At 38.4% G+C, this 230,234-nt stretch overlaps 1 protein-coding gene and 2 long non-coding RNA genes across 4 annotated transcripts; 2 read left to right on the top strand and 1 right to left on the bottom strand.

Annotated features, from left to right (window-relative positions):
• Nucleotides 1–85,078: 85,078 nt before the first annotated feature.
• Nucleotides 85,079–229,066, bottom strand: EBF2 (EBF transcription factor 2). Its single transcript, XM_068920623.1, has 16 exons — nt 228,434–229,066; nt 225,681–225,837; nt 224,628–224,691; nt 224,269–224,324; nt 223,844–223,917; nt 217,717–217,785; nt 122,875–122,956; nt 111,889–112,006; nt 109,964–110,094; nt 109,207–109,333; nt 99,910–99,998; nt 98,644–98,709; nt 98,350–98,527; nt 96,832–97,017; nt 95,085–95,252; nt 85,079–85,836 (listed from the first exon to the last, which is right to left on the bottom strand). The coding sequence occupies exons 1-16, from the start codon at nt 228,562–228,564 to the stop codon at nt 85,805–85,807; spliced, it is 1,728 nt and encodes a 575-aa protein (XP_068776724.1). The 5' UTR covers nt 228,565–229,066; the 3' UTR covers nt 85,079–85,804.
• LOC138062448 (uncharacterized) lies at nt 85,541–89,806 on the top strand. Of its 2 annotated transcripts, XR_011136458.1 has the most exons (4): nt 85,541–85,585; nt 86,645–86,719; nt 88,234–88,305; nt 89,672–89,806. It is a non-coding gene; the product is annotated as an uncharacterized lncRNA (long non-coding RNA). The 2 variants fall into 2 exon arrangements; XR_011136457.1 differs by lacking the exon at nt 89,672–89,806 and having other exon boundaries at nt 88,234–88,499.
• On the top strand, nt 91,583–95,180 carry LOC138062449 (uncharacterized). The gene is made up of 3 exons (XR_011136459.1): nt 91,583–91,763; nt 94,061–94,198; nt 95,117–95,180. It is a non-coding gene; the product is annotated as an uncharacterized lncRNA (long non-coding RNA).
• Nucleotides 229,067–230,234: the final 1,168 nt, after the last annotated feature.

The following is a 230,234-nucleotide window of genomic DNA, read 5'->3' as shown; positions in this document are numbered from 1 at the left end:
CTGAACAAAAAAGCCATTAAAGTGTGTCAAGTATAGTTTAAGCACACAGGAACAGGAGTGGGCAGTGAAAGAAATTTCACTTTCAAGCTGCTAACAGGTAGGTAAGCAATGGGAATAATATCTGTTTTAAAAACAAACTGTAAAGTGTGCTTGAGTAGTCCTTCAAATTGCACATTTTTAAAATTAGGGGGTAAACAAGTGCAAATCAAAATGTTCTAGCTTGAAATAAGGTAGGGTCTAATTTTAGTGTGTCCTGTGGAAAAGATGAAGTTGTGCCTATGACGTATAGACAAAAAGGCTAATGTATTAGTTTTGTAATTAAGTCCTGTAAATTGTGCATAACAGTGCAGTTAACTACTTTAACCAAGCTTTGGAGGGGGAAGAAGAAAAACCTGTGTGCACTGGGAATGAGGGCATGGAATATATTCCCTAACTCAAACCTGAAAAACCTTGTGTTAGTCTTGGGTTATTTCCAATGACCCTTTGACTCCCATCTTCCTGCCCCCTGCACAGATTTGGAACTGGTCAGCCATTTCTGTTTTTGGAAGGGAGAGGAGACAGATATAATGAATGGCTTTTATTGTGCAATATTTCAAAACCTTTTTGACTGCATTCGGATGGGATGGAAAATGTTCTACCCTGTGCTGCAGCCAAAACAAACAAAACATATTCCCTAAACCTGGATATGTGTTTCACTCAAACTGGCAGTAGTTAGAGCTCTACTCTTAAACAAGAATTTAGTTTGACAGTTTTTAGGCCTTGTTCAGCTGAATATAACAGCCAAAGAAAATACTTTGGAAAAAAAATTAAATAATAAACATATTTACAGCTTGCAGGTGGCATTAATTTTTGCAGTGCATAGTATTTAGTTTTAAGAATCCCTGTTAGTTGTGCTATACTGTAGGTTTTAAAAAATATTCTTAATTGTCTCCTTTTTCAAATGAGTTTTTCTTATGAGAATAGTCACTCTGAAGGAAAATACATTTTATGTAGTTCCCTGATGGGTGATAAATAGCTGTGATTCAAGGCTTTAAAAGTTTCAGGTCTATCAAGAAACTGAAAATTCTACAAATGTGAGACCCAGCAAACTAGCAGTAAAACCTCCTGACAGAAGCGTGCTATAGACTGGCTCCTAGCTGCACTAAAGTGTAGTTTAAATACCCTCTTTATAGTACAGGCTTACTGCTGGTTTTTGGCATTGCCAATCAATTCAGTGAAGACCTTGCACTGCATAGCTCAGATAATTCATGTGATGCAACATGTTTTATGGCCTGAACAACCATATTTATTAATAATAATAACTTCTAATGTAGATGCCTATGCCCAAAGGTGTCTGGGTACAGTAACAATGAAGAACTAAAACTGTAAATTATCAAAGGAGGTACCATGCCTTTATTTCCCCTCCTCCTCCCTCCTTTATTCCTTACAATCCCACCCTCCAAGCAAAAATCGCTTTGAACGATTAAAATAGAAAACTCTTAATGTTCTTAAGCAAATAAATGAGCCTCTCTTTTTTTTAAAATCATTATGATGAAATGGTAAAAGATTATAAATGAGGTATCTGAAAGTCTGAAGAGAAGTTGTGAAAACAAATTGTAATTATTCCTGGAAAGCCATATGGGTGTAGTAAACTAAACCCCAAACTAGGGATCAGATATTTGGGCTTTTATTTTCTCCATGGTCTGGGTATGGTCTTGTGCTGTTCCTTGAATCAAGTGTTCCTCAGTTTTATTGCTCTTTTTGTTTTCCACTTATTTGCCAGCACTGTAGCATCAGGGTGAAAAGTATGGATCTAATACCACTATCCATTAAATCAACTGAATTATACTGAAGACACTTCTGAAGTCATGCTTCACTCTGTCATAAATAACCTGCCTGTGTCAAACAAATGTTTGGACAAACAAATGTACTTAATTCCGTGTTCAGAAGGTCAGTAATGCTGAGTTTTGATAGTAAATATTAATTAATGAAAAAACAGTAGGGTTGCAAGGGAACTCAAGTTTGAACTGTGATCTGGTCATTTTAAATACCCTCATCTGTGTGAAATTGTTGGGGAAAAAGTAATTGTGTGGGTACAAATATTAATGAGGATTTAAAAGGTAATTTTACTCTCCCTTCAAGGAAAAAAAAGCCCAAGTCCCCATGTTATGCAAAGAAAGCTTTGTAAGGTTTATAGAAGTAGTAAGTAATGCACATTTAGCTTATCTGAATGCTAAGCATTACATAATATAACCTAAGGAATACAAGCCTTTGTAATGGAATGGAATCCAAGTCTCACTTTACGTTTGTCTTTTGCATCTCTCCCACGGCTTGCTTCTCATGGTAGATAGAAGACTATTGTACATTGCTGAGTTCTTGTGTAGCACTGTGCCCCACTGCCTCTGGTTTGGAGTGTGGTGCCTCTGGTCTGCCTCTCTTACCCTGTTTCTGCCTTCCCAATACTTCCTCCTCTCACTTAATGCACCAATTTCCAGCTCTTGCCAGCCACAAAATGCCAAGCTCGTTCCCAGAGTGATAATCCGAGAAGGGAAATGAAGCAGTTGGTAGCCCCGAGAATATATGCATACACAAGGTATGAGTTAAGAAGTAAATCAACGCAGTGCTGCCAGGAACTTTCTAATGCCTGGCATACTGCCTCTTAACAGAGCCTCAAAAACTATTAGTCACAGCCAGATCTGTGGTGTTAAGCGCCTTGGAGTTGTACCTTTGTATAAGGGTTAAAGAAAATGATAAAGCCGTAGGCAGAATTAACTATGTAGTTTCACATCGACATACCAAATAGCCAAAGCCTTAAATTGTTCCTCTCTTATTAGCAAGGAAAGCCTTTGCTTCTGAACTTTTCTTTTTTCTCATTCCACTCAGGGTTAGTAAGGGCTAGGGACTTGGGATGGCAGTCGAGGAGAAGTCTTAAACTAAATTCTAAAAACTTTCCGTTTCCATATTTTTAGCCTGCTTTTCTTCTGCTTTCGATATTGAATGCAGTGCAGCTACTATGACTGTGCCAAAAGCTGTTTAAACAATATTAAGATGTTTTCTTCAAACTTCTCCCTAGGAAGATACTCTTTTTCAAGAGGAATGTTTTCCCTGGAGCATTACATCATGAATTGGTTCAGTTCTTGGAGTAAGAAACTGGACCAAATGGTGGAGAAGGTCTCCAGGGGAAACATACTTATGCTGTTAAGTATTCCCACCAGAAAGCTTAGAAACCGCTTACATATTACCATTCTGTCCACATTTAGCCTTTCACCTTATTGCAGCTGAACAGAGGGAAGGGGGGAGGTTAGACTTTTTTAAGGAAATTTGAACCTTCTTTGTTTTTGTCATTACATTTTTTCCCCCTCTTATTGTGCCTTGTGAACTGAACACTGGTAAGGGAATGTCTCATTTCTGACAATAATGCTGCATAAAGGTGCGTTTGTTTTGTGTGTGTACTGCTAATGAAATCACAATTATGAAAGCTTCCTTGGAAACTCTGAATTTAGTTTTTGTTTGAGGATTAAAATGAGAGGAACCTCTGAGAAGGCCAGAGGATGGAGGGATTTGGGTGGATTTATGGGACAGCAGCCATATGAGCAGTGTCTGAGCTGGAACAGTATAGTATTTCCTCTTGTTTATGGAATAGTTCCACATCAAAGATGGAGGTGCTTGAGATGGTATTCTTTATCAAATGAAAATCTCAGAACAATGAGAAATATATTCATTAGATTTAGTAGTGGAGGTCAACAGGCTGCTTAAAATAACGGCATTTTTACGCTGTAGAACTGTTCTTTGAAAGCTGATAATCCTGCAATTTAACAAAGCTCCACATTTTGTTTTGCAAACAGATTAAGGACCTAAAAGCATATTCAAGGTGTAAGTTGGATTAGAAAAGTTTTAAATTGTTCTTCATCCTTAGTTCACAAAACTACCTGACAGCATGTAAAGTGAAAATACATACTAGTGTAATAAAACTTACAAGTCAGACACTACCAGAATAACGCACTGGACAAACATGCCCCTGGGCAGGACACTTTAGTGCTTGGTGCATAGCTTGAATGGACCACAGAGCTGAATTAGAAAGGACCGTCCTGCAACAATTCTGAGTCACGTTCCCATGAGCATTCGGGGAAAGCATGTTCTACTGCCTCCGATTTGTTTGATGGACAAAGAGAGGTTTTTTGTCTCTGGAGTCTTTTCTTTGGCACCTTCAGTCAATCCTTGGAAAAACAAAAACATGTAAAAACTTAATTGAATTTGTTTTTTTCGCACTCAATTTTATATGATACTCTGTAATCATAAGGGGCTGAAGAGAAGGTCAAGCCTTAGAGAAGCTTTCTGTATTCCCGTTTGAGATCTACTCTTTCTAAAAGTTTCATTTGGTTGTTTTTGAGGTGATTTTCAATTTTAAATGAAAGCACAAGCAGACTTTCACTGTTCATAACAAAAAAGACCATTAAGCTGGTCCAGCTATGGAGGGACTGGCACTGGAATTGATGACTGGAAATTGGCACAGGATTGTAAAAGATTTCTGCCAAAACATATTTAAATTATGTAATCATATTAAATACACACTAATTACACTGTGTAAGTTATTGCTAATTTCCGGTTATGAAATGATTCAATAACAAGAAACAATATATAATAGATAATACAGCATTATAAGAAGAGAGAAACTGTTCTGAAGCATATTGAAATAAATGGAAGTACAAAAAAATACAACCTAGTGGGTTCTAGATGAGGGTATATAAGTGGTATTACATTATTCCAGTAGGGGAAAAAAATAATCTCCTTTTAAGATCAGCATTTTGACCTAATGTCCAGAACGTGATGCAACCAGCTATTTAGATGTCTAGATGTAGATGGGTGCTTCTATGAAAAGGAAGCTCAGTCAGCCCCATAGCTTGATCAGCTATGAGACTGGACCAGAATTTCTCCTTATAATCCATGTAAAATGGTAGTCCTGCAAATATTGCCGCTTGGAAATCACTTGGTTTTGGAGGGTTTGCGTACTTCAGAGATTGTCTAACTAAAGTTATCACCAGTAATGAAGCTGAGACTTTACCACTGATGCTTTTGCTTTAATTCACAAACTCATTCCAATTTAAAAATTCTCCTTTCCAGCATGCCTCCTTAGCAGCACGCCTCCTTACCATATCTCCCAGAATATGTGCGTCAGAAAACGCGTGTACTTAAAAGTTCTGAACTCTAAGAATATTCAGTAGAATCAACGGTCGCTTAATCTTCCTGTTGCTGTTAACAAAAAGTTAAAAGATATATTTACTTTTACTTCCTTTCTTAGCCATTTTTTTCACTGCAGAACAAACTTTAAAAAACTGATTACACCAGATGATTTAACAGTATGGCCAAATAGTCCCTGCTTGATTAAGATGGATGGTAGCTGTGTTTGGAGCAGTAGTAATTAAGACTCCCATGGCAAGCGAGAAAAATAACAAATGAATCTAATAAGAGCTTATGGGGAAACTCTTAAATTGAAAAGTGTTTCTAAAATCCAAAATTCCTTAACACTAGTAACACTTCAGGTTATTAAAACTCAAAGGATTATTAAAATCCAAATTATTTTTTACCATGTGTATTATTTATCTCTTTATATTGCAGTATTTGTACGTGTTTAATTTTTTAAGTTATTAAAAACCTAGCAGAAACTTAAGACCTGAGGTTTTCAAAACAGAATAGATACTTCCAGTTTACTTTAAAATGAGATTAACTCTTTTAACAAGTCTTTTTTACCTGATATATGCACATAGCAAGGTATCTTTCTATCACAAAAACATTGCATTTCTACAGTGCATCTTCTGTCCTGGGCAGGCATACTTTCTCAGAATACACTGAAAATCAAGACTACGTGATCTAATACACATCACAAGGATTCCTAGTCCTGAGCTTTTCTAGAGCTTTTTTGATATTGGACAAGTCATTTCATAATTCGGTGCCTCAGTTTCTACGTGTGTAAAATGAGAAGTTCTCCACCTCTTGAAGGCAGCAGAAAGTATATTTCCAGTCTGCAAAACACTGTGACACAACCATTGAAGTATTAATGTTTTTAAGTATTTTTATACCAATTTTATCTGTGTGTACAGAGGTGAAGCAGTTAACATCTGATGGTCAAGAGCATTAATGTTATTGCTGTTCAGCTGTGACTGACAGAAAAAGCCCAAGTGATTTAAGGGTGGCACTGCTTTTAGAAAAGTGGCACTGCTTTTAGAAGAGAGATGGCTTGTTCACCTTTTTAAAGTCCTTAAGATAATGTCTTTTATATCTATGATTGATTTATTTGATATTTATGCAGTTGGCAGTGGGATTTGAAATATAACATAAGCACTTCCTGAGATGTCAGTACTCCGATGTTAGTGGTCTGAACAAGGATGTAATTCATATCTGCAGGTGCTTACTCTGGTATCAAACACTTCAATAACATCATGCTTGTGGAATCCGGCACTCCCCAGTGTCCCATTTGTATCCTGATATGCCCACGTCTTTCCTATGTGTGTTTTTCTTTCTTAAGGAGCTCTCATTTCCTTCAATAGGATATGTTTTATTTCATCCTTTTTCCTGCATTTACTCATATTAATGTCACCGCATTCACTGGTAATAGCTCGGCTTGGAAATAACCCGTATATCCCTGAAAACACTGGGCCTGAAATTTAATGCCTGGGGTACTTTATTAAGAAAGAATAGATATTTAAGTAAAGGGAGGTGATCACTTCTTGTTGGATTCTAATTTGATTTAACTGGTTTAAAGGTGCATCGAGCACGCTCAACCACAGTATGGTTGCCCTCTGCATTGCTCTGTTCAACAGTGTTTGCGAATGCTTGGCACAAAGTTTTCTGGGGCTTTTCTGCTTTTTGGCCCTGCTGTTGGAAACTGGATGCTGTCAGATGGGGTAATTTAGGCCTCTTCTAAAATAAAAAGGCTGTAGACACCTCTTAGGGTTCTCTCATGAGAATTTCTATAGAGTGAAGAAAACAGAGGATGGAAGTGAGGTCATGGGCTTTTGCTCATAAGCAAGCTCTGGGAAAGGAATCCAGTGTGGTGGTTAGATCAGCTGTCATTCTTGGGGCTGTACTCTCAGCCGTACAGCTGATGGGAACGGTTGCTTGTACTTTTTGCACCCCAAAACATTATCTTTTCGCAACTTTTTTCTTTCCTCTCTTTCTCCCGTTTTGCTTCATTTAGGGCAAGTGTCTGTTTAGATTATGATCTGTTTAAGGGAGGGCAGTCTCTTCACTTGCTTTGCAAAAGACATCTGCATATTTGGTGGGGCCTTAAGATAACGTTCTGTGAAAAGAATTGCCGGTTAGCACTCTTCTGAAATGGCACTGTCCCTTTTCCAATTGCTTTGTAGACATCAGTCAGTCTTAATAAGCCCCCTGTTGGCAGGGAAGAAATATCTTTGATGGAAGGAGATGAGACTTAAACGGGTTATAGAATTGATTACCAAATATGACAGTGACAGGAGGGATCCTATCTCTGAAGTTCCTAAACGCCAGAACAAGTTTTTATTTCGGAGGCCATTTTGAGGAAGCATTTTTGATTAAATACTGTAGCGTTCAGTCCATGAAATTTTTTTATTTCCTGTCATTATCTTGGTCCAATCACCAGCGCCTTTTTTAATTATTATTATGCCTGTGCTCATCAGCAGTCTTCCCCATCCCTGTGGGAATTTCCCTTCCTTGAAAAGCTGAACTTCACAATATCTGGTAGAAACTGCTTTTTTTTTTTTTTTTTTTTTTTTTTTTTTACAGCTGGTAAGTAGTGCAGCACCAGAGTCTCTAGTTAACAGTGCTCTACTTGGAGAAATTTTATGAGCAGTAATCTGTTTGAACAACTCACTCGGGCAAGTTAGTGCTTCATTGCAAACTGTCATAGGTGACTCATCTGGGAAACAGCAATGAACAGAAATGCTACAGAATGCAGGGTCTTGCTTGCAACATGAGCTACCCCCTTTACAAGGTATATGATCTTTACATATATATATCACTGTAATGCCAGCCTAAATTTAAAGCTTGTTTGCAGCATGAAGCAATATGTTACTAATCTTTAGCTGGTGGAATAGCCCCATATTTACAGTAGAAACAGGCCTGCTCATTTTTATTACAGCAGCAGTTATACTGCAGCATTATATACAGTTGTTCTGAGGCATTTTTGCATTACACTGCATATAAACTAGATTGAATTAGAGCCAATCCTTGCCATGTTAGACTAACTTCCCCGTGAAACTGTGCGCTTTCTTCTTACATTGCATCTTTTGTATACACAAAGGTAAAAAGTGTAATTTAGTCCAGGAGAAAATAAGCACTTGTTTATAGTGTGCACTATCTTAACAGCACTTATGGCCCTGTTAAGATTCTATGCCTGTCATTCAAGCAACCGCATGGTAACAAACTCATAGCAAATAAAATGACCATCTTGTTCCAAAAGCACTGGCTCCTACTACTTGAAGTAAAGGGGAGCACTTTACCTCGAGCTGTATGGGAGCTATGACCCAAAAGGTAACTTCTCCAGTCTAATGTAATGGAAGACAAGGGTGCAGTTATGCTGAGCCATGTTATGGGTGGGTATGATGAGAATGCCCATATAAGATCTTAGAAGCATAATCTGTTGGGAGTTATGATACTTAAAACCCCTCAGATAGGGATACAGGAAAGACATGCAGTATTCATGTTATTTCACTCTCACAGCTTATAAATAGCAAAAATGCAATTTCCTGCTTTCAGTCAGGGCAGCTGCAAGTCACACTGGCCTGTGGAAACTAGCCAGTTTGATTCACAATTAAGCCAAAGTGCCACATGCATCTTACCTGCTTCAGCCAGAACTGAACTTCAGCAAAGCGCTTAATATCTCCTTCTATTTCAGCTTTCCTCCTCCTCCTCCTCCCTATCACCATACGACATTTTTTTCCCCTTTTTTTAAACATTTTCTTCTACTGTCCAGCTTAAGAAAATAGTTAAGTCTCTGCTAGCAGTATGCAGGGACAAGAAATACATGACACCAGCCCTACAGAACAAAATAAAGAGGAATTAATTTCATTCCTTTCTTCAGCAGGTGGAACAAGTTTGCCTGCCCAAATAAAGCATTTGTTTCCATCCTCCCCTCTTTCTAGCCTCTTCTTCGGCTTAAGATTTTTTGCTTTTAACTCTGGCAGGTCTTCAGCTAATCTCACCAGAGAGGTAAACAAATGTGATTTTTTTTTTTTTAGCTGTTCTTTGTTTTATAGAGTTTTGAATATCCTGGAGCTTCAAATTCTGTGAGAGAAAAAGTTTTTCCATATACAATTATTTACTGAATGTACTGAAGGGAAGCAAAGAAATAAGTACAAAAAAAAAATCAAACTTTCATAATTGCCAAGGGTGTGTACTTCCTCTGTTATGTGCTGCATAAAAGCCACACCTCAGAAGAGTAAATCTCTGAAGACAGAAGTTTCTTGAAGATTTAGCAACTACTAGGCACAGAGGAAAAGATTTTGCTAAATCTACTTGAAAGGGACAGACCAGCACATCCTGTAGAGCAACATGCACAAATAAAATGTATATACACACATAGAAATGCATTAATATAATGATTAAGTAGCAGCAATGAACCCAAAACAGGTTTCAAAAATTCACAACTGTGTAACTCCCCCTTTTACAATGGAAGTGCCTGTAACTTCTGATATGCTGAAATTTAGAAAGCAAAATACTATATTCTCATTTTCATCTTTTCTTCTCTTAGAACTTCGTGGCTATATGACCCTGCATCTGCTTTGCACAGCTGAAGCCCACCCTTTTTACAGAAGAGGGGAAGAGCCCCTGCAGAAGGGAATTTAAGACACAACAGTTGTGCTGTGAACTGATGAGTCACCTGTAGAGCAGGCTGGGCTCAGGTGTGTTTAATTACCCCTAGTTACACTCTTCTCCTCTGGTTGTGGTGACATTGAGTTTTGCAGAGGGTAAGTTCTCTGAGAGGATTTTCCCCTCAATTTTGTTTTTTATGTTTATATTTCTCCATTTACATGACCTAATGTAGTTTTGGAATTTGTAAGCAAGAAAGGAGAAGGTGTAAACTTCCTATTGTTGGGGATGCTGTATGGGGGACAAATTGTCACCTTGGATCTGGCTCAGAGTAAGCCCTGCTTTGTGCCTGGTGAATGGGGTATGGTATTGCTTTGTCGAGGAAGCCTTAGTTTTGATAACAGTGATAATGCTTGGCTTCTTCCCACAATGGTTCTAGTCAGTGGATGCTGGAAGTTGTCTGACTGGTTGGGTTCTTTGGCTGTTCGTGAAACTTGTCCCTTGAAGAGATTTTCCTGACCAAGTAATGCTTCTAATTGAAAATGGCCCCAGCTCTGAGAGCTGGATCGCTCTTGCCACGCTCTGAGTTTCAGTTGGTTTTGCCAGGTAGCTTGGCTGCCTAGAGTTAGTTCCTTCTTGGAAGGTTGTAGAGCAAGTTGATCCTTTGATTTCTCTGAGAAATACACTCTCTTAAGTCTCATTTACCCTTCAGTGGAAAAATTCCAGCAAGAAACGCCCTCAGATACCATTAACACAGACATGATCGTACACAGTGCATCTCAGTAGAACCTTGATTCCTCCACGTTGATTTTGCTTTTGTTGTAGTCCCCCTCTGTCTCCCCTCATTCCCAGCCTTTTCTGGAAGCTATCTCCTTCCAGAGCAAGGTACTGCATCCACTTCTGTATTCCCCCAAAGTTTGGATCTGAGGCCTCATTTCAGTCCTTCTACAATTAAGAAAGCAGAGTGTTTGTTTGGCCAGTGAAGAGATAAGGCAAACATGAAATTGGAGGGTTGAACTTTGAAGGCTTTAGGGGGAGCATGTTTTTGCTTGTGTGGCATATGTTACCTGTAAAGGAAGAAAAGGAAAGCCTTGCTTTTGGTTTGGGTGTTAGCATAAGGCCTGAGCAAATTAGGCAGCATTACTTACTCTGCACGCTGCTGGGTTTCAGGTGAGCTTGGTACAGGCAACCATCTTGTCTTTCTCTCCCCTGCTTTTGTGCTGCAGGTCACCAGCTGCAAAACGGGTCTTTTATTTCAGAGAGCAGTTGTACAACACGTGGGTACTTGTTATTTTGAGGGGGAGAGAAACCAGCAGATAAATATCATACAAAGAAAACACTTGTTTTATAATTGTTTGGTTATGGCATTTTTATATATATTTTAGAACTCAAAATGATGAAAACTTAAAGCTGAGCACTAAGCTGATCTGATAATAAGCAATCGTTAACTTCAAACATAACCTGTAAACAGCTTGCACCTGTCTTAAATTCTCTGCATATGCGGCAACCAGATACTAATAAACAGCAACCCCTCCTTGTGAAAAGAGAATGATTTAACTATGTGAGTGTACAATATTTATGGAACCTATGAAAGCATACAAATAGGGAGCAAAGGAAAGTTGATGGAGAAGGCTTTATTTCCTATGTAGATTTATAATGAGATGCACGCTTAACAGTCCCCAGTGAATCACATTCTATGGCCTCAGTGTTGCTCCCATATCTGTCGGGAAGGACTTTAGTGGGTATTTTGGCTCTTCTCCATGGCCATAGGGAACTCATGAGCGCAAGTTCAATTTTCTTGTTTGTAGCACCCAGCCCTGAGTAAGGGGCAAAGTTACGTTGCGTTTTCTTACAACTATTCTCTTCTTGCTTTTGTTTCTCTCTACATCAAAATCTTTTGAATACAAATTGGTAAGCATTATTCCCCTTTAGTTCATTGTCCTCTAAAGCTGTGTGGCACTGAGGTGTGCAGACACACTCCTGCAGTTGGATTTTTGGCAGGATGGGTCCTTTCTCCACCCCTCCCACCCCAGTTTCTGTTGATATAGCAGCATAGCATTTCCGCTTAGTGTTTTATTTTTAGGCTAAATATATAATTTCTGTTCCTACCGGCTTTCTCTGGATACACTTAAAAAGCCTAATGTGATGCTGTTCAGTGATACCTGTTTTAGCTTAGCATATAGAACCAGTACAGCTCTGTTGATATGATGCTTTGCCCAGAATAATCAGCCTTTCTGCAAAGTAGGGTATATTAGCTAGAGCAGTGTGTCGTGTTAGTGGGACTGAACTGCTTCCTTTAACAGCTGTGTTTTAGAACTAGTTCAGGTATAGTGTTGCATCATGCCACATGGACGTAACTTTCGTGATACTGGGTTACTTCCCCTTTCGCTCTGTGCCTATTTCATTTCTAGCCCCATAATGACTTAAACACGTGCTTAACTTTATGCAGTATGTGTAACCCTGTTGATGTGCATAAATCCTGTGAGCATAGGGCCTATGCATGTGCTTCAGGAAACTTACCCACATGCCTGAGTTGATCCACTGAGTAAGTTTCCACAGAATCAGGGCCTTGGATTCAGGACAGAATGGTCTTTTACTATGTGCTTGGACAATACAATTTATCATAACAGAGGGAACAAAACACGTGCATGAATGAGTGCAAGGTGTCTGTCTGCACAAATCCAGTTGCCTTAAATTGCAAAGGTGGAAGTAATCTTTGCGGGTGGGGAGAGGTGGAGGGCAATGAAAAGTTATTAAAAGCAGAAGAGATCTCAAGAAACTCAACTTCGTTTCATTCTTATGAAGAAGCTTTGAATACAATAGGGGAAAAGCATTGGGAGTAATTATCTAAAATGGGTGGCATAAATCCGAGCAGAAAGTAATACATCAGTTTTAAAGCTACTCATTTCAAACTGTGAGTTAGATTTATTTGACCTGCATTTGGGAGCAAATATTAATGAAAGGGTGAAGGCAGCTTATGGCTCTTTCAGTTCTTTCATTTCCCACTAGATGTCTCCGGTGTAAAAACTAATTATGAATGTTCTTGATTTAATTTGGAAAAAAAATTGGATGAAGCTTTTTTTATTATTTCTTTTAAAGTCTTGTGCTATTGTGTGCAGTGTGCAGCTTAACCCTTGATCCTTCTTCAGTAACTACTTCAGCCTCAAGTATGATGAGAGGCCACTTAGAAACAATGCAGTTAATGAATACTTTTTTTTTTTTTTAGTAAAGAGCTGTCCAAGAATTAAGAGAATTAAGTCTTTATTCTCACCAATTCTTTGTCTGATGTCTGTAACATGTAACTTATCTCTCAGCTCTGATGACACATGTTCAGTAGCCTTCTCTTTCTTCTCTTTTTTTTTTTTTTTTTTTTTGATTTATCACCTTATTGGCATGTTGTATTTGAACTTGGACCTCCTTTGGAGCTACTTTGCTCAAAAGTAGCTTTGTGAGAATTAAATGTTCTGGGTGAATCTGCAGAAGGGGATTCTTTTGTCTCATTTGCTCTTTGTTGAAATTAATGAGGATCTAAGTAGGTAGAAGGATCCAGCCATGTAGCTCTCTCTGCAGAATTGAGACTTCACTTATCCTAGGAAAAAGCAGAATTCTTGTTGGGCCTACTCTGTTGCCTGCAGAATAGAAGCCACACAGTGGGGAAGAGCTTTGGGTAACAGTGATTTGGTATTATTGAGTCATTGATTGACCCTTTATTTAAAAGGAGTTGGTTTGACCTTTCTTTTTCTGGAAAATGTGGATCTTTGTACTATCTGGATGATATCTGATGAATATCTAGGTGCAGAGGATTGGACCGATTATATTTGGCACAAGCAAAAGTCTGTCTCCATACTTGACCTTTTTGAGGTAAGGAATCAAATCAAAGCGGCAAACGTGGACAAAAGTGTAGTCAGTTTCATTGTTGTGGACCTCCAGTTAGGTATTTGCTCTACCATTGTGCATGTTTTTGCCTTAACACCCAAGTTGACAGACTGTCAAAATCTAGATCCAGGTGTAAAATTTTTCATTTGAGTTTGGCTGGCAATGATGATTTACATTGAAATTTTTAGGGAAGATCTTCAAAGACTTTTCTATATTTTAGGAATTCATTCTTGAAATGATTGTTATCACTGATGGTGCTATCGTTAAAGGAGTTTCCATGTTCTTTGGTTTTGCAGTACATATGTAAAAATGTAGTTGAAATCACTGGAGGTTTAGGTTGAAATCATTGGAGAATCACACTGATATGAGGTAGAGATGAAATTGTCAGCCCGTCTAGTTCAATACTGTAGTTTTAAATGTCCAGGATGAATTATGGGAGGTTCTACATTTTGGTGTCAGAAAGTCACGTTGTCCTGATCATCGCCTCTGTAGAGCACATGGAGTAAGTGAGGAGATGCACGGAGTAGTGACTTGCTCGTTTATGTTACGATTCTTCACAAAGGTTCATAGCCCGCTTAAGTCTGTTGAAGGCGACAGGGGATTCACTATCATCTTCAGGGGAAGAAGAATTAGGCCAGAACAAGGTACTTCTGGAAAACCTCATCTTTAATTGTTTCCCACGCTGTTTCAGCTTTATCTAGGAGCCTTCACGATAGCTTCAGGTTTGAGGAAGACGGCTACAGCTAATAGTATGTTAGTGTCAGAGTTGGGGCTAGAGCTCAGATATCGCCAAGGCCCTTGCCAGGCCCTAACAGCCTGGTGTCAGCTCCTCTAATGGAATGCAGGGATGTACAAATTCAACAGCTGTTTCATTGTCCTCTCCAGTCCCCTCTTAAACTCGGCTATGCTCTCCCAAGATAGACATGCCATTAAACACAGTGTAATCACTGGCACAGCAGGTGTATTGAGATACAGACATCTAGCAATGTTTTAAATAAAAGGCATGAGTACTACTACTAATAATAATATAAAAAAGCAAAAAAAAAAACCCCTGCCAGTCACCACAAGAAAAGGTATCCTCTGGGAAATTAGTAATTGCCCTCTGCGGACTACATAGCATATGCTGGCTGCATCCTGCTGCCATTTTCATTTAAAAATCTTGAAGTTAAATTATAGCATTATAAGGAAACATGTTTCAAAACCTATGCGTAAAGGTACATAGGCAACAACAGTCTAAACTGAAATGTCTTCATAGCTATTATGTGAATATAAGACCTACAATGGAGAGCAGAAAAAAATGAACAAATTTGCAGAAAACCCACAAATATATTTTTTTCCGATTAAAAATGATGAACCACAAACATTTCCAAAGAACTAATTATGTTTTTCTGATCACCTTATTTTACTCCGCTATTCACGATACTGGTGCTAGGATGCAGTTTTTTGTGAACGAGTGTTGTGTGGTCAGTTCTGTTTTAAATATCTTGAGGATGATTTTCCCAAAATGGTCAGGAAAAAGACTTGCTGTCCCATCTAGTCCCATACTCCTAAATTTCACCCCTCTGAATTTGAGATATGTAGTACTTGTGAGCAGATTTTCAGAATGGTTTTGTATAGTTGGGTTCATTGAGTACTTTGGAAAAGATATTTCAAAATTGTTATGCAGACTTTCCATTTGTTTGCATGTTTTTAAAATCTGGCAGCTTAGATAGGAATGGAGTTTTTTAAAAAAATCTAATCTTTCATTTTTAATGGATTCACAACTGTCTGCTTGTGCAAATATATAATGAAGAAAGTTGATTCCTTCCAGCCCACCTCCTCCTTCGCTCCAGAAATCAAAGGCTTCACAATTCAGTGGAGCACATAAGCATGTAGTTACATTCACATGATGTTGTTAAACCCGAGCTGATATATCCTGCTTCTTGGCAATGCTGCTTAGCTTTAACCAGCACTGCAAGTAGCAGTGCTTGGCATATGATCTGATTGAAGCCTAGACAAGACAAGTTCATATCTGCTTGTGAAAAGCATCATCTTGGTTTTATGAAGTGTAAGGAATACAGATTACACTGCAATTAAGGGTGGATCAGAACGAGTGCATCTGTGACTTATAGCCAGTATGGATATTCCACTTGCGTGTCCGACTTGTTACACGGTGAAATTTTGAGTGGCTCTTCCAGCATGTGTGGTGCTAGTTCAAACGTTCCTTTTCCTTGCTTTGTTAAGCAGTGTAGACGTACACTAAACAGCTTTGTCATCAACTACTGTGGGGGGTGGTACAGGCTAAATAGCACACAGTCAGCCTAAAACACCACCAGCAGGAACCTGTCCTTCCTTTGCTTTCTTTCTTAACATATTTCTGTCTTTCACTTCTTTTTCTTGTACTAAGTTGCTGTATTGTATTTCAAATTGCACCCTGTTCTTCAGTCTGGCCTTTCAGAGTCACGGTAGGCACAGGTCTGAACGCACTGCTGCTGGGAGAGCAGAGGACTGCATAGGCGTCTGTTCTCTCTATAGCACCTCACAAAATCCCCAAGCTTGACAGGAGTCTGTGGGCACTATTATAATTAGATAATAGAATAATTTCATATGCAATGGAAAGTGCTGCAGGGAAAGAAGAGGGGTATTTAGGAAAGTAGATTGTAATTACTTGAGCTGGAATTTGGCCAGGATACAGCGGTTAGTCTTGTGAAAAGTACCAAGGGATCTTCAATGAACACAACTAGTTAGGATCTCAGTTGGACTTCTGATTCAAAAGATGCAGCCCTTACAGCCTGGTGCCCCTCAGTGTTCTCGTTCTGGGCTGAACAGAGCTACCAGAAAAAGCCACAAGCAATTTGCCATGATAAAGGTTAAAAAAGGAAATAGAGGTTATTGCCAGTGATTTGTATTTTGCCCCAAATTGTCCCTGGCGTTTTCTCCAACGCTTTCCTCATGGAAACAAAAAGTTTGATTCAGCCTAAAGCAGCGTGGGATGGAAGAACATCTGTGCTGAAGGGAGTTGAAATTTTAAGTCTAAAGGTTAAAGTGCTTATATAGCACAGTAAGACACCTCAAAAAATTGGGAATTAGGCACCTATGTGTTCTTGTGTTTTTTTTTTTTTTTTTTTTTCCTCTTCAGTGGGAAATGGGCGCAACGCCTTTGTGGCCTAATTGAAAATCCCAGAATGATATGTGATCCCTAATCAGACTGAGCAGTCCACTAATAATTGAGTTTTCAATCATGGAGAAGATGCTGGTATCATTAAGGGAGACTCTGACTTGTACTCTCTGAAAAAGACCCTTCTAATTTTCATCTTTACTGCTAGTCAGGAAGATATATACTCTCCAAATAATAGCAGTTTCCTTGTGCCGGAGTTATAGTGGCTTTGTGATACAATAAACAGCACCCTGTCATAAGTCTTGCATAAAAAATGGCCTGACATTTCTTTAAAAGTAAAGAGAAACACTACTGCAGTGATGACCTCTGTGCAAGGTCACAGATGTTTTGCGTGGTGGGGGAAACTATGGTTACATACTTATATGCTACGATATATTGCTTACTTTTCACAAAGCGTTTTCCTGAGAAATTACAGTGCATTAAAAAAACGTCGAGTGAGCTCCATTCAGCCTTTTGGTGCTAGCTTTTTAAGTGATACAAAACAGAATTAATATGGCTGGGTGGGTTTTTTCTCTTTTGTTCCTCCTTTCTTCCACTTACTTTGCACTTTTTAGAAAAATCTTTAAATGCTTAACCTTCCAAATTGGATACAATTTTGAAGAATAACAGTAGAGCATGTCCTGAGAAGGCTTGTAATTCCGCTTAAGTTTGGAGAGCTGCCTAAATGTTTGGATATTTATCAGGACATCTGCAAAAATTGAATGGGAAATCTCACCACAGTAGTTTACTTATTAGATTTCTTGTGCTTCCCAGCATGTGGGAAGTCTACTGGTGGAACTTACTGCCACTGTTAAAGTGCTGTTTGGTGTGTGCAAAACCTGGGTTAAAGGTTTGAGGTTTATACCCTGCAGTGGTGTAAACTGAGCTACCTCATTAGAGAGAGCTATTTCATTTGATGTTGATAGATCCAGTTGTGCGTTTGACCCCGTATGTATTTATACTGAATGCATCATCAACAAGGAACTTGCTAGGGTTAGAAAAAAACATTTCCCCTGGGACATTTTACTTTGTGGTCCATTCCCCTGAGAGACAGTGCAGCTGGGTTCCTATTCCTGTATCAGCTTAGTCTGAGGGTAGCAGAACTCCCTGAGCTCTGGGGGAATTGTGAAAACCTTGCTGATTTACTAACTGAAAATGTTCTTGGGCACTTTAATCGCAAGGAAAGAAATGTGCCAAGAATCCAGTCTTTCCTGGCAAAGTAAGGATTCTGACTGATGAATGCGGGTTGAAATAGCTGGGAGAATTCCTGCTCCAAACTATCTAATCTGAGGTATCGGAGTAATCCAAAATCAGTGCCAGTTTATCTTAATACAGGGAGCTGGAAATCACATCAATTCAACAGCTGCTCTGTGAACAATTGGAGATCTCTGCAGCAAGACCAAGAACTAGGTGTGAAGTCAGTTTAAGAACCCTAGTCACCAAAGATATAATACCAGTTGAAAGAAGAATGAGCTTGAATGCAGATATTGGTTACTTATCCAGGTCATCACAGTATGTTCACATGAGCTATTAGCCCAAGCTTTTCTTTAGAGCATATTCAAGTATAGAACAGTGATGCAACTTCTCTAGTTCTGCAGCTGGCTTCTTCAGGGTAGACTCAGTATCTTTAAGCACAGTGAAGCTGTGCTTAAAGAAGACAAGTGTTGTTTTGAAAATCTTTAAAATAAGAAGCAATTCTTCCCCAAAGCACTTAGCACCTCAAGAAGTGTGATTAAGGACACAGGGAACAGACTGTTGTATTTAGTTTTTCCTAAAATCATACAGCAAAGCCAAGAGAAGAACCCAGTTTTGTAGACTCCTGCTCCAGTGTTTTATATTTTGGACTAGGCTTTTTCAGACACTTGCAGCTAGTTAGAAGGCCAGGTAACAGAGGGAAGGTGAGTAAGTACCAGATTCTGCTGAGCGACATGTTCTTTGGTGAGCGTTCCCCCTGAACACGATGGCAAACTTGCAGAGTAAGGCACTAGGGTAAGCAAGGATGTCCTTCTGTAAGACATTTTAAAGTTTGACTCTGGTCCAGAAGTGAGCAAGGTGTAATCATTATTCTCCGAGTCCCATGAATACTCGGAACCGTTCCTGTTCTGCCTGGCAGTCTAATAATGTAGAAGTTTTAGCTACCATGTGGGACTAGTAAAGCACATAACCCAAAACTAATTTGTTATAATTTAATGGTGTAATGCCTTTCCTAGTAGGGTAGAAAATGATCATCTCCCTTGCCTGGGGACATGGTATAATGGAAAACATTTTCCCCACTCCTTAAATATTGTCTATTGGACATTAATTTACTTAACTGACATTCTATTTACAAGATAGACAGTATTAAACACCAATGCACTTATTCTTAAAGATCTGTGGCTGTTTGACATTTGGCTAATAGGGAGTGGCTGTTGTCTGGTTATTTCAGATGTAGGGTTTTTTTTTTTTTTTTTTAATGATACTGTACTGGGGGATCCTGAGCATGTTAATTGTGGGTAACGAGTCATCTCCCTCATTCTCCTTTGCATGCACTTGAAAGCATACTCATTGCAACTAGGTTTCCATGTGATTGACACAAGTTATCAAACATATCCTATGTCTCTGGGGACTTCCATTCTTTGGCTGCCTAAATGAGGGTTTCTGTAGCCAGATTTTTGTCCATGCCTGACTTGTCATCTTCCTTATTCCTTCCTCATTCCTTATATTCTAATGTGTGTACTATCGTAGATACTATCCTCTTCTTGACCTTATGTTGGCGCCTGAATTTAGAGGATCTTTACAAAAGATAATATGTGATTATAGTTAACTTGCACCTGCAAGGTTCAAAGGGTTTAATAAATTAAGGTCAAGGTAATAGTTGCAATTTCACGTACAGGGAAATTGAGGCAGAGAGACCTTTTCTGGATTATATGGCAAGAAATGTAAATGTATTAGCTGTTGTTATTGGCAGGCTGCTGAGCTGGTCAGGTCTTGTGATCTGAGCCAGTATGCATAAATATCGAAGGGTGGGATTAGAAATAACAACTCCTATAGGCAGAGTTCCAGCTACCCTCTCTTGCTGTTCGTTCTTAAACTGGTGACTTGAGATGGGCTGCCAGGCATAAAAAGCTCCTATTTTACAGAATTAGACAACAGAGTCCCATGGCTTGGCATTGCATAAATTACACTAAATGCTTTCATCCTGGAAACTGTAACAGGAGAGAAAAAACAGAAACTAACTTGAATCACAACTGTTAACGACAGAAGAAAACTGTTAGCTGTTTTTAAAATGGCACTAAATTAATATACATTGAAAACTTTTCAATTAGTGTTCACCCCTTGACCACAGTGCTTGATGCATGAAGTTGCAAAGCAAACCCTTTGTCTGCCATTTGGCATAAAAGTTTAGTCTACCTTCCACTTCCCTCATCCCTCCCCCTTCTTCCTCTCAGTTGATCTTTAAAACTAATTAAACTCAAATTTGATCCAAGCTGCTCTTTCACTGGCTTTTTCAGTCAACAGGAGAATGTCCTTTTGAGCTTTAAAACAAACAGCAAGCAGCTAATAACGTGGCGGAATAGGAGTTCGGGGTAACCCAACAGGAAAGACCCTGAATTTTTGGAGAAGAGGACTCCAGACCCTTACGGCTCTGATTTTGGTGTATTTATTTTTTTATCCACTAGATGGCAACAGACAGCTACCTACAGAGCCCTCTGTTATCACAACTGGCTGTCTCCAGTTTAGGTTCCTTCCCTTTATCTTAGTTGCTTTATTTAAAGATATAGTATACAGTGACCTTTGCTGCCTTGAACTCTGTGGAGAAATGTCTGAGACATGTACAATGTGCTTCCTTTGTTTAAAAAGATACTGTCAAGGTGTTGTATACTCTGTCATTCAAACCCCTCTGGGAAGCTCTCAAGTAGAACAAATTTCCTTATAGATATTTTATCCCCTTTGCACATGTAGAATTGTTTGGAAAGCACTGTCTCTTCACGTGTTGAGAGAAAGGATGCGTTTCCAACTCGTCAATAATCTAACATGTCACCTTGAGGGAGGCTTCTGCACACCCTAGCCTCAGTTTCCCACCTGTAAAATGGGCATGCTAATGAATTATTTTTGTGAAAGATCTGTAGAAAACCTGAACCATAATGTTGCTGCGTTACTGAGCAGATGTTTGGGGGGAGGGTTGCTTTTTTTTTTTTTTTTTTTTTTTGCTTGTTTTTTTTATAAGGTCATACGTGAAGGGAGTTTGAAAGCATAGCTTGGTGAAAGATACCATGGAGTAGCAAAATACCCTAGTGTATATTTGGGAATCAAAAGCAAGAACAAGGTGAGAAATACCTTTTCTGCAACTTGCCTGAAAGGATATAGCATGAATATCTCTACTGAGGCATGTACATCTTCCAAGCTGTACTGTCATGAGAGCCAACAGGGTATTCCCATTTTGTCTTCAGGTGGACTTCAGCACCGTCCGCTCGAGAGCAAAAGCTGTGTGTGTGATACATCATCTGTGTAGGCCTCAGGCCATTATCTCTTATCGTCTGCTCTACAAAAGTGTAGGCTAGAAGCTGAAGATGCGGCCCAATTCCGCAGTTATTTGCAACTGAGCTCATCTTGTGTTTTCTCTCTATTTAGACTGAGCTGTATGCTATCACTTTAAAAACAATAGACACTTGGGTGGGGAGAGAGGATAAAGTCTTGAATAATTAGACTGGAAAGTGCCAAGGGACATGACAAATGAATCTTCCACTGAAAGATTGGCTGAATATTTAAACTGAATGTGCACAGCTGGTGATCTTGTTCTTCACCGTGAGTCCAAAACCTGCTCACCTTATTCAGAAAAGTCCTACTGACTTGCAGACAATGAGCTAAAGAGGATTTGGCCCACATAGTGGTCTTAATTGAATATATGCTTACATATGAACCACCTTCATATCAGAATGACAGGTTAATTGATTAAATCATCCAGTTTGGGACTCTGTAGGTTTCAAAGAGTTTATGAGAAACACTCAGCATTTTTGTAGCAATAGTTTGACTCTAGCCAGAGACCATAGGCCAAGATTTTCAGCACTAGCTCTTGAATCTGAATCTGAGACCCTTAAAAAGGCTTAATACCCCCCCATACCCTCTCCCCCCAAAAGGAACAAAGGCAGCCATAAAAATCAGGCAGCTCTGTTTAACCTAGGCATCTGATATACAAGGCACTGGGTCTTGTCAGCTCTTTTTTAAAGCTGAAACGCAGTGTGCAGAAATTGCTGTGGACACGTAGGAGATATTTTGGTAGGGCTCAGTCCAGACCCATGCAGGTGGTGCATCTGCATCTGTATTTTTCTCTGCAGAGCTCTTAATTGGAGATCTGGAAATGGATGGGCATGGTTTTCTTGTTTTTTCTGCCTTAAATTATCTTTCTCTGAAAGGATTGTAAGTTCTATTCACCAGGATGAGTAAGGGAAGTTCTCACAAGGCTAGCCTGTGCTGTGTACCTCCTCTAGGTCTAAAGGAAAATATTGTGCCTTCAGGACTCTTTAGCAGATGGTTTCCACCATTAGAATTGTAACGTCCATGCATTGATTGTACATATGTTGAAATTAGTGGAGGTTCACAGCAGCTATATGCTCTGAAACTGCATAGCAACATTAACTTTATGAGTTAGCATGTTCTTAGCATAAATATAAATGCCCTTTTGTTGAGGTTCTAGTAACACATGTATTAGGTATGAAATCAAGGGTATAGTAGTACCTTGTTTTCTAATATAGTTAACCTTCCAGTTATATGAAACGGTGATGATTGTTGAATAGGAAACCTAGCTGCCATGAAATTGCACAGTTTTTCATTGTGATGCTGTTTGCTGTTAACCACTACACCCCAATGCGTTCTGTGAAATTGATAGATGTCTATCTTGTTTGAAGCCAGTTAGATTTCTTTACTATTAAGCATTGATAGTGTGCTCCTGGGCAAGTAGTAGAGCTAGGCAAATAATTTACCAGGATGAATTATTTCACTTGTCTCTGAATTCTAGAATGTGTTTACTTGTCAAAGTTTGAGGGCTGTGTGGGTTTTTTTGTTTGTTTTTTAGAACAAATCTTGGTTCTCGGGTTCTTTTTGCTGCATTCAGTGTGTGTTTGTGGTCTATGCCATGCGTAAGTACCATGGGCATTATGCTCTTTTCCTGGCTCACAAGTGCAGTGGTACTGCCAGTGAAGAAAAAATGGTGCGATACTGATTTCATAATTAAAGGTAAGTGTTCAGTTTCACTATTATGATGAAACTGACCCTAGTGCAACGAACTATCGTGCAAGCTATGCACTAATTAAATTCCATTTAAGCCTCTAAATTGTACACAAAAGTTCTTTTTCTGTAAAGTCCGTTTTATATCTAACCAGCTGACCATCAGGCACAAGAATTGCTGCAAGAAGAATGTGACAATCTATCATAAAAATACCCCAAAACTGCATTTTTTGCAGTTTTGTTTCTTTTACTCCAAATGCATATGATTTATAGAAGAAACCATGGAAAAACTGGCCTATTCCTTACTTAGGGCCTGATCTTCCTCTCCTACTAATTTGAGAAGAATTGCTTGGTATTTTTTTACAGTTTTTTGCTTTTGAGTCCAATGTGCTTTGACTTTACTTTTCTATTGTATTCTTGGCTGTTGCCTTCTGCTGTAGTTGCCAACACTGAGTCCTAGAGTAAGTCAGCATAAATGAGCCCAGGAACACGTTCTGCTTTAGCGTAGCTCCAGGTGTTGTTGATATCTTTAAACAATTGTTGGAGAGACCTCAAGACTGAAGGCGGGGCTTGGCGGAGGGGTTGCATGTTCAAATCACTTTTAAATAATTAGAAGTATAAAGCAAGTGAGCAAAGGTATCAAAAGCAAACCCTTTCGATGTGGCGCACTCTCTGTAGCACTTGGTGTGAACGTGAGAACCTTAACTTGGCCCCTGCACTGCCACACATATGGTCTCACACATAATAATGTGATATGCTGCACACTGGGAAAATATTTTCTTGAAAATAAGAGTAAAGTGGCATCTTTGCTTTTCCTGGATAATTAGTGGTGGAATATGTAGATGACTTGCTTTTCTTGGAGCAGCTGAGCATAAAAACTATCTCTGTGTTCAATATGGCAAATGCAGATTGAATCTGGTCGCTTTCTTTAAAGCTTTCATTTGTCTTATCTTGTCTATATGATTACCACATTCTTTGGGACAGAGATGGTCTTCTCTGTTTTTAAACAGCTTAGTTACTCAACTAGTAGTTGTGCTTTGTATTAATATTAGCTTCACCAAGCTTGCCTGATGGCAATGCACATTTCTAGGAAAGGGGAAAGTGGTGATCTGGTAAAAATAAGAAACATAGAGTTGATTTCTGTGCTTTTTTTTCCCCCTATGTTTGATGGACCTTTGTCAATCTCTTTTTCCTTTGTGCCTTAGAATCTCCTCTTGGAAAAAATTGGATCATTTTTTCCCCTCCCCCTTTTTAAAATTCTCTGCCTTTTGCAGATGAGGTGTCACGAGTTTATCTCTGATCCCGTATCTGAATGCTCCTCTTGAAAAGAAGAAAGAACTTGACATCTAGCCTGGATACCTGTTGTATACACTATGAAAATGTTTGGACTCTGAATTAGAAAATGTCAGACATTTGGAAATATACATTTCTATCTGGATTTTGCAGTTAGTCTGTGGTTCTTTAGAATCATGGGAAAGATCTGAATTGAAAATTTGGTCTTTAACTGGTAGGGGTTATGGATGGTATTTTAAGGCTCAGTAGCTGAGGGAAAGCTTTAATTACCCAGTAGTTTAACAGTGCAGTGTTCTGACAGCATTTTTATTTGAATATTTTCTGATACTAAGTATGTGGTCATGACTTGAGGCCAGAAATGGCATTTTGAGGTGGGAAGCAGGAGACAAACTTGCAGGGAATAAGATGTTTTCACTATGCAGAGGACCTTGAGATAGGGAGAGTAAACTGCCACTTAAGGTCCAGATTTATCACTCACATGCTGTATTGTCTACATGCACAGAAGGGGATTTGTTAGCATTATCATTTACCTAGGTTGCTCTGAGAAGTGTGATGTTGTGGAACATATGGGCTGCAATATTGTGGCAGGATAGCCTGTGTGAAGGATGTAGCAGCTCAGAAAATGTTCTTGCTTTTGTCAGTTAAAATACATGTTGTTCAAAACTGAATTGAAGCAAAACATTAAGGATTACTATGGCTTGAGGAAACTGCTTTACAGTGCTTGTCCTGAATAGATTCCCCACCTCCTTCCTAATTCTTGTTACATTTCAGTGTCCACAGTTAAGAACAAAAAACCCAAAGGCAAACCTACAGAAGGCTGTTATCCTAAAAACGTTGGTCTTGTGCAAAGAAAGTCACAAGGACGAAGAGGCTCTCAGCGAAGTGAAGCTCATGAGAATCTTCGTTCCCTGAGTTGAATGAACTGCAAAGAACAAACCAAGGATCTGGTCCTGAAAGATGGTGAGCCCTTTCTTTACCAGCAGTAGCACTCAATAGTGGCCGGTGTACCATGCGTCAAAGGGTAAAAGCACTCTGCATAGACTTTACTCTTCATATGAAGATCTGATCCAAAACCTGTTGGTTCGGAGAATCTCATGTTTGTTTTGGTAGGGGTAAGATGGGATACTTTCTCAGTAAATAACAAGACTTTTTGTTTTCAAGAGATGTTATAGTCTCAAACTCTTTGAGGGTCTGATGCTGCATCATTGAAATCAGTAGAGAGGGTGTAGTTCCAATACTATTCTGTCATTTGTTTTTCATGCATTAGCAAAGCCATGATGCAGCTGAACCAAACTCTCGCTATTGTCACTTCTTTGGAGAATTTGTCTTCCCATGCCTTTTGCGTTATTGTAACCGACAAGTCTAAGACACTGTCTAATGTTAATTCTGCTCATTGCTGCCAGTTATAATCGGAGCTAGTCAAAATAAACAAATTAAACAAATAAACATGTCAAAACATCTCAGTTGTAGGGAAAATAAGCCAAGTCTGAACTCTATCAGTGCTGCAGTACAAATGATGTGCTGCATATTGTAAAACGTTCAATCACATTTTTCACCTTTTGTTTAGGGAAGGAAAGAAAAGGTGGGTCAGTTTAGAATTACAGTTTGATTCTACCCTGCTAAGGAGTCTGCAACTGAAACCAAATCAAACCCAAATGTTCCTTTAGCTCCTTCACCCAACCTAATGATCATCTGCTGTATGTTTTTAAAAAAAAAAAAAAAAAAAAGTTGATTCTTTGCTGTCGGAGTGCCAAGACGCTAAATCATTGTAGGATTTGGACAAGATGCAGGTGAAAATATACCAAATGTGGATATACGCTTCAATATGAAACATGCTGCTTCTGTGACATAACACCATTCAAAATGGTAAAATACTATGCAATTTAAATTAGAAAGTATTCCTGATTTAAAGGGAAATACATAAAACATGCTTCTGCTGCATGGAGGGGACATCTTAGCCTGGATTTGTTAAGAATCAGTGGTAGTAGAAGGAACTGGTTGTGTGTTTTTTTTTTTTTTGTGGTATGTTAACCTTAAAAATATGTTCTGAGGTTAAAGGAAAAAGCTGTCGCTTTAGACAGGTGGTTCTTGTAAAGAGGTGATCTTTTAAAGTGCAGTCTTACAATGTCAAAAACAACGTCTCGGCAAAGATAAAGCTATAATGCAGGTGATTACTGGGATTCTTCTGTTGTCTGTCACGTACCTTTAAAATCTGTTTCAAAATTTGTGTTTGGGAAAGAACTTGCTTTTTCTAATATAAGACACATGCACCAAATATCTGTTTCAAATAGTTAGCCAGTTGGAAATAGATCCTTGAAATGCAATGGATAGAAACTAAGACTGCTTTCACAAATCCTAGAACAGCCCTTGTTTTTGTGTGCAATCAAAAGAACGTCATGTTGGTAACTGTTGGTAGGGCTATACCCTAATTTCTTGGGAATAAATGTCTTTCTGTTGTTGATTGGTGTGATCCCACTGAGATCAGGTATGCAAAATTCTCAAAGGACATGGGAGGCAGGAGCTGGAGAGAGACTAACACCCTTCACATAAAATTAAGGGGAACGCCTCAACAAATGACCACAGAGATTGACAAAGCTCTTTAACAAATACTTACTTGCTTATTTTGAAACAATGTTAGAAAAACGTAATGATATTTTGCTCCGCCATGAAAGAAAATCCAAGCAACTTCCTAAAGGTGTATGGAATCTTGCAACGCTATTTGCAGGGAGTGTGAATTGCCCACAAAAATATACAGGAATCTTAACTGCTGAGGTTCTTCCTTCTCTCCCTGCCTTCCTTTTCTTCCCCCCACAATGTTTTTAATGTACCTAGGGTCTGGGGAGAAAAGGAACAGTGTGCCTTTGAAATGTTTGCTGAAGACAGTATATAGAATCTTGGTTATTAACAGCCTCTCACAAGACAGTTATTTTTGGAGTGGCCTCTGAGGAGGCAACCTCTTGGAATCGAACTCATTTATTCTGCGTTTCACTGTCCTGCCATTTCCTGCAGAGAGAGGGGAAAAGTGAAACCACATGTTTTGAGGAGCGAGTGTAGGAAACCCCACTGAAGACAAATGACTGCTCCTCTCCCCTGGCAATTAGTCAAACCTGGGCTGTGTGCCAGCCCAGGTGTTCCCGACTGTGTATAAATTTGCCAAAGAACAATGAAAATAGCAGCTGATTGTGCTGACAGATTCTTCTGGTAATTTCCTGTTGTTTGGCATCTTCAGGTTACTTTCCCACAATTATGGATCCTGATGAAGTCCGGGGACTTCAAATCCACTTTTTAACTGGAAACAAAGTAATTGTGTGTGTGCGCGCCTGCGTAGCTATGTTCTCCTCTCAAGCCTCTAGCCTTTTCTCTTAGTTCCCAGATGTTTTAATTTAATCCGTTTTGCAAGATACATATTTTAATGAGTCTGAATTTAAAAAACTATTTGCACCTGCATCATATAGAATTTCTTGGCAGTTCCACGATGGCTTTTGCCAGGATTCATGCTTATTCTATCGCTTAAACCAACCCTTTGGAAGGCTTTCCTCCTGTGCCTTCCGTTATCTTCTAAATCAGGGCTGCTCAAGCAACACTTGCTAATGGAGCTCAGAGCCTTGAGCTGGCCACAGGAGGGGGAGAGAGAGAGAGTGATTTGACAGCTTGAGACACTGAAAACATGGTGGTAAAAATGAGGGGTGTCTTCAGATGCCAGCTATTGATTCTGGATCTGGGGGAGAAATGTCTGTCCTTGAAGAGTTACAAGTTTTATCATCTAGAAGGAAATGGGGGGAGAGAGAAGGGAAGGCAGACTTTGAAATGATCTTGAAGCTTCATGCAATCCAGTCTGTCAGGAAGTTATAAATACTCTTTTACTCTTTTGGGTTTTTTGAGAGCAACCTGCCTTTTTTTTTTTTTTCCCCCCCGTTTGAGTTGGAACAGAGCTGGAGGGCACCAAGGGACGTTAGCCCCAGCTCCGTTGTCTTGTTTCTTCTCCATAGGCATCCTAAAGAAAGGGAGACCAGAGTGCATGTATGTGTGTGTTTCTGTGGCACGTGTAACAGAGGGGGGGAGCGTTCTGTCCAGTGTTTCCTCTGTGGATTTCCTACTAGTTTAGTTTGTTCTTAGAAGATCAATTCTAAGAGTATCTCTGAGTTTTGAAATATTTTGTGAATCTTCAGTGACTTTTTTTTGAAGTTTAAATGCTCATTCCAGAGAGGTCTGCCTTGTGTGGTTTAAGAAGATCAAATGCCCTGCCTTGGCTAGAGAATTTTCTATCTTTTTATTATCCTTAAATGGATGATATTTCTCATGGTTCTATGGGGCAGGTGAAGCAGAACTAAGACTGATCAGAAACTTCCTGTTTATAAACTTTTTTTCTCAGAAAATTGCATTTTTGACTATGTGAACATTTTCTTAAACAAAACTTAAAAACCTCAAGTAAATTGTCTTAATCCTGGCCCTTTTGAGGAGTGGAGGGATGTAAGTTTTCGCATTTTGAGGACCTTTTCTTTTGACTGCAGGTTAAGGCAACAGCAACTCCCAGTTGCTCTGTTTTGGGCTATTCACAAATATGAAAGGAGACGTGGAACTGCTAAGGCTGCGTTCAGTACCCTGAGCAGACCCCTTCTTTGAGGCCACCAGTTTGACCAACTCCTTGTATAAACAACTTGCAAAGTGTATTCTGCCTCACCGGAGTGATTGGCCCAATAGATTCCTTTAAGCTATCTGGTAGAGATCTGTATTTGTTCCAGAAGGTCTCTAGTTCAGATCCTGCTGACAGGCTTTGCAGGGACCATCGCAGTTCCCTCGGTGATAATGGCTGTTACCAGTGACTGTCCCATGTGTATTTCACTGAGCCGGTTAGGAAAAGCAGAGAAATAACATTGTGAAATTCCCCCACCCTCTGGTTTTCATCAAAAAATTCTTTTCGGTAGAAATCTTCTCCCAGCTGGAGTGTCGCCTTCTGTTCAAATCCCTAAAATTAGACTGAGAATCTTCTCTCACTTAAGCAAATCCATGCTGTCTGCTTTACAGTAATTATCCTTCTGAAGCAGTGGCAAAGATATGCAGGTTTGCGAAATTCTTTGAAGATGAAAAGTCCTGTGCAACTTGTCTTGGTCCTCACACACATTGGTAAATAGGTAGAACACACAGGAAACGCAGGAGGGTTTGAAACGCTTCTCCCCATAAGCAAAGTTTTGCCTTTAGGAATGTACTAACAGTGCTGTGAATCCACCTTACACTGACTATTGCAGGTTTTTGGCTCCAGGGAATTGCCGGCTCAGCAACCTACTCAGCCTTATTCAAAGCCTACTGAAGGCAATTAGAACCTGGTCACTGATTACCAATGAAATCTAAACTATCTTGTGTTACCCAAGTCCTCCTGCCTGCAGGTCCCACCTTGGAGCACATCTCTTTTACGTATCCCATCCCCCCTATTCAGGAGCTGTGGTGATTCCTTTGCACTGGGAGCTTCTTGTCCCTGGGAAGGCTGGGCCCAATTAATGGTCTCCCTGTGTGCTTGTGTGAGATCAGGCAATAAATACTGCATGAATATGACATCTCTCTAATAGGACCTCGCTGTCTCCTAATCGATTTACAGTGAGTGAGTGACATGAAATCATCCAGCCTCCATAAATCAAGGCTTGTGTTCTAATTTCATACTATTAGTGGCATGTTGTGGGGCTTACTCCTGTCGGGCTAAGCATTGCTTGCATTGTGATTTGCAGCCTCTTGATAGCCTTATGGAGCATTTGTAAGCTCTGCAACACGTTGGGTGTGGGAGGTCTGCCCTGTTGCTGGGACAGCTGTACTGTTTATACCATAACTAGTGAGGGCTCTGTCCCAGCTCTCAATAGAGGTGGGTTTTTTTTTTTTTTAATCAAATTGTCTTTTGTGTTGGGGTTGTGTGTGGTTTGTTTGTTTTTTGTTTTAAGTACTGCAGCGGGTCAGACTTGGGCCCCAAAATTGGGTTGTTTCCGTCCTGTGAAGCAATGGATAGATGAGGTTGGTTCCTGTTCCGTACCTCCTGTTGGCTGATTTCTCCTCCTTCCGCTCCCCCTTCTTCCCCTCCCTCCACATGGAAAAAATGGCTAGATAGCTTGTTTTTTAGAACAAGGAACCTCTTTCCCTGTGTTTGTTCAGTTCTTAGCATAGTGAGGTCACCATTTCATGAGACCTCTGTGCATTATAGCATCTTTGTGATATTCCACAGGCTTTAAATATTGTTGGATTCTACCTGAGCTGGTGGAGAGAGAACTGGAGTGTGAGTCTGTCAGGATCTACTTCTGTTCCTTCTGTAGGCTTTCTATATGACTTTGGACAAGTCATTGCACAGCTTTCTTCCTCAATTTCCCTGTGTATGACATAGAAACAGGAGCTCTGTCCTATAAATAGCTTTAAAAACTTTAGAAGAAAGACTTCTGCCAGAGCAGAGCATTGTTTCATTAAAATTAAGGTATAAAAGTTTAAGACTTGATCCTACTCTGCCTCGTTGGTTCAACTCTTTGTTTATTAGCTTTAGACTGAAAAATGAACCTTGGTGCATAGCGGTGTATAATGAAGCCCTGGTTCAGAAATGTGTCCCTAGACTAACATCCCTAACAATCTGGGAGTTCATGTGAAAAGAAACCATGACAGCAGGTGGTTGGCACAAGTTGAACCATGGACTTCAGCACCAACACAGGCTTCTGTGAATTGTATGCTGAAGGTGTTGTTTCGTTAACTGGCTGCAGAAGCAGATTTTAAAAGACCATTTCCACCAACCACAGCAGTAGGGGAGGTGACATGTTTTTTTACAAGTATTTTACTTTCAACAACTGGAATTTTTATTCTGTTTATAATTCAGTGAAAATGTTGCTTTCAGAATGTCCCAAGCTGCCCAAGGAATTTGATTACTCAGTTCCTAATAAAATGAATGCAACTGGAAGTCCAAAGCCTGGTGGATGCCGTAAAAATTACAGTCTTGGTGTTTTGTTCTTTTTAGATAATAGCACTGCTTAACTGGGAGACGGGACAAAAGGAGCCGAGTGAGGCCTTTTATCCAAATACATCTGCTATTTTCAGAGAAGTTTCTGATTTTAAATCATGCTTTCCATGTAAATCTGAAAAGCACACAGAACCTCCCAAACAGCAGGCTGGGTCATTAAAGATACAGTTACTTTTCAGCACAGTATCTTAATATAAACTTCATCTTAAAAAAGGAAACAACTTTTTTATTAAACTTTGCCTAAAATTCAGTATTCTGGCAGGAGTAAACTTTTGTTTCTAGAAAGAAAAGGGAAGAATGCACACATTTTCTATTATATAATTGGGACAGTAAAACACATACTTCCTATGCTCTTCAGTTTGAGACAAGTGTTTATGACCATGAAAAAAGAGTGGATGATCTCTGCTCTTCCTTTTCTGAATAGAATTATTTTATGATCAAGCCAAGGATGTTGGACGGCACAGGGAAACGTTGTCCTGGCAAAAGCAGCGTTGATATAGGCAGGGAAGGGAAGATCACTGAGGAAGATTGTAATGTCAGATATAAAATGGTGCTCCATAGGTTTACCATTTCATCTGCCCATTCAAGACTGTGGAAATGCTGTTCCAGCTTTTGTATATGGTTACATCAAGCTATCTCCAACCATTGGCCTTGCTTGAATATCTGTCTTTCCCTGAATTATAGCCTATTCTCTGAGATTGGATCAATGGGTTTTTATTTTCTTGCTATTGCTGCACATTCTCACTGTGGGAGAATGTGAGTGGGAAAAGTGAGGATGGAAGAACTACCTGGAAGCTCACATTCCTATATAGAAATGCTAACTGCAATAAAATGTTAAATGATATCTGGATTCTACTTGTTGTTAGGCATTTCCAAATAAGCTGCTGGACTCCTTGTAGTCTAATCCACTTCTGTTGACATTCCTGTTTTGTGTTACAATCTCCTCAAAAAGAGGACTCAGGAGTTGTTATTGATGTACTCCTCTCATACTTATCCTTTCCACACAGTAGTGAATTTATGGGATTTGACTTAATTAAACTTAGATCTTTTCTGTTTCAAAGTTTTACTACTGCACCTTAACTGGTGTAGCTTTGCATGTACACTCCTAAAAGAAGATCTGTAAATGCGTAATGCTATAAGAATAGATTTCATGGGGAGATTTATATCAATATAATTATTAAAATTCATACATTGGCTTATACTAGCTGAGCTTTTCCATGTAAACAAGTCACCAATAATTAGGTTTATAAAATAAATTGGACTGCTAATAAGATTTTTTTTTTTAAGTGAGTGTTGATTTTGATACTGTTTTGAAAAGGGTAGTCTACTGAAAATCAATGGTCCTCTAAGTGACTGCAGTTTTGAAGCAGAGATTTTTTTCAAAGCAAAGTTTTGGTATAGTGCGTTTTTGTTTTTTTTTTTTTTTTAAGAAAAAAAAAAAAAGAACTTTTAAGTGAAACTGAGTTATTTAGTAGAAGTTATTCTGTCACAGCCAGGACAGTGCCCTCCGTCTTATAGGAGGAGGTGCTTTATACTGCTACTGCTGTTGCAGTAAAGGCTCAGAGGCACGCAGACTGCATTGCAAGTTGATTGTGGTTAGGAGGTGTAGTCAATTTTTGGTGGCATTGTCTTCTGTTTAGAAGAAGCAGTTTTGTCAAAATGTAAAGCCCAGTTGCAAACAGATCAGTTACAAAAAACTTTTTTAAAAGGAAGACTTAAATGCAAAAGCAATTGAGGAAAAACTCGGTCTCATATCAGATTTTGTACTAGCTTACTGATGTCTTTCAGCCTTACAAGATGAACTGCTTCATTGCAAATGAAACTTCCTTTAAAAAATGATAAAAACAATCCTTTTCCTCCTCTCAAACTAGTAGGAATTTCCGTTCCAGAGGTGGTTCTTTCAGCTGTAGAGTTGGCTGTGTAATTTTCACTAGTGTTTTGGTAGGAAAAAAACAATTTCTTTCTTGTGAATGAGACATAATCAAGGTGTGGCTGTCAAAAGATGCTAGTCCAGGCCTGTGACTTCTGAATTTTTTCCAAACAGCTTTCATAAAGAGGTCCATGTAAAATATATTACAATTACTGCTGAATTATCAGAGGATTCATTCAAGCTTTGTATCACTACAAGTAAGATCAGAATCTGTCCCTCCCTGTCTGAGCGTGTTCTTCCACTACCTTGCAACCTCAGGCTTATGACCTCTGAACACAAGCTCTAAGCCAGTGCTTGCATTTCTTCAAGTCAATTATCATGTGTCTTATGACAAATGAGCTTTTAGAGCACTGAAATTTCTAAAAATATTATTTTTTCTCTTTTAGTTTGTTATGTCTGAAAACCAACTTTCTGCCTCTTTGTCTTGGACAGAAACCTCACGTAAATAAAATCCTTCAGGCCGTAGCTCACTGAATTTCTTTAGCTGTACAATAGCTTTTAGGTATGTTTTTCAGATTTTCTTCTTTGCTATCTCTGATATACGTATTTAGCTCCTGGCTATAAGGGTGAATGCGCCTGTAAACCAGAAGGGGGGAGGGGGAAAAAAGCTTAAGTTTTATTTGTTCTTGTTTTATATGCATTGTACTGACTGCACTGATTTTGTCAGGTGTAACTATAATCAACCTTTCATTAGCTGGGTAGCGGATAGTAGTAGTATATGCTAAAGAGCTCAGTACAGGGGTGAAAGATGGCGGGCAGGGAGCAATCGGGTTTTATTAGGTTCATTTCGGTGCTGGTTCTGCTGACACAAGCTAGGTCTTGCAGAACCACTGAAGTGTTGGATTCGCAGTTCTAGCAGGGCCTGCATCCTCAAGACATCTCTAGAAAGAGTATCTGTTAAACAGGTGCTTGCTACTTGTGTGTGGCTGTGGATGGGAGGCTTAGAAGTGTTACCTGGATCTAGGAAAGCATGACCCATGTGATAATTAAAGAACCTATAAAACCTTATTATATAAAGGGATATTGGCCTGGTCATGCTGGTCAAACTTCATGTTAGCTAATGATGTTCTACATTCTTAGTTTTTCCCTGTACTTTTACTTGGCTGGAATACTCTGAAGCGTTAAATGGGCTGAGCAGCATTGCTGTGTGTTGTTTGACAGCTGCTGCTCATCACCCAAGTAGCAGTTGGACTTTGCTTGAACATAGAGGTTCCTGTACCCACTGGTTCTGAAACACTTTGTGACTCCTTTGGGAATTAAAAAGAGTGCTTTAGGGATTAAGAAAGATTGATATTATTTTAATGGAAAATCTGGGAGCTAAGATTTTCCCAAAGTGAAAAATCTTACTTTAGGCCAATCTGTTCCAGGCAGTCCAATGTGACATATCTTAAAGGGACTCGGTTATCAGTAAGGCAGGTGTTTTTCAGTGTATTTCGGTCCCTGAAAATCATTACTCATGACTGAAAATCTTGTTCCTGTGTGTTTAAATTTTTTCTTCCTCTCTTAATTTTTGAAGCTAAGCAGCCAAATGTTGGGAATTACTAGTCTCTTGGAGATGTAGAAGATTTTCAGATAGTTTTCATGTTTTTGGAACAGTTTAAATTTGGCTGATTTCTTTTAGCAGAAATTCCTAGATTTTCTTTTTCCTCTTCTCTTTATGGTTATAAAAAACAGGTTTGTTGCCTTGAGGGAGGAGGGAGTGAGGAAGGAGAGGCTGGGAAGCAAAAGATGAATTTATTCTCACTTTATCTTTTATTTCATTCTCCCGAGTTAAATTCTACACCATTTCACTGAGGCCAGCTGGTTTGAATCACTTCAAGAGAACACTATTTATTAAGTGTCTGTTTCAGGCTATGTCAAATCCTTCAGCTCCTTCTCTATTCTCCATTGTGAGCAAGAACATCAGTAGTCCAGGTGGGCTTTGAATAGCTTCAGAAAGTAGGTAGGTGAGAATCTATTTATTACTTACTGCAGATCTCGGTAGACAGAAACTCCAATTAAGGCAGGAAACTGACACACTTAGCCAACTCTTTCCAAACAGAGGATGCAAAATGAGTGAATAAAAAATTAAATAAAATATTCCAAACTTCTGCATTTTCTTATATAGTCTGGAACCATAGTTCCTCTGCACTTTTCTTCTCTTTCTTTCTTTTCTGCATTTATAAATGCAGAAAGCAGTGAGAAAGCTTGTTTTAAGCTTCATGGAAGCACAGGTGATACTAAGTAGTGCAGAAGTCCATAATCCAGTGGATAACTTTCACATTAATTTGCTCTAGGACTTTGTCCCCCTTTGTCCTTGTGCCTGCAAGAAATGAATTTATATTACTGAAACTGCTACAATTTACACCACTGTCGCTGAAGATCAAAATCTGGTTTATGGTATCTCAGTTTAAGAGCCCTGAATAATATTTTGTATGATTATTTGGTCGGTACCTGTATTCAGATCTGTTTTCCTGTGTCCCCAAAAGAAACCAAAAATGTTGAAAGACAGATCATTTATGGTACTAACAAATGTATAGATTGTAAATGTACTGAAGAGCCAGAAAAGAGTTAGAAAAAAAATATATATATACATATATAATTGGTCAGTTTCATGCATTCATGCATTTTCTGGCACCTAATCCAGAGAGGACAGAATCTACTACAGCCCTAATAGCTCCTGCTTTTGTTCTGAAGAACTAAAATTCAGTAATTGGGGAATCTGACAAGGTAGTTATAATCTCATTTAAAAGCAACTTATTTGTTAGAAGCTAGATGTTATTGAAATATGTTACTGTTTTGTGTAACAGCATCTGTAATTGTAATTCCAGCGTTTAACGTATCTGATTTTTGTGCCGGGACTGGTTAAATATAGGATAAATATTTTTTGGTGCTCAAAATATTTTTTGATTTTTGTATAACTTTTCAACCTCTATTAAGTGGCTTAGAAAACACAGCAAAACTTTTGGAGAAAAAACAACCCATCATCAAAATTTCAAACTTTTGGATGCTTTCCAGCCAGCTCCGTTCTTGAATGAAAATGGTATTCTATCTTTGGTTTAACATTGGCTCTAGGTTAGACAAATCAGTGCATTCATTTACACTACAAAAATCTTTAATGTAGCTGTAGGGGAGGGGAAAAAACAAATGATGATAATTGCTAACAATTATATAGCACTTCAGTAGGAATATGTGATTGTTAAAGCACAAAATGCAGCAGCTGGTACTCGAGAAGGAAGTAAATGCTGAAGGTTCTTTTTGATTCTGTTATGCTAGAAAACTTGCAGGATTTTAAATCACTTTAAGGTCTGATCTTGACCAAACAGTAGTGCAATACAAGGTGATATGTGTTTGTTCCTCCTGCATTCCCACTACCACCTTCAAAAAAGCTATTTTTTCAATTAAAAATAAATGGAAAGATATTGCATTAAAAGATTTCTTTAAGTGCTTTCCCAGGCCTACATTTTGGTGATTTCTGTCTGCATCTGTTGGTCAAATATGAATTGTCCATTTTAAAGATAAATTTTTTGATTCAGGAGTCGCATGCTTTCCCAGGCTTAAAATCTAACTCCACGTTTTCTGCCGTTAGCACTCTACTTCAATCCATGAAATCATTAGATAAAAATTAGGAAAGCTGTAGAAAAAGCAGCATTAAAAGTAAAGAATAATTTTCAAACAAATCCATAGGAAGACTGCTTCAAGAATTGAGAAAAACAGGATGTTGATGTTTTTGATAAATTTAAGTAATTAACTTTTACTTCAAAGTGGTGTTGATAACATTGGGGATGACTGTCTTTAAAAACATGCGCCTTACTTTTCCTTTACTTTGCTCTCCAGAATCAGGTGTAATCTGATTTTCAGGAATTCAAAGTACTCATAACTCCCAGCAACTTCCCTAAGAGTTGAAAATGAGCCCAAAAATTCTTGCTGTAAAGTCTCCCTTTGACAGATTCCCAGCTGGTATCCGTTTGAGCTATAGCATCTTGTACAAGCTGAGAATCTGATGAAACCCCTGTTAGAGGGCCTAATGTTTTTATGCAGCATACTTTTTTTTTTTTTTTTTTTTTCCCAAGGAAAAGCTGGTGTGGTCCAGAAACACAGCCATATATATACTACTGAAGTACATCAGCATGTTAAAAGGACTTCATTGTTCACACACATCTCTTCCACTTGACATTTCTGCAACCTTGTGTCATTCTGTAGCATATCCTCTCCATACTAATAGCAATTTATCATTAATCCATTTGAATAATACTTTTTTTTTTTTCCAGCGGAAAGAGACAGAAAACATCTGCATATTGAGTAATATTAGCTACAGTTTGTGTCTCAAGTGAGACTAACTGACAACCCTCATTTATTATGACTGTGTAGGCTTAATTGGGTTGACGTAGGTTTTGGACTTTGTGAAAGGAGAAGCGTTTGGAAGATCTTTTCAGGAAAAAAAAAAATTGGAGAGGGGGAAGATTAGGGAGAGGAGTGAGGGAGGAGAGGGAAAAAAAGAATAAATATCTAAAACAATGACGCTGAGATGTTCTGTTAAGGCCCAGACATTTAGGAGGTGTTTTAATAACGATGCTTAAATCGGAGATTAGTTATTAAGCCATATGGTTTGTATTACAGCTCTCATCTTTTGTTTCCTGCTTATGCTGTCAAGCATTAATGTGATTGTTTTGATTCTTAATGTTTTAATGCATCATTCCTCCCGATGCATTAGGCTAATAACTTTGGTCCTCTTAAGGGCAGTGTCGCCATTCATTACTCTTCCTGTTCTGGCTGATCATAGAAGTTGAAATGAGTGACTTAAAAAATACCTACATGTTCCAACATTTATGAAGCCAACACATTGAGATCATTGAGGAAATCTGAAGTGCATTAAAGGCTGCTGACTTCCACTGTGCTGATGACATGCATGTAATGCCTAAGTTAGCCTTCCCTCAAGGCAATTTACAAGCTCTTCTGCTATAAATGAAGGTGATTTGGGTATGTTGCCTTAACTCTGGGCTAGGTTGCTGGTAGTTCTTTGCAAAACTTCAGGAAAACTGTGTGTTAAACTAGTTGTAATTTATCACTGACCCATACTTGTTACCCACCATAGCGTAAGCATATCAGTGTACCCTAGCAGAGTCAAACTGGGGGCTTTGACAGAGCTGATCTCCTGAGGAAACATTTATGTTTAGGATCTCCTAATAAATTAGGACTGGATTTAAACAGATGGCTTTAATTTTCAAGGTCTGCTGCGAAGGCTTGATGAGTTGACCTCAAAATCTTATGATTATGATCATGATCTTATGATTATGATCTTATCAAAGCCTTTTAGTTTGATAAAGTAGTAGCATAGTTTTACACAAAACATTTAGTATTTTATATTACAATTTGTTAAATTAATATTAAAAGGTGGTGGTTGGAATAAAACGTAGCTCATCAAGTGGCAATTTAGGTTGCTGTAGCTGTAATTGGCCTTATTGGTCTAGTGATGTCAGATAAAGTATTTGAAGTATGCACAAAATATTTTGGCTCTTTGTATAAACATTTCATTATCTCTCTTTCCTGCTTGACAGCTCAAATGCTTTGTCCTACTCATATGATGCCAGGAGCGTTATTTGTTTGAGCATGAATCATAAACTGACCTAAGCACTTGGGATTTTAAAAAAATCCCGTGCATTTTTTCCAGAGGCATTTTGGCCTTCAAATCTTTCTAATGTAGTTATTTAAATTCTTTCTTTCTAAAACTTAGCCTGCAATTTGAAATGATGATAATTTCACTTAACATGAGCACTGGTTTAGGCTATGTTCTGGCAACAGAAATGATGCGTTGAATCGTATGTGAAATCTGTAAATCACTTAGGGATCCAGCGGGATGAATAGCGGTACATCAACGTGAGATTGTTGTCATTCTGTGGTCACCCCAATTTATACAGTAGAAAAAGCAAATGCAGCAAGGTGGAAGGAGGATGAAAGGTGTGACGAGCTGTTCGCAACATTAAAATGACCAGTGACCGCTAGGGAGTCTGTTATATATTCAGCATGTCACTGAAACGCTTGTGTGATGGGATTGCATTTGAGAAAGTGTCAATATAAAAGACAAGTAAATGATTCAAGTACAGGATATACCCAGTAGTATTGTCACGCAGACTGAAATTTAAATACACAACAGATCACACAATAGGAAGAGCCAGGATAGAAGCTTTAAGATGAGATATAGCAAGTATGTGGGAGAAATGTTTTGCAAGGGAAATTATCCAGATGGTTGGGTTTCAGGTTTTTTTTCTTTCTTCTCCCCCTGCAACTGCCTGAGATGCCAAAACAGAAAGTTTCCACCCCCAACTGCCTGAGATGCCAGAACAGAAAGTTTCCAGTGTACCCACAAACAAATTGGGTGTGTTAGATGCAGGCACGCAACATGCTTTCAAAGACTTTAAGGGACCGAAGCTGAAGTATTCAACCTGTTGAACCAAAGATGAACCTTGGACAGATAATGCAACATGTTGTTGAAGCTCAAGAATTGTGTGTGCTCAACTCAAAGGAAAGTGGGTACTTGTAGTTTAATTCTGTTACCTCAGTGCTGATATTTCATGTTGCTTGGCAGAACAATATCCTCTTATATGGGGGCTGTGGAGGTGAAAATGCTTGTAAGATGGAGAAATACAGAACTCAGGGGCCTTTCTCCCTGAGCCTAATCTAAAACCCAGCATACTTTTTCCAGTGAATGATGTTGCTGTGGATCAGGTCCTATGTTTAATTATTCAAAGTCTGTGACGTGTGAAGGCAAAAAAAAAAATCACGTTATCTTGAGTGAAAGAGTTTCTTCTTGTCCTCCCTGCCCCCAATAGAAATAATTGTGCAGATTATGGGGCCCGCTGCCACATTGCACTCTCTGTTATCTCCAGAGATGAGAGAGAGCTAGGAAAAGCTCCCCAGAAGGTATCCATCAGGGGCAGCATTCACTTGAAATCTATTCAGGCTGCTCTGTATGGCAGGAGGGGGCAGGGAGAACCAGATTCAAGAGACGAGAGGGTTAAGACAGCCTCAGAAGCACAAACTAAAGTGATAGTTTTCCAGTTGGGGATAAGGGCTTGATCTTCTCACCAGTCATCTTCACACAGTTCATCAGTTTTGCAGAGCGTGTCATTTCCCTAAAGCTCTGCACTCCTTTTCACCCACGAAATTGAATCTTGCACAGGTGTGGGCAGCATGTATAGGATTAAAGGCTTGTTTTGCCTAAAATCTAGACCTATCTGTTTAAATGAACGCCTTCATCCTGTGAGTCCTTGCTGCGTGTGAGAGTTTGAGATAGTCTGCTCAAGACAATAGCATTAAGTCATCTCCCACGCTGACTCTACACAGCTAGGACCCTGGAGAGAAATGCTTCAGACTCTAGTGGCTGACGAATTAAACAATGAGGAATATATGCCAGCTCTTTCCATTTGCTTATTAATAGGTTCTGTGTCTCATGCTCCAAGGGGATTGTCCTTTCTTTTGAATCGCTAGCGGGGAAGCATTCAAGCATTCACTCAATGTAAATGGAGAAAAATCAGAAAGGAAAGAAAAATGTTTCAGGAAAGATTGGAGCATGTCTTCAAAAACGAAAGACTAGGGACCTGACTTGGCAGAAATACTGATACTCTTGTTTCTAGTAACCTGGTTCAGGTACTTAGGGCCTTTGAAAATCAATCGCTGATGATCTGCAAGTTCTGTAATTTCTGAATACTGCAGTACTATGGCAGTCATTCGAGTTAGAAGATGGATCTAAATCTGTGCATTCAGGGGACACTGCACTTGGTGGAATCCCTGCAAGGTAATGCTTGCTGAGATGAAGAGGTTTGACAGTTTCAGTGGGACTGTAGGGCTCCTAAATATTGTATCCTCTTCCTGAATTTTCAGTGATTTGTGAACATGGTCAATATTCTCTATGGCTAATATTTGTGAACATGTCCATCAGTTTTGAGCTCCTTAGTTTTATTCACTTTAAATCCTTGGTTTTTTAGTAAATCCTTTAGGTAGCTTTGAAAATCTCAGCTTTGCGGTAGTTGTTTCCCCAGAAATTCCTGGTGATTTAACAATCAATTGTACCTTCAAGTTGAGGACACTCCAATTTCAGTGTAAAAAAAGGCTTATTTCTGTCTATTTTAAGCCTTTTCTAATAGAGTTGTAGGATAATTTAGGCTGGAAAGGATGTCTGAAGGTCATCTGCTCCAGTCCTTCGCTCACAGCAGGGCCAGCCTTAAAGTTAGATTGTTATTCACAGCCTATAAATAGATTTATGTGAAATGAAAATAAAGCAGGCATAATCCCAAATAAAGCACAGGATAAAAATTTGGAAGTGCTTACGTGTTCAGTTTTGAATAGAGATTTCAGAGTTTAAATTCTGTTGACTCCCAATGGCTTTTTTTAAACCCAGAAAACCTTTCTACAGTTATCTAGACACCTAAATAATGTTGTTAATTTGACCATTTTGGAACCCCTAAATTAACATACTTTGGGAAGTTGAACATAGGCTCTTTCTTATTCTACACACAGACTTTAGCTCTGCATTAATGAGGTCACTTCCTTAAATTGTTGAAGTTCCTCATACAAGCATGGCAGTAAGTCTCTAGATGGTTGTTCTAATTTATTGGATAAATGGATGAACTTTCAGGTGACTTTAACTACTGATGCAAAAATCATGGTTTTAAATCTTGAATGAAAATTGCTAAGATGTGGTGTGGCAAGTGTTCTCAGTCTGTTCTTGCATGATAGTCTCTTGACAAAACATGCATAAGAAACTATGTAGATGTAGCGATAGTTTTCACTGTCTGGTGTAAGTGACAGTGGGGGCATGCATGGTACCAAGTTTAGAATATTTGAAGTAAAGTTTTTATGAATGGGTGGTGTGATTTGCTCTTCATACTCAAACAGCTCTGTAGCTGTACTGTACTCTCCTGTGTCTTTTTATTACTAGGTACCAGGCAGTTGTTCACATCTAGTTTTATTTGTTGTGTGGGACATCCACGGGCTAAATGAATACGAGCTGGACAAACCATGCATATTGTTCTTGATATTCTACTGCTAAAATAGTGACATCTTATAAAGCAGAAAATCCAATGAGTTAATTAAGGAAGAATTGTCTATGATTTCCTCTTACCTTTTATTTCCACCCCCCACTCTGTGAAAGTCTATGCAGTGGAGCTGCCTCTTGCCCCTTGTGCCAGAATGATTAATGGTGGTACCACAATGAGGTCAATTAGCTGGGGTCGGCTTGAAGCTGAAAGGTGGAGTGTGTTTCTTTATTGAACGCTGCATTCACACTCCAAACCGTGACCTGGACTACAGTGATTTATTACAGGGGCAGTGTTTTGATCACTTACCTTCAGTACCTTACCTTGGCTTCAGAAATCAGGTTTTCACTGTCAATTAAAATCCAGGAAAAGAGATCGGTTCAAGAGCCTGAAATGTGAACCCCAACTAAAGATGGGGAGCCTGATGGTTTTCCAAAAAAATCTCTGTAAGCCAGAGAGTAACAAAGAAATTAGGTTATATTCTGTCCCTGTGACCAAAAAATTGTGTCCGTGACTGAACTTCTACAGTCTTTTTCCTAACTGAGTTGAAATATAGGAATGAAACCTGTCCTAACAAATTTTGAAGAGCTACTAGGGAAAAAAACCTCTGCACCTAATATCTATTTGAATGTGTCAAGGTTGGGGCAGAAAAACAACCTCCTATTATTTTTGGAGGTTAAAAAATTCTCTGAAGTGCATAACTATAATGTATTTATTAATGAGCAATGTTTAGCACTTATGAGACATCTTTCAACAGACAATCTTGAACTGTGCTATGTACATCAATTAAGCCTCCTGATGGCGTAGTGATGAAACAGATCACTGCTGTGCTTGTTGTAAGGGTCAAACTAAAGCATAGAAAGTCTACGGGGTTTTTTGTTTTGATCCTGAAAGCTGCTGAGCCCCCAGACTGACTTGGGCAGAGGCTGTTTGTGACTTCACCCAAGGACTTGCAGGACTAATCCATAAGTATGACTTGTTTGAAATGCATTCATCGTCATAATGAATCATAGCTTTTACCTAGTACTTTTCATAAAGGAGGTCAGGATTATCACCTATTTTGATAAAGGGGGAACTGAGGCAGAAGTGATTTCCCTTCCTCCTCTCCCCTCCCCCCCCCCCCGTAACCTCAGCTTCTACTTCTTACTATTTGGTTATTATTCTTCGAACACTTGTTCTCTTAAAGCTTAAATATTTAACACCTTTCAAAATGTCCTTGATGCAAATATTGCAGCAATCACTAAGTAGCAAATTATTAGAGAGGACTAGCAAGAGGTAAGAATAGTTAGCCGTATCTGATAGGTATGAGGGGAAGCATTTGTTTACCTGAAAATGCTGCCTTTTTTACTGTTTGTTCTCTCCTTCGCCCTCCCCCCCGCCCAGTTTGAAGAACGTTGCACATTGTATTAAGCTCATCCCATCTATTAAAAGTAATTACGAACAAAAATCCACTGGCAGATCTTTTGAAAGTCATCATGACTGCTACTTAAATTATTTCTGAGATCACAATTCTGTCATGTTAGCACATGTGCAAAATTAGAGTGTCCAGTACCCAAACGGCATTCAGTCAAAGGCTGGAATTTTCTAGTGTGCAGAAAGGCGATGCCAATTATTTTTGCTTCTGAGCACCCAAGATTATATTGATGGAGGCTCAGAGGTTAAACAGCACAGCGAGGGAAATGTGACTAGCCTGAAATTACCAAGTAACTGATAGTAGATATGGGGGTTCAGTCAGGATCCCCTTTGCTGGACCACGTAGCTTCTCGGAATCATGGGCAGGTGGAAAGCACGGAATTTAATGTTGGCCATGCAGAAACCTGCTTTGTAGAGATCATGACAAGTCCTGGGTAATGGTGTAGAAACATGCTTTGATAGTATCTTCCAAAATGTTTTTTGTTTGTTATTGTGTTCTTCTCATTTCCTCCTGTCCCCTGCCCAAGTCTAATTATTAGAGATAGAGAACACCTATTATCTAGTCAGGTCCATCCCCGCACTGATGCAAGCTTACTCCCAGCAGATTGTTTTTCCTGTGTATCGTCCAGATGCTTTTTAAATGACTCATGCAATAGAAGTTCAGCTAGTTCCCGTGGGGAGGGTGTTCCATAGTCTAATAGTGCTGTCCGTTTGCATGGCTCGATAGCTTCCTTACAAAACAAAGTAGCTTTCTAAACTCCTGGTAGAAAAGGGTGCAGGCGTCTTTTGCAATGCATTACTTATGTTTTACTGTCGATATCTGTGTTACTTTTATGGACAGAATGCTTTCATTGAAAATAGCAGGAGTTCTCAATAGGTAGTGTCTTCTGGCACCCAGGCCTATGTTTGACTTGCATCCGTTCTAATTTTCACTGTCTTTCAAGTAATTGTCATACCTTGCATGCTTTATGTGGCAGCACAGGTTCACAAGAGGTAGGTTGCATAGCTTTGTAGTGCATTACTTCTGTCTAGTCTTGTGGTAATGGAGTTGGGGGAGGGGGGTAAGGTTGGTTGTTTGCCTAAATCTCTTTGCCATTTGAAAAATTGTGAACATGTCTGATTTGGCATAGTGGGCAAGCTGTTGATTCAGGAGACCATTGCCTCTGGCAATGTTCAGTATGAAAGGTTCCAGAGGAAAATGAAACGCCCACAGTGCAGCTGGAGAGCTGCACAGTACTGTGAGCTGTTTCGTGTGACTGGACTTTGGTGTTTCGAGCTGTTAAGGTATCAATATAAAACAACACTATTGACAAAGCAGCGTAAACGCACGTAGTGCTGTACAGCATATAAAAATTGCAGTGTCTCTTTAAATAGCTTGGGCCTTGGTTCAGTGGGACTGCCTGGGACTGAGGATAGATGCAATACTGTTTTTAGGATCAAGTCTGAAATATCAGCTGTCCAGCGGTAATCAGGTTATGCCCTGAAGTTTAAGGTTTGACTTTATTTTAGTTTGAAGAGATGCAAGTATTGCTTGTTTATGAATCAATTTAATTTATGCAGATGACTTTGTTTTCTTGCAGAATATAATCCCTCTCTATAGTCGTCTGTATCCCCAATGGCTCACAATCTTTGCTGTGTTTTCTTTGCAACACTTCTGTAATATTGAGGAGTATTGTCCCCGTTTGGAGTAAGTGGTTTGAGTGATGGCAAGGAGTGGCTTTCAACCAAGGCTTTCTATAGTCTTGGTAAGCATCCTTGCCATTCACCTCCCAGTCCCAGTTCCTAGTTTATGAAGTACTATTGTATCTGTGGCTAAACATGTGCAAAACCTCCCCTATATCAAAGAACAGAATAAACAAGGTAGCGCTTAGTTTAAAGATGACATTTAAGTGAATTTCCACTGGGATTTATCAAGAACAGTAGAATACCACACAGATTCATCTGAGGTATAACTCAGTAGTAAAATTCTACTCACTATGGGCCAATACTTTTTTTTAAGACAAATACAATAGCATTTTTCCCCAGTATATTCATGAGATTTAGTTGTAAATTATTTCCTCCTCTACACTTTTCTTAGGCTTTTATTGCTACTGCAGAATTTAAAATATGTGCAGTTAAAATAGAACTTATCAAAAACCTTACCTTTTCCAGTAGATTCTAATGTACTTTCTCTGACATCCTATTTTATTCCTATAGACTCCTATTGACTCAATGCCTATTCGTTTTTATAAGACTTCTCCATTAGGGCTTATAAGGGAGAGACATATATTTAGTCCCTGGCCTGGTAAATTTTAATGACAATTTTGCATGGTTGACTTAATTCCTATTTTTCATGTCCCAGTTGTGCGTATCTCTCACCTTGTTCTTTTAGGGCTTGATTCTTGTTTTTTGAGTCTAATCCAGTGACACATATAAGTATCTAACTTGTACCATAGATGTTAACACAGTATTTTTCAAAGGCGTGCTAGTCCCCAGATCCCACTGACTTTCTCTGGGAGTTGATTCCAAGCTCCCCTTTTCACCTTCTGTGTCAGTGGTATTCTGACACAATAAGTAAAAGAGCTATAAAAATGAGAGGGGGAAAGGGATCTCTTGAAGGTTACTACTTGCACCCCTTTAGAATATTGTATCAAATCCTACAGGGTGGACCAGAAATAGTATAAAAGGAAATAATTTTCCACTAGATTCTGCAGAATGTTCTGTAGAATTGTTTTGCACTTGCCCACTGAAAAAATCCTACCTCACTGAGGTTACTTGTACTTGCTGTGGGGCCACCACGCTCAGCATCTTGCAAGATCTCGCTGTTGATAGCAACCGGATTTCAAAGGGTCGTCAACTGCTTTGGAGAAGTGCCTCAGCTCAATCTGTCTGCTGTCTATCCATTAATCACACAGAACAATGTATTTGCGGAGTGAATATGTTTAAACTTGCAAGAAAATTACCTACATAAAGATGTTAGAATATTATCACTTCCAGTCCTTAATTGTAATGAGTTGAGCAAAGCCACTTGCTCACAAGAAGTAAATTTGCCCTGGATATCCTAATTGGAGAGACAATAAAGTAATTTGTAAGTAGAATAGAATATGCTTTTTATATATACGTTTTCATGTATCTGTGAAATGTTCTCTTTGTCTCAAAAACCACTGTAGCATATTTGAAGAATGACTTTTCATGAGTTGCAATCTGTGTCTTTGAAACAAAGTCCTTTAATAAGCTAGTTTGTTAGGCAGAAACCTCACTTTGGGGGAAAATCAATTGCAAACGAAGGAAGTTATGCCATAACTGGCTTTCAAAACTTCCCGTATTCAAGCCAGAAGATAGGTGACCTGTGTTGCCTCGTTCTTGGTGTGTGCTATAATAACAATTAAATATTCCTCTCCAGTGTCTTATTGCAATGTGATTTAGGGAAGAAGACAATCCAGCTCTTCTCCTAGAGTATGGCAGGTAGGTTTCATACTGATGATGTGATGCTACACGCAATTTAGGACTTGGAAACAGTGAGATCTAGTCATAAGTTGTTCCAAAAGGCTGTGTGTGGGATGCTCCTTTTTAACTTGCTCTTTTTGCTTCAGAGGTGAAATGGAACAGCTATAAAGGCCACATACGTTCTCTATCAGCCAAACGTCTCTTGTTGTACCAGTTTCCAGGGAGGATGCTACTGCCATTGGGAGCTGGCAAAGCTGAGACACTATGGTTAATGCAGCCAACCGACCACTTGGCTGAGAGATCTAGGTCTGGTTCTATAACTGGTTTCCTCATAGGACTATGGGAAAGCTATGTTTCCCTCTGCATTTCATTCATCCTTCTTACCATGAGTTTATTTCATGTGGCCTGACATGACGTTACCTAGCCAGAGCCTCTGAATACTGCTGCAATGGAACATTTAATTCCTAGTAGGATTTTAAGGATGGAGCTGAAGTAAAGCCCCAGTCGGTTTTCATCCCTCTAGTGTTATTTACTGGTTAAGTAGTAAAACACAGACCTGGGATCCCCAATAGGCTTCTGTAATTGTCCTGCAAAGAATACTACCAGTTTCTGCTTTCAACCATCATGCAGTAGTTTGCAAACCAGAATTTCAAATTATTAACCCACTATTTTCCATTTAAGCAAAAACTAGCTGGTAGAATGCTACTGAAATACCTATATGCTCTTAGGACCTCGTCCTACAGGTTTTCCTCATGTGAACAGCATTTGCTTGGGAATGGTACTGTAAACAGCAACAATTCATGTGATTACATGTTGTGATACTGGGAGTGAAAACAGCATCCTGCTGTTGAAAATAAACAAAAAGAAACTTGAGTATGAAAGAATATAATGAATTTTCAATTTTTGTGGCATTACTACAGAAATTCATCGACGATTGTATCGAAACCATTGAATTCCATAGGATTGCTTGCAATCCCCATGCCTGAAATAACCAACGGAAAGGATCTAAGTCAGATCCTGTAGGTTCTATAAGGATATTTGTGTAGATGGGTTTCTCCCTAGTAATCTCTATAAGGCTTTGCCTAAAGGGGACAGGAACTTATGTAAACCGTAGTAGGAGCAGAAAAATGAAAATATACAGTTGAAAGTGTCTGAACACATCAATACTGTGAGCCAAACTTTCAGCAAGGGTAAACTGGTGTAGTTCTCTTGAAGGCAAATAAACCGATTTAAGATCTCCTCAGTTCATGAAGGAAAGGCTCTCCCTTTTGCACAGAAATATGCTACTTTTACATTGCTGCAAATGGACTTTGTTGCTTTTTGGTTTTGAACTATCTTCGGAACAGGCTTAGTGTGCCAATACATCTTCTGTCTTTGTCTGTGTGAGCATAGGGGCATACTTACGGTAGCTTCTAGTGATCTCTGCACGTATACAGTAGTCTTGTTTTAATATTTAATTGCTAATTGGTGTGAAGATGAAGGTACAGACAAGGAAGCAATCTGACATCTGATCTCCTGAACTGATTACATGCACTTTGCACTGTATGTTGTTTGTCGTGGTCAGGCTAATTTCCTTCACTGAGTGCTGATTTCTTTCTGTGAAGAAATCTCAGTCTGGGGCTTGTGAAGTGATACTTTTTTTGGATAAGGATTCCAATGTGCTTTGGACTCCTGTTATTGACCAGACTTTCCAATAAAAGCAGTGCAATTCTGTTGGATGAATAGAATTGAATATTTTTCCATGCCTGCTCTTGCTCCCTGTCTGTTAGGGTTTGTTCTATATTCATTTTCTTTCTATCATCATTCATTCCCTTTCTCCCTCTGTTACCTTTCTTCTATTTTTCAGCAGAAATATTAGATTTCAGAGTTCCTTTTAGACTTAAAGGAAAAAATCCATAACTAAATGCAAACTGTTAATCCTAACATCAGAAGAAGGTTTTCTTTCTTTCATTATGATGTTGATGAAGATTATTATTATTTGGAAGAAGTGGTTAAAAAAAAAAAGAAGAGAATTTGTCATTACTGTATAATTTAAAATTGCACAGCCTACAGCCCACAAAACAGAGCATGTAATTACACACTTACTAGAGGTAACAGCAGTGCTGATAATTATTCTTTACACAGGAGAATCTCGCCGATATCCCAGAGTCGGAAAGTGGGAACTACAATATCTTTAATACCATCCTTAGAGACCCTCATAAGCAGAAGAGAAGTATGAGGAGGCACACAGGGTCCAGAGCAATATCTTCATCGCACCAGAATGTCAGGGGCTTTAGTACAGCAGAAATCAATAGATTCAAGTACTTTTTTTTTTTTTTAAGGTACAATATTTTTTTTTATGACCCTACCTACAGAAAGTGCAGCAAAGCCAGAGGTGCAGCAATGGTATGAAACAAACATTTTGAATGGAAGCCATGTCCATTTAGAAGAAAGTGAGCTAAGATTTATTCATTTATTTATTTAATTTTAAGATCTATTCTGCCTCAAGGATGCGTTAACCATCTCTGAGCTGTACCCTAAAATTTCTTTGGCATTAAATCCCCAGATTATTTTCCTACCCTCCACTTTTTTTTTTTTCAATGTATTGCTCTCGCTAGCTGTTCTCTCTCTGCCTTGTTTATCATTTTGTCTTTAATAAATATTTATTTTTATCTTTAAGTAAATATTTAAATAATGGTAACAGTTCAGATTTGATCTTACGTTTGGTGTAACAGTAATTACGGCATTTAACTTGGTGACTCTTAGACTGAGCTCGAAAATAACCTGATGGAGAATCTTCCTCATCCCTAATTTTTTTTTTCAGTAGTTCATTTAAATCAGAGTGTAATTTATTGACCAAATCTTGCTCCCAGTACTTATGCTAAGTGATGTTTTATTTTGCAAGTAATTCAGTTGACTTTTACGGAATAAAATGCTATTTACTATGGAAACAAATAGAGCAAAACTTTTTCTCTCTCCAATATTTTGCCATTTTACTTTGCCTAGATGGCACAAAGTGATGGAACTTTAACTGTGCATCAAATATTCATGGAGGAGAGCTCTAAGTTAATGTGTTTGTATGCAGATGTACGTTATAAGATGGATGAAAGATTTGGTGGTACTCAGTTTTCATGTGATGTTGGGTCTGATCAGACTGATTGTTATATTGTGTATATTAGAGTATCCTCTGTATTGCTCTAACTTAAGCCATCAAGTTAGGTCTGGTGTGGCTGGCTGATGTGAATGAGGGAGGCTTATCTTGCTTTTTAATGGTCTCAGTTCTGCCCAATCAAACCTCTGTTGGTGAGAATCTGGGTCATGGTCACAGGGAGTCAACATGAATAATAATGCCCATGAAGCATTTGGGGAGAAGTCAGGGGGCAAAGTTAATTAAAAAAATGTGTTCTTAATATCCCTAATAACAGACATAAAAGGACATAAAGATCTCAGAAGTTAGTTTAAAAGGAAAATCAAACTGTTCACTGTCCGCCTTTTAGCATAGACTACTAGTTAATATCACTTGATAGTGACTGCATGAGAGCAGGACTAGTTGTGGGTTTTTGTGTTTTGTTTGTTTTGTTTTGTAAGGAACTTTCTATTATTCCACATATTTCTCCTATAGCGTCCCTTCATAGGGAGAGTGGAATTACGGTGGAAAAACATGTGTGCATTCTCTGTACAGCTATGTTCCTGTTCCAGATGACTTGGGCTTCTCAGCGAGCAGCAGGAGGAGATAGTGGAAAGGGTCAGAATTTCTGCCAGTTGGCTGCTGGTATTTGGACGTTCTGAGCTCAAGTTCTAGTTTGGGCTGAGGCTGCCTGTGAGCCATTGCTGAGTCACTTAACTGCCCTGTACCTCAGTTTCACCTGTGTGAAGGTCAGTAATTTCTGGCAACATTCAGCAGGAAGGTTTTGTTTTTTCTCCTTTCAGAGAAGCAAAGTACATCAGATGTAAAGTGTCCTGATTCGGATCTAAAATAGTAAATGATTTAAAACAAAAAACAAAAAAACAGAGGAAGCCGAGCCTTGTACTAGTCAAGGCACAAATGAGACACAATTTTTATTTGCTCCCAAAATTTTTACATGGATGAGAAGGCTAAAGCAGTTGAAAACATCAGTTCTTTACACTTACAAAGTAGGATAAATGGTCCTCTTGTAACTGTAAAACAGCAAATACAGTCTTGCAAGTTTTTAGGACTCTTCTTGAGGTTTTTATTAATAGTGATAGATCCGAAGTGAATCAGAGTCTCAGAAGCTGGAGCAATATATATATATATATTTTTTTTTTATGAATATATGAGAGTTTAAAAACCCACTGGAGTCGCACAGAGATCTTCTGTTTTGTTGGTAGTTGCCTGTGATCCTTTGTTCTGTGATTTGCACGATGGGTCATAGATGAAAAGGTATTGAATTTGAGAGGTCTGGATTCAGCTTGTGGCTTTGCTACAGACTCCCGGCGTGACCTTGAGTAAATCACAAAACCTCCCTGTGCCTCAATTCTCCGTTTTCAGAACTGAATAATGATTTTGTGTGTGTGTGTAATTTATTCATCTGCGTTATTTAAAATATTCTTTGAGCTGTGTATATGTTTAATTTAACCTGTGACTGTATAACCCCTAGCGCTATGGGGGAATGATCTTAGTAACAGCTCACAGGTGGTAGCATAATAATAGTGGGTCATTTCTCCCTCCCCCTTCTATGTCTTCAAAAAACGTCAGCTAAGTTAGAGAGCAAATTATTATTATTAGGGAAACAAATTATCATGGAATGGCATGGGATTCAGTTATGTGAAATGTAGATCAATGCAAGTGCCTTGCCTTCCCTTTGTCTAAAATACAAATGCAACTTTTAGTAACTTTTGAATTGCTCTGTTTGTTTTTGATTGGAAAAACGTTTCAGAGCCGTCCCAAGGGGAGGTCTGCGTGGGAAACAGTAGCAAGTATTTTTCTTAGCAGTGGTGCTCAGAAGTTGTCTTGAAGCTTTGCAAGAAATTCAAGGGGCACTTGGATCTGGTTTCCATTATTAAGATTAGAACCGTAGTCTTGCTCTCAACTTTCTGTTCACCTGATGGTAAGATGTGTACTGGCATATGAGGAGGTGGGTACACGTCCAGCTGTTTGATCAGTGTGCTCAGGGTCAGACACTGGACAAACGTCTTTGACAGGTATGTTCAGTCATGGGATGGGAAGTGCGATTCTGTTTATTACAGTGTAGAACTGCTACTTTGCTCCTATTTTGCGTCTCCTGGTCCTAGGGCAAGAGTTAAAGACTAAAAAAAGTAAGCCTCACTCTGTAGGCAGGAGCTGTGACAGATTTGTTGTCTACACTGACTTCTTTGCATTTCAGAGTCAGATAAGCAGCTTCGCTTTTAGTCTGTCCTTTGGCATTTATGCCCTCATGACCTCAGAGTACCTGAACGCCACCCTCATGCCACAGTTCCATGGCTAAATCTGATCATCTTTTCTCAGACTTGAAGTCGGTTGCCAAAAGTAAGGTGCTATTGCAATATTAATGCATGGATATATCTATTGTGATAGCTGGTCTGATATCTCTTTTTGCTTATTCAGCTGGATTATAACTTGGTGTTTTGCGACTCCCATGTTATATTGCTAATTACTATTATTTCACACTTCATAACGTTTTGGTAGCTAAAATGCTCTAGGGTTCAAAACTTGTCTATTACATTTTTAGCCCAGAGGAAACTTTGCATCCAGTTCCAACTTCCATCCCCAAGTATGAATTTATATTGGAAATTCTGATGGATCCTGCCTGGGATTGGTGCAGCTCTGATAGAATATTGTAAAACACTGACTTTGTTACACGTTGAGATCAGGATATTTCCCCCAACCCACCCACCCACCTTTTCTTTCTTTTGTGTAAATCTGTTTTCACCACAGGAGCACATGCTGTCTCTTCTGGCTACAACACTACTTACTAATTCATCGATTCATCTTTAATGAGGCCCCCTGCCAATGTTTAAATAGCATTCGGAACAAAGAAAAAGGCAACATTTCCAAAACAGCTGCTTCTCTCCAATCTTGACATATCAGCCTTTCAGAATTTCAAGTAATTTTTTTTCTTCCCTAAAGTTGGTAATTTATAATTTAGGTGTAGCTTTATAATTAATTATTTGCAGGACAGAGGAAAAATAGTAAGAGATAGCAACGAAGAGAAAAGTAAAATTTCCCTCAGACTGTTATGATACCAACATGGGTTCTGTGGGTTGCACTAGCATTGCAGATGTAACGGTGGGAGAATTTTCCTTTGCAGCCAAAATCATTTGTTGTACGTTGTGATTTGGTACAAGGACGTAAGAGAGCAAAGTTTCTCTGTCCCCGTTACATACGGCTTTACTATGTCAAATAGCTTAACCCTTGTCATATTTGGGCTGGCTTCATAAACTACTCCTAATAGGAATGTATGTTACCTTGGTCAATACAATTGTTAGGAGGATTTCTCTTTTTTCTGAGGAGCGGCTGAAATCACTGCATGATTGTGTAAGATCAGGAGTCTCCTATCATGCGTATATGTATCATACTGAATTTTCAAATTCTTCTGAATTCATGTGCTAAAGCCCATTCTTAGAAGTAACTTGGGCTTTCTGGATGATGCTCTTAATAGGAGCAATTCTTACATTCACGTCTCACATTCTTGGAAAATTGTATTCAATACGTACCCCACAGTTAACTGTTTTAAGTAAATGGAAAGGTGAATGGTAGAAGACAGGAGAGGTTTATTATTCACACGCTATGTATGAGGTATATAGAGGATGAGTGCCCCAGGTTCCACTGAGGGTCTCGTACAGCGTTATATCAAATCCTTGAGTTGGTGCAGTGTCGTTGCCACCAGAACGCGCCTCTGCTCTGTAATGGTCACTGTTAAATCTGAGCTTTTTAAAGGCTGCTTGTCCTTTCCCAGAGACTGAAGTACTCGCAGTAGCGCAGACTTCCTACTGCTCTATCTCCTTTCTGACAGGAAAAACCTACGTAGCTGGGTTTAGTCCCCAGAATCAATATGCAATCTCTTTGGGGGGGGGGGGGGGGGAACCACTGTGGCTATCAAGTGTGCACTGTGTATTCTGTATAGCCAGTGAGATGTACAGTAAAGCACCCTGGTTTGCTCAGAGAAACCCTGCAAGCAATCGTCTCCTTGTGGCAGCCTTTTCTTCTACCTGCTGGGCTGCAGCCAGATCTGTGACCTGGAGATTAAGGGCTCCATGCCCCACTTTGTCCTCAGCCCCTTCAAACCAATTTATTTACCTGCATCATAATAGTAAATGAAAAGCTTTTATTCTTGTTCCCTCTCTCTTGTTGAACAGCAGAGAAGAACAAAGCCAAACTAAGCCAATTATTTTTATTTGTTATGACTTGGATGCAACTAACAATTTTTGAATAAATGATCTTTTGGGGAGGGAGTGAAGGATGGCCGTGGGATGGCTGAAATGGAAAACTAAAGGAAAAGTTATTTTGGCTTTGAGTGGTGCTTTTTCATTTTCTGAAAAAGTATAAATTTGACAATTTTTACTTTAAGCCGCTTGACTAAAATGAACGTGTTTTTTTTTTTTGAATTTTCACATTTTAGAAGTGAAACTGAGGTAAATATAGTGACAAAATACAATTTCAATATGAAAACTCAAAATATACTTACTTTAAGAAATAAATTTTTAAATATTTTGATTAAAACCAGATTTTGAGAAATTTATGAAAAGTTTTAGCTGAACTTTCATTTTTCAGGTACAAAAAATTGTCAGTAATAATTATGGATATACAATAAAACATGAATATATTTCTCCTTTGTGCAGAAAGAGTATCTCGTAAGAGAACCAGTACAAAATAGACGAGACGTGGATGGATACAATGGATATATGCAAGCAATAGTACTTTGTAGTATTCTGCAATGATCTACTGAGGAGCAGACTTCAAGACTTCCTTGGCCTGTGCTCTGCTTCAGTTTGCTCTGTTGTAAACCTAGTTGGTAAATCATGGCTGACATCTGGCAGCTTTGCACAGTGGCGTTGATGGTGAGAACTCTGTATCTAATGGGTAAAGCTGATGGTTATCTCCACAGTGGTTTGACTTGATATGCTCTGCAGTCTTTTCTGTGAACTTCTTTCCACTTAAATTTCTCCTCAGGTGACCTGCCATCACTGTCAATGTGCACTATATTGCCTCTTCTGGGTCCGCTTCTGTATGCAATGCTGATCTTTCCCAACTTCAAGCAGTAGGATCCAGCTTGGCAGCCCAAGCTGTCGACTGTCAAGTGTTCTGTTCCAGTTCAACCCACAGTATTGACTGAGGTGGTGGAAAGAGTTTGGAGTGAATTGCTTAGTTGTAACTGGACCTAGCAGCTGTAGTAGAGGTTCTCTTTCTCTTTCACTACAACAAAGTCCTATCTTTCTTTGACAATGACAGATGCAGATAAATCGGTGAATGTTTTAATACCCCCATGCCATCCAAACTGCAAGACTCAATGTTTGCAAAGGAGCCCCAGACAGAAGAGAGGAAATCCGTAGAAAAGGGAGAGGAAGATGTGCAGTTGAATTAATGTTGCACCTACTTCGTTTTCCAAAAGGTTGTTTTATGTTAAGTAGCAGCAGAAGTCCTACGGCCTCAGCATGCGCATATGCACATACAGACTTGCCTAGAAACAGCAACAAAACAAAATGAAAGCAGTTTGGAGGCATTTCCTGGGAAAAAGATTCATGATTCTGTTTCCATGGAAGCGACAGCACATCCCAAGTGGCAGTGAGAGCTGACAGAGCGCAGCTAGGAGAGTTAAAGTGCCTTCTTCTTCTTCCTGAAGAGCAGAGCAGGGCGGCAGAGGTGGGGGGGAAGTGCTTTTAAAAAGAATACAGAAAAATTTAAAAGGACAGATGGACATATGGTTAAAATGGAAAGTCTGGAGATCTGGGTTGGTTCTCAGCTCTGCCATAAACTTCCTGTGTCCCTTTGGGCAGCTTGCATAAGGCATCTTCCCACTTCTGTTGATATCAATAATTGATTTCATTGGGCACTGCATCAGAGCCTTAAGCATTCTGGACAGTGTTCAGACTTTCTTCTCTGGCACCCAAGTAGCCTATGATGTTTAAAGTTCAAGCCCAGCTTAGTTTGCATGTTGATCTACTCTCTTCTGAAGAATAAACTATACAGAGTGTTTTATGAGCCCTGCAAGACTAGGACTTGTGCTGTATGCCTATACAGATCTTGACACAAAAATGTTTGTTAAATCAAGTGCTAGCAACTTCACAGAACTAAAGATATGGCACCTTGAGGGAAGACTTTCATTGACTTTATTAGACTTTGAATCAGATACTTACATTTGTCACTGTGTATTTCTTCTTATTTTAGATATGATAATGAGGAGTAAAGGTGTAAAAGGATGAGAGGAGTGTGAGAAGGGATAAGGATTTCAGCAAAAGATTCATTCTAGAATGTGGATGAAATGGAATACACCGAATCTGTTTTCCTGAGAAAAATGGAACACTGTTCTCATCTGATAGGGTCTGAGATTAATTGGTTTTACAGATGAAAGTGCAGTGGAGAAGGACAGAAGAATATCAAACTGCAGCTCATTACAAATATCATGTATGTTTTTGTTATGATCTCCCATGTTCCACTTTCCAGTTTTTCATCTCCTTCAACCTGGAAAAAAATCTACTTGGCTCAGAAAAGCTTTTCTGTGTAATGTTTTAGGGGCGCAGAGAGCAGGTCACAGCAAAACTTTGTTGTTTTACAAAAATAATTTGTCATTAAGTTTGGCCAAAGCTTATTTTGTCTGCTGTTTTAAGCAGCTGTTTAACTGCTGCTTAGTTTGACCACTGGGACAAAGAGTATATTAAAATCTTTCATCTTCTCCACATTGTAATAGGGTGTCTTTTTGGAAGACGTGCTTTAATCAAGCACAAATTTTTGAGCTAAGTGCAAGGGTAATCAGTGAAATTCTCTAGCTTGTGCTGTATAGAAGGTTGGGCTAGATGATCTGATGGCCTTAAAATCTAAGAAATAGTTCTACAGACTTCTGGACCCATGCAGAGACTTCTGCAGATCCCTACTACTGTCAGTGTGTCTGCACAGCATCTGACCACAAGGACTTCCTTACCTAATAAGAATCAAAAACGTTCTGCTGGCAGTGCACATGCTCACTATTCGTTGTGTTAATTAATATAGCTGTTGTTTCACTCCGTTTCAAAGAGCTTTAACTATTGCTACCTAGATACAACTGGGGTGCAGGGCCATATGCGGCAGGCAAGGCAAATAATTGTAGTCGTCTGTGGGGTTTTGGGGGGATTTTTTGGGTTTTTTTTTTTTAATGGTTTCTGGCAATGCATTGCACTGAGGTAAGTGCTTTCTTTCTCCCTCAAGTGGCACTTGGTTCCCTAGGGTTTCATTATGACTGCTGGAGGAAAATGTCCACTTGGTGTTTGGTTTTTTTTTTTTTTTTTTAAATATACCTACTATACAAGCTTTTGGCTGTCCTTGCCAAAGGAAGACAGGTTACTACTGCTTAAAAGAAATATTTTTAATTGCATAGTATTGATTTTCTTTTTTCTGGGTGGAATGTGTGTTCCGTTGTTGATGGATATAGTAGAATATGGGGAAGATTTATGTGGATAGATTAGCACTGAAATAATGAGACAGTTGAATTAAAAACCATTCAGTTATTTTGGTGCAAGTCTGTGTATAGTTCAGCTACCTGGAGTTTGGCTTTTCTTTTGGTTCATTTAATGAAATACACATAATTTATCTTTTTTCTTTTCTACCTCATGCTTTATGTATTAATATAATACCTATAGCAATATAACATAGCTGTGAGTATCTATGAAACGATACCAAGTCTGCATTTGTGGCTGCTGTAATTTACATATTAGATTCCTCCTCCTATAGTATTCAGTGGCTTTTAAGGGGCGTAGGAGAAGACAGTCCATAGATTTTTACTTTGCTTCCCCTTGCAAAATAAAATAAGCTGTAGAGCCCTCTGCGACCCCATATATGTCTTAAGGGAAAAAGAGTAATTTTGCAAATGGTTGGACGTAAACAGGTTAACGTAGAACTGTGGAGTATAACCCTTTCCTTTATCATTATTCTTATTTGTTATGATAATGTGCAGTTCAGAGTGGTAAGAGACATATGCATGCATGTTGATAAAGGACTAGGGAGTTCTAAAATTGTTTTCACGTTTATATGTGAAGCAATTACTGATTTTTCTCTGCCTCATAACCTGAGAAATGGAGCAGACATACAGGAAGTCTTACTTTTTATTTCACTCTAGTAGACTTGTAAAGCATGCAGCTCTGGTGTACGGTGCAACAAGAGTCAAATGAAACTTGAATTTTTTTTTTTTTTATTGCATTACTTGTAGCCCCTTAATGCAGGCAGATACCTTTAGAGTAGGGAAGGGGGTAAGTGAAAGAACAGCTGACAGTGCGTTCATTTCATATAGGTCTGCATTCATGATCAGTGCATCCGTCCTAACATACAAAGTTTCTCTCCATCATGGTGGTTCCATTCTGTCATGTTTGCAGCACTGGGGAATGCCATTTGCTCCCCCCCCCCCCCCCCCCCATTGCTACTTTGGAAACTGCTTAGTAAAACAGCACTCCAAGCCTACATGTTTTTTCATAGGGTCTAATTAATTCATTTGCAGAGTGTATTTCTCTTGGTGCTCATTCTGCAAAGGTGCTAAGTCTTGTAATTGGAGGGAAAGAACCTGAATAGATTTGTTTTCACATTCTACATTGCAAAGCTGATGGAATCAGACCCAGCAGCTCTGTCTTGGAAAGAGATGTTCTTGTAGACTAACAACAGTGCTTAGGTCAGGCCTGTACAGACGCCATGCATCCCTTTTTTCCCCCCCGTGCCCTGCAACATGTACTTGATACTGTCAGCAGAGGTAGGCACTACTTAACGAGCAAAGTCTGAATCTGTTTGTGCTCAGCTTTGTATGACGCGAAAGGCAGGGCCTGCCACAGCCACTTTATTTGCTCAGGGAACGTCTGCAGCTTTCCACCCAGAAGTGGAAACTAAGGCAAAGCCAGTGGAGTACATCTATCATCAGCAATTAATAATCTATTGCCTGCTACTAGTCTGAGGCTCATGTTTATGCGTAGGCATTTGGTAAATGAATGCGATAGTTTATAGCCCCCGTAACAGCAGGGGGCAAAGGTGAAGGTGAGCAATGACATCTGCTTACATCTTCCATCTATCTTGGAGTTTTATACTTGGGGGTTTGCTTCTTGTCATCACACTTTGCATGAAAAAACAGGAAGAATAAGAATCCCAGATGGCTATATGGAATCTTAGGAGCTTCTGCTTTTGTGGCTTCGGAGCTCTGTTTTTATAAGGGTGGCTGCTCACAGGTTTCAGGGGTGGATGGCACTCTGCCTTGAGGATGGGTTGCCATTGCTTGACCGTTATTTTTAAGGGATAGGAAGACTCCATGAAGATATCGTCTTCTGAAAGATATGGGTTTGACCTGGTATCTCTGAGATGTAGTTTCATAGCTGGATCCCTGCCTTTAAAATCTTAGGCATAACTGATGTCCCCAGGTGTCCTTTAGACATGTGGACGTAACTTGTTTAAGTTTGACTGTATGTGCTTGTTTACTCCATAATGTGTAAATGCATTCTTACAAGATCATATAATCTAGGGTGCTTTTGGAGGAGAGGAGGGGGCAGGGAGAGGAACTGGTTAGCAGGGAAGTGTGAGGCTACACAGTAGCTCTAAAAAGAGAATTCACACTGTCAGGGTTATGTTTTTTAAAGAGTTCCTTCTGACCTGGTAATTTTCAGTGGTTAACTCAAGGCTTTAAAAAAAAAAAAAAGCTGTTGTTAACAATAATTTATTGTGGAAAAATATTTACATAGATATCAACATTTCACTTAGCATATTAGGATTAGGAATAAACCCCCTCTCTGGCGCTTGTATATTATATAATGCTTGCTGTTTGACTCTTCTCGTGCAGCAATCTCAAAGCATTTTGCAAATGAAAGGTGTATGTTGTTTTCCTTATTTTATAGAGGAACGACTTAGAGAGAGAAATGGCTGCACTGCAGTCCGCAGGGGACCTGAAATGTGGTCCTGTGCCTTATATACTGAATTCTGCAGGTGCCCTTTTTGTTAAGGGGGGAAAGCATGACAGGGTATATTAGTTAAGAGGAAAAAGCAAAGTGGAGAGGCTATTGGCAAGGAAGGGAAAGGGAAACACAGTACCAAGCTTTGAGGGGATTTAGAAGACTTGGAGAAGACACGTCTTGGGTAAGAGGTACGTGAGGATTTTTCTCTGATTGGAACAAACTAAAATGAAAGAAGCTGAAACTGAAAGGAATTTAAGGTGCGTGTGCCCTAATTTTCAGTACTGTCAGATACTGTTCAGGGAGTTGGATAGAATTTCCAGAAGCATCTGTGTCCGTTGCTTTTACAAAAGCAGTGCAGACACTTAACCTGCATCTCGTTCATATGCTGGGGAAAGAGGCACCTACGTTATTTTTTTTGTACTTTTATAATTACCAGCAAATAGCTAGCTAACTTTGTTTTGCAAATGGGAGAATTCACGCTTCAATGCCTTGTGAGTCTGCTGTTAAAATATGACCCCTTGTCCTTGTGCTCATTTGCAAATCACCTGACATATACTGCCTGTACAAATGATGCTAATCATTCTGCTTCTGGGTATTCATAATATGTACTTCCAGGTGACAACATATCTTAAGTCTCTGAGACTAAAAGTGTCACTCTGGGCTTGGAAGAATGTTTGATTTCATTCCAGGCATAAAGTAACAAATTGCCTTTAATGGCAGCATCTCCAGAAATAGGTTTCCATTGCTTTTTCATGTCACTTTCAAGTGCCTCGTTGATATTTTTATGGATTTTTATTATACAGCTTGTTATGCAGCAAGAACAACCATGCCAGGTTCTTGGGGATCAGCAGGCAGGGGGGCCTAAGCTACAATAAGAACTTGTACACTCGTGGTTTTAATATCTTTTACTTCAAAGCAAGGAGTTGATGTGATCTTTCATCATCTCAGCTGTTGTTTACCAGCTTCCTACAGATGCTGTTTGAACTATCAAACCCACATTTCCTGGTTGGAGTGAGTAATTCCCTCGGTAGTTGCAGTCCGTTCACTTGGAGGCTTAGTAGTCCTGATTGAATGATGCCACTAACAAGAAGGGGGTAAACCATTTAAACGTTCAGTATCACCTTTCAGTCAAATAATAACTGGCCAAATTAGTTTGGCTCAGCTTCTCAGCCCTGCTCAGTGTTTGCTGCTCTGAGGGAAAACGACCAACAAGAACAAGGCTGTGTTTGGGGTCAGTTTGCTCCATGTAACAGAAACAGACAGATGTGTTTCTGATGGTACAAGGACTTCTCTTTGGCACTCATCTATGAACAGAATTTTATTTCCTAGTAGTCTTTTAAATCAACTGAAATCTAGAAATTACAGGTGGGGAAAGAGCTGCAAAGTCATCTATTCTGAGAAGATGAGAGCAAATTCTTATTTAGCTCCCGTGATTATGGTGTGCAAGTATCTTTAATGGAGAAACTAGTATCAGTCACAGACTGATCCATCTTTTCTTCCTCTGCTTCTTCCTTTTTTCCTTTCCCCCCGCCCATGAGCAGAGCAGTTGATGAAACTGCAGAAGTTGATGAAACTTTGAAATACACCAAAATAAATACAGTGTAATAAAAATAGGCTGAGATGTGAGTGAGCCAGACTGGCTCTTCAAAGAGATATTGCTTTTCCTTTCAGTGAACAGGATAGTAGCCAACCTGGACTTCTTTCCCTACTGTGTATGTCTGAAACCCCTTCTCCATCTCTTTGTGTGCTTTTATGTATGTTTGTGGTAACAATGCATTATTTAGATTCAGAGACATCATAGCCTTAGCCTGTACGTCTTGCTTACCGTGAGAGAGAGAGTCCCTGTCCCAGCTAGTTGATAGGCCGAGCACGCGAGTGTTTGGAGGAGAAGGAGACTCGGGAAGTGACATGAGAAAGATTATTTAGCGAGCCTGCGGCAGGGATGGGAAACAGAATGTGATTTGCCACGGAACCAGTCCGTTTCCCTGTTCTATGGGACACTTTTTGTTCTTTCATTGTTCTCTAACACATGCTGTTTTATGGGTATTTATTGCTGAAGAAAATGCTCTTTGAAGCTGAGATTTGTGATAGACCTTTGTTGTATCCCGCAGGAATCAGCACTGCATTGAAAGTTGTCTGCTGCTGTAAAGGTTGTTGTGCTTGCTAAAATGACTTTCGTAGGGCTAAAGAGTAGTGGTGAGCAGTAATCATCGTTTTAGAATTATAAGCAATTTGTATAATATCCTGAGTTCAGACGACATGAATCCCATGAAGATGTGAATCAAGAACTCTGTGGTGTTCAGTAACTGTACTGAAGGGCCACAGTTCCCATTGCTTGTACTGAGCATACTCCTGGAGTCTCTGCTGGCTCCCTTTCTCCTTTTCTGAGCATTTATGTGGAAAACTGTAGCCTCAGAAACCACTTACAGCCAGCTGAAAATGGCCCTTTTTGGGTGCTAGCAGGTTATAGTCAATACCTCATGTTCTTAGATTCTTATCTTTAGTGCACTTTTGCTAAAGAAGAGTTTAATTGACTTAAGAAGAAACTTAAGTGGTTTTCAAAGCCATCCATCCGTGCACTTAGCAAAATAAATGTTCTTTAAGGCAACTTCCATATTATTTATATGTTGAGTTTATGCTTTTTGCCCCCTACCAAGCAGCTGCCCCTTAAAACAAAAGGCAAAACCATCGTGTTGGAGGCTATTCTCCTCTTAATATTTTCTAATAAAACAGAATCCTAAAATGAAAAGGAATTTTGCTAAGAGGCATGTGTGCAAAAATAACAGAGAGTCTTGTTTCATAAAGTTCCAAGAATAATTTTTTCACTGTTCAGGATGCTTGGCTATTTAGTCTACATCAGCGGCCTGGGACCTTTATCAATCAAAGAGCCACTTTGTCATTAAATGGAATCTGTGAGTCGCACTGAGATTAAACCCCGTATAGAATCTGTGAAATAAGGGTGTGATTCTCAGTTACGCTAAGTAACTAAGTCCTTTGTGTACCTACAGCAGCATAAGAGCCCCAAGACTTTATTTTGTATCAGATCTTTCATGAAATCTATTCACCCAAAGTGCTTTAGGGTTAAAATTAATTCAGTTAATGAGTTAAATAACTGCCAAGGGAGAGAGAAATTAAGAGTCGTGGGCAAGGGGGAGAAGAGATGCTTCCAGCTGAGTTTAGAAGAAGAGTGTGAATGAGTTGAAAGGGGAAGGAGATGCAAAGAAGATGCACTGATGGGCAGGAGTTGCAGAGGAGAAAGCTCTTGTGCCCTGGGGGCTCAGATTATTTGAGGGAAGGAGGAGGGGCCCTCTTTCTGCAGAAGTGCTGCCAATGGAAGTTGATTTAACACATATTACAGAAGTAGCAATATAAGCTAGGATTTACACCTATTGTAGCTAGTTGCTATAAAGTCTGTACAGTCTGTGCAAACATTAATCTTTTATTGTTTGTTTATAATGCAATAGAACTTGATCATGGGCTAGGTTCCTATTGCATCAGGCATTTTAGAAACAAAAAGTTTCTGACACCTAAGATCTTTTGGGCCAAACATAACTGTGGCTGTTCCAGCTCAAGTAGAGTGTCCTATCATTAAACTTCTCCGCAGTTCTCAGCAAGGCAAAGGCTGTAGAGCTGAGTGGATTATTTGCCTCTAGCATACTATTGCAAACAGCTACAGAGGGTCTCTTTCCTGAACCCCTGGATTACTTACCTACCACCTTTAGAAAAGGATAGAGCTTTAGCCACTCTTCAGGTATGATCTGCAAGTACTATTTCCTGTCAACTGGATCTACAAATAGGGGTGAGGATCTGTTACGCTAAAAGATGTTTTCCTTTATCTGTATCAACGTATAGCCTGTGACTACACTTACATGACAGATTTTGAAGCCAGTCCAAACCAAATGGTTAACCAGTGTTGGTCTGTGTTCTTTCCAGATCCACAAAGACTGGCTCACACCTGTAAAACATTGGAGTGCCTAGAGTAGTGCAGTTCCAGAGCTTGTTGTCTTGTACTATTTTACATAAGTGCATGCATTTATTTTCTTCTATGTAAATGTTATTTTTCCTCTCTGATATCTTCTGATAATGACTTCTATTGATAAATTACCTCTTATAAGCTGAAAATAATTTTGTTTTTAAGAAACAGATTTAGCAATTGTAAATTTCCCATTTTTCATAATTTTGAGAAAAGAAAATTGACCATCTGCACAGTAAAAAATAATTTTATTTATAGTTCTTATTAACCACAAAGGTTAGTCGGGCACAGATATGTGTAAACAAGCACCTAGAAGAAGCTACCAAAGGCTTTAAACATATTCAGCCCATCTTGTCTTGAAGCTCTACTGGAGTCAGTGGAGCTTGGGTATCTCTTTCAGGTTATTGCTTCATTAAAATACTGGAAGTAACCGCTAGGTAGCGGGGCACTGGAAGTGTTCACCTCTGGTAGCCCAGAACTCAGAATGGTCTCACTTAGCTTTCCTCAGGAAGGTGGGTAGATAAACCATTGCTGCACCTGGCTTGTAAGACATTTAGATCTCCCCTCTCTCCCAGTCTTTTTTAAATTTCTCTTCCTCTGAAAAGTCTTTCCAAGTCTTTAATCGTTTTTGTTGAATGGCTCTGGATCTGAATCTATCACTGGTCTAGACAACAAAGAGTATTTGAACAGATGTTTTTCAAGTGCGCCATTCTTTCCCAATTTTAATAGAACATCTAACTTCATGCGAGGCAGGACTTTATGTTAAGTGGCCCTGGACCTAAAAGAAACTGCGCTAAATCAAGCTTTAAACAACCCACAGTTCCTAGCGTGGTTAGACTGATGACATTCCTTACGCTTTAAGAAACCTCTGAGGCTCACAAACAGAAGTTTTACATTTAATAGTTTGGATACTAACAGCCTTGATTCATTTCCTAAGTTTTATATCACTGGTCTATCACGGTGTGATTACAGAACAAGGAGAGGTGCCTTGGAAGCTTAGAGAATAGTAAATGGAGATCTGGCTTTGCTCAGCAGAACTTGTTCAGGGCTTTACAAGAAAATTTCAGACAAACTCATCTGACAAAAGTTGTTTTAAAAAAAAAAAAAAAAAAAACAGAAAGCCCAAGTGCCTTATTTGAGGAATGTAAATAAAACATGTCCTGGATATGCTCCTAGCTGGGGTATAGTCAGCCTTTGGATGATGTAAGGGGGAATTTGCCCTCACTTAATGTTCAGTCTGTGCAAAGTTTGCTGCTACATCCCAAGTTAGTGGGAGCCCTTTAAATCAAGGCAGTGGGAATGGATAGTGAGAGAGCTGCGAGCTTTATTGATTGTATCTGCACAGCATGGGGCTGAAAAATACCTCCCTTTACATGTGGGTGGGTTCAGTGTAAAACCCAGAGAGGGTTCTCCTGGGATGAATGTTTCTTCCAAAGTCCCAGTTAAAAATTTGGGGGAAGGATCCCTAGGACATTGTGTGTTCCAAGTTTAACTTGAAAAGGTCCTATAAAGCAGCTCTGGGTAAGACAGATGTCTACAAGGGTTTTCCTGCAGGCCCCAGTGCTTGAAAAGGTTTGTATTTTCATGAAGCCTGTGGTGAATGCGGAGGCAAGATTTGGATTGAATATGTTGAGTTTGTGCCTGTTTGCCATGTCCGTAACTAGAGCTAGGTGCCTGTTCTGAGCAAAGAGAATTATTAAGATAATTTTTCTAGACTTCATATATTCACTGCTCGTGCACTCGTCTTTCCCTTATGGTCTTGTTTCTTTCCCTTATGGTCTTGTTTCTTCTCACACATGCAAATTTGATGTCTGTAGCATAGGGATGAAAATATAAAACAGTCTTTAATACAGGATCTGCCTGAAGTCTGCTGTTTTTGGACTCTTGTGCATCCCTCTGTTTAATTTGGACATACCTAGAATCAGAAACTAAGTCTAAGTGAATTTCTCTGAAAGCCTCATTTTCTTCTCATCTGTGGAACAGGATAGATAATTTCTGCCTTACAGAAGGCAGAATTAAATTTTAATAGTTTAGTCCCCAGTACAGCAAATCACTTCAGTACATGCTGTTGGAGTCAATGGGATTTTAATTCTGTGATTGAATTGTTTGCTGAACTAGGGCCACAATAAAATACTTTGAGATCATTGGAACAGAGGTGCTGTAGAACTGTAAGATGTCATTATCTCAGTGTTTTGCAGTAAAATGAACCATAGTGACGCTGAAAGCATTTAAAAACTAACACTGGGCATAATTTTAACAAACAGCATCATTCAAAAAAAATTCTGCCTTCAAATCTGAATACAGCAAGACTGTGTGACATCAGAAATCTAGACGTGGATTAGCATGGGACCACAAATAAATTATCTATTATCTTTTTTTTTTTGTATCAATTTTAAAGATACTTTTGCGAATTTAACTGTAGTTTATTGTCTGGACATATACTGGACTAGAAATGGGCGTTATTTCTTACCTCCATCAAATGCACTTTGGGTCATTTAAAAAATATTTTTCAGTTTGACAAATAATTTTGCCTGAAATGTTAAGGGGTAAAGGTTTGTCTGACTTCCTCTCCCCACCCCCACCTTATTTAACTGCAGTAACTTGGAGTCTAAAGCACTTTTCTGAACACTAGGGATAGAGTTCCTTTTTTTTTTTTTTTATTTTCTGTTTCCTTAAGTGGTCGAATTTACCGTTCTAAGGTATGTGTGTGTGTCTGAGATGTGTGTGTGTCCCTAGTTTAGTATTAGGAGTCCTTAACCAATCCTGTTACTGATGTTCAATTTTGAATAAATAATATCTATAAGTGACCAAACTTAGAGAATTACACTAGTCTAGCGCTTTGTCTCAGTGGTTAAAGTATCTTCTGGATTCTCCAACTGTAATGTCAGCCACAGCTGACTTGTTTCTAACACCAGAACCTGCAGATGCAGAGAAGGGAGGGGGGAGGGATTGACAAGGATAGCACAAATAGAAGATGTACATAAGAGATCCCCAGAAAAGGAAGGAGGAGGCTGAAAAAGAAAATGCAGTGGCTAGGGCAGCTTGTTTATATCACCTCGGAGAGTCGACTGCATGCTTATCACCCAGCACAAAGCTCGGTTGTCTAGACAATCGTCTAATTGTCTTTACTCAGTAAGTAGCAGCCCTGGTGACATTCCAGACCTTGACCTCTGCCCTGTCCAGCGCCAAAAAAGTGCCATTAGGAATCGAGTAACACTGGGTATTAAAGATTGCTGGAAAAGGCCACGGGGTCAACCTACTGCAGAAGTTTTAGCAACAATGCTGAATATAGCTGAGACTCTCCTTCCTCCCTTTCTCCTGTGACTCAGGCTTATTGTATGAGAGTTGGTACAATTCCTGTGCTTGAACTAAGAGATTGAGGCTGTACTAAAATCACTTGGGAGTTATGCTGGGAAGGAAGAATATACAAAATGTAAGAGTGCTTAGGCATGCCAACCCTATTTTTATAAAGAGCTTGGGCAATCGTTGGTCAAGAAATGTGCTACTAAATATTCTAGTTGGATGTTGTGGCTTGGGATGTCAGCGAATAAGTCTATGAAGAGACTTCTAGCTAGAGCAACAGGGTTATACGTGTTAATAGCACTATCAATAACATTGATGAATGTGGTTCAAGGATTTAGGAGCTAGGATTCGGAGTGCCAGCCACTGCTGAAAATTTGTACAAACCTGCTGAGGGGATAGTAAAGGGAGAGCTTTAAAAAAAAAAGAAAAAAAAGAAAAATCTGATTATGCTAGTAAATATCTGGGCTTTCAGGAAAGTCTTCTATATTCAGATCTCATGTCTCCAAAAGGGACCATAAATATATTCATTCCTATCTGAAAATCCTCATGGCTGTTGCAGTTAAAAAACCTAACTTCTACCCAGCCTACTCCACGTAGGAGTAGGCTTTTGGAGGCCTTTGGAATTGTGGTTTCTCAGCACATTGGAAGATTAGGTTCTGAGCATATAAACTGAGGTTCCAGTTCAGGGCGATAAAAATGCATATTGATAGCTTCAACCTAACCTCAAATAGGGATATCCTGAAATACATTCTCAATTTAGAGTGAAAATCTCTTATTTAATAACAGCTATTCTTACCGTATTGGTTCGATCTTCTATGAAGTATTCAAGCTAACTGCAACAGTGCTTTCTTTTAAATACTGAGAGATTAGTTTGACTAAGCTTTTTGGAGGAGGTAGACTAAAAGAAATAAATGAAATGTATGGAAATGGAAATTCCTGGAAAACTCTTCAACTGGTGTAAACAGAGATAACTACTAAAATCAGTGCAGCTATGTCAGTTTACATCAGTTAAAGATCTGACTTTCTATTCCCAGGCATGTTAAAGGTGTTAGTGTGCAAATGATTGCAAAAATTATTGCTGAAAGGTTTTACGCTCGAAGGCAGATCAGGTATCTGGTCCAGGGAGGGTACATCCATTGCTGTTAAAGGAAATAAAGAAGAGAAAATTGTGAAGTGTTAACTGATATTTTTAGAAGTTTCATAATGACGGGTCACATTCCCAAGGACTATAAAGTGGTAAATCTAACACCCATTATTCAAGAGGGGCAAAACGATACGGCAAGCAATTACAGTTTAACACCAGTTGTGGGAAAAATATTAGAAACCATTTTATGGGGTTTGGGAAGTGAACAGCTTGAAAAGTGTAATTTGATTAGAGATGGCCAACATGGGTTTTTGAGGTAGGTTTTAACTAACTTAGAATTCTTCAAAAGTATTGCTGCCGTGGGAGGCAATGGGTCTTGATTGGATGGCATGTGCTTGAGTTAAATTTGCCAAGTGTCAAACTGGGATGTAACTACAGATCTCCTTAGGTTCAGCAGCATAGCTCCAAGAAGCTATCTGAAATACATTTAAATGAAAGGGATGATGAATCCTCTTGGCCAGGCAAGGGAATGAAAGCGAGATTTTGTTTGAAGGAGTGAAATGAGGTTGACTTCTTTTTGCCTTCTACTTCCTGAAAGTCTTAAAGACCATCACACAAGGCAAAAAAGTGGAACTTGGACAAGCTAGACTCCCGTGCCAAACTGTGTGACCTCGGGGAAGCCACTTAGGGAAGGTTATTTCAGATGAGCTTTTTGAGACGCATTGTTACATCTAACTGGAATTTGGATGTTTTTATGAGATCATACAAAGACCAGAGCAGGATAACTGTTGGTGCTGGTGGGTCTTAGCCTAGGTACCCATCCTCTATTTGAACCAGTTTGAACGCAAAATGCTGATGATGTTTGTATTGCCTGTTTAAATTGCAGCCTGCAGCTCAGGGAATGTCTCCTGTCATGGGTTCCATGCTTACCTTGACCACTGACACTGAGTCAGGCCAAGTCTTTCCTGTGCACTCTGGTTCCTTAAGAAACCTTCTCAGTCATAAACAGGAGGTTGGGGCAATCTCCTACCACGTGCCTGTACAATGGCTGTTACAGTGGGTCACTCATTGCAGAGTCCCCAGGGCTTGTTGATACTACTGGAGCATAAATAATAAAAAATAATGTTTCAAACAAAGAAACAGATACAGGATTATAAATAATCATCTCCTGAACCGCAAGAAAGCGACTTAGGATCTGGTACAAGATGTTTTTATACATTTTTATTTATATAAATATTAATTTCAGAAGAGATTTGTTGATAATCTCAGGGATAAGGCCAGAAGTTAAGTTATTACACTGTGTTTTAGGCTAAATAAACTAGCTGAATTTTTTTTTCTTTTCCCCAAAATGTGAAGTAGCTATTACTTCCAATAGCTACAATTTGTTTCGTTGTGAAAGTCATACTACTTGTGTGTGCTATTTCAAAAGTACTTGCATGCTTTAGGATTCTGAGTTATGTAGCTCCTCTTGAAATTTTCTTTTTCCAGTACTGAGTGTCTTGTGTATGTGTGGGACCTGTATACGTTTTGACTGACTTTTTATGAAAGCAGGGGAAGTGCTGAGCAAGGAGGTAGCAATGCCACCCCCTCTGGAAAGGCTTTATTTTGTTTGAGGCTGTTCTTGATGCAGTTTTAATGCAGACAGATATAAAGTGATAAGTTTTTGAGAGCAATGCCCCAAAAGTGAGAGTTCATATTAAATGGAAGAGCCATGCAGCATAGTGATCAAGGAGGGTATTTAAGGGTTATGGTAGAAAAGTCCTTCAAGCCACCATGCCCATATACTGCTGCAGGAAATTGTTCCATTTCTTTGGTGGCTTCCAATGGTGGTTCCATTTCTTTTGGAGGCTTTTGCTTCCTCATCGGGAGCAAAGCATTTGCTCTTAGGGGGACTCACACATACAGCAGAGCGCTGATTCCTCGACTTTTCCGAATATTTGTAACAGAGGACAGTCTTGTGCAGCTGAAATTACTTCCCCTCAGGAAACAGAAGCCAGAGGCCTTCTGTGGTAAAATGGAAGTATTTGGAATTAGTAAAGGACCTGAAATCGTGGAGGCTGCAAGAAAAGAGGAACTGTGAATGCTTGACGGTTGGGCTTAGCTGGAGTCAGCTGGCATGGTGCCACTGACAGCGCCAACAGAGAGCTAGGAAGTGAGCCTGAGAGTCAGAAATGGCATTTGGTCCTTTTTCAGAACCCCAGTATCGTTGTAGCAGCTTGGTGTATGAAGACTTTCAGCTGCTATAAGATGGGCTAGGGACCACGTAATATGGCTCCTGTGTCTCCTAGTATTTAACATACTGTTAGTACGTTGTAACATCCAACTCTGCAATTTCAGATTACCTGTTTAAATGTCTTGAATGTATTTCCTGCAATGCCAGAAAGTACCCTGCATATTTGTATTTGGTAAACATCTGATAGGTATTCTAGGAAGGAGATGGCACTGGTGTGTAATGAGAACCTGTAGAATTTGTCTCACTTAATGAGGTTATTCTAAGATAAAGGTATTTAAATTTCAAGTGATGAAGGATGAATCCCAATTCCTTAACACAAAAGATCCAATAGAAAATAGAGGGAAAGCTGGAAAAGGTGATGGAGAATCAATAGAACTGCTGTGGATGTGATCGCTTATGTTGGTCAAATCAGTTAACCTGTTTTTTCTTTCTGCTGCTATCAGTTCACAAGGAATAGCAAGTACTCGGCTTTTTACAAAAATGCCTTGTGGTGCTTCAGTGATAAACGTCATGTTATGTGTAGAACTCTTAATGAGATTCAGAACAAATATGAAAACTGAACTAAGCCATGGTTCTCATCTCCATGTGTACGTGCAAACTGATGTTTGCCTCCACAGCTAATCAGCCTGCCCTTAAATACTTCCAATAAAAGGCCCTGCTTTCAACTTCAAACATTGAATTCTAAATATTTGAAATGTGTTTATTATTTTTGAAATGTGTTTATTATTTTTAAAATGTGTTAATGTTGCCTGGGGGGATCCTACTGTAAGATTTATTCCTTGTATGTATTCTCTCCTTGAGATAAGGCCTGCATTTCCCTGGACATGACTTAGCCAACTCCACACCAAGGAATCTGTAATATAAACAGATAGAATAGTTGTTAGGGGACAAGGGGAAACTGAGGCACATGGTGGGGAGGGGGAATTATTAGCCTGTCATATGCAACAGGTTTCTTGACAGGGGCCAACATACAACCTTGGTCCCCTGCTTGCCTATCTGTTAAACTGAATGCTATCCACCAGATCAAAAATGTAATTCTTTGTTATGTGGAGGTACCCACTTTGGGAGGGAATATTTGGAATATTGGAACCCGAATCCACAGATTCCTCCTTACAACTGAAGATGCTTCTTCAGTTAGATTGTAAAGTTTTGGGGGGCAGTGATTGCCCTCTGGTTTTGCCTTAGCACAGTGGAGTCGTGGTCGGTGATTGGCTTCCCTAGGTGCTGCTTCAATACAAATAATAATAACTGCACCAAAATGCAGTGCCCTGCAAGGGAATGGTTGGAAAATGCTGAGAAACTGTGTGCTTGTTATTTGAAAAACAGAAATGTTTACTCATTGTATTTAAATAGGTTAGGATCATTGTGAATGAAAGTGAAACAAGATATAAGCCTGCAATGACATGCATAAATACATAATTAACTATATTTCCTTTCCACATGGAGAGGATTAGCTTCCTTGCCTCAGCAGGGAGTTGCTTTATTTGGTGTCTGCTTTGGTGTCCCTTTCTTTTTGACAGCTTACAGAGGTACATTGAAAGGGAACTTCACTCACTGACTAATGAATGTTGGAATAAGGATTCTCAGGGCATGTGGAAAAGAATAAGTGATTACCTCAGAAAACTGAAGTTTAGGGACCTTAAGGGCTGTACTATTATCCTGGCTTCTCTTTTTGACCTTAAGTGGGCCCTGTGGGATGATATTGCCCACCTTATCAAGACTTACTGCTTAGTCATAAATCGAGAGAGAGAGGTGTCTATAGTAAATGCTGGAGTGTCAGCAAAAGCTCCTTAACTCAGGTTTCATAAGTTGAGAAATATTTTATCACTCTTGTGAGCCAAACCTCTGAAAATCAATAGAACTTGAGAGTTGCCTGTATTGATCTGAAAGGCTGAGTTGTATTGAAATATTCATGGCAGAGTGTGTGTGTGTGTGTGTGTGTGTGTGTGTGTGGGTAGGGAACTAAGAGGTAGGTAGCTTTCAGAGAGCGAAACATTCTCATTTTTCATTTAAAATAGATTAAGACTATTAGATGACTTGCGAAGCATATACTTAAAAGGGAGTGAATTTCTTTGTCTTACAATGAGGCTTCTGAGAGGTAGAGAAATGCATTCTCATTATTATTATTTTTCTTAAATGACAAACTGTTTGGAGGAAGAAGTCAAGGAGATCTGATAAAATTAGCACCACGTTCTCTTGGGGCTCTCCGGGGTTGCTTTGTTTGTAAAGCCAATTTGGACACTGCATCTTTGATCTTCACTTTCAGTATTTGAGCAGGCATGTTTAGTATCACTCATTTCACAGGAGATTTGGGATTCAAGTTTCTTCAACAATCTAAAAAGCAGTACATTAGAAGGGGAATTGTCTGCCAGTTGTCTTAGAATCTCTATACCCTTGATACTAATTTGATGTGATGCATTTCACCAGATGTGTCTACCTGAATGATGTTTTATGCCCAGGAGGTTTGTGCTACTGTAGAGTATTAAACTGGGTTCTTTTTTCCCCCCTCCTTTCCTCCTTTTTCTTCCAAAAGCAATTGCATGAAAAGCATCCATAATTTTAATCTGCATATAGATGTGACACGTTACAAGTATCTGGGAGAAAGAGGGTGTGCCAGGCAGGATTCATGCAAGGCATAGAACAGTACCATGAAGAAAAACATTGCCAATAACGATTCAAAAATGTTTTAAGAAACTGATGCTCCAATACATACTAATAGATTAATATATTCAGATGAAACTCCAAGACCTGCCTTTTTGCTATTTTACTTAAGTACCTTTGTCACATCCAGGGCATAGGTTCAAGTCTCTGCTTATCCCACAGGCTTCCTAATGGGCTTTGGCCAAATCAAGGTACTTCAAGGGGCAAGATACTTCAAGGTGTTCAGGTATCATTGATTTTCACGCATATCTTGGTGCATCCGAGCCATTTCTGTAAAACCTACAGCAAGCAAATACCACAGCACTGCCCTGCCTTACCGCACAGCTATAAGGATTCAACAATTGTGAGATACTTAGCGACTCAGGTCATATGCCCTCTTCAGACAGATCCATAATTATGGATTTAAAGGGAAAAGGTGAATGTAAAAAGAAATGGAGAAGAGAAAAGATGGCTATTATTATTTAAGAAAAAATATTAGCCATATAGGATGTCACTGGGCTGAAAATACTGTTATGGGAATAGGTACCGCCAGAATCTTGAAGATAAAAGATACGTAATGCAGCTTATCAGGGGTTTATGCTGTATAATTATGGAGTCCAAATCTTAAACAAAAGGGAAAATAAGGGTAATTAGAACTGATTTATTTCCCCAGTGTCTGTCATGTGTAAATTCACCCACTGTTTTTTTGTTTTTTTTTTTTTAAAACCCTTCAGGGGCATTACTGTAGTGTCTCAAACTGAGCAGAAAACCAGGCTTTTGTGCACCTGAGATTTGCCGTTTATCCTAAAGAGAACGGGAACTGCTCATTCCCTCAGTGATGTCCATGGGAGTTTTATGTCCTGGGGAACGGGCTGTGAAGCTGCCTGGTGTAGGCTTAGGATCTGTCCCCTCAGCATTTGTTTCTCTCATCTCTGGAAAAAATCATAAAGTTGCTGCTGAATGGAGTTTACTAGAAAAGGGAGCCTCTCTACTGCATGGTCAAATATCTTAAAGGCAACTGTTGCCAAACTTGGCATATGGTTATGAATTGTACAGTGCCTTGTACACTAGTTGTATGTAAATACCAACTGCAATTTGAAATATATATGCAACTGCACTGTTGTGCATGCAGGCATGCTGGAGTTTTTGAAATGCCGGATAGCTAGCATATTTGACAATGTTTTATTTGTTTAGTCTGGGAGGGCATCATCTTATGGTATGCATCTCATTTTAATTTACCTGTTTAGGAAGTAGTAACATGGATAAAAAACAGAAACACAAAAACAAAGCCCCCCCCCCCCAAAGTGTTAGGTATTCATTTCCATGCTGTACTCATATGCCCAATAAAGATGCATAACTTGGATACTGTTGGAATTGATATTAGGGGTGTCCATTATCAGTGCAAAATTTTCCTTTCACCCGAAGACCTTCTTACATCCTAGCATTAGCATGTGTGGGTTAATATCTAAGTTTCCTAGCAAATAGGCCTAGAGATGTCTAAATAGCAAAGTTCTTGAGTTTTGGCAATTTTAACAGGCTATTAATCCTTGTGGTGCTCTGGATTGATCTAGAGACAAGAATCCTCAAGACTGAAATTTTTCTTCTTAAATTCAGATGATCTTGGCAGCCCTGGAGAGCAAGAGAGAGAGATGATATGGATAAAGCAGGAAGTTTATGGTAAAGATGCCATTGACTTCCCGTGCCGTGACTTGAAATGCAGACTGTACTGGACAGAGTGAGTAGAGACAGAGGAGTAACAACTCAGGCGCTGAATCAGCCCCTAGCTTCTGTTGAGATTTCAGACATCTTCATTTAAAAAAAAAAAAAAAAAAGCTCTCCTGTAATAAGTAGAGTGAAAGGAGGAAAAACATCATACTTGCCATTCTTTCTTTATTTGCATTCCTCAACGGCAAAGTAAACTGAATGTTTCAGCTACTGGCAACAGAGGTTTGATTTCTCTGAAGCTAAAAAGCCTATTAATCATAATTTTAAAGTGCTCTTTAATTACCCTATGATAAAATGACACAGTGGGAGGAAAAATTGTATACTTTTAGAGTTCCTTATGTTTGTTTCAAATTTCACTGGAAATCCTTGTTGATCCCTCTTGCCTTGCTGCCTAGCTCTATTCTACCACAGCTATTGTTTATCATTTAGCAATCTTAACCATATATTGTGCAATTTTGAGGCAGGGAAAAAGTGTTTAGGGAGAGCAGGCCTGATTCTAAGCCGACTTCTGGAGGTCAGAACGACAGTGGAAACTTCATATTCTGAGACAATTAGGAGACTTTGAAATGCAGAGCTTCTTTGGGGGGTTGAGGAGGATGGTGGTGTGCTAGACCTCTTGGCTCAGAAAACGTTTCATTTAAGCTACGGGGACCATTCCCAGATGCTAGGTTTGATGTGCACTTTGGTGCATCAGGGTTTTGAGTCTGTGTTGTGTTCTGGGGAAGGACCTTTAGCGTCTCTCTAAATAACAAATCGGGAAATAAAGAACCAGTAGATGGCGCTCGAGATTACATAGCACTGGCCTGAGTCCTGTTGGACCAATGCAGCTCCTTCCACTCATCAAATGACTGGTTTTGGTCATTGACAATGGCCTCTTGAGATAAGCATTGAAATGAGGAGAGGGGCAAGGGACTCAAAAATTGAGGCTTTTTAGAATCACTTTAAAGGATGTGAAAAATCGAAATTAGCTATAAGAAAAAAGACAAGGTAAGTCTTTGTTTAAAAAACCTCTTTGTAAAACATAGCTTTTTTTTTTTTTTAAAAGGAAGGAGAATGAAAAATAAAATCAATGTGAAACATCACTGCTAGTTTTATATTATGAGATAGGTGTTCCTAGCAGGAATTTTGTAGAGAAAATATGAAGCAAATCCAAAGAAGCCCCACAGTGTTTAATGAGACTTTCAAGGTCCTTTTCAAGTTCTTAATACTTGAGATCACTCATAAAACTAGAAACATCAGTTGCCAGCATGGGAAGCGGAATACAAAGATAGGACTCTCTTTGAGTGGTACTGACACATCCTCTTATTGGAAGGAGAAATGACTGGTAGCTGTAGGTGGGTGATGCCACAGTCCCATCTTCTGCAGGCAGTTGATCTAGGCTAGCATACTGTGGGTTTGAATTTGCTGCTATTGCAAACTCGGCCAAGTGGGTAACGTTCTGAGTTGATCTGTTTTCAGATCCAGACAGTTGTTAATGAAACAGTTGCTGTTTTGTTGACAGAACATTAATTACTTGATCTTAAGACTTGGTAATTGCACGGGCCCCCTCTGTATACATCACTAATTACATTAGCAATTATATGGCATTTTAAAGACAAAGAAATGACTACAGCAATTGCAGTGTCATAGGGACCCTGCTGGTAAATTTCAATCAAGTTCCTACAATTTCAGTGAAGCGTTGAGGAAAGTCCTTCTACAACAGAATTCTGCAGAAATATCCGTCTGTGTTATGTTATGTTGCTGTATCCACTTAAACCAAAAATCCTTGAGAAAAGTAGGGTCACTTGAATTTCAAATCAAGATTAGCGGCATTCTCAAAACTGATTTGATGCAGTCTCAAAAGCCAACTCTGCTATTGGAAATATTTCTTTCTACGATAGGCTGTATTCATCCTGAAATAATCAAGAGTCATATCTCAGGAAATCATAACTTCGAATAAAAATAATCGCAATTGTAAACATACTTTCTGAAAGCTGAATTGTGTTTTCAAGAATATCTTTCTGCAAGTTAATTAATAGACCTGAAAGTACTTAAGCTAAAATTCCTAGGCCTCCAGAAGCTGGAGTTTTGAAAAAGACTTTCAAATTCAGCACAACTGTAAGCATGAGAACTGGCAACACAGCATATATATAATGTCAGTGTTATTTTGGAATATGATGATAAACATAGAGGCTCTTTCTTCTGACAAAGAGCTGTAAAGAGCTTTAATTTAACTAAGAAACACCCTTAGAATATGTAGATAATCTATACAAGGCCATACTTGAATTTCTACTGTCATTTCCTTTTCCGATCCCACCTCCCTGTGCTTTCCTTCTTTTAATACAACTAGAGGATCTCAACTTGAAAAATGATTGTAACTTCTTTGGGTTAGGAAGTGTTTCCATTACTTGTTTATACGTTGACCTCCATGGCAGGTATGGATTTTGAAGCCCCTACACACCATTGTAGTGTAAATAACGAAAGTGATCTGTGTGCTTTTGGGTGCTGTGCTAGGATGCAATGGGAACATAAAAGAAATCCAATGCTTGGGTGTTTTCCCCCTCCCCCCCCCATTTATTTCGTAGCTGTGCTTCTGGTTTGCAGGCCAGAGGGGAAAGTAATTGTATGGCCAGATCTATAGATGGCATAAATTGGTACACTTCACTGACTTGAATTTATGATAGCTGAGGATCCGGCCCATGTCCTGTTGAGTTTTGAGCTTGTAAATAGGGAGAGATGGTATTACTACCAAAAGACAGTCTCTCTCACTTGTGCTAGCTATTTATTCCCATGTTCCTCTCTCTCCTCCCTTTTCACCGTTTCTCAAGTACTGTGAAAGGCTGGCAATTAGAAAATAGGCAAAAGTGTATACAATCAACTGTGTACTTGTTACGGAAAACACTGTCTGTAGAAATCCTCTTTATGAACTGGTATTTGATACAAGGTCCTTTATCCCAAGAGCTAAATAAGGGATCATCATGGCTATGGCTAAGAATAACTCTTCCCTGAAGTGCAAAAAGTAATTAGTTATATTGTCTGGTCTGCTCTGTGGTCAGCATGTCATAGCTGAAGTCTTCTTGGCAGTTATTTCTCACCTTAAAAGATCTATGAAAATGCAGATTTATTTATTTATTTCAGCGATGAGGTAAAGTCATGGCTAGAGTTGGTTAACATGCCTTTTGAGGGATCAGTTTTCTACTGAAAAGAACAGCTTTGCTAAAAATAAACAGATATGAGAACAAGGAAAATCCAAAAATGTGTAAATTTTGATTTCTTGTTTCATCTCAGTGAGGGAGTGTTCAGCTGAAACTAAAAGTGTTCAGCTGTGACATTACCCTGTTAATTTATGTGCTTAAACTGCAGTGGAAGATGTGACCTTAGAGAAACAAAATATGTTTTTTCCCAGGGAAGAGAAATCCCAGTTTCTGACCAGTTCTACCCAGAATCATGCTCATTAATGCTTTGATTCAGTATTATGTAAGGTCAGTTTAAAGCTGCAACTGATTTTAATGGTGGCAAGATTACAACTAACAGCTCCTCATTTCAGAGACATGCTTAGTAACTTATATTCAAAACTGATTAGTATCAGCATCTATGTTCACACTGGAATGCGATGAATTCTTGATAATATGGACACAAATGAATAAGAATGAGTTTCCCCAAGTATGCATGCTACAAAACTTGCAGAAGACTAGTAAGAAATTAGCCATTTAAGCAGCACCATAGGAAAAGGAACTGGCAATGGACAGGTTTGAGTTTTGTCATTCTCATGTCTCTTTCTTTTATTGTTGTAAAGCTTAGCGCAGAAACAGAGGAAGTAGGACACCAGATACAATTCCCGCTCCCAACATTCTTATATTGCTTCCATGGGACAGTATTTTAGGGCCTTCCACTTTGGGAGGGGGAAGTGTTGGGTTTCCTGCTTCCCCTTATCTACACTGATGTTTGCAAGACACTGTCTGTCTTGGCTGCTCTGTCTGCACCCTCTACCATGGCCACCAGCTGTCTGTTTAATCTAGTCCTTGCAAGCAGAGTTAATGAGACATTCCTACTTATATAACCTGGTGTGATTAAAGCTTCAGATCTTTGCACCTCAACAGCTGTGCGTTGTCACTGAGATAAATATTTTAACTGGTCTGACAATTCCCTAGCTGCCCTGCATAAGTGGTTGAAAGAGTGGCTATTGTTTCACCATTTAATAAAGTGAAATTCAAGTTCTGACAAAATAACTGGCTAGAAACAACCCATAAAGAAGGAGGAGTGTGGAATAGAATCTGGTTTCCTAGAAGGCCTTTCTTAAACAATGCGTTGCACAGATGTGCGACGTGAACATGTGTAACGGTGATTGTCTACTCGCTAGGGCAAAAGACGAGCTGCTGTGCTTTCAGTGATGTCTGAGATGTGAGTTGCGGCGCTATTGCTACTATTAATAGAACTGTTCCTTCAGTGGTTCTTGATATCGTACAAGCTAAAGGCTATTCAAGTGACTTTTCTTTGAAAAAAGACTACTTTTTATTTTTCATGTGGCGAATGTCATTAAATTCTTTCTAGACCATGGCAGCAATCTAACCAAGAAAGGATGAACAATTTCACGTTAGTGCAAAACTTAGTGAATGAAGGATTTAAGAAGGGTGTTGTGGATTTCTACTCTCAGAGTGGGGAAGGGGAAAAAAATCTTTTCACGCTGTGTTTTAAGAACTGGGTGCGACTGATGTAAAAATAAGTTCAACAAAACAACGTAACTCATCTTAGGGTTTTTTTTTTTTTTGAAATTAGAAGTTATATTTTTTTCTGAAATTCTTTTGCTTCGTGCATGTCTCTTCCCCCTCTCAGCAATTTATTAGGAAGTTGCTCACAGGGAATTTGCTCAGACTAGCAGAAGGTTTCTAAAGGTCAGAGTGATAACATATCGCAGGCACATACTGTACTTGTATATCAACAATTCCTCAGAAGAGGCTACAAATCAGTAATAGCACATAGATCTCCAGGCTTTCATCTCCATAATGAACTTCCCCACTTGAATATAAAAGTAGGTCACTGTTACAGGCTTAAGAATCTTTTTTTCAAAGTAACTCTTGAGTTATATCACTAAAATCATCACTGAATAGCTACTGGGATTTCATAGGGAAAAAAAAAAGGTTGAATCTGTTTTTAAATAGTATAGGCCATAACCCCTGTTCAAGATGAGATGAAGGGTATTTCACTGTGACAGTGGACCCTTTAGGTTTCATGGTATAGGAAGAAGGTCAGCTACTAACTGCATGTTCTCCTTGAATGAGTAATTGAAACAGATGACCAAGACATTTTCTTTTCTGTTTTTGGTTGATAATGCCTAATGTTTTCAGATGCTTTCACAGGCATCTAACAGTAGTTTAAACACTCACTTGTATGCTATCTTCTGTTAGTCAAAAATGTTGTCAGTAAAAATGGCTTTCATCATCAAAGAGAATTTTCATTTGTTTGAATCTTTCCAATGATTTTCACACAAGAAAACTGAATATTCCTCTGTTCTTGATAGCTGATTACTGTTTTCCAAAGTACTTTTCAGCTCCTCAGTTTATTTTTTTTTCTGAGAAGCTAATTTGCATTTACAAATAAAATTTACAATATAAAATGCTCTTACAAAGGGGACAGGAATTCTGTGTCCTGTATATGGTTCACCCAGGCTTCTCCCATATATGTTCTTCCTTCTGAAGGAGAGGTAATATGAAGTGCATGTGGAGCCACGGCTCTACCCCTTGGGCTCACTTGCTGGTCAGAGCATGGGAGCTGCAGAGGAACATATTTATACATCCCACTGATTAAATCTCACCCTTTGCTACAAGAGGGAATGAGATACTCATGACTTTTTTTCTTAGGAGACAATGCGAGTCATCTGTGCAGCAGAAGTGTCATTCTTTGCCCAGAGTTGTGTGTGAAGACAGTACCTAAATTTTTTGGTCATCTAAGGAAGGACCAAAGAACAAAAGCAAATTTAGTTCTGCAGTCTGAGTGTTATACTGAGCCAGTATAAGACTATATGAGTTTTGGTTTTTTTGATTTTTCTGCTTTGACCAATGGTATGCTACTAACAAAAAGGGGGGGGGGGGGGAGGTTTCCCAAAGAAAATTACAGCTAATCTATATTTTTTGACTCCTTCCTTCCCGCAGGGACTAAATTCTCATGAAGGTGTTGTTGTCTACTCTGTTAATCAGGTGTAATGAAGAAAAAAGGTCAAAAGAACCACTACTATCTTATTCTGTGACTTGTATGACCTATACCTTGCTCCCCTACGTTTTGGATGGAAATCTTAGAAGCATGAAGGCTTGATTTGAAAGCTGTTATGTAGCATAACCTTTTTAAAAAGTCTTATTGCAATAAGAGTATCTTGAGTGACCCATGAAGATGATTAAAAGATACAGAACAAAGTACATTGAATACTCTGAAATTAAGATAATTCCCCCCCTTGTTTACAGTACAAAAATTTTATTTTTTTTGTTAGGATAATTTAAAGTTTAAAACTGAAGTAGACATATTCATTTTACAAACAAGATATTCTTCCATAAGTAGGACCATTAAAAACAGTAAACAAAAAGAAAAGCTGTCTTTACAAAAGCTCTGTGCATAGCAACTTCATACCGTATAACTGACAAAGCAAATAAACAAAAAACCAATCAGCCAACCCCAAACAAACCCCAAAACTATACAGTAGGGAGACATGAGGCCTTAATTTACAGAAGAGAGAAAACGGTCTTTAAAAACCATGCATATTGGAAATGTGCAAAGAAATAGGGAGAATAAGATGCTATACCAAGATAAATAACGAAATAAAACACTCTTTAAAGCTATGATAAAATTTGTAATAATCTATTGCAACACTTTCTTTTTTCTAGTGGCAAAAAAGAAAGCTGTTAGGGAGTATTAAACAGCAATAACTAAAAGAGGACAGATTTGCTTATTACACTGAAAAATAATCCTTACACATAAATTTTTACATCCCTTTTTGCTGGGTGTTTGCCACTGCCCAAGTCCTTCTTTCATGTTTGAGGATTTCTGATTGTATTTATTTACATGCATTTTTACCTTGTGAAGATACCAACAAGTTCTATGCGTATCTTCAATACCGTGATTTCCATGCATGAGCAAAATTCAGATTCTAAATCATTCCTGCCTTTACTTTATTTGTTTGGCTTGAATCAAACCAGAAAAAGTGGGTTTTTTTTCTTGTTTACGTGAACTTAGGCAGCTACGTTTGTTTCCCTTCCTACAAGCATTTGAAGTAGCTTTCTAGGGAAGGTTTTCTTTTTTCATTGGATCTCTTGGCTGTCCCACTTGAGCAAACGGATGGAGCTCATAAAAATAACTGAAATGTGAAAGGAACGTTGAGAATTTCAGAACCTTTTTTTTTTTCCTCAGCCTGTCAATTTTTCTTGAATCTTTCTGAGACTTCAGTGACGTTCTATGCAATAAACTCTCCAGTTTATGTAACGGGTGGACAATTAATAGAATAGCTTTTCCCCTGAAATGTTTCAATTTTTCTTTGAAATTCAATGTTTCAATTTTCTTTGAATTTGAATTTCTTTGAAATTTTGTCATGAAAAGCTTTGTTTGTTAAAGATGTGAAAAGAGTCAAGCTAGCAAGCTGCTGCTCTTCAGCATGTGGTCTAGAAATTCATATCCGGAATATCTGATGGTCTTAGATTTTGAGTGTAGCAGAGATGTTTTGAAAAAATTTGAAAGTAGCCTGTACAAACAAGGGTAGGGGAAAAAAAAAATTCTGTATCTTCATGCTTTGGAGCTATTTGGGGTTTTTAATAGGTCAAAATGGGGGAAGGGGATTAACATACCAGAAATGAGACTAGTATATTTTTTGGAAATCTAGGACTTGATGCAGTGTTCACTGAAATCAGTGGAAGTCTTAAATCCAACTTTAATAGTTTTCAATCTATCTTTTTTTCCTCTATGCATCCAGAATTCCAAGCGTGAATTTAGACCTCCTATTATTAGCCTTTCTGGGATACTGATACCTATGAATAGATGAAATATAATTATTTGTTCTGAATAACAGTTACGAGGTTAGACAGTATATGTTGTTTTGCTATCCAAGGTGAATGTACAGGAGAACACACTTACAAATCCAGACTTCTTACCACTTATTATTCTTTCATATTTTAGAGATCATTTAGCTTCAAGGTTGGTAGCCTTGTTGACCTCCAGTGATTGCTACTTCCTTGAAGACATGAGGGGCATACAAAGAACCTGGAGTGTCATTGAACTTGCAGCCACAAGTAACATTGAGTTATTTTATTCCATCTTTTCTAGCGTGCAGACACTTTTAGTAACCTGCCTTGTGAGACTGATGAACTATATTCATGCTTCTTAAAAACACATTATTCCCAGCAAAGCTATTTTAAAGTTTTTTTTAATTGCCACTTTTGCTGATAAATTCAAGCCTGAATTTTGGAAGACAGTAAAAAAAAAAAAAAAAAACAAGCCTTCCTTTAAAAAAAAAAAAAAATGAATGTAATAGCATTGCAAAGGCACCTAATGAAACACTTACTAAAAAGCACAGCATAGTCAGGAGTAGTACAAAGCTCACGAGTGTGTCATCTCGAGGAACGACAGGAGTAGCCCACTTTCATTGTCTTTGCAGCCCCCTGGCTTCTCTGCTGTACCGAGTTCTGGTTAAGAAACGCATCCTGTAAGCATTCCTGTACACTAAATACATTCTTCATATAAGCTCAGTTGTACACCACACTATGAAAATCGAGCTTCAATGAGAATCTATTCTTAGGCAGTTTGAATCAGAAGCAGGGACATGGGAAGTCAGTTTAACTGCACTGGGATATTTACATGAGTGAATTTACACACATTTGCAGAATGCAGTCCTATGGCAAAAACTATTGGGAAAAGCTGGCCTGTTAGATGAGGGTCTATAAATCCATACCACAAACACCACCAAGCTGCTTTGTCACTAATCATTGCAACTGGGTTTGAACCATAGATCTAAATAGGGACTTTCTAGTCTATTACTAATCCAGATTAGCTCCAAAATACAAATTACCTGTCATGCAAGTTGTCACAGTTGTTTTCCATCTTGAGTCCAGTATTGAATTGAACATTTTCTACCACATATAATGATCACCAAAAATCCTATTTTACTTACCAACCAATAAAACTACTGGGCAAATGGACAAGTACAGTTTTGGGGCCATACATTAAGGGTTTATTTATAAATAGAAAGATGTTATCACAGGAACAACTATTTGTGCAGCTATGAATAGTATGTATTTGAGTAGGTTGTAAGTAGTGTAGCTGATTTTGGTTTTTTTCTCTCAAAAAAAAAAAAAAAAAGGCTTACCAGCGAAATTGAGTTCTTTAGAGTGCTTTCTGGTTTAGTCAAATAATTAGTGATTTCTTTTTCACTGTGTTATTCTCACCTTCCAATTTCAGGAGAGGAGAAGCAAAGGAGAACTAAACTGTTTTACACTAAAATGCAGAAAAATTCAAACAAAGCAATTGATTACTTCTATGAACTTCAATATATAAATGGAAAATACTTACCATTTTTAATGACTCAGGATAAAAGTGCATAAATTATTCAAATATGTATTTACCCTTTATAAATGTACCCTTAATATGAAGTATAACTGAACTTAAGTTGCTCTAACTACAAGGAAAACAATATGTTAGAGAACTCTTTCCCTCCCAATTCATATATTGAATCTATAATATAAACTCAGTACCTCATGAAAAATCTGATCTGTTCAAATCCCTAAGTGCCACTCATCTGGCAATAGGGTCTTTGAAACTTACCAGTTTATCCTAGTACCTGAATATCATAATCGACACAGAAAATGGAAGAGGGGAAAGATGAGGCGGATGAAAATTCATACGTGAATTAGTGACCTGTACACCACAACGTGTATAAAAAGTTTGTGATGAATTTGTTAATCAGAAAGAATCCTATACATCCTTGCACGCAAATTCAGTAAGAGGGAGGAAATGAGGAGCAATCGCAGCAGTAATAATATATCTCAAACTTGTCACGACATTTTTGCATCATTTTTCTTCATTGTACAACTGGAGGAAAAAATCCAAAAAAGGGTTTAATTTCTACCTCTACATACAATAAGTTACAAGTTTATTTATTTAAATAATTGTAAAACATCTTACATTTTTAAAGAGGTTAAAGTATAAGCAAATACACACATACACCAAAGTTCCATCATTCATGTCAGTTTGTCCTAGAAATTCTTTCATGCTGGTACCCTGTTTTGTTGAATTTTTTTCTGCATAAACTAAATCGGTATCTGAAAGGCTCCATAGAAAATAGAAACTTCAACTTTTTTCCCCTACAAAGTAAAACAAATTGTATCCAAAATATCAAACTTGAATCATTTTGCCAATTTCTTTCGCCTTTTAATATTTTACAACTCTTAGGAACGTTTCCTGTCTTTCAAGAAAGACTTTGCATTTGTGGTTCCGTTCTGCCAACTGTTGTTCATCCTGGCTCTTGGCTGATTCTTCGTTCGCAATGTTTTAGGAGTTGACGTGGTCGTGTCAGAAGTACGAAACAGGTAAAAGATGCAGACTTCTATCTTGTCCAATCCATTAAAAAAGTTCTTTTTTCCACCCCCACCCCCACCCCGGGCCTGGCTTTCCCCTCCTAAAAAGAGCTTGTAGTGCTATATTTTTCTTTTTAATGGTCCATCACAATAAGTAGTTTTGTGCTGTAAAAGAAAAATGAAAAAAAGAGGAAAAAAGGGAAGAGGGAGAGGAGCAAAGCTGCTTCTTCCTTACATCGGAGGGACGACAAGACCGGTCATGGCTGAAAAAGAAAATTGTCAGAGATGAAATTCTGGCAGATTTTTATGGAACAAAATATATTTCACCCTTCTGTATGCAGTCAAATATTACAGCGATGACTATATTTACAGGCTAAGTTATTACATTAGAAGACCTTCAGTTTCTTTTAATGTTTTTATAGTTAGTGAGAAGAACTAACATTGTAAGATGGACAATGATCACACACAATCAACAGTCTGTTATTTTCTAGTAAATTCACCAAAAGTCCAGCCATCTGGAGTCCTTAAATGGATAAAGGAGATAGTGGATTAATTCAAATATCAGGACAATTTTCAGAAATGTCTAATGATTTTTTTGGGTGCTTGACTTCTGAAATATCTTGGAGATGGACATTGCTCAGAACTATCCCAAAAAATTCAGATTTCCCGTGCTTTCTCGAGTTGAATACTCTAAATCATTCTTGAAAATCAGCATCGAGTAGGGTCTTCAGTTTCCCACTCAGCCTGCTAATCTGCTTGCAGAAAGGGTTATGTTGTGAGTTTGCAGAAAGGGTTATGTTGTGAGTGAGGAAGGATGACGTGAAAGCAAATGGAAATTTGCCCAAGAACTGCTTACGGGATCTAGCCATAGAATTACAAGTCCCAATTCATTGAACAATGACCGGAACTAGGTTTTGCTAATTTAGTTTCAGTGGAAATAATGGACCAGCCTCTCTTTCTTGCTTGGTTTACCCCGTATGTCTCAATCACTATAGTCTTACCTGGCACGTTCCCAGAACACTGGGCTTATGTAAATTATTTATTAGTCATTCTCACTGCCTTTAATTGTAGCTATATTCCTCATAACTGACAACAGGAACATTTGAAGCTGCCTGGAACTGGTCCTGTTCCCAAAGGTTTTGAGGGGTAAGTTAAGTTTATATGTATTTATATAACAAATGAGTGAGTCATATTTTCAAAGGGGCCTCAGTGCAGTGCAAGGTCCTAATCCTGCAAAGATTTACGTTCACTGAAATTTGTGGGATTATTCATGTGTTTAAAGCCCTGTCCTCTGAGAATTAATTTCACCCTTACGTTCATAGTGTTCAAAACAATGCTCAGGGCAAGATCTTCAGCTAAGATGACTTTTATTGGAGCTGTGTTGATTTTAACCAACTGTGGGTATGGTCTATGATTTAATACAATAGGAAAATAAATATTTTCATATTTTGGAATGGACCAGGGTAAAAGTCCCTGCCAATTTTGATGGATAGCTGAAACAGAAAGTGAAACTGACCGGTCTTAAATCAAATATCTACTTTTTTTAACTGCTTAGGAATTTGCTAGCATTTTTTTCAAACACTGTTATTATAAGGCAATTTACCCTTGCTAAATAAAGTAGGTTCATGTGGTTATTTTGCAGGGAGAGAGACAGACAGACAGCCAAAGCATTCAAAGAGGAGGGATTTTTCTGATAGTGCTAATGAGGTGCTCCTCTCCTTCTCCCCATTGCTAAAAACTAGAAAATGATCCTAATTTCCCTGAGGTTTGGTAGTGTTCCAGCCAGGCACTGGAGAGCCTTCTCCCTGTGCCATTAACCACACGCCTGTCTTTCTGTCCTCTAGGAAAGAAAACGTGATTTAAGTCTCAGACTGAGGCCCCCTTCAGATTCTGCTGGGCTGGTAGAAGACATAACTGCCCTCAGCTGCCCATCACCACCCCACAGTTTCCCCATGGAGCTGTCTGTGCAAGCACTTCCTAATTTGCCTCTGGCAAAATCAGCCAGGTTAGCTCAAAGAATTTAAATTGTTTGTCTGAGGTAACCTGGCTGGGTCTTTTGCCTGAAGCAAATAAAAGAGAGCCTACACAAACCATGTGCCTGGCCGGTCCGTATGTGTGGTAATCTCTTCTGCTGGCATAGCCAGATATAGCGACAGGCTCCATACGGGGCTGTTAAGATTGTCTGTGCAGAGAAGCAGCAGACGCTCTTAACCCTGGTAGAGCTAAAGTGGTTTAATTTGACACATGCAGGGTCTGTTGCCAGCGTAGTTTAAAACCTGTTCCCAAGGGGGAAAGGCCATACTGGCATAAAAGTTTTTTCTGATACTACCCAGCAGAACTAAGGAAAGACCAAGCATGAGTCTCTTCCACATCCCTTCAAAAATATTTTAAGGATGACTGTAGATGCAGCGTTCTGGAAAATTTAAGTTGGAGGGGAAAGTACATTTGTACTATACAAATAAAGAGGTGATGTTAGCTAGCAGTCCTGGAGCCAGACTATTGACAACAAAATACTTGCCATTTACAATCAGGAGGAGTATGCTGTTACCCCTGGGGTTCTGGTCCCTCTTTTGCCTCCTTTTCTAAAATCCTTTCCTCCTGAGCATGTCCCTCCTTTCCGTGCCTAACTTTTGCCAAAAAAAACTATTTTGTCATTCCAGGTTCAAAGTGCTCCAGAGCAGGGATACTCCTCAGAGCTTGTTAGGACGGAACCTGCCAGTGAGAAACTTCAGGTAACACTGAAAGGATGGACAAATCCTTATTATTTCCCTGGCATTTCATCTGAATGTTGCAACTTCACCTCTTTCTGCAACAAAGAACAAGTAGGCTGAGGAATATTGGCTGGAATCCTCACCTGTTTTTCAACAGCACATGTAAACTGCTTTGCTCTGTGGTTCTCTCTTTTTATATACCCTCATCTGTCCATTTCTGCCCCACCTCCACTCCCCTTTGGGGCTACACTGTCAAAAGCCTATTCCCAGCCTGTATCACTTTTTATTGAATGTTTGTGAGGTTTGGATTAAGGTCTTACACTGCTAGCAAAGCTGTAATTATTTTTGCCTGTATTACTATATATTGAATCGATGTAACTTTTCAATAAAGGTGGTTCAATGCTGGACACTCCCTGATGAGTTGGGAATATAGAAACCACAGTCATTATCCCAGAGGGTTTTTTTTTTTTTTCTTGGAGGGAAATGGAAAAAGAATTAGAGATGAGCCTTATTGTATTAACCTTGACAGCTTGCAATTATCAACTGAAACACTTGATTAAAATTGTCACAAGGTTGGAGAATTTTTTTTATAAATAAATAATCAAACACGGATAGTACCCAGATGCTATGGTGATAGGCACCTTTAATGGGTGTAATTAATAATGATCATAAGCCTGGTGTATAGGAGAGGTTCCTGAATAAGCTGTCTTGCTTTGTTGTGAAAAAGAATTCTGTGCAATTCATGCAGTCATTTGGTAAGAACTGGAAAAGGGCTCAATGCTATATTAATCTGTACACACGTGCACACTCACACCCCTATGTTTTTCAGGTATGGTTGGTGGTTTTGGGGTGTCTAGATTGTGATATGTTTTAAAGAGGATGCTTTCTACAGTAGATGAACACTGAATATTTTCAGACATTTTCATGTGAAATGTCTTGATCTCTCATTTGGTTATATCACCCTGATTTTTCTTCTTTTGCCACTAAGTCTCCAGAAAGCTCTGATCTTATTGCTGTACAGCTCTTAGAAGAGGAAGATAAAGTGCTGCAGCTGTGCTACTCTGAGCATCTTAAATGAAGCTTCCTACCACTTCCAATGTCACAAACATTTCTATGCACAAACTGTCTTAGATATAAAGGCAGGTTTGTATGGTGCAAGCCACCGAGCTGTTGGTACCAGAGCTAGCTGGTGTGTAATTTGGTCTAACAAAAGATTAAAAACTTTTATACTTGCAGGCCTCACTTTATTGATATCTTTGGGCTCCCATCATGACTAGACCTGGAAACTACCATCACCACAAGAATATGTGGTTTTACTTTCAATATTAAAACCAGGGAGATGTGTTTAGAACAATGCACCGTTTATTATCTCCTCTAACTGCTGCAGGAAGCCTTATGTAACTAATCAACTGAAAAGGACAGAAGAAAGAAAGGATTTTCAGAAGAAAACACAGCTGGCTTTTATTTAAAGCAAGCAGAAAACATGGATGAAAGACACCATATCCTTTATACTAGAATGTAAGTAAACTAAATTATAGCTTCCATGAAGGACCTTGGAGATGGTTCCACATAAGACACTAAAAAGTTTCAAATATTTGTTTTTCCTAAATAATTTCCTTCCCCCCATAGGAAATGAACACTTTTCTTCCAAAAAAAATCCTTCAGTATTTGTTTGGAAGATTTTCGTCCATCCATTCCTGACTGTCTAATCACAGACAGGTAAGATATTTTTAAATAAATGGTGTTTTTGCTTCTTTTAGAGGAGGTTAAAACATGTAATGTTTTTAAAGAATCAAAGCCTCTTATAGCTAAGAGATGGAGGAGAAGTTAATTTGGCCTTATCTGTTGAGTTTTATTATGGTAGTTATATATCTCACCGTTATGCTAAGTTGTATGTGTACAAAAGGGTTCCTGAACACTTAGTATGATTTAGTTCAGGTTAATTAGGAACAGCCTTAAAACCAAAATGTGCATTTGTGAAGTCATATGCATTAGTTTAATAATTAAAGTGCACAGGAATGTGTAGCCCCGCCCTGCAGTTATATATTTAGAAAGTGTCTAAGCTTTTACCTCCAAAGCAAATCAAATCTCTGCCACAACTTTTTTTTTCCTTTGTATTTTTGTGATTATATCTGTCCTGAATATTTTTTCCCATTAATAAAACAGAAGCAGATTTTTGTTTCCTCTCATTAAAAATGGAGCTCATCTAGCCCAAATTAGCCTATGCTATATGATAAGCTAGTGAAATTAACATCCCAGTCATCAAATGAATATATCAAGTGAAAGATGAGTCATTAATAGTAACAGGACAGATTTCTGTTTAGTTAAATACTAACCACAAATTTTAAAAATCTCTTAACACTTTCTTTGTTTTGAGGCAAACTGCACCTGATGCATCTCAGCCAAGACACTAGGAGAAAAATGTACTTGATCCTTCCTATGTATCAAATTTAATCAGATGACAAATACATATTTTTCATATATATTGACAGCATGTATATACATATGTATATATGTGTGTGCGTGTGCATATATGCACAAATGTTAGTATACCTAAAGCTCTGCCTAGGTTCTAGACTCATGATTCAGACAGAAGCATATTGTTGAACATTCCTAGCATGAAAATGCCCAGATACTTTTACCTGGCTAGAATCTCTCTTAAAAGGTATTTTAAAATGCTATGTTGTAAAGCATTGACTGGTGCCAGGCTTTGAAAATGAACAGTGGGTCAAGCACTGGACTGGTAACAATCAGAAGCCATTGCTCTATAAATGTGAGTCAGTCATTTCATCTCAGTCCCACCCTTTACAAACTTTTCAGAGCAACTATTTTCTCATTACCTACATGTACAGCATTTAATGCAAGAGGACCAGAATCCCCAGTGGTGTTGACACCCCAAACTGTGTCAAGACATGATATTAATAATCAAGGTCTTAAACTCATATACCTGTATTTCTTTAGGGAATAGTGCAGATGTCCCCTTTGCTAAATTGAGGCTGTTCCTAAGAGTATCAGACTTCAATGTCTTTTGGATTGGCTAGGATCCTGATGGTTAATGGAACATCTGACCTTCTGGGGCTTGCCTGCTATTCCTTGCAACTGAGCTTGCATTTTTTATGTTGAGATGTGCTGAGCTGGCCAAAGGTAATCTGGGCAGTCAGCGGCCCATGCTGTTCCAGCAGTTTCCAATTTGCTTGCGTTTCCCATCAGCTGCTTTACATCTGAGATGAGTTGATTAGGCATTTGTGTACTTACCATGCCGTGTTGCGTCATGTCACATTATATCTTCCCAGTGCCTTTTTTAAACTGCCTTGACGTATGACACAAACTGAGCACGCAGTTGCTCTGATCAGGATCACCTGCTCTCAATTTGGAGAACGTATAGACCTGAGTGGTGTCCAGTATGGATTGCTGCTTGTTCTCTACCTATCATGTCCAGTTACATTGTAAGAATGCATAGCAGATGGCAGATGAAAGAGGTAAGCAAGAACACCTGGCACACAATGGGGTTATCTGAGGGTATTCCACATCTTGGGTGCACTGTGCAGCCCAAAGCTGAAAGCCAGTAGACGCAGAAATTTCATGGCTGGCTCTGAGTTACAATGTATTTTCTATAAGCTGTCCTCCTGTCTCCAGCACCAGGAGCAGCACCAGGTATACAGTATTGGAAAAAAATTGTTACATTACTGTAAGCTCTGAAAACTCTCAGGAATGATGGGAATGCTTGTGTAAGGATGAAGCTTGAAGAGCTCTCCATGTTCAAACTAGTTTTTACCCAGGCCTAAAGACTGCTGTGACTAACATAACCAAAAGATTCACTGTAATATTTTGTTGTTGCTTGTAAGTAGACTGGCATGCCCTGAGGTGCTGGTAATATATCTAATATTCTCAGTGTAACAGGATGCAATAAGTATGATGGAGACTATCACCAGGAAACTTTCACCTTTAAACAGCAGATGCACCCAGAGTGCACTGCAAGCATCACATTTGCAAAAATTCTTGCTGGGGAGACATTTTCCCTATATTATGGGAGGGGAAATTGAGAGGTAATGTCAAAATATCTGCCTGATATGCAGGGGGAAGGAGTCTGCATGTACTTACTGCTTATTCTGTGCTTCCAATATTTTATCTCTACGGGGACTGAAAGCTCATTGAGAAGAATCCTACTTAACATTACATTTACCTATCCCTAAGTTAAAAAAGAAATAATAACAAAAATTACATTACCAGCTTGCCTATTCTTAGCTTATAATACAGGGCCATGGCATAGCAACGGAGATTAAAATCCCCCATTGCTGCAGCATATTAAGTCCATTCGAGAAGCCTCTTTGGGACCCTCCTGTTGACTTGCTGGCCACATCTGTCTGTCAACACTGTGGGAACGTTAATTTGGATATCAGGCTTTGTGTATCTGGATCCTTTCCAAAGCATGTGCTCCCCAGCTTGCATCAATTTAAATATTTCAGTTGAAAAAAAAAAAAATCACATCTATGGCCGAAATAGTTAAAAAGTTACAAAGATCAGGCATAAAGAACTTTGAGAAGCAACTACCATCTTTGCTATGACCCACATCTGATGCTGTTTGTTGTTGTTGTAGTCCAACTGACAAGTCTTGTTGTACTAGGTACTGTGTCTACTGACAGCCTGTTTAAATGACAGTTGCAGCTATATTCCTGTATTTATGTAATCACAGTGTTGCTGTACGAGGAGATTTCCCACAATGAAAACAATAAGGTTAACCTTTATACCAGTTATCTTTGCCCAAGTCCCTGCATTTCTATGTGCCTAAACGATCTCAGTAAGTAAGCATAACCTTAAACAATAGCTTAACTTTTGACTGGCTCAGGAGCGGATTTTTGTCAGTAAAAAAATGCATAGATGTAAGAACTTCAAGAATTTGTGTTATTGTTTATATTAAGAGTGTATTTCTACAGTCTCTTATTTAGTGCCCTTTTATAGATTAGATAAAATATGTTGCAAACACTAAATAGCATGTATTATTATAAACAATGAAGTGGACTCTTAATAGTTTATCTGTTTATAAAGGAGTTTAAAAAAGAAGAATATAAACTCTTGCTAAGCAGTGTCTTAAACAGACAGGACAGACATGCTAGATTGAGGAAAAGTATTAACTAAATAAAAAGCCAATATTCTTTAATCTCTCATTTTTCTGTTACCAGACACAGCCTGTCGGAAGTGATTTTTCTCACTGAACTAATTTGCAGTTAACACTGCCTTAAGTGATTTCTTAAAAAATTAGGCCCTCTCAGCATGGTAGTTACACACATTTAAATTTAAATCAGATTTAAATTTAAATCAGATTTAAAGCTATTCTGAATGGACGCCTACTCTTGAGTGCTTTGTCTTTAGCTTATAGCACTTTCCAACTGGGTTAAGCTAAACAAGTAAACTATTCTTAAGTTCCTATTCAGAGCTCATTAAATCAGCTTAAAATCGTATTTACCTTGAAATAGTTCCCTAAAACCACTAAGCCCTCATTAATCCTATATATAAATGCAATGAAATCAATACAACATCCCTTTTTTAGCTGATATGAAGAACTCGAACAGATTTATAGGAGTCAAAAAATGTTCATTGCAGAACAAGTAATGATGATAACTAACTTTTAATGACTGTGATTATGCAAAACATTAACAACTATAAACCCATTTCTAAACAGTTTAGATAGAGCTACCACAGTTGGGTCAACAAAATTTTCTATACCTATAGTTTTAAAAACTTCTTCAAATCCTTTTTTTTTTTTTTTTTTAAATAGAACAGGAAAGAAAATTATATTCCCTGCCAACATGGTGCCTGTGATCATAGATCACTATGTTTCATTATTGGGGAGGAGATGATTTTAGAGAAGCTGACTTGCTTCCTTCCAGCCTGCAGAAGGAGCACAAAGTTTCAGGTAATAGGGTGGGGAGAAGAGAAGCTGTTTTAAATGTACAGCAAAATTCTGTAAATTAGCTTTTGAAAATGTAATTATTTTTGTTCAACATACTTAAGATTTCTTTATTGTATAAAATAATCACAGTTTATGCAAGTCCCTGTGGCCTAGCTAAGGATTTATAATGCACCCAAATCAACAGGTGTGGTTTGTAGGGCTCATTTTGGAATTACCACCAGCTCTTGGCGTGGCTGAATTCCCAGAGTTGTGTTTTCTGTGGTATCTCTAGTCGAGCCTGAAGGGGCCAGATGACTTCTCAGGCCCTATAAAGATTTTTTTATGGAGACTTGGAGTGTATTTATGTGCCGCATGCCCCCCCCCCACCCCAGCCTGTTAAAAGAAAGAATTTAGTACAGATTTTCATTCTTATCTTAATATTCACATTTGTTTTGCAGATCACCTTTAAAAAAGGCCATAAATGTCCTATAGGGCTTATTCCCTGTATGAGCCTAAACCCTGCAGCAGGTTTCAAGACATTGGCTAGTGCATACAGAGCTGTGTATTAACTCCGCAGGGCAGGCATTTGATTTTACAAGTCCCTGAAGCCTAAGGAGAAGTCATTCCCCACAAAAGCACTGGTATTTAAATGCAGTGTGGGTCAAATCCTTCCTGGTATAAATGAGTGTCAGTCCCCTGTTGTTTTAACATAGAATAGGCAGAGCTTGGCACCTTGCTTTAATCCATTTGAATTCTGTTTTATTGCTACTAATTGAGACCATTTTTGGTCTATAAATATCAGAAGTCAGATTTTCAATCGAGTCCTGTAATATTTAGCATTTGCTATATTTACCTAGACTAACAATGTACCTTTTATGTGTAGGCTGAATCCTAACTGTACATCTCTTACCTCTAAACCCATTTCCATTACCGCTAGAGCAGGCAGGAGAAGGAGACCCTTGGGGTCTGATGACAGGAGCAAAGGCACTCTTCTGTTTGACAGCAGGAAAGACGGAAGAGGAGAATGGAAGGATGGAAGAAGTGCTAGAAGAGCCAACTGTTGGACTTGAAGACATTACTACAAAAGAAAAAAGTGAATCCTCTTCAGAAATGCAATTATACAAGTTTGGTAAAACTGCTCAAGGTGTCTGACTCATGATTACTTATTTCTTTCAGAAGATCTCATTCTCCCATAATCTTGGCTGTTTAAGACAAGTCTAAAGTAGAGCGTTACTTGTATTGAATAGTGTAGTTCAAGAAAAATGTGCTTAATTAATTTAAATTCTGAGATTAGGATATTAGGAAATGATAAATCCAGCAAGGGAGAGAGATAGTCAACATGAGCAAACAGCAGACAATAATGCCTGTGCATTTCCATGCTCCTCTTCACAGTGGTGAGAGTCAGCCTGCACTGCAGAGATGGAGAAGAGAAATTTAATTCCTCTCCCCTGCCTAGTTTTTTAAAAAATGAAGATTTCCTTGGTGATGAAGGTGAGGGGGAATGTTTTAAGCCTTTGTTTAGATTTGTATATAAATTGGATTCTTTTTAAAGAGATACCTTTCAAGAAAAAAAGTTCCACTATATATCCAATAGTTTGTAAAGTGATTATATACTTAACCTCCAGGAAAAAAAATCAGTTATATCTCAGCAAAACCAGGAACAACTAATCACGGTTCATGTGGGTTCAGGTAAAAAATCTCATGGCAGTACTAGTTTGAAATCGGAATAACAATTAGCCCCAGCCCCAGCCCTTTCCTTACTGAAGTCAATGGCAAAGCTCAAAAATGAGAGAGGAATCAAAAGAACCTGAACATCCTTTGAGTTGCACCTTAGCCTTAAATTACAGCTTAAATTGATGATGATGTTTAGTAGGTTTCAGACCAGAAAGAGCCCTTTATCCTTACTGCAAAGTCAGTCAGTCCTTACATGAAGGATGTGAATGTAAATAAGATAAAGAATATTTTGCACAATAACAGGTACACCCTACTTAGTAAGTTTAAATAAGAACTGTCTGGGTTTTTTTTTCTTTTTTCCTTTTTTTTTTTTTTTTTTAATCTTGAAGAGGGAAATCAAGGCATGGAAGGAAAAGTGATTTGCTCACGGTCACACTAATAACTGGAAATGCAATAAAAGCTTCCAGAACTTCCATCTTTGTTATATTGCTGGCTATCAAAGTAAAAATTCATTCACAGGAAATGAATCCACATTTCAGGTCTCTGTTATCGCTAGTACAGTTCATGCACATCTTTATGGACATAAAAAGTCCATGTGTCTCTTACAAAGGATTCAGAGCAGCCTTTATCATATGAATGATGGCTACTCGCTTACTCGTTGAAAGTTGCAAATTGTACCTCATTTTTTACTTTGGCTTATGCCACTTAAGAGTCTGTACAAGCATAAAAATTGAAGGAAACGTCTCCTTTCCTCCATTCACAGGTAGAATTTAATATTCCTCTACTCTTTTTGAAAAATGGGAAACAATTTGCTAGTTCACACTAAAAAAATACTAGAACACAAATCAAAGCCTTTTACAAAAAAGCTTCACTAAATCTTCTTGAGAACTTCTCTTGAAAGACATCACTTGCTGTGTTTTTTGATGTGGTAAATTAAATTAAGCAAGAGCAACCATCAAACACAAAAGTAGTAAAGCACTTACTTCCATAGGGAGATCCTGTTGGAGAGCCATTAATGAATCCAGGTGACCCTGGAACACCCAGATTTGACATAGGGACATTGCTGTAGCCATTCATACTATTGCTGGAAGTGCTGTAATTTGACTGTTGAGGCGTGGAACTGGATGAATAACCTCGGGGTGAGATGCTGCTTGTATTACGAATGTAACCTAAAAATAAAACACATTTCACAGCATGTTAGTGGATTTGGCTTAAAACGGTATTTTCCATGCTCAAAGAAATTATGTATTTAGATCCAGATTAATTAAAACGGTTAAGCAAGTACTGAATTCAGTGGGTTTTGTGCACATGTTTTCAAATTAGGCATTCTTAAGTTTTAATATAATATGAGGAACTAACTTTTTAAAGGGAACCGATATATATTTTTCTATTCAATCCAATCTGATTTGTTAAAAGGTGAAATTTGTTTTGAGACCTGGGGGAAAAAAAAGTGTGAGCTCATTCTTTAATGATGCAGACTTTATATTATATGTGGGATTTTTCTACAATTTTAGGGGAGAGGTCATTCTTCTCAAATTATTGATGAATTTTTTTATTACCGATATGTAGTTTTCAGCTTTGATATTGAAGATACTCTATGTGGGGAAAAGAATAACCTAGATAAGTGGAAAAAATACTTTTGTTTTCACAACAAAAATCCTAAATAGTTTAAAATCAAAATTTAACCTTTTTGTCACCAAAAAATAGACTTGAAAATAAGAACATCCTAGCTGCCAGAATTAAAGTACAAGGCTATTACAGCTGAAGAAGATTTTTTTTTTCCACTGAAAAGCCTTCACTAGAAAGATGTGATCCAATAGCTACTTTAGAAATAGTTACCATACAGATACCAAATCAAGTATTTCTGCCCATCAATATTATGATGCTCTAATTCAGATTTGATAACTTTTGCTAGTTTTATAATAAGGTCTTATCCACATATGACACTTAGCATGGTATATGTAGAATTAACTTCTACATGGTTTTACAGCCATAGATTGTTAAACAAATACAACTGTTCATGTAGTCAGCCACTACAGATTGTGTTACTGGCAACCAGTGTTAAACTGATCAAACGTACAAGAGTCAGCAAATGGCCGAAGTTAAGTTATCATTGCTGTTAGCATGCTATTTTATGGCATGTTTCCCTTAATATATCTTTTTTTTTTTTTAAATGAGTCAACATAATATGTTGAACATATGCAAACTGGCAAAATCAGCACTGTTGAGGAGGAAACACCAGAAAAAAACAAACATTCCTGACTTCAACAATGAGAGGGTTTTTTTTTTTTATTTGATGTCCCTTGGTCTTTTAGTAGAACAGAGATATAACCAAAAAAAGGTATTGAGGGGAAAGAATCCAGGGTTAAAATGATATCAAAAAAATACTCAAAAATGACTTCAGCCACATCTGACTGGAACCTAGTACAGACATAATACTATCCAAATGTGATTTGGTTTTTCTTTGTTTAAATTAATGCTGTACTGCTTGCAGTAGTTACCTTGGTTGGTCCCCTGTGTTGATTCTGAAATGCTGACTCCTAACTGGCTACCATAAGAATTAATTCCCATCATACTGCTGTGAGCAGGAGAACTAGACAGTGCAGGGATCTGTCCAGGATTCCTTGGTACACTGTAGAGAGCTTCTGCAATATCTGCAGCTCGTTTCAGAATGATATCCTTCAATACAAGGAAAGGGACAAGATCAATAGTTTGTTTACTTGGAGAAAATTTCTAGAGTTTATTACGAAACCTCAAAATATTCCATCCCCCACTCTAAGAGTAGTCATTCTGACCTGGTTGTTATGTGGTGTTCCATACAGTGCCTCAACTAGGTCAGCAGCGCGTTTCAATAGCATTTCCTAGAGGATGAACAGATGCATAACATTGACATTTTTAACAGAAATAGATTTCAATGCAAGAAAAATCATGGGCTAGTATTTTCTAAGCAATAAATGATTAGTGATAATGTGTGGACATTTTGAAAACTAAGTAATTCCTTTAAACAGACAGTCTTTGCCCAGTATCAGAAAAAAATCAACCCCCTTACAGTATCTCAAACTAGACATCTAAAAATCATCACTTGCTTTGGAAAGTTTTGCTGTGCATGCAATTGAAATGTCAATCCCTGTTGTGTGCTTTGTGGGACCAATGTTCCATCTTTATTTGGGAGCTCTCCATAGTCCTGAAACTGCTGAAGAACATTAACTGGAAAAATTGTGGAGAAAATTTTCAGACGTATCTAATTTAAGTAGGAACCCAACTCTTTACAGAATTTCAATATATTATTTTGTATAGATACATAAAAATCCATTTAACCTCCATGTCCTTTTTTTCTTCTCAATAATGGTAACCAAACAAGTTAAAAAAAAAAAAAAACCTTAGCTAGTAACCTAATCATCTTGTTACCGCTGGCTGTAGGACTGACTTAAAAAAATTATCATCTTCTATAGAAAAAATTATATAGTATTCTATTTCTGTATATGTCTTTCATTCTGTAAAGACAGTAATAGTTACTTTTGATACTGCAATAAAGTGTAGGAATACAGTTGCTTACAACACCGTCATTGTGCTAGGTGCTGCATCAACACACTATGCAGGATGACAGATACATAAACTCTTGAGTTGTTTCAACACACATGTACTGCAGTTGTTGCTACAGAAAAATTTGAGCTTCAAGTGATTTTTTTTTTAATAAGAGATTCCTTTGGAATTAGACACCTGCAACAAATCCTTTATGTCTACGACATATTTCACTTCAGAGATTTGCCAACGTGGATTAAACAAAGGCCCATGAATATGAATTGGGACAATATCTGCATTGGGCTCTCCTATTAGCAGTAAAAGAAAGTTCACAGGCAGTGTTTGATCTCCAGCAGGTAACAATTACTGGTAGATGTGCATTCTACATGATCAAATTCCAGTTTGGACCTACAACCAATTGGTGAACTTACTTACCCTCAGCTAAAATCATTATTTAAGATACAATTTTGTTTCTTTTATGAGTTAGAAGTGAAAGATAATATTTAGAGGGCTCAGTGAAATGCTTGAAAATATTTTACCTTAGCCAGTCTCTCAGGGTCACCAGGATGTCTTGGGATGACTTTTTGCAGTCTTTGGAAACCATAATCTATGGTAGGTTCATTTAAAGCTGAAAAGGAAAACAGGGAGAGAAAAAAAAAAAAAAGGACATGACATGAAGACATGAATATGCATCGTAGGTAATGAAATTTACTTAAAAATCATACAAAAAAAAAAAAAGATATATTTCACAGCAGCTTCTCCACTGTATACCCACCCTCCCCCCCCCCACCAAAAAAAAAAAAAAAACACCCAAAACTTCTCCTCTCCTTGCCTGGGTTCCTAGAAGCATACATTGCCTAATTACTCAGGCAGGCCCTGATTTCTGCATCCTGATCTCTGCATAAGACAAGCTGAATAATAAGCAAAGTATTATCAGAACCTTGCATTATAAGAACTTCTACATGAGGATGCCTCATCTCTTTTTAAGATAATTCTCATTCTACTGATAAGAAAACTGGGACACATAAGCTATTAATGTTGGATCATACTATACAAACTAGGTCCCCTGACTCCTGGTACCCTAACTAACTCCACCCATCTAACTGTACATATGTTTCTGCCATTATGTATATTAAAAATAAAAAACACCCTACAGTGCTTTTGCAATTTGTTAAATAAAGAATTTGTGATATCTTCTGGCTTATAACTAAGACTGAGTGTGTTCCAACCCCTCCCCCAATGCCTGCTGATTCTGGTGGGCACAGCTGAAGTGAATGTACATGCATATTTTCTGCAAATATTCCAGGAAATATATTCAGAAGCAGATATGGTAAAGCAAATGACAACGTTTATATGAATGCTGCATGCTACCTGCAAAACTTCCAACTGAAAGTATTCCAATGGGTAACACTAGTGAGTTTGGCTTACTCACTGAGGCAACAAAAAAAAAAAAAAAGCATGACATTTGCACTTATAACTGCTCCAGTTTCCAGTGCTGACTTCTCATCATCTATTAGAAACTGAGTGAACAATTTGAAAGGTACAGCAGGGAAGCGTTGCCCCAGAATACTCCATCAGGATAAATGCATTTACTCTCTACGAACCTGACCATGGAGTTTATATAGTAAGTAAGTAAGTATGGTACAAATGTAAATTAGAACAGGTCATCTATATTCATTATACAGTCAGAAATCGAGTACTGTATTTGCACATATAATAAACACATTCTCCCCCAGATTTTTGCCATCACAAACTAGGGCGCAGCTATTCATTAGACACAATAAGTTCATCCATTGTGTGTGGCTATTATGCATACCTTGCCACTTTGCTGTAATGATGTTAATCTCTAGTGGCTAACCCAAAGTATTTTGACCCAGATATTCAGTACAAACTGGTAGAGCCCTACTGGCATGACCGATAATTTCACAAAATTTCACATGCTCTACAGTGAAATCTTGACAAATAATTATCTCGTTTCTAATTATTCAAAATTAAACTCAATCAATCCTATTAATATAGACACCAAATTCAGTTGTTCAGAAGTCTGCGTTCTCTTAGGCTCTGACTGCCCTCTAAGACACTAGGATTACCAGTATTTACAGTTATAGGTCTAGGGTTTTTTTTTTTTTTTTTTAGAACTTCCTTATATGTTAGGTTGTGCATTATAATTTAAACGATACATTCATGCAATCATGTGCTGAGAATCTTGCTAAAAATTTCATGAACTATTTAAAAAGTAACATAAGTAACTCTTTTAGCAATATCCTCATTCAGTGCTAGCTTCTTCGATCCTCTTGTGATATTTGTGCTTCTTCAAAAAAATATATTTTGAAAGAACTGGTGACATTAGCACAGCTGAAAGTACCTGATTCCAGGAGATGCTGATGGCAGTTATTGCATCTTCCAAAATACACTCAGCACCTTGCAGGATAACCATCTCAGACACCAGAAGAATGAAACTATCAAGTGAGACAGACCATTACACTGATCTAGATTTTCTGTTTAGCTGTATCTGTCTTTGGTATAACAACATGAAGGTAAAAGGTCATATTCCCCACTGAGATACTTTTTATATTTACTTATTATTAAATAATTATGGCATGGCATGAAGTTTAAATATTACAGAAGAAAATCAAGTGGGAATTGAATAGAGAAAACCCAGACCTGAGAATTTAGTCTTGGCTATACTTAGAATGTCTTTCCTCTCCACTGGGAGCCATTCTGGTTTGCTTAAGGAGTTTAATAATACACATTTCAACTGCCACAGAATCTACGTCCCATTTGGGAAGAGGTTTTTTTTTGTTCTCCCCCCCACCCCAATAATCCTTAAGAATTATAGGCCAAATCTCTCAAGAGCCTATACATCATTATGTGCCATTTCTCTCCTTGAATACAAGTCTAATCAGTTAAGTTATATATCTTAAGCTAAGCAAAGCAATGTAAAGTATATAGGAATTTTTATATATATATAGTTAACCAAAAATAGCTGATGGGAATATCCATGCTAACCCAGAAAAAGAAATTGGCTATTATCCAACATCCTTTTTTTTTCCAAAGGATTGACATGCAAATTTTCATTCTGTTCTGATAAATAGTAAAACGTTTCTCAATGTAGAATTGTTCTAAGAAAAATTCAGCCATTTTGAATTAATGTATATATTATGTCTTTCATCACAAAAGATTTTCTGTACAGCCTGCAAAATTGCCTTACTGGTTTTACTCATTATTGAAATGAAAACATCTCTCATGAAATGCTGTTACAAAACAACATCCACTTGCAGAAGTAAATGGTACCTTTCCAATTGAAGCTGCAACAGGTGAAGGCAAGATGTAGAATCCATCAGCAAGTTTAAACAGCTTCACCACAATACCTCTTCACAGAGGAAAAAAGAGCTATTGGATCAGTACTGATTTAGCTACATATGTTACATAGAAATACTCCAAAATTAGATCCAAATGCTTTTGGGTGCACGGATGCAGAGACCATAAAGTGGTCTGACATGGAAGCAGAATGCTCATTACTTCCTGCGAATCAGGTATCTGAAATGAAATCCTCAAGAAAGGTGGTTCAGGTATAGCAAAATCCCTTTGGCAACTCCCAAATCCAAACGTGTTTCAAGCAAAGAGGTCTATTGAATTTCCCAGAACATAATGTAAAAAATTGTGCATTGATGTAAGATAACGTGTTCAAAAAAAGAGCAAGAATCTAATGAATATACTAAATTGTCAACTATTTTATAAACCTCACTCCAGCATAATTGTTTTAACAACAGAATTGTTGCAGTCAGTAGTAAGGAGAGGTCAAAATGCCCTGCAGCTTGTCTCACTTAATTTATGACAAGACTCAGAGTATGGCAGAATGCTTCCTCTTTTATATTGTTCCTTATCCTCCAAAATCCATGCTTTCATTTTAAATAAAAGTCTCCAGCTATTATGACTCACTGGGATAGAAAAAAAATTCTCTCACACTTGAGCAACTGATGCCATGACATCTGTCTGCATTTGCAAATCCTGAAACAACAGCTCAGTCCCATTCATCTCAATGGGGACTAACTCAGATACCCAATGATAGCAGTGCTGACATTTAAAATATTAATTATTTCACCACACATCAAAGCACATAAGACTGGTGAAGGAGGATGATGTTATGAAGATCTGCACAATTTACCATGAGTGACAGCTCATTCTAATATCGTCAGTGAATGTCTTGGGAGATGCACGCTTCTCCTCTCCTCCAATCAAAATAGGGCCACAGTCAAAGACCTTAGCAAAGTTGTGCAGCTCATCTTTGCTTTACTTTATGAAGTGGCCCAAAGGTCACAAAGTCCACTCTTTGCAGAGTAGCAGTGAGAAGACACATAGCATGCAGAGTCTCTAGGCGTATCTGGAAGCCAGTGATATGAAAAAATTGAGCCAGAGAGCATATGTAATATTTTGAATGTGATGCCTAACCTTCTTAGAGATGTTAGCACAGAGCAAATAAGGCACCTGTTCTGGATTTAAAGGTGTGAATTCCAACCTTGCACCACTGACTACCCTCATACAACCCAGCTGCAAATAGATGCTTGGTATTCACCCTGCGGAAACAAAATTGCCATACCGCTGGCTGCAGAAGCTTGTTGGCTATAAGCATGCTGATCTATTGGGTAACCTGGGCCAGGGATGTACATACACACAGGTTAGTCTACTCTGAGCAGTATACTATGGTCTGCAGTTGGATGTACACCACCAGAAGTGTACTGCTACCTCTCTTTTTCCCGTTCACACTCACTGCAGCCCTTTGATTGTGACATTATTCAGTCCTATGTTGCATTTGCTGTGCTGGTAACAGCTGGTCCAAACAACCTACTCCTTAAAACAGTGTTGTCTCCTACTGCATGTGTCTTCCACAGACTAAAACAGTGTAGGAGCTGCTCTCTGCAAGTGCGTTGTGTCGTATCACTCACGTTCTGGCCCAGGTTGGTTTCCAGAACTCACGGCATCCTTGTAAGCATCGATTCCCATGAGCAGATAACAAAACCGTCTCAAATCTACAAGCTTTAGCAAAACAGCGCCTCCTATCCTTGTCACCTGGCACACAGACTGATACAGTACAACCTGGGAGTCCAACATATCCTACAGATTATTCTATATTGCATTGCTCTGACAAGTTAACCCCTGGAGGATTTCTTCACAGCAAGGAAAATTATGTTCAAAATCTCCCTGATGCACACATTTCTAGGTTAGCATCTCTATGACAAACTAAATGCAGAGCTGTGATCAAACTTAAGATATGAAAGCCTATGAGACATATCCTCAGCTGGCATAAACTGATGTAAGCGTTATTAGAGTCAATGAAACTATAATGGAACTACTTACAGCAACAGAGAATTTGAATTTGTGTATTATTAAAGGCAGAGTATGAGGCTACTGCTAGATTAGCAGCAGAGAGCAAACGCCCTATTATTCTAGGAAGAGCTGATGAAAGAAAGGTAATTCGGAACATGGAGATGTATGTCTAACCTTTATTCACACCAGTTTAAGGTTCACACCAGGACTAAATGTTTAGTTGTGGTGAGTTAAAAATAGACTTTTTATCTCTCTCATTTTAAATATATACCCATTATCAAATAACAAGTTGGTTCAGCAAACCCTGTTATGTAACAAGCCATTTCTCTAGATCTTTGCTATACTATGTGTAGTACGTTGTTAGATGACAACACAATCCCACTGTCTTCACTCTTATAAGAGTTTTTCATCTGGGAACCTTAAGGAAAAGTCCACACATTACATTTTGATGGCTGAGTTGCAGCACCCTGAATGATAGCACTTAAGAGTGGAAATGCTGACAGAACCGTAACTGCAGCAATGCTAGCACAGCACACTTTGCTAGTAGCCTATTATAAACACACATTACAAAACGCATATGAGCTCCCATAACAGCTCCACTGTGGCATTTAGATTTACCCTTGAAATTTATATCTAATTTTTTTACTCATCTTTTTAACAGTTTATCATTTTCTTCTTCAAACAACCTGTCTTAACATTACTCTTAAAAAAAAACAAACAAACTCAAGTATAATCAGGTCAAACACTAATATTTGATTGTATTTTTTAAATGTTGAGGGCATGGGCAGATATAAACTTCCCACTACTAGGATCATTGCTTTTCTGTTTCCACCTTTTAGAATAATATTGGTGGTCTGGTGATCAAACCATAGACTAGAACCTGAGAGATCTATTTCCCCGTCCATCTGCAGTGTTCCTGCATAACTGCAGGTAGGCTGCTTAATCTTTCCGCGACAGCATCTTGTCTATAAAATGGAAGTACATATCTTTCTGGATTGTAACTGGTTCACCATTTCTGAGGCAGTGAGGCCCTGATGAACCTTTTGAGATCTGACTTTATATGAATAATTATTACTGTTATATCTGTGAAGTGTCTATACCCACCTATTCAATACTTCTCATATGACTTGACCTTTGTGCTTTTCATCTGATGCTCTCTCAGCACTTAATAATTATTAAGGACTTAATACAATGAGACCCTGATAGTACTGGGGCTGCTAGTTGTTGCTGCTGCTGTTAATGCTGACAGAACTACATCTTCCGATGCTATAAGCTTGCTGGATATCACACTCTGCAGTCTCCTAGGCTTGATGTTAAAGTCTCTGCATTTCTTAGGTTTTTGCCTAATGGAGGTTGAATATAGAGGGGATTTATTCAGAGGAGAAATTCACATTTTATAGAGGGGATTACAATTCAAGGGAGAGGTAGTTTTATGTGTTTCTGCAAGCCGCCTCCATCTCTGACATGTTATCATCTATAAACTTTGTGACAACTCAGGAGAAATATATAAAGTACTAAAACTATCAATGATATAGTAAGCTTCAATTATCACAAGAAAATAGGTTTTCCCTATGATGCACTGGGCTACATTACCAGTAATAATAAAATCTATTGAGCTTTCTTCCTCATTGTTTTATATGATATTTGTCTGCCAAACTCTACCCAACAAATAGCTGCACTTCTGTATACTATTCTACATCCTATTAATAATATTTTGCAGAGTTCTGTGGATATACACACACTGTGGACAGTGGGATTTAAATAACCTGGTTTGCTGAAGTTGTCTCTCTGGTAGCTACTCTGCTGTCTAATCATATGGTTGAGCTCTTACTTCAGCCTTTCCTTCAATGGAAGATTAATTCAGATCTGTCTCTTATGCTTTTCCATTTTCACAAAATGTGCAGGAACTGTTATCTTTGACACTTCTACCTTTCTGATAAAAATCTAGTTGAAACTGGTCAAGACGTTCAAAAGTTATTTAGGAGGGTCTGAGGAAGACTTACAGGCAGAAGGACCTTGTTTGCCTGAATGTGGTTTGCCTAGGCTAAAAAAATCAGTGTGTTTGTTCATAGCAGGACCACAGCAGTCTTCCGATATCACAGCCGTGGAAAGAAAAAAAAAACGCCACCATGTTATTTTCATAGCTTAGAAGCTGTTTTTACTGCTATTAGCAGCAATGACCTGGGGGAATTGATTACACAGGTGAGCCTCTACCTAATAGCTGTGTTTATCATTTTGCCTGCCATGGTGAGAGAACTGCAGGTTTTTGAATAGACAGATTGAAAAGTTGTCTATTCAACCCTCACTCAAACAGCTCGGCATCTTCTGTGAAATGCTGTTTTGTAACATATGGCAGTAAGCACCCACTCCGTCCTCAGAGAATGCTAACAGATATCCCTATGCCAATAACAGCAGTTAAACAGGGATAGTATATTTAACTTTCTTCTCTTCTGCCTGTTCCTACATACATCTTCATGTCGTCTTTTGTAGAGGCAGGCACACTAATTAACATGTCAAAGAGCTGAACTACAGTTTGACTCCAGTCCTCTCTAGGTGGCACAAATAAGTGTGGCACTTAAAACAGCTTTACAATGATAAAAAGACTTTTTTTCCCATGCAGGGATGCACATTCCTATCTTTTACATCTGTGTCACTCCAGTCCTCAGCTGCCTTCAATACAGGTATTATCAGCGTACATTTGGTGGCCCTCAGTTATACTTATGTTGAAGACACTGTGAGATGAAGGTCTCAATAAGCAGGAAATGTCATAGAAGAACTTTACATTTTCAATCTGTAATAATAGCCAAAGAATTAACAGTGTCTCCCTCTCTCTCCCCGAAGGTAAATGCATCAGGCTTAATGCTGCCCATACAAGTCCTTTGCTACCTACAAATCAATGACACTGCTCCTTTGCTTTTAAGGACTGCCAGACTGTGGGAAGTTAATCTGTCCCATCTCTTTACAAAAACAGCTGTATTTTCATGCAGATTTGAAATTCTAACCTTTTTGGTGGCTTTGGCCACTTATCTCTCAGTGAAACGAGATAGGCTTACCCTGCTCGGGTTTCAGATTCATCTTTTCCCAGGGACTGATGAATCAATGAATTGCCTTAGAAAAAAATATATTTTAAAAGCTTTTGGTCTCATAAACATTGGCATAATTCTAAAACAACTTCGTACTGCATTGGGATGCAAGATTAGAAGCTAGTTCTAATCTCTTTGAGCTTGATTAAAAGCCAGTTAAAGTCAGTGGATAGATATCTTTTCACTGTCTCCAATTAACTGTGGATCGCATCTCTATATTGTAACAAAAATAATCCTTCGCCAGTTAAGTTTATATATTTTTAGAGCACCTAGTATAGGTGAAGGTCTAAGTCTTGCTGCAGGTTTCTGGGTGTGACATCATATAAATAAATGCCCACTTACATACAGAACTAAATACTTATTTAGTATGTGTATTAATATGGCATATATAAAATGGCATAAGACAGTATTGGGATCTTTCTACTCTCTAAATCTTAAAATATCAGGTTTCCATTCAAAATTTTCCAGTTTTGGAAAAATTCTCATCAGTTCATTCTACAGTTGGTTAAGATTTTCCCCTAAAATTATTAATAAAAAGTTTGTTGGACTTTCATTATTATTTTTAGTTGAGTTAAATCATGATTTAAAACTTGTCACATATAATACACAAATATTATTTAAGAGGAGGGCTGCTACTAAGAGGCTTTTAAAAATTAAATTGTTGCTTGCATTACCAGAAATCTGAATATTATTTGGTAGTAACAAATCATTCAACTCGAATACAAATCCACCGTTTAGAACTCAGTGCACCATTATTCTCCAGCCATGCTTATTAGGATATAAGAAGTTTAGTATGTACATTGAATGCCATCACTATTACTACCATTACTGACAGTTCAATAAGATGGTCATCTGGTCCCACCTGATTCTTCCTTTCAGATATACAGATTGCTCGCTCCACAGTATTAATGTTCTCCTGCTAGCAGAGGTAAATATAGGGCACTAAACAAGTTGCTAATCCATTTAAGAATAAAAAAGCAATTGGATTAATTTTCAAGCTCAGCTCATTGGCTTCTCTCAATACAAAATACTCTCCTTGTCCTCTGGGATTGTCTTGAAAATGACAGGTTACCCCCAGGGAGAGAGAAATGTAAAATAAATACTGCTATAAATAAAACATCTTCCGGTATATAGAACAATGCTATCATGTTACTGTATACTCAACATATATAGACAGACCCATACTGTAACAGCATGAGCTCTAATCTGCAAAAATATTAACATGTGTAGTAACAGCCCCTTAACACCTCTGCATGACAATGAAGCTAGTACCTTATGTATTCAAATACCTCAAGTAGCACAGTGGTCTTCAGCAAGGGGCAAAATAAATATATAAATAAATAAAACACAGAGTTGTCAGTACTGTTTATCAAAAGACAGACATTCAGAGCTGCAGCTCCTCTAGTATAAATCACAATTGCCTACCTGTGTAAATAAACCTGCCCGGGGCGCCTTTGCAAAACTGTTTGGATTTGTATGATAATGTTACTTCAACCACTCCAGGAATGTGACGTGGAGGTGTCTGAACTCGAATGGCATGAGGCGTGATAAGCTGAGAAATAACAAAAGGATGGACACAATTATGATATGTCTGCATTATTCCCCACCACCACTTTATCCTTCACTCTCCAAACATGCTTCTGGAGTAAATGCTTTGCTTATTACTACATATAAAATGCTATAGATCAGGCAGGGGATACAGCTTCTCTAGTTTCTTGCTTCCAGGAGAGGAAGAACATAGGAAGAATATAATAGACATTTTAGGATAAATTGTCATCAGGAAAATCACATTGCCTATCCCCATTGTTTAATTGCCGACTTATGTCTGGACCTAGAGGGATATTTTTTTACTTCCAAAACTCTGACCTTTTCCAAATTCCCTCCCCTCCTCTATTTCTTTACCTTTACCTGTCTCCAGATCCATATCCTTATCCCCAGAATTGTTCAGTCTCATTCTGGATGCTACTAAGCAGTTGGCCTCAATGGCATCACATAGCAAGCAGTCCCACAGAGTAAACATTCATGGAAAAGATTTTCCTTAAGGCAGCTTTACATGGCCCACCTTACACACCACAATTTTTGTACCACTATTGGAATAGGCAAATAAAATGTTCCCCTTCCACTTTCCTCAGAATAACAATACATTTCTTCAGCTTAGCAATAGGGAAGTACTTTTGCCTACCTCACTCCATACAAGCATGGTTCCAAATACAACTTGCAGCCCATCAAAGAAGTTGTCTCCAATAATGATCACCATTGCCCCTCCTGTAGTCCAACCTTCACTTGGGCTAATTGCTTTGATGCATGGTGTGGCTAGAAAAAGAACAAAACAGAGTAGCAGGTTAGGGTTTTTCGCGCACAGTTGTGAGACTGTTAACAATGTTGGGTGTAAACCCTTGCAAGCAGATGGGTGCAAGCAGCTTCTGTGCACATTAGGCAGTGCTAAGTCATACTGATGTAAACTGTAGCTTACAGCAGCTTCAACTATCCACTCCTGAGAGTTTCTGCACTGCTGCAGCTTCATGGCTGGCATGAATTCCCCAGCGCTAACCAAGGCCTCGGACAAGTCCCCTACAGCCATTCACCCCTGAAGGCTGCTTTACCATTCCAGGAATCCCAATAAATAAATAAATAAATAAAACATGTTTTCTGCCTTGCTAGTGTTAATTACTTGCCTATTCATTACTGGCACTTAACATCGTGTCATTAAAGCCTAATAGGCCAACCTGTAGTGGGTGTAAAAATGAAACGTTTAAATGATTGTGCAGAGGCTGTTTTAAAAAAACATTCATTAGCATATAATCACACAAAAGCAAAATCCTGTGGAAGAAGACATAGATTAAGATTTATTAAGTTTATCAATGGGTTAAAGAGATATGGAAATATCAAATGTTTCCTCCAATTCCTATCAGGAGACAATTTCTAATAATTTTCTTGACTTTATTATAGAGCTGATTTTTTTTTCCTTCTCTCTTCCATATGTTCAAGGCCTCTGGACTATACATCCCATCAGGAACCCAATACGGTTTCCAGGCCATAACCAAAGTCAATCCATCACTCCATTCCCAATGTTGACAGGGTCAGAGGTGGAGGGGAACTTTGGCAGGGCTCCAAAAACATGAGACTCCTTTGAACAGCCAGTCAATCACATCCAATCAGTCAAGGAAAAACTGGATGGCTTCCTAGGCTTGGAATCCTGGGATTTTCCTTCTACCATTTCACTGCCCGCTGGGGGAGAATTAACACCACTCTGAATTCTTTACTGATTCAATCATTTTCTTCCAGTTCATTAATTCTTCTTTAAGGTTGATATAGGCCACATTTAAGAAGTGGGGCAACAAAACATTATAATGAAATAATATCCTTGCTTGTCTTTTCTACTAACATCACTAGCTCTTCTCACTTTCACTAGCTGCAGGGGAGGCAAAGTAGACACAGATAGCATTTTCTAGCAATTTTGAGTACTGCCTGCACGAAAGAAAGGTGGAATGTGTTGTAAACTAATGGATTAGAAGAGGGAGAGGAGGGGCCTACGATTTTGAAGCTTAACAGATATAAGTATTTGTAATTGCTTTAATACACTCCAAGAACCATCCTGTAGACTGCCATGAGTCTTGCTTAGCCAAACAAACTAAAATCAATTAGTGTCAGTTGCCTTCTGTGCATTGTTATGCTTTGCACATAGTTTGTTTAAGGGAACTAGTGACACTTTTTCATACACATCTTGTGCTGTAACATTTCTGTTTAACTAAGATGTCATGTTACTTAATTTGCCTGAAATCAAATCTATCCTAGCTGAGCAAGAAGTCTGACATTTAGATAATATTTAGTGGTTTTATAGTATTTTTCATCTTCACAGTACAAATAAATTAATAATTTGGGGGGGGGGGGGGGGAGCCAACCTCTTGGTGTAAGGAGGATCATATTTTTTGCATGCAGTAGATAGTTTTTCCCTGCCTCTTGCTTCTCTAAAACCCTCGAGGTTTTATAGTTCCCCCTTAGCTCTCCCCTTGCCTCCTGAAAACAAACAGAAATTCAAGGATGGGTATGGGAATACAGAATGCTTCTGTATTAATTTGTGTACTGTTCTTCAGAAAAAGATCCCACCTTCTGAGGGGTCAAGTCTCCTTGCTCTCCGTCCATGCTTGGAGTTGTTGTGAACAAACATGTTGTCAGACACTGCCAATACATGCCCATCAACATTCACTGTTGTTGATAGCACAACCTAGATATTTAAAAAGGGAAGAAAAAGGAAGCAGGTAAACAGCTTACTTGGATATTCAGCTTGTAAGGCATTAATTATTCAGTTCAGTTAAAATCCTGTTCTGTTTGTAAAATGTGATCGTGTCCTGCAGGGTTTACTCCCTAGCAAGGAGGGGGAAAATATTTTCAGCCTTTATTCTACACATTAATTCCATTTAACATAGCATCCTAAGGGCTGTATAAAGCCCTTAATGTATAACGAACCAGAAACTGCAGATGGCCCTAAATTTAGATTCCTATGATCCACTGTAGCATATCTGATGGCATGGAGGTCTATATACACCAACCAGGAGGGTAAGCTGCAGACACCACAGCAATTTGCCCTCTGATACATACATGCAGATTCAGAGCCATCTGCTGTACTGCGCGCACATGCAAATATATCTGCATCTGCTCTGAAAATACAGGTCTCCATTGACTGAGAAAAATAAAAACTTCTATTATGTGAAAACAGTGGCTAATATCATGTCTGGTGTTTGACAGATGCATAGTTAGTGCCTCTTTAAAATCACCTGAGCCTGGGCACCCAGAATCAAGCACCAGTTTTGAAAATCTTGGCTTCCATGCCTTAGCTTGCTGGGCTCCAATAGCTTACAAGTTCTTACAGGAAGTTACTGTAAATGTCAATTAGTGCCATTTAGTTCTCCTTTTAAAACACAATATCCAAAGCTGTAAGTCTTATAACTCTAGAAATATATGTGCCTGTAAAGCACAAACTTTAAGAAAAAAAATCCTCTGCTTTAACTATTGAAAGAATATGCAACTTATCGAAACTTTGAGGTTTGGACCACTAACTGGTATAAATCAGCTTAACTCCAGTCAGTTGCCACACAGCTACAGTAATTCACAGCTGTTGAGAATCTGATCCTAGACGTGTTTATGAGTTTTCACAGATACACTTGTCATGCTCTAGGTAAGAGAACATCAAATTCTAATTGTTGATAAACTATATTCAGCGTATAGCAGGAGAAGCCTTGCCTTCCTATAGGATTATGCTAGTTTAAAGACTATTCTCTCTTTCTTGAGACAAGTTTAATTCATTCCAAAAGGCTCTTGTCATATTGTACTCTAATACTTCTCAAGCATTCTTGTCACAAAATGTGTTGCTTTTGTATGCCAACTGATTTCATCATTGTACATTTGGGTGGAGTGAGACTCCTATCCAAAGTGAACATTTCCCGCATGACATAACTGAACCCACTCAGATGCACTTCATTATTTTCCGTTAAACAATGGAAATAAATTTTAATCTCTGACTGGCCAGCAGAGACCACACTATGGCAACAAGGGAATAGATCTGAATTATTCCAGTGTCTGAAATATTTATGATAAGTGTTTAAATTGTAACCAAATGTAAATCAAAAAAAAATCATATATATACACACTCTTACATTATACAATATACACATATCTGACCTCACATACACAAGGTATGTGATAAACACATACCCACATGCTCACAGTATGAAATTTTTATAATCTGTGCAGACTTCAAGTATACACACATTCCATGTTTGAATAACCATTAAGATGCAAGCGTTGCCCAGAATACAAGAGCCACATTTCTGCCAGAGTTACAGAGATCCCTGTAGCATGAACAATAACAAGAAATAGTCCTTCGTTCAGAAGATAAGTGCCAAGCATCTTCTATTCCCTGAACAAGTGGGAATGGAAGACGCACTTTTAAACCTCTCTCTGTGACTGGTTCCTTTTTTTTTTTTTTTTTTTTAACCTCTCCCATTCATCATAGGAGGGTCAAAGCCACTTAGCATTTCACAGGCTGAGACCTACGGTAAATGAATACAGTATTCTCAGGGACAGGACAAAATGCAAAGCTCCGATCTGGACCAGAACTTTCTCAAAGTTTTGGATCTTATTTGCTTTACTCTCTAAAGTACTACTGAAATTCAGCACAGACCTTCACCACCTTTGCTATGATACTGCTAGCCAACTCATTAGCAATGTTGTAGAATAAGAATATGAAAGAGTATGGATATAAAATTTACTGGACTTCTCCACATTGCTGCAGTCATTTCCTCTTGCCTGATGAAGATGACAATTCAACAATCCAATTGTTTCATACTGAAGACTAAGAACCAATGTTTTATGGATAAAACGAAGAGGAATGTGCATTCCACTATGGTCTCTAACTCCCAGGCCCTTCCCTTTCACAAGCTAACTGCTTTCCCCCAGTGAGTATTTCCTGGGTCACGAAGGGTGACCCTTTCCATCTGGAATCAATCAGTCAACTCCTGACAACTTCCTGAAACACCTCACTCCATTTCCTGTTCTCTCCCCCTTCTCTCTTTCCCCCTGGTTTGCTTCACTCTTCAAAACTGCAGGCCACAGCAGCTTAATGTTAGAGGGTCAGACACAGTTAGACTCCAAAACACTACACAAGAACACCTTTGACCTTCAAAAATCTTTACATCTTAGCTAAACAAATCAAGGTCAACATTTCTTACCATTACCTTGTTAACCATTTATATGCATTTTTGCCAATACCCTTCTGAATATATATTTATCAATAATACTTGTTCTTCTAACTTCATAAAATATTCGAGGCTTTTTTTTTTTTTTTAACCTGCATTTAGTGCTGGTGAAAGGTGATGTGCAGACCTCCCCAGAGATTTAAATTCTCAGATTTGTCCGATTTGTCCATAGCACTGGTAAATTACTGGCAAATGGGTATCTCTTCCTGATCTGATGGCACTACTTCTGGTCAATGAGAATTCGGCCTCTATGCCAGTTCAATTGATGGTCTTTTAGCTAAAATCAGTAGTTAAGGCAAAATTATAATCCTAAGAGAATGACGTGAGAACATCAAAATATGTCAGGTAGGCAATGCATTCTAGGAATTGTAGTTTAGGGCCAAATTTGACCTAGACAGCATAGAGACAAAAGATTTCGTGCCCTCAGACAGCTGGATCCTCCAGTCACTTCTGTTAGACTTTCAGAGGGCAACAGATAAAGTAAGAGATAGACACAGCAATATGCTATTCCTTCAGAGATCAAAACTTAGGTTCCCTCTATAAGAACTGTGAGGGAGCTGTTGGCTCCTAAGTGGGGCTTTCTGCAGGCGTTAAGATTGTCTTTGCATATCTGCAAGGTTCTTGTTACTAGCTGTGAAGCCACAGACATAAGGTAATGACTCCCCTGCAGCACTGAAGAAACATATGCGCTATACTGTCCAGACTATTTTCATCTCCCAGGTGGATTGCTGTAATGTACTCCCTGCTCAAAGACCACATTGAGGGTTCACCTACTGTGATATGTGGCCCAACTGTGTCTAACACACTAAACTCAGGTTCCCTGAGCAGCACGGCCCCCCTTTCACTTGCCTGCACTACTCAAAGTGCTACTACTATCACTTTACAAGCCTTTAGCTGGGTACCTTAAACATCACCTCTCTGAATCCCCACTTCTCACAGCAATAATCAGTCTATACAGCTCCCATCACCAGTTTTCAGACTGAAATCTTCAACTCTTGCAGCAAAAGATTTCTGTTAATTATTGTGTCCCCTAATCAGTGGGGAGCACACAGAAGTGAAGGGTGGGGAGAAAGCAAGTTCTATACCTATCTGAAAGGTATTATGTTCAAAAATTTAGTAGTATTGCAAAGTGCTTCAAAATCCTTGGACAGAGGTACTATGATCTCTCCACCCCCATCTATACATCATATCAGTATTTGTATGTTCTAAAGTATGCTCCACTTCAAATCACATATATGCATGTAAATATAGATCATCATGCATTTAAAAGCTGTATCATTCATAGACACCTACATAGACATATGGAACAAACATTCCAGGCATACAGGCATTTACTTACATGTACCATATCTCATCACTGTGTAAATGATCTCTCTCAAAAAATTCCTGTTACCATTCCAAGTGTGGAAAAAATCTTTATGACACTGTACATCTGGAAACAATATTACATTCCTGATGCACTTTCCCTTATAACTCTGCAGTAACAGCACCATGTTATTTTAACTTTTCAAGAGAATAACAATTATGAGGATTTTTAAAATAATTATCATTATTATTATTTTCCAGCTGGGTGGAAGAAAAGATACATGTTAGGCCTCATCCTGCTGTCTTCACTTGCAAAGGACTCCCATTGATATCAATAGGCCTTTTGGTTAAGTGAGTAATACAGGAGTAGATGCTATAATATAATGCATTGGCTTCATAGTTGGATTAGGAAAAGGATGAACAATGTGAAAAATGCCAGCAGCTTCTGTCTGCTCAAAATTTCCACAGAATTCTTCGGGAATTCTTCTCTGAGATTCTGACATTGCTGCAAAATCCAGGCTAACAGAAGAAACTACACGCACGGTCTTCATTTCAGGAATAGGTTCCCCTCTGATTATAGGGGCACATAGGTAGGAGATACCTCTCGGGTCACTGACATCCAATCTCCTGCTATTACAGGCAACCAAACCATGTAGCCACTTTCCTAAAATTGTCAACCAGATCAAGTTTTTGTCTTCAGTACTCCTCTTGTTTTAAAGCCTACTTGTCCTGATGGTTAGGGACCTTATATCTTACAGCCTAAATTTATTTGTAGTCAGTTTATACTTAACATTGGCTTTAAAATTATTATTTCCCTTTCTGATCCACCTCAGGATATTTTTAGACAGCAGTTAAGTCTCTTCTCAGCCCCTGTTACTAAGCTAATTGAGCCAAGCTTTTCTACTGCTCTCTTGTCCACTCCCCAGTCACCTTAATGATTCATTCACTGCACCTGTTCCAATTTCATTTTCATCCTTTTTTGGAAGATAGTTAAAACAAAATAGTACATTGAATTCCAAACAAGACATCAGTGAGTACAGTGGTACAAATACATCCTTCTTTCTACTGTCAGAGCCTACCTGAGACATTGCAGGATCTCATTTGTGGTTTGTTTTTAATAGACTATATACAACTCTGGCAACTCACTGTCACATTGTCAATGACTATTTTGTCTTTTCATTTGAACACATTAAGTTTCCTGAGTGTTTTTTTCTTTCTCAGTTGCAGCCAGTCCCTCCCTTACTCATATAGAGTCTAAAATAACATCACCTGCTGGCGAGTCAGTCACTATCTGATGAAGAAATCTGTCCCCCAGCAATAGCTGGACTCTGCTGATAAAAGTTGCACTTGTTTTCCAAGCTATTACCTGGGAATTTAGAGTCCTCCATAATTACCTTAGTCCCTGTAGTATTCATCTGTCAAATAACAGTTCAGAGATCTCTATCCATATCCAAATCTGACCGTGGGAGTTGCTAGTGCTTACCTTCACCAACTTTCTGAACATGATTTTGATTCAGATCAATTCTGATTTATCCTTGCTTTCTTTACAGTCTACAAGACTCTTAACTCACAGTAGCCCACCTCTCTTACCCATTTTTCTCTTTTCTCAATGACACAGATCCTTCTGTGCTTCATATTAGAACCTAGCTGGGTGAATTCTCAAATACAGCCAGCCTTGCTCGTGTGCCTGGTGATGAACTGATCCAACCACTCTGAGGTCAGGAAGGAAACTCCCCAGGGATACACCTTGTTATTTTTCCTTCCTCTGTCTCCCTAGAGCACCTAGAGGGGGACATCTGCCAGGATGTATCCTGTATTCTGATTTCTGCTGAAAACAGAGAGCAATCGCTGACCTTTCTCTTTTCTGTTTCTAAAAAATCATGTTAGTCCAAAGATGACCATTGTTAGTACTGATGCTGGGTTACCTTGTACCATTCTCTGGACTATGCTGCTCTAAGGTCTGTTTAATCAGTATGTTGCTGGATGAAGCAGAATTCCCAGTCAACAGGAGGGTAAATGCATTACCACCAGATCTAAGCTGAAGCACTTTAGCTGAAGTGCCTCATCTCAGTTCCACAGAATTATTGTCCCCTATTACACACTGGTCGTTACCATTAAGTATCACTGGACTTCAATCAAGTTCTCTAGGAGAAGTCCTCATTAAGTGGAGAACATCATGGGTTTTTATCCTGTTCCTGGGAGAATCACTCTCTGAGAATACAGTAATGACAGTAACAGCAATATCTATGAGAACTCAGATGTGCTTATTAGCTGAACTTAAATAGTCATCATTAGGGTCATTTGAATAGGTGATTGAAGGAATGTTTTGTTTCTTCTTCCACTGATGATCTCTCAATTTTATTCAGAAACATTTAAATTGATAAATAATCAATATTTGCTTCAGTTAAAGTCAAAAGGACATACTGCTCAATCTGCATACATATTTGGGCAGCCATTTAGTAACCATGAAAATATCCATTAGTTCTAGAAAGATTCCCTTTGCCTGCTTTGCCCAGTGACAGACACTGAAGTAGTGTGTGACTCACAATAAAATTATCTTATTACTGCAAAAAAACTAACTCAGTGATCACATATCCTTTAACTTCTGAGGTATAAGGATTTTTTCAACAACAGAAAACCCTTATAATCTGAAAGTTAAGAGATTTTCATTACATGTTTGAAGGTTTACTTATTATTAAAGTAAATTTCAAACAGTTAATGTGATCACAAAGCAGCTGTTGCTGCTCTCAAAACTAAAGAATTTACTAAAAAAAACACTGCAGGCATCTGGAGCTGTATTAAATTTACAATGCAGTGTTAATGTAACCTTTCCACTTCTATTCTCGCCCCCCCATTTTTATAAAGGCGTGTGATAAGTGAAATTTAAGTTAGCTTAACATAGCATTACTATACTATACAATAACTAAATCTTCTAATGTATCTAGAAACAAGGCCTACGCCAGGCTCAGAGACTGGATCCCAACGCCCTGGAACTTTGGTTATCATCCAAACCAAGCCCAAACTGTGTAGATTCACACCCATCTCTAATCAGAAGCATTAACTTGACACTCTTCCAGACATAAGTAACCATTCCTCCATGCTTGAAGAACTCAATGAGACGCACTGTGCAGTACAATTTCCATGTCTCTTATTTATATTTGTGACTCAACAACAAAGCCTGAGCTTTGGGCTTTTATTCAATCTCCATTAAAGAGAAAAAATGTTTTTTGATGAGACCATTTCAGTTCCAGATTTCAGTAGTAGTTTAAACGATGACAACTTTGAGACAAGGATTCTCTCTTCCGTTTCTTTTATAACCATAAAAAGATATCTTAATGTCTCCTTCAGTTCTAACAAGTGCTATTCCACTAAAAATGAATGTATTTGGTTCTACATAAAACACAGGCATAAATAAAAATGTATGCAACTGAGCAACGCTGCAGAAGTCAATTCATTTATGTACAGAAAGTTAAACGTGTGGAAATGTTTGAAAGAGAAGGGCCTTAATAACAACAGCTGTACAAATAATTTATTAGGGAAAATCAATAAATGTTTTTGAGGTGACCCAAGAATAAAACATAATGAATTAGATCATAAAATGAATAAACTACGCTTGTGCACTGTGCTTTTTGACCCTCCTTTAGTCTGCTCATATGTTCTTGTACTGGTAGGATGAACAATTGTCCTTTCAAACCTAATAAAAAATCTTGCGCATTAATTAATCTTAACTAAAATGAAAAGGAAAATGTTCACAGTGTGCACAGATACTACTAATAGTTGGGGTGATATCTCTTTTTTCCACTTCTGACTTAAAAGGTGGCTGACAAACTGCTGCATATGAAGCAGGCAAAAAGTGTTTCAACAAATTAAAAGAAAAAAGAATAAGGATGATCCAAAAGACAGAGACAGTAGAGCATTCAAGAAAGCTCTTACTTACATCATGTTCAGGGAAACTGTGCTTCCGTCTTTAGGAACAACATGGCGGAGCAAGAACAAGCTATCTCTGTTTATTAAACCTTACAGTGACTAGATCATCTGGCTAATTTTCAACGGAAAATGAAGCATTTTTACTCCTAATGCATAAAATTTTTGCAACTGAAATACATTTTTTGATCCTTTCTTTATATATTCTGACCTCAGTTGTAGCTCAGTACAAAGCTCATCAACTAATGTGTCCAGTTTTGAATAAGCCTGAACAAAGATCCTGCTTTCATTCAAAACTCTAAGCATTTTGCAATTTCTTTCAAAGAGTTCATTTCTGTAATTCTGAAATGAATTCTTGCCAACATTTATGGCTTTGACAAAAAATAAGATAAGCCTAGTGACTTTGCCTGAAACCCTTGATTAATTTGGGGGTTTGAACTTAAATCTCACAATGAAACTCCAAGGGTATGAACCCACATGGACTGAAAGTGCAAAAGGAGTTTAGGCAAACCCTGCAAAACAGAACCGGAGAGTTTCACTTGGCTCTATTTTACAGGCTTGGCATGCTGTAAGGTAGAAAACCCAGATAAGGAGTCTGTCCCAGCTCATTTTCTTCTCCAATAAAGTACTGATTTGGGTGGAAAGGTCAAAAGCAACACTACACTTCCTCACACGTACAAAATCCGCATGCCAGGCGGATGGGTTGAAGGCCTTCCATTGGTAACCATGTGAACGCTCTAAGACTCATTTCAGTTTCCCTGCTCAATGCTCCACTGGAAATCTGAAGTTGTTAAGGCTCTCTGACATCACCACTTTGTATTTGGAGTTACGGAGGTGAAATACAGAATAAGGCTGATATTAGAGAGAGATTTCAGCCAAAAAAAATTGGGTCCAAAATCCTCCTTAAGTTCAGCACTTAATCCAAATCTAGGATTTTAATTTCATCTGCTGTAGAGAGGGGCCAGCTTGCATGAGACTGAAATCAGATCTGAATTTCTTCAGTGTTCAGGTGTGTTTGGATCCAGAGTTTATTCTTTTGGCTGTTATAACCAATATTACTTGTATTATGGCAACGCCTATGATCCCCAGGCGCTAATCAGGATACCCTTGTGCAAGATTCTTTACAAACCCATAACAAAAATAAGACGTTCGCTATTTATGTTTCATTACATTCCACAATCAGCCATTCTAGCTGGCTCTAAGAGCTCGCAAGATCTGTTTACATGCTATAAAGTTAGTTTTCTTTTACTCTCAGATTTTTTTGCAGTCTTGGCAAACAATATCTAACTGATGTTTTTTCTTTATGGAAACTGCCACTTGGAAAAAAAGGAAACGGTACAAGTTTGCTAACAATGACCATCTCTTTTTTCTTGTATCTTGGTATGGAAAAGTCACTGCAGTTGCTCTAAACCACTAGTGAGAAAACAAATTTGGTCAGGAATTATTCTTTAAATGTATTTCCATTCAAACCAACAAATTAATTACTCTTTTGTATTTTTTTGCCTACATTTTTCTTTAAAGTTTCTGGAGCTTTAAAAAATACCAAAGTGGATTTTTGTTTTCATCATTCAACATTTTCATTTTTGAGATTTTCCAGGATTTCTATTAAAAGCTGAAGTTTTTTTCTTTTTGATAAAAATACATGTCTTGTGATTCTTTTTTTCCTTCCTGGCAAAAGTAAGAAAAGTACTTTTCTGTGGAAAAATGTCCTGGTCGAAAATTTTAAACAACTCTGCAAATTCCTTGGAGTTTTAGCTTCATTTCATAAATGAGGAAACTGTGGCAACATGGCAATTGTGCAAGCAGTCAAACATGAATTGGCAAACCTAAGGATAAAAGCCACCTTCCCATTTCAAGTCTCGTGGATCTGCAAGAAAATCACACTCCCTGCAACAAGTTAAATTCCTCTTTGTATGATGGATGTTTCACAGTGAAGGTGCAACAGTAACGGTAACAAGTAATAACACCATTTACAAAGATAGCTTTTTCCATCAGTAGATTTCAAAGGCCTTGACTGGTAAAGCATGCATGCACTTTCTCAAAAGCTCTCCTAAATCAAGACCAAAAAATTTTATACAGGTGAGTAAACCCATTTGGAGAGGTGGAAAGTCATAGGCAAAGAAAGGTAAAATAATTCATCAAGGTCACCCTGCAAGCTGGTGGTCCAGTCCAGTCATCTGAATTACAGTCCTGTATCCCCTCTATTAGACCCTGCTACCTCACTTTCAGTTGCACAAAGAAGAGTTAGTGCTACCTTCACTTTTCTACAGGGTTCTCCACAAGGCCACCATACAAAGACACAGCAATGCATCCAGGAGGTAAAAGGCTTGAGCATTCTGATAAATTTTTGTGAGGGATAAGTTATGGGTGACATATTTATTAAACATAGTTCCTTAAAAGGTTAGGGTATGAGAGAAGAGGGATTGGGTCTGCCTCTCTCTTCATCAACGTTTCCAACCTGACACACTTCACCTCCTTCTGTGTTGTTATTAGCTGGTATTCACAATACATCAGCGACAGCTATGATGAAACCAGTGGCAGATTTCACTGCAAAGCAGCTGGGTCATTATCCCATGGGTCCTGTTGCTTTGCTGCGTGAGATCTTAAAGTGACCGTGACTATGTTGGCAGCTGTTTTTAAAGAAGCTGAACAGAAGGGAATGAAAGAGTTAAAAGGCAAAAGAGATGGTAAGAGATAGGGAGTGGAGGGAAACAAGGACGCTGCTTGTGTACCATGTACAGAGCTACTTTGAAAAATTCTGAGGCATCTCAGTATCACAAACATGATCCCTGCTGTGGGCAGCTGTATGTGCGAGTGCTTTGCCCGAGGGTGTCAAATCAAATATCCACTGCTGGCTGGTACAGTACATCACTTCCCCTTGGGGATTCAGAGTGGGAAAAGAGAGAGAGAAGGAAAAAAAGGGTTTAGACACAACAAATGAAGAAAAACTTTAACAGTATCTGATACGACTTATCATTTACTATCATATTTATTATGAACAGCATAGGAGAAGAAGAAAAAAGAAAAAAAAAAAGAAAAAAGAAGGAAGAGAGAGAAGAGAGAGAAGAGAGCAGACATCTTGCTTAATACTGAGCTTTGCAAGACTTACCTGGAACCGTCTCATATCCCTGGGGTTCCCTGCTGTTTTCAAACAATTCTGATTGCACTTGAGAAAAAATTTTAAGAAGAATCTGGAAAGATAAAGAACCATGTCACTTCTATTAACCATAACAAAGTATGTGTTGTTATATTCTGTCTTAAAGTATACATCACACTGATTTACATGATGATATCTCAGTAGACCAGGACTCTGAGAACTTACAAAAAAACCTCAGAAGTTAACAAAAATCAGGTAAATTATAACCAACACTATTTTCACCAATTTCTTTATCCTTCTCTTGAATATAAGGTCTTTCTTTTGCTGTCTGAAAGGATTTTGCATGAAAAACTATAGGAGGATAATGTTATCGTAAAAACTACAAAAACCGACAAGGCAACTCTGAGGCCCTGAAACTACTTAGAATGTATTAAGAAACAGAGAAATAAATGCTACTCCCAAAAGAAGCTGATGAGATTTCATGATGACAACATTTTTAGTTATTAAGATTTCAGTAACTAAAGCAGAAAAGCAGAACTGCCAGGAGTCTAGATTATAATCTTACATAGATTTTGAGAGAGGATAACAAAAACGCAAATTGAAGTAACACATGACAGCTCATGCTGTCCAAACAGATAAACCTATTAACATTGTACAAAGTTATCATGTCAGTTATTTTTGCCCTGTCAAATATACCTATCTTCATTAGTTATTTATTCTGCAGAATTTAATTTGTCATGTATGTAAATTGAATCTTCAGTATGCTTGACTGACCTACCTAACACTATGAACTACAGCATAGACATTTTTATTTTAGAAATATTAGGCAGATATTTTTCAATAAGCTTTTCCATACAAAATTTTCTTTCAACTCCATGGACAAAAGTATCCACCCCTTTATCATCTGATTCATCTATTAAACTTGTGAATCTCAAAGAAGACTACAGTGTATGAAATATCATAGCTGTTAGATTAAAAACAGAACAAGGATGTCTGTAAAATTCAGACATAACAGGGAAGAAATTTTTTTAGCATCCTCTATCACAAGTGAAAATATTTTCTGTGATTCCTTTCTGCTTGTGCATTTCCATTTATAGGACAAAATGGGTTTAACTACAACAATTTACAAAAAATCAGAGATTTTAAGATGGGTGTGGAAATAAAAAGGCTTCGATATAAGAAAAAAGTAAATAGTTGAAGAAGTGATTTCAAATACAAAGAACAGCTTATTTATTTATTTCTCTTGCTGAGTGCTTTCCTTAAAAAAAAAAAAAAAACAGCTTTTGCAGTAAGTTAAAGTCCCAGGTGAGCTAGGCCTATTTCCCTTTCTGTTACTATGACAACGATTTTTTACCGCAGTCCCTAAGTCCCTTCAGAACTCACACATTCATGCCTTGAATTAGAACTTTAAAGGAGAAAGATGTATATTTCCTAGGGTTTACCAACATCAACAACTAAAATAGTCCTAATACAAGACAATAAAACAGAAATCCGCTTTTCCATGTTATTGCTACTTTCTTTGCATCGCTTACCATTGTGGTATTTCTCTTCCATCTGCCCGAAACACACAAAGAAGTATTGAAGGATCTGATCCATTTATTCGTTGCTTGAACAAAAACCTTCCAAAATCTCGCTACCACTGAACACACAAAAAAGACCCAGATAAGGTCATATAAAAATGACCATCAGAAAATACATCCTTCTAGTGAGCTTTTCACATTGCAATGTTCTTTTTTTCCCTTAAGTTTGTAATATTTTAAAAAACATCTAAAGCGTTTATTTTCTGTGTGTGCATTTTGCAAACTATTATTTTTATCCCCATCATTCCTTCTTGTTCACAATTCAAAGAGCTCACTGGTTCTTCATGTGGCGCAGACTAAGGTAAAAGTATTGTGTCCCTACTGCAGTCTCTTCACGTTGGTATTCAGGTTCAGTGGGAAAGATGGATCAATGCTCCTTTGTCTGAAGGCAACTTCTGCAAACACAGCCCTAGTCACTTAGTTGTATTCTGAACTAAAAATCATACAAAACTTCATGTCTTAGGAGCAGCACCGAGTGACTATAACACACAAAAGTGCCTAATAACATTCTAGCAAAAAAGTCCTATTGACTTCCCATGCTAAAAACGTGTGACTTCTTTTGTTCAAATGATTTGGTAAGCAAGATTTTATCTGTTAGAATGCTTTCAAAAAGTAAAAATATTATGCATACCGGCACACTCAAATACTCACAGGAGAATGTGAGCCAGAAATGTTACTCGCAAACCTTTCTTCCCCCTATACTCTCTCTACAGTTAAAATGCTCAAAAAATATTTGCAAATATTTGCAAACTCTGACGAGATCTATCTATGCAAGGAAAAACTATAGAACAGAACCAAACTATATTAGGAAACCACGACAAGTAACTATTTACATGGAAATCAATGAGCCATTGGATAACTGATTGTTTTAGAGGCTGGCTGCAAACAAAAACTGTAAGAATCATGCCTGTTGTTACTTTGAAGGAAAAACGAAAAAGCAAATCCATCACAAAAATGTTTGCTGTTTTCTTTTAAAATTTTTCAAATGTTTGCATCCCTATTCATCCAGATCAGAAAAACACGCAACACAAACTAAAGAATGAAGAAGATCAGAGCACAGAAAGGTGTCTATAAGAGAACTCACGGTGTCAGCTGAACTGACTTTGAGAAGAGCTAAGATACTGCAGCGATATATGGTACACAAAACCCTAAAAGGCAGATACAGAAAGATAAAAAATCTAGTTACCTGTTTAACAGTATTCGTGACGGAACTTGATAGTATTGCATGGCATTGAAAAAAAAAACATATATTTTCTGCTAAACAAATCCAACTATTTAGGTCCAGATCCCTAGCTGGTGTAAATCAGCAGTGTATGTGAAAATTGACTTAGACTTCAATTAGATTTGTACTGATTCACACCAGTGGATGTATTATCCCTTAAATATTTACGGAAAACAAAACTCTTCTTCTCTCAGCGCTGTCCGTCTCCTACGAGATGCAGAGCATTCTCATCTCTCCTCGACTACTTTGGAAATAAACATCATTCAGCATGCAAACATACTCAGCTTTAGAGTACTTAGGCTAAGATATTTAAGCAAAAGCAATTTGGGGAGTCCCACTTGAGACAACTTAAAGGTGCCTGACTTTCTGGAATTGCTCAGCACCTGGGCCTCTGAAAATTATGCACCTTTGAAATAACACAAACATCGATAGTGCATCGATAATTCCTCATGTTACTTTTTGAAAGTGCTGGCCTTGTTTTTTAGTACTTAAGCATTGTTGCAGTATTCACATACTGCCTGACTTAAGAAATTTTTAGTTGCTTTGGAACCCAATAGATAGGCTATACGGAGACAGTCTTCCCTCCCATCACCCCAGATAAGGACTTATTTAAAAGCACACAGAGGAATTTTCATCGTCCCTCCAGTTGAACCACATTACGCTCCTTCTCCTTTCACAGTTTTACCAGTCAAATTTTAACTGTAACCTAGCATCCACATAAAGTATTTGGTCTGTTGTTATATGTACACATATATTTTAAGTGGTTGCATCTGGGAAAGACATTAATATTTATTGCAACATTAGAATAAAAATGACTTGGGGGGCGCAAAGAGGAGGGAAGGCTTAACACTAAATGAAGCTGATTTAAGGATAACAGGAGAATTGCAGAAGGGCTTTATTATTTTTTTTTTAATTAGAATCTTTAGCCACTTTTTGTCCTTAATCTATACATATATCAAAAAATAAAAAAATAAATTTTAAAAAATTAGCCCATTTTCATATATCTTAGTTGGCCTTTGTTCCCTCCTAAGGACTGCATTATCTACGGGTTTAGCAAATAAATCTGATTCCAGTCAAGCACAGACAGCATAGATCAACATGCAAGGGCACCGAGGGAAAACTTAAATAATGTTGAATGACTACCACTAAAAATTCTGGCATTGCTATAGAAGACCCAGTTAATTTAATTCAGAGACATAAATTAAGAAATACTATAGACAATCTTTTTTTCTCTGTTTTCTCTCTGTCATATGGTAGAGCCTTCTATCTACAGATTGGGTACACTTGCAGAGGTCTCCAAAATGCCACCTTAATTATACTAATAACCCCCTCTTTTAAGATTTAGAGGTAGCTGTTTTAAAAGTTACTGCTTCTCCTAATGGAAGTTACTATCATGCTGCTATGTTGAGCTGAGGAATCATTTAAGTGCCCTTTTTTCACTTCAGTAGAAAGATAGCTGTGTTATCGCAACCATTTTTCGGCAACAGTTCAAGCAAGCCTATCTGACATTGTGTGAGAGCAGACTAAGAGCGCTCACACAATCCAGTACTGCAGTGCAGAGTGAGGGAACAAACTCCCCTGCAGAGGACTGGCAATGGACAGTGAGAAAAGATGAAGGCAAAGTAGGTGAGGAAGGAAGGTAAGGAATCTCTGAAGCTGTTTCCAGAGTGACTGCTGACCTGCGCCCTCACTCTGCCTATATATTCCTACGTTATTTGGTTCTCTATCTGAGGCAACTTTAAAATGCGACTAGGACTAGAAAGTGTGTACTACCTTTGGGAGTATTTATCTTCCATCTCTCGGTTGACTGATAAAAAAGTCAAAGGCTGTTGGAGTCGGGAAAAAAAAACCCTTTCTAGTGACTTCAACAGAACTAGACTGAAGCCCTAAAGAGCAGTCCCACATGCAACAGAAGGTGTAGTTTTAAAAAAAAAATCCATTAATGTTTTTTTTAAATCCTGCCACAAGACCTGGGACTGATTAGTCTCACCACATGGAGCCACAGAAATAGATAATATGCTTTGTGCTTTTATAGTGCTATTCTATGAGACTTAAACTTCAATTAATTCTGCCTCACAAAACCCCTCTACAGCACGTGGTGTAACTCACCATTTTACAGGCAAAGATACCAGGGCTTGGAAACTGGAAAGGAATTGCTCCCCATCACAGTACATCACATCACAACAGAAGTCTGCCACAGAGCTGGGACTGGAACTCAGTTCTCCTGACTCCTGGTTCTACATCTTAACTAACCTTCTCATCAACCTTTTGTGCTTTCTTACGATATAGGTACAGAATCAAGAGACCTAATAGAGTTTTAATCTCGTAAATAGCCACTACAGACACTTGAAAAAATATCCCTTGTAAAGCAAATACTGAGGTAACCTTGTCCTGTTTGGGTTGCTGTAGAATTTAGATTCATGGCCCCAGTCATTCTTTGGCATGGGAATATGCCTACCATCTAGTGTCATTACGTTTATCAGCAAATCCTACGATGCTACTGTCTAAAGAGAATGTAAAGACATGATGATATTCTGCTTCCATAAGCGCCTTCCAAAAAGTCACAACGTGAACTAAAAGAAAAAAATAGAAGCTGTTACTATAAATATCTTTGCTCCAGTTTAACAATACTAAGATGAAATACGCTATGAACTACAGACCTACCATTACATTAAGGGCCTGACTCCAACTCCATCAAAGCTAGGAAATTCTGAGAGCAGCATCTCTTGTCCTCCCCTCAACTCACCCATGTGGGTCTTGGCACCGCAAACTCTGAGGTAAGTGTGACAAGTAACCTTACCCAATGCCATAACATGACAAAGAGGAAAGCTTTATTTGGAATTTCTTCCTTTCAGAGGGACTAGATCAGATCTCGCGCATACATTTGAAGGTCAGTATTTAAAATCAATTAATTGCATTTATTTGATATCATCTTCTTGATTTTAATGAATATCTCAGCAGAAGACTTCTTCATAATCTGAATGTTTGTCTCTGGAGTAATTCTGCTCTATTATGTCAGTGAGTATTATTAGGGAGCTGATCAGAAAATTTCCTACCCTTTTTCAGCAGTTATAGTCAATGTGGGATCAGGCGTTTCACAAAGGCATTCTAAATGAACACATGCCTTATACTGTGAGAGAAATGAGTGAGGCTGTTATAATAATCCAGAGTATTTATATGATACTCCACAAACAGCAGCTAATTAATCTTCACAAAACTCCTGTGCATAAAGTGTGAACCCAGTTTCACAAATGTGAAAACCAACATATGTAGGTCAGAAGACTTTTCTGAGTTTGTTAGAGCTTTACTGTGAGTTCTCATATGGCAAGAGGAGCCATATGATACTGGATCCCAAGCCTATGCCAGGAGAAGGGAGGTTGGTTGTTCGTTTGTCCCTTGTTTTATAATAGAAAGATGCCAGTTGTACCAAAGAAGTCACATGAACATTATGCCTTGCGCTTCTGCCCCCAGCAACGTTCTCATTTCCTGATCTGAAAAATGAGAAACGTTTCTCTATCCTCCTGCCACCTTAATTCAAAGCAATTTCTTTAGTTACGGGAGCACCAGTCTGGTAAGACTTTTCTCAAGCTCTAGATCTACTTTTGCATGCAAAGGACAACCAGGCTACACAGGAGAATTCCATACGTAAGAGATGAGCACTGAAACACCAGGTAAACTCTGGAGAGCAGCGCCCTGTGTCCCACTTGGCTCTAATCAACACAGGGACCTCACCTTTGGAAAGGTAGTGACCTTTCCAAATCCCTTGGGTTTTGTTCACACTAATTCCTCAGTTCTCAGGCTTATAATTTCCTAACATTTATTGTCTTCTACTTGCCTTTCCATTCACTCTCCTATCTAGTCTTTGTTTTTACATCTTGTCTGTAAGTTGATATAGGGGATAGTAAATAGTGTAGGTATAGACAATCCTAAGGGACATGGATTAAGTGATTCTTTGAAGTCCCTTATACGTAAGTTTCTGTTTCTTACTTTTATGCTTCCATCTATACTGTTCTGCCATATACAGCCCCTTACATCTTTCTCTTGATCTCCACTTCTCTCTATGTCCCTCCGCTTCTAGGCACTAATCCTGATCACTTTCTACAGAGTCTTTTTCCTGTGCTCTGCATTTCTTTTTTGGCTTTGAAATAGAAGCTCCCCTAGGTAGGGTCCGCTTCTGCAGTGGTCTAAAGTGTACAGTTCAGGAGTAACTGCACTGATGTTAGTAGAACTGTAATAGCAAAAGTGAAGCTGGCTTTAAGATGTGAGGCTTCTGTGTATTTCTACTTGTATTATTAAATCAAGGTGGTTTGGACCAAAATCTACAAGACTCAAAGATCCTTTGCACTTAGGACTAAGTCTAGATCAGAAGTTTTCTGTTTAGGCCCATCTTTATTATTAAATTAATATTTAATCAATCAATCAATGATAGCATGCTCATTCCAGGAAGCTTGCCATGCAAAGCATATGAAGACATACAGATCAGATAAATATAATAGAGAACAGGTGGAATTAGTGCTTTTATTTTTAAAAAAGGACAAAAGCTCAAAATGGATTTTAAAATGCCATTATGTTCTCCCAATAAATTGGAAACACCAGATAATTTAAAATATCAAAACAATTCAGGTTTCCAAGGCTAATGGGCCAATGTCATATAACCACCTTCACTAATTAACATCCTGCTTTCTTTCTCCCACACTGAGTTAATCCCGCCAATTTGGATTTTAAGTCCAAGTTTTGAGGTGGGGACCATTATTTACAGCCTATTTTTCTGTGCTTTGCTTTCAGATCTGGGTTACAACCTGGAAGCAACATGAGAAGGCAGATAACTATAATAGCAGGTGTCTGATTTTTAATCTCTGTCCCATTCCAATGTTGAGCTCAGAAAAACTAACACGGGAGATGGGTGGGAAAGTGGAACAAGAAAGGTTGGGGATTCAAGTAAGGTAAGCTGACAGATCAGCCTACCTTAAGAGTCCACCTTAAAATTATGAGATGGTAGTATTCATCTTAAAACTGCTTCTAATTATGATTGTCATGCCAAGAGGTCCTAATTACACTTGGGCAAATAATGTTTTATGAAACATATTTAAAAGAGAAGATACAGGGTGGAAGTGCTGATATCTTGTATTTCAGATGAATTAAGAAAGAATGTTGCACCTTGAGTTCTTGACAAAGGTTGGTCTTGAATTCACGTCTGACTCCCAGTCTCATGCCTTAACCACAAAACAATTCCTCAGATACCCTGTTTCTCCCCAGCTTAAAATATTGTATTCCTCACTGCCCTCTATCTAGCGGCTGTTTTTGAGGGCTTAGTTTCCAAACTAATAGTAACTGAAGGTAAAGCTGCAATATGTCATCCAACCCCAAAACATGTCCGTATACTTGATATTTATATATTCTGTATATTCTCCACCTTCTACACTAGTTTCATTTTGGAAGTGGATTCTGACCCACTCTGTTCTACCTGCAGCAGCAGGTATACACATCAACAACTGTGCAATTCACACTCATTTGGTAAATGCTTACACTGTCTTGAAAAATGATCCCATTTTCAAGAAAGAAGGGTTGGATGAGAGGGCATTGCCAGTTATACAGGCAGTCATTTCTCAGTGCTCAATGTAGTTATTTGGCATGGTCACATTTGCTAGGAAAAAAAATCTCCAAGGAAAATCTCCTTGTTTGTGCACTCTGATGAAAATCTGACACCATTAATGAAAATAATAATTGAACTCTATGGGTTCGAATTGAAAATGAAACACAACACTAACAGCGTGTTTGTAATTGCAATTGTTCTCCAAAAAGTCTTTGGAGGGCTCTTTGCAATCTGAGCAGTTTCCCTTTTCCTCTGGGTTTTTCTTTCTCCCTCCCACGCCAAAACTTTCCAGTAACTTACAAGACAATAGCTAAGAGCTTATTTATACTGTAAGATCCATATTATTCATGCCATTTGGCATACAACCAAATGCCATAGTATAATCAAAAGTCAATAGGCAGGGAGGTAATAGAGTAGAGGATTGGGCTGACTGTCTGTTGAAAGGGATGTTCAGATAATATTCCCTGGTTTATTACAGTATCTATGGGCTCCAACTGTGCTAAGCATTGCACAGTCACATTATGAAATTGTTATTGGAGACAAGATACACAAAGGACAGGAGGAAAGAAAGGCTTTTATCCTTGTATCACTGATGAGGAAGTCAAGGCACTGAGATATTAAGTGTCTTGACCCAAATCATAGTTGAAGTCGATCTTCAAGCCAAGAACTGAATACTGTTCCTGCAAGCTGTCTGTAGTTTTACTGATACTTGTTAATAGTGGAACAAAACTGAAACAGCTCTTTTGCCTCAGAATGTGACCCTCTTCAGGATTTTAAAAAGAGGGTCAAATTCTTCCTTAGACCTATGTAAGCCTCAACAGTACATGCATGGTCTGATGCTCACCTCTTTTAAACAAACTTAAGCCTTATTCTGCTCTATGATATTTGATACATCTATTCATTCTTTAGTAGCGTTTTGTCCGTGTAGCTGTACCCTGGTGCAAATTTAGTTCAAGTTCTACTTTGGACCTTTGGACCCCAGAAAAAGGTTTACATAGGTGTTAAATGAGCACGGAATTTGATCACCAATCATTTTTCCAGTGAGGTGGTTCATTACCCAGAAAAGCCAGCGATTCCTCTGTCTTTTGACGATTCTACTCTCTCATCCCATCCTTCTCAAAAAAACGTATATATATTGAGCCATGCTAGGCTGAACAGTGAACACCAATTACACCAATAGCCTTTTTGCTGCTGATTGGTCTGTTGGTTTTTACTATGTCTGCCAGATGGTAGAGGCCAGCACATAAAAACTCTCTACCTTGCAGTTAATTCAGAATTTGATAACAACTTCCCTGTGACTCTAAGAGATCAGAAAGTTGGGCTGATGCGAATCTTAGAGATGGAACTAAGGTTAGGCATCTATTTTACACCTGCCAGAGTGGATATTCCTCATTGAAAGCTCTCACTCATCTATTAAGTCAAGAGCATTGCCTGTCCCTAAACTGTTCTCGTATGGAATAAACACGTATTCGTTTGCTAAAGAAGCAAATTTACATCCAAGCAACTTGGTTCCACACAAATTTCGTCATCTCCCTTTCTGAGGTCTATTCAGTTGGCAGGTTTTGCACCTATTGTACTTCTAGGTCTAGTCACAGATGACCTTGAATCTGGACATTGGTGTAACATTATATTCCTATGACAGATTTATAGATTGGCAGATAGGGGTGCATTCAGTGCATTCCTTCCCTAAGACAGGACAGCATCCAATGTTTGTTAGCATCATTAAACTAAAACTGACTTTTCACCTGCTCCCATACCATATGCAGCTGCAAATTTTTAAATTAAACTATGAAGCCATGCATAAATTTACATATATTACAGACTAGCCTCTCCATTTAACATGCAAATGTACTCCAATGTTTCAGAACACCTTCTGTCGCTAATTAATTTGCTGAATTATAATTAGACTAATCCTGCATAATTAATAAGCACAGATTTTTTTTTAATTTCTAAGCAGCTTGATGAGATCATTCACTTCCTTCTATAAACTGCTAAGTAACTGTTAAAAAAAATCTGGAAAGAACATATGTGAAAAGGTATGTTTGATGTCGCATACAAATTTAAACTAGCGGGCAAGCTTCAAGAAAGTCAAGATTAATATAGGTGTATGGTTGAAGTAGAGAGACCATCGACACATTATTTTCAGGAGCAAGGACCAAGATTTTCCTTGTCCATTTTCTTCCTTTTGCTTTTACCTATCAGACCTTCCAAGATCATAGACTGAGACAGAAAAGGATTACAGAATTGTATGTAGTATTAGGAGATGATATGATATTAAGACACCGTTGTATATCAAAACACTCTCCCTGTACATGCTGTGTGTGGATAAGCTCCTTTGATGGTATTTGGAATTGTTTTCATTTTAGCTGCCAAAACCAACGGAGATCATTCTAGTGAAACAATTAAGTGCTATTAGTACTGGATCCATTCTGTAATGATTAAAATGAAGGGTCTTGCTTTAATGCTGAAGAGCTTAGCCTGTATACTATGGAGGCTACTCCTGACGTGCAAAGCAACCCTTGCACATAAAACAGCCAAGTCCTAAGATCTCCTCCAGCAATTTAATAATGCAGAGAAAGAGGGAAAGAGCATACGGGACTCCTGTGGGATATTTTGTAAATAAGAATGCAAACAATAATGTACAGAGTGCATTATATTTATACACATACCTTGTTTGTAGTCTCATTTACTAATTACTTTATTTATTTATATACTTACTGATATGTATTTCAGCTCTATTGCTAGTGTCCTTGTTCAGTCTTCAATATTTCTCACATGCAGCATGCTCACCAGTTTCAGTGGGTGTTTGCTGCAGCTGTGAGTAAGCAAAATCTAAAGCAAGACCTCACGATTTGACCCAAACAAAGGAAGAAGGAAGGAAAAAAAAAAGAATTCCTATACTAGGAGATTACTGAACCATCTGAAGTCTGCAAGTATGTAATTTAGGAAGGATTATGAATTGGAATATTGCCTACTACAAACAATATACATAAAATACTTACCAGCCACTTCTGCCTGAAGTCTCCATTATTTTCTTTAAATTGAGATGTGTACCCTTCTTCAGATATATTTATCTTTTAACGTGACTTGTGTTCTACGTGCCCATACATAAATAGAAGACCTAAATATTAAAAAATAAAATGGACCCGGCTAACGCAGGACAAGGTATTGGCACTGTGGGTCTACCAAGTCACTTTTAAGTATTTCCTACTGGGCACTCAGAAATCACTTCTTTTTTATTTTTTGCCCAAGGAAGATTAGATATTATCCTGCTGTTCTTTAAGTCATTGTCAATCTCCTCAGAAAGGATGGGTACATAAGAACAGCACACGTTCAACAAAGAGATGTCTCTAAGAGAAGAAATACTATCTAGAAATTAAAAATATAGACGAATTGCACACTTGGAATCCCAGACACTCAAGCAGCATAGCAATAGCATGAAACCTATTCATTGTGGCAGATTACTACGGAACTAAAGGACTCCAAACAGGGATTAGCTTCTCTAACAATTCTGTGCTACGTTCATTTTGGATAGCCCCAATATACATTGTTAGTTTCTAATAGCCACCAAACATATCATCAGATGACATGGGAAGCTAAAGAGGAACGAAACAAGACATATAAACAGAAAACATCTTTCTAATATGCCTCTATTTTTTATTTTCCCATATCTCAGCTCAGCAGAAGAGAAAAAAATGTAATGAGTACAAAAAAATACAGGATTGGGTCTGTATTTTTTCCTCCTCATTTCTGCTTGCACCTCATTTTAAACCATGGATGAATTGGCCCAAAGATATTTGGGTCACATGGCTGAGGCAGAAATAGAATCCATGTCTCCCAAGCCACAGTGCAGGGTACAAGAGCAAGTCACTGAAATTCTGCTTTGTTTTAAGCTAATTCTTATTTTGTCAGAATAAGAAATTTCTACAATGTTTTTCAGCCATAGCATAAGGCCAACAATAAATGTCAGCATCTACATCTTTTGGAAGATTCCTGATGTCCAGGGCTTCTTACTGCTTCCCACTACTTTGACCGTGGAATTTGCCTCGGCTCATATTTACTCTGCATCATGAACACTGATATGCCCTATGCAGCCTGTTATGGTTTCAACTCAGGAAAAATGATCATGTGCAGGTATTTTTATTTTAACAAGAAAAATTCTGAACGCTGAAACCCACCTTTTCTGTGTTTTAGTATATGTGCTCAGAAATCCACTAATTTTCCACATGAAAAGAGGTATTTTTAGACACTTATTTGCCTAAGTCTTGTATTTGTAAGGAATATGAAAACAGTGTGCAGTAAATAAATTCATACATTTAAAGTTATTCTACCTTTCACTGCAAATATTTCATTCATCTCTGATTACTAGCCTCCAAGTTTAATTAACCTTTTCAGTACCCTTTGATGTAGCACATATATGCCAGAGGCCAAAAAAGAAGCAGCATTTTGGGGTAAGAGCTCAAACCAGATGAGAGAATACCAGTATGAACTTTATAAATCGGCAATGGGTAAGCCCCAAACGATGTGGTAGTTTGATTTTATGAAATACCTGCAGTTCATATGCCTTTCCAGGACCCTAATATGGGGCTGAGGAGAAACGGAGGAGCGAGGTAGGGGGGAAAATGACAGGTAATCTACTTTCCTTCACTTTTGTATCTCTGCTTGGCTTAATTAACATGATGATGAGGTGAAGGGGACTTGACTTTGCCTGTCTGGGTTCCTCAGTGATCTCAGGGCAACTGTCTTACCCTAAGGCAGTTATGAAGATTATGAACATGCAAAGCACCATAAGCTGATGTTTTTAGAAAGAACTAGCAGTTTTAGTGGGCCCAATATGAGGCCCTTTAGGAATAACACCATATTAAGTCATGGTCCCAAAAGGTGCACATCTTTGGAATCAAATGGGTCCAAACAGCAGCATGAAACTTCTCTTGGTTCTGAGGGTGGGCTTCAACATTGAAAAACAGTTATTGTACATCCGTGCCCTACACACAAGCTCAAAGCTCGTGTTTCATGCAAGAAGAGTCACTTTGTGCAGCTCCACATAGTATCCAGAGCTTGCGGGAGGGCTCCAGATATTTCCAAACGCAGCAGTTATGATCTGCATTCCTCATTCACTTCAAATTCTTCTAATATCCTTCCCTGATTTGTGGAGATCATAGGGACAGATTCAACTCAATGCATAAGCATGTATTGCAACAACCAGAAATCAGAGTCTTTCATGAGTTTGGCAGTATTAAAGCTGGATACACTTCTTTCACAAAATTCTTACTTCACTCACTTTAAAAGACTTCTCTTCTTCTTTAAAAGTGGATGGAATAAATCCAATCCACTTTACCTCCTGGACAGGTACAACATATTTTTATGTATATATATTATATGTTGTATGTACTCCCAAGTGCAGGCATACACACGTACATACAGAGCATAGTTTTTTAAGGCTACAGTTGACTCACTGATTGGAAAATATTTACTTTTGAGACTTTAAATAATAAGGCATTGTTCCATATGCATCACTACAATATACTCTCTACTAAAAGAGGTCTCTTGGTTGTCCCCAACTGTAGGACTTCCTTCCCATGGCTCTGGTACAATGAGAAGCTGATGCATGCACTGAATTTTGAATTTTTTCCTTCTCAAGTTCTACTGCAGTCATAATTTCTGGAGTGCATGCAACATTTGCTGGATGTTTTCTTCATTTATTTAATCCAGATGTTTGCATTTTAAATAATTGAAAAGCTGCTATGGTAAATAGACATCAAGGGAGGCTAATGGGAGTAGCACTGTCATTAGAAAGAACTTGTGTGATGAGACATTAGACTAAGAAGTCAGCCTCTGGAATGTGTCAGGACAGGTTACAGGAACGAACGCATGTAGCTTGTTGAAAAATTTTACGTGTCAATGCAGGACCATCAATGACAGAGATTAATCAATCAATCTCTAGCAAGGTTTAACACAAATTTGATAGAACTTCTAATGAAAATACATACTGTGACCTTTTTTGTTATAAATGTTCCTATTTCTTCATATGGTTCACACACAAAAAAATGGGAATTATCTCAATTTCTCCACTTTTTAGACCCGTTCAAAAAACTCATTTAACACTGACAGTGGTTTCTGAAGCTCCCAAGTGAAATACTGTAACTGCTGCATAACTTTATTGTAAATTGGGTTATTTCAGTTTAAGATTTTGAGGCAGACGGTGCACATTTTCAGTCTTAGGCTCTACTCAAAACACTATGAATTTGCAGCTTGACACTTCAGCTATCCTAATTTTTGTCTCCCTTGTTAAACTCTTATTCAATTCTAACTTGAAATTCATAAAAATCAACCTTAGCTTCAGAGAAGTCAAGTCAGTTTAAATGGAAGTAACATTATGTGCAAGTTTGCAGTAGTTCAATTGAACTGATTTTTTTAAAAATCACTTCTTTAATTAAACTGTTGTAACTGTGGATGTAGACCTGCCTTACGATCACTGAGCTCTCTAGGATGTCTTACTGTTTTTTCCCTGAAATAGTTTACATACTCACAGCTATATCTCAGCTATGTAAACTGACACAGAAGTCATTACAGTTATATTTGAAACAGGTAAGAATCTGCTACTGTATATTTATCTCCTTTTGCATAACTGTTTTTTCCTCAACATGTAAAAAGATCTTAATGGCTCCAGATCATGATGTAACCTCTTCTAAAGGCTCCTTTGGAGCTGTTATGAAGTATCTACTGAAATATCTATGGAACAGCTATTTTACAGCAGTTTTAGTCTGTTGGGCCTAAAATCCATCTTTTATTAGAAGCTAGCAGTAGCAGGGGAGAAGAAAGTTGTTCCACAGAAGACCAGAAGATTTCCAGAGATATTCTGTCTACCAAGAAAATAAATTCTGCAAAGTCTCTTCATTCATAAATGTGTAATTACATCGCTGATAAATACTGTAAAGATGAATAGCATCTGATAAATCATTCTGACTTGGTTTCCATTGAGGCTGCCTGCATATGCCGTATATGAAAATGTACATCATTATGTCAATATACCAAAAGTTACGTTTAATACAGAAATTCAAGGTTAAGTGGCTTTGTCTAGTTCAGAGACACCAATTTTAGCAACAAGTGTGTTCTTGGGGATCCAGTAGAAAAACGTTGTGACACCTCTTTTGCTACAGCAATCCACTAGAAGACTTACACATCTTAATGCACATGCTGAAGAGATGTGCCATGGCTTTAAAGCTCTTGGGGTTCAAATTGACTAATAACAGTCATAAGGCATCATCAAACAACGCATGTCAAGACTGAAAATCTGGCCTCTGCCAAGACACTTTAAGATCTTTAGAAGATTAATCAGTTCCTGTAATATTCGATCTCTCCCTTCTCTACTTCCCCCTTTCCGTCACTGCCAAAATTTCCAGTCTCCAGTTTCAGTCCAAATTCTGTTTCTGCAATAGTTCAGTGAATGCCAACATAATCTTTTCTTGCTTAATTAGACTACCAGTTTACAGAACAGTTTAGGAAAACACTTCACTATAATTCTAAAAGTGAAGCAGTAGAAACCATTTAATTTGTCCTACATAATTACTTTGTACATAACTATTAGCTAGTAAAATATTAGGGGAAAACAAAGCATCTCTTACACACAAGCCTAGAACACCACATGCTTTCTTTCTAATTAAAAAGATGCTTATTTTCTCACTTGGTGAGTAAGTTCATATTCCTGAGCACCTGAGCAAAAATAATAGTACAGTCATTATTTTTGGCAAAGCTTTTACTTTAGCTTAGAAAAATCACCAAACGCGGAAAAAAGTGAAAATGTTTTTCTAAAGGGCTTTCCCTCTACCATTAACTGGCATTGTTTGGCTCACCATGACTATGAATGCCATTGTAAACAGGCCAGACTGGCAGACTAAGATGGCTAACGTTTGGGGGACTTGTAAACATCTTTCCCTCATAATTAGAGGAATTATATTTACTAACAGACTATCCAAAAACACTGAAGAGGGATGAGGGCCTCATTTTCCCAGCAGTTATAAAATAACAGGAGACAGAACAGTCCCTTTCCTGAGCCTCTAAGAAACTAACAATGAAGGGAAATTGTTCCAATACCTTTCTTAGATCCAACAAAAGTTTTGTTTTACAAATAAGCACTCCCATGCAGAGCATTTGCAACTCAGTCACTACAGTCTTGAGCTGAAATCAGGAGTGGAAAGTAAAGCTGAGTAAAAGCTGGTTATTTAAAAACAAAACTCCCCTATTTCCTGTTTATTAAACTCTCCTGGTTTATTTCTTAGAACATATCCTCTCACTATGAACCTTTCACTGTTTTTTTTTTTTCCCCCTCTCTCCCCCATCCCCCTCCAGCATCCTGTAGGGAACTCTCTTTTGGCCTAAATTTTCGGCCAAGTGTTGCAAACCTAGCCTGCCGCAGCCTTAATGTGACTCTACCCATTTAATTAGCATCCCCAGTGGTAGTTAATATTGTTTTTGTAGTAGCTGTTTACAAGAACTGATCCAAATCTCAGAAACACTACCACACAGACTTTGTTTTGAGCTCTTACTTAAAATTACTAGGATTTCTTTTATGTTTAAAGTAAGGCTCAATATTCTATTGTAGCTAGGATTGTGTGAATTCTGACTCTTCCTGTGAGCTTCAGTGCATACGCCCTGTAAACAGAACAATCGCCCCAAATTGTGCTCTACATGATGTTATCTCCAATTAATCACAAGCAAATAACAGATCTGACCATAAAACAGTAGTACTCAGAGCAAATAGGATGGCATTTAAGAATCAGAAATTTTGTAATAGGAATTTGTTTGATAATGCTGAAGATCAAGGACTTTTACACACTTAAAAAAAAAAAAAAAAAAAAAAAAAGCACAGTTCAACACTACATGAACTCCCCTGACTGACATGGTGCAGCAATCCTCAGTGCTTCCTTACAGACAATCAAAGTATGATAATTTATTTATCCCTTCATATTCATTCCTATGATCAAATAGATACTATCCACTAATTCATCACACCTTTCCATCTTTGGCCAACTTGAACTGTCACCTTAACAGACAAAATGATCTTAGGATGGGGGAAATCTGAGACAAATCTCAGGGAAAAGATACTTGAAAAGAGGCAAGTAATAACAATCCCATTCATCTTGGACTGAGAATTGATATGAGCATCTAAAAGGAGTTCAGAACTTCCCTTTAACTTACAGTTCAAACTCAAGAACCGAAGAAGTGAGGCTTCCAAGAGAGCTCAGCATACTTGGACTCTCAAAACTAAGTGATAACAAGGTTTTTTCAAAAAGTACTCCCATTAATTCACCTCCAAAAAAAGAAAGAAAGAAAAAAAAGCAGCTATATTTTCTAAAGTAACATCCAGCAACATTTAAGGATCCTTCAGGGTGCAGGAGCTGAGTGCATTTGGACAGCTAGCCCAGTGCACCTAACCACCATATGTCACCAGTCGGTCCCACAGCCTTTGCATGTGGCTCAGAGCAGAGCGCAGGCTAGCCAAGGGTTGCAGAAGTGCCTAGTGATGTGGTATGGGCTCACTGCTTGCATGCCCAGTTTGAGACGCCTTCAGATAAGCCTCATTTTTTCCAAGTACTAAGCATCAGCCCTTTAAGTGTCTTAAGTTTAAGACCCAACATTTCCAGACACTTTTGAAAAGGCTGGCCATCCAATATTTCTTTAATGCCCCATATTTTTGTGGTTACCAGAAGAGTTCATTTTATTTCTCAAAGACACTGAATAAATATATGTACGCATGAGTGAGTGAGCAAGCACGTGTGTGTGTGTTGGTAGAGAGGGGTAAGGGACATAAATCACTTCAAATTGCTACTGTAATAAATGTGGACAAAAGAATAAAACTTGTCACCAACCTAATATTACCATCAATGTTTTGTCTAGCTACGTTCCTTCCAATTTAAAAACAGTTCAATACCCCTTTTACCTTCAAGTAGCAGCACTTAATAAACAGTGATGGATGCTTTTTATTCCCTTCCCCCCCTTCCTCCTATTCCAGGCTTTCCTAAGTCTGTTACATGGGGATTGTTTAGCTTGGGGGAAATGTAGATCCTCCATCTTTCTTGCATTGACATGCATCCCTCAAGGAATGACGACCATATTTAATTCATAACCCCCGTTGGCTACACAAACATACAACTTCCCATCAATTAGGCAACACAGAGATGCTGTTAAAAATCAATGAGCTTATTATTAAATATATTTTCTTTTCATGTTACAATAATAGTTATTGCTGCTCCATTGTTATAACTGCAATATCAGCTGGTTAAGCAGCTCTAAAAAAAGAGTTGATTGCTTTTTCATCAGCCTGTGTAATATCAGAGTGTATCAGAATAACATTGTCCTTGCTGTTCTGCTTGACACAGATGCTGAAGAAAAAGGTGATAAGTGACCAAATGGATGCTTCTTGAATACAAACATCTACTATGAGTTGGAACGCAGCAGTTACTGAGTATTTACCTGATTTTCATAGCCCTACACAGAGATTCACAGAAGTACAAGGCACTGAACATCCGTCACGTACCAGACCCACCAAATCACAGATAGGCACGTATTTGTGTTTTCACTGTGGTGTATTTATTAGAAATTATTTGGATATTTTGACACATGCCACTACTGAGGGAGCTCCCTGCCTACAAACAGAGACGTTAAATCTGTGCCAGCTCATGCAAAGGTTAAAAAAAAAAAAACAAAAACCACACATACACACGCACGCACGCACAAAAACCACAGTGCACAGATTTTGGCAAGTACATCATATGCTGTCTGGCCACAGCTGATCTGAAGCAAGTCCCCTGTAATTATGGGAGAAGGTGGAACAGGTTTCCTGCTAATTGGAAAATTCTGCAAATGGCACCACTGAAGTAAATTGACAGTCGTTAGAATATTAGCAAAATGAGAGAACTGATTAGGAAAAAGCTCAGATGTGGACTTTTTTTTTTTTTTTCTTTTAAATAGTGCCTGAATCTACTGACAAATTGATAATAAAAGCTGAACTTAATAATAACAGCTGTTATTTGACCTGGATGCAAATATATTTGTGCATGTATGCGTACATGCACACACATATTCTATATACATACTCCCACACACATACATATGTATGTATTAAGTGCATAAACACATACATATACCTGTCACTTTTTCCACATCAGTAATAAATACACAGAATGTTTGTTAACTTTTCCAGAAGTATTTCCCGCAAAACCATATACATACAGTAGGGGAAAAAAGCTGCATTTAAGAACACCGTCAAGAGGCGTGTTCTGATGAAACTGTACTCACTTGAAACTTTCATGCTTCAAACAGAACTTGCAAGATATTTATTTACAGCTTTAAGTGATTTGTTCCCAGGGGTAGCTGGATTTCTATTGCAAATTTACTCTTGATTGACTGCTGTTGAGAATTCTAGTAGCAACTTCTCTTTGTGTTTTAGTTTAAACTGTACAGGAAGTAAAGTGGGATTTGGCCACAATTTTGGCCATCCATCAACACTTCGGTATTTGTATTCGCTATTTTTCAGCTACAAAGGACAAGGGGAAAACAGACGTGAGGGGAAAAATAAGACATTTAATTAGAGACACTCCTACAAACACCAGCAAACCCACCTCTCTAACTTCATTACGAGTCTCTCATTTCTTTTCCTGCAATCCCCTGTTTAGTTTCAAAATAATCTCTGAGGGCCTGATCCTACTACATAGACTTTATTGCGAGTCCTAACTCTTACAATGCTAACAACTATTTTTGACATAGAATGATCTCGTTCTGGTTGCTGAAGCTTCTCATTTCTTATCAGCTTCACTGGAACAAAAAGATGTTGAAATGGTTTGGGGAGGAGGCAGGGGAAGGAACATTGCTTGATTTTTTTGGTTTTAACTGAGTTTAGCTATATACTCCCTCACAGAGAAGCCCAAAAGATTGTTAATGGGAATTTAGCCAAGCATCCTGAAAGAAATTCCTCCAAAATCCTGTAACATCTATTACAAAAATGAGATGCTATCAAGAGATTAGGGATTTTTTTAAAAACAATCCAGTGGAATTCTAGAATAAATATCCTGCTGACTGCAAAATCCTATAGCTAGTCCAATAAAACTTCAAGTTATCATTTCAGTAAGACCTTCTCCCTTAGCAGCTCCCACAGAAGTTTTTTTTTACATCTAAAACAATGCAGACTCCAAATGTTAGCTGTGAATTTGAGATTATTCATCCCAGTGATACAGTAAACCTAATAAAAACTCTAGCCTGGATGATTATATCACACTTAGAATCAAAATAACCGCACAATTATTTTCCATGTCAAACACAGTCTAACCCTGAACTGATGTTAAGGATAACATTTTCAGATTTAGGAGATTTCTGCATAAAGTAGCCCTTGTTCTCTTCCTTCTATGTATGTAACGTTTTATTTCCTTCTGCACAGTTTTTATCATAAGTTTGGTGTTTCTTCTATTGTACTGTACTTCCTTATTTTTAGAAGTGGCTCTTATAACATTTATGCCTAATATATAATTTCACATAAAAGAATCAAGAACACAGGAAGGAACTTTAACAAAGAATAAGGGCTTATAGGCCAGATCCTTAGCTAATTTAGATCAGCATGTGTGAGTGCATGGGAGGACCTCCACTGCATCTCCAGAATCAGGCATGCTGCTATGTTTATAGAGCAATTGCAACAGAATAATATTAGTTTATATCTTGTTAAAATTCTACAGGACAACTGTAGTATCAAATTATCTGTATAATTTGGTTGATCTTATTGAGCAGACAGACTAGTGTTTGCACTTTGAGTATCCATGCTTATTTTCACATATTTATTTAAATAAATCAGGGAGTCAAAATAATGCCAGAACTAGTCTCTTCATAGCAGTCCCTAGATGACAAGAATACACAGTAATTCCCAGTCGTCATGCTATTCTGGCCACTTCAGCATGTAATATCCAGCCCCAAAGCCAATTCAAATCAATGGACTGATTCTCATCAACTCCTATGGATTTTGGATCAGGTCTTTTGGTGCCAAAATTCAGCTGAGTATTTTTTGCATGAGCAGATCTGTGTGCCCACAGAGTTAGCTTGAAAACCCACATAGAGCAGCATGTAGGACAGGAACAGATAGGGTTTTTTTCAAATTAAAAATAATAAGAGAGAAAGCACACACATAAAAAGATATTTTGGTTCCGTATGTTGTTTCCCTTCCTATTCCTGTAGAGGACAAATGTACTGTCTCAGGCTTCAGCTCCCTCAAGAGGAATTTTCCCTACATTCAGGAGGTACAAAGACTTTCCAGATATTTGCTGACAGTCCTAAGAGTGGTCTTTGACAGGTTTTGTAGGAGTAACACGACTCCACAACACATAAACCTGCGTTTTCTTTCTCACCTTTCCATGCTTTTTTTCCCTAGTTTTTGCTTTGTTTTCCATTTTTGGTGTGCTCCATTTCCTAGTTTTCATTCTTCCTGACAATTCTGTTTCATGAAAACAAAAGAAAGGAGGAGGGGGAGAAAGGAAGGGGAGGAGGAGAAATCCTACCCAAAAAAAAAAAAAAACCCAATTCAGACAGTTTGTGCCAAATACAGTTAAGAGTGGTTGGGGAGTTGGGGGGGTAGAATCAAGTCACTTTCAATCAAGTGTCACACCTTTAAATAGTGGTTAAATCTTTGCATTATGCAGCTCATCCCTTTTACAACATGGGGTTCCCGTAGAGAATTCCCTGTTTACACTGGGAATTCCTCCAGGAGAGCATCAATAAAGCTGAACAGATGTCAGGGTGGAATGCCAGCGGCGGTGGCTGTTGTTAGGGGTGGTGGGGAGAGAGTCAGGGAACAATGAGAGGCGGCATCTGCTGCACAAAGCCCTGGCGTGTGGGTCAGGGTCTGCCCGTGTGCTGAGATTCCACCCTCTCCTTTGTCTGGGCACATTGCCTCTCTTGTTCCTGGATGACAGGGGTTGACACATGTCACCCAACCCTATCAGAAAGGCTATTTGTTTGGCTCTTGCATATGCACCAGTGTTTTTGACCTCCCCTGCTTGGAATACATTGAACAGCCGTGGGCGGGGGAGGCGGGGGAACCGGGGGGGGGGGGGGGGGGGAGACTCACAGGTCCTCCCTGGTTCACAATTTCATTATGCACTTTGTGTCCAAAGTGAGGATGGAGATGCCCTTCTTTTTAATTAAAAGAGTGATTGATGAAACTTAACCGATAGAAAAACCCAGGATTTGAAATACTTCTTAAAGAGGAATCCACCCAAACATTTGAATCGAATTTAGTTTTGCAATGAACAAATACAAATGAAAGTTATCAGGCTATAAGGAAAAAAAAATCAAGCTAAGCTTCAGGAGCACATGAAAATTTTTAGCTGAAGGAGCTGAGTCCCAGTTTGACCGAAAACTTCAACTTGACTAACAACCAGATATAATGCAGGCTTTTGAAAGTCCATTCCAAAGCTTAATTAACCAAAGCAATTAACCAAAACAGGTTAATTGTATATATCTGAAAATCTTTAACAAAATTCTAATAAAGCCTATGTACTTGCTCCTGCAAAAAACAACAACAAAATAATGGAGAGACTAAATGCTGACAGTTTGATTAACTCTTCCCCCATTATGAAGAACTACTCATTGTTATTCTACTATCCTTCCCCCAATTAATTGATATTAAAAAAGGCTTATTTTAAAATTTCTACTAAAATTAAAATCTGCCCCAAAGCAATGCTTGCTATTTCGATTGCCCTTAAAATTTTCCTGACAATAAAAAAATATAATTCCTAACTAAAAATTGATCAGTTTTAAATAGTGCAATAAGTCACTGAAAAGTGAGCCCTAAGTAGTAATACTTAGTTTTAATTTTGAACTGTTAGATTAGGACCAGCATACAAAGCCCCAAGGCCAGATTCTCAGCTGACAGAATTCACTCCATTACTGCTATGAAGATCTGCCACTTACGGCCCAAAACTGAACACTGCAGGCTGTGAAACTAGTTGCAATAAGTAAAACACAATAACAAAATGTAGGGTAGTTGAGTTTTTCAGATAAAATGAAATGGTTTGATCTGAGATTCTCATATCATCTTTTTTCTCCTACTAATATCCTTGCTGTGAAAGGGATATTTTTTAGAAAATAGAATCCTGAATTACAAGGAAGGAAAGCCCATCTTTCATATGAAGGGATTTAGAGGTACGTTACAGGCTGGCACTCTGCAACTGTGCAGAGTCAAACCTTTGAATATTTTTCTCTCTAAATTTTTTCATTACTTTCAGAAATTCAAAAAAGAAACACGCATGTGCAGAGTTTAGAATTCCTCTCTGATTAAATGTTTGCAAAACAAACAAGAAAGTCTACTCTTTAAAACTTTTATATACTTCAGAGGTTCAGGATCACCCCCCCTACCCCCTGCTATTTGACAATTAGAAATTATTTTTGGCTACTATGTAGCTAGCAAAGGTTAATTGGTCTTTCTGCTGTAAAATACCGAATTCTGATCATTTGATTAATGAGGTGTCAGAAGCCACAATTAACTAACACTTTTTGGGAGGAAAAACACACACACAAAAATGTATTTTTAAAGATTTAATGGTTCTCTCACTCTGCTTCCCACTACCCAAAAAGGCAGCTGTTTCAAATGCAGTTTAGTTTTCAACATGGCCAGAAAAAAAAAAAAATCACTACTCCAAATCAATCAAACTTAAAGAGATAACCTACAAAAAATGTTTCGTGGTGCATAACCTCTTTAATCTCTGAAAACGTGAAATGAAAAATTCTTGGGGCCAGGTCTTTGGATGGCACAGAAAAGAGTAAAGCAATGCAGCTCTACACGAGCTGGGAGTTTGACCAGTCAAGCGTGAGGTATACACTTCCTAAATTCTCTACCTACTTCCTTCACTACTTCTATTTCTATCATCAACAGCAACATTCGATATATACATTGGGATGATTCCTCAATTTGAAGGAACATAAGTTTCACATATATTTGTCTTATGCCTGCAGTGAAAAAAACCCATGGCAAACAGTATTACGCTCCCATTTGACTCCACTTAAGAGCAAACTGATTTTCCTCTATTTGTGGTATAGATGCACTTTGTCACAATAAACCACTGTATATTATGTTTATGTGTGTCCTTCAGGCATGTCACAACAGTTTGGCATTCTGAGTTGCTCTACCACTGTGTACATTAAATAGTCATGTAGTTACATTAAACAGTAGGGAGTTCACACTTCACAACCACTCAGTGTTTTAAAACAGATGTGGGCTGTCTGCTGTCAGACTGTAATAGAAAGACTTAGGAGGATCTTGGTGGGAATTTAATCTCCAGATGATTGAATGCTCCCCAGTCTCTTTCCACTGTATCTCCCCTCCTCCTGGAACCCCAATTTTAAAGGAGGGGGATGTAAATAAATAAATAAATAACTGGGATCTACAACTTTGGTACCATCGAGACCGGAGATGGGAAGGGAGGGGGGAGAGGGGGCGACTTGAAATTCGCAATACTTTGCGGCTCAGAATATTTTTGAGTGGGGTGGGCTAGAAAGAGTACCCAGGGATTTACTGACAGGAGAATTTTTGACAGTTGATGGACAGATGAATTCTGTCATGGAAGCGTTAGTCGAAAGCAGCAAGGCCAGATGGAAACTCACAGCTTGTCTTTAATATTAATTTTCTCCCCCCTCCTCCTTTTTTTTTTTTTCTTTTGCAGGAGATCAGAATTCCCTAATTCCCTAAAATGTTTCAATGCATCTTGAGGTATTATTTTTCCAATGCCTTTACCCACCTACTCTTAATAAGAAGTGCTCCTTTGTGTTAATGTTATTTTTTTCTCTTTCCTCTCTGCTTATTCTCCCACCCCCCCACAGGAGTCAAAAGAAACCAAGGAAAAAAAAAAAATCAGTATAGCTACACAGCTGTTAGAAAGACTGCCTGGGTTAAAACACATATAGATGAGTAATATCTTAACCTTGTACAATATTTTAAAGATATATATGAATCTGTTATAGCTAGTGAGTTTGAGCTACAAAGAAAGAGGACCAAATGAACATCTGAAAGAAATGATCAATCAAGAAGGAAAACCTAATGACATCATCTATTTTTTAAGAGAGAAAAAAACCCCACAGAAGTGGGAGTGCAATTGTATGTTGCATTCCAGAGAAGAGAATCTTCAGCATTTGCTCAGAGACCCCTTTTGATTAAAACAATTTTTGATACAACAGAGAATCAAAAATCAGCCAAAAGTCATACACTTCTAGATATTTCTTCCATATTTGTTCATAAACTTGACTGCCAGAACACATCTCCTTTTAAATCAAAATTGACTCCCAACATCCAACAGCGGCCTCTTAAAATAAATAAATAAATAAAAATCTTTAACTGCTCTATTTCCCTATACGCACTTGTGAACCTGATGTAAATATACAATGATGGTTATGCAGAAAAAATATCACCATCCTCTTTTTCAAAAGTCCTGTATTCAGTTGGGAATAAACCATATGGTTTGATCATAATTTAACATGTAAGATCCTATGGATATTTACTCAGTAGAATTCCAAGAGGGAAGCAATAAATTTATTTCCAACTATTCTACTGAATTCAATAACAGATACAAAATTTAAAAATATGCATACAGAAGATATAAAAGACTTCAGGAAGGATCTCCTTCTGCAGAAAACCTGATGGACTAATCTTTAAGTGTTCCTAACAAAAGGACTCACTTTCTTCGCAGTCTCTGTGAGCAAATTCAGGGATATTCCCTGGTAAGAGTGTTGTTCCAATCTAGCTGCATATTAACTAGCCTGAGGATTATTGTTTCACATTGAAATTAGAACATATGCACATTTTGTATATTTGTTTTCTTCTCAATCTTGGTTACGTGCAAACATTTGCAATGTAAGATGATTGATGTGCAAGCATGATGCCCTTTTGTAATTGCAGTAATTAAACATTTGGCCAAACCACTAAAATCAGGGGTATATGATGGAATTGCAGTTTGGGGAAAGGACAAAATACCACTTTACTGCTACAGGCACACTCACTTCCAGAGATACGTTTGAAGCACTACGCAGAAAGAAGTAATTGTTTGCACAGAACTTCAACTCCAGCAGAGGTTCCCTGTAACCGGAATTGCAATTTGCACGTTACAATCCAAAAGTTGGGAAATGTGCAAGGATCATACATCGATGATGCAAGATACAATTATTCAAATTTAATGTAAGCACCATGGCTTGTTCCTAAAGACATTTGTGCACATCTGACCTATGATTGTTTCATCATGCACACAATATTTTCACATTTTTGCAAGACTGAGACCCCTCCTAAGAACAGTTATGTCTATTAGCTGTTTCACTCCATCGTTATTCTGTGTTCACTGACAACAGACTGAATCCAACAGTTTTGCAAAACTTCGCTAACTTATGCTGTGAATTAGAGTTTAAGGGAACAAAACAAGCTAGAAAAGAAAACCCAGCAATCTGAACTGGATCTGAACCAAGGAGTAGCTCAGACTATAATATCACATCCCAACGCCCATGACTGTGAATCTGGATATGAATCCAAAGCTTGTGGCTCAGACATATCCTTATTCACAGCTGCAGTTTCTGCATATTTTTGACACAAAAACAGCAACATTAGCCACCCACACAGGTCAGGAAGTCCTCTCAACCTTATTAGCAAATCTGATCCTATTTTTGAGTCTGGAAATGTACCATTTTCCTTCTCCCATCATCACCCTATCAATCGCCACAACTCATGAAACTTAAATAATAAGATTTAAAGATTTTGGCATATATCTTAGTGTGAAAGTTGAGAATTTTGACCTTCCTACATTGTTAATAGAATGCAATCACCTAGAACCTCCATTAGAGATGAGTTCCACTGTGTTACAGCACTTATCTCTCGGGCAACAATCTTACAGACAGACAGATACATCACTAGATGGGGATATCTCCAGAAACAAGCTACCCACCAAACCAATGAATGATCCATAGTTAAACAGGAATCACATCACAAGGTGTCCTTTAACAAAGGACATCTTGGATCAATTACTGCCCAAGCTAAGTTAGTTCATTTAAAGCATGCAGTCAAAAATGTGCAATTTTAAAACTGGGACTGATTTTGTCACAGTCAGAACTGCGCATGTCTTGTATAACAGAGCAAGAATCTCATCTGTGGAAACATTTTTGATTCTGGTCAATGAGATAACCTTTCAGTTGCTAATCTAGATACCATTCATAGCATTAACAGATCATCCTAAATTAAGTGCCTGCTTATCTGCAAACCACTACTTCTTTGTCAAAGGATTTTTTTAAATCAAAAGACAGGAGATTAAGAAAAGGCGTCTGACCAATCTTTGGCAAGGAACACAGTCCATAAAGAGGAGAGAGTGAATCAGAAGTATTCTCCTGGAGCATGGAATACCATAAGAGGTAACATTACCAAACCTTCATCTCCCCTAGTGCAGTGGGCATAGCAAGAGCAAGGAGAATCATCAAGCACTGGGAGATGGCCATGGGAGGGTTCCCAGAAGAGGTGCAGCAAAGAATCTTCCCCTACGTAACCATCTGATCACATAAGAATTAGCAAACAAATCAGCACTTTGTTCATATTTCAGATTAAACTGCCTAGCTTAGCCATGTAGAAATAGACAGCTTCATGGAGTTTGTACATAGCTAAACCCTTCATCCTGTGAATCACAGTGATAACTCTTTGCACAGAAAAGGTGAATTAAGAGCACGACCATTAGTGGATTTTGGAGCTCTGAGGTAAAACCTTTACAGTCACATACGTTTTCATGGACAGTATGTGCATAACACCTTTTGTTTTAAGGGAAGGGACTTATTGCTATGTTTTTGTTTTGAATTCCTTCTGTGGATGCATAAGACTGGGCATCAAATTGCAGTACTACATCACAGAGATGACTGCATTTTAGTACTGCCATATACAGGATTAAAAAGATGAGGAAGATGACTTTGCAATTAAAAGGTATTACACACAGCAACAAAATTATTAATATATATCTCCTCCCTTGAAGGATCCCAAAGACGTCTTAAAACTTCAGTGATTTATGTCCCTCCTCATACAAAGAGACTAAAAGATCTTATTCACATGGAAGTCAAAAAAAAAATATATCCCTGTTACCTTTGACAATGACAACCCCTAAACTGAAGTTTCAGATCTTAGGTTTTAAGTACCAGTAAAAGAATTTGAACACAGAGGTAGCGACACACAAGCAGAAGGACAAATAGAAAAATAAACATTTTCTTCTAATCTTCAAATTATGCAATTTCCAATGCAACATGTTCAGACAAGTACAAATCTTCTGCAGGCAATCCTTCAAGAGCAAAAGGCATGCAGCTGTACATGTCTTGTTGGTCATAACTGCACAGTAGCAACCACACCCTTGCTGAGCCTCTTTCACTCCAGAGCATGAGCTTGGCTTAGCCTCAGCCTAATTCCTGCTCCCAAGATCTTCAAATGAATAATGCCAACACAGAACTGTCCAAATGGCAAAACAAAGTTGGTGCCAATAAGGAACAGGAAGCAGCCATGTCTAGCTAGGCACCACTGTTTTCTTCCGCCTTTCTCCATCATCGCAGCTGAGCTAACACAGGTTCCTCAAGCACTGCTCACCCTCTGAAGATATTCCTTTGCACACAGCAACATCAATTTTTCAAGCCCATTCTATTTTCAAAGCTCATTTCTATTTTTTAAATAAACTGCTCCTTCCTTTTATTCTTGCCCCCCTTTCTCTTCAACCTTTATCCACGTGTTCTATACACAGTGCAGACACTGCAATGAGAGATTGAAAGGCAATTTTCTACCTGCCCTGCATTAGCAGTGGTACTCATTGGGTGATTTTTGGTGGAGAGGTGGGAAGGCTTTAGTGCTCTTCTGAGGACACATTTTTGCCCTCACATTATCACCACATGAAAGCTGTTGTTTGCCTGATTGCTGCCATCCATCCTAGAGGTGGCTGAATTTCAACAGGCTTTTGTGTCACTTACTAAGCACTTTTAGGATGGCATGTGCCAAATACCACAAGCTATAAAATATTATTAGATGTGGTTATATATTATTAGCAATAGGAAATGTATTTTCAGATGCAGACTTCAAAACATTTGATAAACAGTCATTAAATATCAACCCTCTACATCTCCCCAAGGTAAGCAAGAACATTTCCCTTCAGACCCTTTCTATTGTGTTTGTTAATGGAAGGGAAAATTGAGGCACTGATTTTCTTCTCCATTTTGTTGGTGATCTTATGGAAAAACAAGTCTCAAGTCCTGCTCTCTGACTATCATCACCTCTGTAGTAAGAAAAAGATCCTGTGAAGCAGTAAGAGCTCAAAACTCCCATTGAAGTTAAGGTCACTGTTCACATTGAAATTCCCTATTGCTCTGAGCAGGCAGCAAAAATCAGTATGTAGTAAGTGCAGGCATAAGCTGAAACACTGGGTGATTGACCATCACAAACATACGGACAAGAGTGCCATTAGAAACAGATGTATACTTGAGGAAGGAGAGAGTAGGAGCAAAGAGAAGACAGGGATTGACTTTGGATCATGAAAAAAAACATCTTAAGTGAGCTTAACACACTCTGCTTTTTGGTTTTAGGCCCTGTAACATAAACTTACTGACTTTTACAACCTTGATGTGATATTTTGATGTATATATCTCCGATGTATATATCTCCAAAACCTTGATGAAAATGTGTTCTTTGCAAGGGTGATATGTACAGTGCTCTACTGGGCTATGCACAGTCAGCTATTCTATTTGGAACTTCAGTTTGCCCGCTAAATCCTGCCCTAGTGAGCAGATCAGCAATAATTTTTTACAGATTTCTCATTAGCTAACTTTCCTGGTTTCTTTTAATTCCATAAATCAAAAAATTGACTCCTATTTCTCACCTGTTTATATTCTCACCTTTGTTGAGCTTTTTTTTAAAAAAAAATAGTTCTGTACCACAAGATCATTCAGTCAACCCCAGCTTCAGGGTTTGAGGGGTTTTATGCATTTATTCTACATGTTCTTATATTTCTGGCATCTTCTGATGCCTTGTTGTTGCATAGCATTTATCTTTCATAATTCTCTAGAGCCAGTTTCTCTTTTGCTAATCTGCTTTTGTCCAAAGGTATAGTCCAGGACCTAGCACGTTATCCAGCAATACCTTAAACCTCAAAGCCTGGGTCATTTTGCTAAATACTAGTTGCCCATAACATCCTTTCCACTCCCAGGGACAGAGCCTTTCTGGACACTCAAAGACTTTGAACATATGTTAGTGGAAAAGACCCCATCTTACTGATGCAGAAAATGATGTACAGAAAGGAATTGACAAAAAGTCAGTCCTGTTGAAGTGCTGTAACCATTCTGGTTTTGGTCCCACTTCTACTTCTAATGCCACATAAGCCAACAAAAGCTTGCATATGCCACATAGGCAAGCAAAAAAACCACAGAAACTTTTGAGAGAGTTCACATGAGAAAAGAACAGTAAGAAGCTAGCTTTGAAATTAAAAGTCATGTGCCAAATGCATTACAAAGAATCCACAGATGCATGCATTACATAAAGCTGAAAACCAGAGTCTGATAAGCCAGATGTCTGGGTATGCAGAAGGGTAAGTGGTTAGGAACAAACATTACCCACAGTTACAGCTAACCATCTGCAATTCCTACGTATATAAAGGTGCTTAGTGTTATATCAACAGGTTGTACTTCCTGGCATGTGATGGAAGATTCCACATGCAAACCTCTGATCTAATTTGCAAAAATTCCCCACTCCTTACTCCTGCTGCAGTTGTCTCTCCTTCCAGTACAGATAGGGCAGCAAAATTTCACAAAACCTCTTTGCTCCAGGAGCATATCATATTTGCCTAGATGCAAACAGTCCGTGGTTCAGATGCCATTAGATGATGCTCAAAAACATGTCGCGTACTACTTGCTATTCATAATATTTGTTGCTGCCCATTCTGTACGTTTCATAAAGATGCTGCACTGCCATCACGCATGCCCAGCCTCATCCCGCAGGGCTGATGTTCTCAAAGATGTGTCGTGCCAGCAGTAACCCCAGTTCAACAAATTGCTCATTGAGGATTTATTCACTGACTCCTGGATGGATATTATACCTAGGTATTTAAAGAAGTGAGGCAAGATTTACACCACTGCCACTTCCTCCAGTGACTATGGAACACCAGTGCAAGGCAAAAAATAACGGAGCAAGGGCAAGATAAAGGATTTGGTGAAAGGACTGGGAAAGTCCTGTGCTGTAAAAATCAAATCTGCATCCTCAGCATTGGATCAAAGACCACAGAGTTGGAAGAAACATCACAATGTGATCCAGCTTGTCATCTTGCACAAGCACAGTATTTCTAACTTGAAAGTTTGTCTGATAGACCCTTTAAAAAAAAATCTCAAAATGAATATTGTACTCTTCTACCGGGCTACCTAGTCAAAGGCTTACTGCTACCTTTCCTGGTCTAGCATAGGGAGCAAAGCATTGCTGCCGTGTTCTCCCTTATACTGCCCTCTTGGAAGGGAAGAAGGTGAAGAGCTCAGGCCTCCAATGTGGTGATAGTGCTGTCCATATGTAAGTCTCACTACTGTGCATCTGTTAGGCATTTACAGGGGGTTTGCACTGGTAGTTTTACAGCTGTTTAGGCATGTAAGTAGCATCTATACTTAAAAGACTCCATAAAGGGAAGGAGAGGGGGGAGGGAGGAAGGAGAAAGAGAAATAGAAGTGAGGTGGCCAGATGCTACTCTATAAGCAGGCATAGTAATCCTTTTAATGACCAGGATTTTTGTCCATTTCAAACTGCGTTTGATTTTGTGGGTTCATTTGCCTGTTTATTAACATCATCTAGGAACTGACACAAGAAAAGGCAAGAGTTCTCAGCTAATATAATAATGATTTTGCAAACGAGTACAATGGGGTTCAACTGTGAACTCCTTAGCGCTAAGATCCACTCTTTCATTTATATTTGTACAGCACCTTTCTCAGTTAGCCAAGTTCAGTAACTGAAGCTCTTCAGAGCTTTATGTTGCTTAAGGATTGACTTCTAAATAAAGACCTGCTTAATTTCAGTGATTACATGAGATCTAAACTCTATTGAAATCTCAGCTACAAATAAATAATTATTAGAATAATTCATGCAAACCTACATCACAGCGCACAAAGGTGTAGCAAAGAGCTCAAATACAAGTTGTCCATGCTTTGGCTTCACTTAACCTGATCCAAGCTTTGGAGGCTAATAGTAGCTGCCAGAGTTTTTATTAGTGTCGTTAGTACAATCTAGCCAAAGACATTCAACTGTCTGTCCATAAAAACTAGGAAGGCTGGATTGATTTCAGTGAGTACCAACAAAATACCAGACACACCTGTTTTTTTGATTCAGGAAATTGTCTATTGGTTACAAAGGAACACAGATAACCAGAAAGCACAAGGATTACAACACCAAATCCAACCTTAGGCTGGGTTTGGATTCTAAAATGGTCAGTTCCAAGTGCCTCAAGAAGGAAATATAAAAAAAAGAAAAATATTGCATAAACTGCCCAAAGAGAAAAACTCTGCTTATTCTGGATGCTGTTAGCAGTCCATTTATGCATTGAAGCACAAGGATTTCTCTCTCTTAAAACGTGTGTTACATAGTGCTGACTAGCCCCATTGTCCACATCAGCGCCTCTGCGGTGCAGTAGAAAAGTTGCCAGCTTTTATGATACCATTAGGCCATTTAACCTAGTATCTGGTCTCTGATAGAGCCAGCATCAGACACTATTACACCTAGATGCAAGGAAGTCAACAGCAGTTAGTCAAAAGATAAGGCATCATGCAGCCATACAGAAGTTGGCTGTAGCCCTGAAATGGGAGCTCTAATAGCTCTTCATAGCTTTTTTTTAAAATAATCAGTGTAACTTTGTTTAATTGTATCTTGTGGGTTTTGAGGCAGTGACTGGGGGGAGGGAGCAGGGATTTCAGTCATATAAGCATTACTCTTACTAAATCCCTGCTTCTTCTATTAAACTTGCTGTCATCTTTGTGAAGACTCTTGTTCAATCTCTCTGTGTCTTGTTTTCCACACGGTTTAAGTGTCACAATAATACACTAGGTTCTGTTCATGAGCCTCACACTGCGCTTAGAAGTCACGTTTTGCATTTATAGGTAAAAAGAGTTACCCGCCCATGCACATATGAAAACTTAATACATCAGTGAGCATGGTTCTTTGCGACTGCCTTGGGTTAGGTCCCAGTGCAGTGAAACAATTTTCCTGGACAGACTCTTAAAAAAGTCAACAGGGCACAGCGCAGATCAAGTTACAAGATGAGTGTCTAACACCATGAATCCAAAACCCACAGTGTAAATTGGTCAAATACAACTCAAAGACTGCCATCCATTTTCACTGTTGTTTTCAGAGAGCTGTGGTCTCATGCAGCACTGCACTTCATTTATTAATGTCAATCAACTGTTAAGTAGACACAAAATGCTAACTTACTCTCTTAGTAAATGACACACAAAGTATGGGTCAATAGAGAATCAGGCCCTTTAGAGACCTTCCAAAACCATTTATAATATATGTATTTAACTTGTTAAGTTAGACATAAAAGTTTTCAAGTTAGACATAAAAGTTTTCAACCAAAAGTAATTAAGTCTATATCATCTCCACAGTGAATGCAGTTACACTGCTAGAAGGACACCGTTCATTCCTTTGACAGTTTACACCTTAAGCTACATCCATAAGCACAATATCGAAGGAATATGGTTCAGTAGTTGAAGTCCTAGCCTGGATTTGGAAGACCCAGATACAACTCTCAGCTCTGCTACAGGCTACCTGAATATTTCGCAAGTCACTGAAATACATATTTCTTATTTTATGTGTACAAATCAACAGGGGGCAAATGCCTAAATGCCTTCACAGCTCACAGGGCTTCGGTTTACCAAGTATACAGCAGTTTAACAAGCATGACAGGACTTCCCTCTGTCACTGAGGCAATCTGAGGCCAGATACATAGAGAAGTACTTAGAAGGAACTGTGAAGTGGACCATAAAAGGATTTTAGAGAAAGAATACAATAGTATTACTCATCAGATGAACTGCAAAAAATGAACAAAACTGTAATTAGTCAGCCCAATTACAGGAAAAAATAGCTTCATATTCACAGCAGTTTAAATAAATAAGCCTACTTTGTAATTAGTAAGAGAACATCTACTGTCAATTGTTATAACATGGGTTTATTTATATAATCCATGACAAATTTTGACTGTGCAACCATACGCCTAGATTCAGGCATAAATACTCCACAGTAGAGAGGTAGAAAGGAACTAAAACAATTGACAAAATAATAACAAAACAAAGCCTAAACAAAACTTTTACACCATAGTGACTTTATAAGGATTCTAGAAGCATGAATCCTGTAGTCCCTGAAATGACATCACCTCTTCTTCCTAAAGAGATACTGCCAGATGATGAATGAGCAAATCCCTAAGCCCCACCTCACACCAAGATGTTGAATGCTTCATGATCAAAAAAAAAGTGGGGCAGAAACACACTCGGGGCAAGACAAGGTATATGTAAAATATGTTCCCTGCAGAACGCAACAATCTGAAATAAACCTAGACCTGTCATTCTGTGCAGACACACAGAGAAAAATAATTTCACAAAACACCAAAAATAAATGCACCTACTCTCAGCACTATTTCCCCTTGATTTTCTTTATTCCTCTCTCCTCCCCATCAGCCCCTCCCCCCTTTCCACATCTGTACTTTATTCAATGAACACATCTGCATTCTTTCTTTCTGTTTTTGGCCAGAAACTCTATCCAACCTTTATCACTGACACCTCTCTGCAGTTTCAAATTCCAACCTTGTGCCAAATCCCCATTTCCTGCTGCTTAATTTCCATTCATTTACTCTTGTTTTTGCTTCTTCTGCCATTCCCAGCATGGACCAGCTCCAACCCAGCTTCTTCTAATTTTTTAAGGAAGGCTCCCTATTGAGTGCTATTGGAACTTGATCCTCTGCTCCAAGCCAATGGCTGGCTATTGTTTATACTACCTAACAACAGTTGCCAATATTACTGCTTTTTTCCTTTTCTTTATTTCACTCTTTAAGTGTATATCCTAAGACCCAAGAGAACTCCTCTCCACATATGGTGACCCATTAGGTCTGGTTTTATTATTACTTCTGCAGAATCTGAAGTAGCCTTTATATATATATATATATATATGTATATATATATGTATATTTTTAAAAGTTTAAAAAATACTGAGAAGAAAGTCTGTGGTGTCTTGTTTACATAGGTCTGTTGATTTGGCTCTGTTCCTACTTGTGGAATAAACTGGTATTAGGACTGTGGTCTTTAAAGACAAATTATCCTCTTAGCGGTTCAATAAAAGACGTGCTTCATACAGGTGAAACCCAAAAGCTAAGCTGCAGCAGAACTTAAGTCTTCACTATAATTGTCAAGAGCATAGTAACTTTTAAGTTCTAAATTACATACAACTTTTCTGGTGGGTTTGCAAAACTTCTCCCCCATTTTTACACATAAAGGAAAGACTTTTAATAAACAGGAACCAGAGTATCGATGCTCTTGCTTGCACTAAGGAGATGTCATCTGCCAACAGACAATCAGAAGATCAGATAAAAGACTAAGACACTAAGCCAGAAGTACCCTTAAATGAACACTAGGGTTACATGTGAAATGACATTTTCCTCAGGTTGCAACCTGAAAGTGGTGCATCTCTCCTTCATGAGCACTGGGTTTGATGATTTTCTTCTGTGTTTATTGGCTCTTATTCCAGATTAACTTCTCTTTAATACCTTCTTCCTTTAGGTCAGCTTGCTCCAGCATCTATGTTTTCCTCTACTCCCAATTCAGAGTAGCCTGTGTCGCCTGCTGGAGAAGCTCACAAACTTCTCCAATACTCCCTAAGCGTTCTCTTCCACTCTCGTAGCAGCTGACCATTTCATAAAAGGATTTTTTTTTTTAACTTAAACAAATATTCCCTGCAGCACTGTTTGCAAAATCCAGGTCGTCTTTCCCTCTCCAAGATGAGCCCTGTAAGCACTGAGCAATAATAGCATTAATGCCTTCTGCTCTTTCTCATCTGGTGTAATTCATGGCTTCAGCGTCTCTCTCACTACAGCCTGAGGCAAATTCACCCTTCTTAGATTTGGGCCTTCTTCCTTTAACCTAAGGACTGGAGATCTGGAATTTGATGTCAATCAAGCATTACTATTCAGGTTTATCTGCTTTATTTCAGACATTTGAGGATCTAATTCTGAGGACACTCAAAGGGAATACCATTCATCACAGTTTGGTGGGAAGTGACAGTCTTTTACACTTGGCAAAACCAGATCCCAGTATCTCCCCTAAGCTTCTCTCAATCTTACTGTGAGAGAACAGAACTCAAGCAAAAGCTATGTTAAAAATACATCCAGACCCAGATGAAAATTTCAGGCCCACAGAGTGCAAGGAGGGGGGGAGGGGGCTGCATCGTGCTCCAGCACATTCTCCTGTCCCTGGCTTGCATAGCAATGGTGTTATATCTCAGACTTTCAAAAGAAGTTTGTCTCGTTGTAAGATTTTATGACACAGATGTGCTGCACACTTTGCTGAGCTGCATTCTCTTTTTATTTATCCTATTGGAAGTAACAATGATTAAAATGTTAAAAGCAACAGGCTTCTTCACAGTTTTGGTCCCAGTTTCCACTTTGCTAGCAGCTTTGTGGGCTAATGTGTTGCATCTCCCAGCTCTCTCATACGCTCTACCCAAAGATAACAACCAGCTGTTCAATACCAAGACCAAGTCCACCCATCAGAGTAGACATCTAATGTTGATGAGGAAAATAAAGTGAAGTGTCAACCTCTAGTCCGGAAGTAACACAGCCTAGCAGGTAAGGTTAAGATTCAAAAAACCTCATTTCTAGAGGTAACTCTGAACAAGACAGTCAGAAAGTAGGATACTAAAGACAATGTACAGAGGATGAAATCAGGATAGCACTACAGGACTATTTTCAACTCTACTGCTGATCTATCCTGTAATCCTATTTCTTTCTCTTCCAACTCAACAGGTATTAGTTTCTCTGTTTTGACTGGGAGCTCACCAGAGCAAGGACCATCTTTTCCAAAGTGACAGGATCCCTCATCCACATTGGTATGTCCAGTACTCTGAAATATAGTATTTCAGACCCTACATTCCAGACTGAAATTGAACCAAGATCAGTGAAAGGCTTCCACTGACGTCAGTAGTCTTTGGATCTCATCTTTTGAGCCATATGTTAACTAGTGAACCCAGCAATCAAATACTACATGATCCCAATAAACCTACATGCCAAGCAATCAACAAAGTAGAAATGACATCTAGAGATTTTGTTCTGTTTTTCAGCCTTCAGATTCTAAAGAATGTCATATCAGAAAAGGAAAAATTGCCCTCCCAAAATATAAAGGGTCCGATTCAGTAGGCTCTGAGGTCCCGGGTTTTGATGAGCTCACATTAAATCGTTGCTTCTTCTGAAATACAGCAGATGATATGAATTTAGCTTTCTTTTTCGAAGAAGCGTCAAAATAGCTGAGAAGAGCACTCTTACCTCATATTAATTAACGCACAGGTAGCTACCAAAAGTAAATATCTTAGCAAACACAATGCAGTTTTGCTATGAACAAGTTTTAGCAAGTCTAAACTCATCTCCTCTAGCGTTACCTTAACCTGCTAACACTTACGAACATTAAAAATAAACTTCCTTTTCACTCAGAACTTATCCTGCCACTTGAAATTCATGCATCTGTCTCCCATTTGTTTTTATGAAGATATTCTTGTGAGTTTAGAACATTCCACTAACATAAGGGATTTTCTCTAAACCCATGCTTAATATTTCTTTATGCATGCTTCATTTGTTACACAGCATGGACCGATTCAGACTGAACCCCACCCCAGAAGCAGATGCATTTCTCTAGCGCAGAATATGCATATTCTTTTGAGATGTTGGGTGTGAACATAACTAGTCTTTTATTGTCTTCTTGCAATGACTGCCAACATTTTAATAGCACAAAAAGCAGGCAGAGTTAATGACTGGTAGCTGTGACAACAAAAGTGTGTACACACATCTACACGGCTGTAGCTAAAATGATTTGCTGAGGATCAAGATCATATGTAAACCAGTATCTTCTACGACAACTAGCAATCTTAAAAAGCCATTAGCCTACATCAGGGCATTATATCAGATTTTCCTCGTCTGAGGGCAAGTGATTCTACCTGACCCCACAAGTAGGTATCACAACAAAGGTGATACAAACTTATTCTCAAATATTTTGTAGTTCTAATCTGTGTTAGAGTCCAAATGGCTTAGAAAAAATAAAATGGCATCACAATAATTAATAATATTTTTAAAAATACAGTAACATATACCGCTTTAATGTGCAAGACAAAAGAAAAAACAAAAATATAAGTAGGTCTAAGGTATTTACAATTTGTTACCCTTTTCATAGTGGGTAGAGATATCAAAAGTACAAAAATACCTTGTTATCATATTTTTTGAAGTGCTTTGATTTAGAAATAAAAGTCTGCTTTTAAACTCAAAAACAAGAAGAAAAGCTCTAGTGTAACTTGAAATTTTGTATTTTTAGGTTTCTGGTTTGTTGCAAAGCTTTTAATTTCAGATTACTCAGAAATATGTTAAACAATGAACTGAAAAGTCAACTAGCAACATAGTTCTAATGAAAGCACTTAAATTCTGCTTAATATAACACCCATATACCACAATCAGAAACTTTGCTGTCAGATGCAAACTAGACTGAAAAGGATAGGACTTGTACAAGAGGGTTTGTAGTAGATGTAGCAAATGACTCAGGTCTTCCGCACCCCTTTATTGTGAAGTCTATCCACAAAACCAACCATTTCCCTGTAAACCTCGTACAGGACGACATATGAAGACCAGAACAGCAGGTATCAAATGCTGGCAAAGATTCTGCAAATTTAATGCTAGCCAGCTCTAGAAACCATCACTGTTGGTTAAGAGGCTTTGCAATTACGAATGTTAGGTTGGAGACAGTTCATACATCCTGAAGTTAACACTTAACCCAAATAACAAGCTGAGGAACTATTTTTTGCCCTTAACACAGGGCTGCTTTGCATAAGTCAGTTGACTACTTCACACCTCTTTCTCCACCAAAAAAAAAAAAAAAATCTGTGGAGTAATGCTATCCTAACTGCGACTAGGATTTAGGGAATATGCTCTAATCCTATCACTGCCACTACCCTGCTGAGAAATCCTAAGGAAGTTGTTTCACGTGCCTATGCGGTTTCTGTGCTTAACGCCCTGTGTTTATACAATCTGTTTTGAAAGCAAGTTCTCTTAGGCAGGAACTGTCTTCTGATGACAGCACAGTACCGAGCTTAGGCAGACCTGATCCTGGGTTGGTCTCTGGGCACTACTGTAACACAAACAACAGAATTCTTGTAAGTTTTGACGGAAAGTTTGCAAATGACTGTGGATCATTGGGGGGGGGGGGGGGGGAGGGTTTACAATCCAAATATTAAGTGTAATTATAATAACAAATCCAGACAAATAGATGTCACATATTTTGTTGATGACTTGTCTATCAGAACAAATTCCATTTTGTAGGAACCCTCTAACTCATGACATAACTTTCAAAGTATTTTTGTGTTTCTTCACCCTCCTGGAACCTACGGCAGGCCTGCTACTCGCTTGGTAGTTTTGCACCACTGGTGGCCTGTAAATCTTGCTTAGGATAAAAAATAGGGGTATCAATACAAATATTCCCCCCTATGCATTTAAGCCCTTCTTAAACCTCAGAAAGGAAACAGCTTTCAGCTCACTACAGCGCACAACTGCAACACAGGATATTTTTCCAGCTCACTGATATTTCATAAATACCATTTGTTGTCATGTGGTTAAATTAAAAACTCAGGATATCAAACATCAAACAGTATGTTAATGTCAAGTATGCTTGAATAAATACTAAAGAGTTCAACTGACTGAAATATGTGGACTACTAGCTAATTAAGAAAGAAGCAGGTGTGAAAAAAACCTAATTTAAGCTTTTTTTTTTTTTATAATTAATAATGTTTACTTGTAGTTCCCCTTATAATAAGGCTCCAGTTTAACCTCCTGAGAATTCATAGCTGTAATCCAGCATTTTAAAAATAATAATTGAACAGGGTATTTTTAAAAGGAGATCAGTTTTCAAACTTGGATAATCTGCCTGGCATATATTCAGAGAGGATTTTTATTTTAATAATGATGAAGCTTTGTATCAATTGGATCAGTTACCAAATTATTCCAGCAAATTAAAAAAATAACCAAGTTCAGGGTCCACCACGTTAATACCTGTAAGGATTACAGAAGTAACAAGGAGAAAAATGTTTGGTGTGATTGCTGCAAAAATCATCATCTTAACAAAACAAACAAAGAAAGGCAGGTAATTTGGAGGCTGAGTTTTCTGGTGGGTCTGAAACTTCTCAGAGGAACAGCATCTCCATGACATTATAGTCTAGTTTTCATAGGCAAAAAAATAAAAAACAACATTAAGATTTTTATTTGAACTGTTTTGGCAGCATACACACAGCCAATCAACTAATCCAAGACTGTATTTAATGTAGACTTTCTTTCCAAGACGGCAAATGGAAGTAAAGGAGGAGGAGAAAATGGCTACAGATGTAAAAACAGACCTGGAATATTTCATTGACATGACATATCTACTGCATTTAATTAAAAGAAGAATGTATGGGAACAATGCATCCTACTCAATCCGGGTCGGGGGAACAAACTAGGACTGGATTAGATAGGACAACTCTAATCCCCAGAGAGATTCCCATATTTAATGGGAGCGCCACATGTTTGATATGTAGGGAAGCAAGTGGGTGTTCCTGGACTTGATCCACTATTCATCATAATACCGCAGTCTTGTTCATTCCCAGTGTGGAGGCTTAAAACCATGAAACCATATGTAGAATATTAAAAATCATTTAAAGTTAAAATGAACATTATGAAACCATGCACTCCGGTTGAGGCTTCAGTCCAACAGCCCTCTGAGTGCTCACTGTTCCTGTTGATATTGGTTAAGGGAGTAAACGAAATCACACGCACACATACATGCACGCACACACACACCCCTTCATAGCTGCAACGCTTCAGTGCGGATGATGGTTCCTTACTAACACTGTAGCAAGCTCATTATCAATAATTTATGTGACTTTGATACCTACAGCATCAATGCTTTAATTTATAATTAAGGATCAGAAACTGCAGTTCTATTTTTCCACCTCTACTACTTGGTTATAAACTCGTTTTTTTCCTTTTTTTTCCTGACTTTAAATTGTTTCTCAGATACAGTCAATAACTTTACTATATTCTCATTGCCGCTGAATTAATCATAGCTCTGCCCTAACCGCATGGAATTTAATTTCCCATAAGAGAAATGTTTACTTTGGTTTACTTTGTTGGAACTCAGCATACTTATACAGTCTATAAAGATTTACTGTAACATATTTTGTTAAGCAACATTAAAGCTTGTGCTGACAGATCTTGTCTTACATTACTTCACTTACATGCAGATCCTTAATGCTTTTGCTATACACCATTGCACCAATAAGACATCAGAACTAGCTTAGATATGCATGTTGCAACAATACATGAAATACAAGAAACTTAGGGCCATATTCTGTTGCAAGCTTATTCATGGTCAACTGCTCCTTACTTTGCATGAATTTTTGTAACAGTCATTATAACCATCAGGATGTATGAACTGCATGAACAGAGGATAAAAATTTTGCTTTTTAATTCCATGTTAATTAATTTAATCTAAATGTATTGCCTCCGAGAAGATAAAGGAAGTTTAAACTAAATCTAAGCTAACTCCAGACAAAATTGCCCAAGGATAGGACTCAAGATATGAGATGGTAGCCTAATTGCGCGGTGGGTCAGTTCATTCCTCCGAGCCTCGCTTTTCTCATTCTCCCTTCTATCGATTTGGCCCATTTATACTGTAAGTATCTCAATATGCAGAGCTTGCACTCTGCATGTACACATTGTCTCAGCAGAATGAGTTCTTAACAGGGAACTGACAGCACTACCAGCAGCAATAAAACCCACCCTTCCTACATGTAATGGTCAGCATTGTTGCTAATATCACACAAACATACCCAAAGACAGAGAATAATTTTTCTTCTTTCCAGCACCACTGTCCTCTGATGCTCAAGTGCTCAGAGATTCTGTGGTATAAGTGCCACCAAAGTCCGCGGGAATCATGATAGATCAGTGCCAGTGAGTATCAAATCTGAGCTCTCAAAAGCAGAAAATCCCCCCAAGTATTCAATCACTGGAAAGCAGAGTTGCATGTATATAGGCAATACTGTTACATGGACTACACTCAAACTTCATGCTTTTGGATGTTAAACAACAAGAACTAAAATATTTACTATAGCACTGAGCAAACTTGGTTAGGGAATTCCATTTGGTGCCGACAAGCTTTCACAAACACTTTAGCATATTCTGTCTGCTGGTAACAGTGACCAGGTTGTTCTGATCTTGCATTTTTCAGTGACGGATTATCTTTACAGTATACATTAAGGTCACATTCTCACTGTGTGATGGGTTTATTACCCTAGGACCCATATTACCAAAAGGACATTGGTAAGGGGAAAAGAAAAAGAGAACTAGTGTGAAGAAAGAAAAAATTGCATTAAGTTTTGGCAAAACCAGATCTATCACTCACTGCATATGTGAATTCAGTTCACATGCATGCATGTGCGTACACTATTATGGGGGTGGGAGCTGGCAGCTGAGTGGAGAAGGGAAAATGTGATTTTTAAATATATTTATTAAATCACTGCTGAGAACAGAGGGGGAAGAGAGGAGCCTGGGAATCTGCAGCTGAGGCTCAGCTGGTGAGAAGACAAAGACAGACCACAGTGCATTCACTATAGCAAAGTCATTTTAAAAAACAAAAAAGAAAAAAAAAAACCCAAGTTTTCACCCTCCCCAAAGAAATGGCAACATTTGCCTTAAAGTGACAGTACAGGAATCAGCTAGACAATTTAATTTTAGGATACTACTGTGCAAATATCTCGCATAAAGACAGCATTTAGTATATCCCACCAGTTTTAAACAGAATTACTCAGGTTAATAAGCTTTTATAGTAATTAAGTGTTTATTGAGGGGCATGCTAATACAGCCACTTGCAGCAGATGAGGGGACTTCATCAAAGTCAGTGTGACTACTCCCAGAGCACTAACAGGGCATATTACAAACCCTCCTGCTTAAGGGACTGTGCCCAGTAAGACTGATCTGTCTCCAGGACAGTCACAGACGAGTTACTGCTCGCCTGTAGGTCTTCTGGGAAACCAGTTGGTTCTAATCCTATTCCATTTTCCTTCCTAGTGTCAGCTAAGACCCTGGAGACTGAAACCAAAACATTATTCCCTGTCCCACCCACCTACCTACACAAACAGGGAACGGGAAGAACAGACCAACAGCAGTCCTTTCCTCTTGAGCCCTAAAATAGCATTTCAGTTGAAAAAGCATGTTTTTCTGATGGTCATTGGATGCTAAGGATTAGGGTCACATAGATGCAATTCCTCCGCATCGCACCAGGTGGCTTCAATAATCTGCTCCAATTATCACTAGACCTGATCCCACACTATTTTGCACCTTCTTTCAGTTTTAACTGCTATCTGAAAAGTGTGCAAATGCTAACAAAACAGAAGCTGTTTTTCGCTACCTAGAAAACCTGCAAGTTGCCTAAGGTAAGGAAATGGAGATTTAAACCTTCTGCCTCTTCAGCTGGTGTATAAATCTGGTCAAAAATGGAAATCCTACAGAAAGTCCTACTTTAATCAAACCTCAAGTGTTTCATGGATAACAATTAATTTTAAGAACAATATTTCAATATTCCCATTTTCTTATTTAATTTCACCCATTTATCATTATATTATTACAGGTAAAATGTAAACATAGCATATAATTATGCATAGTGTACATTTTACTTGTTATTTGATAGTTATTATGTTGCAACACCAAAGTGAAATTCTGCCAGAAGACTGCTTCACTATTTCCTAATCAAAGATTTTTAAATTTCCGCTCCATGAAAATGTGACAACACCCTGACTTTTTGCATTAATTTGAGTTGAACAGAAACTTCAAATGTTAGAACTTTCCATAGAACAAAAAATATGTTTTGCAACTATCTTTTTTAAAATCTCACAGGAAAAAAGATTTCTAAAATAGTTTCTATTGCTATTTTCCTTGAAATTCTGAATGCAGCCCTGCAGTTGTTCTAGGTAGAACCGATCTATAGATCAGTCAAAAGAAGCACTTCTCCTGTTCAGGGCAAGGTAAATGCAGCTCTGCATTGGGTGTTCAAGGACTGACTTCCCATCAAATTGGAGCCAATGGAAAAGTTTTCTAATTATTTGCTTAAATAAAGAAAATCCTTTATGGAACTTTTCATTAAGTGTGCTTTCTCTCTTTCCCAGGTTTGGGCAAGAATGAGAAAGACAATATTTTGTTGTGTTTGTTTTTTTATTCCTTTTCCTGTTCTCTTTCCTACTTTTATTTTTCTATATCAACATTTTGGAATAGGAAAAATAGGAAGAAAAAAATGTTAAAGAATTATCTGAAAGAGCTGTGACTGACCAAAATATAAACACTATATCTGGAAAAATTCTGAACAATTTTGGAAGAAATATACCTTTTTTTAAACATTCAGAATTAGCCACTATTTGGGAATTTTCTCCAGGAAAATCACCTAAATACCACTTTTTTTCCCCCCACTATGTAAACATTTGAATACAAATATGCAAGCCCAAGACTCACTGGCCGAGATGAAAAAACAAATTGCAATATTACCTTCCTCTCATTTCCTTCCCCCCCCCCCCCCCTTCCAATCTGCCCTGGCCTTCTGGGAACAGGAGTCTCTCAAAGCACCACAGAAGCAGGTGTAAGCATATTTTAAGCAACAGAACCTCAGTTTAATTAAACTCTCCTCAGACTTGCAAACTGGGAGAGTTGCTTTTCTTTCCCTAATAAAATAGACCACAACAAACAGAACTGCTCATGGGTCAGTTCACCCACAGTTTCACACCTCTGGTAGAAAGGACTCAGTACTCAAATAGGGAGTGCTTTTGAAAGTACATCTATTCTTGGGAAATAGTAGTGGGGAATTATTTGGGCCCATTTGACTTTGTGGCGCTAAAAATCCCAGGACCCCTCATCACAAGCCAGATTCCCCAATCTGCGAAGCATTTTACAGACTCAGGATAAAACACAGTCCCTCCCCGCTCCCAAAAGGAGCTGTGTGTTGTTAGTGCTGCAGTGGAAAGAATACCATCAATTCTTTTTTCAAAAACTCATTTGTCTGTTTCTCTTCAGTATTTATCTCCTGCAATCTTTGAACTTCTCTATTATCTTTAATAAGTAGAGAAGGGCTATTACCCTCACTTCACCTGTGGGGAAATGAGGCTCAGCAAGAAAAGGGTTGGCTTTTCTAACCTAACCTGCTTAGACTTTTTTTTAAAATCTTTCTAGACTGCACGTGCATTCTCAGATATCACAGATATCCATGGTCACCAAAAGAGCCTAATGACAAAAAAACACCAAACCCAGGATGGTTTCAGAATTTCATGTTGTCCTAATTACTAGCTTTCCCTTCTTTATTTAGAGGACTGCTCACAGTTTCAGTAGACGTGCAGTTAGGGACTGTTTCACTGACAGAAATTGGTTCTCACCACCAAGAACAAGCTGTAGTCATGTAAAGACAGCTCATACCCATAACTGATTCAACAGAAGGTTGAATCAGCCACAAAGCTGTCCATTTCTACAGCTTTAAGGATAGTTGTTGAAACCTGATATGAAGCTCCCCTCAAATATATGAGCTAAACTGTACTCATAATGATGATCTGTAAAGGTTTAGAACCAGTGACTTATTAGTTGCATGCACTTAGGGTGTTTGCATTGCAGGAAGACAGAGGGAAAAAAAAAAAATCTCACTCACATACACCCAATGAATGGGTTCCAGACAGAAAAGCTCTAGGAACATCCAGGGGCAAGATGCAAGCAATACACTATTGGTTCTGGATATTGATTTATGAACCCTGAATGCTATTGTAGGAAAGTCCAGAAGGAGCAGTTTACAACAAAACTTATTGCAGGCAAATGGTGGTTGGCGTTTTAAATCACTCACCGAAATTGATAAGTTAACGTATGTCACACTTGCTGAAGGTTCATGAACCAAAAAAGCTCATCATCTTGTTCCTACCTCTAAGCCAATAGATATACACGCTTTATGCTGGTGAAGGCTGCTGTATTATTTACAGTCTTCTGAGTCACTGACTTTAATTATACATCTGGATTTAAGAATTATACTTGCAAAGTCATAAACAGAGACAAACCATTTTCCCTTCCCAAACTCCCCTTTTTCTCCTGGGGAGTAGCGATAAAAATTCTGCATTTTTCAACTCCCTTTTGTTTCAAGAAATTGAAAAATAACTCTAGTCTTCAAAACTGTTTGAGTCAAGTCTTTTTCCAATTGTTCATAACACTTCTGCTTCAACAAAACCTGAAAAAATTAAATAAAGAAAAATACTTTTGAATAAGGTTAAGTGTCTGACTTAAGCTGACAAAACCCAGGAAACTGAAATTTAAGGCTGATACTAACAAATTCTGCCTCTTATGAAAAATAAGAGATAAAGACAAAATGGTATGAACTACAAATAACATCTGCCAGAACTTTTCATCTTTAGCATCAAGCCCACTTGTGCACAGATGTATGTGGAAGTACGCACACACACACCCTATTTATGTTATTTAATTTTTTTTTAATGTATTTAATTCTTATCAGATTCATAAAACATAATTCACACAAGGGATCACCACTGTATCCAGAGTAAGGATGCAACTACAGTTTTGTAAAGTATTCATTATTTACCTGCAAGACCAGAAAACCACCAATGGAGATGTTTGGCCTCTCAGGTAAATACAGATTTAGTTTGCAGGAAAGAAGAATTTAAATACCCTTTTAAAGACTCCTTTGATAAAAGACTAAATATATACAATGTTGTTATTTTAGTTAATTAAGATTTTTTTTGGCATATCTAAATGATTGCACCTAATTACAGAATAGCATGCTAAAAAGAAAAAATAAAATAAAAAGCCCACATTCATGCTGAAATCATTTAAATGAAAAAACTACCAGTCCTCCACCATAAAACACTCTGAGATCCACTAAGGAAATCACATTAGGAACTAGGAAATATCTGCCATAGTTTATTTAGCACATAGACTACCATAGCATCTACACTGAGATAAGGGTCTCCTTAACAACAATGACAACAACAATACTTTAGACTCCTTAAAAATTCAACCTCTGTTCCTCTTAAAAGGCCTTTTTTAATAGATGATGAAACCAAGGCATATGCAATGAAAAAATAACTTGTTCAATGAGCTTCAGAAAGCCAGTCTAACATAAACTTTGACTCTCGACTCCTAAGTCCACACGCAGCATTACACATTGCATGTTAGAGAATAAGAGAGATTATATGTGCAGTGCACCAAGAGAAAGAGCAGGTGTGCTGAGAGTATGAATATGAGAAAAAGTAAGCCCCAAAGAGGAGCATTGTATAAACTTTAAATCGAGTACACCCTTTTCTCCTCAAAAGGGGAGGAGGGGATGATGATCTTGGCTTGCTAACTGAAATCTTAAACTGTTGACTAAACTTTTTGTGAGTTGTATGCTCACTATACACATTTCTGGATATTGGCAAAAAATCTGGAAATGCTTATAAATCCTAAATTGCAACATCAGTCACAAACAGCTAGTTTGCAATCAGATTTGTTATTATACAGTCTCAGACTGTGCTCTGTCTACTACACTAAACAATACTTGGGAATTAAGAGAAGCAAGTGTACGATCCATAACCTTATATGTGTCCAAATGAAAAAATGTTGCCAAGGAAACACCCAAATATCAAAATTGAAATATAGCTTGGCCCTTAACGAGTCCAAAAGGAGCTGTAGGAAGTTTACTCAAGTTCAGCAGAGATTTTGGCTAAATGCAGAGAAGACGTTTATTAAAGGAGATCCCAGCTCCATGGTACAGGCAGAAAGAGAAACACAATGCAATTTTGCAATGTAACTGCATTTAAGATTTTCTATTACATTTTTTCTTCTCGAGGGAATTGTGAACACCCTAAACACAATAAAAATATGAACATTATTGAAAGGACAGAAGAAAGGAAAACATGCATTTGGAGACAAAACAAAACAAAAAGGAAGAAAACTTGTAATGTTAGCACAATGATGCAACCTTAAAAAAAAGGTACAGTTTTCCAAGAACTGCATTTTTCTGACATCTTGTGCATATTGAGGTCCATGGAGACTTCACATTTTCTACACTCAGCACTTTGAGGGTCAGAGAGGTCAAGGTACCAGTATTCCCAATGGATCACTGATAGTTCATCCAGAACAATCAAGCTACTGGCTGTTCCTCCCCCCCTTGTTACCAAGCTGACACTGGAGTAGAGAAATAGCCACTACCAGTGCCATTTGGAACTAGAAATCCAGAGGCAAAAGATTAATTAGAAATAGTCAGGATTTTTTATATATTAGTGGTTTAATTCTTTTAAGTCATGGCCCATATCTACTGAAAAATACAAATAAAAGTTTCTACCAATCTCCAGCTGAAAGCAACTCCATCTCAAACCACTCCTTGGCATGTATAAAAGCTGGGTTATGGGAAGGATTTCTAAATTTGTTACAGCCTTATAGCATTTACACTCAAAAACTTTTGTAAGTACATTGGGACAGGGGCTGTCTTTTTTCTGACCTATTCAGAAAGCACCTACCACTGAGAAGCTGATGCATTGAAAGTCATCCATAGCTAAATTACTCTGACTCTATGAAAAATACATACCACCAAAAACAACATTATTGTTCATGTTTGCACTCTTATTTCTGGCTAAAAATTAACAGAGTTCACTTGAAAAATTAGGCAGGAAAATAATTTGCTCCTAAAAAAATAGAAAGGTAAACAAATAGGTATAAGAGTATTCTTTCCTCCCTGTTGTCCTAATAAATTGTCTGCATATCTTAACTAAGAATCCATATTAGAATCACTGTTCCGCTTTCCAACCTATAGCCTGTGTATTCATTCAATATGTTCACCCACTAATTAAATCCTACCTTTTAAATATGCCATTCAATCTATCTTTACCTGACAGAAATGTAAACTTTTCATTTAAAGTAACTGAGAACTAGAACCAAACACATGTATGTTTTATATTTACCTAAATAATAATTTTCAAGATACATTGTTAGTTTTGTTCCAAAATTCCTAAAATAATTTAAAAGAACCGCAAACCTTTGTTTACCACATCAATGTGATTTTCAAAATTAAAAAAAAAAAAAATCAGGCACCATGTGAAAAAAATATATATTTTTAAATATCAGCAAGCTATGAAATTGTGTTTGAATAATACTGGTTCTTCATCAGTGTTGTTCAGAGCTAACAAGGATATCAGTGAAAAGTAAAAATTAAAATCCAAAAGGTGAACTGATGCTTTCAGGTTAAATTTTTATGAGATAGTTAGACAATATTTAAACCAATATCCAATTAAAAAATAGACACACATACAAATATATATAAAAAAAAGCATCATGAGTCTGTTCTGTTATTCTTTCTAATCCTAATGCATAAATTACTTTTTATAAGATAAATCACATTGCATCATGTGTTTCATAAAAATAAATTAATTTTTTTAATGGGATGTGGTTAAAAATTGTTAAATCATTATTGAATATGGTTCTTAAATGAACACATGACGTTTTTCCATGCTATTCTCCACTTCAGAATCAAAATCAGTGTAATTTAGCTAATTTGGCAATCTCCCACCATAGACTGCTATTAAACACCATTCAAGTGCTAAGCTTTCTGACTTCCATAAAGGTTTGTAGGCCCCAATAGATGCTGTATGGCTATCTGACATCTTTAGAAGCACTCATAATATTCTGGGCAAAAGACTTAGGAAAATGACATAAAGTGGGAGTTAGCTGCAAAAATATACAGTCTATTTCAGCTGAACACTGCTATTATTTGGGTATGAGTCCCCACATTTTCCCCTATTTATTGGTTATTCTGATATATTTTCCAGTGCTTGGAATTTCCAGGCTTTGTATATTAAAAAAATGACAGAAGTTTACAAGAAAATAAAAAAAATCTAAATCTCACCTTGGAAGTGTCTTTGCTAAAAATGTAATGCCTGGTTTTAGTTCCTACAATTCTGTGCTACTAAGAATCACAGTTCTATGAAGAGAGAAGAAAAAGAAAGGAACAACACCAAAAAAAAAACCTAAAATGGTTGTTGCATTCTCTGCAGCTACTGTAGATATTTTATGAATGGATACCTCCGAGCAAAGTACCAAGATAAAAATTCTCTATAATTATTTCTCTAACATATTGAGTAAGGATTTGGACTTTGCTTAGTCCTTAATGCAAAGAACTTGTCAATGTCAGGTTGTTGAGACATTAAGAGGACTTCTCTGGATGCCACCTTTTAAACTCCAGTATTAAGCTGCAGCTTCTAGTGAATTGACTCCATGGTAAGTAATTCCAGATGAGTTCTAGTGAAAGGCTTCAGTCTCAAGGTACTTATTCATTGCACGCTAAAATCTCGTGTTCTCAGGTCTGGGTTGTTTTCTGACTGATATCCAATTAGGCAATAGAGAAAAGAGACGCTTTTCCAAAGCTGGAGTTGAAAAAAATAAAGCAGAGCAGTAACTAACTGATTACCATTCTCAGCAGTTGGTACTTTCTGTTTATCAACAGTAAGGTAAATTGGAAAGAGACTAGATTTAAAACAGTAATAAGTCAAATCCTCACAAATGTTTGCAAATTAGAGGGGGATCAGGATTTTAGTTATAAAATCATCTTCAAAACAAATTATGTTAAATGTTTGTAAATATTAAACAGTTTTCAGTCCATTTTAAGACTGTATTGACTTGAAAATAATAATTATTTTTCCTGATTAAGCTCAATAACTTATTGTAATAAATCGTTATTACCAGTCCATACATGAAACTCTACTATCAGCACAGAATCTGAGCAACTCATAGACAGTTACTAGTTGGCAGAAAAGTACCGTAACATCCTTTTCGTAGACAGGAAAACTAAGGCTTGCAGAAGTGAACGAGTAACCCAAGTCACTACAGAAGTTTATGACAAAGCACAGAATTGAAACCAGGCCACTTAAATACTAAACTTTAGATACAAGTTCACTACTCTTTTCCTCTCCTATACCAGAGAAAATTATCCGTTGCACTACAAAAAGTATTGGCCTCTGACAAACACTAGATGCCAATGCTTTCTACAAGGAATAACAAAGGCTATAGCAGTACATGGGGATGCTTTCCTGACTTACCACCAGCACTCTAAACAAACAGCTTATCAACTTAGCACATAAGAGTAGGTTGTTATTCTTCTAGAACAGAAGGCTGCATAAATCCTATAGCAATGGTTAAGGGAAACAGGGGCAGGCTTCTGACACCACTGCTGTAACAGACGTATCATGCTTCCCTGCCACTTAATCAAATGAGACCAGTAGTTGGGTAGCAAGGATCACAGCCTGGCATCAAAAACCTAAAGAACAGTTGTCTCGCTGCTGAAGTTGACTGGAACTTTGCTACCAGCTTTGCTAAGAACAGGTGGGGTTGCCTAACTGCCAAAGCAGGAGTGGGAATTTTGGTTCACGTCTTACTTTGGAAACTGAATGGTCAAATCCATTTGGCAGTTTTCAAGGCCTTTGTGAGTATCTCTGCCTGAGAAACATTTGTGTCGCTCTATCCCTAAGAGCTCCATGATAGGTTAAGGAGAAAGTAATACTGATATCATGACCAGAAGAGAAGAACCAAGAGTTAACATCTGTTTCTCTCCTCTCACCTCCATTTACCTGTCCTTTTTATAGTCAATTCTGAAAAATGACTACGACCCGTTGTCACTTTGAAGTGGTAGGAAAAGCATCATGAACCCTGTCCAGCAGAAAAGTCAGTCGTCACAGGCTGGTGGGCAGGTCAGCCTCAGCCCTAGAGCCCATCAGAAGTGTCTGTCACCGAACTCTTGTCACACTGTGGAAACTGCATTGAATAGTTACGCATGCACGAATCTTATCTTTCTCTATGAAGGGAAGATTCGATAGACAGACAGACAGATAGGCATGCCAAACAGAAACAGCGAGGCATTTGCCTGAAACTAAACAAGAGGCAGGTTTGCAGGCCTGCTGCAGAAGCATTAAAACAAAATGTAGAAAGCAGCAATCCTTTCAAGAAGCAGCAGCAGGCAGCACTTCTTTTTATGACTGCTAAATACCTGGCTTTTTCCCTAAGCAATTTACAGTGCAGCCACACCTCAAGATGGCTGGTGGGAACCAAGATGCTCCGAGTTACTCAAAATAGATCAGGGATTCTACTGACAGATGCCTGTGGTACTTGCCTGGCTAATTTGCTTTTATTATAGTGAACAAGGCTTCTGTTAAATGCTTGCTGTCTATTTCACTTTTATCATGATGAGGAGGTTTATATAGGTGTTTGTAGAGCTGTGTCTGCCTTTGTGATGGTGTGGGTTTTATCAATTTTTGTATTAGACTACTTTCATCATGACGGAAACGTATGTTTTTAATTGCCTATTTTAATTATATTGGATGCTTTATGGAAGAGGTCCTAACAGCCTACTTTTATGTGGAGGCTTTTATATTTAGCTGTTTTTATTAGGTAGGAAAGTTGTTGTATGCATCTCTGCTAATACTAAAAGCTTTCTGCATCCACAGATTGTTCCATGCAAGATTTCAATCTAAAGTAACCCTGGTAGAAATTTAAGTGTGCTTGGCAATATATTGCACAAACACCAGTTGTCTGTAGGGTTTACTATTCAAGCTCATAAGCTAGCATACTAGAGAAGAAAGGAAGGAAGTCATCGTCGACTAATACAGTATCAAGATGGCAGGGTGGCTCATCACAGAGGTTAGTGTTAAAGGTTACTTTGATAGAAAAGACTGAGAGAACTTAGATTCCAAGTTCCCTAAGGTGATTAAAAAGTTGGGAACAAGAAAAAGAAAAAAGCTCACGGAGACTACTGGAATGGAAAATAACAACAGTGAAGAGGTGAGAAATAGCTGTGGATGCAGCAAAAGGCCCTGGTGAAATGGGAGAGGAATTGCATGATTGAAGGCCTTATGGAGCCAGGGACACTTTTCAGACCCCGGGGAATACACAGTAAAGTTACAATGACGGGAATGCTTTTTCACTTGATTGGAGTGGCCAGGAAGTTGCACTGTCCACTATATGAAATGACCAAGGCACAAATTGGGAAAGAAAGATGTCTACTTCAAAGAGGAACCTGCAGAGAGAGTGAGAGGGTACCATGCAAAGACAAAGCAAAAGTGGAGAGAAAAAGCAGAGAAAAGCTGAAGATGGTATCAACAGCATGGGTACGAATGACCAGGTGAAGAACGCCGCCTAGAGTTACCAAGCAACAAGAGAGAAAAATTAAAATTGACCTTGAGCCTGTCATTCTTTAAGGTAATATAGCAACAAAATATCTGGCAAAACAGTTATCAAAATAAAAAGTCAAATGCTCAAATTTACCTTGGGAGACTATTGCTATAGGCATAAAAAGCTACAATAGTTAATGCTGATCACACAGGGAGACAGTGAGCACGTATCAGAGACAGAGCAAAGAAGGAATAACTGAGGAAAACTGAAAAAGGATGGGGCAAGAGAAGGCAAATGTTGAAACAAAGTTAAACACTGAAAAAACAGTCTGAGAAGAGAAAGCGAAGGTAAAAAATGGGGAGGGGTTGACTAAATTTGCAAAATGTAACGAGGATAAAGATTGGACAGAGGGGAACTATTGGTGAACATAGCATCTAATAAGTTTGATAATGTAGCACCTAACAGGTGGAGTCGAAAAGCAGCTAGTCTAGTCCATTAAGTTTTACACCCTGCTGGGAGGTGGAGAAAGTATCTTAATCCCTATTGAACAGATGGGGAAATCTGAGGCAGAGTTCCAGACTTCTTTCCCCTCCCCTCAAGTCGCAAACTGAGATGATATTGAGACACAGAGCAGATCCCATCTATTTCCTGATGTCCCTTTCTTCATCTCACTACTAGGCAATACGTTCCTCTCAGAGCAACGCAAAATACTGGAAGTTCTGACTTCTGTTTCCTTATCTACCGGACCCAAAAACTACAGGCACTGAGGCTTGCTTCCCAGCACTACTCATGATAGCAAAGCTAAGCCTGTGTTTTAAGTGTTTGTAGGATCAAGGCTAGGTTAGTAAGCGCCTCTGTTTTCACAAATATTGTTTTATGAGTCAATCAATAGGAAAAGCATAACATATTACAGATGTTAGATTTACTACCTCCCCCATCCAAATAAAAAGCCCTTAATATCCTCAAAGCTATTAAGTTCTTAAGCAGTTACTTTACACAAAAGCGGGACAGTAAATGTTAATCACTTCAGATAATTTTTCAAATTACATACAATTCTCATAAAATTTTATGTTTTAATGGAAATAGAGTTTAGCAAAAAAAGGAATTTTAAACAAAATAATTTTTTTAAATGGAAAACTTCAAGTACTGGAAAAAAACATTTTTCTTAAAAAAAAAATCCAAGCAAAACAAAAATAGTTATATTTTGCTAAGTTCTACTCTATCCAGATTCTCACATATGATTCAGTATGTTTCTTAGACGGTCACCACAAATGCTCTGAGTTAATTCGGCCAAAATTCAGCTACGTTTTTTTGTAAATCCCATTTAAATCAATTGCTTGCCCATTCTCACTCACTTTTTATTAGGTGCCTAATTCTTTCATGCACTTTTGAAAATTCCACCTTTAATATTCACTAATAACTATTCTGATCTGAAGGGAAGGCCGGCAAGTTTCCTGTGTCTATGGATTCCAGTAGTCCATCACATTTCCTAGACAGATTGCTGAAGAGGATTGAAATGGGAACTTCCTGACTACGTGCCTAAATAATCTTTGAATTCTCCATGTAAATATTGCCCAATAATAACAGATTTGCATTTCCTCTAGAAAAGAAGAGGGGGAAAAAAAGCAACCAACTTCTCAGTTTATTGGTTGTATATAATTAGGAGAAATATTTCATCCTAAAAACAAGAAAGCAGCGCATTTAATAGTTTAAGCTGGAACAATAACTTCTGCCACCAGTAAAAGGCAATTGTTCCGTTCCTTACTGGCATTGGGAGGTCTCTCATTATAGCAGTGCTTGCAGCACCTTGCACTGAAAAGGAAGCTCAACCCATCATACTATGCAAAGCTTTTAACAAAAGGGGCTTATAGGATTATTTTACACCAGCTTTTTTTTTTTTTTATTTATTACTCTTTCTTTTTAGTTGATCTAACATTTGAATTATACCACGCACAAGCAAGTTTCATCTTGTGTAAAGTAACGGAGGATCACAAATACAGTATCTCATTTTTTTAAATTCTACAAAGTACTTAGGTCCAATAAAGTCATGTGGCAGTGAGTTTCACAGGTTAACTATGGTTTTTTTTCAGTTAAGAAAAAATGTCTTCTTATCAACAGGCTGAATCCCAAAGCATCTCATCTGCTAGCCTCCCCTAAGAAGATGGGAGGAAAAAACATCCATTATTCACATAGCAAAAACTGCCTGCAGAGCTAAAAAATCTGCCTCCTAAATGTGAAGCACACTCAAGCCTTACATCTCCCTTTAGTGCCTTGAGCTTGGGCTGCGACAGAGGCATAATATGGCTAGTGGTCACACAGCCTCACACAGAGAGCAGAGGAGATCCTGGTGTGCTTACAGGAGGTTACTGAAACCTGGACCTGGCCCTGCATCTGACATTGCTGTATATCATGGGTACTTATTTTCACAATAGCACAATGAGTGCATCAATATTTGGACTGAAGGTTATAGTCCAAAGCCCACTAACTTCACCTAGCTGCAGGACACCCTGTGGCTATAGTATTACTGTTCAGAACGCATAAGCAGCAGAAGGTCCCAGAGAATGGTTCCTCTCACTTTATTACAAGATGGACTATACATAACCCAAAGCAAAACAGAACAATAATCAAATCCACAAACCAGAAATGCCAAAACAGAAAAGGCCACAAAACCAGGTTTACTTATGCAAAATTTTGTTTAAATTCAGTTTAAAAAAAAAAAAAAATCCCTCTGCGGTTAAGTCACACTACTGAACATGTCATCTGCAAAAAGAAGGTAAAAGAGTACATTTGTGTGGATGATGGGAAGAAGAAAAATTACAACCATAAGTAACGTGCACTCATACATGCTAAGCAAAAGCAAAACCCTCATTTCCTCCTCTGCACTGAAATACAGTCAGACGCTCCCAGTCCCAAGAGTGCCACCCCCATGGACCACCAAAATAAAGCAGAACAAAGGAAGTTCATTTAGTCCTTACTCAAGGAAAATATCTTGTTTACTGATCATCTTGATTTTTGGAGGAGGACAGCAGCTGAAAAATCTATGTGTTACTGAGAAGTTGGGGGGGGGGGATGTTTGCTTTTGGTTTTTTGCTTTGCAGAGGAGAATGAGGCAAGGGAGAAGAAGGAAAATTCAGACAACTTTATCCTGGTAAATGCAATCAGAGGGGCTGCTCGTAATGTTGCTAAAAAGAAAAAAATATTAACATTTCACAAGTTCCCCTTGTGGCCTCCTGTGCTCCTCCTCCCCCATCAAAAATTCATAAAGAGAATCAGCATTCTTTACTGAATGGGTCCCTGAGGTGCCATAGACCTTGTTGGAGAGAAAGGCTATAAATATCGAATTATACACCTCATGGGAAGAAGTGTTGAAGATTCAGCTTCAAACCCACTGCACTGTCCCCAAGGGAACTCACTCCAGACTCAAGGTCCGGCATGGCAAGGAAATGGGTCAAGTGTGTCAATTCTGAGATCGCCGACCTCTGACACCTTTAATGATGTTCAGAGTCCACCTCCTTGACGTTCTGTTGCCCCTTGTGCACCACAAACTTTCCAAAGTCCCTTCAAGTAAAAAATAAATAACTGAGTCAAGCAGCATTGATAAGCTGTGCTAAAGGCTACTTCACAGACGTCTCTGGCCCATTAAGGAGAGCATAGTCCTCTGATTTTCAGACCTCCTTCCCCCATCTCTATATAACTGCAATACAATGGAATTTAAGGCAACTGCTTTTACTGTCAACCTCTACACAGGTTTTGTTCTGGTTAGACTGCAAAGTCCTCATTATTAGGCTGCACAACATTCCAACAAGCAGCAGATGTTTCTTCTTTCTTTTAAAAACATTTCCACTTTAAGCTGCGGTAAAAGATAATGGATGTTAAACAGTTAAAAAGCTAAACAAGCTTTTTTTCTTTTTTTAATCAATAAAAATCCTGTCTGCAGGCACAATCCAACAAATGTTTACTATTGAGATGCAGGAGGTCAGAAGAGCTGCCTACGGCTCAGCAATAAGCATCTCCAGGATCTGGCCTCTCCCCAGATTCTTCTCATCTTTGGCTTACACTGGTGGTAGCAAAAGCCGCCCATCTCCAACAGCATCTCACAGCAGAAAACAGAAAGAAAAACATACTTCTCATCACAAACCAACCTGAGTGCATAATAACTTGTATTATTGCAGTATAGTTCATCTTCAGCATCTTTTAGAAAAATATGGAGAAAGGAATATCACCGAGTTGCTTGTCTACTATTGAAATTCAGTCACTTATGGGGTGGAATGCATTTAAAACAGGTTAGGTCATACCACTGAGGACAGATGTTATTCAATAACCTCATAAGTAATCATAGGTAGGAAAATGAAATGACCCAGTTCCTAAATTGGGATCTGGCTAGGACATCAGGGCCAATATTTCCTCTTCCAAAACAAACCATCATGGGATTGTAATGCCACAATATATTTCTGGCATAAAATAAAAATAAAATAGGGCTTAACACACTGTGGTTCCCTGGAAACATGCAAAAAACAATCCACTTGAAATCTGTCTTCCACCAACCCAAGAACCCCACCCCACCTTGGGCAGTGGGGTGGGAACCGTCATTTTTTACACAGTAAAAATTCACCAAGAGACTGATGCATACACGCCCTGCAACTATCTCAAACATAGTTGTTTCTGATCTCCGCTCCTGTAGAAAAGATGCAAGATTCAGCTTCCATGGCTGTATACAGACACTAATAAAAAGTTGGCTCATCGTTCGCCAGCAGCACAGGTCTACTGGGAGAAATAGGTACAGAAATTTTAATTTTAATACAGACAGGGCCTTTCAGGGACTTAGACAACATCATTTTTACAAAGGTCTACACTCAATCCAACTAACAGCTACTATTATTAGGGTGAACTATGATGCAGAAGATGTTACAGTGAGATGGTTAAGACAAAACATTACAACCCAAAAATGCTGGGTTCCATTCTCAGCTCTACTAGAGCCTTGGCTCGTCCAAGTGAATCCCACCCACAGCTCTGCTTCAGATCCTCAAGTACTAATCCTAAATCATAGGTGGACTTTCTCAGTGCTGTTGTAACACAACTAATTAAGACTAACAAGCAACATTTTTGTTAGTGTTTTTATATATATATATATATATATATACACATATATATTTTATATATATATATACACACACACACATATATATTATATACACACACACACACACACAATGAATGAAAGCTCACATTTGCCTCTCCTTAGCAAATTTACAGTCGGCTCCTCTCCTGTGAATTGTTTGTTGGGCAAGAAATGTTCTGAGCCCTCAATCAAAATATTTCTGTGCTGTAAGGAGGAAACCCACCTTTCTTATATTGGATTACAGGAGGATTTTTATACCTTTCTTATATTGGATTATTTGATTCCTTGAGAAAGCCGCATTACAATTTTAAGGGTAAAAATCATTTTAAAACTCCAAGAAACATACTGAGCTGGAAAGAGTTTCTACCCCTTACAGCCCTCCATCCCCAACTTGGACAGACTCTCTCATTATATTCCACCAAAAACCCTCTGCCAGGCATGCTCATGTAAAAGTATAAACCCCATTTATCCACCATCTCAGGGGAAAACAGGTTCCTTTGGATAAGTAGGGTTATAGATGATGCAGGCTGTGGGCCTCCCAGCACAAAAATGGCCATATTTCAGGTCTCCACTCCCAAGGCACAATGAAGAGAAGACCAAACAACTGTGCTGACTTGCTACGTTTTTAAGGATTGTTCTCCAAGGAAGCAAAAAATTTAGTGGGTGTACATACACACGCACTGCAATCTGAAGGAGACATATTCTGCAATCTCAAGGATATAGCTAAATGCCTGTTAACCCTCTTGCTCCAAACCTTAGTGAAATGAATGTAATGCTGAGGAAAATTAGATGATTATTGGTCCTGCTGTAAGCTGTTTATTCCCAAATCGGGTACAGAAGAAGCCATGGCGAGACAAATATATTATCTTACATCACAGCTGCCTCTATCGGCATCTTGTCATTCTGAGACTACCAGCAATATGTTACTTCAGTTCTAATGCAACTGTTAATGCATTTATGCATATAAATTAATGTTTTTATATGTAGTTTCTGAGGTCTCCTACACGTTTTTTTTTTTTTTTTTTTTGGCACGGGAGACAGTGTAAGGGGAAGGAGAATGGTTTATACAATTGCAAGCATCAATTATTAGTATATCCATGAGGGAATTGCTCTCTCAACACCAAAGGTGAAACACCCTCCAAACTCATCACCTTCACTTCTCCAGCTATTCTCCAGCGTGAAAGCATTGAAGTCTTTAGCCCACATCCTACATTTACGTTTCAGTTCCAAGTAACACTATGCTTTATACACAATCTTCTTCCACCCTCAGACAGTAGAGCACTTTATCACACCTGTCAACATTCACAGCTCAAAAGCAGCCCTATGCACTCAATATGCACTGGATCTACAATATGTGCACAAGTGATCCAAGTCAGATGTGTCCCACATGCATCAGCCTGTACATTATATGGACAGGGAGCAGGATGCCTTTCACATGCCTCAACTCACTCTGCTTGCAACATCAAGCCACACCACACACCCCATGCCTGCTTATCTAGAACTGCTAGACATCTTTGTGGAAATTCAGAAAACTGATAGTTATTGATGGATGCAGGAAAGCAGACATCATGCTTTAAAAAATTGTAAAGATTACACAGTCACCTATAAAGCATGTTCTTTTCCTCAGCACAGAAAAAGGAAAATAGACTCACCAGGGATCACAAGGCAGAGGAGCTGAGGATGCAGCAAGGCCTCTTGCCTCTACATCTTACCATCCCTACAAGATTATAACGTGATGTGTGCTGTACATAGTAAAAGATTTACCTGCAAATAAGTTATTTTTAATATTTATCTACATAATATTTGTCCAAAGATTAAATAAGAAATGTTTTAACATCATAAATCAGAGCTGTAGTGAGATACTTTGGCACAAAGCCCTGGCTTCCTCCCTTCTCCTCTGTGACTTCCAGCCACCACAAAACCATAGCCCCAGCTTCTAACCAGAGCTACAGGACTTGGCTACCTTGACAGCTCTCACAGGTAATGTGAGTATTGTGTGCTTAGGTTACATTGCTAGGTTTGGAATACTCAACTACTTCATATTTTTATTTAAAAAAAAATGCTAACTGAAAGGCTCAGGATGATTTGGTCATACACATACAGCAGGCTGGAAAACAAAGAAGTGTAGTCTATATATAACAAAGAATTATCAGTTCTCAGAAGAAAAAAGAAGACAGGTTGACAGGACACAAGCTACAGAGAGCTGTGTGCCAAATTTATGAAAGATTCCAGGAACACATCTAGTTAGCTGTATTTGGTAAAAGATTTAGCAGCTCCTGGTTTACACAACTGAGCTAAACAAGATCAAGTACCAACATAAATGTTTCCCATCTTCATATCTTTTATATCTTAGGTCAAGATGAGACCTGGACCAGTAAACATACTTTTCTCAGCTTCTTTCCGAGTTCTTGCTACACATAATGGAAAGATGCCACCTAAAATTAAGATGCTTACTAAATCAGAGACACACAGAAGTAGGGTAATAAAGATTATTAAAAATTAAATAAATAGTACAAAATAGATGTCAACCAGAATTCTGAGTCTGCATACCTAGAATAATGAAGATATTATACCCCAATCTGAATTATGGCTTAAGCCCTTCTTTTTAATTATAACCCCAAACTTTTTAAGCTTTGATAGAAATAAAGTACACAGAAGGGATCCTTTACAAAACAGTTAGTTAATAATGAATATTTGCAGTCTCCTTTTTTTCATCTACAAATCAGCTTGCAGATAATTCATTAACTTTCACAACAATAGATATGGATTTACTACATATAGACCTCATTTTACACATGAGCAAATGGAGATACACCAAGTGAGATGTGAAACATCAAAGATCTCTGATTACAGAACTTAAGAAGCTTGTCTGGTGGTTTGGATTGGTTTGGGAGCCCACATTCAAAGTGCTTCCTTTTATTTGTTTGAAGCCCATGCATGAGAATTTTCTTGGGTGACACAATGGCGTAATAAAAACAGTTAACAACAATTCCCTCTTACTTTCTCTGGGTCATTCATGATTTCCTACTCCTCTATTCAGTACTTCCTCAGCTGTGCAATTTCTAAGCTAGAGAATCTTTATTTAGTCTCTCCTTATAAAAGAGCTGTATCACACCCTGATCAAGTAAGCAAAGGACATAATATATGACAAATACCTCAAAATCTGCAAAACATGTGGGATATTTCTACCTGCAATAGAAATAATCCTTCTGATATCTCTTGATCTATAATTCTTGGGGGAGGGGGGTGCAAATGTTAAAAGCAGGGTCTGCCAGAATGATGCATGTAACAGGTAACTTTGGAACTAAAGCAACATCCTTAGAAACAGAGGTCCTCAGTATTAGAATCACAGATGCAGGGAGCAGAGAGGAATAAATATTCACAATAAAGAACACAGACCAAATTTTCAAATCTCTCATGTCAATCTTATTCATAGAATATGGAATGATTTTGCTAAAAATTTCACTACGTGCCTTCAGTTCAAGTACAATACACTGAGTTTCTACATACTTAAAGAGCAAGATGATGTCAGAAGTCCTGGCCTTAACCCTCACATAGAACAGATTAGCTAGAGTCATTCAAAGCAGGTGAGGCACATGAATTTATTCTAACTAAGAATCTAGCTCATAGAGTTCTATGAAAAATCTAAATTCCACTGAGCACCAGAACCAAAACAATGATTTTTTTTTTTAACGTAAATGCTGTAATTACTGGAGATGTAAATTTCTTGGAGCCACGTTATTTGCGCTAAGTTTAACAAAAAAAAGCCCTCCACTCTTCTTTTGTCTATGATCAGAGACACATTTTAAGAACAATATCATTTATGTAAACTCATCTTTCCATGGACAATTCATAACTGCCCTGTTTTCTTCTCTTCTGCTTATAACACTTCCCACGTTGCATTTCAGAGTGTCATTAAATGTCCTTTTATTGCTCCCTTGTTGTAAGTACCTGAGTATTAACCAGGGCTTCAAGATTTACAGCCTATTTTAAACTCAGATAATGATGTTTAATTTGTTATTGGCTGTGTAAAGGTTAACAAAGAAATAACTCAAACTATTAGCAAAGGGATAACGCATTACGACAGGGCAATTAAGAGCTATATCTGGCACTGCATGAAAAGATTGATTTCATCTCCAAAGGAGCTCGATGATCCGCATTCACAACCTATGAAGCACAAGGGTAGCATACAAGTCCATACTTCACTCTGATTATGTATCACTGAGTTGGTTTTCATTAAGAAACTTGCATGAGTATCATGCTGACAGGCAAATTCTAGCAAATCTAGCTGTGAGGTTTAAAAGTTACTGCCCTTAACAGTTCATGCTACTCCTTTTATGGGGGTTACCCCTCCCAAAACAGAGTTGGTGGAATGCAATAAGCAGCATGTAACTGGGGCTGCATCACTGAAAGCCAACAAGCTTAGCAGCACCTTGTGCAGCACTTTTGAGCTAAGTCTTTGCCCATTAGAGGCAATCATGCTGGTGCACTTTTCATTCTGCCACTTCTGCTGTGGAGAAGAGACACCATCTGAAATTAACATTGTGCAGTAAGTGAACACGAATCAAAGCCCTAGGTAAGAAGATTTCAAACTGATTTTATAGTACTGCTGCTACTGTGCTCCAAGGGCTTGCTTTTAAATTTTGTTTTTGTGGACTCCACTGACCACGTGTTTTGGGTTGTGGGGGGGAGGGGTGTTTTAAATTTTCTAACACTGTTACAATTGTTCTTATGTAGATACCTCCCTTTTTTCTCATCCTCATTCAGGCTGTTGAGCAATTGTCGGAAACACTTTTTGGGAGTTGGGGATAGGTTACTGGATGTGGGCCCAATGCTTTTGGGAAAACAGAGGAGAAAACATGCAGAATTCATGGAAGAAAGACAAGCAGATGCTGCTTGAAAAGATGCTTGTATTCTTGTGTCAACAACTTAGTACATGAGCAGCCAAAAAGCCTACACAGAGGTAACATAAGCAAATGTATCCTTAAGACATTCAAGGGAAACACAAACTCTCCCAGTAGGATCTACATTAGCAAGCATACCACTAAGACCCTACTTAGCAATGCACTTGAAACAGATTGCCATAAACTTCAGATCAAGGCAGTGGAAAGGCTCGGTACGAAGTAAATCCAGGCCTGAATTTTTGCAATCAAGTTGTATTTTTGAACAAATCTTTGAATTTAAAAATAATTGCCAATTATCTTTCACGGGCCTGAAAAACATGGATGGGATTGATAAACCATGGATTTCTGCAACTTTGGCTAGAACAATATCTATTATATTTCCTTGAATACTTTTCCAACATTGTAGCCAAGGGCTGGTTGAGCCACTGTTTGGGAGAGGGACAGACCTCCAGCTTGTATAAAATAGAATGTAACTTCAGCAGCTCTAAGGCTGTTTCCATCAAGCCCGAGGTCTAACTTTTTATTCTTTTTGACACCCCTTTCTTCATTCTGTCTACCTGCAAACCCTACTCCCATCGCTTCTCTGACTCCACCACCTAAATTTTGCATTTCTTAGCTTTAACTTTGCAGAAACATCCTAGAGAAAAAGAAGAAAAAAATCACTTTCCCTCTAGGATTTTCACATAAATTCTAGGCAGGCTTATTAAATTGTGTCGAACCTTCCCATCCTACCCTTCCCCCACCTTTTTTGCCTTTTTTCCTCCTCCTAACTCTTACCACATGTTGTAAAGGCCAGACATGAGTCAGATCAAGCTCCTTAAACAGTAGGGAGGGGGAGGGAGGAGGTAAAAGGAGGCTCCTTTATCAGCTAGAGGGGCAACTTCCCATACTGCTTATTCCACACTCCCGGGCTGCATCCCACAGTACCAGGGACTGGCAGCAATGCAGCTATGCCCATAAAAAATAGTCCTGCCAAAAGGCTGAAAATTGAAGACCAATGAGAAACTCATAAAAGCAATATGAAAATTGTGGAATTCACTCTTTTATTGCGCAATAAATTTCCAGTGGGTGAACATGTCCTAAATGACAATCAGCTGAAGGGGTTAGGTGCATAGGTTCCTGGTTGCTCTCAGATCAATGCCACAATTGGAAAGTGAGGAAGAAATAAACCTTACAAAGCATGTCATGCCTTCATATTGAAACAAGGTGGCATCTAAGGCTCACAGCTGTGGATTGGTTTTCTATCTATTATCTCCCATCACATTTGTGTTTTATTTGCTCAACTTGGTCTTGCAATCTGTTGCTAAGAGGACATTTGTCAGCAGCTCTGCCAAATCACACGGGCTTTGATCATGGGTGTTGCCACAACAGAGAGGATATTTGACCCTTCAAATCCTATCCTGTCTTGGGTGATAAGCCCTCCCAGAAAATCCTGCAGTGCATCACTGCAGAATTACTGACTAGTAATAGAACCTACCAAGTAATTGGTTACAACCTTTCTAAAAGGAAATTCTCTGTTCTCGATACCTCATTCATATGGAATATTTATAAATCTTCATAACCGTATGGCTTCTCTAATATTCACTGGGAATGAATTCCAGAGGTCAGCTATGCCTCAAATAATATTATTTCTTTCTGTCATTGGGGGGGTGTCTTTCTGTTTAATTGAATATCTCTTTACTTAATTTACAACAAACTACACCCCTGCTACATGCCATGTCTTATTTTTATATTCCTCATGTTATGTTTTTACCCATCTCTGCCTTTATAGAGTTCCTCCAGGAATAAATCTATAGCCCCTTGTGCCATAGTAGTCCAATCAAAAGTTTCAGGTTAGACAGATCTTTTTTTTTGGTCCCACTCTTCTCTTTCTCTCTGTGTGAAAAGCTCTTCCAGATTTCAATAACACTTTTTACTTACCTCTGAATGATCATCATCAGTCTTTGATTTCAACAAATTTCTAATCCATTCCCACCAGTCCCATCGAGGCACACAGGCTGCTCAAAGGTCCATGAATAAGTGCAAGTGATGATGATTTGATTAGGAAGCATAATTCAGGTGGCATTCGGTATTGCAGTGGTAGGAGAATCCCCAGAAAGTAGAATCATCCAGATGGATTTCCTGCAGAGCCAGCTCAAATACCTCTGCATCATGTTTGCTAGTGCTTCTGGATCCAGGAGAGCTTATTAGCTTAGTCACATACCACATAGAACGAGCTTAGGTCAAAAGCTGGACAGCAATGCTCACACAGCCCTGTGTCCAAGGTAATATGTCCTTGCATATCTATTTGGGCTGGAAAGCATGCTGCAAAGTACAAGTGGCTCTGCCTGTAACCAGTTTAGATATATATGCAATGTATTTGATATTTCTTCCAGACCACTGCAATGCTTGGCCCAGGAGGATTTCTGAGCTCTGTACTAATGGCATAGCTTACTAACAATCCAGATAAGCTCTCTCACAGATAAGAGAAAGAACCACAGATGGTGCCATACTAAAAGACAAACCTCCAATTTCTTGATTAAAGAACAACATGGTTCCAGTATTCAGCTGGAGAAGCTGCCCAAACAGTTGGCTCTATTACCTACTCCATTTCTCTCTAAGGCTGCGGGAGAGAAGCCTGCGTAGGAACAGTGCACAAGATTTTTGCTTCTTCTAGGATATCAATGTTAAAAAAAAAATTATTGATGAACTACTTTGTCATTGTTAACAGCATTGCTGACAAACTCACAGCAGGCCCACTGAGAGGAAGACAGCAGCATGTCTACTGAATGCCTGTTGTAGCTGAGACATGTGCTCTGAATTAGGCAAGGTGTGTAAATTATGACAGCCAGAGCTCTTTAGAGAATGCCCAGGTCTGAAGGATTCTGGTGCACTTTTGTTGTTGCTGCTGCATTTCCCTGTAGTTCTTCTCTCAAAAGAAGCCTTGTTCCTTGGAGAGAGCATTAACAGGCTCCAGCTCCTGAAGTGTCATTTGACAGAAATAAAATTGAAATGCTAAAAAGAAACCCCAGTTCCCCTTCCTTATTGCATTCATTATTTTATTCTCTCCAAATGTAGCTTAACCTTAGAGGAGGAAAACTGCTGCACTAGGCTAGGGGAGAAGGGGGAGGAGAAAAGATGAGATAGACAACCAAAAAAACATGGTTTCCTTGTCAGAAAATCATGCATGAAACTACCAGCCTAATAACATCTGGGAAGACCTTGCCTGCAATGCAGACTGCCAGATGTGTCCGTGAAAGCTTCATTTCCAGGAATACCCCTGCCAGGACAGTATCACTCTGCAGTGCATCATCATTATTATTACTTCAAGGAAATCAGGCTGCATTGCACTCAGTCATTAAGAAAATAACATTGAAGGAGACCTTGAAAGGGCATCTAGTTCATTCAGGCCTGCCTGCCTTCAGGCTTGAGTATCCTCAGAGGATGGTGGTATTTAGAAAGATGTACCAGTCCATATAGAACACAAGCAGCAGCAAAGGGAGTGAGATACCGAAGCTGCAGGCTGCCTGTGTAAAACAAATTCTAGAGGAAGAGCTACAGCCTTCTGCTGACAATGCAGAACAGACACATGGGGTAAGCAGACAGGTAGGCTAATTGTTAAAAGAAAGGTAAATTTTTCTCCTAGCAAAACTGCAGGCATTTGTTTTGTTGGTCTGGTTCAGTCACTGGACTATACACCTTCTCTGTTAAGATGAAGAGAATAGTAGCTTAGAAAATCAACTAAACCCATAACACATCTATGAAGAACTATAGTTAAAATCAAATTTCCTCTGACAAAGATTTATGTAACACCTTAAAGATGAGATTATTGACCTTTTCTTGAATATCTAAAACAGTATTAGCATATACTCTACAGACATTCCAAAGGCAAAATCTAAGTCCTAATCATAGATGAAATTGGGCACTACGAAGCTGGCCATTTTACACTTTCAAAAGCAAATCCATTACCCTGATTCAAAAGGTTTTTAATTAAGAAAGATGTCCCAAAATTAACACATCATCAGCAAAATGGTAAGCTGGTACTGAAAAAACTAACTGAAAAGTATTGTACTGCAAAAGATACCCCTTAAATTCATTAGAGAAATATTGCTAATCAATCCTATTCCTTAATATCCATGAAATCTATCTTTGTTTTCATTTATGGGTCCCCAAACCCTTTTCAAATATTCTACAAACAATTCTCAAACAGTCATAACACTGAGTTATCCCCATTATTAGTTATGCTATTTCCAGGAAATATTTTGACCTCAAGAAGTATTGCAATGCAAATGTTCATTTTTTCTAAGCATTCCAGTTTCTTGGCAGGAAAAAAATGTTTTCTTAAATTTTTTACAGTAATTGAAAAAACAAAAAGCTCTCTGAAACTAAAGAGAGGGAAAATGCATAAATAGTTCAAAAAATTAACAGTTGTGAACAAAAAGTACCAGCCAACTTCCAATCATTTCTAATTACCACCATTATCATACACTTGAACGGAATTTTCCTCATATCAGTCCACGTATAGAGTTATGACATTTTTTGCTGAAAATAAAAGAGATTCAGTGAAAGATTTAACCAAACAAAAACATCACTTCATCTTTCTGTTGAACTAGATTTCATATTTCAGCTATGAAAACACTGTGCTTCTGTTCCTTTAAGTGTGGCAACATGTAGGAGGACTGGGAGTGTTTTGTACTGGTGCAATCACGGTCATTTCAATCCCATTCTGCTGCAATGCTCAGAAATGTTCTTGTTTTGATATAATTAGCACTTTATTGCAGGGAAAATTAACCAAATGAATTTTTATCAGCTGTTTAATTAATACTCAGTTTGCCAGTGCTTTTTGCCAGATACCACTGTGTTGGACTTGTTCATTCAACTGCTACTACAAGGAATGAGCTCAAAATGCCAACTCACCACTGGTGCCTCCAGCGCAGTACACATTGATCCACATCTCTGCCAATAAGCTAAGATTCCCCTCAAGGAGGAGCACATAAATGAGGAGATATATAACTGAGGAACTATCACTCACGGTACACATCTGTCACAATTCATGGTGTCAGTTTTACACTGTTCCAGGAGCCACAGCTATAGCATCAGGTACAGAGCTACTTCCCCATATGACCTAAGAAACAGCAAATGAAGAAAGAGAGGGACAGCAAGCAAAGCACCTTGCCCAAGGTGACTTGGTAAGCCAGCAGCAAAGCCAGGAACCAAAGTCAGATCTCCTAAGTTATGGTTCAGTACTCTAGTTCCTGGGCCATACTACCATCCATTTTATAATAGCTATTGGAAGGCTTCCCAGTGACTTCAATGGAAATCGGAATGTGGATCCTAGCCTTTCAAAAGAGCCATATCTTTTGTTTGGTAAAGAACAGCCACCAAAACCCTATTCTCTTAATAAGCCTGATATTGTGTTAAGAACTTTTCAACTTATTTAAAGTTATGTTACTCTAGTAAAAGAAATTTCCAAAACTGCAACCTTCTATCTGAGCAGATATTTGCTTCTAGTCTCCCAACAGTTCTGTTTAATACTTAAGTATCTAAATATCTTCCAGTCATGAATATGAATATTCAGTGAGATACATCAGTGTAACTGTCCTCCATTTTACCAATGAGGAACTGAGGCACAGATATCCTTAAGATGGAGAGGAAGGGTACGGTCTTTCTGGGCTGTAGTCAGTCAGACAGGCTTCTGCAGGGGGTGATTTTGCATGGGAGCTAAATTAGCTGTGCTGACTCACCCTCTGAAAGATTCTCATCTACCATGAGTCAGCCTCTGTGAACTACCACCTGAGTGACAGGGATCTGCATGAGTTCTCCCAAGTTCCAGGTTAGTGACTCAGCCATGGGACAGTCCTTCCAATACAGGCTCTTGTTATTTCCAATTTTCCTCTCTCTGCTCCAGGCCTAAACACATCAGGTGTCACTGTCTGGGAACAACAGATACATTGAGTCATTTCTCCTCTGGAATGGAACTACAGAGCACCAAGGTCTGACAGCAGGCACAGGGCACAGTTCAAGTACACGGTCTGAACCAGCCATGAGATACCTCCCGTTTCCCAGCCACAGCTTGGTATTGGGGTGATGACATTTTACAGTGGGAGGTCACAGTGCATTCATATCCTTCCTTCCCAAATCATATCCTGCCTTCCCTATCACAACAGATGGCCTAAAGCATTCCTACCTACATCCACAACAAGATCACACAGCACATTCCCACAGAGTATTCTTTACTGCTCAGTCCAACTTTAAGCTATGATATTACTGTTCTGATTTAAGTTGGACATGACATACCATAACAAGCCAGGATAAGAATGATTTGTTTATCAGCACCTAAATTAGGCTGAAAAGTTGCAGGTCAGATTTTTCATAAAATTTATTTAATTTTCATAAATTAAAGTTGCAATTGAAAAAGAAAAGTGTTGATATACTTTCATATTATTTTCCTTTAACATTTTTCTACCTTTTAGTTAGCTATGGAAGCTAGCTGAAAGCTTCTAATTGAAAATAGTTAAAATTATTTACAAGTATTTTTGAAAAAATATAGGGCCATCAAATTAAATATAAGTTCTTAAATTTTACCAGTCTTTCAACTAGCTCTAGTTATTGCTACACATGAAGCCAATCAGATTTTATAACAGCACTGACAATAGACTCAGAAGCCTCCTTGTGTGGTCATAAACTAAGGTCATTTAGAAGCGTAATACATTTTCATTGTTAGGTAAAAGAATTCTAGTACTTAGCAGTAAGGTTTTGCATTGTATACACCAAAGAGCTAAGAACGGCCATTTTCTTAAAGCCATCTACAGAGGACAAATCTTTACAACTTATTTACCAGTACTTGTAAGATTCAGAAATATTCCATATCATTGGCAGTGAGGGCAGCCTGGTTCCTTAGAACAACAGACCTGGTTTAAATTCCCACTTCAGTTAGTTACTTTTTATGTAATCTCAGACAAGTCACTAGCCTAACACTGGACCTCAGTTTTTCCTACCTGAAAAAAATGGCTGTAAATACATCATTGTTTTATGGAAATAAAAATCATGATAAAAATAATGTGCATTGATATACCTGATATTTGATTAAGCTCTTTATGTCTTCATGTCAGGACCATGATCATACAAAGGAAAGAGGTCAGTTGTCTACTACACATACATCTCTCTTGCAGCTGGCAAGTCTGCTTTTAGGACAAATCTATTAGCCCAGATCTGCAGAGGCATATAGAATTCATTTTCTAGTCCCCTTACATTTTCAGATTTCTGTATCAGCTTTAAGAATAGAGCCAGAGTGGAATTGCAGGAAATTTTTCTTGTCCCAAAAGAGTTAAGGGGTATTTACTTTAAGGGGATATTTATTGTTTAAGTAAAAAAAATACTTCTAAGTAAAAAGTAAGAACTTTTAAGGGGTATTTAGTTTTATAATTTCATGTCATACTTTAAGTGTTTGTCACATGAACTCTCTTTGCGCATTCGGAACGTGTTGCTCCCAACTCATCTGATCCCCTCACTGCTCTATCAAGCCCAGCTCTCACAGTGTAGAAATGCTAATCTCACAGCTACCACTTACCCTTCTGAGCTAACCTTTTTCTGTGTTTGTTTCCCCTGTCTTTCATGTAAGGATAATATCAGCTTATCTCACAGCAACAAAACATTCTGAAAAATCCACCAACTCCTTAAGTTTCTTTCAATACTACATATAAGAAAATTTAAAAGGTGAATTCTTGAAGAGCAAATGATTATACCTCTTTGCAAAGAAGTATGTGCATTCTTTCATTTTACAGACAGGGAAATTGAAGCAAATGCATTGAATGACTTAGTTAAGGCCAGAAAGGGAAACTGTATCAAATATTAAGATTACAACTCCAGAATTCCTGGCTTATGATCCTCTCGTTATTCCATGTCTTCTGAAAGCTGCCAAGATTGTCTCATCTCTTCAGAGAGCACAGCTACATCCTACAAAATAGGTTTTACCAACGGCTGGAGTGATAACATAACATTTCCCCAAAGCAGTTCCTGTAACATTTATCTGTACTTGCAGCCTTCTCAGTGCTAACAGCAGAAGACAGAAGCTGACTTTTAAAGCAGAATAACTGGTCAAGTAAACTTGTGCAAAAAGAGGCCAAATAGCAGCTTCACAGGGGGAACAAAAAAGAGCTCAGCTCAGCAGTTCTTACTGGCACTGTTTCATGAATCACAAGAAAGCTGCTGAGAACGAACACAGTACGTTATTGGCATTACACAGCTGGGAGGAAAGTAGTAGCGGGCAGAGAAAGGTTTAGAAAGAGAAATGGAAATGAGACGGTCCATTCAACATATTCAGCTTTCAATGCAAAAGAGGAAGAGGAAGAAAAAGAAAAATCAGATAGAACTTCCTTATGAGTGAGTGATCAAAATAAAGGGCTGAGCCCCGACTCTGAGAGGAGACAAAGAACTTGGCAATCCTGAGCAAACTCCTTATAAGATAGAGCCCCATGGGGAGAAAGGGGGGCACAGCATGTAGCAATAATAACCAAATGGGAAAACTAGTTTCTTTGAAAAAAAGCACACACCATACAATTCACCAGGCTATTACAACAGGTAAAGGGAAGCGTAATATTATCATTGTCTAGCCATAACCCTATAAACACAGTCCAACTTCAAAAATTCTTGGAGAATAGAAAAAAAAGAAAAGAAAAAAAAGTGAGTGTCTGCTGTTATTGGTCTAATGAGCTAACTCTGAAATATGAGCTAAAGACAGCTCCCTAGTGGCTGCTGACTATTCCACAAACAGAGAGGAAACCTCTTTCAGAGTCCATCAGTGCAAACTGTTGCTGACAGCTTGGGACTACACAACACACGGATTTATTTCACAGACAGCCACAGACAGGAATTTAGCACCCCAAGCTGGCCTCCTGCTTAGCAGAGAAGGTGTTAAAATGCAGCCAGGCAGAGGTCTCTTACCCCCCCCCCCACCACCACCACACACACATTTTCTTCCCTGAACGCTCACCCCCCCCCCCCTTAAATAAAACACAGTAGCAATTAATCAATTTGGTCACCTGTTCCAAGCAGCAAAACACTCACCAAGTTTCCCTTTTTCCATCTCACGCCTCCCTCCACACTTGAAATATTATACAACAACAACCTGGTAGAAGAAATGCAACAAGCCTAACAGCTGCTTCCAGTGCCAATGAAGTTCAGCTACAGTGCCTCCAAAATTTCCAAATATTTTGCATGACCTTTCATCTTACAAATTAATTTTATTTCCAAACAGCAGCCAACTCCTGTTGTACCTGACAGCTTGCAATCACTGAACTCATCAGAAATGATTTAAAGGAGGAGAAACTGAAAAGTCATATAGCCTGCTGATATTACCTACCCTGAGGGACTTGTCTCGTTTAAACTTCTGTTTCAACTTTTAAAGTTTAAATAGCTTTTTTAAAACTATTTTTCCCAAAATTTGCTTGTAAATATTAAAAAAGAATTTGCAGAATTTCATATTGCTTGAGCTTAATATGTTGATAAACTAGGGTTTGAAAAAAAAAAAAAATCAAACTGATTGCTCCAGGTTCTTACACACACACAGATTTTTATATATATATATATATATATATATATATATATATATATATATATTTTCACACACACGCATATATGTATGTATACATATATACGGAGAAACTTTGTTTCTATTAACACAACTAAAAAAGCTCCAATAGATCCACCAAAACTGAAGGAAATTTAACACAGTTGGCAATACAATTATTACTGATTAGATATACAAATCGTGTCTGCTCACACACCATGCTCCTATTTTTAGATTGTTGGGAAACGAAGAGCCCTTATTAATGGCTATCTTCTTATTTGGGAAAGAGAAGGGGAATTATTCTGTTTATATTTCTCAATCAGCCTGCTGGCTTTCATACAAAGCACTAAAGCAATTACACTGGCTAGCACACTAGATAAGAGATTTAGCAAACATCATTAATGTTACTATTCATTTACTTAACTCATCTCTCTTTCTCTCTATTCCTAGAGACATCACACTGAGGTTCCAATATGTCCCTCTGCTTGAGAATGTAACTCCCATTAATGTTGGACACCTGCCTTCAGGGAAGCAATGCACCAAGTTACAGCAGGGAAACTTATTAATAAAGTACAGCAAGAGATTCCTTATCTGGACCACACTAGGGAGAACGCTAGATGACCTAATCGAGATGGAAAAGACCTAACTTCCATGAGTCTATGATTCCATTGACAGAGTAGCCCAAAAACTAAGGGTACAAAGAGAAAAATACTGTAAGCACATTCTGAGCACAGAGAGTTAAATTTTCTCTTTGGACACTGACAAAAGATTCTTCAAACTGACTTCATTCTCTCTCCTGAAAAGAGATCACTAGTTTTATGTGTCATTAGATAAGATGATGATTTAGAGCCCTGCCTCTTAAGTTCAAAAGTAACAGGTTAGAAACGGCTTCATTTTCAAAAGCTCTTAAAAGCTAGCAATTTCAATAACTTCAACTGCTGTCTTTAGGAAAAATTTTCCAAGCCATCTATTGGATTTGCATTATAATTTCTGTTATAAACTCTTAGACCACACAGAAGATCTCAGTCTAAATAGTGATTTGGGAGCTAAACCTTAAGTTTTTATTGTTCAAAACCTTGGCCTGTAAGCAGGCTAGCTTCAGAAAAACTTTTGATTTGCTGAAAAAGAAATGGCCTGCAATCAGCAATAAGATCCAGCCCTTTAATGCTGTCACACACATACAAATCAAAATCATTCCTTATGTCACTATGAACAGCTTCAGATGATCTTCTTGCCATTCAATTAAAAGCTGCTAGCCTTTTAACACTCTAAGTGATTTCTGATGCATGCTAAGAAACTCTCTTCCTGGCCCAGAGTAACCAGGCACTATATTAACCAGATTGCTCAACAGTGACAAAGTGTATTTGCATTCCAAGGTGAAATCTATTAAGGGGAAAAGATGAAGTGTGAGATTTCAGTGCAGACAAGGTGATCAGATAATGACATTATCCTACACAATGCAGGATATGGTTACCATTTTAAACTGAACTATTTGCTTACTCTCTCCTCCACCCACCTACCAAGTACATGAGATGCTAGATTTTAACACAAGATACAGAGGTGAACATCAGGGGTAAAGCTTCATATTGCTCAGGGTTTAGCTTAGATAAGCATCCAGCTGAAGTCTATGAGTTTGAAAAATTGGATAGGAAATCTCCTTGGTATAGACTCTCCCCCTCTTTTAATTGAATTTATACAAATGGTCCCTTCACTTTTCTCTAAGCACACTTACAGTCATTTAGGTAGAGCACTTAATTTAAGAAGTGGCTTATTCTCAGCAAAGGAGCTCAGTTCAAGAACCAGGCTACTGGCAGAGACAAAAACAATTCCACCCTGAAAACAAGACAGGCCATGGTTTCCTGCCACCACAGGTGAGCAGTTTGCTTTGCCAGCTCACAGCAGAAGGCAGCAAACGTCAAGTGGGCAGAGCACTTAGCTGAAGAGGAGGGGGCCTGTGATCCTGTTTGCCTTCCTGCCAGTGACCCTCGCAAAACTTGCTTCATTTTCTTTTCTACTCTTCTCCTTTGTTGCTCTAGGATTTATAGAAGGTAAATTATAGGGATAGGGCCTGATATAATGTTTCAAGAAATAAATGGGAACATTTGGTTACATTGGTTTTTAGATCAGATTCTGCTCTCACATACAGAAGAAAAACTAGCGGCAATGAACGAAAGAATTAGCTGGTTCCATTGCACCAAGAGGAGGAGTGAATTACAGTGTCTTGGTGTTCCATTTTGCCTTCTTTAAACCCTACCCTTTTCTTCTGCTCCATAAAACAGCCTCTCAGAATATTTTTACCTGCAGCAAATTCTAAAGTAGAAGAACCTGGGAAAGAACTGAGGTCCAGTTCAGACTTCAGAAAAGGGGAAAGATTCAAAAGGTTCAACTTTTCCCCCTTCCTGTAGTCTTATGTCACTAAAACGAAAAAAAGCACTCCTGCATTCCGAGTCTCTCACAGTTTAGATCTGTACCCAGTCCTTTCCTCAGAGTCAAAAATATCTACAGCCTTCATTTGGTTGGTATATTTACTAGTTCCACCCATATTTCAGGCCTTTCCTTCTTATCTACGGTTTAAGAAAGATTATCAAAAGGGAATTCCCTAGTTCAGGTATTCTTCTGACTCCTCATTGACTTCCTCAGCCTTGTTTTCTCACTTTCTGTTTTAGAAACATCAACATCAATCCACAGTAAAAAACAAAGGCTGCAAGTTTTGATTTTTCTGCCCAAAACAAACGACCAGATTTAAAGTTTCCTAATATGGGATAGTGATTTAATCGCATATTTTGCATGCACATCACACACAACACATCCAGGAAAAGCACACACTCTTAATGCTTCATTGAAAAAACAAATCAAAAATCCTACTTAAAAAAAAAAATCAGCAGTCCTATGAAAACTCTCTTAAAGGTTTAGGAATTTAATTTCTTATCAATAGATCAGGGAAGCTCTTTCCTAAGAATATGAAATCATGAAGACCAGCAAGTGATATAATCTTAAAAATCAGTCGTGGCATCAAGAAGTTGGGGGAAACAGTTCAGACTGAGACCCCACCCAGAAAAATGAGTTTTTATGTTTATAACACTTTCCTGCCTGATTACTGATCTTGTTTTCTTATTCTAGATCCGATCATTCCCATTAACCAACATCGCCACCCCCCCAGGTTTTTTTTTCAGCCCCAGCCTCCTTTCCCATTCCCATTCCTCCTTCTTACCCAATATCCTAAGAATTTCCACCCTCCATTTTTCTAAGCCTTTCAGCCACCCATACAAACCAACTGGAGTTTAAAAAAAAGAGACACGACAGGGGGAGAAGAAGCTCATTACAGCATGTAATATTAATTAAAAGAGCAGGGGTGAATAAATTATATACTTGAGAGCACTAGAACTGCTCTTAGCTCAGGCCACATTGATACAGCATGTGAAATCTGTGCTTCTCTCCTGCTTTTCCAGTCTAGGAAATGTGAGTGGGCTGATTCCTCCTCTGGGCTCTCAATATACCTCCCCACCCCAGTCTAGAGAGCATCATTAAGGTATATTGCAAAAAGGCTCAGAATAACAACCACATTCAGGAGCAATGTAACAGACAGATGAACTTGTTTTTATCCACCTCTTCACTTTACCCAGTAAGATGTGCTACATCTTCCTACAATCACACACTTTTCCTCACTGCAAACTTGCCAAGGGCAATATGCCTCTTGATAATATACTTTCTGTACGCACCTACAAAATTAAAAGAGATGCAGGGGAATTGGGGGTGGGGAGCGGGGATAATTTCAAACCAAATGCAAGAAAGAAGCACCATGCAGGGCTGAGTAGTGCAAGATCAGAGAGAACTTCTCCTCTCTGATCCACACTACAGATCTCACTTTCCAATGTCCCACTTTCCCTACAAATATATAAGTCCCCCTTTTGTTAGCACTGCATATGGATGGAAAACTCAATGGTAACAAAGGAAGCCACCTTGTTTATTATTGGCAGTACGGTTGGATTAGGAAGGTGCACTGTGCTAGACAGTGTATATACATTGGCTGTAAGACAGTTCTTGACTCACAGTCTACAATCTAAACCTGGCTGAACAGCAAGAACTTCATTCTGTTCTGTGAAATTTAAATTAAAAGGTGTTAAGAATAGTCATTTCACTCCGATAGGCTTTACTGAGTAAACAAATGTTCAATATGGTCAGGTTGCCCACTAATTTCGATTTGCTTCTTCCCTGCCCACACAGTAACTCCAAAAATTGATTTTAAAAATGAAAATCATTGTTACAATTTGCTTATCTTAATATAAAGCAAGCGCACATTGTCCCTTCAAGAGTGCTACTCCAAGTGGTGACATAGCATGACCCTTATTTATAATCCCCTGTAAATTCACCCCAAAAGTCATGAACTACATAATATTAGTTCTTACAGACTGACATATTTCCCTGATCTTTCATGAGCCACATGGGGAAACAGTTTTCGCCTGATCTGAATGAAGAAGAAAAACAGTGATCCTAATCAACCGTTTACCCTTAGTGGCTTCCCTAAACAAATCTGGAAAAGAGCTTAAAGGCTTGGGAATATCCTCGACCCTGCTTGATGCACTGTAATAACCCTACCTAATTATACTGATATAAAAACTAATTGGAAAGATAGCAAATGTCAGGGTAAGATGCAAATTGTAGGGTGTTAATTGCTGAACAGGTGCTGGAATAGAATTAAATGAGCATCTTGATTAGGAGACTGGAAAAAACAAATGTGGACCCCGAAATCAAGTTGGCCACGTGAATTATTTAGCAGCCTCCTTGTACCAGCAAAAGGTCATGTTGACGTGCCCTCTGCTTTGTGATGGGTGGGCTGACAAAACAATAGTGAACTCCAGGAGAAAACACGGCTAAGGAGAGAGACAAGGCTATAGAAATGTATTAAATTTGCAATAGGAGAAGGGAGGAGCTTTTTTGAAAAATCAATGAATTTATTGGTGGACTTATAGGTGGATAATGCTAGCAGAAAGTTTTCTGTATGGATCATTGCAGTGATACAGAGCCAGTACTTCTAATGCTAGGATAATCCCCAGCAGACTGCAGAAGACAGTACAGGTATACAACTCGGTCCTCTTCTGACTTGCTAAATGCAAGGTTAATGCCACTTATAGCAGATATTTTGGGATGTGGATATTGATCCAAACAAAAAAGGACTAAAAAAAAAAAAAAATCAGAGAACAGCTTTATTTTATATTTGCACAGTGCTTAACATAATAAGAACCTCATCCATGACTAGAAGTTCTTCAGTGATACTACTACAGTAATAAATTATTTTTCACACAGGCCATCAGAAAGTCATCTTGTTTTCAGTGCCGCTGAATGACCAGCGAACAGAATAGATCAAGTAACATTAATTAGAGCAAACAGTCTAGAAATAAAAGACTCTTTCACAGTTATTACTTGGAGCATATGACTAGATTATTTTCCCTAAAAAATTTTTATCTAGCTTCAGCTTTCCCTAACTTTGAATTTGACACAACTTTTTCTTGGTGAAAAATTCTAATTTGGTAAGAACATGTTGGGAGTAGATGAAAGGTTTTATAGAGAAAGTGTTTTTTAAAGACAGCTTCAACAAGTGATAGAAGCTATTGAAATGTCTTGCTTATTGTGAGAAAATGGCCCAGAAATTCTGGAAACCAGTTTTAAAAATTAATATTGAAAATATTTAAATGGTTTTTCAGTTAGTTCTATGACTTATTTTAAAATATATCACATTGTTTCAAGCAACAGTAGCATGGGGGTAAAAGGGGCCTTTTGCATCTAGTTCACTTAATGAATGAACACATCTCAACAGATAGCAGCAATTACAGTTAGGTGCTCTTTACAACAATCGCTTTGTTTCAGTAGCGGCTAGAGACCCAGCCTGGAGCAGGGCTCCAATCCATTAGACACTGTACAAAACGATAGTACAAAGAAAGCCCCTGCATTGCAGAGCTTCCAAGCTAAACAGAAAAGATGAACCAGGAATGATTGAAATGCAAGGAAACGGGCCATTTATGCTGGCCAGGCTTAAAACATTAGGAGCCTAAAGGAGGCCTTAAAATACATATAAACTATAGCCCAGTTTAAGGCCTTTAATACTGCTAATAAAGTGCAAAGGTGCCATAGCATAAGAATCGGATCCTTATTTTTCTTCATGTATTAACAAACGTTGGTATCTCTCCTCTTAAGTAGTGCCTTAAGTGCAAAAAGTTCATGCAACACAATGCACCGCTGTCGTCTCCAGATTAATTCTCCGTTATTTACACTTCTAAACGGTGGACCCATTTTACAGAAGACAGAACTAAGCATAGAGTTCATAAAGACAACAAGATGGCTTCCCATATCACTCTGACACGAAGTAACAGACTAGGTTAAGGCAGCAGTGAGAACATGACCGTCAGTGCTTCTGACAGTTCCTCAAGTGGAAAAGTAACTCGCACAAGATGACAGCCTAAATCAGTAATAGAGAGAGACACTGAGCATAAAACAGACTCAGCTCACTTTTCCCCAGCATAACATTAGAAAACTCAGTAAGTTACCCACAACAGTTTCAAGTCATAAGAAAGGCACATTTGTGCTCTAAGGAACACAAAAAAGGGACAATGCCTACAGTGCGCACTCTAAGGTGGGCCTGGTCACAGATAAAGGACGTACATGCTGCTAACACACTGCAGTCAGAAAGGAACAGATACCATTTCAGAGGAAGATGAAACATTTCACAGAGAACTTTTTGGAGGGGAGAGAGGGGAAAACACACTTAAGACTGAAAACTTAGATTTATGGCACTAAGAACTGAAGTTACCCTTGTATCTAGGGGATATGATATACCATGGGTGACAGGAGAATAGAGTGGGTACAGCGTTGCAGTGCTCAGTCTCCTGGGATAAAGAAACCAATTCATTATCTGCATACCATCCTTCTTGGGGCCTCTGCTGCTAGAGAAGGTAGCTGCCAATCATGTTCCATTTTGCAGACTTACATTTAGTGCTTGCAGTGTGGGCTAGAAGCAGCTGCAGGGAGAAACAGACTCAGTTAATTTTTCAAGTTCAGGTCTATGTCTTTAGAGGGAAAGGGCTGCAACTCAAAGCAAGCCGTCAGTTCAATGACTTCAGCTTTAACTTTTCAGTTCAGTACTAGTACAAATATGGGAGGTGTACCTGAAATATCAGGGTAGAGGGGAAGGAGAAGAATACAAAGAAACACAATTTACGTAGCATTAAGCTGAGCAAAATCTTGGTAGTCTGTTAAAATTCTAGATAGAAAAGTAAGGTACATTCAAGGTACAGGGGATATTTCTACACTCATGTTAAAACTTCCAGGAAAATTAAATTTCATATACACCTGCAGTTGATGATAATAATACGATGTGTTTCACATGCCCGGGATCTAAAGTAAAGGAATATTACTGAACTCATAAATTCTCATTCAGAAGCTAGGAAATGCTAGAATAAGACTGAAGGAGTAACTAATTTAAATCCCTTTTGACATATAAGACACAATATACTACTTAATTATATGATGATATAATGTGCCAGCATGTACCTTGTCACCAGTTCCTTGACTGACCAGTCACCCTCCTCCATTCTTACTTTCTCTCTCTAGCTGCTTCTTGCCTCTTCCCTAGCCTCCAGCTGAGCCCTACCTAACGTTGTCTTCCAGTCAAGACTCCTCATCCAATACAGATTTCCCCACTATACCTCAAAACCTAGTCCTCTTGACCATGAAGTATCATTTCCCCATACTGCACCAAGCCATCAATAGGATGCTCACAAACTGCACACCACATGTATCCAGTGTTACAGGCAAGCCTTAGCCAGTATAAACTGTCATAGCTGAATGACAATTTACTTTTGCCAAAGATCAGAATCAATGCTGCTCTAACGAAAGCTTTGGTCTGTGCAAATAGAAAGCATTTATATGTGTCTGCTTTTCTTATACTAAAGCAACGTTCTCCAGTGGAGCAAAATAGCCATTCAGCAAATGAGTGCAGGAAAAGACAGAACTTCACACATTTTCATATATAAAATAAAATACACATTTTGCCTGTTTAAAAAAAAAAAAAAGTTGAAGGTGTAGAAGAAAAGTGAGATGAACATAGTTGCAATACTCATCAGAGAAAGTTTTAGACAAGTTATCAGGCAGGGTTACTATTCCGTTTGTGTCGTTTGGCTAAATAGTAAGAAACTGACAGTGATCTTTTTTGAAGGCACAGAAGTCAAGCTAGAAACTGAGAGAACTAGATGTCTGGAAGGAATGCTGGTAAACACTCTAGATAGAGTGGAGAAAAAAAACACTTTTAATAAAAACATCCAAAAGGTTTTTTTTTTTTTGAGGTTCTATATCAACAGGTGACACTGACACAACACTGTATACTTTTCTCCCCTCTTTAACAGTGATTTTGACTGACCGGATATTTTATCAACATGAAATAGAATAATCTGGCATGGATTCAAACCTAAAAGTTGTGAACATTTTCCTTTAAGGTACTGAGTATTCATGTTCCTACTAAGAGTACAGATTTGGGAAAGCATCGCTATTCAAGTATTCACTCATGCTCACATTTAAAATCTAACATAATCTAGCTTCAAGTCCAAGCAAAATTTACTGTAGCAGGTTCTAACAGCAATGAATTCAAGGATCATTTAAAGCTGTTTAGAATAAAAGCTTAAGATAGATACACAGGATAAACAGCATGTACTAAGGAGGCAGACCTCTTCAGTTTTTACCAGATCTTCCAATACATCAGTTTTTCTCTCTCAGATTCACATGAACACTAGAATCCTAAATTTCATGTTTTCAGAAAAGGGAATTTCTAGAACTGTTGTTTCTAATAAAACGTTTGCAAACGTGAAACAAACTAGAAGCCCAGATGGGAGCCTTAACAGTTTCCCTTTTCTTTTTAGAACTTAGTTTCAACAAAATCCTTACATACATGCCTCTGGATGTTGATGCTAACCAATATCAAGTGCTACTAAGTGCTTTGCTGAATCGGGGCCCATTTGCTGAAACAGCTTTTATCAATGTTGCATAAGGAAACCTAAAGGCATCTCTTCAAAAATAATTAAATCCAATTTGTATTGGCACCAACACTCTCAGCTTCAAGTCTAATTTCTTTATGCCATCAACTAATTTCATCTATTCACTATGTACTGGCTTTCAACTGCTTTAAACACCTCTGCAGTTACCCTCACTATACCACCTCTTTTCAAAGACTCAGTGATCTTCCTCTAAGGTTTGGCATTTTGAAAGAGAATGTGCAGCTGGCTAATGCAAACATACCTTGCACAGTTGTGCTTTTCCAACGTAACTCTTGGGTACAGAGCCATAAGAGCAAGGCAATTATTTCTTTCCTTTCTAATACAAGCCTCTTGCACAGAGCTCCAAAGATCAAGACAAGGACCCAGAGGGAAAATATAGTTGTGGAAAACTTTTTCCCTGGAGTGAATGAACAGACCTAACTAGAGCAAGAGAACACCTACAATAATCAGGCTGAGAAAACAGCTTAGTGTTGCAGTCAGCGGCAACAGAGAGCAAAAGTAACATGCAGAACTGATGGCACATCCTCTGGATAAAGTAGACTAGTTCTTTTGAGGAGAGCACCAGAAACAAAAGGGAAAGATTGTCAAAGGAATATCTTCCTACCAGGCTGAATCCTGAAAGGATTTGTGGTAACCGACGATCTCATTTTAGTTTGCTTGGGATTCACATTTCCAACGAGAATGTTTACTCTGTTCTTTTTTTTTTTTTTTTCCCTTTTCTTTTTCTGCCTTCACGCCAAAAACTGAGCAAAGAGAGAAGGGCTCAACATCCCACAGGCTGCAGAGCTAGAGCTGCTTTGCTAACTAATCTCCTCAGGCCACATGAGTATGAAGTTATGATGTTTTGAACAGCAAAGCCTCCATAATCCAAACCCTTCCAGCTCAATCTGTGGGCTACGTTTTCAGGAGGAAATTAAATGGTACTTAAATGTATGTATTAAACCCCACGTCAGCTGACATGATGATGTCTGAACATGTAAGCAAGAATGATCTGTTCAGGAACGGATCAGCCTACATGGGCTGACTCGCTCATCCTCCACTAGCTGTCGAGGTACTCAAAACATCTTCATCTGTCAATGTGGACAAGCATTGTCAGTGTTGTGTAAACTGTCATCACAATTAGTACTACAGAATCGTCAAATGCTCTTGGCCAAGATGAAACTGTCCTCCTCTTTCTCTTCCTCGATCCCATCCTGCTTGTAGAACAGTCCTATTTCAAAGGTCTTGCAATTTAAATAGATATATCACAGGGAAAAAGAAGATAGGGTAAGAGGGAAGCAATTCATCCAAATTCCTCTGCAGGCCACAGGAAGGGAAGTGTTGGAAAAAGGTTTCAGACATCCTAATTTCCATCCCTTCCACTAAAGCACACTAAATCCTAGCATGGGAATGGGTTAGGACTATTCCTCTCAAGCCTGATAGAGGATCTTGAATAAACAGAGCAACAAGAAACTTAAAAACACAGTCCAAAAAAAGGACATCATACTATGGATTTTCTAAAGCCAGTTAAACTTTCTCATCCTATTCTATTTCTTGTCCTCATAGAAGAAATACTCATCTTACAAAAACGCATACCTTTGAGTTTTGCCTTCTGTCTGCTAAGAAATCATGCCATGTAACACACTCTCTGCATTAATTTCCCCGAGTACAACAGCTCATATACAGTGAATGACTTTTCATCTATGGCTGTAACAGCCTAGCTGATGGGCATGTTCATATTCTCACCAACAGCTTCACCCCACTTCCCAGCTGTAGAACTGTAGCTGAAGGCTACCTCTTTTGGTACCTTGGGTGCAGTGCAACAGAAGGAGAATCTCTGTGCAAAGAGAAAACTTTCTGCCGGAACTCTGAGAAGAGAAATGGCGTCTGTCAGGCTGATGCTGGACTGACAATAAAGAGATGATGTCTCCACCCCACACATCACCTGAAATATGCTAAGGAAAAACATCGCAACGCACACTGTTGCACAACACTTTATAAAACAAATAAACAAAAACCAGTAGATTGGTTATATGCCAGATAAAGCTCAGTTTTAGACACTCAGGGAATAAAAGAGCGCACATACTTGGAGCATTATCAAGTAACTTTAAACATCTACTTTAAATGAATGATATAGTTTGATTTTCAAAGAGTGAGGGTAAAAGACACAATAAAACTAGCTTAAAAAATCTAAAGTTTTCCTGCTCAAAGTGCAAGTCTTTTTCACTCCTTGGTTTGGGGGGGAGGGGGGGGAAGGGAGAGGAAGGGAAGGTTGATGAAAGTACATTTTAAATGCAGATTAAAAATATGGTTTTAATTTGTTTTTAAATAATTCAATAAAAATATTTCTGCTAGATACAGCGCCATCTGGAAAAGGAACCTTTTTAAAATGGCTTATAGTTGGACCTTAAAAAAAAATTGAAAGCACTGAAAATTGTTAGTTACTTTTGATAAATCTTCTGCTAAATTATATATAACAATTTCCAAAATACTTGAATACAACCTTACTCCTGCTTTCGCTCAAATTAAAGAAAGTTTTGATACGGATTTCCACAAAAATAAGATAAATCCTGAAATCCATATAACGTCATGCAAATAGAAGCCCTGATTGTTGTTCTCTGCTGGCATAAATACAAAATCCTTTCAGCATTAGAATTGCCTGATCCGGTGAAATCAGCTATATGCCATCTCCTGTCAGGTACGATAGCATTTGGGAGTTCATGAGAGGGGCAAGGCTGTGATTAAAAGCCACCATAGGGCAATAAGCTGCTACTTTTTATTCCATTTTATTGAAATAGCCTTTGTAAGAAAGATGCAAATCCACATAGGAAAGGGCAGCCCCCTTTCCCTAATAGGTTCACAATCACTGAGACTCAGATAAGCTGACTGCTTAAAAATAGCTCAAGAGCCACAGTAAAAGATAGAAAATTATTGCTTCCTGTCATGACCAAATATTAAACACAGCATACACCTAATGGCTCTATCACTCCCCAGGGAAGAAGCTTTATGAACAATAAAATCCCAGCAGACTTGCGCTGTTCGGACGTAGAAGCCTCGTTATAGGCTCACTGATCCAATACAATTTACAAGCTCAATGGACTCCCCTTGAAGGAAAAGCCACCAAACATGGAGTTATAAACGGAACGCCCACAGAGAAATAAGCATGGGGCTCTTTAGTTGGGAAGGAAATTAACGAAGAAGAGGAGAAGATGGGGAGGAAAGAGGGGGAAGAGGAGGGAAAAAAAAAAAAAAAAAGGAGATGACTTGGATGACCGCAGCACATTAGAGCTCCATATCAAATGAGAAAGATGGGAATATAAATTACACTTAGAGAGAGGAAATGCTGTTCCAGGACATGTTTACATGATTCCACCTGGAACACACCTTGGATTTAACTTCTCACTGTATCACAGACCTCCTACATGATCTTGGGTAAGTCACATAAGCATTTAATATCTTTAAAATTATGAGCACAGCTCCAACTGATTTAAGTGAGTTTCAGACACTTAAGTACTTTTAATCTAAACCTTGTCCTCATTTTACAAAGACTTTGAGTGATGTTCTGAGTGGGAGAGAGATTATTTCATAAGCTCTCTGAGAGTGGGACAGAGGTACTACACATTAATTGGAAGGCCTTCCTCCTAAGTGAAGCAGCTCACTTCAGACAGGATGAAATCCTGGGATGTTTACAGGGCAGAAAGTATGTGAGATCCCACCAGAAACAGATGGTTTCAGAAACACACAAGGAAGGGACGGACAGAAACAAAAGGTTCAAAAGGAAAGCAAGAGGCAGTAGACAAGAAAAGTTAAGGAAGATGAAGTGACAAGTCCATAAAACAAGGTCTAGACAGAGGCCAAGAGGAGTGGAAAGGTGACAACTGAGACTATTTTAGGTCACAAAAACACAGAGGATGCTTTCATTAGGATGGAATTATTCTGGAATATTGGCCTGTTCAATAATGAGCGCAGATGAATCCAGGGGAATGCAGTCCCATTTTCCAAATATTGGGTTGTAGAGATCCCATGCCCCATACTACTGCTCCACACATACCCTTAGACTGGATAAAATACTCCTCCTATTGCAGTGACAAAACTCCAATAAATTTAAACAGAGAAAAGGATTTTTCCCTACACACAGTGTTTTAACTTTGCATTGCCCAGTCAGGATTAACCCAGACAACAACCGTCAATGTTTTTTATCTCAGCTAAAGCACAACTAATCTAACAAGGTTGGAATTCCTCCATGTTTGCCATCCAAATCGCACTAAAGCATCATTGAAGCATATCTGATTTATGCAGAGTTGCTAAAATCCTTTGGGTCTTGTCTCCATCAGACTTATTTTCTTAAGGCCTCCACACAGCAATAGCAATAGTCAGATTTTATTTCTTTAAATTATATAATAATATATCCTAGCTCAGACTTAGACATGCTCACTCTGTGGTTCTGAAACCAGAATGTGTGCTAGCTATTTCAGTTACAGACTTATTGGAACTAAAGGAACCAGTATTGGTTAAAACTCTCACCCATTACTTTTTTCTCCCCCACAACCCCCTCTTCTAACATTGTGTTTCACTCTAACATAGCCAAAAAGGCAGGCATTCTTCATTCACAGGGCTCATGTCAAGTGCATTGAGGACAAAATGGCTGCACAGTCATGTAATGACATCACAAGGCTAGGAGCACACATCCATAAAGCTTGGAGAAAAGGGGTTCCGGCTCTGTTAGTTTCCAAATAAATCTATGCCTGAAATCAGCAGTGATTTAAACTAATCTCACTTATTTTTAGCTCAGTTTCAGAAGCAGTAACCTTCAGCCCATAGGGCAGCAACTAATAGTCTAGAAGGAGAATAACTTTTTAAATCACTCGAAAACAATCTGCACCCTAATGGCAACATTTCCACATATCACCACAGATTTCCACATTTCACTCTTCAGCATATTTGTCCTCATGTTATCGATGAAAGATAGAAAAGCATGCACTTATCCTTGTTTTATCAGTAGAGAACTGAAGCACAGGGACTATATGAATGCCTAGAGTAATACAAGTTTGCAAAGGAGAGAAAAGAAGAGAACCCAGGAGTTCCATAGCTCAAGCTAGTTCCTTAACCACAGGCCCATTCTTCCTTTTTCTAGCACACTCATTCAATGAGATATTTATGCTTCTTCTGAATCACCAGCTTGCCAGAAAATCTGTTGTCTGTCTACATCAAAAAAAAAAAAAAAAAGATTAAGTGACAACACTAGCCTTCAGTTTGCCCTGCTTACAAGCCTACGTGACCACATACTTTGAAGATTCCAAGATGCTTTGGACTGCAAACTAGTAAGAGCATTTGAGGTTGGCCTAAAAGAAAAAAAAAAAAAAAAGAAAGAAAAAAAGAGAGAGAGAGAGAGAAAGAGAGAGAGAGAACAAAAACGTATGCACCAACAGAACCACTTGTCAAATAGCTAGGATAGTGCACTTTAAGTTACTGACTCCCCACAAACATCCAGTCTACTAAAAAATTCATAAAGAGACAGATGGCACAACAGCAGCTCTTTGCAGGAGAGCAGGATTTAGTAGTGAACAAAGGACTCTGACTCCCTAGGACAAGTGAAGAGATCATTGTTGGTTTTGGAGGCTTTGAAAGAGGGATTGGAGCATGTGGGAAGCTAAGGAGGGCTGTGTCTATCTGCAGCTCCTAGCTTCACCCCACAGCAGCAGCAGATTCGAGACATTTATTCCATCTTGGCAGGCTCACAAGGAGTAAGGGGACTAGAGTAGAACAGGAACAATTCCAAGCATGCCATGTATTGGAAATTTGCCTTGCAGTAGAAACATGAAAAACAAAAACAATACTATTCAAGGATCTGAAAGCACTTCATACAACTAGGTAATTGCTAACATTTTTCATTAAGGGGGAAACTGAGGCACATAGTTACATGACCTGTCCTGTCACTTTAAGCATCAATGGAAATTTGATCCAGGTCTTTCTGTTCATGATGTTCTACCTCCAAGCATTAGGAAATATTCTTGTGTATACTTTATGGGTTCAATTCGAAAAGGGGATGGAAGGGATAAAGTCCTATCTGGATGGCTGAGATAAAGAAAAAAAATGAGGAGAGTCAAAAGCCTGCACTTACTTCAAGTTAGATCCTTCAGAGAGATAAAAGTGAAAGTGAAAGCTAACCTATATGCCCTTTTGCCTTCTCTGGGAAGAAGGAATGGGGGAAGAGGGGGAGAGCAAGAAGACACAAAGCCCAATCCTGTTAATGTGGACATCTCACGCATAGCACTTTAACACACAGCATGGACACCATAGTGGCATAGTCAGAACGCTTAAGCCTGGCAATGGGTATCTTTCCTGAAGTGAGTTATAGTGTTTGTGAAATGTGCCAGACAGACAGCCCAGGAGAGTTCAATCTGTTTATCTATACAGCAGGTAGGGCATGAGTAGCAGCAGGGAAGAAAATTTCCATCCACGTGGCCCCATTTGTGCACTAAAGGGATGGATCCTTATGGTACAAGAAAGTAATTCAGTCTCTTCAGCGTCCTTTTAAAGATGCTAACAAGTGTATCACCTCTTTGTGATTTGGGGCATTTCTTTAAAAATAGTAATAAAAGCCTAAATATTTACAGCTTGGGTCAGTTGACCAGGATTGTGGTTCACCATCCACTGAAACCATAGTGCCAAGTGCTTAGCTGGTACAAGTCAATGTTGCACTGCTGGCCCCAGCTGCAGATCTGACTGCATGCCTCCACCCACTGGTTAGTGCATGTCTCACACCAAGGTAATATGCCACACACCCTAGCAGTTCACTCAAATTCCATTCATCACAACATCCCCTGCCCCAGCAGCATGCAAAAAAAAAAAAAAAGGGGGGGGGTCAAAACACATGAGATTCTTTACAAGACAATTAAGAAGGGTTGGGTTACCCACTAGTGGGAATTGAACTGAGGATCTCAGATCCTAAAGCATGACTCTGAGCTAAATTACCTCATTCCACCAGTTCAAAGATAGTGGAGGACTTCAGAGTCTCCACACAGTAAAATCACAGAGAATCACAGAGAAAGACAGCCAGCTACACACTGTACAGATGTATATTCACATTTTGCAGTATTGTTCCACGTAATTTCTCCCCGTAGTAACAAAAAGTCACCTCCACCCTATTTACATTCTGTAGTTTTAAGTGAATTAAGACCTTTTGTTTGAATTAAATAGAAATTTCTTTTGATTATTTCTCTTGTATTAGAAGTAAGAAAAAATTAATAGGCAAATAAATTGTTCAGCCAACAAAATGTCACCCAGTTCTCTCCAGTACCCTGGAGACTTCAGTTAGATCACAGCTTCAGTAAACCAGGTAAAGCACTAAGAGTAACAAGTGTACAGAGTGATAGCCCTGCTCCGAAGAGCAAGACAAAGCATAAAAAGGAGGATTATTCCCACTTGATAGATGAGGAGTTTAGATTCAAAATTATGGGACTCACATACGAGAGAGAAAATCTGCAGTAAAACAAGAAATTAAACTTATTTATTTGCAGTGTCCCTGACCTCTTAATCATAAGACTGAATTTCTTTCTAATCACATACAAGGGCGGGGGATAGTAAATTACATAATGATAATACAGATGTGCCAAAACATAATTTTCATTTGAGAAGTATCACCTTCAAAAGTAAGAACTTAAGGCTTTCCATGGTTCTATCTGATAGCCATCCCACATCATTCACTCTATATCATGGTCTAACAATTTCAACAACACAGGAGGAAATCTTAGTAGGCAAAAATAACATTGTAAATTCTACAAGAAACAGTGGGAAGAGCCATTTCAGCCATGAGAAAAAAACATTTACATTTAAATTTCTGAGGTCTCATAAAGCTACCAATATCATAGGTGCTAACGTCAAAAATTAAGCAGGAAGACAGGATGAAATGGAAATTTAAGGTCACTGGTAATCTACCACTGCTGTGATCCACTGTGGGAACATGCTAAAATGAACAAAACCTAGAGTGCATATTTTGCAAATGCTTCTGGACTGAACATTCATTATGTAATCTCCTGTCAGGTGGGTAAGACGGGTCTTCCAGGCCTATGTTCCAGTGGAGTTATGTCTGTTTCTGCCTATCGATGCTGATGCCTGCAATAGCAGCATTGCAGGATTTGAGATCTATCATGGCTCTTAAAGCAAAATGAGTATTCTGAAGTCAGATTAGGATCTTTCTGATCTGAATTACACCAGTGTAAATCAGCAATCTACTCACACCATAACTAGAATGTTGAAGACCAGAAAATGGCCCACAGACACAAAATTTACCTGTTCTTATTTCCAAAAACCACTATGCACAATATTCCAAATGTTGTGAAATGGATGTTCATGCATTAGTTCAAGATTTGGTCCGTCTTAAAAAAAAAAAAAAAAAAAAAAAGGCCAGCATATTTTTCACAGACAGATCATGTAGCCAAAAAACAACACGCTCATATTTATTCTTGTCCAAGCAAATGTATCTGCCTTCTAGAAAGGGAACACACACAACTGTGGACTCAGGCAAAGAACATGGGGTAAGTCTTCCTGTATTTACCCTGCACCCATGCACGTACCACATACCTGCTTGTCTCTAATGGTACATCTCTGCAGTGTTTTGCTGGATATAGATTTTTCACTAGTGAGGCTAAAAAGAGTCTTTAGAATATTCTGGGTCACATTAAGCTTGCAGAAACCTGAATACTCTATTGCAACCTATGGATATTTATTGGCTGGGAGAGAACATGGTTAATTCCAATGAGAAGATTCTATTTCATAAAGAAAAATGCTAATATCCAACAGTAAAGGGAAAAATAACTACAAGGTCCTTAGGAGCTAAATCTAGTCCCCAGAGCAAAGGCCACAGGAGCAATGTTTTGTTCAGCATAAGAACTTTTGGAATTCATTCGAGGGGGAAAAAAAGGAAGAAAAAAGGCAACATCAACATGGCTGACATCTTTTTTCCTACTGAATTATTTCTTCCTTTTTAAACAGGACACAAGATTCATGACTCAGCAAACAATAAAAGTTATGCTTCTAACATTAAACAGGTAAACCAGCAGAATACTCTAAGCATCGTCTTGTAAGAAAATCTTACATTTTTGCTGCATTTTGAAAGCTCTATCATGTGTGGCTGATCCCACTTTGCTCACCTTATCCCTCAAATTCTGCTAATGTTTGGTAGCCACCTATGCACTTGCCCCAGGAAGGAGCATTCTTTCTCTGAGGCACCAATGGGTCTTTACAAGGAGTTTGAAGAAGCACCCACTTCACTTTCTTAGGCTCCTTTAGAAAGCCCAGCTGATATAACAGACTTTAAACTTTTATTTTGCCTATAGCATAAGAAGGCCTATTTCAAGACCTGTGCTGACAGGAGAGGCTTCAGTACATTTCTGAAACTACCATATCACAAAGATTTGTTGCTGTATGGTAACTGGCCCTGCTTAAGTAGATTTAGTGTGCCCGCATGTACTTCCTTTGTATGCCTGCTACCACCATTGCAGTCTCTTCAAGTGCAGCTCAGCTCATTTATTCCCAATTCCAAATAGCTTCCTTCAAGTACATGATTTTCTTCCTAACCAAGACATACTACAATAAAACTGCATTGTTACAAGACAAATTCTATATTTACCTATCATTTCAAATCATGAAAAAATTCCAATTATGGTTTAAAATGAACTACAGGTTTTCTTTAAAAATAAAGAAAGAAAACTCACCACACAGCCAACACTGAACTGACAAGAAAGCATTTAAAATAAAAAGCTGCAAAACACGCATAAAGTTTTACTATATTTATTGGGCTGCATGATTGCAGAGGGATGCAGGCTGCATTTCAGAAATGATACTCCACCTGCTACTGAATTCTTAAGCATAGATGTTTTCTTCCTAAGAAGCCTTATAAAGTCTCCCTAAATAAATAAGAACACTGCTGCCCAGATTCCCAAGCTAGTCCAGAACACAAACTGCTCTGTAACACAGGCTTTTGTTTGAAAGACACAAGGATTAGTCACATTGAATATAGCTTGGGAGACAGGACTGTTTAGTTCAACTCTTCCACAGCAGTAAGTACGACTGCTTCAATGCGTCAGGACGACCAAGTAGATGATATATTCCTCTGTGAACAGAGATGTGCAGCGTAGCTTTGCTGTTATATTTGCATTACATATGTTGACTAAGATGCAATACACAGGATTACGGCTTACTCTTCAAAACTTACTTAGCCAAGTAAAGTGGTGGAATAAAAATAACTGTACAGAAAAGGGAGTCATTTGCTTGACACTGCACTACCAATCAGCGGTAAAACAAGGAAAAAGATGTAGCTGAAAGTTCTCTATTCACTGCACTGTTTACTAAACCATGCCACCTCCAGGCAGCAGATTTGTAGTCGTTTCTTTCCTTTGTGACCAAAACCCAGGTTAGTGACTCCACCTTTAAAATGAAGCGGAAAAAGCTTTCAACAAGCAATCCCCCTTATTTCTCTCATCTACCTTATTATTACCAGCCCTCTTGGACTCTAGATTTCACCTACAATTTCCAGAGAGAGGCACACACATAAAGAGAGATAGAGGGGAGCAACTGACACTCAACAAGTAACAGCCAAATTCAACCTAGAGAATACCTCCATGCAAGCGGTAGAACGCTTATTACAGAATCACAGAATGGTTGAGGTTGGAAGGGACCTGTTAACAGGGGAGTTATCAGTGAAAATTCTAGACTCAGTTAGGAAAGCTTAGAACTCGCTGTCCACACAGATGACTTGCGATGCGTATTTTCCACGGTTGTTAAAAAGACTAACCCTGTTTGCTCTCTCTAATGGTTTCACTTCCATTGCATTTTACATTAACAAATCTCAAATCCCTCTAGAAAGCAGCAGAATTCTCATTTTGCATGAGAATGGACAGCTTGCTCAAGATGACAAATTCAGTTAGTGGTAAGCCCCACTCCATTCGTGGTTCATGATCTTAATTCATAAGCCAATACACTGTCTTATGCTACGCTGCTTCTCCAGCAGCAAAACAAGCCTTAGAAAATTCAGACTTCAGACTGGAAAATTCCCAAATGCAGATTAATACCAAACATCAACATAGCCAAAAAACAGGCTAGAAATTGCATAGAAAAGGTCAAGATGGCATGTCTAGGACTTCTGCTTCTGGTTTGATGGGGGGGGGGGGGGAAGGGGAGAACACAAACAAAACTGGCCCAGTTTTGAGTTGCTGCAATTCCCAGCTTTCGGCCCATTGGGCTTTTCGGTCCAATTTGTAAGCACAAGAATAAAGGTGAGGAAAGGGGGGAGGACAGGGGATCCTACCATCACCACACCAGAAGTTCCAAAAGGATTTAGATCAACTTTGTGATGAAAAATTGCAGGAAATAATTGCAGACCTTTATTCAAACTACCTTGACCATTCTGAATACTAGAACAAATTCATAAGAAATATTATGCCAATTAATGCTTATTAGAATTTAGATAGAACATTAATGACACATATAGACATAAATACCAAACTCACAATCTATCCACTTCAGCATTGGCTCTCCACTGGCAACTAGTACCAGCTGCTCCAGGGAAAAAACTCTGTAAACAGTTATTATAAAATAATCTATCTGAGGGAAAAGATTTCTTCTTGACTTTTCATTATTTACTGTTCTCCTTCTGGAGATCCTGGTTGTGGTATTTCTTTTTGAAATAGCTCTGTGTATTCTCATTTTTCCTTTTTGAATCTTACTGATTTCCAGATCTTAAGCAACACTTTGTGGTAGAGAGTTCCACAGGCTAGTTTCCTAAGCTACCACAAACACTGTCAATTTTGAATATACTAATTCATAATTTAACCCACTGTTGCTCTCCCTCATATATGTTTTTCATCCAGATACTGATAAGCAGAACCTAGGACTGGATCTGGAACCGAGTAATACGTGAAGCTGCTGTTCTGCATAAAATTGATGGCAATCCCAAAACTATCAGTTTTGAGTCTGGCTAATACATTCCACTTCTGTCATCACGCCTTCCTTCCTCCCCATGTTTCTACAAAAATATTGTTATTTTGTTAAAGAATATTAACGAAGCTGCCAGGTTACTCAAAGCTCTGTTTTACTGATCCAGTTAGGTCATATCCCTGGCAAGCAGACAGCATTCAGAGACACACATATAGAATATTTGGTCACAATTAAAATGATACACACACAGAATATCATTAAAAAAAAAATCCATCAAGGTAAACCCAGATGGACTAAAGGTAACCAGCTCTTAGGCTAGCATTTTTCTAAAGAATCATGAAGCATGGACATCTAAGAACAGCACAGGCTGACAGATAACCATCAAGACCCTCAGCTGCCTCGAAGCACACACAACAGTTTGGGCTTGCTTTTGTAGGAGAATGAGGATTCATTTCCTACCTGTCAATGATCACGGGGTCAGAGGGAGTCTCATTTCTGTTGCCGCAACTTTTCTTCTCACAACACCGACTAGAGAGAGGAAGAAAACCAAGGTTAAAGAATTACTGTGATGGTGATAGCAAAGCAACCGCCTAAAAGTCTTATTTGGCAAGCTTCAGGACTCAATACATGCCTAGAATGGTGGCTGAGACAATTTTGGTTAGGATTTCCAGAATGGAGAAGCACTGAGGGAACTGGCTGCCCAAATCCCGGTCTATTTCAGCAGGAGTTTGGCACTTGGCTCCTCTTAGTCTTTTTTGAAATTCTGAGCCAAAATGAACAGCAATATGGTCACACTTTAGACTAAGGCTCTATTTATAAAGGATTTATAAATGATTAACAGATGTTATAACCACATTACAGACATGAGAATCATGTATGGTTAAAAGTCCATTAAAAGAAGGTGTTAAAATTGACTATAAGCAACCTACTGATTTATTATATCTGATTTGTTGTTTATTAAATATAAAGTAATGCTAAAGTTTCATACATTCACAGAAAACTTCAGCTGTATAGCAACACCAATGAAAAAAAAGAAACTGAACATACAGTTAGATTGCATTAAGGATTTGAAGAGAAATTTTTCAGGTTGGAATTTCATCTGTAAATCCCTTTGAAATTGTTTCAGTGATAATAAGCCCTGAATATTAAGCTTACATTTATACCTATTTTTGATTGTGTGGCCACCTACATGACTGTACAGAAATTATAACTATCTCTGAGAAGCTTACAACATAATCTGGGCACATTTATTAAGATTAAAAATTACTGCTCTGTATCTCACATAAAATAAATATATTCATCTGACCTGGCAAGAAAACACAAGATAAGGCTGCTGTCGTGAGAAACTTGCAATAAGGTACACATTGCAAAATGATTTCCATGTTGAATCCACATCTATGTGTGTGTGCATGCACACATATACAAAGACTTTGTGTCTATATATACATATATATGTATACACACACACACACACACATATATCTCATGGGACAGCATAGAATAATACAACCCACTCTCAGGAGCCATTCAGCATTCTTCACTCCCACTGAATTAAACTGTATTTAGGGAGACAAGAACTAAACCACTGCATCACTTTTCCCCATTTCAAAAAAAATCAAGAGACAGATCGTTATTTGATTTCCACTGATAACACGCATGGGCAGTACAAAATATGACAGAGCAGCTTGTTTCTTGAAATGCATAATATTCAACTATAAATACCTAAAATAAGTGTTTAGACAAAAACATATATATATACTCCTTCAGGTATGAAAAATTTCAAATGCATACATTTTATCCATAAGTTACAGTATGCCAAGAACTTCCTCTTTGCAAGTTGAAATTGCCCACAAGATGAGATACAACTAGCGGATCTACTTGAATAGCAGTTCTGTTTCAACATTTCCACATTCCCTTTGCCTCAAACCTGCATTTATTCATTGACATTAGTCCTTTTAAAATAAAAAGATACACTAAATATTTAAAAATCCCTGGGGCAGACCCTCTAGCTGCTGTAAATTGTCATAGCTCCATTGACTTCAGTGAAGCTATGATAATTCACACTAGCTAAGAATTTCCCCACTCCCTCCCACTCCTAAGTTTGTTTTAAGTCTTATGTGCTTCACTGCCTAATGACTGTTTATAAAGAATTGCATATTTTTGTAATATAAAACAAGATGTAAGGTATTATTTTCCATAGGAAAAAAAAAAAAAAACAACAGAACACTTCACTCAGAAGAATATAAATATGGCATGTACTTTTGACATGTCCAATATTTCATTGCATTGAAAATACCATCAGGAACAAATGCCTTGTTGGTTTCTAACATAACATGCCACTATAATAAAACAATAAAAGGAATTCAATTTTTAAAATATTTTTGTAGTGTGTTACATTTTTTATGGCTAGCTGAAACAGAAGTTATTTCCTCTCTTTGCAATAATTCTAAAAGAGATACCCTTTAGTCAAATAACTTGTGCAGATGGTCATAACAAGACTATATCTGAGTGCATCATGCCACAGTAATGTTCAGGCAGAATAAACTGATACTACCTCCACCACATCTCATTAGCTCATACACACTTCCCAGAGAGGTTGCCATTTCCTTGCATAGTAAGCGTTTAGAATGATTAATGTGGGACTGGAGTGCAATATGTCTGGGTTCTGAAATTCATGTATCTTGTTTTATTTTATTTTCCATAATTATCAGAGTTAGGAACTTTTACATTTAGTAATACTTAAAGATTTTCCTTTTAAAATGGTGGCTTGCAGCTGAAGTCTTCCAAACATTTTACAATATCCACTTTCTTATTACTGATCATTTGGAAGATAGGCTTTTGCTACATGACTAGATCATTTCCCTTTGACCATAACACTTTCTGTGCCCAAAATCCATTAAACATTTTCTCTTTATTAGGGAAAACAGTCACTCTTTTCCAGTGAATGAGTAGTCTATACAAAAAAAATTGAGTGTTTTTAAAGATTAAGGATATTTCAGGCCAAAGCTGTAGCAAAAGTACCTCTCAAATCTTTAAACCACTGTCTCCAAGTATTTCATCACAGTATTCAAGTACCAACATTTCCACAGAGTTTGTTTTACAAGTGTTGCCTGTAACAGAATTGACCCTTTCCAATTTAAGTCAATAGCAAAAATTCCAAACTCTGGTGGTCCAGGATCAAGCCTCTAATACTGACTAAAAGAAAATTAATGTCATTACTTTAGCCATATTTAAGCTCCTGATACAACCCTGTATTAGAAACATATCTTCAGAGGTACTCATTTGCTTAAAAGAAGAATATCAAGCCCAAATATTTATCTTTTCTACACCTTTTCTTATTACCCTATGAGTTGTATTATTTTCCCCTCTAACTAGATCTACACAGGAAAAATTATGGCTTACATTATGAACAGTCCTGCAAAAAAAACTAAAAACAAGCACAGAAACCAAAAAGCCATCACACTCCATGCCATATCTACAAACTGAATACCCGAGAAGGCTTATATCAGAGGCGAACTTGCATCCTTCCCCCCGCTCCCCGACACATACACTTGACTAAAATGGTTTTAAAATTCAGCCCTCAACTTCCCTCCCCTCAACCCCCCCACCTCCCAAAAAAATCTGTCTCTAATTTCAAACTCAAATAAGCTCACAGCATGGTGGCCTTTGTTTTGTTTTCTTCTCCCCAACTCCTCCCTGCAATTGCATAACAAAAGTGTCTAAATTCACACCATCTGGCCGATAAAGACACAGGCCCCAGTGGCCGCCTGGCCCAGCTGATTAGAGCTCCTGTCTAGTCTGAGCCTTGTGGCGAAAGTCACAGCTGTGGGGCTTGCTTGCACTCAATACAACTCTGTTATTAGCCAGCTGTAGGCCCTGAGACTACTTCTGTTCAAATTATAATACCTTTTAACCCTCTGAGCATTGAGGGCATAGGGGGTTGCTGGCAGCAGCATAATAACTAGTTTCCTCTTAGTTGATAATTGGAAGAAAAAGAAGAAAAAAAAATTATTCTAGGAGAGGAGACTGTTTACCTTGATTTTCCAACCACTGGGGGGAAAAGTCTGCGCTATTTGCAATAGACCCACCTAATAGGAACAGTTCCCATTAGGTTGTAATAAACCAGATGAAAAAAAATCAGATCTGCAAATAAATAAATAAACACTCTCACTGAAAGCACTAATTATTGAGAGTTGAGAGTTTAACTTTCAATTGGTATGACAGATTGTTGTAGCCGTATCAATATTTAGACAACTTTCCTGCTAAGCATGCATCTGTCACTGTCTGAGTGGAAGATGCAGAGTTTTGGATGCACTTGTCTCTATACAGCACAAATATCTGCATATGTGATTATATTTAAAAAAAAAAAAAGGCCTATCTTCAGCTAACAAGGACTGGAGGAAGGGGAGCAGAAAGACAGACAGACTCTTCTTTTTAAAAACAGCAGGCATCAATTTGGACAGCAGACCGAGTACAGTGCATTAAATTTTTATATACTGTTACTAATGCAAACTAAACTAGGGGCGTTAAAAATTGATGCTGCCACTTAAGCAGCACACAACGAAGAGGATTTGATTATTGTACTTAAAAGAAATAAAATAAAATGTCAAGTTTAACCAGAGTTGGATGCACTCCCTAGGCATTATTCAAAGTGATATGTGCAATGCTGCTTCAGATTACACAGCATCCTGTTCAGAGATACTTTAGGAAAACAAGACATTTAAAATCAAATGCCTTGATTAGGTTACAGGCAGCTTTTGATTTGGTTCACTAATCTGTGTATTACATGGAAAGGACATCCCTGAGTTGTAATTCTTCCTTGGCTAATCTATCAAGCAGGAGAGTTCAGTATAATCTGAATAATGGTTTACATTTGTAAAACACTACCTTAAATCAAGCATGGAATAAGTTTATAGGCATCAATGGAAGCCAGGTATATAAAAGCTGAACAGAATGTTTGATACTTTAAAGGATGGATTACTGTGGAGGGACAGAGTGAAAGGAAGCAGGGAAAAAGCCAACCGAATTTTATTTTAAAGTAGTACACTTAAATGGGAGGGTGCTAATGTTTGAGCTTTGCTGAGATCTCAACTTCTAAAATAGAACCTCTCCCTATCCAGGAAGGGTGGAGAAAAACGAAGTACGCTGTCATTTTTGTTATTACAAACAGGAACCCAAGTGCCTAGAAATTCAAAAATTTTTCTCCTCTCATGTTCACCTAGTTATAGGGAGGTAAAGACTTTCACCAATAAGGACAACATGCATATTTAAATAAATATGTAATTTCTAAACAGGCCAAAAAGTATCATAAATCCATTTACCATGACCTGTAGATGTATTAGCAAAAATTAGAGTGTCATATGCATATCTCACACACAACATAAGCTGGGTGTGTACATACGTATGTAAAAGTTGGTCAAAAGTAACAACGGTCAGATTCTTACTTAATGACAGCAAAGCACAAAAGCTAAAACATCTAATGCATATATAAATACATCAACACTATACATTTACTGAATTCTTATTATATTCAAAAGGTTATGGAATAGCTGACATAATGTTAAGTACTGAAACTAAGACTTTCCCTTGACAACAAGCCTATCCAATTAAGCTACTTTTACTACTATATTAACTTAGAAATTTACTTTTTAAAAAAATGATATAACAAACAGTAATGTTAAAAGAAGCAACGTTCAGCTGAACAACTTAACCCCCTCCCTCTCATACAATAAATCACAAAATGTGTTTAATAAAGGTCAAGATTGGTTTTGCCTTTCATTTTATGAGAGAACATTCTATGCACAATTTAACACATTTTAATATAAGAACATTGACTGTTTGCATTGTTATATGTATTGAAAAAAATTTAATTACACAAGAACAGGAAAAGTAATAAGTTACCATGGAAGCATGATGTACATACATAAGGTACACGTAACTACAGACTTGCACAAATGTTATTAAAAACATCCTCAACTGCATTTTACCCTCTAATTTTCACTTTACATGCTAAAAATAGCGTCTTCCTAATTAAATGATGGAAGTCCCATAAATATTGCTTACAAGGTATAAAAAGGCAGGGTTTAGGTTTTGGTTTGATTATGGTTTTGGGGAGGAGGAGAACTAAGCAAAATTAAAGAACATTTATTATGTTAATTCAAGAATGTTAAAATGTTGTACCAGAGAAAACTCCTTGAAAAATGTCTTCTAATCTTCAAGTAAAATATTTAAGTTATGCTGCACATTTTAGGAAGGTAAACAGGAATATTTTAAGAAATAAGCAATAAAAAGTCTGTATTTAAACAACATATGAGAAAGCCTAGCTTACAGAACAAAAAAGCGTAGCTCAGACTGGGGTTTGCAAATCTGCTGGACAAAAAAAAAGAGAAAAAAATAAAAGAATCACACTATATTGAAACCAAATATTGTCCATAAGTAAAAAGAAGGTCTTCCTACAAGAAGAGTCTCTCTGACCAAAAATAAAACTCCTCCTACCTATATCTTCTATGGAAAGGCCATTTTGGATTTGTGGAAGCAAACTTTGCCTTATTGAACAAACCATATGCCATTAATAAAGTCATCTTACCTGCACATGACTTCATGAGTGAGCAAAACTCTGCACATTTCAGGATTCTTGTTCTGTCCTTCATAAGTTATTGGCTACAAAAATTAAGAAAATGAGTAAACCAGTAGCATCGGGGGTTACTTATTTGACATAATATTCAGATTTGCGGTGAAGGCTTTTTACCATTGCACATCACAGCTTGCAAATAAATGCCTTCCTCAAAAATCTATTTAAGCAGGGAAGGCAGCTTATATATGAATAGTTATTGAAAAATGGTTAAAAACCTGCAGTCCGCAAAGGCAAAGAGGAAACTTGAGAGCATTATTATTTATTGAACTCAAAATTAAGGTCTGCAAAACCAGAGGAGGAAAAAAACAGTGTGAGAGGTAGGAAAGAGCAGGGATGAGATGGGACAGGATAGCACAGCTCATATTAGCTATGCTTACCTGCTTAGTGACTGAATCGATGAGTCTAACATACAGATCCTGTTCAGTCCTGACACCTACAGAGAGGGAGAAGAGTAATAAATAACACTATTATAGACATCTTTTCCTATTCACAACAGGGAATACATTTAGCTTCACCTAGCAACTTACTAAACATCCTCTGAAAACACCATTTTATTTTGTTTCCACAAGCATGTTCCTAAAGCCCATCAATGCAAGGTAAACTTCAGAGCCCATCCCCAAACTGAGGGGGCATCATGCAAGGGAATTTCCATGTGTTTTAGGAATTGTAGTGACAACACCTACAAACTTTGCCTTAGTTTGCTACCTACAGAAGGTGACATGGGAGGGGGACTCACCATTGCTATAAAGGAGCTGGAGTTTGTAATGTGTGCCGTTGTTTGTCTTTTCATTGCCTTGCTCCTGAAAGATAGAATTAATATATATAGGTATAGGTGTGTATCTTCCAGAACTTTTTTGGCACATTTAAAATGCAAAGGCTGATAATCATTATGGAAGTGACAACGAAGTTCATTAAAATTCTGCAAGGTGGATTCACTGATTGGGATATATTAACCTTCCGAATGACCCAGGACAAACTACAAAATACTGCTGACATCTTTTCCTATAGGAGTTCAAGAACTTTTTTTGCCACCTTATTTGATATTATGCTCTCAACTTTTTCAAGACAAAACACTACGATGAGCTTGTACATTTCAAGTCAATTACTATAAAGCAGATGGATAGTGGGAAGTCACAGCGTTCTTGTTTTTAATAACAGTACTGTTTTGAGTCATTAAGTGTATTTATTTCCTGAAGGTTATGTTACTGAGATGTTTCTTGGATGATTTTTTCCCTGTGATTTCCTGAAAGATAATTATTTATGAGCATCCTTTACAATTAAAAAGTCTTGTTCTTAATTTAAAAAAAAAAAAGTAGACAACAATAGCATGAAGCAATATGAAGCGCTTAACACATGAATTTAAAACGCAAAAGCAAACGCTTTCTGAGTCCAGCCATTGACTTTGGAGTCTTAAGAAATATAATCAAGCTCCACAGATTATATGACTTATTACAGTTAAGTTTTCACTTTTGCTAAGGTACCTAGGCAGACCTGTCAAGTGAAGGGGAAAAAAAATCGACTCCCCTGCAATTTTTTAATTCTATTTTAAATTGATGTATCACATTCCCTTTGTATTCCCCGATATAGCTGAGGCTTGCAAGCCTTGTTAACTACAACAGTACACAGAGGGCAGCAGCTCTATCGAAGCACCTGAACCCTTGACCAAGGGCTGGTTGTATTCTGTTAGGGACACAGACAACAGGTATTAAAGATTAGCAGCTCTCTAGGGAAGGAGAAGAGGTCAAATTTGAAGAGGAAAAAGAGGAAGAAGAAAGATAAGAAGCCTTACTTTATCGTTTTCTACAAAGTCCACAAAAGCTGTCCTCTCTATTTCCACCGGCTGCCCCTGTCTGTCGTAGAGAGCCAGAACAAAGTGAAAGAAATTGGATTTCCTCAAGTTGGAGGGTGGCTGCTTTTCAAAGTGAGCTCTGGACAAAGCTACTCCGCTGTGGAGGAAACATACGGGATAGGGTGTGGGGGGAGAGACAAAGACATTAAAAGAGTATGCAGTAGGAACGGCAAAACAACCGAAAAGGCAGAACACGTTCAGAGAAAAGCCAGGAGTGATTCACCTTGTGCAAACGCCACACTAGGCTACGAATAACCACTTGTCACCAGTGATTCCGACCTTGGCACTTTCCCCACAGCCGTGGGCAAGCACAGCGGCTTTCAAAGCAGAACGGCCGGGAGGGCTGGATGCCGCTGGCGTCAAACATGGAACCGGGGCGGGGAGGGGGAGAGAAAGGGGCGATCCTGAAGTTTGAAGCCGTCACTCTAACGCTCATTTTAGCCTGGCCTCAATTTTTATAGTTACACTCCGAGGACAAGAAAAATTTACAAATCCTGAAAGTTTAAAAGATCGATTATTGCTGAATGCAATAATCGTTTTTGTTCCTCCTCTGTTTTCTTCTTACCTGTCACACTCATTTCTGGAATGCAATGCGCGAGGTGAGAATTACATGAAACATATTAGAGAATCTGAAAATGCTACACAGTCCAGCCTCAGTCACTTTTCTTCTAGATGAAGTCAAGCGATCTTAAACGTTTGCTACAAGTGGACTGTCATCTCCCTCATCTACATTTTCGGTAGAAAACAGCTAGTTTCAAGTAAGGTATCTACTTTCTTCAGCAGCAAAGTTTATCAATGTAGTCTTTAGTCATTGACCTACTTGAACCGATGCCTGGGTCTTCCGTTTCTAGGTTAAATGGAGAGAATTTAAGTTAACTACCCCTTGCCCAAATCTTGCCGCAGACTGCAATAAACGCAGTGACATTTCCCCCGCGTTTCCCAGCTTGGAATGATTCAAAAGCTTTTGCGTGCTTGCAGTATCCTGAACTGCAGCTACACTTGTGAGTGGAATTAGTTGCACCTCCCTCTCCCTAATGCTGATTTGTACCTACTGTGGGGAAAATAGATGCACATGAGCACCTCCGTTATCACTTAATAGTTTCGCCAGACAAGTTGAGAGTCAGAAAAATTTCAGTTTTTAAATTCCTGAAATCTCTTCACTGCATTGGGAAAAGTCTTTTGACTCTTTCGGAGAATTACAAAAGTTTCCCTGTGATTTCCGTTCCTATCAGATAGGTACGGTGCGAACGCACTGCATCCGCCAGAACTGCACCTAGCTCAGGGCTTCTTCTCATTTTACATGTAAGAACTCGTATTTCTTGGTGTGCTATGGATCTTTGGAAGAAGGAGAGAAAACAAACACACACACACACACACACACACACACACGGCGATGCCACCACCCCAGCCCAGCGCGGCTGCATTTCCACCCCTCTCGTGAATTAGGGGCTTCTTAGAAGCCATTTCCTTTTACTTTCGGTTTCCCCAGGAATAAACCCTTTCTCCTCTCCCCCCACCATTATCCGCTGTATTTATTAAACCATCTATGGACATTCATAAAAGTCTGATAACTCCTCCCATGATGCTTGGAAAACCTTGCCTACAGATCAGGCCGTGGGTGGGGGCATGGATTTACTATCTCTATGATGTCCCCGTTTCATTAGAAGTCCCATACACCGTTACATGCCCTTCACCTTATCTCTATAGTAAACAAAAAACTAACCTCCTCACCAGGTCGGTTCAGCCTTCCTCTCCCCAAGACTACTATGATGTATTTTAAAAAAAAGGTACCCACAGAGCAAGGAAAAAAAAAATATTTTACTTAAAGCGGTTTTCATCATCTCGTCCCTAAACAGAAGAGACTGGAACAGCAATCCTGCGCCGACTTGGCTGGGGAGAAGAAACCCAAACCAAACCCCCAAACAAGCAAAAGCAGACGAGATCCCAGTTCGGTGTGTTTACTAGCATTAGAGATCAGGCGGGATCTGTCGTACGCTCAGGCAGGTGCTACACGCAAGCGAGCATGAGATTTGAAAGCGGGTTGAACAGAAACTCTGTAGGTTCTCGGCTCCGCGCAGTGGCTGCGCCCACAGGGCTCCAGGCAACGCAGCTGCTGAGGTTTTGCAAAACTGTCGGCATGTTCTTCCTTTCTGTAAACTCCCCTTTTTACTCGAAAAAATGCTTTGCGAGCTGCCTGCCTCTTTTAGTCAGCTAGTGCTCTTGGATCCAGCAGTTAAGATTTCGCCAATACCTACAGTAGCTAGAGACGCTTGAATTAAGTGAAACAAGATGTGGAGTTGGGGGAAGAAGGAGAGATATCTACTTTTAAGTTAATTTTAACTTGGATAACTCCTATTCAGCTGCCTAGCCGAAAAAGTGTGAAGTAGGAAGAAGTCGTTTGCATCGCTGGGTACAAGCAATTCCCCTCCCCCCCTTCCGCAAAGAAAGAACGATCCGAACCCCCGATCTGATCCCACATTGCTTTTTAGGAATCTTGAGGTTCACCGTTTTTGGAACGCTTGTCCCTAGCTCTAGCTGTACTATCTTGAATTTTCACTGATTACAGAAGACTTGGGAGGTGGGGGGCACAAAAGGGGAGAAGATAAATTTAATATCTAATGCAAATAACAACGGGGATTGAAGGAAAGGTTTGCTTAAAAAGGGGGGGGGGGGAGAAATACAGTCACCGTTACCTTTGTGCTGCTACGTTTGCATCCACAACCCCAACGTTTCTGACCCAGGACCTGACGGAATCCATTTCAGAACCCAGAGATTTATCTTTCAGAATTGGTCCTCTTCCTAAAGTATCTTGAATCCCAAACATTTAAAAAGTCTATTCCAACTAGCAACAGTTTCCTTTTGGGGGGGAAGGGAGGTGAAAATTAAAAAAAAAAAAAGACGCAGCCTTTGAAATTGACACACACAAATCCCAAGAAAGTGGAAAAGTTCAGCTTTAAAACCAACTTCTTCTGGTTTCTAAGTGTTACGTGTTTTTAATGCCTTCAAATAGGAAAAAAAGTTTTTCCTCTTGCAAAGTAAAAGTTACGCTGATTCAGTCTTGTCTGGTATCATCCTCCTTCAAACGCAGGAGAGGAAACTGCATCCAGAAACTGATCGCCGTTAACAATGTTCACCTGTTTCTCAAAAGACACAGGGAGAAGGATTGATTGCTGCCTAATCCAGGAAAAAAGAATCGGGATAAATTGTGAAAGAAAGGAAGAAATAGAGCTAAAGAGAGTCTGATTACACACTACGCCTAGGAAGAGACGCTACTTCCCCCAACTAGTCACCATGAATGGGTTACTGCAATAGGAGAAAACATACTCGGAAGAGGGCGGAGCCCGATTCCATATAAGGCGTTTATATTTGCATAACCTCACCCCATTGGAGGGCTGCGGATAATTCTAAAGCCGATACGCACTAACCCTAGCTCCCGGCTACAAACAATCACCTATGGGGAACGAGGCGGCGAGGCCAGCAGTGATCTGGCTTTCCTGGTAGGGAGAAGTTACGGTCCGACATCCTTTCCTTGCAGTAGGTTGTTCCAGGTTTAGTAGGAGCCCTGCCAGATTAACTTTAAATTTAATTTCATATCCTGTCAGCCCCACGCCAGACTTCCCTGCCGCATCACGATTAAACTGTGCTAAAAGCAGTAATATTTTTAAATCTGTTCCGTACTTTAATAATAAAGCAATCACACAGGTAGTTGGCTGGTTTGTTTTCAGGCGCGATATTTAAAAATAAAAGCGCTCAGGGGAAACGAAATAGGTCTTGGTAGGGATATCTGCAGGGGTTTTGTATGCAGAGACTGCCTGCGTGAGTAAGAGCGAGGGAGACGGATTTTAACACATAGAAAAAAAACCAAAACTTCACACTATATGAGACTGAGAGATCTATCCTTAAAACTTTTTAATAACATCTTATGCAGGCAAAAGTCGTGTAAAACTGAAGGAAGTGAGAGCTCTCTTCCCATCCCAGCCGGCCACGAATCAGAATGATACCTGTGGGTTTTTTTTTTTTTTTTGGTTTCCCCCCCAAACCACTCTGCCTTGGTGATATCTTCCTTCTGGCCCTTTTGTATTCTGATCTGTGTATAGATCTGCCTCTGAAATCTATATAACACCAACGCGAAAACAGATTTCAAGACAATGAATGCAAATCTGTGCTCAGAGACCATCTGCCAGATGAGGGAATCAGATGTTCGCTAGTTAAAGGGACAGCGCAAGGATTTCCTTAACTCATTATGTATAGCTCCTCTCTTTAACCTGCTTTATTTTTTCCACGGGGTAGAAATACAGTTTCCTTTTCACACTAAGTCCTAATTCCTTCTATCCACGTTTAGTTGCATTTCAAAGGCACAACTTTGTATTAAATGGCATGATTCCATAGAGTTTTATATATTTGCTTTTCCTTAAAAAGAAAATCACAAATTAAAATCTTCCCATAAGACTTTCAGAAAAACGTATCCTTAATTCAGGCACGATTGAGAGCAAA

This window comes from Struthio camelus, chromosome 27 (assembly GCF_040807025.1).
Source record: "Struthio camelus isolate bStrCam1 chromosome 27, bStrCam1.hap1, whole genome shotgun sequence".
NCBI classification, from domain to species: Eukaryota; Metazoa; Chordata; class Aves; order Struthioniformes; family Struthionidae; genus Struthio; species Struthio camelus.
Note: the sequence above shows the minus strand (reverse complement) of the source record. Positions and strands in the feature narration are given on the sequence as shown.

Coding starts and splice junctions, on each gene's coding strand:
- EBF2 (XM_068920623.1), bottom strand. CDS start 228,564: ATGTTTGGGATTCAAGATACTTTAGGAAGAGGACCAATTCTGAAAGAT. Junction 224,325..224,627: donor CCAGCTCCTTTATAGCAATG/GTGAGTCCCCCT, acceptor CCCTCTCTGTAG/GTGTCAGGACTGAACAGGAT. Junction 122,957..217,716: donor GACCCCGTGATCATTGACAG/GTAGGAAATGAA, acceptor TTATCTTTCCAG/ATTCTTCTTAAAATTTTTTC.